The sequence below is a fragment of the Labrus bergylta genome, chromosome 15 (assembly GCF_963930695.1).
Source record: "Labrus bergylta chromosome 15, fLabBer1.1, whole genome shotgun sequence".
Lineage (NCBI taxonomy): Eukaryota > Metazoa > Chordata > Actinopteri > Labriformes > Labridae > Labrus > Labrus bergylta.
In genome coordinates, this window is record NC_089209.1 from 26,507,384 (window position 1) to 26,795,741 (window position 288,358).

Consider the following 288,358-nt stretch of genomic DNA (forward strand, 5'->3'; position numbering starts at 1 on the left):
ATATAAGAAAAGACTTGAGAAAATAAAAGTAAGACAACATTTAACAATGTTTGTTAAGATATGACATCACCAAGTCCTTTGGGCCGTTGGGCACCTCAATTAAATCTTTCTGTAGAGTTTTTTTTACATCGTAAGCCCACTTGGTCCAAAGCTTAATTTTTTTTTATTTGTATAGGCGCAAACAGAAAATTATCCTCTCCACAACATAAATATAATTTACAACATCAATCCACACTGTATCGTGGGGGCTTCAGGAAATAACTAGGGCCTAGTGATGACTTCTTTGTAAGCAGACATCAATATGCCAAACAGGTATTTATCAGCCCCCAATGCCTGAAAATCTACATTTCCACAGAATGTGGTACATTGGAGGGGCAGGTCAAGAATGCTTTAAAGCGTTTTATGAAACTCTAAACAGAAGGATTCTATCACCGGGCACTCCCAGAAAATGTACCTAAGTTCGGCTTCCTGAAATCCAAACTCAATCGATCAATCAATCTTTATTCGTATAGCACTTTACAAAACCGAGGTCAAAGACCTTACTCTTTGTTATATTATCTACAAAGATCCAGCGTTAATCCATCATGAGAACTAAGCAACATTTAGAAAAGTTACAGTGGCAAGTAAAAACTTGCTTTAAGAGGCGGAAACCCCGAGCAGAACCAGAATCCTGATGAGCAGCCATCTGCTGAAACTGGATCATGATGACCCTGATGAAGGCCACGAGCCGAAACACGTCGGTCTAATCAAGTTAATAAAGTTTATCTTTATACTACAAGTGTTGCTTTCTGCCCTCTTCAAGCCTTTCACTCTTCATAGTTGGTAAAGTTGTGCCTTAAAACCCCACTCTGCTTCTTCAGAGGTCACAAGGTCAAATGTGAAATGTATGAATTGTAATACAAAAATGTAATTAAAGAGAGCACTGGTTATTTCATCGGTTTGGTTCTGACACTAGTTCCTTGTCAACAGTCTTAAATCTAGTTTAAACAGGAGACCTCCTCTGGAAAGAGCTTCTACAGGGTTGTTTTTTCCAGCATGTCTCAGCTCTCTCTTTATTTCATGCCTCCAACATTTCGTCTGCAAAATGTGCTCTCTGCATCAGTGTGACAAAAAACCAGTTCCCACCACACCTGAGAGTTTTCCATTTAAGACTTCACATATCTAACCACTCTGCACTTGGTGCAGCAAGGTGCTGAGGCCAGATTTGAACCAATGGCTGCTGCAATGAGGACTATAGCCTCTGTACATGGGGCGGAACCGTTAGGCTATCCAGTGATTAGTGCAGACAGAAGGGGGAAATAAATGCTCACACAAACTTCAGGCCACCCCTGCACAAGTCAGTTCCCCAGTGGGGAAAACCCAGTCTAAAAAAGTCTGGACACACCCCTGCTCAACTGACCATGGGTTTCATGTCAAATCAGAAAAATAGAAGGTAGCACAAAAAAAACATTCCGAGGGATGGACCTGACCCCTGGACTATTCTGTCCACTCTTCAAATGTTTGAAACACTACTTTTCTTTTGTCTAAAGCCCCTTGTGCAGACTTTTTCAACTGGGGCACTTTTGCAGGGGTGGCATTTGAATGAATTTAGTTTAATTACCCTTTCCATCTCTTATCATATCTACTTTAACATAACACAAGAGATGGCAACATAGACATCATGTTAGTTTAATTCTTAAGCACTCAATAAGATGTTTGTCTGCGGTCACAATTTAAAGAACAAACATTCAAACTCCTGAATTCTGTGTGTCCGTATTGAAACACTGCTACTTGGATCCTTTTTTATAGCCTCACACCTTTCCTTCCCACCTGTCTTAAGAAACAGATGTACTAATATTTACAATTTAATCCACTAACAAAGAAATTAACACGGCCCGAACATAAGTCCCACCTCCAGCAAGGCAGATAGCCATTTTTTAAAAGATTTTAAGGGGCACCCCTGGCCACCCACCTGGACACGCCTCTGCTTGTACTAACTCTCTGATGTAGGCCCCTACTTCGCTGTAGACAAAAGCATCTGGTAAATGAATTGTAGAGCTGTAGACGACGTGCTCCAGCTGTTCAGAGGATGTAAGTGCTACGATGAAGGTCGGACACTAGATGGCGGAGAAGGTTCAGATATCTTCATGGCTGTGTGATCCTTTGAACTCAAAAGACTGAACTTTATCATGTAGCTGGGACTCCCCCCCCCCCCCCGAGTTTTTACAATGAGTGTAGCATGAGAGAAAGCTTTTGAACCCTTTGATATACTAACATGTGGGGCGCGCTGGTGGCGCAGTGGTTAGGGTGCTCGTCCCATGTGTTGAGACTCTCATCTCAAGCGGTAGGCCCAGGTTCACCTCCACCTCCCAGCAGTACTGCCATCCTTGTCAACACCCTGGTTACATCCCGCATTGACTACTGCAACTCCCTTCTCTTTGGTCTCCCTCTCAAGTCCATCCACAAACTTCAACTGGTCCAGAATTCTGCCACTCGCATCATCACCAGAACGCCCTCTGTTAATCACATCACCCCTGTCCTACAGCAGCTTCATTGGCTCCCGGTTAAACATCGCATCACCTTCAAAATTCTGCTTCTCACCTTCAAGGCCATCCACAACCTCGCTCCGCTTTACATCTCTGAACTCCTGCACATCAACATACCTACCCGCACTCTCAGGTCTTCTTCTTCCATTCAACTCACTGCACCACCCGCCCGCCTGTCCACCATGGGGTCCAGGGCCTTCAGCCGCTCTGCCCCCCACCTCTGGAACTCCCTCCCACCACAAATCCGTAATATCGACACTCTCTCCATTTTCAAATCTCATCTCAAAACACATCTTTTTAAACTGGCATATTCAGTCTGATCATTCTCCACCCGTTCTCATAACTCCTTTACATCCTGTACATTTGTGTTTTTTAATGTTAATTTTATCATTGTGTTGTTACTTTGTTGTTTTTTATCTCTGCTCTGTAAGGTGACCTTGAGAGTTTTGAAAGGCGCCTTTAAATAAAATGTATTATTATTATTTATTATTATCTCACTACGTGTTTCTGTGTGTGTGATGAAATCAGTTTGCCCTTTACACAGAGAGGTGAACCTTTCCATCAAAGTGTAGCAGCATTACATAAGAGCACAACAGCTCCCAATATGACCTTCTCCTCTTTTTTTTCATTTTCCAAACCCTGTCATAATCCTCTTTTTGGAACATCAGACGAGCAGAGCCAGGTTAGCTGAGCAGCAGATTAGAGGTCCAGTTATGTTGTTATTTACTCTCCTCATCGTGTCGCCGTCTTCATCCATCCACGAGTCGGATAAAGTCTGTCTTTAGTTCAAATAGTGAATTCTAATAGGGCCGGCCGAAGCTTTCCCCTTAAGCTGTTCTTCAATCAAAAAAAGACATAGAAAGGCAGATCTGTCATTAAGCAGAGGTGCTTATCATTGCATTAATATCAGGATGGTGTAATCAAGCGGTGGGGGTCTAGCCTTCTCTCCCCCCCCCCCCATCTGAGCCAAATAAAGAAATCATTTAATTTGTGTCTGTAAACAGTACGAGCTGGCCCTTGCTCTGTTAAGCCTCTTTTGGTCCCTCTGTGGATAAGTGGCTTAAAGCGCTGGCTTCACTTGGGGCTGTGCACTTATAGTAATGCTGATGTATAATGTTGCATGGTGGTTACACACACACACACACACACACACACACTTCAACAGAAACACATGCTAACAGTACCGTACACCTCACCGCTTGCGAGAGGTTACCGACACATAGATTAAATTCTGACGGACAGCACAGCCAGTCAAAGTTTCATACATGATCCCAAATATAGTGCCAGCTGAGTCACAGAAGCTCCAGTGTCTGACCCCAGCTTTGTGTGTGTGTGTCTCTTATTTAGAGATAGGACAGTGGAAATCAGGGAGAGAGAGAGAGTGGGGAACGTCTTGCGGTAAAGGAGCCACAGGTCGGATCCGCACACGGGGCCACCTGCATGGAGGATTTTAGCCGCCGTACAGTACATGGGGAGCACGCACTAACCACCACTCTACCGGCGCCCCTGACCCCAGCTCCTGTGTGCACAAGAGGTTTTGATTTGAAGGGTTAGGTTTTGCCTTCATTCTTTAGTTTTCATGACTTAAAGCACTTGCACATTGAATCCCCCCCAAAAAAATAAAATATACCAAAGAGGATCACTGAAGTCCTAAACTGGTGGAAGGACTTTTTTCTAACCTCTGTGACCCTCTGCTGTAAATGCAATGCAGAGCTTTGTGTTACTTTGTTCAGAAGAGGTCCTGTCCTCACCCTGATACTGCTCTGGAATAAGTTACCTTACACACTTCATCATACACACATCATATGAAGGACAACATCCGACCACTAAAGGGCTTTGATTATTTTTTAAGAACCACAATCAGGTCGAAGAGCCCCAGCAACACTTGTAGTATGGCGATCATGAAGAATAAAAATACAGCAGAAATCCAGTCTATCCTGTGTAAATGTCTCTCTAAGTCATGACTGTCTACAAAGAGTGAGAAGCTCGAGTCCCGCTGGCTGTGTTGTTGTCAGAACTGTGTTTACATGGACGGGACGGTCGGCTCCTCCCCTTGTGTATAAAAGCTGTTTTAGTCAAGAACTAGAGAGAAGAAGAAGAACATACTCACTGATTATTTAGTGTTTTTAGATGTTGGTTAGATGTTAGAAGTTGTTCTGTGTTAATTTACATACAATGTGAAGCTACGAGCTAACTAAAGAGCGCTAACTAAAGAGCATGCTAACACAACAAGGCAGGAGGTGATTACAGCTCGAGCTGAGGACACTTTTGTCCGCTGCTTGCACTCCTTTGTGTGAATGCGAGTGAAAGTGGGTTGGAGGTGTGTTGCTGGAGGAGAGACAGCTACTGGATCAAAAAGTCGCACATTCTTCCTTTAACTTTATTAAACCGATGTATTTTGACTTGTGGACTTCATCAGGGTTGTGAAACTTGGATGACCCTGATGAAGGTCATAAGACGAAACACATTGCTCTAATAAAGTTGATGAAGTCTTTGCCAGTAAACAGGAGATTAGGACACGCTGTGGACACGGGAGAGAAGCCTTCTCCCTGTTGGTGGGTGGCTGTGGATCAGTGGTAGAGTCAGTCAACTGCAAGGTCGGGGGTTTGATCCCAAAGCTCCTGCAGCCACATGTCTTATGTGTCTCTGGGCAAGACCCTAAACCCTAAATTTGTCCTGCCACTTTGTTGACAGCGTTAAGATGTGTATAAAAGGATGAGTTAATACTGATGGTCTCTTCACACAGCAGCCTCTACCATCAGTGTGTGAATGTGTAGGTGTGACCTGCTGTAGTCAGAAGACTAGAAAATAAATAAAAAGGCTCAAATCCACTTACCGTTTGTTGAAAGTTATTTTGCTGATGAATGGACCTGTGAAACGACTGTTTTAAGATGTAAAAGAAGAAGAAGATATACTTGATTGATCGTGCAATGGGTAAATTAAATTGTACACTCTGTTAACATGCTCACACACAGGCTGAAACACACACACTTGCACAAACAACATCCAGAATGCCAGCCAGTTACATATTCTTGTTTTAATGATAATCATCAAATTTAATCATTGTCTTCCTCACATTTCTCTTTGTCAAGCACTTTGTAACCATGTTTGGAAAAGTGCTATAACATATTATCATTATACTAAACCAGTCCCACATGCACTCTTTCACACACACTGATCTGAAATGTCGAGTCTCACAATTCAACAGTTTTTTATCCACATGACCTGTTAAGGGCTATTCCAGGTTTCACACAGCACATGTTATCGATTATATCTTTAAACTGACAAATTAATTTTTGCTGTTATTTTTTGGGGCTGTTATTTATAATGTTTTGTCAGAAAGGACTTTTTTTTTTTACAGAATATCAGAGAAAGCATTTCTATATCTGCACACTTTAAATATATATATATATCCTGTCCTCTTTGGACTCAGCTCAACATCACAGTAAAGAAACACAGGAGAGGAAAAGAGCCAACACTGTTGTCAGGGGCAACTGGTACGTGCTACGTCCCCCAAGTTGCATAAATTGCTGCCTTTACGTTCCGTGGGAAATGCAAGATTCGCAGCCTAAACACAGCACATACGATAGGCTAGACAGGATAAAACAGTTACAATATTTAGGTGTGAATTTTTTACTTCTCCAATATGTAGCCTAGTCTTTCAGCCTTAAATAATGTGTGAAAACGTTACTTTAATATAAACCAGAAAACGGTACATGTATTTTTAAAAGATAGGCTATATTTTTAGGCTTTTTTTGCCAGCAGCAGAAAGAGAGAGAGAGAGTTGGGAATGTCTGTGGGAAAGGAGACACAGGTCGGATTTGAACCCTGTTAGTCCACTTTGAGGACTGCAGTGTCTGTACATGGGGTCAGCAAACTAACCACTACCTCACTGGAGCCCTAATAGTGAAGTTTATTACACATGTTGCAGGTTTGGTAAACTATATCCACTAAAAACAAAACAATAAAGTTCTCTGTAAGTCATTTCGTTTACTGTGTTTGTGAACTGGCTCAGAGAGACTTGCTTTTTCCTACCCAACCCAACCAAAATGAGTCAATATTCAACATTTGAATAAAAGATTTGGCATAATTGAATAAAAAATAGTAGGCTATGTTGCCAGTGTGGCTGGGCAGCATCAAATTCCGTTTTTTTACAGTGTGGCCATGAACGCAGCACGTGTTGCAGCCAGCAGGCAGCGGCAGCAGACCCGGTAACCGAGCGGCACAGCGCCGCATCACGCCGACCAAAGTGCGTCAAAAAAAGACCCAAGAAACGCGACCATTGCCCACTTTTCTCCCAAGTGACTCGTCGTCACCAGCGAAGCCGCGATGCGTTAGATCATGTAGGGTTTGGTCGTTTCTTTTTTTAAATCCACATTTTCTTTTTCTTTTCTTTTTTTTGTAATTTTTTTTGTATTTTTTTTTACCGGATAGCCTGAAGAACTGTGAAGCCTCTTTATCACGCCGCCGGATTCCCTTTCATCTAGCCGCCTGTAGCTTTGAACCGAGCGGTGAACTTTTCTTTTTGAGTGAGTGAGTGAGTGAGTGTGTGTGTGATAGAGAGAGAGAGAGAGAGAGAGAGAGAGAGAGAGAGAGAGAGAGATAGTGTGTGTGTGAAAAGTACAAGTCACCCCCCATCCGTCGTCGACACCCAAAGGAGTTTGTGATATATTTGGCCTGACAACCCTTTCGTCATGAGGTAAGAAGCTCCCGGTTGTCTTTTAAGATGAAGTCATTATGGAGAAGAGTGCGCTAACATGATGAAAGTGTGGAGAGGAGGAAAACTACAGCTGAGATATTATCCCTAAAAACATGTTGCTTTGAGATGTCATTGACAGCAGCACTGGTTTCAAGTATGCTATTGGAGTGTGTGTGTGTGTGTGTGTGTGTGTGTGTGTGTGTGTGTGTGTGTGTGTGTGTGTGTGTGTGTGTGTGTGTGTGTGTGTGTGTGTGTGTGTGTGTGTGTGTGTGTGTGTGTGTGTGTGTGTGTGTGTGTGTGTGTGTGTGTGTGTGAGAGATATTAGCTTTATTAGAGGGTGTACACTGTCAGCTTTCTGCACCGACAGGCTCGTCCAACGTTTCACTGAATCCGTGTTGCGTTTGAGGACGTGCATGGGTTGGGAATGGCGCTCTGCTACACCACCCACACTGCAAGAGGGATTATCTTCCAGCAGCACTGGTGATGGGTTTATTTAATGCCACATTGTGATTGTTTAACAGTTTGCGCACTTTTGTCAGCTGTGTGTGTGTGTGTGTGTGTGTGTGTGTGTGTGTGTGTGTGTGTGTGTGATATTATTCCCGTGAATGTCTCACAATGCAATGACCATGCAAATGAGAAGACAACAAAAACACTTAATTAGAAGTTCAGATTGAGTTTTTCACAGGTCAAAAGTGACCCCAAGCTCAGTGTCCGTAAGTAAGGGCTGGGCAATTAGTGGAGTTTTAGTCCTCCCGCGATCATGAAAACAACAAAATTCTTTATTAACTTTTATTTACCTTCACTCATTTGTTTCCATATTTTGCTTGTTTTTTTTTTCAAATTGTTCAGAATGTAAAAGTGTTCAGAGCGCTGAAGTTTGTTGTGAAATCAACGAGCTAGATTTCATGTTTAGTGAATCGTGATCTCTAAATAATCGTGATTATGATCTCTGATAATCGAGCAGCTTGCCGCCTGTGCGGGTTGCACTAAAGTTCAATCTAGTTCAGAGACGACACCTCAGGTGCGTCCAATGGGAGGGAAGATCAGATCACAAAAAAAAAAATGGAGTCCTCCTTTTCCTGAGTTCTAGTTTAAAGACCTATGAGCCTAAACTCTCCCACATCCTGTCGCTCCCTGAAAATCATATGAACACACACCCTCTTCTTCTGTGCTCCTCGTCTCCTCCTCCTCCTCCTCAGAAGAAAGGTCCGAGCTGTTTACTGAAGAGTGAACACATACAAACATACTGTGTGTCCAAAAAGTAGCTAATTTCCCGTCTATCGTTTTGGTCACCTAGCAACTTGCAAAACAACAACAGACACATTTCAGCTCAAGGCCTTCATCAGCGTCCACGCTTGTTTTGCTGTTCTTAATGCAAACTTAAAGGACATTTGTGTGCTGAGTTTTCCGTCTCTTTTTAGTCTTGTGCACCTGAAACTGTGTTTTCTGTCGAGTGTGCTCCTTTTTTTTTTGCTGTTTTTGCACCGAGCAACTTGCAGCAATTTGCGGATGTGTGTCCTCTTCGACCCACCCACTGCGTCACACACTTCATCCTACCTGACAGGACCTTTATGCTTTATTTCTTTGGTTTTCTAAATGAGCAGTGTTGTTGCACAAAGCTTAGAACACCTTAAATCTTTGTCATATCCTCTAAATGTTGTTAGGGCCGCATTAAATAAAAACAGGTTTTATGTGACAAATACATTTGGTTGAGTAAACCTGGTACAAAGACCCCCTTGGATCTGAATTTGTTTGTTAGTTCCCCTCATGAATATGTCCTTAAAATGGCCCGAGGCTGCTGATAAAGCAGAGAGCGGTGCTGTGGCTTGATTCGGTCCGACACGTCGAACACAGCGCAGCAGTTTTTGTCAGATCTCTCCCCTTCCTTCTTTTTTTGTTGTTGTGCTGCTCTGTTCCATGCAGAGAGAGAGCTCAAATGTCACATCAGCTTCTATGGAAGAGTGTGACCCTGTTTTTTTGCTTCTTCTTCCATGATCTAACTTTGTGTGTTCAGAAGTGAGAGGTGCAGCAGGGATGCATGGGGCCGGCCCCCTTTAAGAAAGCCCCTAATTGAATCCAGCTGTTGGAATCTCTCAGTAGGCCGGGCTGTGGTTAACAATAGCTTTGGTTGTTTTATAGAGCCTCTTGTTGTGTCCCTGTATCCCACAATGGAAACACTTACTTTTCATCTCAATGATTTCCCGCTCCTCCTCACGTCTTTAACTTTTTTATTACTTCTTTTGAACCTTTTCAGTGTTTGTCGGACATATCGACCACTCAGCTGAAGCGCAGACGATGATGTGTTAAAGCATTTGAACTCCATTTGTTTCCTCTGTTACCATTCAAAGGGAGAAATGTGTGTGTGTGGAGGGGACATATTGGTGTGTCTGTGGGGTCTAACAGGTGTGTGTGTGTGTGTGTGTGTGTGTGATTGACTGGAAGGCCTAGGTGCTCAGAGCTGAATCTTTGCAGCTGTGGATTAGCGTGCAGTAAGGTTGTGCCCACACTGAGGGCGGCTGTGGCTCAGTGGTAGAGCCTGTCGTCTATTAACCGAATGTTTGGGGGTTCGATCCCCATCTCCTGCAGCCCATGTCAGAGTGTCCTCGGGCAAGACACTTATCCACAAGTTGCTCCCACTGCTTCGTCGGCCAGTGTATGTATGGATTAGTAACTTCTGATGGTCTCTTTACTCAGCAGTCTCTACCATCAGTGTGTGAATGTGTAGGTGTGACCTGTAGAGTAAAAGAGCTTTGAGGAGTCAGAAGACTAGAAAAGAAATATAAAAGCTCAAGTCCATTTATTATTTACCATTAAATAAATAATATAAAACAGAAAATAAAATAAAATATAATTTTAATGTTTCAGTAATTTGCTATTCTATTTATGGTTTTATTATCTCTGAAATGTGAAAAAAAGAATACATAAAAGAGTCAAGAACAACGTGGGTGATATGTTAGACGTCTTGTTTTGTCTCACAAGCAGAGAACACACACAAGGGGATTTCATTTTCTCTGATTCATGACAGAGAAAAGCAGAAAATCCTGCATGACAAGTTAGAATGTGTCGCATTTTGTTCACTGTGTTTACTTCAGGAAATAGTTTCTAGTACTTTCTCTGTCAGAATTGTTCATGGTGAACTTGTTTTCTGCACATTTCTCCACTTACCCTCTGTACACACACACATATATATATATATATATATATATATATATATTATAAATTATGTTAGAGAAGCCTAACCAAAGATACAATATGGTGCTTGGTTAGAATCCAGCCGCTGCACAAAGTGAGCCCAACATCTGCAGGTGTTGTAAATGACCTCTCACAAGATTTGGATGAGATTTTGTCCTGGCCGTGAAGGTCAAAGATGCCGGCCTGGAGCACATTCCTAAACCACGAGGGCGAGGGTGCATTTGTAACGCTGGTCAGCTTGTTTTCTGTGTTATGTCATGCAGCACCCAGTGCTGATGTCAGCTTATCTCGGGCGGGTTGATAAGCGGCAATCGTCATGGTGATGAGGCTGTGAAGTGTCATGGTAACAAGCCTTGACAGCTGCTGAAAGGGCTCTTGCCTCCCAGGCGCTGCAGGTTCATGCCACAGATGAATGACGGGAGGCTGTTTGTGTGGATAAAGTCCAGCCCCAGCCACTCCAGGGTTTAAGTTGGACCGCAGCCACTGATGTTATCCCATCCTGATGAGGCATTAACGAGGTCAGCCTCAGGCTAATTAGAAATGAAAATAAATTGGTCCTGTTCATTGATTCAACAGACTCAAAATGAAGACACTAACTCAAGTCCCTAGTTGGGTTTTAAGTCTCGACTGAGAGGTCGACGAAAAGAACAAGTCACAGTGAAGGCAGGAGGTTCTGCTCATGAGACAGATTCATAGATCATATTGCTCTTTCACAATAACGGGGAAATCAGCATTCTTCACCATGGAGACTGCCATGATGTCATATGTGTGTGTGGCCTCAGTAACACACCGGTTGCTGTTTGAACGGCTATTTCTAAACCTCAGTTAAAGGGATACTTCACCCGTTCAAACATGAATCTGTGTTGACATTGGGTCATATATGTAGAAATGTGAAATACATTTTGAAGTTGGTGCCTTCTTGGCTGAGAAAGGGCAGAAAGTGTCTTTTTGGCTCATGTGGATGAAAGACACCAAATCCCAGAATGCACAGCACCGCAGGCCACTCCCACTAAGGTCCTCTATTTACAGACATGTTTACTTCAACACATCAGGCCGTTTCCTCAACTGATTAAGAGATTTCTTCCAGAATTGATCTTGGAAATTCCTGTCAGAAAACAGACTCTATGTCTGTGTCCATAGACAAACACCGACACTACCAGTCCGCCCCAGCTCGAGCCGGCCCGGGCTCCTCGTCCTTATGTCTTATGGCCGGCGGTGGTCAGCAATATAGCTGCGAGATGGCTGCTACCAACAGGCCGGTCTTGTGTCTTGGCTGCTGCGGCCAGCGCCGGCCCCAGCGGCCAGGATTTGACTGGATAATCCCAAAAGGCACCAACACCTCATACTCTGCCTAGAGGTCAGGTCCATTGACTCCAAAAAAGGAAAGCAGAGGTGACAACATGCAGCACAAGTGTCCAAGTGCTCATGTAGACATTACTACTTAGATATAATTTGAATGATCGTCATTGAGCCCGGCTGTAAAGACGTTTATTTTTGTTGTGAAGTTTGACATTTTAAGCATTGGAGCATTACTCTAAAGATGAATTTTTGAAGCCTGAGTGGCGTCAACGTTTGTTCCTGCAGGGGGCGCTGGAGTCCCATCGATGGTGGTCTCCATGCTGGAAATGATGTCTCACCCTAACTTTTCTTGAACCTAATGACAGGCTGAGAGCTGGAGCTGAGGCAGGTTTTAAGCCTTTTTACAAAAAGTTACATCGCGCCCGCCTGTCAATCAGGTCAGCTACACGCCTAATTGTGAATAACTCTTATCCTTCATCAAATCAAAACTGATGACTCATCAAAACATTCACCCCCCCCCCTACAGTGTGTGTCGATCAAGACATGAGCTAATCAGACCTATTTGGTTTTTTGAAACAGGCTGTAAACATGTTAATCTCTGCTGTAATAACAGCCTTTTTGAATGGGTGTGTATGTGCCTTACTGTACTTCTGCAGCAAACCTCAAGTGGACATTCGAGGAACTGCAGGATTTTGCACTTTATAACACCAGAGGTTACTGCTTGATGTGGACCCCCACCCCAGGGGGATTCAGCTGATTCATCAGCTGAATCAAGAGAAAGAAGACAAAACCCCAGGCTCCAGACCTTCAAAGTGATCAGTTATTAGACACATACTTTAAGTTTGTAAATCTCTGAAATTGCGTTTTCTGCTTTATTGTCGCCATCATAATGCAGAGACTAATCCTGATTTCCCTTCACGTCATGCTGCTAATCCATGCACAGTCATTGATGTGACGTTGTATTACTCTAATGCCAGAGATGTGACCATAAGCTTGAATTATTCATATAAAAATGTCAACAAAAACTCATTAAAATGGACTAATCAGCTGGAAGTTTCAGTTGACCTAATCATTTGAGTAATCCCATCCCTCTCTGTCCCCGATTCTCGGCTGCTCTGAAGGTTAACAGAGTTTTAAAATGTTCAAGCAAAAAATAAAACAAAAGCTCTGCTCATTTTCTTTTGAAGTTTTTTGATTGAGACTGGCTTCCTGCCACCATCTGCTCGGTTCACTCCTCATCTCTCCCTCGCTCTTTCTCTCCTCGCTCTCCGCCAATCCATCCTTAATCTCACTCTCTCATTTAGCCCCTCAATCTGCTCCAAAAAGAGCCGCTTTACAGGCTTTTCTCTGCCAGGTCTTTCTTTTAATTATTATTACATCCATCCATTCCCAGCCAAGTTTTGATCCTTCACATCTCCTGTCTTATGTTTCAGCAGTCTACTGACTGACTGTTTGCCGAGGGAAAGTCAACCCAAGGAGGAAATGAATCCTAGCTTGTGTCTGAGGCAGACAGAGACGTAACTCTATCAGGATTAATGCTGAATCACGACAGTAGAAGTGTAACCACACGCAGCGGCCATGGCAGCAGATCACTGTGGTCAACATGTAATTGTAAGGTTTGTGGCCTCACTTCTCTTCGGCAGTTAATGGAGCACTTTACTCTGTTTTATGTCGGACTGTAAATATCAAAAATATCTCCAAACTCCTCTCATGTCAACGATGTTTTCTCCTGCTGTGAGCCGGTACACTCAGTGTTTTCTTCAGTGTAGCTATCACTCATTTCAGCTGTGTTTCCATTCCTATTCAAACGTCTCTAAGCCTGCCCACCCATATCCCTGCAACATGATTGGCTGTTCATCGTCTTTTTCTTCTTCTCTTTTTATGTCGGTTGGTAACTAAAACAAGGCGCATTAGCGGCCCCCCACCCCCCCACCCCATCCAAGTGTTTGGGTGGTTTAATTACAAGTTTAATTTATCAGACTTCTATTGAACATTTTTTATTTTTATATTGAGAACAATTATATCAAACTAATTATTGTTGTAGTTTTATCTCCCAGGCCTAAATCAAAGTTTATTGATTTAGCAAATTTAAAGCAACCACATTGGACCAAAGCGCTGTACAGGCTTAATGCACGCACTTCACCAGAGTCATCCCAATACCTGATATTTAAAATCTTAACTGACTAAAATCTGATTGGACAGGAGAAATAACAACAACACAGCCTGTATCCATGAGATATGATTGCTTACATTGTTCAACGACTTGGCTCAGATCATATTGTGTCTGACAGAACAAATTTATTGAACGATTATTCTTTTTATTCTGTCAGGCTACAAAATGCTTTGACTTCAGGAGAAACAACCCCATACAGAGCACCAGAAAGACCTTTATCTCCACCGACAGACAGAACAGATAACACAGATATCTGAATGAATCACTCTTTTTTGAGCCTGTAAGTCAGCTGTTGTTTATTTTCCACACTCCAAGACCAGACACCAGCTCAAACTGCAAAATAACCACCGACAGGCAGTCATAACACATACTAGTGTTGAACATAGAGTAGTATGTTTTAGCCTCAGTTTGTCACACTCGGTGTCCCGTTGGACCTGGTGATTCAAACCAGCAGCCCTCCTGTCATAAACTCACTTCAGTAGTAATCTTAAGGCTCCCACCTCCCATCATGCCCCGTGATCACATGCCCACTTATTTGGTCACGTTGAATGACACTGGTGTCTGTCAGGAGTCACTGCATGAATACAGAGATTATTACAGACCAGGTCAAAAGGGAATGATCCCCTTTCTTCTTCTTTTCTCTAGTCCCTCAATTAAACAACTTTAATACGCGAGGGGAGGAGTCAGCCATCCCATCCATGTAAACACGCTGTAGATATGACTCAGACGACATCACAGACAGTGGGACTCAGGTGTCACACTCATTGTAGACAGTCATGACTCACAGAGTTATTTTCTGAGGATATACTTGATTTTTGCTACATTTAAGCTTAAAATGTTGCACATTCAGTCTTTAAAGGGCGCAAAACAGGCCTAAAATCATCAAGTGTGTAACAAGCTTAAATCATTGCACCTCGGTTTCAGTGTTGTAACTGTTGTCATTTCTGTTCTCTCTTACCTTTTTAAATCTAATAAAAAAGCTGGGGTAAACTGGTAACATAAGGTGTAACTTTCGATTTGTAGTAAATCCTGATGTACGTGTGTCTGATATGCTGGAAAGCATTTCCAGTTTCTCTCGTCCTCGTGTCACTTCCATCCCCGATCAGAGCGGGAAGGTGTGATCAGCGGATTAGCAGCCGTGTCTCACCGACACATCTGCCCAACCTTCTCTCACACAAGCTCACACCCACCTGTTGAGGCCTCACACATCTTTCACACTGCGTAGCTTCACAACCACTAAATATGTCATCAGAGCATGCTGCCAGGATTCATTGTAGCTTGAATGTTTATTTTTTTCAACTTCTGACCAGGTCTACATGATCTCTTCTGGAGTGATAAAAAAGGTACTTCTTATTGCGTCATGGTTAAACACTTGTTTTTGTGATTGCATAGCTCTAAATATTTCCATCAGTGTGTGTGTGTGTGATTGACAGGGGGGTTGTGTGTGTTTAACCTGTGAGGCGTTGTTGTCACTGTCCGGTGGGTTTGGTGAGCTCCTGCCACTGACATCACTGACTGTGAGACCAGAACCCTGCCCAGGAGTCTGCAGCTGGGTAGGGCTCCATGTAAAACAGACTCATGGAGGCTGGTATAGGAGTCTGACTAAATAGGAAACCAGTATCTAAAACTTTGTATTTTCAAGCCAATCAATGTTGGCTCATATGTTGATCTCTCCTGAGAGCTTTGTGTTTTGTGTTGGGAGGGTTTCATTCAGGCCCCCCTGCTGCCTGCAGGACAATAATAACTATCAACAGCTCCAACTTTAGCTTTCATAGGTAGGCAAATACTTTGAAGTGAACAATTAGTTTCCGTTCTCGCTCAATGACAACAGACCATTCAGAAATACCTTTGTTATGAAGTTCAAGAGCATGCACACGCACGCACACACATGCACACATACAGGGAGGGGCCTGTCATTTAGTTCCATAACAACTATCATGTCTTTGCCATGCTTAAGACCACTGAACACCCCTCCCCCCCTTCCAAATAGTTCTGTCACCAGAGGTTGTCGTCCTGGCAACCTAACAACGTTTCCAAATTGAAAGTCTTTGTTCAGCCAATGGCAGCCTGGCTAGATCTTGAATGAATGGAGAGGAGAAATAAGAGTCGCAGCTCCAGGAAACAGAGAGACGGCGAGGGAGGGAGGGAGGAGTGTAAAGTTGTGAAACGGGTCATCCACATCGCAGTCAGGCCTCATTTGGCCTCCATAATGAAGCGACCCCGGACAAACCCCTCCATCTTTGTTCCCCTGAACAATGGCTGTACACTGAGAGAGAGAATCATCTAACACATGAAGTCCGTGCGGTCAGCTGGGCTCAACAGGCTGGACCGGGGGGGGTTAAACTGCTTTAACTTTTCACATCATCAGACTGTTGATCTGCACGTTCAGTAGTTATACTGGTCCAACGGTGAGGCTCCTTGCTGCCCGTTGTCAGTGGAAACGGTTGGTTTAGTTTCGATTCGATCGCTCGAATCAGTCGGACACCAAGTCCGTCTTCTATTCAGGTGTGTGGCTTATTCTAGGAAACTGTTTTCTAACAGCGTGAGAACAGCTGTGTGTGTGTGTGTGTGTGTGTGTGTGTGTGTGTGTGTGTGTGTGTGTGTGTGTGTGTGTGTGTGTGTGTGTGTGTGTGTGTGTGTGTGTGTGTGTGTGTGTGTGTGTGTGTGTGTGTGTGTGTGTGTGTGTGTGTGTGTGTGTGTGTGTGTGTGTGTGTGTGTGTGTGTGTGTGTGTGTGTGTGTGTGTGTGCCTTAGTTTGTACTCGGCTCACATCAGCTCTGTGTTAACTTTGATCTTCAATGATTCCCTAACAAATTAGACTGTGTGCTGCAGCTTCTGAAATGATACAATGTTCAACTGTGCGGACTTGTCTGAGTTAAATTATATAAGGCCACAGACACACACACAGACACAGTAGTGCTGTGGTCATGGTAAAGGAAGTTGGAGTCATCTCTTACCTGGGCGTCCTCAATCATCAGTTTCTCTAATCACCAGACCTCTGACACAGTGAACCTATCAGTGTTGTTTGTGCACTCACCTCTTTCTCTCCCAGTACTTAACCCTGTGTGCGCATGTTTGACCTGATGAGGCTGACCTGTCCGCTTGTTCAGTCACCGAGGCTCCTCCATCTGTGGGTGGGACTGCCAGCTGTTGGCGCTGCAGCAGGGCGGTGTGTTGAGCATCATGTGACTGATACGTCCAAAGCTGCATCACTTTAAAGAACTGAAATCTGACCGTAGCCCTTTTCAGACTGCTTTTCTATTCTGCTAACTAAGCTCAGCCGTCATCACGTCTTTGGTACATTCTTATTGATTCTGCAATGATGTAATATTGGTTTCCCAGTCTGTGAATTCACATCGTGTTTCAGCGTTGTGGAAGCTCCACACACACACAGCGCTGTGCTCCCCCACTGATCCTCGCTCCCCTCTGTAACACCCATTATGCCTCCGTGACATTCATATTGAAAGCAAAACATCACAGAGATGTAAATATGGCAGCTTGAAACGGCAGTCTGAACAGGCATTACGTATATTTTCTTTAAAAATTCAGCCTCTGCTGAGGAGCGGGTGTGAGGTACATTGTTGACCTTGTGAACAGCATTTTGAAAAAGATTATTAACTACCTGTAATGTCTCAGGCCTTTTAACTTCATCCAGCAGTTTACAAAGTTACATCTGATTTCTGAAAAGTTTATGAAGAGGAGTACAAAGAGCGATATATTGAAACAGAAAGAAACCTGAAAAGGATTTTAAAGTTTACTCTCTCTCAGGTTTTATTTCAGCTCTTATTTCCAGCTCCCTCTTCGCTGCTCAGCAAATTTTTTTTATAACTGTGTCTTACTGTGAAACTCTGCCAGAGCCAAAACCACGTTCTTACATGTTTAACTTTATTTCAGCCGCCTTGAACAAGTTTTGTCGTCTGCCAGCTTTGTGCTATTTTGTCCCTTCAGGCTCTCCGTAGATAGTGGTCCTCAGTGTCTCCCTGTAGTCTCAGTGATGTAAAAGAAGAACACTGCTGCATCTTTGAATGTCTCATTTCACTTTAACAAACTCTCAGACAGCTCAGCTGATGAGTCCAAAGTAATATCCACCTGATGACATCACACATTGACCTTATGACATCACACATTGACCTTTGTTACCGTTCCTTTGAGCTGTTGGACGTCAGTTTGGACCTTAACCACTTCCTGTTTCTGAGTTTAATTTCATGTCCTAGCCTTCCATCTACTAGAAGGGCCTTACTCTATTTCAAAATAAAAGCACAAAACAAGTAAAGAACTCTCAGCTGAAGACTAATATATAGCCTTATATATATATATATATATATATATATATATATATTTTTTTTTTAATGGGAATGGAATTTAAAACATGAGATTAAAAATGGGATTAATTGCTGAAATTTAGAAATTTAGCGATCAATCGAATTAAATTTTTTTATTTTTTTGACAACTAATTCAGACATTCTTAAAGAGCTGCTCTAAACTCTTGTCTTCAGGCTTCGACCAGAGAAGAAATCGAACAGGATGTGCAGCAGAGCTGTCGTCTTTAAATTCTCATGGCAGCGCGTCCCCTCGTCTCTAAAATGAGACACTTATTAAACTTTCAGAGGTCCCTGGCGGTAACACTTTCTCCACGGCCCCTGACAAACCCCCCCCCCCCCCCGTCTCACAGCTGCTGCTGCTCACAGCGGCCTGCTTCTCACCTGTCGACACTTGAGAACACACACTAATAGTGGTGGGTGTTGGTTAGCTGTGAGCTTGACCAGGGGAGTTGCTCTATCTACTGTGGATAGTTTGTAACGCTCACTGTAGGTGCTACTCTAAATGTGTCTCTTTCCTGTCTTTCTGTTTTCTGCTTCAGCTTTCAGCAACAAAAAAACGGTTATTGATTGTACTTCTGCATGCTGTTCTAGGGTCGTCAGAAAACACAGATACTCTTTGAGTAGTTGAGTCTGAGGACGAGGTGACACAGTCTCTTGTAACCTGCTTTATGAGTGGGGATGATCATGCCTGCTGAGGGTTTCCAGAGGGGGTTTGTCATGGGGGGGTTACTTGAGGCAGGCGATAAAAGGTAGTCAACAACATCATCAGGTGGGCACCCTCCTTCCTAGTTGTTTTGATGACAGGCCCACGACAACTCCAGAGGGCTCATCGGCAAAATCTGGCGTCCCAGGTGTGCCCCCCTCTGCTTTACCTCCCCCTACTCACCCCCATTGTATCATGTTTTTTGAGATGTCAGATCAGTAAAACTACAGATCTGCCTTTTCAATGTCATACAGGAAGTAAACTTTATTTACCAAGATTTGTCCTATCATCATATCTGCCAATAGAAAGTTCTGATGTGTGCGTGCGTGTGTGCGTGTGCGTGTGTGTGTGTGTATCCTGGGCATGAGCAAGAGCAGCTCAGACAATAATCTCCACGGTGGATATTAGCCAGATTACACCAGATTACTGCTTTCTCTGCTGGACATCACAGAGTCCAGCGCTGCGTGAGGTCACAGGGTTTGATTGGTTTTTTTAACCTTTTTTTGGGACTCAAAATAAATTTGTTGTGCTCACGTGACAAAGACAGCAAAGGGCAAAAGGACTCATACTGAACCGAGTTTCATCCCCTATTTAATCTAGAAGCTATAACATTTCATCCATGCATTGTATTAGTGTTTGCACAGGGCATCACTAAGTGTTTGTTTGTGAACACCTATCCCCCAAACAAGTGGGCAGGAGGCCGGGTTAAGTCGACAGTCAGAAGCGGGATTAAAGAGGTGAGACCTGGACTATACACCTCAGCCCAGGGAAGACGCTCTTAGGCTGCAGTGCACAGCCTGAGCTTTCTGTGCTGTAAAATACACCAACAGTCCATTCACACACTGGCAGACCTTTTCTTTTTGTCACTTTCATCATCACAACTATTTGGTATGAGAACGTTGGTCTGCTCCACAGCTGCAGTGTTCTCTGTGGGAGGGTCAGTGTCCAAACACTGGAGTCAAGATGTCCATATATATATTTTAATTTCTCACAAATAGTTTGCTTTACAAATTGTAAGAGTTAAGGCAGCTCATAACTTCAGTAAAATGATATCTGTGGGTTACAGGTTAACCTTTTCAATGTGTTTGCTTCCACTGGCTCCGCGGCGCTGGCTTCTATTTTTGCCTGATGCCGGAGCACGGCAAATCAATTTACCACAAAAAAGATCGGTCGGGACGGGAAGTCAGACAGCGAAACAACATAGACCTGCCTAGGTAATCCAGAACAGTCAGTTTTCACGGATCAGAACAATGACCGTATAGTGTTTTAAAGGGTTTTATTAGGTTTTATACCACATACATGGTATTATCTTGCGCTGTCCCAAGTGAATTTGTAAAATTACCGCAGGAATACCTTCGTCTCGGCACTCCAGCTGTCCGGTTGGGCTCGCAGTCTGCGGGTGTTGACGGACGAGGGTGCACAGAGCCATAACAGAACGGAGCGGATACACGATGCACACGTATCTGATGGAAGTTCTGAGTTACGTAAAACATCATGTTGAGTTGAATTGTTGGACTCGGACTCAGGAGACTGCACTTCTATTCTCTGATGGATCGATTTCAACCATTAAACTTTCATCTGTCTCTGTTGCTTTGATGGCACCACTTATCATCTAACAATAGAACATCGTTTCATGAAAGTTAATAATAGAAACGTTTTTTGAAGAATTTAACTCTTCCTGACCAGAGCTCGCGATTTATGTGCTCACTCTAGACGACCCGATAGTCAGACATGACCTAAGAGCTGGCAGTGTACGGGTGAAAGCAGCACGGAGCATTCACAGTTGTCAATAGAAAACTCCCACAGACGGAGGTTGAAGTCAGATCTATGTGTTCAGTTCAACATCAATATCGCCCGATATATTGACCCTGTTGACAGACATCGGCAGTGTAGACGATGTTTATTTGTTGTATCAAATCATTTTAATGCTGACATCTAATAGACCAATCGACAGATTCAGAGGAGAGACTTTCTTATCGGGCAGAGGAAGTCACCCGTAGGGCAAACTCTGACTTGTTTTCATTTCAAACACGAGAGAAAATGTCGGCACTGTGGGAGTCTGACTGAAAAGAAGTCCTGAAACAAAGAGCGATTTTGGTATCAGCCCTGATTTTCCCAATCGGTGCTTCTCTTCTGTGTATTTCTGTTGTCTCACATGCACGACACATGAACATGCACTTCACACACCGGTAAAAACTCTAGCACACCCAAATGCAATCTGCATCAATAATAACAAACACAAGCTAACTAGCAGCTATCTTATCAAATATTCCCTGTCAGCTGAAGGTCTGCAGATATTCCCTGCTCGTTTCTTTCATGATAGGTGGGAAGAGACAGATTAAACAGGAATGCCTGCTCTTTTGTCATTTTAAATAATATTTTACCTGCTTTTTGTAAATCGTCTCCAGATAACATTTGCTTTGAATTGGTGCTATACAAATAAAGATTGATTGATTGTCCGGTTGTGCAGGTCAAATCAGGGAAAAATCCCAAGAATTAGGCTCGTGGCTCTGCTCTCACTGTGCAATCATGTTCAGTCGATTCAAAGATGAAATGAAAAATGAATCGAAGTAATATAGTGAGTGTCAGCAGCTGTAGAACAGAGGTGGTTGGTTGTAACAAGCAGGCGTTATCATGGCAGCTGCAGAGGCCAACCATACTAACAAGTGCAGCCCTGCTTGCCCAAACGAGTGCAAGAGCCAAAAAGGTTATGAGGTGCATTGGTGTTTTCATGAAAAAATGAAAAGGAATCTTTTTCAGTCATCTCATAATTTTTTAATACAGTCTCATTTTGTAAAATAAATCGTGAGAGAATCGTATCGTCCAAATCATCCAACTGGTTTGGAGCAGCTGATCAGGATGTGATCGATCGTCATGTCTCAAGGTTCACTGGAAGACTCACAACCTGCGATCAGTGGTACAATGATTTAAATCATCCTGAAATCGCACAGTGTGGTACAGGCTTTACAGGTGTTACTCCAGGCTACTTAAACAATTGACAGTAGACATTTTAAATGAATCAAGCCGATTACACCCAAAAGAAGCCTTCGGTCAATTATTCATTTTTGATAGTAATCTGCACAGAAGAAACCAAATGACCTGAATAATTCAAATCCATTGTGTTTGTGTGCTCCACACTCTGCTGTACATCGTGTTTGTGCTGTTAGTGGGTCTGTACTGTCAGTGTAAGCGCTGCACACACACATGTAGCTCTAGGCAGCAGATGCCACTGGTAGTAAAAACTGGAAGAGGCTTATGTGGCAGGCTGTTATTCGTCCGCCAACCAAAGGCCCACCACCCATACCGTGCCTGCCAGCGTGCGTGCGTGCGTGCGTGCGTGCGTGCGTGAGCTGCTTGATGATGTGGTCCTCTTTAATTCCTCTCACACTCACAGGCAGCCCGCTCTGTGTAATAACTGTTAACATTCAGGGAGGGTATATGTGAGGCTGAAAGCTAGGAGGCCAGTGTTACAGCTTTTGGTTTTAGACTCTAAGTGTTAATGTATCCAAAGAGAGAAACAGGTGGCCGCTCTGTTTGTCCATCTGTCCGTCTCTCTCACAGCAGCTGTCTGTCCGTCCCCCCCCCTCCTCTGTCTGTGATGTCTCTGCTTAGGGTCGAGGGTCATCGTCAGTCGTCCTGTCCTGTTAAACACATGTAGTGCTACTTAGTAAAAGTAACACCCTTGTTTGCTTGAGGCAGCAGGGTAGCTGTTTGTTTGTTTTTGTGGATTTTTGAGAGTTAGAGGTGAATCATGGTTGTGCTGAACTTTATTAGAATTTATAAGAGCCCAAATGCACGTTTGAATTGCTTTGTTAACAGATGTGTTTGGTTTGACCAGTGAGATGCAGCCCAAACATATATCCAGTGTTCTGCAGAGAAGTGAAGCTGTTTTCACATCTGCACTCCTGAAAATATCTAGATCATATCAGGAGGACTTCTCCTGAAATCCTCAGGATCTTGTTTTTCACATATGCGCCTCACAGCAGGAGGTCCTGTCAGACGGGAGGGGGGGAAAGTCACAGTGAGAAAAATGGAAAAAAAGGAGAAGAAGCTGATATTCCACCTTTCTTATTCCTCGTTAAAATGTGTGTGCAATGAGCAGGACACAAAATCAGCACCTTAGGACACAAATGACTGCTGGCTGTTTTCAGCTTGTAAGATTCATCAGCTGTTCTCTCTCTCTCCTTCTCTCTCTCCCTCCCTCCTCCTTCACTGTCATTCTCCTTCTTTGTCTTCATTCATTTCAGTGTTGTTCCTCTTGCTCTTCTCACACTCCACCTCTCAATCGCCTCTCTCTTTTCTCCGTCTTTCTCACGCCCACACTAACAGATGGGTCGTTGCTATTGTTTCACGCTGCACACACAGCCAAATTATTAGGATCCTGACAGCAGTTATGATGGGTGTGTGTAAATATGCGAGTCTGTCTGAGAGGAGAATATTCCAACAGTGCTCAGGTCTGTGCTGGCTCTTATTATTAGTATTCAGGTCCAGCCCCGAGCAGGGCTTAAAGCCACAACGTTCATCAAATACACAACCTCCACTGGACGTCCAATCATTACTGGTATTGACTGAAAGTACTACAGCACCCACTGACTCACACAAACACAAACGTGCACACACCCAGGCTCATCCAAACACTTAGCAACACTGTCTGAATATCAACACCCCTCCCCTCCTTCTTCCCTCAGCTAGATCATTAAATCAATGACCTCCTTAAAGCAACATTATGCGACCATTTTACCATAAAATTACAGCGTCACAAATAATTTAAGGGTGTGCTGATGACTGTAATACGGCAACATAATCACCTTCATTAAAAGATCACTTATCAAAATAATCATTACTAGTGTTCCATAACGGCAGCAAAATTAAAGGTCTCATTTTCTCCTCCTCTTCAACCAGTTTAAATAATTCTCAGAGCTCCTCAAAACATGTCTGTGAAGTTTCTTGTTCTAAATCCACTCTGATCCTGTATTTGATCATGTCTATAAACCCCTCTATTTCGGCCCTGCTCAGAACAGGCTGTTTCTGTGTCTGTACCTTTAAATATGTAAATGAGCTGTGTCTGACCACGCCCCTCTCTTGTCAGACTGTAATCATCTTCTTCTGTAACTTTGCAAGTCAGGAAGATTTCAGGGGCAGTCTACCTGACATTTTCAGAGTGCAAATATGAAAACTGCTCGAGACAGAGTAAATCTTCAACAGTGTCAACGGTCAAGTTGCGAAACGCAACACTTCTTCTTAATGTTTCTTTAAAAAGTCAAGTCCCTGTGCCAAAGTGTCCCGCGTAGATCTGAGGATGGTCAGTATTGTTTTAAGCTTAGCTAATTGATCTATTTCCCTGTGAGCCAAACTGCTGTAAACTTACCAAGTGTTGTTCATATGTTTAACCCTCGATCAACAGAGTGATGACCATGCTGTCGGCCAACAATAGTGGAAAAGTGGAAACTTGTGGAGAACTTGTTGATTTTGAAATCATCAGCTCCATCGTTTGAGGACACACATGGCAGATTAGTGGACTCAGCAGTGACCCCCGCAAAATACTAGAATGATTTACCTTCTTCTTCTTCTTCTCACATCTTCACAGCAGCTCGGCCTTTCCATGTCACAGCCGGTCTCTAACCCTGTCTTCATTAACAGCCTAACACGGTGAGGAGCAGCGTTAGTGTCTCATCATGAGGGGGGGAGTGTGGGCAGGAAGGGTAATAATGAGGAGGGATGGGAGGCCACTCGCTTGACTTGTATAAATATTTTCAGTAATTGAGAAAATGCAAAGCAAAGAGAAAGCCAGGTGAGTGGAAGGGAGCTGGCAGCTTCATCGCTGTGTCGAGCTGTTTTTCTGGCTGAGCTCCTGTTTTCTGAGTGAGTCCTCGCTGGGTACAGAGCTCTCTGTAAACACCAACAAAACACATAAAGACTGCACCACACTTTCACTGTTATCTACCGACTTCCTGTTTACCCACACATAGAAAAGTAGAGTAAGGAACAGAGGATCAATAACCGTAAGAATTTGTTTTCTATTTTATTCCCAGTGTACTCTCCATCGCCACTGTCACTTCTCCCTCACCGACAAATCAAAATCAAGAGGAGGCGGGACTTCTGATATCAGCTTTGTCAACAACAGGGAGACACTAGTCTGACTCATCTTTTCGAGGTTGCCGTTTCCTGGGGCCTCATTCATCAACATGGTGTAGAAAGTCTTCTTAATTGTGGAATGAAATTTAGAATGTGTACAAAAAATATCGATATTTATCAAACATGTGGACATCGGTCGTACGCACATCTGTAATCAGTGTTGATACTGTAAGTCTCACATGTTCTTCTCCAGCAGGTTAGTGCATGTTGGGGGATATTTGCATTCAGTAACACCTCCAATAATCCAAATATGGTAACAACACACCTCAACTACTTTTTCAACTACTTCATATTTCTGTCAGCTGGTAGTGAGTCCATTGCAGTTTTTTTTTGAGGATCTGTCAGAAGGAAACCTCAAACACTTCTGATATGATTCAGTCTCTGTGGTCTTTCTCCTGGACCTCAGATTTCTGCAGAACCAGGTAGTGGACTTATCGTATTTTATTAAGCCCTTTGAAGTAGTAGAACGTCTTATTACTGCTGACTTTCAAAATAATGACATGGCAGTGATTAATGGCTTTGGCCTCTGACTTCATTGATGTTAGTTAGTAAATGATGCTGCTGCTAGTTTGTGGCTTTTGAACCCCGGGCCTCAGTGACTCACTGGAGCCTGAGATGAGGAGAAGGAGAGAGTTTCATTAATCTTAAATATGAGCTGACTGATAATGTTGATTATAGGATTCTTACTTTGTGGTGGACTTAAGTGTTTAATAGACTTGGAGTGTGAAGGTTTCTCTGATTCAAATCGATTCGCCAGTTTTAACGTTAAAGGTTACATCCCAGGTTTGTCTCCGTACCCGGGGGCCTTTGCTGCATGTCATCCCTCCCTGATCTTCCTGTCTATCTCTATCTGTCCCTTCAAATTCACTCAAAAATTACCCACCCAAAAATGCAACGATCTAGGTTTGCGTTACCCTGGATCGGTCAGAATGTATCACAAAGCGGTTGACGGTTTAAAAGTAATTAGCATAAGTGGCTTTCAACGAGGCGGACCACTTTCAAAAAGCTTTCCTTTGTGTCTACTTTGTCTCGTACAGCATCAGGAAGACAACGTCACCTTGCCGGACATCACTGTGAAACCTGTGATAGGAATGCTAGCATTAAGATTCAACAGATGACTTTTGCTGTTCTTTGTTGCTGACTGAGGCTCCGACCAAAAGAGGAAATGTTACCTTCAGTATCTGATGCAAATTGTCCGTCAGATCATTTCTGTTTCTTTGCTGAATATCCAGCCTTTCAGAGTCTTTGCAAAGAAACATTTGTTGTTTCTCGCTTTGAACATCATCTGAAGGTGCACACAGCATCGTTTCAATCTTGTCTTTTAAAAACATTAACTATAGTACATTTGCACCCTAACCCCATTACCAGGCAAGGAACAAGATATGTGCAAACACACATTCACAGTCCTCCTGATCCTCCACGTGATATACATCTGTGTCACTTTGCTCTCCTATCATCTGGACCAGATCATAGCCCTGCAAAGAGGTCCAGCACGCTGAGTCTCACCTGTTTGCCTCAGAGGTGATTGCACGGCAGATCGTCTGCGACACAGTATTTGTCATTTAGAATTATAAAACATGAAGAGGGAGATCAGACAGCAGTGAGACGATGAGCTTAAAAGACATGAAAAACTGTTTACTTCATACGACTTTGTTAAATCCAAGTGAAACTTCTTCCTCGTGATGAAATCACAGCGTCTATACTGAATTAAAGTGTTTGTAGCTTTAATAAAAGGACTAACAAGATAATTAACGAGGGCTTGCACAGCTGACTGTTTGCAGTCTTTAAAAATGCTGTCAGCTAAATCTGCTAACATTTTGTGAAACAGCTTCGCTCTCTTCCCGCAGGCTAGATTCCTCCTTTCCTCTCCACTATCAATCAGCCTATTATCAGGCTCTGTTCTCTTATTCTCTCTGTCTCTGTCTCTGTCTCTCTCTCTCTCTCTCTCTATCTCACCACACCACAGCAGCAGGCCGATCCACAGTTCTGTGATCTGACCACTGGAGACTCTGAGTCTTCTCAGTATCGTGGTCGGAATGAGCTGCCGAGGCCCGATAAAGGGGGCGTCCATTATAGAGAGTCAGACCTCATGTGTCCCAGCAGACTGCTCCTCATTTTGAGATTCCTGATTCATTCTTGTCCGTCCATCAAATTAACAATCGGGGAGTAATTATGAGTTTTATTTAGTGTGTGCTTGTGAGCGACGGGAGAGTTCTCTGGGCAGCGCCACAGCTATTAATAGCCACACTGTTGGTTGGTTTATTAGCATGTTACAGAGTTACCTGTTTGATGATTGTGTCACTAGAAGCAAACTGAACACAGACAGTGTAGCTAAGGCGGTAGAGCAGACGCCCCTACAGAGGCAAAGTCCCCATCACACCTACAAATGTCTATATATATATATATATATATATACATCCATCCATCCATCCATCCAGTCTTAATTGATTGTTTGTTCTAATTGAAAGAGAGGCTGTTTCTGTGTCTGTACCTTTAAATATGTAAATGAGCTGTGTCTGACCACACCCCCTCTCTGGAAGGGCTTGGGTGTACTCAGGCTTTCTCGCTCCATGTCCTATTGTTTACTACTGCCCTTTGTGATGTCATGAAGGGAAAATCTCCAAACGGCCTGTTTGAGCACACATTTTCTGAAAAGTGGAGCAGGCAGAAGACAGAGAGGATGAACTTTTCTCATTGGGGGGTTTGTAGATGGACTAGAGACACATTTTAGTGTTAGAGAAACATGGTGAAGCGTGTTTTGTATAGTATGTGACCTTTAAATCAACACAATTCAATGTGAGGTGGGTGGTGAGTCTTTAAATAGTTTTTGGTTAAGATCTCATCTGATCAACTTAAAGATGTCTTTGCTTTTCTTTGGTTCACAAATGTTTTGTCGTGGAGTGAAGATATACAGACTTGATGTTTACATCATTATGTAACATGTCTGCATGCACAGCCTTGTCATGGCAGGGAGACTGTGGCAGCAGTAACAAAACACAGACTGCACTCGCCCTCGCAAACCCAGGAAAACGGATCCATGAAAGTCCTAAATAAACCACCAACACGGTCACAAACAGACCCCTGTGTGAGCCGAATTCCACAGACTCAGCACAAACCGGCTGCAGAGGAGGCCGAGGCCGAGGCCGAGTGGGAGCCATCCCAGCAAAACCTTTTTTAAACAGCTCTGTTTCACCACAAAGGCAGGCAGTGGAAAAGTGGACACTTTATTTAGTTTAAGGATGCTTGAGGGAAGATTTTAAAAGCTGTGCGTGTGAGTAAACATGCCTTGCCCTCCTCCGATGTAACCTAAAACACGTAACACTGTTTCTGTGAGAAATGCAACGCTGTCTGACAGTGATTTGATGCTGTGAGGCTAAAAGTGTTGTTGCTGCAGTCAAGAGAGAGAAAATCACAACAATAAGCTGTCAGCTTTATCACCATGCACGCTCTGCACATTGCCCAAAGCTCGCTGATACCAGTATGCCACTGAAATCGCCCTCACCCACCAGAAGCTCAGCGTCTGAGCGCGACTGAAAAGAAACATACAGCGGTGCGTTTGGTTGTATAAAACTGAAAGTCATGATGCAGAAGTGTCGTCATTCCTTTGTGGTTACTTCTCAGATAGTAGAGCTAGTGCTGTGAAATGTTGCAGGTAGAAAATAAGAAAAGGCTTCTGTTATCTTTACACTCACTTGCAGGAGCTGCAGGAGAGATATTAGAGTTTGAGAGAACGACAGAAAGATAGGAAGAGCTTCAAACAAGACATCGACACTGCTTTCACTACTTTGGAATTAAAGGGTTCTGGTTTTAATTGTGAAAAGAAATAAGGATGAGTGGTGAGAATGGTAGGGTGTTGTAAATCTCATCAGTTTATTCTGCAGCCTGTTTCAGTGCTTTCTACCTGTCAGATGAATGGACAGGTGAGTCTAGTGCCCACTGTTATTCTGAAAAGCTCATGTCATTATCTGCACACACTGTTAAACTTCATGAAGGCTAACTGATAATTACCACACAGTCCGTTCATGCTGCGTTCCGTCAGCGCCACAGTTTTGCTCCGTCGGACGACTCACACCATACCCCACTGCGTCTATTTCTGGAACATAGATAAAAGGCTGAAGGAACGGAGTAAGTCCGCCCATAAGGGGGACAGGGGGAAGCTCTCTGAGTCCCAGCTGCACACGTCGACCCAAAGAGGTTAGCTAAAACATTGTCCATCCTAAATTCAAGCTATTATAATAACCATTACAAAAATTAGCCAGTACTTAGTTACTTCTGATTCACTAATTACAAAATGTAAACCCCATCTTCTTAAAATGCTGAGCCTTTTGTCTAGTGACGTCAAAGCTGCAGGTGGTTCCATTCAACTTAACTGCATCGAAAGGATGCAACCACAAGCCCTGTGATTGGATGATTTTTATTTCCTGCTTTTACGACATTTCCAGTATCTCTGCCGTTTCCTAATGTCTGCTGAAGGAAGAACGCTACAAGCCAGTATAATCAACGGCTGCTCAATTTTTATCAGCTCCAAACACAATAGCTTTGTTTCAGTCGCCATGGTTTCCTGCACACAAACATGCAGAGAATGGCGTCGATTTGACGCAGAAGTACAGACCGTGCTTTAGGCTGGCAATGTCAGACTGATGTAGCCAAACCAGCAGCAGCTCTAACAGCTGATTGGAGCCAGGCAAGAGGAGGCCAGGGGGCGGCTGGTTCTAACTCTTAAGCACTGATAAATCAAATCAAAATGTGGAAGGGTCCTCTCACTGGGCCTTTCAGGGGCCAAACTATTGCTTTGGGCGGGCCTGAGCAAAGAGAGGGAAGTTATGTGCTTCGTACACTGGACTTTTTAGATGAATGTCAGGATGTTCGCTCGTGGTTTCACTGCAGCTTAATAAACTGTTCTCATGTTGCACTATTACCCTGTAAGCGGTGTAAACAGCCATATAAGGGCAAAGTCTGTGAATCATACTGAACATAGATTGCAGGGAAAGGGACAGTGTAAGAAAGTTTATATGCACTTTCTTCCCTTATTTCTCCCCACAGATTGTGTTTCCATTGAAACCCTCTGTAACAGCCAGTTCTCCTGAGAAGTACACTTTGTACCATCTCCACTTCGACAGCTTCTTTTCATGCCCACAATGGATACAACGTTAGGTGCAGACTGTCACTGAGAGAAGCAAGTTTAACAGGCCATCAGGAATTTCAAGATGACAAACTCAGCCTGATGTGTCTGGGTTTTAACGTAATGTATCAGGAGAGAAACTCAAAGTGACACGGCGGACATGTTTCAGTCTTTTAAATATGTGTTTTTAGGGCTGTACCCGACTCAGTTGAATCTGATTTGGTCATCGTTATTTTCAGTGAAATCGTGTAGCTTTTCAAAAGGCTTGAATCAGCTGGAAATCTAAAGTCAGCAATATTTCATCTTAAAGCCCCAAAGGCGGACGAAACACAACGCAGAGAAGCTAATTTTAAACATGAGACGGCTTCATTCGGCTTTAATTAGCTGGTGTGTTTCCTCTGTAGAGGAGGAAGAGACCTCTGGATCATGTGTTGATGCTCCCCGTAAAAAACAACAACAACGATCTTCTGAACAACAAACAGAGAAGGACTTCCAACCTCAAAATAAAATGTAAGCCGACAATGAGCCCCTCCTGATGGTAGTAACCTCGGACAATAGCTGCTGCTATCTCTATTTTCACATCTAGTCCGTAGCCTTTATCGCAAAAGTGAGATAACTAAGTTCAGGCGTCATTACGTCTTTGTACGTTCATAATGATTCCGGGAGCTCCACATACACACAGTCAGATATGCACACACACACAGCGCTGCACACCATCACTGGCTCCGCTGAAACCGTCTTGCCTCTGTAACGCCGCTGTTACTACCTCCTAATCTGTCAGTCTGAATATGGCCGCTTTTACACATCGTTCTTCTTTTATTGTTTCTTTTTGACCATCTCAGGAGCAGCCACCACCAGCACCAGGCTCATCTTTCATAGGTTGAGTCAAACCTCTACAGCCTCCTACAGAGCGTCTAGGAGTGGACTATGCACGTTGTGGCTTTGGTGCAAAAACCCTTGAAAAAGAAACGAAAGCATCTCAGAACAAATCCTCCACTTTTACACCCTGAAATATTTGATCAGTATTTATATTGCAAACAGGAAATTATTTCATGGTATTTGGACTCTCTCTGTCTCTCTTTCACCCGCTCGTATCTTCATGTGTGTCTGCTGCACGTAACCACACTGGAGCTTGATAGATGGACGTCTCAGAGCTTATTGTAGCAACAGAGTGTTGCTACCAAACACAGCTAACATACACGCACACACACACACTTTACTAGAAGTGTTATCCCCACTTGCAGCAGGTTTAACCAGTCAGCCTGTGACAGTGATGTGTGCCGTCACGCTCTGGCTGCGACCAAAAAAAAAGTGTGTGTGTGTGTGTGTGTGTGTGTGTGTAATGATTTGGGGGGCGGAGCAGCTGTGGCTCAGTGGTAGAGGTGGTCGTCTCTCAACCAGAACCCGGGGGTTCGATCCCCAGCTCCTGCAGCAACATTTCTGATGTGTCTTGAGACAATTAACCCCGAATTGCTCCTACTGCTTCATCAGTGGCGTATGAATGGGATTAGTTTATACCGATGGAGTCCTTACACATTCCCTCTTTGTAACAAAGGGGGGCGTATTTCAAGATTTACTCCAGCCTGCTGTGCTGCAAAACACTAATGAATGATCTTATTGGGCTGCAGCCAGCTCAGTGTGTATGTATCAGATTGTAGCTGTTGCAGGATTTGTCTCAACTAATCAGACGGAGATCTTATTATTATTATTATTGTCCGTTCAGTAAAAGGGTGTGTTGGTGACACACATGGCATGATGTGAGCTCAGGCATTTGACTCATTTCCAAAGTATTTCACTTTCGTTTTGCAGACCTTGCATTTTGAATACGCTTCTCCAGAGTGAGCTCCTCTTTCCCGGGGAAAAAAAAGCTCACCTGGCGGAATGTAGAGTGCAGATGTGAAAACAGCTTCAATGTAAAGTATATGTATAGCAACAAAAGACGACCTCCTCCATTGTTGATGAATCTTTGTATTGAATGGGAATGAGAATAAACAGAAAGTAGCTCAAAGAGATAAAAACACTTTGAGTCTGTCGTTTTGCGTCTGTGATTTTAGTTAAGCAAATAAGGAAGAAGCTTACGCTAACTGTGAAGTTACATGTCTATTCAAACTGAGGAAATAATGAATACTGTGTTTCTCAATATGTGCAGCTCATACACAACCATGTGTACACACACACACACACACACACACACACACACACACACACACACACACACACACACACACACACACACACACACTCTCTCTGACAGGTTGCTCCGTGTCTCCCTAATCCTGTCAGCCCATTGGCCCGTTTCCTTTGCGATGGAATGAAAAGTACATCTCCACAGTGACCACATGAATGGCCTGTTAGCATGAGAGGTGAGCTGAGGAGACGAGAGGGAGGGGGAGAGAGAGGGAGAGAGAGAAGGGGAGAAGGAGTATGGAGAGAGGGGGGAGAGAGAGAAGAGTGGGAAAGATACTGAGGGTAAAAGGAAGCAGAAGAATGGGCTGGAGGGAAAGGGATGAATGAATGGAGAGTGTGTTTGAGAGTGGAGGAGAGTTGGAGTGGGGGGAGTTGGGGGGCTTTAAAAGAAGTGATACATTTGCTCTTTTCTGTTTAGTTAAGGAGTTGGTTTATTGCCATGGATGGTTCTGGTGCCACTGGTTGTCTGTCTGTCTTGTTCAGTAGTTCTTTTGTCTTTCTTTCTTACCCTCTTCTTTTCATTGTTACTGCCTTCAGTGCACCCCAACTCCCTCCCTCCCTCCCTTGAATTCTTTCCTATTCCTTTCGTCCTTCCTTCCTCCTTTCCATCCCTTCCCTCTCCCCTTGTTGGATGTGGTTCTAAAAAGCTGTGTGGACACATTCTCGACCTCTTTGTAAATATAAATGTGGGACTCTGATTAATGCTGAAGTCTACTGTGTTAGTGAAATGTCCAATACACACATTCATTTTTCTGTGTGGTAAGGGAAGAATGACTCTTATCTTAGTGTATATTTTAATATAAGGTTTTGTATTTATATCAAATGTCTTTTTTCCTCTGAATGAATTTAGCTTTTGCAAAAAACAACTTTAACCTTTTCAATTTACACACAAACATTTTTTTTATTTTTTAAATGGGAGTTTTGTTATGTTACACGGAGCCACGAGTTCCTTTTGTGCGTCTGCACTCTGTCGTGCACTCTCTCTCCCCTGCTCTCTCTCCTGCAAGCAGCAACTTTATGTGTAAAACAGGTTGGAAATATACTTGGGCAGCCCGCCCAGGTATCGTCTATGTGTGGGAAACACTGAAATGTAAACACAACATTTAAAGTGGACCAATCCTCCAGAAGCTCACCCTCACTGCAGGATGTAGTGTAGACGTTAGATGCTTTTACCTAGAGTGCAAGCTACATCACGCTGGTTAGCACAAGCTAACCAGCGGTGTTTGTCACCTTCTTGTCCAACAGGAAGCAGACTAACACCACGCCCGCAGGTGAAAGCTGAATGAAGGTTCACCCTCGTTTTAGAACGAGCTTTATCTGCTCTGCGTTCTGCCTCACTATGATTTTATTTTATCTCCATTGCCGCTACGTCTGCGTCTGTCGTGTTTGTAGGTGTGAATTGTATCCGCTCAAAAACTCTAACGCTGTCATAAAGTCAAAACAAACCATAACAGTAAAATCCAGTCAGAGGACAGAGACTCTGCAGACACAGTCACCACCACACATGTATGGAGGCCATGAAGGGAAGATTGAGCAGCTTTACTTTAGTATATATTTTATTTTTAAGGAGAAGGTTACTGACTCTATCTCTAAAGTCATCATTCTGCATTTTTTGAGCTCTATTCATCAGATTTTGGCCACCAGGATCTTAACAACGTTTTGCTCTATATAGAACTTAAATATCAAGGTCAGAGGTCAATGTGTAAATCTTTCCTCTTGCACAGAAAGGGTTCATTGCTTCATAAAGAATATCTTCTTCTCCCCTCTCTTGTTAGGGATGCATCAGATGAAGAGGGGGGGGGGTTATTATGACTTTGTCAAAGAGCTGCTTTGTTTCTACAGTAAATGACTTCAGGGTTGGGTTACCATCTGACAGGTGTGGTAACCATCTGACAAGGACTTCTGATGGAGCACAGTGCCGCCTTGAGGCGTAGTACGAGCCTCCACTGTGTCAGTGTGCATGCATACAGCTTATGCTATAGATAACGGTGGCGGCTCTACCTCCTGAAGCTTAGAGAGAAGTCATGCCTTTTCTTTTTCCTTTTTTTTTTTTACTGGAACAGTGTGTAAAGTAATTATTTCTGACAGTAGAAGGACAAGACAAGGGCTTCGTTCCCACATCCTCTGATGGAAAGAAGTAGATGAAGGGAAAGACAGACTTCAGAGGAAAAGAAGCAAACAGTGCTGACAATGCTGACGTATCACATTTACTGGAGTATGAGTTTAAATGAGGGCCTTCATGTTAGTAAAACATGTACAGCGTGCCCCTTTGTGGACTTGAACTTTACAGCAGCAATCAGAAGATTTGTCATCCTGAGCTTGGTTGCGTTGGAATGGCTGTATTTTGTCATAGCCCGCCATGATGGCGAACATGTCGCATCTATTCGGGTCTTTGGTGACAGGGGGGGGTGAGGAATCTGCAGACAGCTCAGGCTATTTAAGAGCCGGCATACTTCAGCCGTGGGTCACACCGGTGATTGACGGCTGGTTTGTCCGGAAAGACGGACACTTGATACATGTGACCTTTAACCTCTATGGTCTGTTTTACATGAACCCCTTGACCTACATACCCTATCAGGGCCAAGGCCATAATGTGACTGAGAGAGATGGGCTTGTGTCAATGATGTCATCATCATTGGCACGCTGTGTTTACCTCTCACAGGTGAATACAGCAGTTGCAGATGAAACTCAAATGGCAAATATGTCAGTTATGAACACTCATCAAGAGCAAAGCCACACATGTAGGATCCAAGCGGCAACCTCTGCTGTTGAAGCTGATGCTGAAAATTCAAAATCTTGCAGTTCCTCGAGTGTCCACTAGAGGCTGGCTGCAGAAGCACTGGAAGTCACATACACACCCATTGAAAACAGCCTGTTTTTATAGCAGGATTTAACATGTCTACAGCCTGGTTCAAAAAAACAAATAGGTCTGATTAGCTCACCTCAGCTCAGCCTGGCATTAGGATGAAAGAAAGTTAGAGTGAGACAGGATTTCCATCATGGGACTCCAAAGCCCCCTCCAGGAACAGATTTGTGACATTTGTCACATAATCAAATAATATTTACAGTCTATGGTAGATTCCTTCCACACGGTTGGTCGTCTCTTCACCCATACTCCTGTGGCACCCTCTTAAAGACTGAGTAGATTTTCTATTGACCTTCATCACTTCAAGGTGTGGTCGATAGAATTCCTCTCCATGGTCGTCAGCTTGTGTTTTTCAGCTCCATGAGGTCTGAGAGCACAACATTTCTATTCCTGCTGTTCCATTGATCAACTGGGCTTCAAATCAATCCCGTAACTCACTGCAGCTATTTACACTTCAGCCCACTGTGCAGTTTGTCAAGAACGAATACCAGAGAGCACGCACTTCGTTTCCAAGGTCTTTGTGTTATAAAGTATCAACTGTGATGTGTTCATATTGACCACCAAACATTAGTTAAACAGAACTGATTGACTACACGTGAATTATTTTTGTCAGGTTCCGTTTCTGTCCTCTAAAATGACATTGAGTGAAGACCTCAGTGTCCTTGAAACAAACAAGGTTACAAAACATGTTCATCTGTTCTCTGTCTGATATCCTGAAGGACAAGGAAATGATCCTCATAGCCTCCGTCTGTGTGAATCACACTGACTACACATCCCTCTTTCTTATGTAACTCTCTGTCACGATTCAGCATATTGGAGTTTTTATGAGACACACCTGATCACGTTCCTGATCTCATAAATTGATGTGTTTGAGTAAAGAGGACGTACAGCATGAAGTTGTGTCGTGACTTCTGTAGTACACATCCACTTATAGCGCTTTCACACTGAAAACTCTTGAAAAAGTCCTGAAATTTTCAGGGTGAGCTGCAGAAATTTACACTCAGACTTAACACCACCAGGGCCTTATTTTCTGAAACATAACGACGCTTCAGCAGAGTCTCAGAAGAGATGATCGTTTTTACATGATGACCCCTGAATGTGGAGATTGTTATTGTAGGTTAAAGGCCCTGACACACCAAGAAGATCTTCACACTGAGTGATCATCGCCATAGTTTTTGCAGTGTGTCCAGCTCCGTCGGCACCCGTCTGCCTTTTTTCGGCTGATGGCACGGTTGGTGAGATGAATCACTCTGATTGGCTGTTCGGAGGTTTCATTCAGGTTCAGGAAAGCCCCTTGAGCATGCCGCTGTAGTATCCATGCTTTCACCCATTAGTGTGGTTTCTCCTTATTTGTCTCCTCCGCCTCTTCTTTTCTTTTTCCACTAAAAGACCAAGAGCTGACAACGCCAGCGCCATTTTTAACTTTTTATCAGATATTATTCTCCATTAGTAGCTACCTATAATACGAGTGGTGAGCGACAGCGGTGTGAAAATGGTCTACTCGTATCATAACAACGGACTACCGCCCCCTGCTGGCATGGAGAGTTATTTCCTCTTGTGCAGAACGTACGTGGTGGTTGTCCGTCGGCTGCAGTCTTTGCGGTGTGTTCAAGTGCAACTTTTTGGTCAATACAAAAGGCAACACCACAGTCAGCCTACGTCGCCACCAGTTCTTTACCGTCTGCTCTGTCAGGGCCTTGACACTTAAGACCCAGACCATAACTGCTACACGTCAGCGTAGTTGATTATTTTTGGTATCATTTGTTTCTGTCTTTGGAAGCTTGAAAATATTTGTAACAAAAAGAGGGAGCGTTGTACTGGAGCTCTAACAATCCTTAATCTAATCCATGCAGATGATGAGGGCAGGTCAGAATGTTTATTTTTGGAAAGGCCAGGGAGAAGATTTTCTCCAACTGCAGACCCCTCACTACCCCCACCCAGCTGCTCCACTTTTAGCCCTGGCTCCTGTGAGGTGAGAGAGTGTGGGCGGGTGTATGGGACAAATGGAGGAAGGGGGGGTTGGTGCCTGGCCACTGTCACTGTCCATCGAGAAAACCCCCAGTTCACTTTCTCCCCCCCTGAAGTCGGCCAGTGAGTTGTGGAGCCGACAGAGCAGCTGCTGAGTCAGTCAGACCGTCTGTGGAGAAAGTGGAGACCCTCAAGAACTAAATCGAACGCTTCCAGAACACTTTTTCTTTTCGGGTGGAGGTGCCGGATTTCACCGTTACCGACGCCAAGATGACTCGTGACTCGTAAGTTTCAGTGGGAGAGGCTGTGGGATTTTTGGGGCCAAAGATTGCTGTAGATTTTCAAATTATTAAGAAGAAGGGAGAGCTCCATCATCCATATGAAACACATTCCTGCTACTTTCCCTCAGTGTTATCTCCTCTAAAGCAGGGTTAGCATTCACAGCACAGGCTCTGAGGGAGTGTATGATTGAGGATTAGCCTGTCTACCTTTCTACCTGTCTGTTTGTCTCATCCCACTCAGCTGAGGAACCAGCTTTAGCTTTTAGCATCATCCACCTATTCATTCATTATTTGGAGCCTCTCTCACCACATGAGAAGCCTATATATTTATAGAAGTGCAGTGGCTGTTGAAAGTGGTCCGAGCGCCATCAGAGGCAAGCTCTGTCACAGGGTAAGATTCCTCTCTCTGTGAGGTGACGGGACACTTTTCTCCTTCACTGCCTCTGGAGCTGCTGCTGTGTCTCATGAGGACTTTGTGCAAAAAGCTCTTCATGGTCCTTTCCCCTTGTGTTTCTGTGGAAGTGGATGGTGGTGGTGATGAATTTCCCCGCTGTTTTTATATTCAGCATCTGCTGTGGTACCATTGTGATCACCACTTCAAAGCTGTTCCTCCTCTACATTGTTGTTGCATATTAAACTGCTCCAGTTTACAGTTTATATAAGCTTCTAGCTTCTAGCAAGCTTCTAGCTTCCTTTATCATCATGTGCAAGTAATGCAAACAGACACTTGGAGAAATGTGCCGCTCGTTACCCAGAACGCTGCAGCGCTTGTAGATCTGATCGCCCTCTTGACACTTGTAAAGCTGTGTGAAGTGTGATTGTATATCTTAATAGGGCAGCTGTGGCTCAGTGGGTAGAGTCTGTCGTCTCTCAACCAAAGGTCAGACGTTCAATCCCGAGCTCCTGCAGCCACATGTCCGACATGTCCTTGGGGAAGAAGAACAAAAAAGGAGAACACTTGACAGTAAACAAAGTAAGAGGTGCACGGCCGCGACAAGACTAGAAAGAGACAGAAAAGTCAAAACTTGAGGTTTTCTTTACAACAGCAACAGAAGCGTTTCGGCACTAGGCCTTCATCGACGTTGCGGACAGTAGCAGAAAAACCCCTTACATACCGGAAAGGTGACAAAGAAATGTTTTTAAACACAAAAACTGTGAAAATCTGTCGCCTCTTTGGGCAAGTAGGGTGATATAGATCTTAACATATTAACTCTGATAAAAAGATTATTTTCTCACATGTGGCTTATTTGACGGTTTGAGATGTGTGTGAACGCCTGCCGGGGTCTCTCCTGAATTATTGTCTGAACAAAAGAATAACTGATAATCAAAAGTACAGAGCTCCATCAACACAATTAGAGTTAACTTCGGTGTTTTTGAATGATGTGCATTAATGATTATTAAGGGTTTTGTTCCCAGTTAGTATCCACTTCCTTTATGAAGCTGCAATATTGCCTTAGCATCTGTCTGTCACCTGTTGTTGATCGTGTCACCGGGGGGGCTGAGTTAACCCAGCAACAATGACATCATTGTCCAGACAGACAACAGAAGTGGTGCAGGTCAAATGACGGCAACACAGAGTTATGTTCCTGTCAGAGAGAGAGAGAGAGAGAGAGAGAGAGAGAGAGAGAGAGAGAGAGAGAGAGGAGAGAGAGAGAGAGAGAAGAGGAGAGAGAGAGAGAGAGAGAGAGAGAGAGAGAGAGAGAGAGAGAGAGAGAGAGAGAAGAGAGAGAGGAGAGATGAGAGAGAGAGAGAGAGAGAGAGAGAGAGAGAGAGAGAGAGACTTTAAAAAGCATTGTTTTGCATATTACATATTTCAGTTGTTCTAGGATCAGGGGGGGATTGGACCCCCTGTCTGTGTTGTTAAAAATAGCCGCTAATTTTGTTGTTGAAGAATGTGATGAACTGTTTCAAATAGTTCTGACCTTCATCACATTGTGCTGGATTTGAACTTTTTTCACTCATCAACTTATCTGAATTTAAACTACAATTTTCACCATGTTTTACTAACACTAAATTGTGTCCCTAGTCTGTCTATAAATCTCCCAATCATGTGAAATGTGTGCTCAAAAACAGGCCGTTTGGAGATTTTCCCCCTCATGAAATCACAAAGGGCAGTAGCCCCTCCCCCAGGTGGGTGACACTCCCACAGCTAGGTGTTTGTTCTGCCCTCTGAGTCTGCCTTCTCACCGTAAACAATAGGACATGGAGCAAGAAAGCCTGAGTACACCCAAGCCCCTTCCAGAGAGGGGGGCGTGGTCAGACACAGCTCATTTACATATTTAAAGGTACAGACACAGAAACAGCCTGTTCTGAGCAGGGCTGAAATAGAGGTGTTTATAGACATGATCAAATACAGGATCAGAGTGGATTTAGAACAAGAAACTTCACACACATGTTTTGTGGAGCTCTGAGACTTATTTACAACTGGTTGAAGAGGAGGAGAATATATTTCCTTTAATTGATGTGGGAAATAAATGATTAGGACGTCCCTAATTTCAAGTGTTTTGTTGGTCTTACAACTGACTGAGTCTTAGAACTATAGTGTCTTCTTGTTGCATATTTTGTCAGCGTTTATAATTGATTCTGATAATATGCTCTCCTCTGTCACTTCTCGCTCTGTGGGTGTGACTCCCCCTGTAACACCTCTCTGACACATGCTGGCCGTCATGATGTCACTGTTGGCAGGTGAACTCGTGTTTCTCTCTCGTGCTTTTATGGCCAAGGAGAACTCTGCATGCCAAATGAATCGCTCACACAAGAGATAAAATAAAAACACACTGCTTAAGTGTTTGACTACAGAGCCGGCAGACGACAGCAAGACTCAAGGCTGCATTTAACTCCTTTATCAACAAGTATGTGAAGCCAATCAGGTCTACTCCAAATGTCAAGGTCTGCTTCACAACGTGGTTTCAGATTCAAGAAGCAGATGAAGAAAAGTATTGCAGAGGAGACACGGATGTTGACTTGTGCTGCACACACACGGTCCTGTTCAGGTGTGTAAAGAGATCTGTGAGCAGTCAGTGTACCTGAAAGGTTCCCGTGGGACTTGTGAAGGACAAAAGCTGCTTTTTTGCTCTGTTCTGCTTCCTCATCAGTAATAGGAAGCTCTGTGTATGGGGAAGGGAGTGTTCTCACACTGTGTGTTCTGTGAGAGCAGTAACTGTATCATGCATTGTCAGGATCTCATTGTCGAGAATGAAACACGCCGTTGTTATCACGGCACTGGCGCTGGTTCATAGACACACCCACACCTGTCTGCCACTGCTGTATAAGGAACGTTATGACCCTGAGACATGGTTTTCTCTGAGCTCACACACATGTTTGTTTGTTGTTACAATAGAGTGAACACTGCTTCACTGTCTGCTCAAGGACACTTAGACACAACTACTGATCTCAGCCTGTGACCTTGCTGTCAGTGTTTGAGCTCCAGTATTTGTGACTGCAGTTTAAGTAAAGTCTGTTTAATGCGTGTCAGGATTATTTTGCCTTTATTAGATAAAGATAGACAGGAAATGTGGGGGGAGAGAGAGAGAGAGAGAGAGAGTGGGTGATGACATGCACCAAATAGTTTGTCGAAACCTGCGGGTAGTGCTGGGAGGACACTAGCCTCTGGACATTTGGCGCCACCAAATGAGCTAAACCAACGCCCCAGGACATCGACATTTTAATTTTATATATGATGCAAGATTAACTCAATCAATATCGATACCTGTTTCCAAACAAAAGAAGCAAAAATAAAAAATCCTATAAGCATCCAATAATGGATAATATCTTGTTTTTAATTGTAAACCAACAGCGCACCGTACAGTACCATACCGTTAAGTACTGTGCCATATCCTATCGTATCCATGGGTTAAATATGACTTGAGATTTGTAGTTTCTTTAAGAGTTGGCCAAGCGTTGTTTATTCTGAGCAAACAGATTGAAGGTTTTTATTATTGTAAATATCGGTACTCTCACAGTTATACTGATGCTAAGCTAGCAGGTTTTGACCCCTCAGTCTGCTTGGAGCTCGGCCCCTAGAGTGGTCCAGTATCCCAGTTAGCTTTACAACAAGTTCTCTGCTGGTTTCACGTCAGAGGAGGCTGATCCTCTGTATGTCAAGTGGGCTAAAAAAAACAACAACAAAAGAAGAAGCCGACATAGAAAGTCCTGTTGGAAGACGGTGATCAGACACTTCTTAAACAGCAGGAGGGCCTCTGCTCTGTTGCCTCCTTTATCTCCATTTAGTCAGCTGGAGTCGTCTGTTTCTTGCCTGCTGAGGCAAAAAGGAATGCTGACTAGCCTGATGATGTCATCTCTTTTCCTCAGCACCACACACACACACACACACACACACACACACACACACACACACACACACACACACACACACACACACACACACACACACACACACACACACACACCCACACACACCCCCAGACGTTAAGAAGAGGAGGCTGTTTGTTGAGTTTAATTAAAGAGGAGGGCTGACAGTGAATGATTGTCCTCTCTGTAGGACTTGGTCGGAGGGCTGCTCAAAGACATGCTGCTATAACTGGAAATGACAGAGAGGGAAAAAGTCTGTAATTAAATGTTGGTGACGTTGTAATATTTACGAGCGTCCTTCCTCTGTTTCTCTGCATTTGATCCGTGTGACTGTGTGTGAGATATTATGATGCCTACTGTGTGTGTAAGCTGCATGTTCAACACTTCACAGAGCTGTGTGGAAGTCCTTCAAATCAAGACAGTAACATACAAACTAGTGAGTTTCTTGGCTTGCAAATTAGCTACCTTAATAATCCTTTACAAGATGGTGACCTCTGACCACCAGCAGTTAAAGTTGACCTTTCTATGCAGCCATGGGAATGAGTTGAATCGATTAAGTTATAGTCCAACACTTCACACAGTAGCCTCTACCATCAAGCCCAATTCACACGTACTCCGTGCATGCCGCGGTCTGTCAGCGGCGCACACTACGTTGTACTTAGCCTCCACTCTATTCAATCATTGTGTTCACACAGCGCGCGCTGCGGTACGTCTCCGGAGCGAGCCACCAACGCCACTACGCTCTGCTCCTTTTCAAATACGCAGCGAGTCTATTTTCACTGGAGTACGCTGCAGGCACGCTTCAAGCTGGACAGAATATGACAGCCTGAACAGGAAGTCAGACAAGAAAACGCACAGAGCATCCGGTCAATTTCAAAATGAAACACAATATACGGACTCGCGATCGTATTTTTCATCACTTTATCAACATTACGTCAAAACAGGAACCGAATTAACAACAATTCATCCTCAGAAAGACAAAGCAACATGTTGTTTGCATGTTTCTCTCTTTATTCCCGCGGGATCTTGTAGTTCTCATGTGATGTGTCATGGGTGCGCTGACGTCCCAGAAACAGATCCAGTGTGAATGGGGGCGAGTCGTTCGATGGAGCAAAACCGTGCCGCAGCGTACATGGAGTATGTGTGAATTGCGGGTTAGTGTGTGAATGTGTAGGTGTGACCTGTGATGTAAAAGAGCTTTGAGTAGTCAGAAGACTAGAAAAGAAATACACAAGTACACGTCTTACCATTCCTTTTCATGTTTACTGTTTTCTCTTACTCGCCTTTTAACTCGACGCTGAAACTAAAACATCGCCACACCTTTGTTTTGAAAGACGACAGTGTTTCCTCATACTGCTGCCCTTCCTCACCATGTTAATTTTTTTTTTACTGTTATGTTTTTCAGCTTCCCTTTTTTATTGTGTTTTTCAGCTTCTGCTCACCATGTTCAAGTAATGTATGTAATCGACCAGCTTCCCCAATTTTATCTCATAGCGATTGGATATTAACTTGCAGAGAGAAGTTACCTTATCCCAGTGCATGGACTCACAGGCACACACAACCAGAGCCAACACCTAGAACACTGCAATTCACAAGTGCGTATTGAAACATGGATGTGGTAGCAAACGGTTTGATGTTATATTCCCTAGCAGCAATCCAACTCTCCAGTTTATGTATTTGCTAAATACTCGACTTCTCTCATATCTGGGGTATTTAGAAGTGTCAGAAATAGCTCCTTGTTTATCAGCTCGGTGTGTGTGTGTGTGTGTGTGTGTGTGTGTGTGTGTGTGTGTGTGTGTGTGTGTGTGTGTGTGTGTGTGTGTGTGTGTGTGTGTGTGTGTGTGTGTGTGTGTGTGTGTGTGTGTGTGTGTGTGTGTGTGTGTGTGTGTGTGTGTGTGTGTGTGTGTGTGTGTGTGTGTGTGTGTGTGTGTGTGTGTGTGTGTGTGTGTGTGGCATTTGAGCCACCTGTGCCTCCTGCAGAGGCGGACCCTGAAATGCATCAGTCGTCGGGGGGGGGGGAGGCTGCTCACCTCCACCTCCACCTCTTTCTTCTCCTGCAGGACCTTTTCTGCCTCATTAATAAAACACCATTCTCTCATTCCTTCATCTTTTCTGTCTGTCTCAATGAATATTTGGGGAGGGGGGCATCTTTATCTGATTTTGAATATGACAGGGGATTGATGATCTTTAGGTTTGATAGACAAACAGGTAAAGTAGATGCTGTTGTTGCACCTCTTTAAGGTACAATCTGTACGATCTGTGTCACGTTTCAAACCTGCACTGTGACTGTGAAGTTTAAATCTTTGGCAAAAATATCCACCACTTGTTTATTTACAACAGCCATCATGAAGAGTGAGTGTTCTCTCTCCCTTCCTCCTTCTGCTGCTCCTCATCCATCCTCTACCCCCTCTCGTCCCCTCCTTCCTCCCTCGCATCGTCTGTGCTGCTAAAAGAGGCAGTAGCAGATTACAGGTGCCTCGCGCTGCTCTCTCCTTTTCTTCCTCCGTCCTCGTCCCTCGTCCCTCTGTCTCTCTCTCTCTCTCTGTTGCTCCCTCTAATTGATTGTAATAGCTCTCGATGCGTGCACCGTGTTTAGACAGCTTTTGACTGTGTGCTTAACAGAAGTGTGACAAAGCGCTCTCCTCGTAGACCTTTCATCCGTCACAGCTCGTTTCCAGGGGCTCACACCGCCTCTCCCTGCTTTAATAAAAGTCCGACTGATCGTTCAGTCCATTAGCGGAGGCGCTCCAGTTCACGACCACACCACTAATTGAATATAATCATGGAGCGAAACATTTATTTCTGAATCCTATACTCTGTGTGCCTGGAAGTTGTTGGTGATGTTTTAAGCAGAGAGAGAGAGAGAGAGAGAGAGAGAATTATGTTGGCTTAAAGCGTCAGTGTGCATGTTGTTCTGAACAAATGCACATCTCTCCTCGAGCCCTTGTTGTTATGACCTCAAGAGTCCTGTACATCGGTTCCTCACAGCTCCATCTACATCTCTCTTTTCTTATCTCTCTCTCTCTCCATCTCTCCATCTCTCTCTTTCTCTCTCTCTCTCCATCTCTCTCTCTCTCTCTCTGTGTGGGTGTGGGTGTTTGTGTGTCTGTTCTGTGCCCTACTCTGAAAACACAACGCATGGCAGCCCTCACACATGCTAATATCAATTTGCTGCCTTCCAAGGGCTGATTTCATGCCTGTTGAGCCAGCTGCTGTCCAATGGGAAGAGAAAAAAAACATTTTGAACATTTTGTAGTAATTACATCAACATTCGATTGAGTTTGATGCCTTGAGTGTTAAATCAAAAGTTGAATTCAAACCGTGGCATAAACATGTGTTCAGTAAGTTGGTCCTCTGTCAGCTGACTTACAATTTAAAGTAAGTGGACATTTCATTAATTTAGTTACACATCAATATATATCAGTAATCAAGTCTATCCTGTGTAAATGTGTCTCTGAGTCATGACTGTCTACAATAAGTGAGAAGCTCGAGTCCCACTGGCTGTGTTGTTGTCAGAACTGTGTTTACATGGACGGGACGGTCGGCTCCTCCCCTTGTGTATAAAAGCTGTTTTAGTCAAGAACTAGAGAGAAGAAGAACATACTCACTGATTCTTTTCTTTGTCTTTGGATCACGATCATTCAGTAGTTTACATGCAATGTGAAGCTACAAGCTAAATAAAGACATGGATATGCAGGAGTGGAAGTATGGCCGGCTTTAAACTTTCCTAACAGGGTGTCAAAAAGACAGAGGAGCTAGAAGTGTTCTTACATTTACCCAGAGTTCTCCTCTTCTCCAAAACAAACACATCTTGTGTTGGAAACAGTTCAAGACACTGAATGAAGGAGTTTCACCTCAGCTTTGAAAAGATGAAGAAAACTATCAGAGATCAAATGTGGACCGTCTGCGATCTTTAAAAATACATCAGCAAACTCCCACATCGAGAGAAAAGATTGCTCACAGGTCACCTTCTAAGATGCAGTAAACATGAGCTCAGTGGGAAAGCCCAAAACAGCCTCTAAATATAGACGTCTCCTCCTCACAGGAGTCAGTATATCACTTCTTCTAACCGTGCTTATGATCATTATTTCACATGATGACTGATCTGTATGTTGTTTCACACTATCATTGTTCTGTGTTTTCAGAGCTCTGATGCACGACTGTATGTATGGATCTGTTACAACAGCAATGGTCTAAAGGGAACAGGCCTTACATACAGTATGCAGCTTCACATTCAGACCCTGGATGTGAAGCCGTGCAGTGAGGAGGAGAATCCCTCCTGTCAGGACTGTGTGTTCATACACGCTGCCAAAAGCTCAAAGACATCCTTCTTCTATTGCCACCAAACATCACTAATTCTGACTACTCATTCCTCCAAACTCGCTTTAGCATATTTATTTTGGAGAGAGCGCGAGAGATAAGTCGGGTGGGAGTATGGCAGCTTGAAATGAGAAGAGAGAGTGTGAGCACGTGGAGAGACGCAGAGATAAAAAGCAGAGCAAGAAGCTGGGAGGGAGGAAGAGGAGGGAGCCACAGGCTGATGAAAGAAGGGGGGAGACCAAGTGAGAGACAAAAGGTATACAGACGTAGCAGAGGGAGCCGGCTGAGAGGAAGAGGAGTGTCAAAGAGCAAAGGAAGAGAAGGAACCCCCCCCCTCCCCCTACCTTTACTTGAACCCTTCTGGGCTGAGCTTAGATACCATCGCAGTGATTTTTCCCCCAACAGCTCCCCGACACCGAACGCAGGAGCAGGCTGTGTAGGAGCAGGAGCAGGAGCCTGTTGCCTGGATACCCCTGCTGTCGCCACGGCGGCGATAGAGCCAGGATTGAACTGTGTGTGTGTGTGTGTGTGTGTGTGTGTGTGTTTGCTGGCTGCTGCTGCTGCCATGGGAGAAACACAGCTGGCTGACTGTCTGGATGGTTCCGCGCTTGTTTGCTCGTTTTTTCTTCGCTGGCTGACTCGCTGACATTGCACGTATGAATAAGGAAGGAATCGCTCTGACGCGGGGGCTCTGAGGGGAGGAGGTGGGAGGTATAGGGGGGTGGTGAGGGGTGACTGGCACTCTGCTTTTGGATGATGAAGAAAGCTGTTTGATCGCGAGGAACCAGAGAGATTCCCTTGGCTACAGAGCTTAGAGAGGGATCGAAGGAGAGCTGAGGGAGGGGGAGGCTGGTGGGGGGGAGAGGAGTAGAGCTGGAAGGGGGGGAGAGGCAACTCGCAAGCTGTGTGGAGCCATGCAGATCCAGTCTTCTGGTCCACAGTCCAAAGTCTCCAGCTTCATCCTCAGTCAGAGATGTGTCCTGGACTCAAAAATGGAAATCCACCGGTACGTACCTGCTGTCATGCAAGTAGGTTCTGCTCCTGCGTTTCTTCATCCACCTCCATCTTCATCGCTGCTCAGTGTTCATCAGGGACTCAACAAGGCGTCATGAATCTATTTCTGTTGATGTTTAACTGGAAGTTTGTATAAAGATAGCAAGGACAGTTTAAGATGATTTCAGTGAAACTGTGCAGTAGGGCCTTGTGGTCACCTTAAAGCACAGAGTGTCCTACTGCAACAGACGACCGAGTGCTCCTAGATTTGATGCATAGTGGAGAGTAGCTTCAGTTGATCCTTCACTGATGCAGTTTCCAAAAGTGTTATAAAGGGAATGTTTTCAAACTTAAAGGAGCAGTATGTAACTGTGACACCTAGTGTTTAAAATTAGTACTGCAGTCCATATTCAAACATTGAAGAGAGCTGTCTCCCCCCGCCCCCTCCTCTCTAGAGTCGATGCTCATGCAGGTCACCATGTGGTGGACACTGTATCTTCAGTGTTTATCCAGCTCTGCATGGGTCTGTAAACCTTTCTGTGTTCTAACCTCTCTCCACTTTTCAAAATCATCTCCAACATTGATCCTAGTTTGAGCACGTTTCTGCTCGTGGAGCTTCTTAGAAACATGCAGAGGCTTTTTAGGTCGGGTACAATCACTTCTATCTGAACCACTTCTCTTGACCGCTTCCATCACTGCAACACCTGTTGACCTGATAACTTCTCTCATATCTGGTAAACTGAGGGGCGTCCAAAACGGCCTTAAAACTGCCTACCTTCTCTGGTCCCAAGAAATCCAGAGCATTCAGGACCAGAATCCAAAGTTAGGAGGACTTACTGGCTGCTGCATTGTTGTCAGAGAAGCCAGCACTTCAACATAGCATGTTTCATTAATGATCATATAGTAAGGTCATTTTATTATTTAATTCAGTAAATAATCTACATACTGCTCCTTTAAGGCTGCTTTAGATACTTAACGCTACAATTATACGCCTGATAATAAACTAGCTCTGTAAGGAAAGCTCTGTATTTTCAGATTTCCAGTATGACCAGTTGATCGAGAGATGAGACAATTGGAAAGTTCTGCCTTCCTGATGCCTTTTATTATGCATCTGCAGCGGCTTGATATCGGTTTCCCACGGTGTGGTTTCACATTGCATTACACCATGGCAGAAGCTTTAGAGGCACGGCGTTTAAAAACACAGCTGGAGCATCACACTCACACACTCAGGCGTGCACACACAGAATCACGGGGCTGTTCATGCTGCCAGCTCTGATGCTACACATCACCACTGTCTCCCCCCCTGTTCTGCCTCTACCTCAGGTGGTGGATCAGGGGTAGGAACATTGATATCATTCTTATTGCAAAGCACAGGATCATCCTGGACTTCTTTATCCATTATAAGAAGTTCTATCAGGGTGCTTTATTTCAAAACGACTTTAAACATACATGTGCTGTGTGACCATGCAGAAGCTCCACTCATGTTTAATGTTTCTGTATTGTGGCTGAAAGTGAGTAAACTCCTGGAAGGGTTTCCCCCTTTCATGTCTGTGTGCCTGTCACCCTGAGGGCTTACTCAGGCTACGGCTAGCTGCATGGCTAACTTCTGCATCCTGCAGCTGCAACATACTGTGAGGCACGGAGACGCTGCTGAATAATTGATGCGGTTTGTGTCCCAAAACATTTGACTGTGGCTCCGTGGGTCTGGTGTTGGATTTGAGGGTATTTTGAGTATTCCCTTCAGCATTTTGGATAGAAAAATGGTGTGGGAGCTTTTTTTTAAGTTGTTGTTCCCAGAGATCAAATGATGTGTTGGATTGTATCTAAATGTCAGAGTGGGACAAGAGATTATCCTTGAGCTTGTTAGTGTGTCTTAACTGAAGGGATGATAGTCTGTACATGACCTCTGACCTCCTGTTACTCTGAAGCATCACAATCTCTTTCCTAGCCACTGATAAGATGAGAATATAAACCAGCGACTGAACCCAAGGTGGGGGCTCGACTGTGTGAAATGCAGAACTATGGGACCCACTAACCAACCCATCAGGTGGTTGGCCGGTGGTCACCGAGCTTTATGCTTCTGCGCCTGCAGAATACACGTTTTGAGGCACCATGTTTTAAAAGGCTGTCTGTGCAACCTTTGGTGTGTCCACACACAGGAGCAAACGCTTCTACCCATTCAAATGTTCCTGTATAAATAAAAGCATCGCAGGTTAAAAGGATCGCTCGAGATTTACTTTATTTTCAAAAGGATGAAATACAAACATCAAATCTTGAATGAAAAGAATCAGAACGAAGAACGATCGTATATAATCTGCCCCTCTTTCACAAGAAGACATTAACGAAACACATCATTAAAATACAAATAATAATAAAACAGCTGCAGGCCATCTCAGCCACTCACAGCCCACTAGGTCCTTGGTAACAATTCATTTTATACCATTCAACACAAAACAGAAGAAAAACCATACTGAACATTTCATCATATTTCATCAACAATCAGGATTATTGTTTTTATTCTCTGTTATTTATATTTGATCACTGGCTGGAGCTGCACACTTTCATTGTGCCATAGCAGTGATTTAACAGTGTCCCTAAATGAAACATGTTTTATTGTGCCAATGAGCTCTCTATCTAATTCCTAATAAAAACACAATAAGTGGTTAGTGCGCGCGCCCCATGTATGAAGGCATGTGATGTTCATGTGTTTCAAAATACATGGGCCAGACGTGGCCATCGAACAGGCCGGGGGGGTCTGGCACAGTGTAGTTCCTAGACAAATGTTTTCCTGACATATCCGCCGCCAGCACCGAGGGCGAGTCCTCCAAGCGGGCGGCCCAGGTTCAAGTCCCACCTGTGGCTCCTTTCCCACATGTCATTCCCCACTCACTCTCTCCCTGATTTCTGACAATATCCACTGTCCTATCTCTCCATTGAAGGCACAAAAAGCCCAAAAATAAATCTTAAAAACACAATAAAACACCAAAACAAATTGAAAACAGATAAAAAGTGACGAGTGTGAAGACAACAGGAAGAGATAAAAGGCAACTCTCACATTGCCACAAGGAACCTGAAACTGAAGCAGCTCAAACACACTCAGCCATCAATTCTATAACTCTATGATAATAATATTAATAATAGTTACACCTTTGCCTTTCCCATTCTGGCATACCAACATGTCTGCCTGGTCTATTCATTATGACTTCATGTGACAAACAGCAGATTATTTTGTTGGTCATGTAAACATTAAACGTTTCCCACGTCACCTACGGTTCCCCATAAGGGACAATCATCCCGTTCATGAGTGAGGAGTTGGACACTGAACAGATCTTCACTCAGGTGTTGAAGAACATTTGGCCTCCAGTCCACTGTTTGTGCTCAAACAGCCCAGTACAGTTGTCCATCTTAAGGCTTCAGTTGTTGGTTTCTATGGTAATCAACGGGGAGTGAAAGCAGAGCGCTGCTCAGTGGGGTCCAGACCTGCTCAGCTGTCAATGCGTCCCCTGTCCCCCGTGTGAGAGCGGACGTGATTAGACTCTCGTAAAACGTGCCAGGCTCTCCGTTAACGAGACGGGCTGCACTCTGAACCCTGAAACACCCTCCACATGTTCCACTGTAGCCTCATTCAGAAGTGCTCAAACTTAGCTCAGCCATCATCACGTCTTTGTACATTCATATTGTTCCCGTGACGACGTGATTTTGGTGTGCCAGTCTGTGAGTTCACATCGTGTTTCAACGTTGCAGAAGCACGGCATAGGAGGAGTTTTACACAGAAACATGGTCAGACATGCACACACACAGAAACCACTGAATCCATTTTGCCTCTGTTACTGCTTTTAAAGACCGTACAAAGAGGGGAACACTTTGTCCCCCTGTTGAGCATCCACAACATTCAGATTGAAGGTGAAATCCTTATAGGGGCGTAAATATCACGGCTTGACGGAACAGGGCTTGAGTGTGTATGTGTGTGAAGCAACATGCTAACATGCTACATTTCCACATTGATGCTACACTTCAGAGAAACAGCCTCTACTGTCACTGTCCTGTCAGGTGCATCTCTCAGTGTTTGTTTTTGAATTCTTAGAGCCTGTGTCCTCTTCAAGTATTTTTTTCGGGTAGAGGTGGAAGAAGGAGAGGGCCAACTTTCTCTCCAATCAGTGCAGCTCTGTGTTTTTAGCATCACAGGGCCTGAGCGTTTAAACACCCTGTGCATCGGCTGTTTTTTTTGGTCGCTGCTCTCAATTGAAAAAGTTGAACTTTCTAACACCACAGTGCTCATCAATGTCACTCCTCCCTCACCGACCAATCAAAATCAAGAAGGGATTGGATTCCCTGTTTCTCCTTCATCCACAACAATGAGGAAGCAGAAATTAATCTTTTTCTTCCCCTGCACAGAGACTTGTCCTGGAATTAGTAGTACCTCTAGACATTGAAACCGTCCCCTTTAAAGGACATGTGTCCCTCCTTTCAATTGTTCTTTCATTCATTTTGTCACATTTCTTTGAGGAAAAGCAAAAATACTGAACACACACAAAGCAATTTAGATTTAAATCTCTCTTGAAGGCCACTACAGAGTGAAGCCGTGCTGGAGTCAAGTTTTGTGAGCTAGTAAAAGTTGGGTGGCTCAGTGGTTGAGTTGACTTTCTCTCAATTCTGAAGGTTGGGGGTTCGATCCCTGCAGCTCCTGCAGCCACATGACCATTGTGTCCCGCTGCAGTAAAAGTGCTTTGAGTGGTCAGAAGACTAGAAAAGCGCTTTACAAAGTTTGCCATTTAAGCGGTGTTGAGAAGAGCTCTTTGGCAGTCCCTAACTCCCCTCTAATTCCCCTGTAATTAACTCGATTACTCCCAAATATCTGGGATCTATCTTAAAAAAAAGCCTCCCAATTCTCCATTCTGCATTCTTATTAGCAGGTCTGCAGCCAAATGTGTCTCAACCCTTTACTTTGGATTGTTTTTGACCCCTTTTGAAACCAGTTTAACAAAGTGTGGAATTTAATTTAACGATAGGTCAGATGGTTTGTTTGTAGGGGTTTCCTACCCTTCTCTCCAGGGGATGGTTCCACAATGCTGGGTTACCATGGTGCTGAAAAAGGGCAGAGTCATTAAAAGGCAATGAGAGGGGGAGCCACCTGTGGATGGTTTTCTGTGAGGATCGCCTTCCTCAGTCAGTTAATGGTTTGTGTGAGCGAGCCGCTCAAGGCTTAATTGAATCCGAGAGGATTCTGTGTATCGGGCTCCACTGCCACTTAAACAAACCGAGTGCTTGAGTAGGCCACTCGATGGGCCGGGTAATTACTCAGCAATAATGTTTCACACCGTAATGACCTGTGTTAGGTGAAGAGGAAATAATCGCAGAAGAACAAAGCGCCATTACTGTAGTTTAGAAGTCGTGTTGAATGCTATTAGTGACATCGTCTGAGAGTTGTTCCTTCTTTTCTCTCTAAATACCTGAAACAAACTTTTCCAATCACCGCAGGTAAAAAAAAAAAAAAAAAATCATTTAGCAAACAATGCACATTAGGTTTTCTGCTAAATGTAGTAAGAGTGCCTTAAAGCTGCACAGGCCGATGTTGAATTTCCTGTTCTTTGATAAGGGGCAGCTGTGGCTCAGTGGTAGAGTTGGTCGTCTCTCAACAGGAAGGTTGGGGGTTCAATACCCAGCTCCGGCAGCCACATGTCAGATGTGTTGTTGGGCAAGGAACCTAACCCCAAGTTGCTCCTGCTGCTTTGTCTGTTAGTTACTGATGGACTCTTTACTCAGCATTCTCTACCATCAGTGTGTGAATGTGTAGGTGTGACCTACAATAGAAAAGCTCATGTCCATTTACCATTTAAATCTCAGCCAGAGACTTTTGGTTTGTGTTGATTTTGGCACCCACTGTGGACAAAAGTGGCACTTCTTATCTCTTTGCTGATCTTGTCCCAACAATACATCTCGATGCTGATGCTTTTTTAGATCTTGAAGTAACATTTATATTAATTTCAGTCAGTTTTATAACCTGCCATAAATACCTCACTTGAGATTTAACCTTTGATTACATAGAATGAAATTTGTAAGGACTCTGTGACTAAACAGTATTGTCCGAAAATACTTAAAACATGCGTAAAAATGCCCAAATACACCGTAATTAGGGGCTTTTATACGTGTTCAATCAATTTTTCGATAAATTTTAGGTAGAGTCGGTAGCTTCTCTCCATTAGTGCATGTCCATAGGATCCTGTTTCTGCATGTGTGTGTATATTTCAGCCTGTGTGTGTTCATGACTTACAGAGTGTAAAAACTGAAATTTCCCCTTGCGGGGATCAATAAAAGTAAATCTCTTAATCTCTGTTTGAGGGATCAACGCAAAATCTGTATCTATCTATCATCTACAGAGATCTAAGAAAGATATCGGCCGATATATCGGATTTCTTTCCGCTCCCCAATATCGATATCCGCTCCAAAAAACCCACATCGGTCCGGCCCTAATTTTAAGTGAAAACTTCCTCTGTTATTCATATCACCTGGTCAGCCAAAAGCAAAGATTGTCGTCTTCAATCAGGACTTTCAGCGTTTTATTACTTTTATTGGAATTGAAAACCATAACATTTTCTTTTTCTATCACTTCTCATGTGTTGCAGTTTAAAATGATGTGTACCTCCTCAGATGATTTTAAATGATGGACATTGAAATGGTTTATAAACTTAAGGAGTTTAAGATGTAACTCTTATATAATTGTCAGCACAGTAACGTTAGAGCTGAGAGCCCTGTAATCATTTTACCACATTTGTCTCTAATGAGGAGCTCTGTCTCTGGCTTCTCATTGAGAATTTTCCGTAGTAGGTTGTCACAGTTTGAGTGTGTGGGCGTTGTGAAATCCCTGTGAGACTGTGACTGATAAAAACACTGAAATTAAAATCAATGACAGGAGTGAAGATCCACACTCTGACCTTTATTCACACCAACAGAGCTGAGAATCATCATCAGTCTGAGAGCTGTTCATCTGACTGTTACACACACACACACACACACATGAACATGCACACGAACACACACACACGCGCACGCACACACAGACACACATACACACACACACATACACACACATACACACACACACGCTCTATCATCATCATCATGGTGGGCTCTTCTGGGTTATATATATCCAGTCATGGCGATGGCTCCTTTGTCACACCTCAGGTGTTTTTACTGCTTTCATGTCTCACAGCGATCCCTCTCTCTCTCTTTCTCTCTCTCTCTCTCTCTCTCTCACCATCTGCTGGAGTGGATGACTCATACGTGTGAGTGGAGGGGATTTTCTAGTGGCTCCCGCAAAAGAGAGGCAAAAGAGAAATAAAGTCCCCTCCGTGCAAACACACAGCTGTTCATGGATACGTGCTGAACAGGTACACCTGTGCACATCTGTAATAATGCTCCTGTCTTCCACAGTCTTTCTCTTGATAACAGCAGCGTTGCCATGGTGACGATTCAGTTTATACTTCTGTAAAAAGGGAGGTGTAGCGGTGAGGGACCAGCATCATATTCTTTGTAAAGATCAGCTGAGCTTGTGGACGGCCTTCAGCTCGGAGTGGTTGTATCTCTTCTAGACTTATCCTAAAGATTAGATTGATTATAATTATTGGACCAAAAAAAATCATGACAGACAGACAGTCACCATGGTTACTCACTCTCACCTGCCTGCTGATTTGTAACACTGTTTAGTGTAATCCCTATAAATTCAGTTATCACAACAAGTGAGCTTCGAGTGGAGAAGCTTTATAAGTAACTTTTAAAAACTGAGCGAGATCAGAAAACACAGACAGCAACATTTGAAACACCGGGGTTATATCTCTCATCACTGTCTGTCTGAGCTCCTCTCTGCCTGACTCTCTGCAGACTGTGAACGTCTCTCCGGCTTGTTAAACGGTTTCTTGTGTCGCTATCTGAGATGTAAACTTAACTGTGCGAACTATGCAGATAAGTTAACTGTTGCTCACGCCGTGTCGGTTTGGATAAATATGAGAACAGTTGCATATAACCGAGATGGAGTTGTTTTTGCAGAGTTTACTTCTAAGTTTTGTTTTCGTTTTCACCGCTGCGGAGCAAAAGAGGGAGAGCATAAACTGCAGCATGATAGAATAAACACATTAGCCTGGTTCTACGATCTCTCTGCTTTGGCAGATCGTCAGCAGGTTAAAATCCTTCACAATCTAAGATCGTTATATCGCCCACCACTACTCTGAGGTCATGTCTTAGTCCCTCTCCTGACTTCCCCTGTCCTTTTATTTGTAAGCCGGATTCCCCTATTGAAGCTTCAAAAGGCCTTGTTGAACCTTTAAATATTGTTTCATCCTGCATGTCGCTTCAGCTCGCAGGATTTATCACCCTCGTCCAGCCTCACACGGAGCTGACCGAGTGTCCGTCTATTGTCAGATGATGACCTGCAGGTCACACTGGAGAGAGTGAGTTCATTTAGAGAGAGATGGAGACAGCCAGAGACTCAGGTACTATGAGATCTATTCTTATCATAGAGTCAAAGCTCTATGCAGCCAGGGCAGAGACCTTTTGTTAGTTTGTCTCTTTTATGAGAAATGTAGAGAGAAAGAGGTGAAGCAGTGCAGAATTAGAAGCAGGCTCATCGATGTTGTTGGGAGCTATGAGAGAAAATGTGCATCTGTTTAAATGGATAAATGATTTAAAGAATTCTTTATTGTCAGCAGAGTGCCAGAATCAAAAGCTAAAGTTTGGACTCTTTTTAGTAGAGATTCTAGTACAATCAGTTTGATCAAATTATGTTTAGAGAGAGAAAGCGTGCAGGCTGGTGCAGAGTTCACACCCCAATCCAAAGACTCGTCTTCTGATACAGAACCTCACCACCAAGTGCAGTTCCAGGAGTGTCCACTTGGGGTCGGCTCCAAAAGTCCCTGAAGTCCAACACACGCCCATGTTGAAATGCCGATTTTGAAAGTAGAAATAACTTTGTTTGCAGCCTGCTATAAAAAACCTTTTGTACTACATAGTTCATGTCTTTATCAGCCCATGCTGTACCGGAGTTGTTTTTTTTATAATTCGTTTGTTAGGATTATATGAAGGCTAAGATTTCAGCATAAGGGGCAAGTTGACTGACAGGTAGACGAGTTGTAGCTGTTAGCAAAGCAGCAACCTCCACTTTTGAAAAATGAAGCCAATGCTAGGTGTACTGAAAGTTGAGACAGCATTTCCAGCATGGAGACCGCCATCTTTGGGTTTATAGAGTTTGCTTCAGAAACCAATTGGTGATGTCATTGAAACTACGTCTATATATTTTTTTTGTACAATATATGACCTGTACACATCAATACAAATGTTGCAAGAATGTCTCATAGGAGCATTATAAAAAGCTGTTAAACCTAATCTCCTGCAAAACCAGCAGGATATAAATAATTGAATTGCAATGCCCACAAATAGGGGTGTGGAAATATCCAAAATATCTTATCCTGCGATAAGACGTGACATAAAAAAACAAAAAAATGGAAGTGCTGGACGAAGCAACAGAAGCCGCTACATAACGCTATAATGAGAATATTTGTCGCTATATCAATGCTATACAGGATCACAATCTGAACTAAAGAGTGGAGAAGAACAGACAACATAATGCAGCCGATTAATTACGTACTCAGAGATCGTAGCTGTCATGTGCAGACACATCGTTATGAAAACGATTAATATGTTATTTAACGATATCGCACACTCCTACCCTTGAATTCAGGCCTCAGGTTACACGGATTGGCCAGTGTTTGGAGAGCTGCAGTGATTCTCCTCTTATGTTCATTAGAATAAGAAGGAGCAGTGAGGCTGGCATGACAAATATGAAATCACCATTTGTCCGCCGGGTAAGTCAACTGTTTTTTGGCACGCACGATGAATGAGGTTTCAGTTTCCCCGTTTGGTCCTTTCTGTTTTTAAAGCAGTCGGTCAGCTGCTTATGTAACTTTGGTGTATCAGCAGAGAAATTAGTCACAGTTTGCAGCCATTGTAGTGACGAGGCGAGTCAATCAAATCAAAATCTTAATGACTTCACAGCCCCAAAAATTAACACATGATCAGAACATTTAGAGGCGCCATAGGATGGTACTGAACCAATCGCCTGACAGATTGTAACGACCACCACGAACGACGAGAGGCCAAATATCCCCAATCTCTGCGACTGTAGTTTCCTCCTCACATCGTCTCCTCTTCTTCCCCTTCACTCTTTTGCTCTGTTGATATCTGCACACCCACACCCTGCCCCCCCCCCAACCCCCCCCCCCCCCCCCCCCCCCTCCATCCCGGCAGGATGTGACATCATGGCAGCCCCTGGAGCTGTTCTGATCCTCTTTGAAGTCAGGACCGTTCTTCACTCAGAGCCTCATTAACATTAATGAAGAGGATGAAAATATTCTCATCTCATATCCCATTTTCTATTTCCAGTCTCGTCAGATCTACACATCGTGTGTGTGTGTGTGTGTGTGTGTGTGTGTGTGTGTGTGTGTGTGTGTGTGTGTGTGTGTGTGTGTGTGTGTGTGTGTGTGTGTGTGTGTGTGTGTGTGTGTGTGTGTGTGTGTGTGTGTGTGTGTGTGTGTGTGTGTGTGTGTGTGTGTGTGTGTGTGTGTGTGTGTGTGTGTGTGTGTGTGTGTGTGTGTGTGTGTGTGTGTGTGTGTGTCAAGAAAACAGGTAGACGCCCCTGATAAACAAATGGACATGAGGCAGCTGTAGAGTCAGTCGTTTCTCAACCTCTCTCCATTTTTCAAAAGCATCTCCAACATTGATCCTAGTTTGAGCACGTTTCTGCTCGTGGAGCTTATTAGAAACATGCAGAGGCTTTTTAGGTCGGGTACAATCACTTCTATCTGAACCACTTCTCTTGCCCGCTTCCATCACTGCAACACCTGTTGACCTGATAACTGCTCTCATATCTGGTAAACCGAGGGGCGTCCAAAACGGTCGCAACATAGCATGTTTCATTAATGATCATATAGTAAGATCAATTTATAATAACGGTTACTTTTTATCACAGTTCTACTTGTCAGAGTCCTTCATCCACATTTTGATGTCTGCGTTTATGTATCGCTAAATTCATATAATCCTGATCCCTTTGACCTTTCATAAATAATTCAGACGTGTGAAACATGAAACATCACTGCGGCTCTGTTGATTCAATGGGATCAGTCATATAGAGTGTACATTGGTGCTGGCTTACTAGAGAGAGAGCGAGAGAAGGAAGATAGCAGCTGACACATTCAATGGAGGGGTTAACAAGGAGATGAGGAGGGTCAACAGGACTAGATTACACCCGGCAAGCACTTAACAAGCGGAAATCCACTTTTTTTTTTTTATTACTGCGGATGCCTCTGACATCACGTCTCTGAAGGAGCTGCAAAGACAAAGGGGACACGCACCACCAGCTAATGTGCAGTCATCTCACTGAGGACCGTAATGATGCCGCCATTAATGTAAATGAAACATAATTGTACACTCTTTCTGCTGTAATGTTTCCAGAAAAAGCACCAATGTCGAAGTCACTCAGTGAGAGTTGGCAGCTGAGTCACGTCTGCTTTACTGTGGGCTCCACAGATATGCTTTAAGGGCTTTTTTTTCCTCTTCCTGTCTCATGTTGTTTGATTTTTGTTCTTTTAGTCGCCACATTTTCTTCCTCTCAAACACTCTGGAGCAGATTCCTCTGGCTTTCTGCTCCCAGCGCTTATAAACAAGTGGAGCACACACACACGCGCGTTTATAATCAGTGTCCACACACACATGCAGACAGCAGTACAGTCACCACATAAATATGTACGGTCAGGAAATGCACACGTGTGTTGTACAGTTATTTGATCCAGGAGCAGACGCACTGTGCTAAACTTTGGGACTTAAATTACCCATATTAGACCGCAATCCACAAAACACGCAGCCACACAATTATTAGTTTCCACCACTTGAATGTGACTGTTTAAAAGCCTCCTCTGTCTCATTTGCTGCAGACCATCAAGACATACATCTAGACCCACTCAGCCTGACGCAGAGGAGTCCAAGTCAAGTCCAGGCAACCAGGCTGTAAACATGTTAATTATGCTGTAAAAATAGACTTTTTGAATGGGTGTGTATGTGACTTCCTGTGCTTCTGCAGCCAGCCTCTAGTGGACACTCGAGGAACTGCAGGATTATACACCTCAGCATCGGCTTCATTTTTCAACACCGGAAGTTTCTGCTTAATGTTAACGCAGCATGTAGGAGAGAAAAAACAATTGAGATTCCATCATGATGTAAATCCATCAGCTGCTGCAAAGTGTTAACACAGTTCAGCTTCTGTTGTCAGGAGGGAGCACATTATCAGAGGTGTAAAAGGCTCAGTGGGTGAGGTGTGTTTGTGTCTTTGTTGTCAGTAGCAGCACACAGTTCATGCAGCAGATACATATTTCCAGGCCGTTCAGAAAGTCTTCTCAATCACCGAGTAGCTTGGGTACATGCAGCGGTGCGCACGCACACACACACACACACACACACACACACACACACACACACACACACACACACACACACACACACACACACACACACACACACACACACACACACACACACCTGATACACACACACAGAAATCTGTGAGTGCAGACCCTTTTGTATGACGCATTCCTGACATTCAAACATGTCCTTTTCAAAACTCTAGGTGTGGGTCTCTGTGGACGTGGATCTGATCCCCCCGACGGCTCTTTTTCAACCCATTTTCACTCCCTCATCTCTTCCCCTCAAGCTATTTTTGACTTTCACTTTCTACACACACTCTCTGCTTGTCAGTGTCCCCCCACTGCTCCTCTGGCCCCCCTCTCACTCTCTGCTTGTCAGTATCGCAGTTACAAACAAATACTCATTTGTTGTCCCTTCTTGTCATTTTCTGCTGTTATGAGTTGCAGTCATGCGACAAAGAGTTGACGGTTTCCCTCACTTCCAGCGCTGTGAAACATATCATGATATGATGAACACATTAAAATGTAGCTCTACCAGTTTTACACGGTGAGGTCAGTTTACCTGTCAGCAGGAAGCCCACTGTGTGTTGTGTCTTATGTAAGCTACAACATCAGACTTGACATGAGTTTGACTGATGTTGGAATTAACCAGACGGACAGCAATGGTGTTACATAAAATGATATTGTGTCATGTGAAATGGAGTTTACATCATATCTAGGACCAGAAACCATGAGCTCCATGTCTTTACTTCCTTGTTTTTCTTAAGGGTATGATACAAGTAAAGATCCCCTCAAGGCAGTGTCTTTAAATTTGGCACAAATATCTGCTGGGACTCGATGAAATGATTTGATTCTGAATGACGGGGTCAGCATGATCACCTGTGATGACTCTGTGATGTCCGTCTTTTTGATTTTGTTCAATAAACAGGTACACTCCCCGACATCGTGTGGGACACAGGCTCTCAGGCAGTAATTCTACCTGTAACGGGTCTTGTGTGAGTCCACTAACATCATGGGATTGCACTTTCTAAATTGCTGTTGTCCATTTAAACACAAGGCTCACCGCTGATGTCTCCAGGTTCAAATTACAAGGAGAAGTCTCTGTGTAGTTATTAAGGTAGAAAATACAGCCAGAGACCCACAAAGCACGTTTCATTTGTTTGGTGCTCCGGGGTGGTGAACGTCTCTGAAATCTAGTATGTGAACTCCCTGTTTGTGAGCTCTTAATAGCACTCTGTAGACCAGCACTTCTCAAAGACTGCATCCTGATTGGACGGTCAGTCAGTCCAGACCCAGCACAAACCTTGTTTAATAAATACAAGATATTTCAGTTTTGTGTTGAATGATTGATCAGAGAGAGAGAGAGAGAGAGAGAGAGAGAGAGATAGATAGATAGATAATTTAAACCTCTTTGTGGCGTTTTGTGTTACATCCTAACATCTCTGTGTCTTCAGAAAAGGTTCTGGTTTGAATCCCTGTCTGACAGGAGCCTCTCTGTGTGGAGTTTGAATGTTCTCCCTGTGCATGTGTGGGTTCTCTCCTGGTACTCCGGCTTCCTCCCACAGTCCAAACACATGCTCGTTAGGTTACCTGGAGACTCTAAATTGTCCGTAGGTGTGACCGAGTATGACTGCTTGTCTGTCTCTAAAAGTCAGCCCTGAGATATACTGGCGACCAGTCCAGGTTGTAACCCCGCCTCTCGCCCAATGAAAGCTGTACATATAAAGTACAAGAGGATAGATGTGTTGTTGTTGACAGCAGAAGTTCTGGCCGAACAGAACATATGACGTTGCATCACCTCTAATCACAGACAAGAACATCTCTCAGGGTTTTCAGACCCTCTAAAGAGATAAAAACACATAAAAGAAGAACAAAGAGGAGAATTCAGAGATGCTTAAGATGCTCTCTGATATGGATGGAGAACAGAGCGTTTCCTGTGTGTCGGTCACTGAAAGGCGTGTTTGACCATTATGAGTTTTCCTTCACCTACGATGGCTAATGAGTTTCCTTCTTTTTGTCTCCTTTGTTTTTCCTTCAGTGAACAGAGTATCTGCCAGGCGCGAGCTGCTGTCATGGTGTATGACGATGCCAATAAGAAGTGGGTCCCAGCTGGTGGTTCCACGGGCTTCAGCAGAGTCCACATCTACCACCACACGGGCAACAACGCCTTCCGCGTGGTGGGCCGCAAGATCCAGGATCATCAGGTGAGTGGATGGAACCAGTAAAGGCCGTCTCCCCTGAGAGCTGCAGACCCCATCCGAGTGACAGAACGTCTTACTGACTGTTGAGCTCTTTTTCACACACAAACAAAACCAACGTTCATGAAAGAATGGACAGACACATCCAGCCACACACACCATGTTTGTGTAAGAGTACATTAAAGGGGACATATTATGAAAAATCCACTTAAACAGTGTTTCTGAACATATATTTGGGTACCGACCCACAAAATGTGAAATAAACCCATCCAGTTCTTTGTTTGTGGTCTTTATAAGTCTTACAACACAGAGAAAAATGATCCGTTTCAAATGTGCTCTCCTTGTGATGTCACAGTGGGATTTTGGTAAAAAAAAATCCCCTCCCCTCCCCTCCCCTGATATCTCCACCCATGGACTCCACCCCAAGCTTAGAACAAAACTTTTGCGCAGGTCAGCCATTTTTATTCTCACTACAGAGGAGAGATGTCTACGGGGAAAACTCAGGGGGGTCATTACATTTAAAGAGACATACACACCAAAACGGAGCGTTCTGAGAGAGCTGGTTTATACAGGGTCACAAACCTCCTCTGCTGCTTGATTCATGTTATATTTTGAACAAAGCACAGCACAGATGTTTCATTTAGACCACAGGAGGACTGTTTGAAAAAGTGGAGAAGGAGGATCATATGTCTTCTTTAATATTACAAACAAGCTAACAGAGAAAACTATCTGCTACCTGTGAGTGAATCTCTCCTGTTAGGTAGCACACACACTATCCTAACAATCCCACAATCCTCTCTGCCTCCATGTTTGAGAGTTCTTCTATGGCTGGAGGGATGGAGTGAGTAGGAGGATGAGAAGTCTCAGTCCCTCAAGCCCTCAGTGAGCCTGACGAAGGCCACAAGCTAGAACACGTTAGTGTCACAACAACTAGATCGCATGTTTGCCTCCTCTTATTTTCCTCAACATTTAATTTAATCCACTAATTAAATCAATAACTCTGCTGTGATTATGGCTCCACTGGACCACATCTGTGGCCACAGGCTGTTGGAGGCGTTCCAATCATCCATCCGTCCGACTCATTCCTGTAAATCTCAGGAATGCTTTGAGGGAATCTTTAGAAATGTGACAAACAGGCTCACTGGGATGCACTGCCAACTCTTTTTATGTGTATAATGTAAAACTACCAGAAAAAACGACCTGAAGAAGAGAATATGTTTTCCAACGATGTATCCAAGTATCATTTACATGAAGTTTCTATCACAGCAGCACATATAGCAACAGCACGGCAGCTTTCAGTAGCAGCTCACACTTCCTCATGCAGCGGTCTTTGACGTAACATCCGGTGTTTCCACGGCAACGATAAACATGTCGTCTCTGTCATGACGGCCGCCACAACAAGACACGTACGGTTACCACTATAAAATGAAGGATTTCTCTGGCTTTGATAACTGTTGGAAATATTTGATGTAATGTAAGAACTCAACAAAACAATAAATAAAAACAGGTTTAGGCCCCGTGTCCACCTAGCGTTTCTTTCTCAGCGCCAGCGTCTTTTTTTCAGTTCTTTTCAATGGGTAGAGAGCGTTCTCAGCAGAAAGCGGCCTCCAGGATGAAAAGCGCAGCGCCCAGCCTCTTTTTTTAAACAAGCGCTCTGCCGTTTTAGTGCAGCCGCTCCGGGTAGTGATGGGAAAAGCAGTTCTTTTCAGTGTACTGAATCAGTAGAATCAGTTCAGTAAAGTGATTCGTTCAAAAGATTTGTTCACCGAATCGTTCAGTAATTCTCACCAGCTCTGTCTGTGAATCAGAATTTAATAAACTGAAACACGGCCGAACGTTTAGTTCTGCTCGCGATCGTACTGAGAACAGCCGGTGGTGAATAATAAACCAATGAGCTGAGAATTTAGTTGGATAAAGCTACAGTTTGCAAACTGAAAGCTGCTAAAACAATCACATTTATTTTCCCTGACCGTTCTGTTCAGTACGTTCAGTACACAAATCACTCACTGACTGACTGACTGACTGACTGAGAGGGAGAGAGAGAGTCTCGGAGGCGGAGCTCTCGTTCAGTTCGTTCACTGAACGAAACACTGACTGAACGTGAACGAGCAAGACTGCGAGTCACCAGCCTCAGTCACACACACACACACTGTACTGACTGAAACACGATCGTTAGTAGATGTTAAAACAGTCAGCTGAGTGAAATTAAGTTGGATATAAAAGCCGTTTGCAAACTGACAGCAGCTATAAAAAGCACATACATTTTCGCGACACCTAAATGTTAAATAATATATTTGCTACTTCCTCAATTTTGGAGACATGAGAGGGAGAAGTAGGGGCGGGCTTTAGTGATGTTTTAGTGTAAAGTTCAACATATTACACCTTTAAAATAAAAGTCCCAACCCACCGCTTCAGAACAAACAGATGACAAACTGGTCGATGTTCGACCTCGTAAACTGGAGTTATCGCGTGGTTGTAGCGGCTGTGTGTGTGTGTGTGTGTGAGTCGTTCACACTCAGGGCTGCAGGCTGATTATCAGCGTGTGTGTGGCGCTGTGATAATAACATTCATATTTCCTCTGTTTGGTTTTCTTCGCTGCCACCTTCAATAAACATCCAGCGTTAAGACGGCTCAACTTCTCCTGACGTTCGCTGGCTGCTTGTTTTATCACCCGCTCCTTCAACAATAAAGAATCGTGATGTGTATCACTTTCTGCCTGACACAGACTCGCATCACAACAAGCACAGACACTGACACTAGATTATCTCTTGCTGGGTTCAAATAAATTTGTCCAGCTGCCGGACGTCGACTTTGTTTTGGATAAACAATCAGAGCGGTAACAGTCTTCAGCGCTAGACGAGATGTTTATTGGCCGAAGCAAAGATAATTCTCATTTGGGCTTTTTCTCATTTTACTTTAATCTTCTGAAATCTAACCAGAGGGGCCGTGCAGGAGAAGCTTCAGACATGAGGCTGCCTGTCTCATTAGTGGGGACACGAGATGACACTGTGATTATCAGATTAAGACCTACAGCATGACTCATCTTTTCTGGGTGTTTCAGTTACATCAGATAACGATGATGTACATGCTTACATCAACTTTCACTGACTACCATACAGATTTAGTGTTTTGTGTACGGAGGACGCAGACATGGAAGAAGGAGGATTTGTTAGAGCTCTCCGTTCTCCGTCTCAATAACTCAGAGTAGAGCTGCCTGGGGGCGTTTCTCCTCAACGTTAGCATCCTAAGCACCTTAAATGCAGAGTAATGGATCTTTAAGTCTCTTTACAAGCAGGTAAAAATGACCTTTAACCACATATCACCTCCAGAGTCTCACTTTAATGAGATTGGGGGGTGTTTGTTGGGACAGGACCAGGATCTGGTGCGTTGGCTTTAAATCTTCTCCCTGATTTGTGACAGCTCCTGAACTTGGCAGCAGAGAGAGAGAGATGGACACCACACTGCTTGTACATCTTTCTTTATCCTCCTGTTTGTGTTTATAATCTACAGAAATCAGGTTCAGACTGTAAACATGAAGTCTCACTCAAAGTCATTTGAAGTTTATCCTCTCAGTCATGGGTGTTTCTTGTTTCCCTCTCTCATCGTGGACATCTTCAGGTGGTGATAAACTGTGCCATTCCCAAGGGGCTGAAGTACAACCAGGCCACGCAGACCTTCCACCAGTGGCGGGATGCCCGACAGGTCTACGGGCTGAACTTCGGCAGCAAGGAGGACGCCAACGTGTTTGCCAGTGCCATGATGCATGCTCTGGAGGTGCTCAACTCGCAGGATGCAGGTAGAGCTGCTTTTTTAAAATGTAATTAGACCTAAGAGGTAGGCTTCAATACGCACGATAAGAATCGTGGCTGAGTTGACTGACAGGTGGATGTGTTGCAGCTGTTTACCAGGATGCTTAAGGCCCGCTCTACCTCTATGCCTGTTTTTAGATTGATTGAAAGTTAGGTTGAGCTGCAGTGGTTAGCGCCTCCTAAGACATCCTTTAAATTAACTAGTGACTCTAAACTTCCTGTAGGTGTGAATGTGAGGGTGGCTGGTTGTCTGTCTCTACATGTCAGCTCTGTGATTGGCTGGTGAACAGTCCAGGGTGTACTCCACCTCTCACCCAATGACAGCTGGAATCAGCTCTAGCGATCCCGAACGGGACAAGCGGTTTAAGATTATGAATGGATGGACTGTCATTGTTGGGCTTCAAAACTACACTTCAGAAACCAGTGGGTGACGTCCATGTGTGTACAGTGTATGGTCAGTAGACGGGTACAGAAAATGTTCACCCACACACAGGGTGAACTTCTTCCTCTCTTCCTGTTGTACTGAAGCTTTGGGGGGGGCGTTCTGCTACATCTTGGCGATATTGTCAGTGCTGTTGCTTTTTTGGAGAATTTTAATTCAAACAGTTCTAATCATATGACCTGCAGTATAACCGTACTAATGTTGTAGTCCCCCCTCTTCGTGGCTGGCGACCTCCACTTTGGACACCACTGAGATAAGCAATCACTGTAATAAAATTTTAATTTTTTAAATTTTATATACTTTATTAATCCCAGAGGGGAAATTCTGGTCTGACCCTCTGTTATTGAGAGACATGCTTCTCACACACATAGGCCTGAATGGCATCTCTCCAGCTACCAGACCACCTTCCATATCAGGGTCCGGGACTTGAACCCTCCAGTTCCCTAACCAAAATCCCTGCAGTCTGAGCTACTGCCGCCTCCAGCAAACACAAAGTCAGACTTTTACTCCAGAGGTGTGAGGGACCAACATGTGTCTGATAAAGAAGCTGTTGCTGCTGTTTGGACATTTAGTGTTTCAGATGGTTTCACAGCGACTTTGTGTGCAGGAGGCATGAAACACGCAGAGACAGGAAGTTCTACCACGAGGGAGGAGGAACACTGTTGAAAAATTCAGCAAAACTAAAAACATGTGTCAACAATCAAATTGTTTTCCAGTGAACGCGAGTTACTAATGGCTTTACCAGGAACAATGATGGGAGTGAAATGTCACGTTTAATTCATCCCAGGCAGCTCACCACAAAGAGAGGGAGCTGTGTTTCACCTCCTCACTTCTTCTTCCAAACTTTGATTCCTACAGGCGCTGAACAATGGACGACTCCTGCTGATGACATTCTCCCTGAACGGGTTGAATTATTTTTAGCGTCATTGATCGTGATCCGTGCTCACATCTACCGATCATTTATCAAAGCTTTAATAGAACTGAAACGTCAAAGGGTAAAGTCGTCACAGGAGGTTTAGATGCATGAGGAGAGAGAGAGGAAGGATCCAGTATTCACATCACACTCATTCAAACAGCCACTTCTTTGGGCCTCAAATATTTGCACGCTGTGACTCCAGTGGTTCACCACGACCTTGGTTTTCTGAAACATGCTCTCATTATGTAGCTCCAACCTCTGGCTGTGTTTCTGTTACTGCCTAGAGAGACGAGAGAGGGAGGAGGGGCGGGGGAGAGAGAGCATTGTTTCTCAGATGAGAGGAGGTCTTCAGTGTGGTTGTGCAAAGATTAAGACCCCAAATTTAAGGACTTCAAATTTATTTTGGTGCTGATTTCTCTGAATGTATACCTCTCCTCTCCTCCTTTTTTTATTCCAGCAAAAAGACTATGCATAGACTTGTACTGTAGCCTCCATGTTTACTTTATATAAACTAAGAACCAGCATCTCCTCTCCTCTCCTCTCCTCTCCTCTCCTCTCCTCTCCTCTCTCCTCCTCTCCTCTCCTCTCCTCTCCTTTTCTCTTTTCCTCTCCTCTCCTCTCCTCTCCTCTTTACTTTATATAAACTAAGAACCAGCATGACCTCTCCTCTCCTCTCCTCTCCTCTCCTCTCCTCTCCTCCTCTCCTCTCCTCTCCTCTCCTTTTCTCTTTTCCTCTCCTCTCCTCTCCTCTCCTCTCCTCTCCTCTCCTCTTTACTTTATATAAACTAAGAACCAGCATGACCTCGCCTCTCCTCCTCTCCTCTCCTCTTCTCTTCTCTTCTCTTCTCTTCTCTTTTCCTCTCCTCTCCTCTCCTCTCCTGTTTCCGTTTCCGTTTCCGGTTTCCGGTTTCCGGTGAGTGTGAGTGTGAGTGTGAGTGACGGTGGTGGTGTTGCGAGTGGCGCGGAGATTGAATTGTTTGCTATCCTTTCTACTGTTTTCAAAGTGCACGATCAGGTCAGATTGTTTTCATATTTGTATTGAGTGTTGTTGGCTGTGTAAGACAGATCGTTGGAGGGGTTGGAGGGAGGAATGGCGTCTGCTGAGACGCCACCTCCGACTCTCCGACAGGGAGTTCGGATAGTCCCTCCGAACGGTACTGTCACCGTGGAGGAGGTTTTGTTAGCTGCAGGTGAACAGGTAGGCCATGATAAACTCTTGTATGCATCCCGAATGAACAAGGCTGTGGTTGTTTTTCTGAAGAGTGAGCCTCTTGTGTATCAGCTGATTGAGAGTGGTGTGTTCATTAGGGATTTGTTTGTGCAGGTTTCCCCGTTGTCGGTTCCCTCTACGCGGATCACCGTATCCGGTGTTCCGCCGTTTATTTCTAACAACTTGTTAGAGAACGAACTCCGCAGGTTTGGGAAGTTTGCGAGTGGTTTCAAAACTGTGAGTCTAGGGTGTAAAGATCCCAAACTGAAACATGTTCAATCTTTGCGGCGTCAGGTGTTCATGTTTTTGGATTCGCCCACACAGACTCTGGAGGTTTCCTTTAGAGTGAAACACGGTGACGCTTCTTATATGGTGTATGCGAGCTCGGGACAGCTGAAGTGTTTTGAGTGTGGTGATGTGGGACACAAACGTTTTGCGTGTCCGCACAGACAGCAGGAGGCGGCTAGTGCTGCCGCTGACGCGGGCAGCTCTGTTAGTGTGGCGCATGTGGCGGGGGCCGCGTCCGCGTCCGCGCTTGGGGCGGAGGCCGCGTCCGCGTCCGCGCCTGGGGCGGAGGCCGCGTCCGCGTCCGTGCCTGCGGCAGAGGCCGCGTCCGCGCCTGCGCCTTGTGCTGAGGCCGTGGCTGAGGTAGAAGTGGCTTCGACCAGCTCTCAGGCTACAGAAAAATCACAGACTGTAGATAATGATAAAACTGAAGATTCCACAAGTTCTGCAGTTGTAGATGTTTCATTGAAGGAAGGTAAGACAGTGTGTTGTAGCCAGGCATCATGTGAAGGAGAGGACATGGATGAAGATTATGAGTCAGACAATGCATCCATTGCTGATTTGCCAAATAGTGGCTCTGGTCTTTATTCTTTAGAGTCAATCAATCAATTTATGGATGAAACATACAACAAATCAGTAAAAATCAGTGACTACTTTAGTGATACTGAAAAGTTCATAAAGTCAGTCAGCATACTGAAAAGACAGGTTGGGTTTGACCTCCTGGACGCGAAAAAACGGTTCCGTCTTAAAAAGCACATCACCGCACTGAGGAAAGTTGGACGTAAGAGTGTGAAGAAGACAAAGAAATGATCATGCATCACAAGGTGTTTTTCTTCTTCTACTGCTCCCTGTTTGTGTCTACTTGTCTGTTCTTTCTCTCTGATCTTTCTATGAGGAGTCTTAAGATAGGATCTCTTAACATTAATGGTGGGAGAGACAGACAGAAAAGGGGCCTTATCTCTGAGATCTCAACTCAGAAAAACATTGATATCTTGTTTTTACAAGAGACTCATACCACACCATCAGATGAGACAGATTGGGGTTTATGGTGGGAGGGCTCTAACTACCTTAGCCATGGCACCAACCTTAGTGCAGGAGTAGCCATTTTGTTTAGAGCATCTGCAAATGTAAAGATCGTCTCTTGTGCTGAAATTGTAAAGGGAAGGCTTTTAATTGTAAGAGCAGAAATAGAGGACACTGTTTTCTGCTTCACTAATATTTATGCTCCAAATAATGGAGCTGAAAGGGTAGCTTTCTATACCCGCCTCCAAAAGGAGTTAGTGATCTATAATCAGGATCAGATCATTCTTGGTGGTGATTTTAACTGCACACTTGATTTCACCGTGGATAGAATAGGAGAGGAGCCACATCCACATTCATCCCAGACTTTAAACACTGTCATCTCTCACCTGGATTTGTTGGACACATTTAGAGTGAAACATCCACAATCCAGACAGTATACATGGGTCAGGGTTAACAGTAACAGGGTGTGTGCAGCTAGACTGGACAGGGTTTACATCTCCAGAACTCTCAACCCCAGATTAATTCATTGTAATATTCTGCCTGTCGGCTTCACTGATCACCATTTTGTTAGTGTGGAGCTGATTATTTCACCAGGTGAAAGGGCTAAGTCCTTCTGGCATTTTAATAACAAGCTTCTACTGGACAATGTTTTCTGTAAAAACTTTGGGTGTTTTTGGGATCAGTGGCAATTAAGAAAAGTTGAGTTTGATTCTTTGAAGCTTTGGTGGGAGGTTGGTAAAGCTCAGATTCGTGTTTTTTGTCAGCAGTACACGTCACACTCTTCTGCTAGATTAAAAACAGTCATTAAAAATCTTGAGGACAACATTAAGAACCTTGAGGAGGGGTTAAATGGGAGTGTGGATCCCACCACTGGTACCCTGCTGAAGGAGAAACGTATGGAGTTGAGCTCTTTCCTGCAGGAGAGGGTGAAGGGAGCTCTTGTGCGGAGTCGTTTCCTTCAACTCAAAGACATGGATGCCCCAACGTCTTTCTTTTTCAATCTTGAGAGATCTGTGGCTCAAAAAAAGCTGCTGACTTGTCTGAAACTGCCAGGAGGTCGAATAACAGCTGATCCAAAGGAAATGAGCAGTCACGCCATGCAGTTCTATGAGGATCTGTTTGGAGCAGAGAGTTGCAGCCAGGAGTGTCGCAGGGAGCTCCTGGAGGGTCTCCCTCAGCTCAGTGTGGAGGAGAGGTCTCTTCTGGAAGGGGAGCTGTCTCTGGAGGAGCTCACTGCTGCTGTCACTCAGATGGCAACAGGAAGAGCACCTGGAATAGATGGGTTGTCCACAGACTTTTTTAAGAGGTTCTGGAATATTCTTGGGTCTGACCTGCATAGTGTTTTAATGGAGTGTTGCAGGACCGGGTCTCTTCCTGGTTCTTGTAAGAGAGCAGTTCTTTCCTTGCTCCCCAAGAAAGGTGACCTGGCATTGTTAAAAAACTGGAGGCCGGTTGCTTTGCTTTGTGCGGACTACAAGATCCTCTCCAGAGCTTTATCGAACAGACTAAAGGACGTTCTGGGAAGTGTGGTCCATAAAGACCAGAGTTACTGTGTTCCAGACCGGACAATCATGGATAATGTTTTTCTTATCAGAGATGTCATTGATGTGTGTAAAATCTATAATCTAAATGTTGGCATTGTGTCTCTGGATCAAGAGAAGGCGTTTGACAGGGTGGATCACTCGTATTTGTTTTCTGCACTGAGGTCTTTTGGTTTTGGGGATGGTTTTGTGTCATTAGTTGGTTTGTTGTATCAGGATGCACAGTGTTTGGTGAAGATGGGGGCGGGGTTGAGTCGGCCAATCCCTGTACGGCGAGGGATCAGACAAGGTTGTCCCATCTCCGGCCAGCTGTACAGCTTGGCTATTGAGCCCTTGCTGTGCAGGTTGAGGGACCGGCTCAGCGGGCTTTCTTTGCCCGCGGCCTGTAGCATTGAATGTCCCCCTACAATTTCTGCCTATGCTGATGATGTAAACATCTTCATCTCCAATCAGGGGGACGTTCGGTGTCTGCGGGACACCCTGTCCCTGTATGAAAGGGCAACAGCTGCACGGGTGAACTGGGAAAAAAGTGGTGCCTTACTGGTGGGAGAGTGGAGGGACCAGGCAGTGCCCAGTCTGCCGGGTGGACTTGAGTGGGGGAGGGAGGGGTTGAAGGTGTTGGGGGTTTATTTGGGTACCGAGGGCTTTAAAAGTAAAAACTGGGAGGGAGTTAGGGAGAAAGTGTGCGCTCGGTTGTCTAAATGGAAATGGTTGCTACCCCAGTTGTCGTATAGGGGAAGAGTTCTGGTGGTCAATAACTTGGTTGCCTCGACTCTCTGGCACAGACTTGTGGCTTTGACACCTCCAAGAGGGCTGGTGGAGGACATTCAAAGGGCCATCCTGGACTTCTTCTGGTCAGGCAAACACTGGGTTCAGGCGGCAGTCCTCTACCTGCCGGTGGCTGAAGGGGGACATGGACTTATAGACATTCAGTCAAAAATTGCCTCATTCAGACTCCAGACTGCACAGAGACTCCTTTTCACTTGTGGTCCCAGCTGGATGGACATCGCTCGACTGCTGCTGAGGAGAGCTGGACGGCTGGGGTACACTAAGCAGCTCTTTCTGTTAAAGCTTGAGGAGGTGGATCTCACTGGATTAACATCCTTTTATATGTCTGTAATGCAGGCATGGAAAATGTACACATTCAAAAGGGAAAAAACTGAGAGTCTGGGAATGTGGATCTTTGAGGAACCGTTATTTTTTAATGATTTCATAAGGACTCCAACTTTGCAGTCAGCCAGTCTCCGGGCCAGTTTCAGAGAGGCAGGCTGCACAAAACTGGGTCACCTGGTAAGACTGACCCTGGACGCCCTCAAAGAAAGGACCAATATCACCTCCAGCCGGGTGGTGGAAAGAGTGGTGGAGGAAGTCTTTGCTGCACTTCCAGTAAAACTTGTGACATTTCTAAACATTGAGAATCTGTGTGAGCAGTGGAGTGAAGAGGGCGAATACAGCTTCCCATCTTTGTCTGTTACCCCAGATGTCGGGGAGTGGCAGGAAAGAGGAGGTGGGCTGCTGTCCTTTAGTACTCCTGTTCTGGGAAAGTTCCAGGATGCAGGGAAAAAGGCACTCTATCAGTCCTGTGTTAAGGTCCTACATCTTCGTGGTCTGTCGGGAGTGAAAGAGTCGAGGTGGATCGAGTTTTTTGGCCCGGAGGTTTCCCCGAAAGGCAGCTGGCGGTCCCTGTACAAGCTGCCTGTTGAGAAGAGAACAGCAGATCTCCAGTGGAGGGTTGTGCATGGGGTTATAGCCACGAACAGATACAGAGCGCACATTGATCCAGGGGTGGGAGAGGAGTGTTTGTTTTGTTCACTAACTGAAACTTTGTCTCATCTGTTTGTTGAGTGTCCCAGGCTCTCACTCTTGTTTGTCCTTATGAAAAGCTTGTTTGAAGCTCTCGGGGAGGATTTCTCTTATGCAGTGTTTGTTTTTGGGCCAAAGTATTCTGCAAAGAAAAAGACTGTACATACACTGATGAACTTTTTATCTGGCTCGGCTAAGTTGGCCATTTGGCTTACACGCAAGAACCGAGCTCAGGGTACTGGCTGTGTGGAACCGGTGCTGGTTCTGGAGGGACTTTTGAAGGCCAGACTGAAGGTAGAATTTGCCTATTATCAAATGATGGACAATGTGCAAGACTTTAATAGTGTATGGGCTGTGGAAGAAGCTTTGTGCTCTGTGGGTGGGGATGGAGAGCTGATTATTCATTTTTGATGCAGTAAATGTTGTTTTTGTTGATGTTGTGATTTTTGTTGCACTTGTTTTGTTTTATGTTTTATTTTTTTTTATTTATTTATTTATTTCCTTCTCTTGATCTGAGTGATGATGTGACAGTGTTATAATTTTCTCCAGGTAGTGGTAAAATAAAAGGTATTTTGAAAACCAAACCTCTCCTCTCCTCCTCTCCTCTCCTCTCCTTTTCTCTTTTCCTCTCCTCTCCTCTCCTCTCCTCTCCTCTCCTCTCCTCCTCTCCTCTCCTCTCCTTTTCTCTTTTCCTCTCCTCTCCTCTCCTCTCCTCTCCTCTCCTCTTTACTTTATATAAACTAAGAACCAGCATGACCTCGCCTCTCCTCCTCTCCTCTCCTCTTCTCTTCTCTTCTCTTCTCTTTTCCTCTCCTCTCCTCTCCTCTCCTCTCCTCTCCTCTCCTCTCCTCTCCTCTTTACTTTATATAAACTAAGAACCAGCATGACCTCTCCTCTCCTCTCCTCTCCTCTTCTCTCCTCCTCTCCTCTCCTCTCCTCTCCTCTCCTCTCCTCTCCTCTCCTCTCCTCTTTACTTTATATAAACTAAGAACCAGCATGACCTCTCCTCTCCTCTCCTCTCCTCTCCTCTCCTCTCCTCTCCTCTCTCTCTAAGCCATGCCTCTCATCACCCTAATCCCATGCACTAATTAACCTGATAGTGATGCGCCTCATTATAGTAATTGTGCTACAAGGTTTGTGTGTGATGTGTTTGTGTGTGTGTGAGAAGACAAGGCACAGGACCAGAGAGTCGTTCAGAGAGTCTAAGAGAGCTCATACCAGGAGAATGGCATCGCAAATTTGACGGGGAATTGTTTATGTGACATTTTGGAGTCATGCTTTATTTTTATGTTATGATATCCTGTGTTGTCAGAAATTGGTGGCTTACCTTTCTGTGGTGTTTCCTGCAGAAGCACAAGGCAGCGTCTGTACAGCATCTGTTGTTTAATATCTGTGTAAAGGTACCATTGAGCTTCTGTTTTAAAGAACCCTTCAGAGTTTCCATTTACCACAGTGACACACTCACACACCACTGGCTTCACTTTTAGGAGCCAATAAGGGTTCAGTGTCATCTGGACTGCAGGAGCTGGGGATTGAACCACCGATCGTATGACTGGGCCACGGCCCACTTGACCTTTGAACCACATCCTGATTGTGCATTCATTTATGTAGCTATAATAACTAGCTGTGATTAGCAGCTCATACAGGTGTTAGCTCTGAGTCTGGTTGTTTATCCGACGCTGTCGTTTATATTTCAGTGTAAAGATCTGAAAGCACATCAGGAGAGCTGTACAGGATCCATTTTTTTTTTAACGGGTTGTGGGGTAATGATGGTTTCTTTGGCATTTGAATGTTTCTAAAGGAGGAAGTGACGTCCTGTGACTCACAGCTGAACTGAGAAGAGTGCTCTGAGTCACCGGTGAGCAGCTCTGCTTACATGAAGCTGCTGATTTGATAAGTGACAGCGCTGATTGAATGTCATCAATAATGAAAGCACAGAGAACTCAACGCCCCTGGCACCTTTTTATTGTCTTTCTTTCTATTTCCTCTCCTCTCACACATTTCCATTTTCCCTCTCTTGAGTTCTCCCACTCCCCCCCCCCCCCCCGTCTCAGAGAGCTGCATACAGAAGCCAGAGGAAGACGACTGCATGGGTTTCCCCTTTCACCCCACTGTTTTTGCTTCTGTATTTCTGTCCTGACAGCTGCTCTCTGTGGCGCCTCTTCCATCTGAGGACCTGACAATCCTCCCCACAGCCCGGCTTCACCCTCCATCACTCACTCAGTGGGAGTCTCACTCCTGCCACACGGAATCAGATCACTCATTTCAGACCTCCGTTTGTTGGACGTGGTGATTTGTTTTGTGTGAACGATGTAGAGGAAGCGTCCATTTGTAATGTGGTTGCTGTGCCCCCCCCCCCCCCCGTTATAAATTGACATGTTGAATGAAGGGATCATGAGGAAGTAGAGAATCAATTAATAAATCAATCCATTTGTATTTATGTAGCATCATATACAACCAGAGCTAACTCATAACACATGAAAATAGACACAGTCTGGCTCAACCTTTTGTAATATTAAATATAGATCCACCCAGACAGGAAACACACAGAGCATCATGTAGATTTCAAAATAAAACACAATATACAAACTCACGATCGTATCTTCCATCACCATCTGCAGAAAGACAAAGCAACATGTTGTTTGCACGTTTTCCTCTTTCATCCTGTGTGATCTCCTGTGATGTGTGTGCCGCTTGTCATGGCTGCGCTCAACCCCTCCCCCCCCCCCAGAACCCCTTGGTGACCCCCCCAGAGGCTCGGGGCCCACACTTTGAGAAACTCTTGATACACCAATGTGCAGCCATTTTTAAAACCTCCATTGGAAGTGTGTTTGTGTTAAACTTCTGCTGTGGTTCTCCTACAATAGAAAGTTCATTTATAGTGTCTGGGAGCTATAAACAGGCTACGCTTTTATCCAAAGTGCTCCACATGAGCGTGACCTTCTCCGGGCCATGTTCTCACTCTTCAATAATCAATGGAGACATAAACGATAAGGCTCTAAAGCACAGTGAGCCTCAGCAGGAGGAGAACGGGACAAAGTGCACGATGGAGAGTCAGCAAGGACACTCTCTTAAGTGTGTGAGCCTGATCGATGGTTTGAGGGGGGGTCCTGCTCAGGGTCAAGGTCTTTTATTTGTCGTTCTTTAACACGAGGTTGTTGCTCTGTAACAAATAGATCCAGTGATTCAAAGTGAATAAAAACCAGTGTCACCACGTGCTCTGTGTACAGAGGCTGTCCTCGTTGTCTTTGAATGTGACCTCGGCCCTTTGCTGCACGTCACACCACCACCCCCCACCCCCTCCTCCCATCACTTCCTGTCTCTCTTCAGCTGTCTTATCTAGTTAAATGATGAAGTTAAAATCAACACTGGCATGACTTGTAAAACTTTAAATAGTCATCGGCTGAGAGTCTGACGCATTAGGTTGTTTGACATGTGTGCATCTTTCTAGTGATGCTGAAAATATGAATGATGACCAAAGCAGCACACGCCAACAACAACCGGTAGAACAAAACTATCACATTGTGATAAAATAAACATGTTAGCTATAGGCCAGGGGTGGGCAACTGGCAGCCCGGGGGCCACATCAACCCTCAACGCGGCCCTCAGGTCAATTTTTACATATCAATGAATTGGAAACATGAAGAAAAACATGACAAAATCAGAAATATGTCCATAATAATATTTGATCACTGGATGTATGTTGAGTGAAATTTGAGACATAATTGACTATAGTCGTTTTTGTGTCCTACAATTTGGCCCTCTGGCAATTAAATGAATGTGACCCTTCCCTACTATAGGCTGTTTGTTTTTTTCGATGTCTGGGGTCCCCAGGGATTTGTCAAATTGGGGTCACGCTGTTCAACTGAGTGAAGGATTCTTCTACAAACACAAAAATCCTACAAGGTCACGATGCAGATAAAAAAGATCTCTTCTAATCTTCAGTCACAGCTGCTGTGATATCGTTCTTTGAAGTGAAAATGTCACCCTGACAGTCGAGGACGAGGCTGATTACTTACTTATATTATAGCTGATTGTTAATGTTTGGTCGACACTTTGAGCATCACCAGACCCCCAATATGAGACATACTGTGTGTGTGTGTGTGTGTGTGTGTGTGTGTGTGTGTGTGTGTGTGTGTGTGTGTGTGTGTGTGTGTGTGTGTGTGTGTGTGTGTGTGTGTGTGTGTGTGTGTGTGTGTGTGTGTGTGTGTGTGTGTGTGTGTGTGTGTGTGTGTGTGTGTGTGTGTGTGTGTGTGTGTGTGTGTGTGTGTGTGTGTGTGTGTGTGTGTGTGTGTGTGTGTGTGTGTGTGTGCGTGCTCCTCATTTTCTGTGCGTGCGTGTTCCTTATTGTGTGAGTGCGTGTGTGTGTTCCTCATTTTCTGTGTGCGTGTGTGTGTTCATCTGAAGCATGAAGGAATGTGTGAGTAAGCTTTTGAACAGAGACTGAATAGTTTCCATCTTACAGAGCCAAAGTGTCGACCTCAGAGATGTGGAAAGTGTTGTGTCAGGCTGTATGTTTACACTGTTTGTTTCATCATCGAGTCAGAAGGAGAGCAGAGTGTCTGATTCTCCGTAAAGTGACTGAGCTCACGCTCGGGCCGCTGCAGGTCCAGTGGCACACGCTGTGTTTGTCCGTGTTTCTCTTTTCTCCAAAAAAGGCTCGAGTGGAGCTGGACGGGAGGCAGGGATCAGGACAAGGAGGGATGGGTCAAAGGACCGCTGGGCGTCTGTCTGTGTTGTGGTCTGGATGGTAATCCTCGACCTGATGGAGAGGTGAATATCAGATACAGTCACAGATATTAGGCTGTATGGGGTGGAAAATGTAGACGTGGATTTAAAAGAGCCTGGATACATGGGACAGATTTCTCCACGATTGTCTGGAAAGATTTATCAAAGTTGAATTTTCCAGGACGATGGCGCGGCTCATCCTCCCACCGTGGCAGAGTTATTGTTTTCAAGCTCAGTGTGGTTGAACAAAGGGTCAGACAAACAACGCTGTCCTGGCCTGACCTCTGTCGTTCTGTCAGATGTTTGTTGAGTGACAGCAGCTAGAAAAGTACTTGGTGTGGAAAAGGCGGCAACAACATTGCAGGATCTATCGTTAGGAATGAAGACAATGTGCGCCCCCCCCCCCCCCCCCCCCCAACATCTTTTAGGAGTGGAGTGTTGAATGTCACCATCAATGGCTTTGGGTAACATTAGTTTTCATTTAAAATAGTTAAGGCTCCTGTGAGGGACTCTTGGTTTGTGTTGAAGTTGGCGTCCCCCTGTGGACAAAGCTGTTTCTGTACAGTTACAGTGTACCATTCATCACTTCATCTTGCAGCAGTTTCTGACATTAAAATAAATAAATAGAAACACCCAATCTTTATTCTGATGGCCTCGGTTGCTTTTTTAGGTTATATAGAGACATCAATATTAATTTCAGTGTGTTTCATGACCAGATAAAAACTCCTCTCAGGAGCTTTAAATGTCACATATTATGTAGAGTCCACTTCACCATGTTTCTCTAACACTAATATGTGTCTCTAGTCTGTCTACAAACCCCCCCAATGATGAGAAAAGTTCATCCTGTCCGTCTTCTGCCTGCTCCACTTTTCAGAAAATGTGTGCTCAAACAGGCTGTTTGGAAATTTTCCCTTCATGACATCACAAAGGGCAGTAACCCCTCCCCAGGTGGGTGACACTCCCACAGCTAGGTGTTTGTTCTGCCCTCTGAGTCTGCCTTCTCACCGTAAACAATAGTAAATGGAGTAAGAAAGACCAAGACACCCAAGCCCTTCAAGAGAGGGGGTGTGGTCAGACACAGCTCATTTACATATTTAAAGGTACAGACACAGAAACAGCCTGTTCTGAGCAGGGCTGAAATAGAGGGGTTTATAGACATGATCAAATACAGGATCAGATTAGATTTAGAACAAGAAACTTCACACACATGTTTTGTGGAGCTCTTATTATTTACAGACTTACTTAAACTGGTTAAAAAAGGAGGATAAGATGTGACATTTAAAAAATCAAAAATGGAAAATGTTTAGAATTTCTAAATTATTATATGCAAAACAGAAAACTTGCATCAAATCCTTACAGAATATGTAAGGATAATATATTTTCTTTGTGTTCATCACTTTAGATACAAACTGTTTGGAAATCACTCCAATCAGTTGGATGTTTTGTGTTTAAGTCGTATGAAAACAACAACAAACAAACAAACACACTGAGGCAGGTTTAGAGCGTTGTCTCCTGTTTCAGGAAGGTCAATGTGCTGTTTTATCAGACCAGTCAGCTGGCTTTCAAGAGACAGAAGTAACAGCTTGAAATGGCTGCCACTGTAAAATAAAAAGCTCTGTCTCTGTCGGGATTCTTTCTGTTGTGTTGTCGACTATTAAAATAACAACCTGAGACTGTCGGCTACAAAAACAAGAGCCAGTGATTGAAGAGTTCTCAGGCTGTTTGTTTACTGCAGCTAAAAATGGAAAAATACCATATGTACTGTAGTGATTATCATCACTTTTGCAACCGGTTAAACATGTTGGGTGCAAAATGGCAGGAACACATTTCCACACCACCATCACCCAATACAATTACATATGAAGTGGAATTATCACCTTTCTGACCATGTCAATAAAAACTGATGATGCAGAGGCTTCAAAATTGATGGTAGAATTGTGGTCTCAGATTTCATTTGCATAACAGGTCAAACGGTTATGTCTGATCTGTGAATGTAATATATATGTGTTCATTTATAATCAATGATTAAAGGTGCAATATGTAACTCTGACACCTAGTGTTTAAAATGGGTACAGCAATTCAAATTCTAAAACATTGTAGAGAGCTGCAAACTGAGGGGTGTCCAAAAAGGCTGTGTGGGGGTGACTTAAAAGTGCCTACCTTCTCTGGTCCAAACAAATCCAGAGCATTCAGGAGCAGAATCTAAAGTTAGAAGGAGGACATACTGGCTGCTGCATTGTTGTCAGAGAAGACAGTACTTCAACATAGCATGTTTCTTTAATGTCTGATCAGATAGTAAGGTATCTTTATCATTTCACTCACTACATATCTTACAGATTGATCCTTTAATAATCTGTTAGCAGTGTTTTAACTGTTGTAGTTCCTGACATAGATGACTTTAAGAACTGTTGAGCAGCTTGGTCTTAAGTAATGGGTCATATTTCACAAACAGATCTCATGTCTGAACATACTATCCCAATCTAAAGAATCTAAAAATACCTACCTATAGTGAAACAAAAGATGAGCAGACTAGCATCAGATTCTTTCCATCTGACACTGTCCTGGAGTAGGATTTGGATCTGTCTCATTTAATGGCTTTTTTTGGGGTGGCGGAGCCCGCAACCTCAGTTTCAGAGTGTTCGATAACAAATGTTAGCTTCTGCTTCACTCGATTGTGACCGTACACCTGGAAACCACGTCAAGGTATTCTGTCCTGGACTTAGCAACAGGTCAGTATCTGTGTAGTGTAGCCTTGAGAAGTGGAGTAAGATGAGTCTGGACTGCGCCATTGTTCATGACACAGCTGATTTCACAAGTCCCGCCCTTTCTTTATTTTGATTGGTCAGTGAGAGTTGACTGATGAGCACTGTGACTGAAGCAACCTGAAACAGCTTAGGTAAGGGTGTTTATTTGCACTGAAGTCCCTGTCCAGAAAAACATTGGATTGCATTGATTTTGTGTCGAGAAATACTTTGTGCAGGATTTTTCACTAAACTTCACAAACTGATATTACTAAGCACTTCTAAATGCGTTCTGAGAGCGTCTGCCAGATGATGAGCAGAGACTATTTGTCTGGACAGCCAGACTCAGACTTGGCATTGGCTTGTCTCCACGGAAACATGCGAAAAGTTGCTAACGGGGGATCATCATTTTGTTTTCAGTTCAAAACGGTCCCTGCCAACAAGACCCCATGTGGGCTCTCGATCTTATGAAACGTGTTAGTGAGAGGAGGGGGCTGAAACCAGAGAGTTAGAGACACACAGAGGTATACTTCATCACTCCCCGTTCAGAACCAGTTTGTTTTTGCAGGTCAGGGAGGTGAAAGCCTGTTGTAAACATTGAGGGGTGCACCACATCAGTCTGGCATGTGTTTATACTCGTCGGAGCGTGACAGCGCGTGACCAAACTAACCCTCCATCTGTCCGCCTGCCCCACTTCTCTCTGTCTTGATGAGCTCATGGTCTCTGGCATCAAATCCCCCCCACCCCCAGGTTGGCAAAGAGGCAGACTACAAACTGCAACACAGCTGGACAGAAGTGGTGAGAGACGTAGCTTGTCCGATTGTACCAGAGGGACTAAGACACAAGGAGAGAAAGGAATATTTGAAGAAGAAGAAAAAACAGAGAGAGAGAGAGAGAGGAGAAAGAGGTTTGTTAACATTGTGAAAGAGAAGCAGTTAGAAAGTTGTGTTCAGCAGGATCGAGTAGGTCAAAAAGTAGAGCTGAAGGAGAGACCTGAAAAAAGACGAAAGGATCAATAGCTTGAAGAGTGAAGTCAGGGCTCAGCCAGCCTTTTCTACACTTTCTGTCTGCTGCTGCCTGTGGCTTTGATAAACCAAGGACCCCCCCTCCCTCCCCTGCCAAAGGCCCCCCATCACTGAGGCATCCTCAGACATGCCTGCTTCAGCGAGAGTGCACCGATTCCTCCTGGATCAACAAAAGATCAGCCGTGCTCAAATCATCCTGAGGAGTGAGTAGTCAGCCTGACACATGTTTTTTGAGGTGATCCGCTATGTGTTTGGATGTTGTCAGTGTTGTTATCCTAACATTGCAATCTAAAGGCAGTGTGTCGGATTTTTGTTAAACTATGATCAACAGAACATAACGAAGGTTCAGACCGTTAGATACATTTGTTTGGGTAAAACAGATGGTGATAAGAGCACAATTACCTAAAGAGATCTTCATGTTCTCTGGTTCCTGGTCCTGACTATTAATGTGATGATTTGCTGCTTTGCTATCTTCTATTATTGTAACGAGCATATCTATTAGTTTTGACTAAGTGAGACAGAAAAGATGAAAGTATTGAAGGATGTCTGGGCTCGAGGAAACTTTAATCCTAACCTTCATGCTCAGTTTCTAAATGGGAATCAGGAGAGGAGGGTCATCCATACTCAGTGTCATGCAGTTAAATTGAATATCACATGTGAATGTTTTCCAATACTGCTTCCTCAGTCGTAAATCTGTAGGGTTGGTGTCTCTGGGCATGTTCAAAACGTTTTAACCATTAGGTCCCACGAGCCTCCAACACATTTCAGCCGGAAGCGAGGCCTCCATGGAGACTTCCCCTGATTGGCTAGAGAACCACTCTGTGTTTTCATTGGTTACGCTGAGCTCCAGTTGTCATGTAGCAACAGTGTAGGAAGGCTGGAAGGAGTGCTGACCACAGTTGCCATGGTCTCCTGATCTTTGACAGAGGAGGTTTAAGTTTAGTTGGACATATGAGCCCCAGCACAGACCTGTCTTTGTGTTTGTTGAAATGTTGTTCTGTACCAGCCTGGGTCCAGATCTCAGCTGCTGCCAGCGTCTCCAAATCCTTCACTGATTTATAGTGACCTGTGTTTTGGTCATTGACAGCTGTGACCCTGTGGAATACATGACAACACCATTCACAGCTTTGTTGACATTGACTTTAGAATGTGAAATGGTGCGGTTTATTTTTTGGGGCAGCTGTGGTTCAGTGGTGGTGTGTGCGCACACATCACACTTCAGGCCACCCCTGCATAAGTCAATGGGCCACCCTGGACAAAAAAAGTCTTGACACACCCCTGCGTGCAGATAATCCAATACAAGGATCGGATTGGCCCATCCCTAGTAACACTGTTTCCTGTGAGGATCCAGCTGTCATCGGTGAGCCGATTCTTGCCTCCTCCACAATCACTTCTTTGTGACACACATTCTAGTTTTTGTTTGTGTCTACAAAATTAAGTTTTAAACATTTTACTGATTGATTAATGCAGCCTTTACAGTATCCATCAGTTATATTTCTATGACTACATTTGCCTCCGATCAGTCGTTCATGTTTCGTCAGAAACTTTTTTTGTAACTTATCTAAATTAAAGGAGCAATATTTAATTCTGACACCTAGTGTTTAAAATGGGTACTGCATTCCAAATTTAAAACATTGTAGAGAGCTGTCTCCCCCCCTCCTCTCTAGAGTGAATGCTCACACAGGTTACCATGTGGTGGACAGGTGGTTTACCATGTGGTTTCTCTGCATGGGTCTGTAAACCTTTCTGTGTTCTAACCTCTCTCCATTTTTCAAAAGCATCTCCAATATTGATCCTAGTTTGAGCACGTTTCTGCTCGTGGAGCTTATTAGAAACATGAAGAGGCTTTTTATCTGCAGACCAATCATATGTCCGACTCTGATATGATTTTAGTTATGATGTTTCATTATGGAGACATCTTCTTCGTCCTCATGATCACATCTGAGATCATTTCCTGCAGTCTGTTGTTATTGAGATTCTGGACAATGAGACATGAGACTATTTGTTCAGTCCTGGCTGAATATGAGTTTGCATGATTAGAGAAAATGTATCACTGAGCTGTAGTCTGCTTGATCCTCTTCAAAAACAGCAATCTGTCTGCGACAACACTAAATACATGGTCGAATGCCATCCATCTCTTGTTCCCATAAACCTCCCATTAAACTTCATATTTAACCCATACAACCAGAGGAAACCAACATTCCTTCACGCATGTCAAGCTAATGGCTGTAACTGTGAATGTGTGGTGATCTTAATAAGTTTCAGAGAGCCATGAAAACATACTCTCGCTGTCGCACTGAACCATAAAACACACAAGCCACATGCACAGCTCAGGAACACAAAAGGTGAATTCAAAGTCTGTCTAAGCAGAAGAGGGTTTGTTCAAAAAGTCCCAGGCAAAGGTTTCCAAATGGAAAGGCAAAGGGCTCGTCAACAGTCCAAAATGGTCGGATCAGAAGGCTACAAGAAAACACGAGGGACAAGAAGGCTGGACCGCTGTCACAAGGAGTAAGAAGAACAAAAAGAGGGGGACATAGAGAGTGTTTTCAAAAACACCTACTACATACTACTATCAAACATTATATGCTGTATGTACTCCTTACTGCGTTGGACAGTGGTATGTATTATGACCTCCAGTCGCTGATTATTCTGCAGTATATCAGGCATCTTGGAATGAGGAAGTAAACAACAGCCCAGCTGACGACAAACAGTGCTACAGTGTAGCGTCCGCTGACAGTCTGAAACAAATCTGACAAGAGATTCATTCACATGTTCATGATTTAGAAAATCAACACAGATAACCTGTGCTATCTTTGTGTGATTTGATCTGAGTGTGATTATTTCCTCTGTTACGATGGACGTTGCTGTCCGTCATTTCAACCTCTGACCTGCAGGCGCTTTGCATTGTGGGAAACAGTACGCGAAGGAGACTGCTTGATGCAAACTGTATATTGTTCCTGACTACCACATCCTGGTGGCTTTTGGCATACTGCTGATCTCACATTTGTTCACATGCTGCATTTTTGCCAAATCAGTAGGCACTAGTATAGTAGGCGGTTTAGAAAACATCAAAAGACTAAATACTGAAGAGAATTGGGGATGTCTAGACACAGGTGAAGTATGTCAGGTATTCCCAGAAAAAGGAGACACAGGAGGAAGGCATGAAGCAGGGGGTTGGTTTTTCAAAATAAGAGGGAACACAAGACAGACCAAAAGGGTCTTGAAGACGTGACGACGGTGACTCTCATTGATGAATCTGTTTTTAAAACTTGTTTCAAACTGAGATGATAGATGATATATCCTGGACACACTTCCTCCTCTTGCATCTTATATGATCTGCATCTGTGTCTGGTGAATTAGCACTGACACAACGAGCCCTTCAGAGCGTTCAGCTGGGAACGATCGGAGAATCATTTCAGCAGAAAAAGCTGAAGGAGCAGATTTGTGCACTGCTGTTGTGCTTCTGGACTTCTTCAGTCTCGACTTCATGGTGCCTTTTCCCTCCTTCTTTCTAGATTCTTAAATTCTAAACTAGATGGATGAAGTTTCCATCAGTATGTAGAAGGTGATCATCCAAACTGAGTGTCTGCAGTGGCCTTCTCTCTGCGGCTGTCTCCGACACTCTCAAAGGATTTTGGTCTCCTTTCTTTGCCATTAGCCCGCTGAGCTTCTGATGACTCATGCACTCATATATAATTCATGGCAGTATTGGTTTTTGCGTGTCTAAAAGATGCTTTTGGATGAGGTGGAGGTAGGAGATAAACAACATCCCAGCCAGCCTTTTATATCAGAGCAGCGACTCTAATTCAGCGATGAGTGGAAAAAGAAGAATATCATCAGCACATTATCATCAGATCTCAGGAACATCCAGATGTGTCCTGACACCAACAAACATCGATAACTAATGACTCTAAAAATGTATCGCACTGCTTTAAACTTATCTCTTATGAGCTCGTCACTCCGCATTGTCTGCATTTCACATATTCTGTGCAGTGTACATGTAGGGGTAAGAGCTTCAGGGTAAGGCCTCGTGTGCATCTTGTCTCTTTGACGACAGTTTCTTAAAAATGGCCGCTGGATAACCGACACTTTATGCTTTATATTTGAGATGCATTTTTTCCTTCACTATAAGAATCAAACAGAGGATGTTTGTGTGGACACGGAGCAAGGAGGATGTGGGTACAGGGCACGATCCACCGGAAACAAAAATCTGGGGAACAACTTTTATTTGTAAGAGTGCCTGGTGATGTCAACAGCGCCTTTTTGAAAAGTGGAAAGAATTTTAACCAGAAGCTCTCAGAGCAGCCGCACAGAAAAGAAAAGAGTTTCTCTCCAGCGGCCTGCTTCCTCTTCTCTCTGCACATTGAAAACAATTGAAAAACACACAGGGCCTGACTCACGATACATGACTTGCAATAACAACGATATCATGACTCAGCGACTCTGGGGTGATTAATCTCTTGAAAGACATTTAAATAGATAAGTTGTTAAAAAGATCAAGTGGAGGTTTGATGTATTTATTCACTTCAGTCGGTTTCACCTCGATGATGTTTCATACTCTCTCAAGTCGCTGTCCCATTTTATAAAAACAAGATCACTAAGAAGAGCAGGCAGGTGGGACGCGTCTCTACTCACAGACTTAAGGACTAACTGTAATCATATCAATCTGCAGAAAGAAGTCCGGTTAGTTTGATGTTGTTCCTTTAGCAGAGGGAAACAGAGAGAGAAGATGAAAACGGCAGAAAATTAAGTGAAAAGACACAAACTGTTAACGTCTACAAGAACTGAGGATGGCTCTATAAAGCCATGATTGATATTTCTCTGGTGAGCTGACGGCCAATCAGAGGATTTCTTATCTTTCTTTTGAAGACTCTTTGTGTTTTGTGAGGACCGGTTTGTTTCTTCAAATGTTTTCTGATGTAGCCAGAAGAGTCATTGTTTAAAGGGACGGCTGAAGCTGTGGGTCAGTGGTTGAGTCTGTCATCTCTCAGCTGCAAGGTCGGGGGTTCGATCCCCAGCTCCTGCAGCCACATGTCCTTGGGCAAGATACTTAATCTGAAGTTACTCTGCTGCTTTGTCGGCTGAGTCTGAATGTGTATGATTGGATATTGATGGTCCCTCTACAGATTCTGCTTTACAGACCTCTCTTCATAGAGGAAATAGAAATAGACATAGATGTGACCCAGCTGTTGTTTATCTCCACACTGAACAACACATCCAGTCCATGCTGTCTCTAACTCCTCCCCCTTTAACCCTGTGAGGCTGTTGGAGGAAGTCGTCACTCTTGTTGCCAGGCAGCTCTGAAACTAAAATAAGTACATGTTTTCAGGTTGTGTCACTCTGACATGTGATCCTCCTGGATTCAGGATCCTCCATGTGATGTCGCTGAGAAATTCTATATTCTTGGTGAGTTGGAATCAAATGTCCAGCCGTGGCTCTCTATGGGGGGTTAAGATGACGGAGGGTGTAGATATCACTGTCCTTCTGCCCCCCTCTAGACTTCCTGACTCCCCAGAGCCCCAAAATAATTTTGAACATGTAGGACCCTGACGGGGACTCAGAGACTGATAAAACCCAGACCATCGACTGCTTCATCAAGTCTTCCTCGGCATCTGTCTGTAAAATATTTATTAGAGGGATAGGAAAGTGCATAGAGTCGAGAATCAGGTAGATAGAGAGAGAGTGGGGATTGATATGCGAGAAAGGAGCCACAGGTCGGATTTGAACCTGGACTGCCCGCTTCAGGGACTACAGACTCCGTATATCACCTTTTTCTTTCTTCTCTTGTATCCCCCCTCGTTCAAAAATGTCTCTCTCTCTCTTTTTGTGGCACTTCATCACCATGCCATTGAACGATGAACTCTAGATATTTGTAGTTTGTTCCTCTTTTCTGAAACAGGAAGTCGAAACTTTTTGAAGCTCTTAAATTATTTCACAAAGCTTAAGAAAAGAACCAATCAAATCCAATCAGTCCGTTCATTTGTCAGCTTGATAAGATATCCTCTATATCAGGTTACTATAATGGACGTAATTAGCCCCTCCCCTGGCTATGCTTATATCATGTTTCTGTTAACAGTAAAGAAACGTACTTCTGTGTGTAGGACACTAGGAGGCCTCATCCGTACATTAACAGATCTACTGACATGTGTCACTTACTGTTAGTGGAAATGAGGCGTAAAGATCAAGATGAATCTCAAGAGAATATGTTGGCGCTCTAAAGTGGCCGTTCAATGTCGACAGTGCCATCAAATGAAGTTCATGGAGAGGTCGTCTTAAAGTAATGAAGTCGTGGTAAAGGTGTGGACAGAGAGGTCTCAGGTGGAGAGATAACGATTAATGAATGGAAGTTACAATCAGGTCCATGTGTGCCAGGTAGCCCATTTTCTGATGGAGCGTCCTCATCAGACTTTAAAGAACAAGTTTACCTTCTTCTGCTGGAGACGCTGATGTCAGCAGGAAGAAGGAGGGCCATTAGGCAGCAGCTCTGTTCAGAAACTTCTGTATTTGTTCTATGTTTTTCTTGCACTTACATTGCAGTTTAAACTTTATCCCAGTTCCATTGTCTTGACTGAGTCCTGGTATCGGAGTGTCAGGCACTCTGCAGAATGGAATAATAAATGCCACGTCAGCGCCATGGACTACACCGCCGTTTGCTGCCACTCTAGTCAATCATTGTGTTTCCAGTGAGTGCTGCGGTCTGTCTCCAAAGAGTGCCAGTAGCGCCACCACGCTCTGCTCCTTGTCAAATATCCTGTGAGTCTATTTTCGATGCAGTAGGCTGCAAACACGAGTCAAGCTGGACAGAATATAACAACCCAGACAGGAAGTCAGAAATATGGACTCACATTTTTCATCACTTTGTCAACATTACGTCAAACAGGCACCAAATGACAACAATTCATCCTCAGAAAGACAAAGCAACATGTTGTTTACACGTTTTTCTCTTTATTCCCGTGTGATCTTGTAGTTCTCATGTGATGTGTGTACAGCAGATCATGGCTGCGCTCACGTTTGCGAAACGGATCCAGTGGGGCAGGGCGCACGCCGTCCCACGGAGCAAAACCGTGGTGCTGACGGACAGCATGGAGTATGTGGAGATTTAGAGTTAGTGTATTGGCAACAACACCTACAGCTCATTTTAAAACGATGGGTGGCTGGTGGGACAAACCTCAGATATCTGATTGATTCAGGCCTCCTCGTGTAAGTGAACCTCCTCATTGTCGGCAGAAGTCTGAACTCTTCATGCAGACGGTGCTGAGGGTTTGCCTTCTGATTGGCTCTTATTTGAAAAACACGGCCGAGATCCTCCAAGTCAACGGCAACGATCTTTAACTATATTTCAGTTTCTTGTTACTGATGCCGAGATGATCAAAACAAACAGATCATCAGAAAAGTAAAAATGGACTAAATGAAAGATGATTACAATGATTTGTTGACATTCAAACTCCTCCGTTTTCTCACGCAGAACAGTCTCTGATTGGCTCTTTTTGTGTTAGCATGGAAGGTCAGTTTTTCATCAAGGCTAGTACCCAAGTATTTCCACTGACTCACTCTCTCTACGCAGCTGTGCTGTTAATAAAAGTTGTCGCTGTGACAGGTGGATTTTTACAAAAATCAATCAGCCAATCAAAAGTTGTCCGTCTGTACAGATGCTGTCATTTCAACCCTTGAACCGCAACACTGCGAGCTAAAAGAGAAACCATGTGTGGATTTTTGCTTTTCAAAAAATCTGTCCCCGCTGTGATCCTGCTGTCTGTCCGTCTAAATAAACCCAGACGTGGACACATGACTGACAGGCAGGTCACCTCTGACAGAGTGAAGACAGTTGGAATTTTCTCAAGCATTTTTCCACACCGGTCCGTCTGTGAGTGCCGAGTGGGTACGTCATCTAGCTGTGAGAGTCACTGTCGCCATACATGCTAAAAATGTTCCCGCTCATCATACTGTAAGGCTCTCTGGATCAAAGTGTCTCCGGGGGGGAACCATGTGTTATTTATCACCGCTGTGTGCTATTTAGCATGTTTGTCTGTGACGCTGTGATGGATGGACGTGTGTCTGCAGGAACGCGCTGAACAAACCCCTCGGCTCAGAAACACCTTGACCTCCCGACAGGTGACGGTGTCCACTCCTCACTTATACAAACATAGACGATGGCAGCTTTGACGACAGCTCGTTTCTCTGTTAACAGAAGATGACCCTGTCCTTTACCCCCCGTCCACTCGTTCTTCATCCTGCCTGACCTTTGGCCATCACTATTTGAATTGAAACATATCACTGACTGGAGTAAGGCTGTAAAAATGTTCAATACTTCAACACTTAGTCTTTTATTTCCACGTCTTTAAAATGACATCATCTCTGTTATTTTAATGAGCTATAGTATCAGGAAGTATTAAAAGTCAAATATGGCCGTACGCCTTTCTCAAAGATTCACTCGTGATAATTTCTAGAACATTACAGGACAGGCTGCTGCTGCAATCTTTGCCTGGGTTTCCTTTATACACAATACACACAATACACAATGCACACCTCACAGCAGGAGGGGGGAGGCGGGACGTGGGCAATGGGGGACGAAGCTATGAGGGCAGTGTTTGCCTTCATATCAGTGCCACATGTAATTGAATATATAAATGAATAAGTAATCAATAACTTCTTTTGTAAGAAGAAAAGAGTGCAGCAGCTTCAAGAAGTGCACATCGATCACAGCGGTGGCTCGCTGGTTGCATGATGTAAACATTATTACCTCCACCTGATGCCTACATGGCTACTGTTGAATTTTCCAGAGTATTTCCTGCTTTGTTTACGCACCGGCTCACTTTGACTTCATACACAAAAGTGTCTTGGGGGCTGGCAGGAAAGATTCTGGGTTAAGTTTCTTTAAAATGTTGTCCGTTTACGTTCACACATGCAGCTCATCTCAGCTCATCAGAGAGAGAGAGAGAGAGAGAGAGAGAGAGAGAGAGAGAGAGAGAGAGAGATGGCCGCTTCAATGACTTCAGCCTCTGTATATTGAGCAGATCATATTAACCATGTATTAATACCAAGTATTTCTATCCCCCACCCTCACAAATGTCTCCCTCTCCATGATGGCACTTCATCACCGTGCTCATCATGGTGCTCCTCACCTGAAGGGTCAGCCTCCTCCTGAAACTGAGATGAGTGACATCAGAGTGCAGGCAGTTATCTCAGAGACAGAGGGGGAGATGAACACAAAATATCTTCTCTTCTTATTTCAGTGACCACACCCTTTAGATTCAGTGCCAGTCTCAGGGATACAAATGAATAATTCAGGAAAAAGAAATGAATATGGACAAACTACACACACACACACACACACACACACACACACACACACACACACAGCAATGATATTTAGGGCAGCAGCAGCGATGTGTCTCTCTCTGTATCCGGGGTATAAATAATAAATTGCATCCAGGAAGTACAAACCAGTCGGCCATCCCATCAGGTGGAGTCCCACCACATCCTGTACGCAGCTGTCTCTCTCTCTCTCTCTCTCTCTCCTTCTCTCCTGCTGCTCCTGCTGCTCCTCTATCTTTATCTGCCTTCTATCTCGTCACTTTGTTTTTCTCCTCCTTCTTTTGTCTGCATCCAGCTCTCATCCTCCAGATCTGTCGTTCTTTCTCTTGTCTCTTATGGTCAACCCTCCCTCTCTCTCCCTCTCTCTCTCCCTCACTCCCTCCCGCTCCTCTTCCTTTGTTTCCATTAATTATAATCTATTGGAGAACCGGCACACAGAACAACCACACCCAGCGTTTCAGCATTACCTCAAGGGAGAGAGGCGTCCGGATATGATGGCGTCAGATTACAGAGGCTGAACGACCACACGGGAGAACTGCAGGGAGAAGAAAGGCTCAATGTTGTGTTTATGAAAGCCAGACACGTTGTATCTTCTCCCGGTCAAACTTCAGGAGCATCGCTCTGAGCTCTACAGACCTCCAGCAGGGTGGACGATGCAGAGCTAAGGAACAGGAAATTGAAAGAAGAACTCTGAAGCCTGGGCTATGGTTTTGTATGTAAGCCCTCGGGATTGTGCAGGCGGAGCTTGCAGCGAGGCAGTGGTCGCACTCAGGCCTGGCAGCGGGTCCGACGGGGCCCCACACGGACTGTGGCGCTACGTTTGCTGCCAGAGGAGGCCAATGCTGACACTGTCCTCATGTAGGTATATACAAATAGAAGAGGACAAGGTGTGTGTGTGTGTGTGTGTGTGTGTGTGTGTGTGTGTGTGTGTGTGTGTGTGTGTGTGTGTGTGTGTGTGTGTGTGTGTGTGTGTGTGTGTGTGTGTGTGTGTGTGTGTGTGTGTGTGTGTGTGTGTGTGTGTGTGTGTGTGTGTGTGTGTGTGTGTGTGTGTGTGTGTGTGTGTGTGTGTGTGTGTGTGTGTGTGTGTGTGTGTGTGTGTGTGTGTGTGTGTGTGTGTGTGTGTGTGTGTGTGTGTGTGTGTGTGTGTGTGTGTCCGTCCGTGGGGAGAAGATTCTCTAAGCTGATGTCTAGTAGAAAAACTAACTTGAGATATTCTTGTTGAGATTCTTTAATGTCCCTCTGCCTCTCTTTTACTCTCTCCTCAGTCCCTTGAGCTCTTATCAGACACATCGTCCTGCTGACGAGATGAGATTTTTCAAATGCTCTTCTTCCCCGAGGTGTATTTTAATATCATATTGTGATCCCATGTCCAGCTAATAGAGTGAAGGACGGCCCAGTTTGTCTTTGTTCTCTGTGTGTATATCACCTAGCTACCTCTCTTTGTGCCCTATGTCTTTTCCCTTTTGTCTCCTTTTTCACCGAGTGTTTTTGTAAGCGGTCCAAGCTTAAGTGCTGTTGTCTTGGTTCATTGGATCAATTTGGATCGTTTAAAACAAGAAGGTCAAATGACTGAATGTTTGTGGGAGGAGTCTTTATAGTCAGAGAGTTTTAATGTTAAAGTTTAGAAACTGAAGATAAGATGCTGAAGTCTCTCCTGATGAAATTGCTTGCTGCTTTGAAGGAGCAATCAGTGAGATGTGTAGTGGCTGAAATGGTAAATTGACCTTACTATCTGATCAGACATTAAGGAAACATGCTATGTTGAAGTACTGTCTTCTCTGACAACAATGCAGCAGCCAGTATGTCCTCCTTCTAACTTTAGATTCTGCTCCTGAATGCTCTGGATTTGTTTGGACCAGAGAAGGTAGGCACTTATAAGGCACCCCCACACAGCTCTCTTATGTTTCAATCTGGACTGCAGTACCCATTTTAAACACTAAGTGTCACAGTGACATATTGCTCCTTAATGAGAAAATAATGCTTAAACGAATGTGAGGCCCGTCAGATCTGTCAGTCTTCCCTCCTGAGCAGCGTTCAGGGCTGTGGCCCCGCTAGGCTGCTGTCTGCGTTCTATCATTAGCACATGAGCTCTATTAGAGCAGACAGTAACACAATTACACTCACAGGCAGCGGAAGATGGAGACAAGAGACCATGTCAGCAATTAAAGTGGCAGATTTGGACTGCCCGTGGACTCTGCTTAATTCAATAGTATTTATTTTCTTCCATATGAGGGAGAAACCAACAAGATGTTAATGAGAGGAGATGATCTGGATGATTATGGCTGATACAGAGCTTTGTGTGTAATCGGTTATTCCTCATTTCCTGGAGACAAAGCTACACATCATTATCTCTCTGTTTCATTCTGTGGTATCAGTAATTGTCCTGAAGCAGAAGTCGGACTCTTGACATAATTGTGATTGTTCCTGTTTCTTCACACATCTAATTTTAAAGGTCTCATATTCTCCTCCTCTTCAACTAGTTTAAATAAGTCTCAGAGCTCCACAAAACATGTGTGTGAAGTTTCTTGTTCTAAATCTACTCTGATCCTGTATTTGATCATGTCTATAAACCTCTCTATTTCAGCCCTACTCAGAACAGGCTGTTTCTGTGTCTGTACCTTTAAATATGTAAATGAGCTGTGTCTGACCACACCCCCTCTCTGGAAGGGCTTGGGTGTCTCAGTCTTTCTTGCTTCATGTCCTATTGTTTACAGTGAGAAGGCAGACTCAGAAGTCAGAACAAACACCTAGCTGTGGGAGTGTCACCCACCTGGGGGAGGGGTTACTGCCCTTTGTGATGTCATGAAGGGAAAATCTCCAAACGGCCTGTTTGAGCACACATTTTCTGAAAAGTGGAGCAGGCAGAAGATGGACAGGATGAACTTTTCTCATCATTGGGGGGTTTGTAGACATGTTTTTGTTAGAGGAACATGGTGAAGTGTATTTTACATAATATGTGACCTTTAAATCAAACATCTTTACTGAAGATTCTGTTAGTATGACCCATACGATGGTAATAGGGCATTGACCAGAGACTATTTTCTCTGTAGGCTAGGTAACACTTTATTTCTGTAACTTTCTTTCTTTGAGTTAATCATGCACCTGGCTGAAAACATAATGTATAACCATCAAGGCTCTAGGCGTCCCCCACACTCTTTTCAGCCTTTTTCTTACAGGCATGTCTGTAAATGTTCACTTCAGCATAGTCTGCCCCTGAACTCTGATTCAGTTACCTGGTCACATATGCACCTCATTGGCGATGCTTTTCCCTGTTAGATGGAACAAGACATGACAACAGGGAAGAGGTGGATAGGGCAACAGAGTCTGACACTTTGATGACAGATTCTGCCTCAAATTAAGCGATCACCAATTGGTCAAACTAGGATCAAGCAATAGTAGCGTTCCTTTGCTCTTCAGCATCGTGATGTAAACGTCCTACCATGCCTGCTTGCTCACCTTGACTTCACGCAGAAGTTGTACTTAGTTGTACCTCTTACTGACTGGAAATCATAAGTAAGAAGTCGTCAGGAAAGGCTGAATACCTGCCTGATATGAAGTCTGAAAAAAAGAGATGAATAAGTGTTAACTGTCAATCGCCTGGCTGTGTGTGTGTGTGTCAGTCACACATCTTGACATCAACATTATAACAGACAGCTGTTAAGTAGTGTTAGTGAGTCATCCTGTTACAACACACACTCACACATGTACACACACACACACACACACACACACAAGACTTCAATGCTCTATAGATGTTCAGCTTCCCCTCAGGGAGTTTGCTGCTCAGGGAAAAGGAGAGCTTACATAAATGTCAGAGTCACAGACAGATGTGGTTCACCAACAGAAGTGTCACGCACACACACACACACACACACACACACACACACTTGTCTTTCTCATTTAGCTCTTCCTATAGTTTCTCTCAGTGTTTCTCTGAGGGATCTGTTGATCAGTTCTTAATAGAAACAGAAGAAACAGAAATGTACTCCAGAGGTCTCCCGTGTAACAAAGTCTCTGCAGTAGATGATCAATGTCCATTAAAATTAAAAAAAAAAAACACATAAAGAGGTGTCGTTACAGTGCTCTTGAATTATCTGACTCAGGGCTGTCATCTTCTTTTTTACAGCAAAAGTAAAATCACTCCTAATAACTGCGGGGCAACTTGTGTGAGGGCTTTTTATTCAAAAGCAGTCAACAGCGTGTGTGTGTGCGTGTGTGTTTGGTACACAGAGGGGGAATAGAGCACCATGTCGGTCCATCTGGCTCTTGTTTGGTTGTGCAGAAACGTTAGCTCATTAGCAGATGTAAATGAGACAGTGATGTCTGGTGTCCCTTGTTGTTGTGCCAGAGGCCGCTCGGCCTGTTTCACAGTTCACCTTAAGAATCTTCTACAACACGCTGTACCTACTTTAACCTCTGAGTGAGTCAATGTCCACCCTAAACCCTCCCAGACCTGAACAGGATCCTGCAGTGTGTGAGTCTGTGAGGGCAGAGATGTGCATTTTAATAGTCTCTTCTTCTTAATTAAATCAGAATAATGGGAGTTTGTCTCAGTCAAGAGGTAATACACGATGTCTAAAAGATGTCTAACATGAGCTGTGTGTGTGTTGCCCTCTGCAGGCCCCACATTGCCCAGACAGGCCCCCCAGGTACAGAATGGACCCACACCAGAGGAGATGGAGCTGCAGAGAAGGTAAGAGCAACACAACCACTAACAATGCAAACATACTGATTCATACTTCTACGTCGAGTCTACACCTTAGTGTCCATCAGTATTAAATAATCTATTCATTCACGTTCATACCCCGCTGATGCAGCAGAGGGAGCAACTTGGGGTTAGGTGTCTTGCCAAAGGATACTTCAACATGTTCACAGGAGGAGGCAGATTATCTGATTGAGAGACGATTGTTTTGAAGATCGACGTCTTTCAGGATTCTTGTTGTAATCTCGTTCTTTTCTGTGAGAGTAACAAGCGGAGCCTAAAAGATAAAGTTCACACTTTACCCCAAAATATGAAGATGAAGCTTTTACTGCAAGTTTCACGGCCGCCTGCTAGAGTGATCCAATTGTGTACTCAAAAAGTATTTGTCCCCGTTAGTAAGAGGTAAAAAAAAATATAGAGGGTGCATGTTTAAAGACTGGTTGAACTGGTCTGGATTTATAGGGAAGTTTGTTCACCTTGTGAGGCACTGGTGTTTCTTCTATCTCTATCTCATGCTCTCACACACACACACACACACACACACACACACACACACACACACACACACACACACACACACACACACACACACACACACACACACACACACACACACACACACACACACACACACACACACACACACACACACACACAACCTTCCATGCCAGCGGTTGTTTTTCTTCTCCATACAAGGCCACTCGTTCCCTCAGGTAATAATGAAGCTCTAGAACAGCAAGGTATCACACACACACACAAACACACACACACACACACACACATACACACACACACACACACACACACAGAGCTGTGTTAATGGAGGCCAGCTGTTAGCCAAGGTTTGGAACCTGTTCACTCTGCATCAGTGGTTTTATTAGAACTTGTTTCTTACACACTCTCACATGCAAACAGAGGAACCTGGACATGCTTACAAACAGCTTTGACTTCATCAACGTGCCTGCACACAGTTGTAGACAGACGACTCCAGACGGAGGCACAACATGGATGTTTTGAGTTGAAGAGTCAAGGTGAAGCACCCCGGATGCCACACAAACGTTGGTGTAGGTGGAGGAGAGGTTTCTTATGGCTGTTTGAGGGGTGAGCAGGTTCTTGAGATAGGTTGGGGCATTTCTATGGATGCAGTTAGATTTTATATTTGATGCAGTGGTGAACGGGAAGCCAGTGGAGGTTGTGGAGGACGAGTGTTATACGGTCATACTTACACACCCTCATCAGGATCCTGGCGGCGCAGTTTAGAACAAAATGGAGCTTTTTGGAGGATCTTGCTTGGGATCCCAATGAGGAGTGTGTTGCAGTGATCCAGCCTGGAGGAGATAAAGGCATGGACTAGCGAAGGAGGTGGAAGGTTGAGGTGTTTGATGGGAGCCTCAAGAGACAAATGAGGGTCCAATATCTTTTAAGACATTGCAGTGAAATAGTGAAAGGTTCCCTGAATATCTAAAAACACCATTAGGGATGAGAAGAGTGCAAGTCAACTCAAGTTTTCATCTAATGCAGAGTGAAGAGGCTGATACTTCATGTGGGACATGCATGCCCATCATCCAGGTGTCTGTTAAACCCCTCTGTGCTGATATGAAGTGTCTCTGTCTCTATGTGTGAGCTAAAGAAAAGTAGGAGAATGTGCCACTGGCCGGGTGAAGTGCTCGCTCTTCATGGGTTGTTCAGGTACATTAGGCAGCAGAACGTTTTCAGAGGAGCTCTGGTTGAAGTGTTCCAACATCTCACATCCACATGCAGAACGTCAGCAGCTAAGAGCCGGGATAAAACCAACAGAATCAGACTTTGTTTTTTAAGATTATCTGTAATGCATCAGTGTGAACAAGATTATTATTATTTTCTTCTTCAGTTTTTGGAACTGGAACTGGAACTGGAAAACATAATTAAAGCTATGTTAAACATTCAAAGACTATCCAGCTTCTCATGGTCCACCAGGAAAATCTTTGTAGCCCTTCTCTGCTATGGGGCAGATGTGTCGTAGGTCATTTTCATCGGGGTGGGGTGGCAGAGAGAATCCCTCCCATAATTCCCCACCAGCATCTCTTGTTGTTGTTGTTGTTGTTTTGATTGAGAGCCCCCTGGTGGTCGTACATACTGTGCACTTTGGGTCTGAAGTGGCTGGAAACAGTCTGAGCTGATCAGAGGAACATTTGGATTCTTTTAAATAACACATCCCTCAGGCATCCCCCACACACACACACACACACACACAGTGCAGCATTCTTCAGGTGTGACTCAGTGGTACCTCTTTGAATTTGTTTGGGGTGAACTTGAATCTGCCAGGAGAGCCTGATGGATCTGCTGCCAGCTCCTGCCTCCCTTTCTTTTTCTTTTTTCTCTTAATTTCACTCTTTTGTCACGCTCTTCATCTGTCTTTTTCTTATTCTCTTGCCCTTTAGCCCTATCTCTCTCTCTCTCTCTCTCTCTCTCTCTCTCTCTCTCTATCTATCTATCTATCTATCTATCTATCTATCTATCTATCTATCTATCTATCTCTCTCTATCTCTCTCTGCACCCTCATTCTCAGTCATGATCCATATTTAGCAGCGGATGACAGACGGGAAGCGACTGAGGTCATCTGACGATACAGAAGCCAATATGAGCCTGGCAGGAGAATGAAAAAGGAGATTTGTGGAGTAGGGTGAGAGTAGGAGAATAAAAGTGTAGAAAAGAATTGTAAGCACAGTCTCACGACCAGCTTGTAATTCAACGGGAACATACGGCCCAGGCTCTTTGTGGCCAAATGGAATCGCCAGGTTAATTTTTGGGCAGCTGTATTACATCCAATCAGCACCGTCTGTCACTAATCCTCCAAATCTTCTCAATTGTTTATTGAAGTACTGAGAAAAACATCTGGAGAACAACATCTGTTGAGTTTTTTTTTTTTTAATCCAAGCTTTTAATCAAAATATCTTCCTCAAAGCATTTCACTTTTATTTGAAACAGTAATTACTTTGTATCTCTTTAATTTAATTTGCCACCTGAGCAAACGATATCAAATCAAAACGTTTATCATATTGTAGACAATTTAATTAAAAAAAGTGGATGTTAGCCAGCAGCACATGTCAGGTATCATCGAAATTGGGCTGACAGAGATGGAATCAAATCCGCTCTGCTTCTCGGCCACATCTAATATTAGACATAATTATGACACAAGATAAGCTTTAATTGGTGCTTCACATTACCCCTGCTTAAATCCTATTCTTTAATCGTCACATATTATGTAAAATACACTTCTCCATGTTCCTCTAACAAAAATATGTGTCTCTAGTCTGTCTACAAACCCCCCAATGATGAGAAAAGTCCATCCTGTCCGTCTTCTTTCAGAAAATGTGTGCTCAAACAGGCCGTTTGGAGATTTTCCCTTCATGACATCACAAAGGGCAGTAGCCCCTCCCCCAGGTGGGTGACACTCCCACAGCTAGGTGTTTATTCTGCCCTCTGAGTCTGCCTTCTCACCTTAAACAATAGGACATGGAGCGAGAAAGCCTGAGCCCTCCAGAGAGGGGGCGTGGTCAGACACAGCTCATTTACATATTTAAAGGTACAGACACAGAAACAGCCTGTTCTGAGCAGGGCTGAAATAGAGGGGTTTATAGACATGATCAAATACAGGATCAGAGTGGATTTAGAACAAGAAACTTCACACATGTTTTGAGGAGCTCTGAGATTTATTTAAACTGAAGAAGAATATGTGACCTTTAACAATAAAAATACTTGGTCAAGGTTTTTCATGACCGATGTGACCTTCACAGTTTGGTCAAATGATTTCAAAATAGTTAATGGACTTGACCTTGTATATATTTTTTCTAGTCTTCTGACTACTCAAAGCGCTTTTACACTGCAGGTCACACCTACACATTCACACACTGCTATGTAAAGAGACCATCAGAGGTAACTAATCCCATTCACACGCCGCTGACATAGAAGCGGGCACAACTTGGGGTTAAGAGTCTTGCTGAAGGACACATGGGGATCGAACACAGCCGCCCCTAAACAAATGATCACATTTCAAAGCAGTCATTCACCTCATCAGGCGGCTCACTAAACATGACAGCCGACTTATGGGCTTTGCCTTCCTTCATTGAATCACAAAGCTTTTCAGTGGGGACATAAGATAGACGGAGATAAAGAAAAAGAAAGCATGTGGACAAATGGAAGTGAGGTATAGTGTTCCTTCTGTCCTCATTCCTCTCAGCCTCATTCAATAAGATCAGCTAACCACTGAATGAACCCCCCCTCATTCCTCTGTGACAACACCAGTTCAGTCCAACACATTCCCCACACATGAGTGCTCACTTGTGGGTGTCCACTCCGTGTGAGGACTGAACATTGAGACCCTTGCAATGGGATTTTCCACAGTATCAAATGACGGCATGGAGCATGATTCACATCATCTTTTCTTTTCCTCACTGTCTCTCCTCCGCCATCTATTCCATCTGTGCCCCCCCTCCATCTCATCCTTCTCTTCATGGAGACATAGATTGATGAAGAAGACGCATGGCCATGATGCTCCTGTGATGATGGATGGAAATCTTCAGTGCGTGTAAAGTATTAGATGATTCATAGACAGCTAAAGGAGAGAGCGCAGATAAACCACCTGTTCAGAAATGCAGGGTGCTACCCTCAGATTAAAAAGACATGAGCTGCAAATAATAGGCTGTGGTATAAATAGCTGTGTGGTGTGTGGGCGCAGGGGAGTGTGTGTTGGGAGAGAGAAATGTGTTGCATCGCCCCTGAATGAGAGTAAGGACGTGGATATGGGTAGAAAATAGAGGGGAAAGGATGTGAGGTGTTAGATTTGTGTTGGTGGTTTTTAGCTGCTAGTATCTTACACTGACGACATCAAACCAGCAGCTGCTGCTGATGGTGAAAAGTGTTTTGTAATGCACACTGTCACAGTTTGTCATCAACTATGTCTCACTGAAAACGCACACTCCTAAAGAGACGTGTTAGCTCAGCTCTGATCAAAGGTTGGCAACAGGACAGCATGTGTAGCGTGTATATATTCCACCGACTGGATCCTCACTAGAGTAGGTCCATATGGTCCATCTGGACTCCCATCCATTCAGAAAACCAATTTCCTGGTTCTGTGAGCCAATCAGACGAGCAGGCCAACAGATATTTTGCCAGACTTCAGCGTCCCTGGAGATTCAGTAATTATGCCAGTCGTGGCAAACTGGCAAATTCAAAATGAGACATATTTTCTTTGAACACAGACAAATAAACCTGTATGCAACAAAATACTTTAATATGGGAATAATGCTGTTAGTAAACTACAGCAGTGATGTGAAGCCCACTGACTGTGGACCCCCATTCATGATAAATTACAACAACACATGTTGACTCATCAGGGCAAATGATGTTGTTATTATGAACGGATATCAACAACAATCAAGATTTAACTTGTTAAAAAAACTGATTTAAAATAATACTTCAACTGTTATGTGTCATGAGACCATCAATGACAAGATGGCTTTTTTCTGTACTGTCTTTATGCATATATCCACTGTCATGGTGTAGGAGATAAGTATGATTATTGTGCTGACAGAAGAAAGCAGGATGAAACTTATATCAATCAATCATTATTTGTAAAGCGTCTCGAGATATCACTTGTTGTGAATTGGCACAAAAGAGCATATGGGATAATATGCGGGACAAGATAAGTGAAGAGATAAGAAGCACAGTCTCCAGGGGGCGCCAAAAATGACATAATCTGAGAGTCCGTCACAGGAGCTTTAAGTAGAAGATGTTTTTTTTTATTCCAGTGCTACACTCGTCTGTTTCACACGATGTAGACTTGGCATATTAGCCTGCCATTGGCCAAACCTTTTAGATGAAAAGTTTCCTCCATTTTTACATTCCCTGTTGCAAATGAGTCAAAACTATTTCTGAGTCAGCAACCTACTTTCTGAAAATGGCAAGTTTTTTTTTTAAAGGAAGAATATGCAACTTTTTCCAGTAGATGTCGCCGTTGAGCTAGCATGAAACCAAAGCACAGCTGTTAGGCCACACCTCCTCCACACTGAAGGGTCTGGATCTTGTTCTTAAATGTGCAAAGGGACTCCGCATATCAAATGGAGTTTGGTAATTCATTCCACCACCAGAGGACAAGAGTCTAGATTTTCTGTCCATGCAGCAGTCTTCCTTGGTATTTTGATTTTGATTGTTCCAGTGTCACCTTAGGTACCCCCCCCCCTCCACCCCCTCCACCCCAGTTTCGGCCCCTGATGTTTTTCAACTTAAGTTATTCTAGAGGAAAGGAACATGTGTATACGCACATATCTGCTTTTTGTAACATAACAATGAGTAAGGTCTTTTTACCTGCTCTTTTGTAATGTTAACAGACAAAGAGTAAGGTATTTTACCTGCTTTTTGTAAAGTGTCTTGAGATAACACTTGTTATGAGTTGACGCTATACAAAATAAATTGAATTGAATTGAATATCTATATGTGTGTGTGTGTGTGTGTGTGTGTGTGTGTGTGTGTGTCAGGATTCAGGCTGCGCTGCTGCCCACACTCCCTTAGCAACGGTTTCCCTGGCAACCCTTGTCAGGAAGCGGGTACGACGCCAGATAAACCCCACAGAAGGCTTTTCACAGCTCTGCATCCTGAGACATTTTCCTGCGAGGCAGAAAGAGAAAACCTGTTTTAGGTTCAGGCATCAGAGGCAGGAAAAGTGCAGACGGAGAGATTTCATGTGTGAGTCATTGATCTGCTCCCCTGGAGGTGATTCGATACATGAATCTTCACTATAGATAGTTAATATTAATTTTTTTTTGGCTTTTTGTGCCTTTTATACAGAGGGAGGACAGTGGACAGAGTCAGAAACCAGGGAGAGAGAGAGGGGAATGACATGCGGAAAGGGGCCACGGGTGGAAGTGAACCCAGGCCTACCGCTTGAGACGAGAGTCTCAATACATGGGACGCGCGCCCTAACCATTGCGCCAACAGCGCGCCCCAATAGATAGTTAATATTTAAAATGTTTGCTATATAAAGAGAGAACCTAAACGTGGTTGAAAAGTTTTGAGTTTGTTGGGCGGCTGTGGGGGATTCCAACGCTGACACATTTTCATAGTAAAAACTGGTTTTAAATAAGTTACTTATAAACCAACTACCTCCTCCATGTGGTCCATATGCTCAATGTTAGTGCTTGCACACTTGCAGAAAACTCCTTATCTGATTGTGATTTTTCTTTCATTGTTCCTAGGCAACTTATTTCTTTGTCTGTTAAATGGAAAGTTGAAGTCACACTAACCGGCTTGTCTTAAAGGTTAGAAAATGGATTGAGACATTATCTCTTCAAAACAGGTTTTACTCTGCTCATACATCTCATTAATATAGTCTTAAACTGTGCTCTCGCCCCCTGCTGGCCAAGAGAGAAATGCAGCTTTCGGACGAGAGAGTACTACTACACTGTCCACATGTTCACCAACATTACAATGAATTCCCAAACACGCTGCAATCACTGCTTTTATTCAAACAGTGCCTTAGAACTGAGACATCTCTCCTAGACCCTCAGACTGCGGTCATTCCCTCTAGCGGAGAGGATGGAGGTTTGTTCTGAGTGTCGGTTGAATAAGCATGGATAGTTTTGGCAGCGAGAGGAGCAGCCCTCACTTCACAGGAATGTGCATCCTGAGAAGTTATTGTTGCTATGACAGAGGCTGAAAAGTGTAGTAGCTCTCCCTCTGAGTAACGGCAGGCTCACTGTCCTCTCTTTGTCACCTGCATATACAAACCAGCTCGCCAACAAACACACGCCAAAATCCCCAGACGGGTTATTTTAAGAGATTGCTTGCACATCGTTCAGGAATTTCATGATCTACTGCGAAGAGGAATGCTGTGTTCATGTACTGTATTCATAAATCAAATGCTGAGTTGTGTGTGTGAGTGTGTGTTGCACCTTGGAAAAATGTCCAACAAATGCCGACCATATTTTACACTTGCAGTAATCCTAAAGCAAGTAGTTCACAACTCTATCGTCCTAAAGGTCAAGAGTAAGGCAGATGATGTTGATACACGCTGGTCATGAGTTGACCTCTGTTGCAGAGACTCTTTACAGCACTGTGGTTTTAATGAGGACGGTCAGGATGGCTGAATTCTGAAATAAAAACATCATGTAGGTCTGGGTGAACTTTACTGTTTCCTCTGACGATAAGGGGAAGTTGTCTGTCGGTTGCGTCACCACCACCTATTCCAGTCCTATTTATTGATGTGTATGTGGATCAGTCAGGTGTGTAGTGACTGAAATGATAAAGGTATCTTACTATAAGGTCAGACATTAATGAAACATGCTATGTTGAAGTGCTGGCTTCTCTGACAACAATGCAGCAGCCAGTATGTCCTCCTTCTAACTTTAGATTCTGGTCCTGAATGCTCTGGATTTGTTTGGACCAGAGAAGGTAGGCGCTTTTAAGGCACCCCCACACGGCCGTTTTGGACGCCCCTCAGTTTACCAGATATGAGAGCAGTTATCAGGTCAACAGGTGTCGCAGCGATATGTTAACAAACCACATATGGATGTGTAACTAAGAAGATTGGCAGTTTTCCTCCAAAGTAGCTGCTAGCCATATTGTACCTTCTGTAGCTGTTAGCGTTTGGCTGTTGGCAGCACAGCTTTCTTTGCATAGAGAAGAAGAGCAATATGGTACAAGAAAACACTGTGACATCCCCTCTGATCTGCCTGATTAGAGTGATTATTCCTATCAAAACAGCATTAAATCGAGCTGGATTTAATCATGGAGACGTTCAGCGAGGATCCCACAGGGGCTCATTTGCCTTCAGAGAGAATCTATTATTGGAATTGGAGGGAACCCCCAGGAGAGAGTGTAAACCTGCAGAGACATGGCCCTGCTGCTTCCATCAGCCTTATATCCAGGTTACCCCGTGTCTCTGTAATCACACCGACGGACCACTGGGACACCGTGGGAACTGGGGCAACTGTGTGTGTGTGGTTATGTGTCTTCAGCCAGTCAGCACTTGGTTGAATACTAATCGCCCTCCTGAATCTAAAATCCTTTTTTTCCAATATCGCCCAGATGTCCACTGACTCGACGATGTAGCTCTTCAAAGGCCGAAGTTTACCCATACCTGACATGACACCCACGACAGGCTCAACCAATCTGACTCTTGTTTGTCCTTATTCACAGAGGACCACATTCTGACAACTTTGCACTTTGTGGTGCGAGAAAATCCCAAATCAGGCTGAGAAAACAGGTCTAACCTTTTCAAGATTTCTGTTGAATGGTCTGTCTGCGTCAGATGATTTGTAATCCCTCCACCGTTTCTAAATCTTACCTGCAGTCTCTTTCAAGTCGGAAGTGCCAGAGAAACTTTTAAAGGAGCGCCTCCCCATAAGGTACTCCAGTCAGATCCACCTCACCAGAAACCTGAATCCTCTCGATTGCTCTTAGCTCCCTGAGGTGTCTGAGCTCATTCCTTTGTCCGTCAGGCTGAGCCCGGCAACACTGCAAAAGAACCTTAGATCCATTTCTACCGTATTCTGGCTACACGATGGACTATTCTGGGACTGATATGCCCCGTTAACCATCATGGTCCGCTCCATCCTCCTTGACAGGTTAACATCCACATGCCTGTATTAAATGTTTTCCCACATTCTCCACACTCTTTGTTTACATCCGAGTAGTAGAGCTGGAAGAGCAGTCCCATTAACCGCAGCCTCTGTGGCTACAGCCACATCTAGTGGCAGGTGGCTGCCCGGCATCTCGGGCCAACATATGAAAATATGAATCATTATTTTAACTGACTAGTAATTCTGGTGCTGAATAGCGAGGGTGATGGCCACGTAGTCGACTGACCCGCACATCCCAAATTGGGACTAATGCAGTTTTGCTTAGACTTTGTGGTTCTGACTCCAACCAAGTTCTGCTGCAGCTCCGTTTGATTTCAACTATCATTTTCTAAATGATGAATAATCAACTTTAGATAACTCAATAGAATTATTTCCCTCTAATGTCTTTATGAGATCATATTCAACATATAATTTCAGTTTGCTCAGCAAACTGGAGCTCTGTGCCATCTACCTCGATTTCCTTATTTTAACAGACTAATCGTGTGCTCTTCTATCTGACAAATTATCATTTTGCACATTAAATATGAACTGTGCATTTTAACTAGCATGCCTTTTTGTGCTAGTGTAGTCACTTACTTGAAAGGAGCAATTCAACTTTATGCACGTCGTGTATGTTGTACAGAGACATACTGTTTGCATATCTGCTGTCGAGTGACTCAGCGGAGGCAGAAAGGTCTCACAGCAGCCTCACGCATGCATGGGAAAAACTGTGTGTGTGAGTGTGTGTGTTGTGAGCTTGCTGATCCAAACATGTCTTGAGACTTGTGTCTGTGTCACTGCTGGAGTGAGGTTTATGTGTGTCATCGGTGCAGATGGCTGCAAAGAGAGGGAGTGTTTTGCATTAAGCAATATTAATGCTGATGATTGACTTTATCTGTGAGTCAACTGCCAGCTGAACAGACAACCTGACATCATGATGTGTGTGTGTGTGTGTGTGTGTGTGTGTGTGTGTGCGTGTGTGTGTGTGTTGGCATTGAGCTCAGGTTCCCACCATCTCTCTCTTCTCACCCCATAATTTACGAACGTAGTCCTCACTCATTCACAGCCAATACAGTTTATGACTAAGTTAATCATACAATGTGTAGTGTGTGTGTGTGTGTGTGTGTGTGTGTGTGTGTGTGTGTGTGTGTGTGTGTGTGTGTGTGTGTGTGTGTGTGTGTGTGTGTGTGTGTGTGTGTGTGTGTGTGTGTGTGTGTGTGTGTGTGTGTGTGTGTGTGTGTGTGTGTGTGTGTGTGTGTGTGTGTGTGTGTGTGTGTGTGACAGTTAGCAACCTGCCACAGTTGCATCAGCTCTCCCCCTCACTTGAAGCTCCCCCTCTTTACTATCTATCTTCTTCATTAAAATCATTCACACTATCTGACAGTTGTTGGTGTGAGCTACAGATTGCGTTGTCATCCTTTTAAACATCTGCAGGAGCCTTGTTGTGTGAGTACTGACAGGTGTATGGTGTTTCAGCGTGTTTCTATATTTACATTTCCACTTTTGTATTGTAGTTTTAATGTTGTTGTTTTTTTTAAGTGATGCTATTTTTTGTGTGGCCTTTTTGCCTTTGTTGGACAGCTGGAGAGAAAAGGGCAATGTTGGGTGGAGTGAGTAGGGATCAACATGAAGCAAAGGGCCGAGGTCGGATTCGAACCCACAGTCAATGCGACTAGGACTATAGCCTCCGAACATGGGGCACGCAATATAACCGCTAAGCTATCGGCGCTCCCCCTTTTTACAAATACATCCAAGAAGAACCACATCGTTAACAGATATCTGCTAAAGTTAATGGCTTTCAATCGTTTCTCTTATGCATGCACTGTATACCCATATGTGGAACACACACACACACACACACACACACACACACACACACACACACACACACACACACACACACACACACACACACACACACACACACACACACACACACACACACACACACACACACACACACACACACACACACACACACACACACACACACACTCTCCTTCCACTGCTGCCATAGTCAAACATGCACCAGTCCTTCTTCTTCTGCTGCCTTCTGCTGCCATCTAGTGACCAAAGCTGGAACTGCAGGCCTCATTCACTCAGCAGGAAAATCATTTCCTTCATAATTTAGGATCATTAAATGAATTTTAAATGATAAAGCATCACGCAAAAACTAAAACACAAATAAATGAAATAAATATTTCCTTTTATTTTTGTTTATCTGTTGGTTGTTTGCAGCAGAGTCTGTTGAAGGCTGGTGGTGAAGCTCTTCACCTCAGCGTGTTTGTTTTAAATGTGACCAACATTTAAGTGAAGCTGGCTGTGGTTGTATAACAGCGCATGCCTGGCAGTAATTGTTATATAATGACATGTCTTATGTAATGGCAGCCCACAGAGGGGTCAAGACAGGCCAGATTTAACTCTGATTTAACTCCGTCTCACTCAGTCTTCATGTCACATCCACCATCCTCCTTTCTTTCACCTAATCAAAGTTTGTTCTTCATGTTGTGTTTTGAAGATCTTTAGAAAGATAATGTTGAGAAAAGAAAGACAACCTGAAACACTCGAGATTTTGGTCTGGAGCCTCATTGTCAAAAATTGTTTACATCATGACATTTCAGAAGAGACAGAAAATGCAACAGACAACTTCTCATTGTTTACTCTTCTGTCCTCCCTTTCCTCCCCTACTGCACCCTCTCTTCCTCCTCTCTCTCCTCTTCTTTTCTTCCTCTGTCCTCCTGTCCTTCACTCCTCCCCTCTAATCCTTTCCTTTGACCCCTGACCTCCTTCTAACCTTCTTCTCCTCCTTAACTCTTCTTTTCCTCTGTGATCTATCATCCTTTCCTCTCCTGTTTCCTAACGTCCTCTGTTCTACTTGTCTTCTCCTATCATTGTCTCCTCTCCACTTCATTCCTCTCCACTTGTCCCCCTCTCCTTTCCTCCTGTCAACCTCTCATACTCCTCTTTTTCTCCCCTAATCCCTTATCTTCTCTAATGCCCTCCTCCTGTCATCTTTACCTGCTTCCACCTTTCCTCTCTCCTCTCCTCTCCTCTCCTCTCCTCTCTCCTCCTCCAGGCAGCTTCAGGAGCTGCAGAGGCAGAAGGAGATGGAGCGTGAGCGTCAGGAGCGTGAGCGCCTCGAGCGAGAGATGCAGGAGCGGGAGCAGCAGGAACGCGAACGTCAAGAACATGAACGTCAGGAGAGGGAGGCGCAGGCGGAGCGGGAGCGCCAGGAGCAGCAGGAGCGTGCAGAGCGTGCCGAGCGTGAGCTGATGGAGCAGGAGAAGGCAGAGAGAGAGCGAATTGAGAGGGAGCAGCAGGAGCAGTTGGACAGAGAGCAGCAGGACTGGGAGAGAGGGAGACGCATCTCTAACGCCGGTGAGTGATGCACTTTGGTTTGTGGACACACACACACACACACACACACACACACACACACACACACACACACACACACACACACACACACACTTCTACCAGGGTTTGGACTGCAGACGTAGGTAGTTGATCTTAGTTTGCATGAGCACAGCAGTGAGAAGTGATTCTTATACATCCTAATGAGGAGTTTGCTGTAATGATTGATGCACATATCGTGTTGATGAAGTGTGGATTTCAGATTTCAGGTTTAAAGTTTTTTTAAAGATCCTCAAAATGACGTTTTGGATGCTTTTTGATGACATGCTTCACTTTAAACTTAGAGAAACACTTCCTGTAAAATATCTGAAAAGAAACACCAAACTATTCTTCACTGCAATAGTTGTTAAAATTTTGCATCTAAGAGCTGCTCTGCCAATTCCTTGGAGTGTTGCATTGTGGGAAATATTTAGTATTTTTTTTATTTTACCTTTATTTAACCAGGCAGGTCATTAAGAACAAATGACCTGCCTGGCGAATAAAGATGATGTTTAGCGAGCAAGAAGAGAGCGTGAGCTATATTTAATTTTCTTCAGATTGAATTGATTAGGTGTTTAAAACAGAGTTATGGTGCGACGTGTCATCAGGGCAGCAAGTTGAACTTTAATTTGGTCAATCGTTTTCTGAAAGGGAACGTCAACATCGACTGAAAAGTCAGCTGAAAGTGTCCCGTGTCTACATTGGACTCAGGCTTTCCCAACCTCAGGGTCTCGACCTCATCGCCTCAGATGTTTATTTATTCAGCACTAAGATGTTGTATATAAAGATGAACAGAGGCTACTGTGGGCCATAGCCAACGCTAAAACAAGAAACCTGCAGAGTCCCTGTCGTCAATAAAAACTATTAGATGGTGTGTGGTGATGTGTGAGTTGTTTCATGTGGTTTTAGGGGTGAGTGCATTATTTTTGAAAGAGCAATGTCAGCCCAAACACCAGTCAAACAAACACACACACACACACACACACACACACACACACACACATCTTTAATGAAGATGTGAAGTGATGCTCATGCGTGGGAGTAAACTGTGGTCTTCCTCCTTAAAATATCCAGTTTATTATCTTTAATAAACGTCCTCCTTGTCAGTGCTCCGAGCGTAAGAAGCTCATTTAACATGAACTTCATGAGCTGAGTTCAAGTCAGGTTTTTTAAAAGCAGAGATAAAAAATGATTTCAGTTAAATATAATCCAGGAGGAGCGCGCTCTGACTTTAAACTGGAGCTGTAATGGATCGGAGAATCTGCTTCATGTAAAGTCTGGGTCAGTAGGGAAGGCCGCGTTGTGTGGCACGCTTCACTGCCATGATCAGCTCATTAGCATATGCATGCATACACACACACGCACACACACGCACACACACGCACACGCACACACGCGCACGCAGATCGGTGGTGTTACTCAGAGGCTAAAAATACATCATCAGGGTGAACGCTGGTGAGAGCCCCAGGCGTGTGTGCGTGTGTGCGTGTGTGTCGGGATAAGAGAGAGGAATTATTTCACATTTCATACATATATGATATATGTTTCTGATGAATATTTAACATGCTAAAGAGTCCTGTCTCTCTGTGACAGGATCATCTCTGTGTGTATCTGTAAACGTTTTCAGGTTGCACTGATTGTTATTTACAAACGTAACACTGACGTCAGTGAAGTGTTTGCTTCTAACATGTAGGTGTCTCAGTACATCTTAAAAAGCTGTCACTCTTCTCTTCATTTATTAAAGGAGCAGTATGCAACTCTGACACCTAGTGTTTAAAATGGGTATTGCAGTCCACATTCAAAACATTGTAGAGAGCTGTCCCCCCCCCCCTCCACCCCCCCCCCCCCCCTCCTCTCTAGAGTTGATGCTCATGCAGGTTGCCATGTGGTGGACTCTGAAGCTTCAATGTTTATCCAGCTCTGCATGTTGGTTTGACCTGATAACTGCTCTCATATCTGGTAAACTGAGGGGCGTCCAAAACGGCCGTGTGGGGGTGTCTTAAAAGTGCCTACCTTCTCTGGTCCAAACAAATCCAGAGCATTCAGGAGCAGAATCTAAAGTTAGAAGGAGGACATACTGGCTGCTGCATTGTTGTCAGAGAAGCTTCAACATAGCATGTTTCTTTAATGTCTGATCAGATAGTAAGATATCTTTATCATTTCACTCACTACATATCTTACAGATTGATCCTTCAAGAAGTGTGATGTACCCCTTGTCCTTAAAATATTCCCCATGTACTCACGACTTTAGAGCAGCTGAATTTCAATTTCACTGTCAAACCCGTTCCTCAACATTTTATTCTTCAAATTGTTTTACTTTTCTCTTTTAAGGACCCATATCTGCAATGTTTTCCTAATTCATTTAATTCTGCCCAGCTCAATGGAACGTAAATAAACGTCTCATGTTTAACCTGCTAGATGCTAGTTTATTGTTTATTATATTGTAAAATAAGTCGTTGTTGTATTTAGCTAAAGAATTTAACAGGGATGATCAATTCAGTTGGATAGTGGGCAAAAGTTAGCACCAGCTTGACTTGCAGACTTTTACCAGGTCTCTTCGTTTAGATAAGGAGGATGATCCAGTTCCCAGTAAAAACCCTTTAACACATAAATATTGATACTCGGTATCTTTGAACACTCAGTTTGCTGTAAGTCCTGCAAGATGACTTCACTAAAGATGAGTTCAATGGTCTTGATTTGTCTAATCTCGTGTCTAAGTAGGTCTGTATCTAGGCAGCTGATTTGCAGTGTTTGCACTGACAGTCAAAAACATTCAACTTTAAAATATGGAGAAGTACAGAAGCCCGAAGGGGACATATATCCATAGTTTATTTGACTCTTCACTGAAACGAGTAAATCTGTGACGGTTTATTCAAGATCTCAACTCAATTATCTGCTCATCTAGAAACGACAACAACACTGGTGTTCCTGTGACAACGAGTTCATTTATAAAGATCTCTAAAGGGTGAGGGGATAAACTGAAATCAACAAGCGTTGTTATCCCAAGAACGAGAGACATAGGTCGACATCTCGACAAATCAACCAAAATGTACCACCAGGCTACAAGTAACAAAAGTGAAACCATCAGTTTCCTGCCTGGGAGAATAAAATAAAACACTTTGTATGGACGCAATGATTCAACGAGTTTAAAGAGAGAAGACCCCGTTACACATCAGCTCTCTTCTTCTTCTCCTCCTCCGATGTTTCAGACATCTGCCTTACTCAGAGAGTACATGTGCATCATCTGAAGAGATTATGTTCTGCATCTCTGCATCAAACACACACACACATATATACACACACACACACACACACACACATATACACACACACACACACACACACATATATATACACACACACATATATACACACACACACACACACACACACACACACACACACACACACACACACACACACACACACACACATATATATACACACACACACACACACACATGCACATGCATATGCACGTAGCACTCACGCACACACGCACAAACACACGCACAAACACACGCACAAACACACACACACACAGTAACACACTTCGTACTGCGACTTAAATTTTTTCTTTAAACATCTTGAGCGTGCGTTCTTTAAAGTATTTTCAGATTGTATGTTGTTGATGTCAGTTAGGGAAATGTACATTTGTATTATGGGATTACATTTTTGTATTTAAAGTGGTAGCCATGACTACAAAGCCGTCCTCTTCCTTGATGTTACCTCTTTGTGTTGTTGTTTTGCAGAGGAGCTCGGCTACAGTGTGTCGTTGCTGTCATGAGTGTGCACGTGAGCAGCTCTCCATGTAGTGTGTGTCATTCACAGCCAATACAGTTTATGACTAAGTTAATCATACAATGTGTCCCTTGAAACCGTGTGTGTGTGTGTGTGTGTGTGTGTGTGTGTGTGTGTGTGTGTGTGTGTGTGTGTGTGTGTGTGTGTGTGTGTGTGTGTGTGTGTGTGTGTGTGTGTGTGTGTGTGTGTGTGTGTGTGTGTGTGTGTGTGTGTGTGTGTGTGTGTGTGTGTGTGTGTGTGTGTGTGTGTGTGTGTGTGTGTGTGTGTGTGTGTGTGTGTGTGTGTGTGTGTGTGTGTGTGTGTGTGTGTGTGTGTGTGTGTGTGTGTGTGTGTGTGTGTGTGTGGTGACTGTGTGTGGAACAGCAGAGCCAAGCTGGGGCCTCTCAGTCACATGAACCGCCCAGAGCTACAGAGGGCTGGGGGAGAGAGAGAGGAGGATGTGATGATGAAAAAGGATGGAAAAGGTCAAAGTGCAGCAAAAGAAGAAAAGGAAGGGGGGGGATTAAGAAGAGTGGTGTCGTGGTGGAGTTCTTGGAAATAAAAGTTGAAAAAGTCGGAGGCCAGTGGAAAGAGGAAAAATATGAAGGGAAACACTGGGGCAAATGGAAAAGAGATGTGAGAGAGAGATGTGTGTGAAGTGGAGTGGAAGTGGGAATCAGAGGATAAATGCAGCATGCAGCCGTCAGAATGTTCAGCTGGAAGGAGCAGAGACAGGAGGAGTCGTACAGATCCATCAGTTTGTCTTGACTGCAGTTTAGGCGTTCATGTGAAACCCAGCTCCCCTGCTGCTGTGTTTGAGTCCCGCAGACTCAGGTTAACGTTGTGATTTGTATCTGAGAGAGAAATTCTCATTATGCATACCTCTGTGGTCATGTGTTTATATTTGTTTATGTCTGTTTTGGGATTTAGGTTTTCCTTGCAGAGACACTTAGAGGTGATATGCAGATATCTGGGTGCCGGTGGTGTTGTGGTTGGTGCGGTCCCTGTGTAAGGAGCCATTAGTCCTCCAAGCACACAGTACGGGTTCAGGTCCGACCTGTGGCTCCTTTCCCGCCTGGCATTATCCTCACTCATTCTTTCTCTGCCCGGTTTCTGACTCTATCCACTGTCCTATCTCTACGATAAAAACACAAAAAGCCAAAAAAAATCTTTAAAAAATAAACATCCAGCAGATATCATCTCTATCCTAACTAAATATATGTTTGAGTCATGACGGCACCGCCCACTCCGGGAGGCTGTATGTAGAGGCGTAATGTAGTGTTGTCATAGAAGAACCACAGACTGTAAATATTAATGGATGAAGCCTGAGTGACATCACCTGTATGTTCTTGTAGGGGGCGCTGGAGTCCCATAAATGGCAGTCTCCATGCTGGAAATGTTGTCTCAGTCTTAGGGTGCATCCGGATTGTCCCTCCTTAAGAAAAGGATGTTAGGCGAACACATAAAGGACTTCGTCGAAAGGCGATCTTGTTGCTCTGACAATCCGACCACATTTCCACTAGGCCACATCATTAAATGCGACGGGCCAGCGGAGGTTAATGACGTGGGTCTGCCGTGTTGAAACTACAATGTTCAGAAAATGGACTACTAAAAGCGCATCTAAAAAACTTTCCCCCGTGCCTTCTTAACAGTGAAATAATCTAATTACTACAAGGTTGGGATTGAAATAAAAGACATATAGACCACCAGGCTACAAGTAACAAAAGTGAAACCATCAGCTTCCTGTCCAATCAGAAATCAACATCAAAATAAATATGATTGTATGAAATGAATTGTTACATTAATATAAGATATAACCTACACATAATGTTTGAAGCATACAAATGTACAACTGCACAGCATTCTTTTTAAAAAAAAAGATATTTATTTCGTGCCTTTAACTCAGAAGGAGGACAGTGGACAGAGTCAGAAACCAGGGAGAGAGAGCGGGGAATGACATGCGGAAAGGGGCCACGAGTGGAAGTGAACCGCTTGAGACGAGAGTCTCAACACATGGGACAAGCGCCCTACCACTGCGCCCCCAGCGCACCCTACACAGCATTCTTAAGAGAATGAAATATGTTGAATCAAACATCATCTGATAAAAATGTCTCTTATCTTTTTATCTCTTTCATGATCTGTGTCACTTTACGATCATCATTAATGTTCCTGAACGGTCAGATGCGCGACTCGCTTTAAATGTTGCGGCCGCAAGGAATTGTGGGGCGGCATATCTCATCTCCTTTGGTAAAGGATGGTCCAGTATATCCTAGGCTAAAGGAGGTTATAAAGGAAGCATTGACCCACCTTTCCTTAACTTTTAGAGAATTTGAACGGCTCTTATCATGGCTACCACTTAAATGCTTCCGGGTCATTTCACTCAGTCAGGAACCTAACTAAGCAAAAATGACAATTCAAATGCACCCTAACTTTCAGTCAACCTAACGATAGGCTGAGAGCTGGAGCTGAGGCGAGTTTTAAGTCTTTTGATAAACATTACATTGCGCCCTCCTGTCAATCAGATCAGGATAAATGCCTTAGTGTGAATAACTCTTATCCTTCATCAAATCAAAACTGATGATCTTTTTTTTTTCATTATGTCAGTGAAATAGCTCAGTCTACAGTCCATTAAGTGTTTTAAATCAATTCATATCCATTAAAGGAAATCAAATCTTCAGAGAGATGTAGTGTCACTCTTAAGGGTCAGTGCAGAGGATTAACACCATCCCCACTCACACACACACAGCAAACATATGGCAGCCTCATCCTGCACTGTCAAGGCTCTGCTAAGCACCCAAACAAACACAATCAAGGTAATTAGTGTGAGAGGGTTCAACTCAGCAGGGAGCGACACTGTGAGGGAAAGACGAGGGATTAAAGACGGAATCATCACATTGAAAGGAGACAGTAAGACCTCCTGCCCACGGCTCCTGGAGAGAAGTAAGAAAAGCTGTTAAATACCATTAAGATCTCAAGAGTGGAGACGTGGGAGTAGAATAGAAAAAGAAAAAAAGTGTGCAAAATAAGATGAGTAAAAGAGGATTTAATAGTAAACAAAACATGGATGTAGTTTTATTCATCCCTTCAGGAGGTGACTCAGACAACAAGAGGACATGACACGGCTAACCACACATCACTACCCACTCTGCTCTATACAGCAAAGACAGGTACAAGCTCAGACACAGATACACTCTGGGGTCAGGGCCTGTCGACTTCTGATTGGTCCTGTACTCAGAGAATCCAGTGAGAATCAAACCACACTGACAGGGCTTCTCTTTCTATTGCGTCATCATTGTTGCAAACAGGATTTGTACAAACAGCAGTCGCCGCATTGTCTTCCATCACCTCAACAAAATGTGTCGAATCTGCACAAGTCTTATCACTGCAATAGAAGAAGAGACCATATGGACTGAGGAATCCACTCAGTTCTTTCAAGTACTTTCTGAGATAGACATTTCTTGTTCCTCAAGTGGTGTGTCCCACGTTATTGTTGTATGTCGTGGTTGTTTTGGAGGGTTTTACCATTTTACTCAAAACTCCAAATCTTTACCTGATGAAGTAAAGCCAGCAGACCTCTGAAGCCTCTGGAGTTTATTAATACCCGTGCTAAGTGAAGTAAGCAAGTGAATTTCAGTCACATGTGCATAAAAGAGCTTGACCTTAGATAATGAAAGGAAAGATTAGATGCACTCTATTGATCCTCCATTGGGGATCAATAGAGTGGCTCAGTGTTTGAGTCGGTCGTCTCTCAGTCGGTCGTCTCTCAACTGGAAGGTCGGGGGTTTGATACCCAACCAAAACATGAAGATCCAGTCAGAGGACAGAGTCTCTGCAGACACAGCCACCACCACACATGTATGGAGGCCCTGGAGACGATGGAGGATAAGTCTATTTAATAAAAAGCGGCTGTCTCTATCTTTAATGTTATCCTTTCATTGGACCCTGAACACAGCACTCTAGTTTCTCAACTCAGAAACTTTGTCATCAAACTTGTTGGTAGTTAAATCAGAGAAAATATGGAATATTAACTCACTGCAGGCATAGATATGTTCACTGTTCATTCTGTTTTTTATTGACTGTTATATTGATGTTTCTGTACATGTATGTGATGGGGGTCCATGTGATGAGCGGGGTATCCAGCTGCTCATCGAAGCGGCTTGTTGACTCTGGTTTTATAAAACTCTCTGGCTCTGTGCTTTGTGGTAAACTCTTGCTTCTCTGACTTGTTTCCCTTCTTCTTTCCTGAGATGAGACTGTGAAAGCTTTGTGCCTCTGGCTCTGTCCACAGCGCTAACACCTCTCCACTAACATCGTAGCAGCCTTAGAAACGTTTTGATACCTGGAGGAAAAAGTTTGGTAAAGCTCTGTGCTGGTTGTTCCTGCTTCATCTGCCCCCCCTTCTCTTTTTCCTCCCTTTCTCCCTCCGCCCTTCTCTCTCTCCTGACCTGCTGTCTTTCCCTCCTGTTTGCACGCTGGCTTCTACCTTCCTTCCTTCCTGCCTTCTTTCCTTACTTCCGTCTCCTTCCCTTCTGTCCTGTCTTGTCCTTGGGTTTGTCCATGTAGCCTTTGAGAGCACCCTGTACAACCCCACTCCTCAGGAGTACGGCAGGACATCCTCAACGCCCATATCTCCATCCACGCCCACCTACCCAGCTCCAGGGGTGCCATCACCCTGCTCCACAACTCCACCCACCCCCCCTTTAAGGCATTCGGCCTCCAGATTTGCCACCTCACTAGGGTCCGCCTTCCACCCGGTCCTGCCTCACTACGCCACAGTCCCAAGGCGACAGCAAGCCTTTCCCCAAGCACCGCCCCCTGCTGCAGCCCCTGCCCCTGTCCCAGCTCCTCCAGCTAAGTCTGTGGTGTGGTCAGCCTGTAATTTCACTCCCTTACCCCCCTCGCCCCCCGTCATGATAAGCAGCCCCCCAGGGAAGGCTGCAGGCCCACGGCCGCTCATCCCCATCGCAGCACCTTCCCCTCTCACCCAGAAGCCTCCATCGCCGGCTCCCAACGGCCCACCCATGTTCCCAGCACCTTCCCCCGTGACCATCCCACACAGCCACACCCCTCTCGGCATCACCTGCCCCACACCGCCTCCCCCGCCCACCCCACCCCCTCTTCCCTCACCTCTAGTCGCCCCTCTGTCTTCCTCCTTCGTCTCGTCTCCCCCCTCCTCATCCCAAGCTCCTGGTGTGCCCTTTCCCTCCACAGCACCCCCTGCTGCTGCAGCCGCTGCCACCTCTGCCTCTGCTGAGCACCTCTCCCTCCCCGTGGGCCTGGGCCTGTCAGGGCCGGGGGAGCCGGACACAGCTGCAGGCCCAGAGCCCCACCCGCCTCAGTGGGGCTCCACCTGTCAACCCCAGCCCCAGGGTAAGGCCTCTAGTCTGGACTTTGTCTCTCTCTTCTCTACCTCTCGTTCCCCATGCTTCTCACTACTTACATACTAACAGAGGGCTTTTAGATCTGTTAACCCTGATACTGAGCTAGACACAGCACAAAGCAAGTCCCATGAAACAAAAGGAAAGTGTCAGTCCTGGCTGATGACTTCAGATTTTTCATCCTAAGAGACGTTTCTTCACTTTTCTGCAGCTGCCTCTGTAGCGGTCACTCTGTTGTTTAGGTCTAACTGTTACATGTCAGTCTCTGCATGTTTGTCCATGTACTTGCCGCTTAGAAGTGCAACTGGCTCGCTTTTCATTGAGTTTGAAATCTGTGTTGTGTTTCAGTGTGGCATGTCCTTGTGTATGATAGTCATGTGTTCTGTGGACACAATCAGCCGTTACCTTTTCATCTCATGGTCGTCGTTTTCTTCTTTCATCCATGCACTAAAGTTCAGCTTTATTTTTCACCACTGTGCTGATTTGATCAGTTTGCCATTTGATTTTGTTCTTCAATGACTTTGCACTGTGTTCAGAAGTCTGGTGCTCTACATTCAACATGTTCCACAACAGGAGGCTCAGTCTGAAGGAAAGATTAGCACAGGGGTTCAGGAGTTTTCTCTTTCTCACTGACATGTTTCAGGTTAGCAAACGTTGAAAGCAGGGACACTCTCGATCATTTGATTAAACCTAAAATAAAACAGTGCTGAACATCCAGAGAGACATGTCTCAAGGTGAAAAAAAAAAAGTATTTTCCCTAGACGACGGCTAACATAGCATCCAGACATTTAAAAGCTAATACTACTGTTTGTAGTGTTTTCAACCATGCACACAACTCCTGATGTCCACACATTGTCAGAGTTAGTAGCATGAATCGCTGATTTTCTTTTACCTGCCAGCCCCCCCCCCCCCCCCCCGAGTCAAATCTTTGAAAGAAATGTAGATGATATGAAGTGTGAATGCAATATTCAGGATAATTGTCCTACAGCTGGTGGGTGGGGGAGACACTGTTATTTCCTGAGTGGTGGGCAATCAGTGTGATCTTTGTTCATTTAATGAAGCTACTTTAGCTCTGTATTTATCACTCGTTGTTAGTGAAACCACTTACATAAAGCATTGTTATTAAGGCAAAACCTGTAATCACAGAGTCTTTTTGCATCATGTCCCCCCCCCCCCCCATAATTTAAATTAGACATTTAGGGCTAAAAATATTTAGTTAAATCAGTTTTTAATAGGAGAAAAAAAAGAGCTTGCCCTTGTGGTCATATGACGCTTACAGTGCAGGTCTTAAAGATGTGTACAATAAAAATACATTATTGTGTTTTTTGCAAGGTTTATTTTCCTCACAATAATAATCAATATTATTAAATATCAAATATGATCATGTCTGAAGTCATATTTGTCGGCTCTGGGCTTTCAAGTTCATGCTGATGATGTTATTGTGTGTGTGTGTGTGTGTGTGTGTGTGTGTGTGTGTGTGTGTGTGTGTGTGTGTGTGTGTGTGTGTGTGTGTGTGTGTGTGTGTGTGTGTGTGTGTGTGTGTGTGTGTGTGTGTGTGTGTGTGTGTGTGTGTGTGTGTGTGTGTGTGTGTGTGTGTGTGTGTGTGTGTGTGTGTGTGTGTGTGTGTGTGTGTGTGTGTGTGTGTGTGTGTGTGTGTGTGTGTGTGGAACAGCAGTGTGTGTGTCTCCTCGGTGGTGTAGTGCAAGTATACCGGATTATTGTTCAGTCATCATAGGGTATACCATCTTCTAATTCTCCTCTGATTCACACTAATGATTGATTGACGATATTCAGTAGGATACCGCCTTTTTTCCTCGGCTGGTGAAGGGCTGACCCTCCCTCCTCCCTCCTCTGTCTCTAATTGGCTTGTACACACTGACTGAATATGCAGGAGGAGTCGGACATGTAACTGTTTATAACAGAGGCTGTTTACCCTCTGCTGGACGGGACACATGTAAGAGAATTCCCTCTTCTTCAGGCAGCACTGCACCACTGAGTGTCACTTAAAGTGTGTTTGTTTATTTGATGCTCAGTGCTTCGTCCTTGCTTCATTCAATCAAACAGCGACCTTCAGGTCAGACGGTTAGAACAAACTTTCAAAGCACCAAACACTCAGTAGGTAAAGGGATTAACTATACAAATCAAAGCTGTCTTCATGTCTCCCAGCCTCACGTAGTCGTATTAACCTTGTCACTACTTCTAACTATTGCTGCATGTCTAACACAATGTGGCATGCTCTCATACTTTATGTGTCTTCATGTTTGATGTCATTTTAAACCATCACTGCCCTGTAGGTTCATGACACTGGTGTCACCTGACGACGATGTCGGGTTGTCGGCGATTTCAGTGACTGCAACATTACTTTTATTTGAGAGAGAATGAAAGATTAATACTAAAAATCAGAAGTACTGATGGTCTGTACCCAGGCTGAGAGTTTTATCAGTTCTATCATTTTATCTGGCTCTTTAATTCAAAGCTTCGGGTGCTTTCAGTGTTCTGAGTTTAACGTAACAGCCAGAGAAACTATACTTAAAAAATGTGAGTCGACTCTGAAGGATCTATTGACTCAATCCTGCTAAATTTAGGGAGCAGTCTCTGCTGAAGTGAATTTTGCATCCTCATGTTAACTTTTTTGGATGTCTCAGAGGGTGCACTCACACTAGGCAAATTGTCTCTGTACTGTACTGAAGAATGACCCCCCCCCCCTCCCCCCTGAATTCCCCCACTGGCCTGCACTCACACTGCTCCAGGACTAACCGGACCTGAGAGTAATACAACACATGCAGGGCTTTACGTAATTATGAAGCATGCTAAGTTTACAAGGCAGACAGGCTAAAAAAAAATTAAAAGGGATGCACATCGGAGAACAAGACAGAGAACAAGACAGCTACTTTACTGACTTTGTGGCTTATTTTGAGTCATTTTATTCAGATACAGCCAGAACACTCCCCCTACGTTGTGTACCCGTACTTGTGCTCGAAAGTGTGAGTGCACCCAGAGTCAACCATGACTCCTCACTGACAGCCAGATGGACAGATGAGAGACGGGATGATCGTGTTGCAGTCAGAGCAGAGTTTCAGATTATTCATGTCCTGTAATGTGATGGTGTTCTAAAAAAAACGACAGTTTGAACTTATTTTTTTCCCCCCTCCCCATCATGTTGTCCCCTTCCCCACCCTCTATCCTCTCCCCTCCAACAGACGTGGTGCAGACCCCAGGGTTAGCAACCCCTCCCCCACCTCCACCCCTGCCACCCGGCTCCACTGTGACCTCGACTGCCGCCACCCTGGCAGTCACCCCCACCACCCCGGCAGGCCATCCTCCCCCGCCCCCACCTCCTCCGCTCCCTCCTACATTGACTCCAGGCGGGACCCCTCCTCCTCCCCCGGGTCCACCTCCTCCTCCTGGAGCCCCACTCCCTCCCCCAGCGCCACCCCTCCCTGCCGGACTGTTCTCTCCTGCAGAGGACGGCCCCATCTCAGGTTTGGCCGCTGCCCTTGCTGGAGCCAAGCTGCGCAAAGTGCCAAGGGTGAGCGCTTGATTGGGTATTTGATCAGTGGAAGGCTTGACAGCTCATGTCTACACCGACCACAGCGTTACAGAACACAAACACATTATTAAAGGGTTGAGCTGCAGATGCAAACACACAAATTTATGTTTCAAACTTTGTGTCCTTTGTTCTTCATTTAAACACTGACTGCACAGAATCACTGTAGATAAACATTTAATCCTCACACATTATCTTCATACAGTCACACCCACACACACACACACTTCAAGTTCATGGATGACCGCACACACGCAGCGTCCATCTGTCACATCTCATCTCAGACTCGAGGGAGGCTTACTCGTAACACTGACAGCCTCTCACTACACTACATATCTACACGTGTTTAATAGAACAACCATCATGGATACAAAATAAATAAATGTTTTTTCTAAATAACAACAAACACAGAATACATGTTTCAATCCTTGTTAAACTCTTAGAAAAGCTCATTCATCATTTTGATTGTACAGAACATAGATCACTCCTTTATGCATCACATCAATTTTCCTGTAATCCCCTCAGAGTGACGATGCAGGGGCGGCTCTGGCAGCAGCCATGTTGGGGGCTGCGGGGGCCTCGGGGGCAAAATCAGAAGCGAGAGGAAACGGCCCTCTTCCCGGAGGAGGCGGGCTTATGGAGGAGATGAGTGCCCTATTGGCCAGGAGGTAGAGTTGCATCAAATGTTATTGTTGGCTTAACAATATCTCAAACTAGGTCCCCCTTCACTAACCATGCCATGTATCGGTCCTCATTTTTATTATTTTATATCTTTACTTCACTTTGTGGTGACATTTTTATGTCCATATATTTCGGATCCAACTTTTTTTTTGTGGGAATTCAAATACATTTTTACTGCCATTATTTGTATTTGCAAAGTTTCCTAAAAAGAAAAGTTCAGTGTTAAGAACAGCTGTCACTTGTTCTTTTTATCAATGAGTTACAACATCTGCCTGATATATTGGAAACCTTGATATGAAGCTACCAGGGGAAACAATTCATGAAAAAACAGAAAGCATAAGACATTTGACATCAGTGTACCTAAGAGGTCTGCTGACTTGATAACTTTGAATGAATGACTCCATGCATGTAGTAAAGTCAAAACCTTTGGGTCAGAAACAAACCGTTGAAACTGTGTCAGATGATATGAGTGTGACATAATTCATCATGTAAGCATGCCTGGTCTTCATGTGTTACAGAAGAAGAATTGCAGAGAAGGGCTCCTCACCTGAACCCGACCAGAGATCAGTAAGTTTTCATCAGAGCCTCTCAGTCTTCTGGCATGTCAGTGAAATCTGCATGATGTTCAATACATAGTCGTCACAATGGCTTCTCTGTTTGTCCAAACTTTGTGTACCACAGTCACTACATTCCTGTCTGAATCAACTCCTTTATCTGTCTGTGTATTATCTGTGTGATAGGCTGCAGCTTAGTGCGTATATCATGTTACACATCTCAATCTGTAATCATTACTTTTACAAAGGCTCACAAACATATCTGCACTGCACTGAAATCAAGCCTCAGTAAGGATCTCGTAATTGCTTTATTTCATATTTCATCGTTGTTTATTTTGTTTTAGTAAAATCACTTTCCTGTTGCTCCTGTCATTTGCTAAAAACATTACAACTTTCTTGAACCATTCAGTTTTATTCTCTAGTTTTTAAATCAATAAAACTACATTTCTTCAATTCATTAAGCAAACATATTTATTCAAAGCAACAAACATCGGAGAGCATGTACAACACAACAACGTAATATAAGGTCTTTGCACACTTTTCGGATGTGTTTATTGGATCCGTAATCCAAAGAAAAGAAACGTCACACACCAACACCTTGCACACTGAGTCTGATGAGTTTAATTTCTTTATATTGGGGAAATTTGCAGTATGAGACAAAATGTCTAGCTTACTCACAACGCAGAGTGAAAAGCAGTGAAGATGATTTAGTGGTTCTTTCACTCAAACTAACAGGGTCTGTCAGTCCTCATTAAAACATGACCAGAGAGTTATACCTGTTGATAAAGGAGAGTTTCACCTGTGGATAGAGGAGAGTTTCACCTTTAGATAGAGAAGAGTTTCACCTGTCAGTAGAGAAGAGTTTCACCAGTCAATAGAGGAGAGTTTCACCTGTAGCTAGAGAAGAGTTTCACCTGTAGCTAGAGAAGAGTTTCACCTGTAGCTAGAGAAGAGTTTCACCTGTAGATAGAGGAGAGTTTCACCTGTAGATAGAGGAGAGTTTCACCTGTAGCTAGAGAAGAGTTTCACCTGTAGCTAGAGAAGAGTTTCACCTTTAGATAGAGGAGAGTTTCACCTGTAGCTAGAGAAGAGTTTCACCTGTCAATAGAGGAAAGTTTCACCTTTAGATAGAGGAGAGTTTCACCTGTAGCTAGAGAAGAGTTTCACCTGTAGCTAGAGGAGAGTTTCACCTGTAGCTAGAGAAGAGTTTCACCTGTCAATAGAAGAGAGTTTCACCTGTAGCTAGAGAAGAGTTTCACCTGTAGCTAGAGAAGAGTTTCACCTGTCAATAGAAGAGAGTTTCACCTGTAGCTAGAGAAGAGTTTCACCTGTCAATAGAGGAGAGTTTCACCTGTAGCTAGAGAAGAGTTTCACCTGTAGCTAGAGAAGAGTTTCACCTGTAGATAGAGGAGAGTTTCACCTGTAGCTAGAGGAGAGTTTCACCTGTAGATAGAGGAGAGTTTCACCTGTAGCTAGATTAGAGTTTCACCTGTAGCTAGAGAAGAGTTTCACCTGTAGCTAGAGAGTTTCACCTGTAGCTAGATTAGAGTTTCACCTGTAGCTAGAGAAGAGTTTCACCTGTAGCTAGAGAAGAGTTTCACCTGTCAGTAGAGGAGAGTTTCACCTGTAGCTAGATTAGAGTTTCACCTGTAGCTAGAGAAGAGTTTCACCTGTCAATAGAGGAGAGTTTCACCTGTAGCTAGAGAAGAGTTTCACCTGTAGATAGAGGAGAGTTTCACCTGTCAATAGAGGAGAGTTTCACCTGTAGCTAAAGAAGAGTTTCACCTGTAGCTAGAGAAGAGTTTCACCTGTAGATAGAGGAGAGTTTCACCTGTCAATAGAGGAGAGTTTCACCTGTAGCTAGAGAGTTTCACCTGTAGCTAGATTAGAGTTTCACCTGTAGCTAGAGAAGAGTTTCACCTGTAGCTAGAGAAGAGTTTCACCTGTCAGTAGAGGAGAGTTTCACCTGTAGCTAGATTAGAGTTTCACCTGTAGCTAGAGAAGAGTTTCACCTGTCAGTAGAGGAGAGTTTCACCTGTAGCTAGATTAGAGTTTCACCTGTAGCTAGAGAAGAGTTTCACCTGTCAATAGAGGAGAGTTTCACCTGTAGCTAGAGAAGAGTTTCACCTGTAGATAGAGGAGAGTTTCACCTGTCAATAGAGGAGAGTTTCACCTGTAGCTAAAGAAGAGTTTCACCTGTAGCTAGAGAAGAGTTTCACCTGTAGATAGAGGAGAGTTTCACCTGTCAATAGAGGAGAGTTTCACCTGTAGCTAGAGAGTTTCACCTGTAGCTAGATTAGAGTTTCACCTGTAGCTAGAGAAGAGTTTCACCTGTAGCTAGAGAAGAGTTTCACCTGTCAGTAGAGGAGAGTTTCACCTGTAGCTAGATTAGAGTTTCACCTGTAGCTAGAGAAGAGTTTCACCTGTCAGTAGAGGAGAGTTTCACCTGTAGCTAGAGGAGAGTTTCACCTGTATTTCAGGATGTCAGTCGTCCAGTTTGATATGCAACTTTCTATACTAGAACCACATATTAAAAAGAACACCACCAATTTACTCAAAGTACCACACACAAAGGGATGCATCAGAAATATTTGCAAAAAATTAAACCTGTTCCAAATAAATAATGACGGCCGAAAGCTTCAGGGCCAGTGTGCAAACATTATCTTTTTGTATGTGCGTTAATTTTGGATGAGATAAAACAGGCTCAATGTGCAAAGATCTTAAGTGCAAATGATGTGCTAGAAGTCGGATCGGACACACAAGTTCTGAAAGGAAGTTCACAGAGTCAGAGCACTTAATAATTTAAGTTAATTCATCTTCATCAACAACGACGTCTGCAGCTGTTGATGAGAGTCGAATGATCACCAAACTCAACACCTTCTTCACAGTGGGTTCATATGAAAGGTCACAAAGCAGGACAAACAGGCTCATAATCCCCACTTTCCTTACAGACTTGATGTCAATAAAAATCATTAATAAACAAGGTGCAATGTTATATTCATGGTGGATTTTTGTAGGTTGTTAGATTTAGAAGTTTCTCTCATAAAGAAGTGATTTAACTTTATGTGGCATTGATAGAAGTTTCCATCATAACAAACACAAAAAGTATGGTTGAACGGACGGTGTACGAGTGACAGCTTTGACCTCTTATATTTCACAGCACTCAGTGAATATGAAGGATTTCCTTTGAGCGTAGGCTTGTGATGTTGAACTAAAAACTATTTACAAAGCTGTGTGGGTTAGAAGCTGTTTGGGAGAAATGTGACTCCCGTGTAGTAACTGCTGCTGCCTTAAGACATCCAGTGGTCTAATCCATCCAGAAAACCTCCCTAAATACCAACACAAGTCAAATCTCTGACCCTCTGATTGTGACCCTTCTTTGACCTTTGGACCTTTTCTGTCCACTCAACAGGAGGAGGGCGAGATAAACACGACTCCGAAAATGTCAGCCTGTAGCACACCAGGTAAGTGTCAGAAGGACCCTAACAGTCCAAGCCTGCAGACCCTCGCAGAAACATCATCATCCTCATCCTCAAAAACAACAAGCCGGAATTAATATGCATCTTCCTAAGACAGGCGGAGAAGACCCAAGTCAGCATTGAGTTTAACTTTTGATTGATGATTTTAGGAGTATTTAGAATGAGTAAGTAGCTGAAATGAATGTCAAACTGTAAGGAGAGGGGAATTCATGTGTCTGCTGTGTTTTTGTTTGTTTCTCCAGACATGCCCAGGAAGCCTTGGGAAAGAACAAACACCATGAACGGTAGCAAATCTCCAGTTATCGGAAGGTATTTAACATGTTCTTACTTTTTCACCTCATCATTATTTAAAGGAGCAATATGTAACTAAAATGGGTACTGCAGTCCAAATTCAAAACATTGTAGAGAGCATCTCCAATGTTGATCCTAGTTTGAGCACGTTTCTGCTCGTGGAGCTTATTAGAAACATGCAGAGGCTTTTTAGGTCGGGTACAATCACTTCTATCTGAACCACTTCTCTTGCCCACTTCTAAAGTTAGAAGGAGGACATACTGGCTGCTGCATTGTTGTCAGAGAAGCCAGCACTTCAACATAGCATGTTTCCTTAATGTCTGATCTTATAGTAAGGTTATTTAAAGATTTAATTCAGTAGTTATCGTATATATTGCTCCTTGAAGTATCATTGCACTTAAATTCATTTCATATCCCACATTTTCTTTCTTTCTTTACTTTGATTGTTCATATTTTATCTAACCATAACGTTTTTGTCTCTTATCTGAATGGCTATCAGCTACTAAGTTTCACTTTCTTAGTAAAAGACGCCAGAGGAATTTATTAAAGCATTTGCATCAGCTAGCTTTAGCTTTAGCATGGTGCACTGCTGGGGCCGTTCTGCGCTGGCTAACATCACTAAAGCTTACGTTGCCTTTACGACCAGTTCAAGCTGAGGTGTCTGTGTGCGAATGGAGAAGAATGGTATAGCATCAAATTAGATGTCAATTGAAGGCTTCAGATTTTGGATCCTGCCAGCCTTTTAGGTTGTGTGAATGAATAACTTTCACTGCAAACGTTGGGTGACATTTTGCGGGTTACATCGAGGTAGTGTAATAACTCCTTTGGAGAGCTATTGTGACAGAAATACAGAGCTAAGTCCTAAAGGTCTCATATCCTCCTCCTCTTCTTCAGTGTAAATAAGTCTCAGAGCTCCTCAAAACATGTGTGTGAAGTTTCTTGTTCTAAATCTACTCTGATCCTGTATTTGATCATGTCTATAAACCCCTCTATTTCAGCCCTGCTCAGAACAGGCTGTTTCTGTGTCTGTACCTTTAAATATGTAAATGAGCTGTGTCTGACCACGCCCCCTCTCTGGAAGGGCTTGGGTGTACTCAGGCTTTCTTGCTCCATGTCCTATTGTTTACAGTGAGAAGGCAGACTCAGAGGGCAGAACAAACACCTAGCTGTGGGAGTGTCACCCACCTGGGGGAGGGGTTACTGCCCTTTGTGATGTCATGAGGGGAAAATCTCCAAACGGCCTGTTTGAGCACACATTTTCTGAAAAGTGGAGCAGGCAGAAGACAGAGAGGATGGACTTTCCTCATCATTGGGGGGTTTGTAGAGAGACTAGAGACACATGGTGAAGTGCATTTTCTATAAAATGTGACCTTTAAATCATGCAATCATTTAGCTGAGTTGATGTTCTGAATAGCCCTGACCTTGAGTGATCTAACCAGTCTGGGTTCACACACACACACACAGATAGTAAGTTGTCATATGTAAAGTTAGTGTCTCTGCTGCTCACACAGACGAGAGTCTCCGTGGAGAACTCCAATTGGAGCAGATTCCTCCAACAGGTAGAGAGAAAAAAAAAGGCCCTGGAGAGTTTGCCAAATGTTTTTACTTCTAAACGATCTCCTTTGAGGTTTGCTGTGATGGACGTGGTTTGGTTGGAGGGTTTTATTTTGAATGCTTGTATGTCTTTCTTTTCTAAATACACCAACCTGCAGGGCTCTGTCCGCCTCTCACTGTGTCTGTTGATGTGTGCCATTTGGTACAATATGCTGTGGCTTTTTCTAAACCAATCATTGTCTGTATGAAGGACTTCTAATGTAATCTAGTAATTGTCAATGCATGCTGCTCTGCCTGCTGCTCTCTTAACTCACTGCACCCTCCCCACCCTATCACACACACAGACACACGCGCTTCAAACCGAGTGTCCGCCCAGCGCACAGCAGACTTGGCACAGTTTTATCATTAGAGAGCCAAAGCAGATCCAGCAGGCACTGGCAGATAAGGCCCTGCTGTGGATGTGAGGGAGTCTGTGTGCTTACAGAAAGAAGGAGCACTGAACCATCCAAGAAATGTTGGAGCACATAATCTCATAACAGTGTTCTACAGTTCTGTAAACTCCTCTATGGTATGAAAGAAATCGTCAAATCAAATGGGGCGCTGGTAGCGTAGTGGTTAGTGTGTGCGTCCCATGTACAAAAGCTAAAGTCCTCGAAGCGGGAACCGGTTTCAAATCCGACCTGTGGCTGCTTTTCTTCTCTCTCTCTCTCTCTCTCTCTCTCTCTCTCTCAGTTTCTGCCTCTATCGACTGTCCTGTCTCTAAAACAAAAAGCCCAACAATAAACCATTAAAAGTGAAAGATTAGAATCAGGAGTAGAGAAGAGCCTGAATGGACCTTCTGTTTGTCATATCTCTTCACTCTGCGGTGAAAGAGCAGTGACAACACTCTGTTAATTACAAATGTCCCGTCCACAGTGAAAGCCACAGCTGATACTGAGCTCATTTCCCTTTCTCTCACTTCCTTTTCCTGTCCTGCTTCCTCCCTTGAATGTTATTGGCGGCGCTATAAATTTCCACACCAATGATTCTCACGCAGAGCTCTGAGCTCTGGAGAAACCTAAATATACAACTTCTTTTTAATGCTGACACCCTCTTGGTCTATCACTTTACACTTTTATCACTCTATCAGAATTCTCATTGAGGAAGATAAAAAAAAAAACAGATGATAATCACACAGTACGATATGCACAACCATCAGATCTCCTGAGGAGGTCTGACCTCCCTCATGGGAATATTTTCCTAAATAGGTTTGATAGATTGTGAGTGTGTGTGTTTGCTTTTGTGTGTGTTGACATGCATGTCTAGCTGTGTCCAGGATTTGCATGCAATGACACAGATTTGTTTTCAAGCTGCAGTTTTTAATTAGCTCCAAATTCTATCAAAGTCTTCTCCTGAACATGAACATATTCGACCCTGTAAGGTCGGGGTGTTTCTGCTGTAAATGTTCAATGAGGAAATCATGGGGGATTACTTTAGGAGGTAATCGGCCATGATCAGACAACAGCAACAGAACATAAACAGCTGAGTTTTCATGTTAACAGTGTTGGTTAAATGTCTGTTAGCAGGTACAGCCTACAGAAAGAAACGTCTAGAAAGAAGACCTGACCTTCACTTGTCTGACATGAACATCTCAGTCTTAGAAATCATACATGTCTCGCCTCCTTAACCCTGGACCCGTTCTCTTCCTTTGTACTCAGTGAAACTCTCTCTTTCAGACCCAAATCCACTCCGACACCCACTGCATCCTTAAGTGCCAACGGTGTGCCAACAGAATCTGTTGACTATGATCGATTGAAACAGGTAAGGGGACACGTAAATTGTAGTTTTATTTATTGCTCATGGAAGTGAAGTGCCTTACTTTCTCATCGAAGCTGGTCACAGGTTTCAATCCCAGTACTGGTGTCGTTCCCACTCTCTCGCCCCCATTTGCTCTCTCTCTCTCTCTCTCTCTCTCTCTCTCTCTCTCTCTCTCTCTCTCTCTCAAGCTGCCCTGTCTAATACAGACCAAAGTAATAAAGTACTGTTATTTACTTGTTTATGATACCAGCCTTTGCTCCAGAGATAAGCTGCATATTAAAACAGTTTATAACTGTTAGAGTTCATGTCAGAGTGTGCAGGGAGCCGTCCTGCTATAAGGCCGCTCCTCCCTCTGACCTCCCTGAATGAGCCTGTTAGATAAGTACAGTGCACTATCTGTCGCCATGACTACAGCACACAGCGCTGTCACAGTGAGACAGAAACAACACTCTTCTTCATACTCGTCAATGATCTGTCACTCGTGGACTTTGGTCTGCAGGAGTTCAATATAAGTGTTCTCACTCTTGCTGTGTGTTTGTCTACAAGTCAGACTTCAGGCTCTAATCTCAGAGGGATTCCCCGCACAGGGATTAGCTACTTAGTAAAGAAGACAAGGGACCTCCCTTTGCCAGTTGGCAGGTCCAGCACACGGCTAAGTCCAAAAGCCAAAGGTAACTCAGTCAGAGGAGAGCAGCAGGTGGAAACACGAGCTGCCAGGTGGCACGGTTTCTCTCTCCTCTAAAGGTCTGATGTTTGGAAAGATGACTTTGACTTGTTGTGTTTTTCAGGATATTCTGGATGAGATGAGAAAGGAGCTGTCGAAGCTAAAAGAAGAGCTCATCGATGGTAAATATTTACTTATATGTTCATGTGACGCTGAAACGTAGCACAAGTTATGTTCAGTAAGACAACCTGAAGGGTCCAATGTTAGGAACATTAGCCGTGACATTAGGGTTTATTTAAAGTGTTTCTGATCCTCTGGCTGTTGAGGTTTTCTGCCCCATGTTGACCCTACTGGTTGACCCCTTTTATTAGTGTTAAATTGCCTCCAGAGGGGGCGCTGGTGGCTCAGTGGTTAGTGCGCGGTTAGTGCTCGTATGTATCCCACCTGTGGCTCCTTTCTCACATGTCATTCCCCACACTCTCTCTCCCTGATTTCTGACTCTACACACTTTCCTATCTCTCCATTAAAGGCACAAAAAGCCAAAAAATAAATCTTGGCTCCAGAGCTGGTCAGACATAGGATCAGAGACCAAAGTCCTCAAGAGCGGGCAGCCTGGGGTCCATCTGACCTCTGGATCCTACCCCACAGTCATTATCTGCACTCTCTCTCTCTCCGGTGTCTGACTCTATCCACTGTCCTTTCTCTGAAAATAAGAGAAATAATTTTTCACCTGTCCCTGTTAAAGAAGTATTTATGATGAACTACTCTACCCGTCACCATGTTTGATTAAAAGCAGCAACTCACGAGCTGTGTTCAGGATTAGTTTCGCAAACGTTGTATATTCTTTGAAATGACCTTCAGTAAATACAAAGTCTCAAAGGTGTGTTTCTATACAAAAGACTGCACATCCCTTTAAATATGTCATGACCCTCTTCAGCTGAGAAGTCCTAAATAACTTCCTATTTGTGTCCTCAGCAATCAGGGAGGAGCTGGGCAAGTCCAGCACAGCGTAGAGGATCCAGAACCTCCTCCTCAGAACATCTACATCCACGTGAGCCGCAAGAAAAAAACCCCACGGTCCAATCTAGACAATACAGCAGAGAGAAACAATCCAATCAAGGAAGGAGTTGAGACGGCCATGATGACAATGATCAGATTCATACTGGGAGAGGACTTCATTTTGGGGCAGAGCAGAATCGGACGCAACAACATTGGGTGGGTGAGGGGGGGAGGGGCGGGGTGGGAGGCGTGTTGCTCTGTGACTCAGAATCCACTCTACAAAAATCCTGTTCCTGCTGCCTCCCCCCCGCAGACCCCTCCTCTCGCCGAGGGCATCGCATCCTGGACGACAGCGCACGGTCTGAGAGAGAAGCGAGTGTCTTTTATGCAAAGATGATTTTTCTCTTTTTGTCCTAAAAAAATAACGAGAAGAAAAAAACAAAACACAGTCGACAATATTGAACTCTTCAGTGATACTAACCACCTGAACAGTAGCATCGATGCTAAGACCCGTGTGACTTACTATCCAACACCTTTTGTTAAGAGAGAACGCAGACAGGAAGACAGTAGGGGATGGAAATACAAACTTTTTTTCCCATAATGCCATAGGGGTAGCGCGCGTGTGTGTGTGTGTGCGCGTGTGTTAGAGAGTGTGAATGTGGGACTGTCAGTCTCTGGTGAGGTCCACCACTGCAGGACACTGTAAAGCTCGTCTTCCTCAAATACTATTTTAACCTGAAAATGTACAAAAGAGAGAAAAAGTTATTTAGAAAAAAATCTATCAACAACGTCTGGCCGGATCGTTTTTACACCGGCTGCTCTCTCGTCCGTCCGTAGAATCATCACCAGAGGAGTGGTTTGACCGTCTTCTCTGTTGAGTGACAGGTGGACGAGACGAGCGGGGGCGGCTGCGTGTCAGAAAGCAGCCAGTGTAGCTCTCTACCAAACGTTTATCTACTCACTAAAAGTGCTGATCAGCTAACATCCGTCATGCTCGTCTACCGCCGCCAGAAATGTAGATAGAAGTGACTTTTCCTTCCAGTACACTTTGATTTGACTCTCTCTCTCTCTCTCTCTCTCTCTCTCCCTTTCGATGTCATGTGCGTCATATTTAGGTACTACATTTGAAGCATGTACGCTCGTTTTTCTTTACATGTCGAGGGTCACAAGTCTGCCAAGAAGTCGCATTATAACCGTCACACGTTTTTTTCTTGTAAGCAATAAGTGTAGCATCTAAGTCCTCACTCACACCCAGCATCTCTCTCTCTCTCTCTCTACCCACCCTGCTCAGCCCCCGTCTCTTTGTCCAACTCTGTGCGGGTGTGATGTCAAACTGGAGATGAAGGTGAAAGAGTACCAGAGAGAATCTGTTAACACATGAGAAGTTAACTTTTGATATTTTCTTTTCAAACTCACAACCGTATTTTTATCCTTTATTTTTTTTTTCTGCATTTATGTGAAACGTTCACAGGACATCTGCAACATAGCAGACTGGTGTCCATATAAGGACACGATTGTGCCATTTACTCTCTCTGCAGTGCTTAGTGAGGATGGTTCCAACTTTAACTCTTTGGCCTTTTTTTCTTTCGTCTGCCGCTGTCCAACTTTGAGAGTGAAAAGGTGTATTTAAGCCGACAGACGTCTTAGATAAAGGAACACGTAGTTTAATTGAGGTGCTGTTTCTGTGTCACTTCAAGCTCAAAGTACAATCAACCTGACTGGGGGGGGATGTTGTTTAAATAATGACACTGTTGCTCCAGGCAACGGGTAAAAAGTCTGTTTTACAATTCTGTACTCATGTCGTCTCCATAATGTCCTGAGGAGACACAAATACAATCAAACGTCACAACTGTCCAACAGCCATACACCATACCATCTGTTTGAAAACCACCTGCTGATCAAACCATGCAGAGGAGTGTGAGGCGTGAATCTTAAGTGGTGCATTACAGTTTGAATTCAGTGAACAAAAGGAGTTCAGCTTAATGTCTCCATTAAAGGAGCAGTCCAGTTTTTAAATAGGCCTTCTAACACATCCATAAAGATTCACTTCAGGCACATTTTGTAAGTCAAAATAATCCCAAGGCGAACATTTCCTGACTTCAGATCTGATTTCTCAATCATCCAACTCAATGGAATCTTTATTTGATTGATAAATGTTCACCTCATCAAATCTCGGTGTTGGTTTTTTTAAAGCCGAGATTACCCGTGATGTCATTACATGTCAGACTAAACAAAACTTCTCCAGAACCAAAGACGATTTACAACCCAGCCTGAACGATGAGCCCTGAGTGGAAGTTAAAGGTGGAGTCAGTTTGTAAAACACAACATTCAAACTCGGCCCCTCCTCCTGGGCTCATCGCTCCCATAAGCTCACCCTCACTGCAGGACGTTTACTGCTTGTGGCTACGCTGCAAGCTAACGCATGCTAGCACAAGTTAACCGTCGGTGTTTGTCACCAAAAGCAGACCAACACAAGTTTCCCCCTCATGTTTGACCCACTATGATTATATTTTCTCTTCTTTGCTGCTAAGTCCACGTCCGTCGTATGAGCCAGGTTTGATTTGCGTCCAATCCCTGACTCATATCCACTCTACTCACCTGCTGCACTGTCATTGGCTGAGAGGAAACTCACCAACCAAAACAAACCAGAAGAGTAAAATCAGTCTCCACTACACATCTATGGAGGAACATAAGAGATGATTAACTTTACTATAAGTCTTTATCTTATTCTGTAGGAACAATCGTCTGACTCTTTAAACTCTAATGAGGACAACCAGACGGGGAGTGACTGAGGGTTTTTAAGTGGATGGTGGTCGATGGCTGTTGGACGTTGTACGACTCCACTGTGTTTAAGGGCTTGGACATCATAGCTTTGCTACAAATGATGACTATTAACTGATGTGAGAAAATACTCACCAATAGTTTCTCCTCTTCTTTGGAATCGATCCAATGAAATGGACGTGTTGGTCGTAGACATCCAGACGCTGTTAACCTTCGGCTTGAGTCTGAAGCTTTTTGATATCTTTTCTGGTTTTGTGTTAACATCACGGTTTCATCTCCTAATCCATCCTTTTTCTAAAGCCAAACGCCCAGACAGGAAGCTTGTGCACTGCGCATCATCGATTGCACTTTAAGACAAAAAAACCCCTCCCCTCACAGAGTAATCCAACACGCTCTGACTGCAGCCGTTAAAGAGCCTCTTTTAAAAAAAACAAACGTGCGGCTATCTCACCAAAGGATTCATCCTCGCTCCCTCCTGCTCGACACGCCCCCTCTCAACAAAGTCGCCTTTTCTTCTGTTTGTTTCATTTAGTGGAGAGATCTGGGACGTGAGGGCGAGACAATGGTTGTGGTGGAGAGACGTTGATCTTTCTGTGAAGCTATGTGGTTTGTGCCTTGTTCCAAAGTTGCATTTAAAGTGTTGAAGATCTAAAGAGAACTCTAGTAATAATAATATCTGAGGACTGTGGTTCTGATCTCAAGCAGTAGTTTGGTTTCTGTTCCACTCTTTCCTCTTTTTGGAGATCATGATGATTTAAAGGGAGCGTGGAATGACCTTGGTACTGTTCCTCACCAAGAAAACATCTTAGCGCCTGTTTCTTTTCTTCTTTTTTTTTTTTTTACATATATGTTATTTTTGTTTCCATTCTGATGTGAGGTTTCTTATCTAACAGTTCTGAAATACAATCTAGTCTTTAAAGAGAGAACAGGTCTGTACGGCTTCAGAGACGGTCCTGAAGTGTGCAAGTCCAGACTCGTCTGGCTGCAGTGTTCAGTGTTTCCTCATGTTTAACGTCTCAGAGAGCATCTTGAGTTTTCTTTACATGCTTGAGGATCTGTCTTCTTCTCCATGTGATCAGAAGACAGCTGGTTGAAACATTTATATTCGTCTGTAAACCCGTTTTTCTTTTTCTGCTGAGGGAACTGATGGGATTGTGAAGGAGAGGTGACGATGGCTGATGAAGGTTGGATGGGTCGGGGTTCCAGACATATTCTTTAATCATCTGCATTGTACCATACTGTTCTCATGTTCATTAGTCTTTTCTTACATGCTAACATATTGTTTTGTTTGAGCAGATTAAATAAAAATTGCAATACAAGAGCAGAGCGGGTCTTCTTCTTTCTGCAGTGACTGATCTTAAACCCTGAAGGCCAACACGTTCACACACCTGCCTGACCTGGAGTCATTATACCCAGCGTAAGCCAATAGCTGAAGGAATAAAAGATTTTCGATAGAGATAGTTGGAACTTAGAGAGTAAAGGACTGAAAGACTTATTGTTGTCTTATTGTAGCCCAGTGCAGAGCTTCAGTGTGACTAGAAGTCGTACGCTCCCTTTAATCTTTTATTATTTAGATAAACTGAGTCGACTGTTCAGTGTTTAATAAATCTTACTAAACATTCAGACTGCACGACAATAAGATTTATCTTCTTCACTTATTTCCTTTTCTTTCCCTTTCATTAAAGAGCCCATATGCCCTTTTTGGGGTTCGTATATTTAATCTATGTACCTACTTTTGTACGTTCACAATAGCTAAAGTCCTAAAAAAGTGTCTGTTTTCATGTACTGCTCCTCCTTGCTCCCTCTACGCTCTGAGTCCGTCAGCTACACTCTGCTGAGCCCACACTGTTAGACCCCACATGGGCCAAGTCTGCTCTGATTGGTCTGCCGATCCGCTCTGTCGTTATTGGTCAGTTGCTCAGCACGCGTCTCGGAAATTTCAACATGAGCTGCTGGGCTTGCCACAATGAGCCAATGGGCTTAGATCAGTGATCTCACACTGACAATGAAGTCGGACTGACACATTTTTATCGAGGGGGGCTAGAACCGAGCGTTACATGCAGCTGATGCTACAGCTAACAGGAGGACGTAGGAGAAGCTGCGTTTCCGCGGACTTTGAATTTTTGCACATAGATGTGCCTAAAAATGCACAGGACACATGGAAAACACACTAAAGGGCAGATAAAACCAGAAAAAGAAGAATATGGGACCTTTAAACTGTAAACATGACACCGTTATTGTAAACAAACGTGATTTATTTTGTCCGAATTCAGACTTAAAGGCTTTATGTGATTTTTTCATCCAGCAGATGTCGCCCTTGAGCACCAGCATGAAACCAAAACAACTCGCGCTGCATTGTTGTGTTAGCATGCTAATGCTAGTGATCTTTATTATGTTCATATCTTCACACTGCATGTAAATTTACCTGAAATGAGCGTGATCTAGAAACACAGTTAAGCAGTGAGTACAGTATGTTATTCTTCTTTTCTCTAGTCCCTCAATTAAACAACTTTTATACGTGAGGGGTTTTCACTGGCCGTTTGTGTATTGCCTCAGCAGTCAGAGGTAGAGTTGGCTGTCTTTCAGTCTGAAGGTTAGCCATTTAAAAAAAATAAAGTTTGTGTTTTCAGTTCAGAAAATATAGCAAAGAATTGTTTCACTTCTCCAACTTATAAATTTCACCACCAGATCTACATAGTGCACCTTCAAAGCTCCTGTGAGAAACGTTCAGTTGGGTTGATTTTGGCGCCCCCTGTGGACGTCTTCTCTCTTTGCTCTACAGTAGAAAATGTAATCAAATAGTTTCTGCAGTGTGATGTTAACCTCCTCGTCTGACACAGACCTGGTGACACACGTAGAACACACAGAAAACATCTGAATGGTCTGGTTAGCTTTTTTTTTTAGCTCACATAGAGGCATCAGTACTAAATTCAGTCGCTATAATAACCAGACAAAATCTCCTCATTGGAACATTCAGTAAGACTTCTGCCCGCTTTGTTTCCTCACGTGGTTACACCAGGTGATCCTCTGTTTCAAGTCCATGGACTGTGTCTGACTGTTTCAATGAACATCACGCCTGCAGAGGAGAACAGGAAGTGGAGAGACCCCCATGAAACTGAGAGCCTGCATGAGGTACATGCCTTACTGCAGCACTTCCTTCTTGTGCTGCTGTCTGTTATTGCGCTCAGCACAAACTGACGTTGCTATGGAGAGACGAGGCAAACAAACAACGAGGCAACGAGCTTGAGATCAAGAACAAAGTTTCAGCCATGTGTCAATAAAGGGTTTGTAAAACAGAATATCTCTCCCCTCCCAAGTCAGATTCATCTGTTCATAGAGGAGTGAAGTACTTATCAATCACTCAAAACAGTTTTTAGGCAAATACTTTTTTTCGGAATAGCTTCTGTCACAAGCTCAGCTGACTATGAAATGCAACTACTCTTGTGATTTGCTAAATATCATGGGTTACTCATAGAAGACAGTGATATAGGATCATAGACTGTAAATACTAATGGATGAAGCCTGAATAATGTCACCCATCTTATACTGCAGGGGGCGCTGCAGTCCCATCGATGGTGGTCTCCATGCTGGAAATCCTGTCTCAGTCTAAATTTCAGTCAACCTAACGACAGACTGAGAGCTGGAGCTGAGGCAAACCATTACACCCTGACGCCTGACAATCAGGTCAGCTACACGCCTAACTATTGATAAGAAGTATTGTTCATAAAATCACAACAGATGAGTTATCAAAAAATGCACAGTGTGTGCTGATCTATTTGGTTTTTAAACCAGGCTGTAAACATGTTAATTTCTGTTGTAAAAACAGACTTTTTTGAATGGGTGTGTATGTGACTTCCTGTGCTTCCTGCAGCCAGCCTCTAGTGGACACTCGAGGAACTGCAGGATTTTGCACTTCAGCATCGACTTCATTTTTCAACACCGGAGGTTGAGTGTGCAGGACATGAGAGAAATGGGGAAAAGCTGTTTAATAAAGATGAGGGAAGTATTGAATTCACCAAAAAGGTGAAAAACAAACTTTATGATAAATAATCAGGATGAAAGCACTATCCTTAATTAAACAAACACATATTGGGGCGCCAGTGGCTCAGGGGTTAGAGCCTCCACGTATGGAGGCCATAGTCCTCCAAGTGGGCGGCCCGGGTTCCAATCCGACCTGTGGCTCCTTTCCCGCATGTCATTCCCTACTCTCTCTCTCCCTGATTTCTGACCCTATCCACTGTCCTATCTCTCCATTGAAGGCACAAAATGCCCAAAAATAAATCTTTTGAAAAAACAAACTAACACATATTGAGTCGTGTATTTCCCTCTAAGGTGATGAATATGATCATAATCTCAAAGTCTCCGGGTATAACTTGCACAAACTGCCATGCTACATGAATAACTTTAATGCTTTCAGGATGGCAGGAGACTTCACACAAGCGTTCCCCTGCAGCTTCTCGTCACAATGCAAACAGTGAAACTTCCTGTGGGCGGGGCAGCGAGCGCATTGGAGCGGCCGTGCATCTGCAGTTCATTTGAGGTTGTGTTTGACTTGCAGCCAGTAAAAGGCTGTGCTGTGGTGAAAGCTGCACTAAGAAAGGAAAACACTCTGAGCTGCAGAGAGAGAGAGATGAGGAAGCGTTGATGCTGTATTTGGATTGGAGGGTTTGAATTTTCAAAAAGAGTTTTCTTCTTCTTGTCGAGCTCAGAGTCTTTAGGTATGAGCAGCAGGTGCGCGTAATGTGGCACAAACATGTCGACCACCAGCTTCTGTTTATGTTAATAAGACACAACAATGATCTGCCTCTCCTCTGCTCACTCTGAGCTGATGGCTCATTTACAAAAAGACATGGTGGGAACATCAAGGTTATAGTGATTAAAAGAGAAGGGATCGTTCACCTTTGTTCACACACTTCCTGTGAGAGGGAATCAAAGGTCAACACAGTGATGTTAGTAAAGAGCCACGAGGTATGAATGCAACAAGTGGAATCATTATCAATGTCTGTTTTCATGTTTAGTGCTCTTATAAGATGTTTTCTTCTATTTCTGACTTTAATAACTCGACTATATCTATATATTTATTCTATATTTTTCACTTTTGGGTGCATTTTTCTCATACTAGAAATATAAAGATATGATACACAACAAAATATTTCTGTATTAAAATACACCAGGTGTCTTAACTAAATCTCCAGTTGGACGTGTCATGATGGACTCTGCTTCACATCTAAATCTTCAGGTACACGTCCACAACAAATTGACAATACAGGGGGCGCAGGGGGCCTGGTGGTTAGTGTGTTCAGTGTCTGATGTCCTCGAGGCGATCCAGCCTGTGGATCCTTTACATGTTATTCTCTCTCTCTCTTTCTCTTTCTCTCTCTCTCTCTCTCTCTCTCTCTCCATGATTTCTGACTCTACCCATGGTCCTATCTCTGAGTAAAGGCTTAAAAAGCCCAAACAATAAACCTCAGGAAATACTGACTCCACTAGGTGACTGAACTGTAATAAATGTGCCTATGTAGCTTGTTCTATAACAGAGTCAAGTCTTTGGGGAGTACTTCAGTACCAAAACCATTTTTACAACACATTTAAAAGCTCTAATGTAAGAATGGATGGAAGAGATTGAACAGACTTGCTCCTCAGCTTCTCTGCAGACACATACAGAGACGACAGTTCTGTAGCAGAGCAGCTTCAAGTGGTAACTATAAAGTTTACATTTACATTTTTTTTACAGCTTTTTCTGTGAAAGGAGTCAAATCCTGGAACTCGCTACCTGACCACTCGAAGCTCACTGCAAACGTTACCACTTTAAGAGAGATACCAAATCCTGGTTAGTTCAGCAACAGACTTGTACTCATGTTTAAATGTTTGTAGCTCTATCACAGCTTTAATTTAAAAGTTTTAACATTTTAATTACACAGAAGCCCTCCTATAGGACGAGTATTGCAAATCAGCAGCCGCTAAAAACGATATTGCATCGGATTGCTTTTTTTCAGTTTGTCTATGAATATATATTTTAAATGTCCTTTTACAAAAGAATTTAAAATATCAGTTGATTTTTATTCTGGATATTTTGATTATTGTTGCATGAAACATACAGTATTAGGCTTTATGGTGGTTTTATGTGTATCAGTATCGGAAATACTTTAATAATCCTGGGGGGACAATGTGGTCGTTACAGTTGCTCTCAAACACAAGAAATAAAGATTATTGAATAAAAAATAAATATAAATGGAATGCGAAGAAATTAGTAGGAAAGCACAGATTATCCCTAGAAAAAAAGACAATCAGAGGGAATTTAATTTATGATTTAATTTATGTGCAGTGTTGAACTGTGTAGATATTGCAGGGAGTATTGAATAAAAGGCAATGGTTTATTACCTTTTTATTTATATCATTTGGGGAACTCTTGTTGTATAAGTGTCCACTATTTCGTCTTTAATCTTTAATAATAGTCTTCCTCACATTTTCTTTTCTTTTATTTTCATGTGTTTTGTAACATTTTCTCAAAAAGTGCTATATAAATAAAGTTTGTTATTTTTATTAATTAATTAATTAGGCTATATAGGCTTATTCATATTATAATAACGAGAATATAGGTATGTTTGATTGTTTATAAATTAAAAACATTGAGCTGGTTTTAGTCTATTTGATTATTATATGTATTATTATATGTAAGTGTATTCTATAAGTATTTTTGTTTGCGATATTTCTGTAATTATGAGGCAGAAGTTGTTTTTAGAGATTTATTTGATCTGTTTTGACCATAGACTATTTCCAACATTTGTCAGACGGTAATTTGACACCAGTAAATAAAGTAGACGTCACTCGCTCAAAGCCAATCACAACTGATTTAAAACCCAGTGGTAGCCAATGAGATCGCGGATCTGTTTGAAATGAACGTCGAGCGAGCCAATCAGCAGCCTTCGCGCCTTTCTTGTCACTGGTGGTTTCGCCCAGAGAGGGAGGGAACGAGCAGTAGCTGTGTCCGTTTTTAAAATATACCGCTTAATAAATTAATTCCTCGTCTTTTTAAGGAATATTGTGTTCATCTCTTTTAATTACTGGGATTATTCGCGTAGAATCAAGGTAAGTCGGCACATCACACTCATATTTATGACGCAGAATAGCAAGTCGCCTTACGTTTCTCTTTGTTGAGAAACTAACTCTGCAGGCTGCAGTCAGGGCGCCGACTAGTTCCTGGACTCTCAACTTATTTCAGTGCGAGTTAAATTGTGTATTTGTTGTGATTGTACTTCCCCTTCGTAAGAATAATTTAATTAAAAAAAAACGGGTTTGTAATTTTAACTAAAAGATTTGGTGCTGGTTATAACGCTGCTTTGAGCGACCTGCATTTTTACGGTCAACCAGATTAACGGAGCGCTAGAATAAGATGGACAGAAAGTAGACGCCGCCCGTTCAGTGAATGGCAACCGTTGTCAGGGTGTTGCGCTAAGAGTTGCTCTCACTGCTTTTCGCACCCTTTATTTAAGATGTTATGTTGGGATAAAATGACTGAATCAAGTTGTATAAACATAATTTCTACGTGTTGGCGTGTTGATTCGGTTACGGATGCGCCTGATTTCTTCTGGTATTTGAATGCATGACGTTTTCCCTCCTCGGTTGTTTGTAAACGCGGGTGTCTTGAAGCTAACAAAGCTAACGCTAGGTGTTGTGAAAGAAACTGCTCCCCTTACATGACAAATAGGTCGTGGCCTGAATAGTTTAATTTGCTTTAAAACTGTGAGACAAAATAATATACGCAGGTAATAGTTGCATATCTTCACGTTTTGGACCTGGGAGATAAAAATTATGATAATAGCGGATGTTGCGATTTACAGGACATACAATTGACATTTGACGAAGCATCACTGCAGGGATTAAAGATTGTGTTGAAACCATGCTGACCTGTCCTCACACACAGTAACAGTAAAATCAGCATTGAAGAGAAACACAACAAGTTACTGCTTGTTTTGAGTCTAAAACACATGATTCCTCTCAAAGGGGCTGCATACCAGGTGGAGCTAAACAAAGTTTTTCCAACCCAAATGTGGGGTGGGGGTGTCTGCCCAATTTGTATTTAAAACTCCACCCACCCACGTTACAGTCCATAGCCTTTCATCAGCAGACCTGAGGACTGATGGGAAACTCTCAGCAGGTTCACATCCCACATGAACCTCAGCAGGCGAACCCGGAGAGCAACGCAGTCGCTTACTTTGGGTCTGTGACATTCATATGGGTTTCTCTCATTTCACTCTTTTACAGGATTACACACTTTACTAGTGGATTAGGAATATACTGCATATGTTTTGACTCTCACTTTTGCAGTAATCTTTGTGAGTCAACTTGTAAAGGGGTCGTTGGAGCCTTTCTGTATCAGTGGAGCTATTATGTGTTTATTAAAGCTCATGAGACTTTGATGAAGCACAGATCTACTTGAAGTGTCTTGTAAGTAGAGAGGTATCATTTAAAGTGCCGTAATATCTTTCTGGATCGGCGACGTGGATCTGCGCTGTCAGTCCGATATCCGATACTTAAATTACCTCAATATCGAACCTGATACAGATATTATTATACTTAAAAGCTCATGATAACTTCTTATCATTGATTGGCATCCTGTGGTCCTGTTCATGCTCCTCATGCTATAATTGTCATCATAGCAGATTTTCAACGCTCCTTGCCGTTTATTAAAGGGTGACAACCGCTGGAATTTAAATTGGCACTTGTGCTGACAGGAGGCTGTAATTAGACTCCATGGCTGAAGCTATCACCTACACACAGTGTGAATTAAAGACCAGTAACAGTATAGTAAGTTATTTAGCTGAATACTGTATTGATTTTCACAAAGCCTCGTCTGTATCACTTTTCTGTTCATTAGTTTACAGTAAAAGGATTGAATCATATTGATGTAGGCACGTGTTGATTTGCTTTACAGATATCCGGAGAGATAGATCCATGATGTTGATGTTTACTGCTCTGATTGCATAAAAAGATGAAAGTTTCCCAGTTGGTTTCATACAGGTGGTTGTTGTCATGTACTCTGACAGACATCCTAAACTCTGTATATATAAAAATGTATCTTATTTTTCTTTGCTAACAGTTTTTCAGCATATTTCTTTGTATTAAACTGTCAGAAAGGACTTGATTCATTGCTGCAGTTACTCAGGTGTTGTGTTGTGTTTTTGTAACATGTAAGAAAATGATGAGTCCACTGAACTTGATAAAAGTGACTCGCAGTTCTTACAGTTTCATGAGCTCAGTTTGATGCTTTGTTGTCCTCAAACCTCCTGGTAGAGTTGGAGCCTATCAGCCACCCTCGTGTTTTCTATGAGTTTAAAGGCTGCCGGTGTAAAAGTCCTTGCCTGGTGGGCTGTGACTTCAGCGGATCCCCTCGTTTAGATAGACGGCTTTGGGAAAACCTAGCAGCGACAGACCTGTCAGCAGTTCTGCAGCAGTGTGCTGGTTTCTAGACACTGAGCCTCCCTGGTCTCTAATGTGACATAATGCTGACCTTGCCTGGCTTACCTCTTTGTGTGGGCTTGTGCACTCTACAGTAGGGTTTTTTTTTTCTGCCATTAGAAAGTGTGCGCTGAAGTCTAGCCTCTCCGAATGTTTGGCGATTGAACCCAAAATGAATTAAATCTCATCAGAGTCCAAAGTTCACTTCCTGGTCTGTCTGACAGGCCAAAAATAAAACAGACAGAAATATCTTTTAACAGTGTGTTAATATGTAAAGTTGTGATTTAGAGGTTATTGTACTCATGTGTTTCTAAGTTTGATATTTCTACTCTACTAATATAAGTAGAGTAACAGAATAACAGCTTTGATTCATTCAGATAAATATTACAGAGCGTTATAAAGTCTAACAATGATTTATTACTTTTATGAAAGGAAGCCGTCAGCAGTTAATGAAGTACTTAAAATCTGCTTCAACAACCGATGTACACTTTAATGTATATTTATAACCTGCAGAATGTCAGGCACACCGCTGCGACCAGTGAAAATAAAAACATGTTCTTAACAGATTATTGATGAACTAGACCTGTCAACCAAAAAAAACAATCAGCGAGGGTCAATCAAAGAATTGGGATGAAACTATCGAATGTCAAAAAAAACAAAAAACGTGCAGATTGTAGAGTAAGCTTTTTCTGTTTGCCAGATTACATTATTGTCCGCAATTATTGTTAAAGGTGAGCCTTTAAAATGATGGTGGTCAATGCTTTCAGTGATTTAAATTTTAATTTGCTATACAAATAAAGTATTAGTAGTAAGTAATGAAGTATTATTGTTATTATTAATTCAGCATTAAGTTAAAAATGGCCGACTCAATATTGTCATGTCTACAAAAACAATTCACTTTAATTATTGCAACTTTTAAATGACCTCACTTTATCCTCCATTAAATAACACTGAATGTATCACAACATTACTGAACTGAACTGAACTCTCATTACTGAAGTCCAGCAGGGTGACAGACATTTGAAGTCTCATTTCTTTAATGAAAGGTCGGCCTTGCTTCTCCACTCATGTACAAAGTGACATTCACACGTGAACATAGTTCAGATTAGATGTCATACCGGTCAGACCTTCTCCGTCTCATCTAGTGTAGTGTAGAGGCTTGAGGTTTTTAATGGCTTCACTTCCTGTTTTAACTTGGGCGGCTGTGGCTCAGTGGTAAATGCGGTCGTCTCTCAACCAGAAGTTAATTGGTTTGATTGACCCCCAGCTCCTGCAATCACAAATCCGATGTGTCCTTGGGGAAGACACTTTTGTTGGTGGTGTATGAATGGATGAGTTACTTCTGATGGACTCTTTACTCAGCAGCCTCTACCATCAGTGTGTGAATGTGTAGGTGTGACCTGCAGAGTAAAAGAGCTTTGAGTAGTCACAAGACTAGAAAAGAAATAAACAAGCTCAAGTTCAAGTATTATTTAACATGTTGTTATAAATAGGGCCAGCTGATCAGGGATTTTTGAGACCATTATTGATATTAGGGAGAGAAAAAAATCAGATATCGATAAATCTGCAGATATCTTAATTTGATCTAAGTTTGCTCTTTAGAGATAGATAGATTTTGATATACACGTGTACTGCTTTGATTCCTCAAATGCAGTTATCAAACACTTGAGGAAAAGATAAATAATGAAGACAAGATGGTCACTCAACTGTTCGTACATCAAGCCATGATACTTGTTGTAATTCATATAGCGCCCTCTGCTGGTGTAATACAATAAAACTCTCAATTTACTAATGTCAGCGCATATCTGATTAAATTAGCCAATATTATCGGCTGGATGGTTAAACGGTTGGGCTCTAATTATTACCAAGTTGAAGTTCTCCATCATCTTTCCATACTTGCTCTTATCCTCAGCCTTTTTGGACGACATGTGCACTCACATCTTAAGTGTTATATTGCTGTCATGTTTTGTGTGATGAATCTTTGTCTTTCTAAACTTTAGAGACTGAGAGCTGGTTGAGATGCCTCTGTAGTGAACTGTCTTTAAGGCGGACTGTGTTTAAGTTTGAGATCATGCTGTGCTTTAGTTTGAACATTGAAAGAGCAGGGTGCCTTTAAAAAGCCTTTCATTGTATCCAATTATCCTTCTTTGCAACACTTAACTATGTCCAATTAGGCTCATCTGCACTGACAGATTTATTTTGTGAAAACAATCACATAAATGATGCCAAATGAATACAACTACTTCTCTTATGTCCCTTTCTTCAGAACCTTCATTGATAAAATAAAATAGGGTAAAATAAAAAGTTCCATCTTTGCCCAGTAGTTTCAGAACTCTGAAGATGAAAATACACTATATATGAAATTTAAATTGATGATTGTACTCACTTATTCCATCAATAAGTCCTTAATATCCATGGACGGGGATATTCAGCACAGTTTTTAACTAAAAATAAGAAAGAATGCACGGTGCATTGCAAAAATGTCATCATTTCCATCTTAATATCTGTCACTCTCCAATAGATGTTTGTGGCTGAATGAAAGCTGCCACATACTAACTGTGAGTCAGTTTGTTAGTGTTTCATGATTATTGGCTCAGTATGTGTTGATGTTTCCCCCTCCAGTAGGCGTGGTTAGCAGAGTAACCTCTGTTTGCCTTTCTCTGTCTCTCTTCCCCCCTCATCATATTTCACTCTCCATCTCTTGTTCCCCGTGTCTCCTCAGGTTAGGAAGGATGCCATCTGTGAAGTACCAGAGAGGGGACATGGTGATGGGCCGCTGGCCGGGCAGCAGCCTGTATTACGAAGTGAAGGTGCTGAGCTTCGATGCCAAAAGTCAGCTTTACACTGTCATCTACAAGGATGGAACTGAACTGGAGCTCAGGGAGCAAGACATCAAGGTACTTCAGCATTTAGTTGTTGGAACGGTTGCAGATAACCTCTTTAGGCATAGGAAGAGGGTAAATTATATAAAAAGATGACGTTGACTTAAAAAAAACTTTAAAAGCAACATTTGATTGTTTATAATAGTTATGTAATCGTTTCTCAATCCATATTTTTCCCCTCAGAATGCAGCTGGTTTCCAGACCCGTTCTCGCTCCCGCTCTCGATCACCAGGCCGTCGCCGCAGTAGGTCACGCTCCCCGGCAAGGACCACACGGCGTACGTCCTCCCGAACGGCGGCAGCTGTCGCTGCTGCAGCGATAACAGAGAACGCTCCGTCCTCGCGCAGAGACGCAAGGCTGAAGGAGGCACTCGAAGTCCGGCTCAGTCCCCTGGTACGTGCCACAGCAGCCTTCTGAGTCTCCTGTCATGAGAGACGGCAATGTTTGAGTGCTGATGAATAGAAAGAGAGAGGTGGAAAGAGGTTATCAAAGAGTGGGAAAGGGTTAAAAAAAAATACAAAAAGTATTTAAACTGAGAGTAATTCAGCTGGCTTTAACACCTTTATAACATGTTGCTGTACGTTGGTTTGTTTCTACACTTCACACCTGCACATAACCCATCCATGAGGGGTTTATGTTTTTGAGTGGTACTCTTGTCCCTCCCGTTCTTATGAATTGGAACTCCTCATGTATCTCATAAACACCTTCATGGTCGTCTTGGACCCGATGATAAACTGATAAGAGATTTCTCGTCAAAGCCCAAAGCCCCCATGACCTCACAAAGCTCTGATTTATAAGTCAAGTACTGTTGCTTTGATGGATTTCTCAGAAGTTTATTGAGTGTACACTTGAGCAGGGTAATATCTGTGAAGGTGTCACAATGTTTACATACTGAACTGTCATCATTGTTTAATGTAGGCTGTCACGAGGTTAGGTACTGGTTTAGTTTACATCCTTCACATTCAGTCTTACAAACATGTTCACGTCTGTAGTAGGTGTAGGTGAAAGCTTTGAGATGCCGGGACATGAAAGGATGATGTTGAAGGGGGGGGGGGAAGAAACACAAACTGTTTTGCTGTTTGACGATGTGTGAAGGTCGTAGAATTAAACGTATAAAAGACGATCTAGTCCATGGTGTGCTGTCCTCCACCATCAGTACCTTGTCATTGTGGGGAAATGTGTTTCTGTCTGTCCTTCTGGATTGTGACCACAACACTCACGCTCCCCTCTGCCTGTTCCTCACCTTGTTGTTTTTTTTTCTCTCCTTTTTTGTCTCTCTCTCCATTTCCATCAATCTCCCTCCATTGTGTGACGGACAGGATCAGACAATACCCGCCGAGAACAATAGCAACAATAAGCATGAACAGAAAGAGGAGAATAACACTGCTAACAAAGTGAATGAGGTGAGTTTTCTCCTCTGATACCTAAAAGAGCTTCATCTGTTTCCACTGAGAGAAGCTCGATACATCTGTAGAGAAACACACTCGTTCACAGACGACAAAATCATCGACAGCGAAGGCTAAAACTGCAAAGTTTGAAGGGCTGAAAAACGTTCTGTCTTTGAGCCACGACAATAGAAACCCTCAGATGCTCTTTTATTCAAAGGCTTTCTACTTTGAAATGACTCTAATCAGATAGGTTACACACACACACACACACACACACTAACCCCCCACATGTTCCAGGCACTACTCTCTTTCTGGTGGTGAATGGGCTTTGAGGTAAGTCAGAGCTGCTGGAATGTCATGATGCATGCACGTTGGGGGGGCCGTGTGTTTTCCAGCTGAGAGAGGCTCCCCTCAGAAGATTGTACTTCATTGAGCCAGTCACACGGCACGCTGACATGTGCCTCCTCTTTAGTTTCAATGACAGCTTTGCTGCTCTACACCAAAGAATAAAAAAAGACTCGTATAGACAGCAGTGCAGGTGTTTCACTTCTTTGTTTTGCCTTACTCTCTACGTCTGTTTGGTTTCTGGTAGCTTGTTTTTGTTTTTAAATCAGATGTCTAAGTAGAACAGCAGACCAACGATCTGGCTTCTCGTGTCACTCTTAGTCAGTATGACAATGTGACCTTGTGGTAACCTTGTGGACTATGTGACCTTGTGGTAATCCTGAATAGGTAGACCCTCAGAAAGAAGCTTTCTGAGGGGGGACAATAAAGGAGCTCAGTCTGAGCCTTTTTTCAGTAAGTAAAGCCATATAATGACTTCATCAACAGAATACGTCCCCTTAACGAGACAATCTGTTGGAAACGTACTGTTAGATATGATTCTTTAATGTTTAGATTGTGATTTGATCTTTTTCAGTTGAACAACCTTTGTCTTGTTTGATCTTAGTGTACTGATTTTCACATGAGGAATTCATCCTTACTGCCAGTTGTGTTAAAGTAACACGTTTATGAACAACAGTACAGAAGGCCTGATTCAACTTTCCTGCCAGATCAGTTCATTTCTTTTCCATTGTTGTCGTTTGGACTCGTTGCAGACTGTTTGCAGCTCCACTCATATAACCAGTCATTCATGTGCTCAAGATATTCAAACACAAGAGTTCTGTAAATGTTCTGTTAATGTTTATCACACGAGGTTCAAGATACACAGAACTGGTCCAAAAGTAAAATTCTCTGTACTTCAGATTACTGTGATCATCATACAGGGAAAAACGCTGCTGTCTCTCTCTTCAGTTTGGAAAGTTCTCTTGGTATCAGATAGTGTTATTTAGACAGATAGCAGTTTGTAGATTTTTACTTAATTATGCAACACAAACAGAGTGAGAGAGCCAGCTCCTGCAGCCACATGTCAGAGTGTCCTTCAGCAAGACACTTAACCCCAAGTTACTCCTGCTGCTGTATGAATGGATGAGTTAATTATGATATTCTCTCACAGCAGCCTCTACCATCAGTGTGTGAATGTGTAGGTGTAAAAGAGCTTTGAGTGGTCAGAAGACTAGAAAAGAAATATACAAGCTAAAGTCCATTTAGCATGTTCTATTTGTTTGTTTACAACAAAATGCTAAATCCGAAGTATTCAATGTGTTCTGAGAGTGCGTCATGGCTGATACATCCCGCCTCATGGACTCTCAGCACTGACCGGACTTATGACCCCACTACGTTAAAATTGTTTTCATTATGTTTAACTTTGAACTATGACATGTGAGTTTTTATGAATTCCAAATAAGTATTGTTCTTTTCTGTCTTTCTCAGGTGGAGGCGGAGCCTGAGAAGAACCAAAGCCGATACAATCTGCGCCGCAGGAAGGACGACGGAGATGCCAAACAAGCCGAGGTCAAACCAGAGCAGCTGGAGGAGAAGGAAGCCAAGCTGGCTGCAGCGCCTGCTGCCATCCCAACCCCGCTCGACTTTGGAGGGAAGATAGGTAGATTAATGATGGATAGGAAAGCCATTTCTATATACGGCTGCTAGCCTCGGTGCCCTTCTGTGCTAGCATAAACCATGCATACGTTTCATTCTAGGTGATGTGACACATTCATGAACCAAGAACAAAAGCAGGATTATTCTCTTAACTTAATTGTACTTGTCATAAACTACTTTCTGATGATTGTCGATTGTTGTAAACAAAGCCTATCAAGTTTACGTGTCCTGGTTTGTCTTTTCTTTCTAACAGGAGCGTACTTCTGGTTGCTCTTCCTGCCGGCCTGGGTTCTCTTCGTGGTACTCCAAGTAAACTTGGAAGACCCCAGCCTCGCCAACTTCCCCCCTCCTCTGCCCCCCCTCGAAACCTTCTGGGATGCCCAGGCATTTGGATTTGTTGTCCTCTGGATGTTATTCCAGGCCTTGATCTACATCCTGCCAATTGGAAGGGTGAGTGACTAGCTAATAGAGATTAACTGAGGCGGTTTTAGTTCCAGACATTTCTCCTCTGTTAACTAGTGTGAAACATCATCAGTACGGGTTTCCACTGAACCAACAGACAGAGGTGGAGATGTTTCAGCTTCCTAGCTCCCTGTGTTCTCGTTTGCTGGAAAGACACACGTGAAGCAGCACAAGATTTTCTGTTAACTCTGGCAGGAAGTGGAGATTGGATTAATGGTCAGGAGTCACGGTTAATGAGATGATCCACAGGAAAGAGGAAGTTGTTTGCACTCTTCTCTACACTCACTCAGATTACTTCCTCAAGACCTTCATCATAAACCGTGTAAACACTTTAGTGTTCAGTTAGTCAGCCCAAGCAGAAGTTTCTTCTTAACAAAGATCAAGCCCGGCTGTCAGACGTCTTTGATCTTCTCTGTCCTGTCTCCTCGTCTGTCCTCGGGTGTCTGAAATCATCTGATTTAGTGCCTAAAGTAAATGTCAACCTGTCAGATAAAAGTATGTGTGAGCTTACCGCGGCTGTCCTCACACCCTGTGAGCCATGAATGCTATTAACCAGCGAGTTCATTATTGATAGCACAACTCTGTTACGCTCTGCCAAGACATGGATCTGTGTGGCACAAGTTTGAATACACGCATGTGGCTGTAGTGCTTTCACTAGGAAACAATGACGCCACCAGCCTGTGTAAAAAGAGGTAGAAACACAGAGATTTGTGACAGCTCAGGTCGAGTCCCGGTCTTCTACATGTTTCACTCTGACTTTAAAGAGCAGAAGCAGGCGGACTGTGTCGAGCCGCTCTCAGTGTTTACTGACTCTCTAGTACAACAGTCGACCTGCTTCAAGTTGTGACTGACGACTCGCTTGTCTCAAGTTGAAACGCTTTTATTTTGAAAGAGCCATATAAGGAAGTGTGGTGTTTTCAGCAGCAGTTGCTTAACGCGCCTTCACAGGAGACACAGAAAACTAAAACCACACAGATTCAGTCACAAAACTACAGATTGTAGACACAGTGACTCAGTGAAACATTCCTCTTTAGTCTTGTGCATTCTCATGAGCTGAGTGAGGGCATCACTGGCTTGTTTGAGAGGGAGAAGGAGGGTCGTAGTGTGTTCACATGTGCCACTCCTTTTATTGTTGTAGTACCACGATATAATACTGTTACTGCAAACAAAAATACTGTGATGTGAATTAATTTACCCTCCTCTGGTTCCTTGTGAATGAGTTATTTTAATTGGTCCGCTATTCTAATCCCAGTATCTTCTTTTTACCTCTCCAGCTGAGTGAGGGGATGCCACTTAGGACTGGGGAACGGCTGAAGTACAGAACCAATGGTGAGCTCTCTGTCTGCTACTCGTACCGCAGTGAAGTCAACAAATGTTAGTAAGTGCCACTCATGTTTCTTTTGTGTCCTCTGTCCTAAGGGTTCTTTGCCATCCTGTTGAGTTCTGTCCTGGCTGCTGCAGCAGTGCATCAGGGCTTTGACCTCACCTACATCCACAGCCACTTCCTGCAGCTGGCCACGGCCTCCTTCCTCATCTCCGCGCTGCTCAGCATCTACCTGTTTGTCCGCTCTCGGTACGCTGCCCCAGAGCATCTGGCATTTGGGGGGAACTCTGGTAAGAGGAAGGCTTTATATTTTCCTGATTACTGCTCAGATTTATTGCGTGTTTCTGGTCGTATTTTTGACTCAGCTGTTTCATACTTTTTATTTCATTTTTTTCAACAGGACATGTGCTGTATGACTTTTTCAAAGGACGTGAGCTCAATCCTCGCGTCAAAAGCTTTGACCTGAAATTCTTTTGTGAGATGCGCCCTGGTCTGATTGGCTGGGTGAGCAGACACATGTCTTTGTCTTGTAAAATCTGAGCATGTGACAGACTTCAAAGTTAATTTTATGTTTTCATTCTTTCATTTCTCTATTTGTTCATTTGATCTTTTTATTTTCAATACTGCTAATAATGGATTTAAAGAAACTGGCACTATTATTTCTTTCCCCACACTGCCCTCTAGTGGCCATGTGTAGAATTAACTTCCATCCTCAGTCAGGCAGGAAGTAAGTGACAGTGTTGTGTTTTCCTCTGATTCAGTCGGTGCAGACGTTCAGCTTCGATTATTTGGCAATTTGGATATTTATCTTATGATCACTGAACGTCAGCACAAGTGTTCTGGATTATAAAGCTAAACATTTGCAATCGTTGTGAATAATTGTGTTTGTGTGTATTCTTCAGTGTTTGATCAACTTTGCGATGGCGCTGGCTGAGATGAAGCTGCAGGGTCTGGATGCTCCATCATACTCAATGATCCTTGTCAACCTCTTCCAGCTTCTCTATGTGGTGGACGGCCTCTGGAACGAGGTGAGCTCAGCTAATCATGACACGCTGAATTATAACACATTTTAAAATAGTATTATAAAGAAAGTGTTCTTTTAAAGACATTATCAACTCTGTAGTTTAAAAACAGCTGATTAACCGTGTCTTCCTGTTTCCCCAGGAGGCCATCCTGACCACCATGGACTTGATGCACGATGGTTTTGGCTTTATGTTGGCGTTTGGGGATCTGGTGTGGGTTCCCTTTACTTACACCCTTCAGGCCTACTACCTGGTCAGCCACCCGAACCCGCTGAGTCTCCCTGCCCTCGCAACTATCGTCACACTCAAACGTAGGAAGGAACAAATTGTGTTATTTAATACGATGTTTACATGTACTGTAGATCTTTCAGTCTGCTTCATCTTATAAACCATACTATATTAAAAAGCTGAGTGTGCAGCTGCCCCCCAGACTACTTAACCACGTGGTCTGGGCTGGGCTGCTGGCTCCACTTTTCAGCAGTTTTCTCATTAGGTCATAGTCGTGCTTTTTAAGGAAGATGGGGTACTAAGTTCAGGAAATGAAATCCAGTGAGGTCTCTCAGCAAGTTGTTAGTGTGCTGCTGATCCATACTTCATAATGATAAACTTAAACATAGTTCAAGAGGTCAACTACTGCACTGCCAGCTAGCAGGATTACAAACTCCATGTGGGGAAAACAGATGAAATTAGAAAGAGCTACAGAGAATCCAGAATATGAATCACAGTCTGTGTTTGGAGTTCTCTCAGAGGGAACAAAAGGGTTAAAACTGTCTTCCTGCGGGATGATTTCCACTTCCTTCAGGGAATTCTACAAAGTTCAGTTTACCATGTGTCTTCACTTTGTGGAGCTTGTACTCTTTCTAACTGGAAATGGAAATAAACTGTAGGCATGACACGTGCGTCTTTATGTTTAAATTTGTGTCTTCTGGTTTCTCTCTGTTTCAGTTGTTGGCTTCTACATCTTCAGGACATCCAACTCTCAGAAAAACGCCTTCAGGAGAAACCCGTCAGACCCCAAACTGTCACGTAAGTTCTCTGCTTAAATGTCATGGTTTCAAAATGAGTCAACTGGAGTGCAAGATGAGTCAGAGAGAATACAGTTTACATACAGGAACTTATAGGAAATTCAATGCGAGTAACATACGTAAATTTCAAGATATGTTGGAAAAGGTATCTTTTGAAAATGTTTTTAAGGAGAGTGATGCTAATTTGGCTTACAATATATTCATGAACTCATTTAATTCAGTATTCTATAAAAGTTTTCCTTTAGTAACTTGCTCAAAAAGGTTGGATAAAGATAATAATTATAATGCTTGGTTTACTGCAGGCTTGAAAAAATCATCAAAAAAAAACAAAACTCTATAAACGATATATTTTATGTCCTACACCCCTAAATCAAGCAAATTCTAAATTGTATAAGAATAAATATAATCATCTTCTTAGAGTAGCCAAAAAAAGCTTTTTCAGTCAGCAGTTCAAGAATTCTGCAAGGAACATCAAAGCTACATGGAAAATTATAAATCAGCTACTCCAAAAGAAAAAACCATCAACAATTTTTCTGATGGGAAAACATCCATCACAAGTCGTTTCGATGTTGCTTGGAAATTCAATGAGTTTTTTGTGAATGTGGGAACTTCCATCTCTAAGCAGTTTGGCAACACAAATGAAAGTCCAACCGATTATATCAGAGGTAGCTTTCCATCATTTTGCTCGTTTGATCCTCTTAACTGTAATGAGATAAATTACATTTATTATAGAGCTAAAACAATCTGCCCCGGGTCATGACGGCATTAGTGCAACCCTTGTTAAAGAGGTAAAAAGATCAATATTGAAACCGCTCTTGCATGTTTTTACGGTGTCCATGGAAACTGGTACTGTTCCTTCTGATCTTAAACTGGCAAAGGTTATTCCACTTTTTAAATCGGGTGATCCAGGACATTTTACAAACTACTGTCCCATCTCAGTTCTTCCATGTTTTTCCAAAATCTTAGAAAAACTAGTATATAAACGCATCCTCAAACATTTGAACATGCATTGTAGCCAGTTCATACATGAACTGTATGAACACCAGTATGGATTCCGAAAAAATCACTCTGCCTATATGGCCCTCTTACAACTAGTGGACAAGATTCATTCTGCATTAGAAAAAAAAGCGTTTTCATGTGGTATTTTTCTGGATCTCTCTAAAGCATTCGATGCTGTAAATCATGAAATTTTATTAGCTAAACTATATAGATATGGATTTAATGGAAATGTCCTGAAGTGGCTCAGTAATTATGTATATAACAGACAGCAGTATGTCAACATAAATGGTGTAGAGTCTGAGAGAACTATGATGCAGTGTGGGGTCCCACAAGGGTCCATTTTAGGACCGTTACTGTTGCTCATATGCTCATATACATTCACGATCTTGCAACAGTATCAAACACAATATGCCCATTATTATTTGCAGATGATACTAATTTACTTGTCTCCAATAAAAACTTGTCAGAACTCATGAATGAACTAAATGATGGCCTTCTTGAATATTCAAAATGGTTTAAAACAAATAAGTTGGCATTAAATGTGAAAAAAATCTAACTTCATGATATTTGCTGGAAAAATGAAATATAACTCTGAAATGGTGAAATTGTATATAAATGATGAAGAAATGACTAAAGTAACATCAACAAGATTCTTAGGGATCTTAATTGATGAGAAACTTACATGGAAAGATCACATCATCTCTGTCTGTAGTAAGGTTACAAAATCTCTAGGAATTATTAGAAAAAGTTGTGTTTTTTTACACTCTTCTTGTATCTCAACATTATATTACAGCCTAATATATCCATATCTTACTTATTGCAATATTGTATGGGCCAGCACTTTCCAAACATATCTTCATAAAATTCTATTACTCCAGAAACGTTTTGTCAGAATGGCAACTTTTTCCAAGTCCTGTGATGCAACCTCCCCTCTTTTTCTGAAGTGTAACATATTGACAATCTTTGATATCAATATTCTTCAAATAAGTATTTTTATTTTTAAAGTTAAATACATGAGTGAAAACTTGCCAGACAGCTTTAAAGCATTTTTCATCTTTAATTCTCAAGTGAACTATTACTCAACTAGACAAACCAATAACCTATACCTAAACCTGTACATCTCGAGGACAGTACTCAATAAGATACCGTGGAGTCAAATTATGGCACACGCATATTTATTTACTTAATGATTCTTTGTCTTTTTCTAGATACAAATTGAGACTCAGAAATGCGTTGATGTCAGAAAGATTTGTCCTGCTTTGCTCTATTTTTATGTTTTCAGTGTTTGTATGTAATTTTAAATTGGGTAAATTGTATTTGCAATAGTAAATATTCTTACTTTATTTTTTACTGTATTTTTATTTAACTTTTGTTAAATCTCTTAAGGTGAGGTTTTGAGATAAGCCCTCATGGGTTTCTACCTCACCTGCACATGTGTTTTATTTTTTATTTATTATTTATTTTCTGTTTGATTCTTCTTTCAAAAAATGTGCAAATAAACTAAAACTAAACTAAACTACAGTTATGTTTATGTAGAAATACTCAGATGATGATTCTTTTGAATTTATTTGGCACATTTAACAGGAACGCTGGATTAAACCCAGGAACATGAATATCTCATGACATGGGGATTTAAAAAAAATAGTAATATATCACATATTCATTATTATTATTATTATTATTATTATTATTATTATTATTATTATTATAAGATCAAACAGCTGTTTTCATTAACTTTTCCACCAGAGCCTCTTTTCCATAGCTTAGTTTTTGTAACCTTCAGTCTACCAGAAGTTCTCGATTGTTTTTCAAAATAAAAGTATGTTTGGACCCACACAGGAAGTAAAGTAGCCATAGCTCAAGACAGGCTCAGTTGGTAGAGTAAATTTTCTCTCAACCTGATGGTCGGGGGTTCGATCCCGAGCTCCTGCAGTCTCATGTCAGAGTGTCCTTGGCCAAGACGCTTAACCCCACGTTGCTCCTGTTGTGAATGTGTATGAATGGATTAGTTACCTCTGATCGAATCTTTACATAGCAGTAAGTGAATGTGTAGGTGTGACCTGCTGTGTAAAAGAGCTTTGAATAGTCAGAAGACTAGAAAATAAATATATGCTAAACTCTAGAATAGACAACCTGCTATTTCAATTAAAGATTCAGTGATCGATCGTGACCTTAGTTTGACCCTAGTTTAACTGTGTTTGTCTGCTCTGTCCAGATCTGAACACCATCCCCACGGCGACAGGGAAGAGTCTGCTGGTGTCTGGCTGGTGGGGTGTGGTCCGCCACCCCAACTACCTGGGAGACCTCCTCATGGCTCTGGCATGGTCGCTGCCTTGTGGTGAGTTCACATTAAAGATGAACGTTAAAGTTATCAAACAGTAAGAGAGTTATTCAGAGTGACATATCCACTCTCACTCTGGGAAAGATGGAGACACCGACCAGGCTGGCTGAGCGACTTTTTCACATCTTTTCTCTGTCACGAGGTCATAATCATGCACTTAAAGAAGACGATGGTATATAATTCAGTAAATAAACCTTCTAAATCAGGGGTGCCCAACCTTTTTTTAAATAAAAGATCTACTTTTAAAGTTGCCAGTCTGCCGAGATCTACCAGTCCACATAGTGAGCCGTAGCCTTTACTGACAGCCTACAAACGCATTTAATACTCACACAACAAACAGAAAATAATTTCAGAATTTTTTTTTTTAAACTCTTATTTTAGGGTATTTTGTATTTATATCACATGTGTTTTTCCCTTAATTTAGTTTACAACAAACAACTTTAGTCTGTGTGGAGATGCTCACAGACTACAGCAGGCTGCTGTGAGATGATTTTGCTTTTGTTAAATTAGCTGCAGACACGGTGAGAGTGAACGGAGTAAAGTCCAACCGACCGTTTGACCGGGTCACGTGTGTTCACGCCTCGGCCCGTAAAGATCAACTGTGTGTTGTAGCACTAAAAGTGCGTGCGTGCGTGCGTGCGCTGTATGTTGGTGTGTCTCGTGCCCCGTGATGCTCACAGTCATGACAGCAGAGAGGAGCAGAGAAAGGAGCAGAGAAAAGTAGCTGCAGCTACATCTATATATGACTTTTTGGGAAAACATTTACCCCCCCCCGGTTTTACCTGCACGTCATTGCGCATGCCTGCACTCTCTCTTGCGCGTGCGCTCTCTCTCGCTCTCTCTCTCGCCCCCCCGCTCGCTCTCTCGCGCTCTCTCATGCACGCAGCAATTTCATGAATAAATGAAAAATTAAATACAAACAGGTCGGAAGTATACTTGGGCTCCCAACACAGGTATCGTCTATGTGTGGGAAACACTGCAATGAGATGAAATTGAAATCACTTTTCTATTTTACAATTGTATTTTATATTGACTAAACATCTCGCGATCGACTGAGAATCAGTCAGCGATCTACCTGTCGATCGCGGTCGACTGTTTGGGCACCCCTGTTCTAAATGAAAGAGTCCTATATTAAAGTTAAAGAGACACTAGGAGTCTCTGCTTCACAACAGTCACTGCAGGCTGAGAGCTCGACTAGTGGACTGTAGCTGGTGGGAGAGAAAACTCCACATGGTGAAAACAAACAACTGAAAGAGCGACACAGAAACTGCACGTTGTAGACTTGGTTGAACACAATAGAAATCTTTTAAACCTTAAACTGCATCATTTACCGGTGCGTCTTTTATTTTCATCAATCTTTATTTGTATAGGGTCAACTCATAACAAGTGTTATCTTGAGACACTTTACAAAAAGCAGGTAAAAGACCTTACTTAATGCTATGTTACAAAGACTGGCTTAATCCATCATGGGCACTTTAGCAAAGCAGCAAAAGTTACAGTGGTAAGAAAAAACTGCCTTATTAAAAGGCAGAAATCTTCGGCCAGATCCCCGGCTCATGACGAAACAGCCTTCACAGGCCTAGACTGCGCCGGGCTTGTTGTTCAGGCAGCCCGTCCACCAATGATCCCTGAATTTTACGAAGCCGTTTAGTCACCTCAAAAACAAGTATCTCAGAGAAGTCACTGCATGCAATACACACTGAGTGGGAGTGACTTTCAGTTGTGTCATGTCGACTGACCTCACAGTAATGACGGTGCCTCAGTATGTTATACTGGGATTTCAGTCAGACAGGTATATAGGACACAGCTAACTTTGTAGATGAAAAAAAAAAAGTATTAAAAACGGTAACAAGTTGTCTTTAAAGATGACAGCAGACAGCGTACATGATGACTTGTCATTAGTATTTAAACGTGTCTCTCTCTTGTCCAGGTTTCAGTCACCTCCTTCCATGGTACTACATGATCTACTTCATCATCCTACTCGTGCACAGAGACTCCCGCGACATGACCGAGTGCAGGAGGAAGTACGGCTCGGCGTGGGACGAGTACTGCCGGACTGTCCGCTACCGGATCATTCCCGGCGTCTACTAAGAAAAGTGACGGACTCTCGCCCTCTTTGTCCCAGCGTGACGCCTGAGACGCCTCACTAGACAAACCCAAAACAGCCAACGGATTGACCGACTGATTTGTATTTTAGATTTTATTTTTTACCAAGAGTTTTTAAAAAAATCTCCTCTGTGGACTTGAAGGCGCTGCAGAATATTTTCAGGAAAACAAAGATGCTCATTGGTTTAACGGACTGTTTGAAGAAATGCCTTCTCTCTTTTTATTTTTATCTAAAAAAACCTCCAAATGTTGGTTCTAAAAGTTTACAAAATGGGCAAGGAAAAAGAAAATGCCTCTGCTTGGGACGTCTTGTTAGGATGTATATTTTTGTATATACTCATTTGTTTTTATACCGCAGGAAAACTCCCAGCGTGCATCACTTCTGCTCAGTTTCCCTCTCCGCTTCACGACGTTCAGCTCGGCTGTGATGAAGCGCTGCGTCAGAATGTCTTCCTGCTACGTGTGTGTGTGTGTGTGTGGTGACGCTGGGGATTGATGATGACTACAGCGGAGCGAGGACTTCGACCTCTCTCAGGACGCGGATCAGAAACAAAGTGTCTCCATGAATTTCTGGTGTAAAATGTTTTTATAGAAATCTAGTTTTGGACTTGAGAGTGTACAAATGATTTTGGTGGTTTCAGGAGAGATGCACTAATGTGTGTCGGGTATTTTATTTTCTTATATTATGGATTCCAAAGTGTGTTTGATTTGGCTTTGCTACCTCAGGTTCACTCACTGTCCAGTCCCTCTCCCCCACCCCTGTCTCGTTTCCCCTGTGGGCGACAGTGTGTGACATTATGAGTGTGACATCCCAACTTTAGAAAAAAAACACGATTTCAACAATGATGTTTCTGTCTGTTCTGAACAAGCCTCAGCCCCATCCTCACTTCACATTACCACTTTTGTTATTGCGCTCATGAAACTTGTATCTCCCCGCTACTTCCTGGATCACGTCTTTTATCGTGACTTGTTTTTTTTTTTGTTGATTTTTGTTTTCCATCACTGCCACATGAATGAAGCTTTAATGTTCTCGGTCATCTGACATTTCAAATGAAGTTTATAAACTGTGACGGCGCGCGGGGCTCGTGAATGTGCGTGCATTTATAACCACTGCTTTTTACAAATAAGTCTTTTTTTACGCTCGTGCAGCTCAAGGCGAGGTCAGAAGTAGCGACACAGCAACTAGACGTGGTAGCGTTTCTTTTTCTGCTGTGCTGACTGAAAACCATGTAAATATAGTTTGTTTTTAATCATGTTGTTTTTCCAACACGTAGCCATCATAGTCATGTTCCTCATTAGATATTTAATTTTGCTTTTCTTATTTTGTCATTTTAATTTGGACCGGAGAAGTCTGACACCTGTCACCTGATCACACAGGAAACACGTTCCTGTTTGAACACATCACTCTTTGTTAAAGAGAGCAATAATCTGCTTCTGGGAGAAAACAATGAAGAGTCTCTTGGTTGATCGGATTGTTCCATGAGGACGAAACACATCTGTTATAAAAAAAAAAAGAAGCTTATCTGTACGAATGTTGCAGCATGGAATAAAGATTTACAGTATTTCTTTATGGCTCTAGTGAGTGTGTCTGAATCTTCTGATTCACAGAGGCTCTACAGGCTGGATGTTCAGCTGCAGTGAGAGCTACTCGGTGGTGCTGTGGACATGTTGAGCGTCACATGCATGTGCAGGCGACCTCCAGGCCAACTACCCTCAGGACCTGCCGACTCTTCCATGAATCGGACGTAGGACCCTCAGTAATATGTACGACCTCACAGAATACAGAACTTGTGACAGAAGCAAAAAACTGGACAAAACAAGCGTGTTTAAAAACATCCACAGAAAAGAGAAGCATATTGTGACCCTCTGAAAACTCCTCTGCGACACACTTTTGGGTCCCAACCTGCCACCCAGCTGTTTCCTCCAAAGGGTGCGGCCTGGGATCGACTCCGACCTGTGGCATGTCGTCCCCACTCCCACTCTCTGTTTCCCCACTCATAATAACCAAGGCATAAGGGAGTTATCAATGGCCTGACTTTTATTTGTTATTTCTGTCATCATATTGTTTTTATATATTATCCATTATCTGTACCGCTTTTACCGTTTAGGGTTGTGGAGGGCTGGAGCTGATCCCAGCTGTCATTGGGCGAGAGGCGGGGGTACACCCTGGACTGTTAGCCAGTCAATCACAGAGCTGACATGTAGAGACAGACAAGCAGCCACACTCACACTCCCATTCACACCTACAGATAGTTTAGAGTCACCAGGTAACCTAAGCAGCATGTCTTTGGACTGTGGGAGGAAGAGGGAGTACCCAGAAAGAACCCACACATGCAAACTCCACACAGAGAGACTCCTGTCAGACGGGGATTCAAACCAGGAGTTCATGGTATAAGTTTGAATAAATCTTCTTCACCTCATGAAATTGTGTTGCTCTACAAACTCTCCTTTTTGAACAGGTTCTTAGGTTTCTCTAAAGGTAGGAGGGAGTTTATTCTTCCAGATTGTCTGACCTGAAAATTTGACCCAGAAGACTTCAATAATCCATGACAGTGTTTCCTTCACGTTGAATTTACCTTTGTATTTACAAAAGCCTTGCCTCTTTGTTATGTCTGTAAGATCACTTCATGACAAACTAAAATCACTCTCCACCTCCAGTACGTCTGAAACATGCACACATGTAGAATATTATTTCCCTTTATGAAACGATGGAGAACAGCTCCATCTTGTGGCAGCTTGTGGTCTCAATGCATGAGGTGGATTAAATAATGACTGAGCCTTTCATAAGGATTCACTATCCTAAGAACTTTTTATACGTTTATCACAACAACACACATAGTTTAAAAGTGGTTAGGGTTAGGATAGTGGTAGGAAGGATATGGCATTTATTTAAAAGGAGATGTATCGCTTTGATGGGAAACCCCTGAACAAGATGAACATCTGGATCCAGCAGCGGCCTGCATTAGTAAAGGTCGCAACCATGTGACGTCAGAAGATAAAAGAAGATCAAAAAGAGAGGAGAACTTTTCAACGCGCTCTCATTCAAAGAGATCAAATGTGATATTTGTCTCTTAAGTGATGAAGCAAAGAAACCATTTTATGATATACAGTACTTCATCCATATTTGTCTTTGGACCAGGTGTTTTTTAGGGACAGGTGAAATTAGTGTTTTTTCCCAGAGGGTGAGGATGGTGTGCTCTCAGTAGTGATGTGCAGTTCTTTTCAGTGTACTGAATCAGTAGAATCAGTTCAGTAAAGTGATTCGTTCAAAAGATTCGTTCACCGAATCGTTCAGTAATTCTCACCAGCTCTGTCTGTGAATCAGAATTTAATAAACTGAAACACGGCCGAACGTTTAGTTCTGCTCGCGATCGTACTGAGAACAGCCGGTGGTGAATAATAAACCAATGAGCTGAGAATTTAGTTGGATAAAGCTACAGTTTGCAAACTGAAAGCTGCTAAAACAATCACATTTATTTTCCCCGACCGTTCTGTTCAGTATGTTCAGTACACAAATCACTCACTGACTGACTGACTGAGAGGGAGAGAGAGACTCGGAGGAGGAGCTCTCAGTTCGTTCAGTTCGTTCAGTTTTACACTCTGTTGTTAGACATGCTACAAACATACAGAGGCTGAAATACATACATACACAAACAGGATCCTGTGAACATGCACTAATGGAGAGATGTCAGAGTGAGGGCTCCTAACTGGTTTTGGGGGGGTTCGGTGCCTTGCTCAAGGTCACCTCGGCAGAGCTCAGGAAGTGAACTGGCACGTGTCCAGCTACCAGACCAGTTTCCAGACTTGGTCAGTGTAGCCACAAGCAGTAAACGTACGCTTTATGTCCTGCAGTGAGTGTGTGCTCCTGGAGGGGGCGATGAGCCCATGAGGAGGGGTCCAGTTTGAATGTTGTGTTTACAAACAGACTCCACCTTTAAGTTTCCTAACATGAGCTCTTTGCCTTCTTTCAAGAAATTTAAGTACATTTTTGAGTAAATGGGAGAGCTTGAGGCCGATGGAAACACATCATATTAACCTCTGAGGACGAGGCGGCTGCCCTTCATGGACCATCAATTTGTTCCCATGGTAACACACAGAACCCTCACAGCCCTCACCCAGGATCTGTACTCAAAGAAGGAAAGACAGTAAACTACTTTGTGCTGCAAACAAGAGCGAGTAAATTGTGTTTGAATGAATTAATGAAGCTGAGTTATTCCTCTAAGGTCAGCTCGGGTCTCATTATGCAACACAATAGTTTGTTTAATCAAACATCAAAGAAAAGCAGCACAGCCTCTGCTCAGTGTGCATTCCACTGTACTTTATCAAAACATTCAGGTTAAGGTCTGTAAATGCTGAAAGAAAGGGCAAGAGGGAGGGAGAGAGAGAGAGAGAGAGAAAGAGACAGAGAGAGATAGAGGGAGAGAGAGAGGGGAGGGAGAGAGAGAGAGAGAGAGAGGAGGGAGAGAGAGAGAGAGAGAGGGAGGAGGGAGAGGGAGAGAGAGAGAGAGAGGAGGGAGAGAGAGAGAGAGGGAGAAAGAGAGGAGGGAGAGGAAAAGGAAACAGTGGTTTCGACGAGGCTAATTGATTTGAAAGTCTCTTTGAAGTCAGGAGTGTGTGAAGCGTATAAAATAGCTCAGTGATTTCTTGGAGTCATATACACTCTGCAGCCTCTTCTCTTCTCTTCACTTCACTTCATGTACTTCACTTTTCGTCCTGACTCTCAGAGGGGTCTGGTTGTTTTTTAAATACGCTCTGTACACAACAAAAGATTGACAGACTTATACTGTGTGGAATTCATCCCAAGAGGCAACCTCCCATCTTCAAAAATGAAGCACATGTGGAAGTGCAAAATCCTGCAGTTTGTGTCCGCTAGAGGCTGTCTCCAGTAACACCTGGAGTCACATACACACAACAGGCAAAAAGGCCTGTTTACAGCCTGTTTAAAAAAAACAAAAAAAAAAACAGGTCTGATTAGTTATTGTCATCTGTAGGGAGATAATTTTTTTTAAATGGCTCCCTTTTGATTTTATGAATGATACATGTTATTCACAGTAAGGCATGTAGCTGACATGATTGACAGGTGGGCGTGATGTAACGGTTCATCAAGAGGATTAAAATGCGCCTCAGCTCCAGCTCTCAGCCTGTTGTTAGGTTGACTGAAAGTTAGACTGAAAGAGGATTTCCAACATGGCGGCTGCTGCTGATGAGCCTCCAGCACCCCCTGCAGGAACAGACAGGTGACATCACTCAGGCTTCAAACATTAATATTTACAGTCTATGGTTGATCCCCATTGGTTAACTCATCTCACTTCAGGGAAATAATTCACTAAACAATGGTATTGAAAGGATTTGTGTTATTATTGATCACGTTGCTTACATTATTGGCGTTTTCACACATGCACAAAACTCAAGAACATGTCTCAAAATCTACAGGGTGAGCCTCAAACAGCTGAATTCTCTCTCCCAACTTTTTCCTTCCAGCTCCTTAATGAAATGTCTGTGTGAAGTCGGGCTGAGCCAATGTGTGGACGCAGCAGATATATTCAGGACAGTTCACCCGGTCAAGGACGGACGTGATGATGTATATTTTATTCACCCAGTGAGCGACCGACGATTTCTCCAGAAATTAAATAAAGGCAAAAAACTGTTGTTATAGGGTTAAATTGTTTGCCTGCCAACATGGATATTTATACATCACGTCCTGCCAAGAGACTGTATAAAACATGGACGTAGTAACAGTGACGTCGCCCTTTGGGTTCTGGAGTGGACTTTTGACGCCCATCGATGGCGGTCCCCATATTGGAAAGCTGTCTCAAGTCGACTTTCGGTCAACAGGCAAAGAGGTGGAGCTGAGGCGGGACTTAAGCCTCCTGGCAAACAGTTACAACATAGATCAGCCATGCCCCTTATTCAGAACAACTGTTAGACTTATCGTCATCAAACAGGTTGAGATGTAAAATAATTCACTCCGCTGTTCAGTCTGTACTGCTAAAGAACGGTTCAGAACAAATTGTTTTGTTTTCATTTCTGCTGTATTTGGACTTCCAGGGATTTAGCAGACAGCCTCCAGTGGACACTCGAGGAACTGCAGCTTTGGCTTCATTTTTCAAGTCCAGAGGTTGCAGTTTGGTCCCGCCTCCTGAGACACCCTGCCACCCTATCACTACAGGGAACAGTGAGGGACAAGTTTGACAACAGGCTGTTCTCAGCTTGTATTCCCACATCATTTCCTGGTAGCTCCTGAGCTCTGTTGTCTCTTCCTCTGGATCGTTATTTGTCCTGTTTGTCTCTGTCCCTCTTACCTGCTTTTTATCAAAGAGGCTGCAGGGAGCTGGGGATCGAGAAACGACCGACCCTACCACATCCGCTCCTCATACATTTCATGAAGTAAACTCCTATGTGATTGAATACACTTTGATCTGATATGGTACCTAAAAATCAAGAATCTCAACATCTGTTCTTGTTTGTACTTCGAAGTTCTCCTCATTATGTGTTTATGTATGTCCTTTTCATTTCCCTGTTTTTCTTTGGGAGTGGGGTTCTGCTGTTATTGACAAACAGGACAGTGGATAGAGTCGAGAATCAGGGAGCGAGAGAGAGAGCGTGAGAGCGAGAAGTCGGACCTGAATGTATTTTATACATTCTCAGTTTCCTGATGAACTCTTGTATTTAATGTGGTTCACAGTGTTTGTTGTTTTTATTGTCTGAGTCGATGTTTTCACCTGGCTGTGATACAAACTTCCCCTGGAGGACAATAATGTTGAAAGTTGAAGTTCAAAAAGTTGCTTCGGAGACTTCAGCCTCTGCACATGAGGTGTGCAAACTAACCGTTAGGCCACCGACATCCCTCCTCACCAAGTTTTTTTCTCAGCGAATGCAAACTGTCAGCGTCGTTGATAGTAGAGGATCCTGTGCTACAAAGTGCAGTATAAAAAGTTTCCTCTGGCAGAAGCAAACACAGATTAAACCGTTTTATCTCTTTAATTTCAGAGTTAAAACAGAAATCCTCTCTCCCAGGAATGCTGTGCCGTTTGGATATGGACTTTGCAGTAACCCGCCACCCTGCTGCTGGCAGGTCAGGAAGGCAAAGCGCCTCAGAATCTGGGCTTTAAATGAAAGAAGATGATCTTTTTACCTTCGTTTGACAGTCAGATGAGTCAGGAGGCTGCCTCAGCGCTCGGCTCAGAGATGTGTGTGGCTGTGCAGAAATGACACGGTGACAGGTGCTGCAGGCAAACAGCTTAAACAGGATATGAGGGACAGTCCTGTTTTTAACCACACACACACACAAGCATTGAAACGAGCTCACCTCTCTTACAAACACATGCACACGCAGCAGATGGCTCAGCCAGCCGGCTCGTCACTTGTGCTTTTTGAAGGCTTGATGTGTGAGGTGTCAGCACTGTGGGATCGCTCTGAATAATTTCACAGGAACGATTCAAACTCCGCGGAGGCGTCTGATGGACACATTTGTGCCATGAGATGGAGAGGAAGCTGCAGTCTGACCTGTTTGTAATGATTCAGAGGAGATTACAAAGCTTGTTTTAAGAGTGAGTTGTGATCTCTTACTCTTGTTGTGTCGACATTTAAACGTTAGCAAGCTGAGAAACACATTGGACCTATAATCTGAAATATTTAAAGTAAGACACAAACACATGTCAGATATCCTGATGAACAAATTCTTCAAGTTGAAGCTACTTAATTGATCACTGAGTAATTTGTTGAGGACAAAGTGAAGTCACATTACCAACAGGATACAATGATGTTACAGGCAGCATGACGTCCACCACGGCGTCTTTAGACTCTCTCAGGTCACATGTGCTCAGAGTCAACCTGCCAACCTCTGTGGAGAGGCGGGGCTCAGTGGACCTGCCATGTCTTTCTGGGAAATGCCAATCAAGCTGCACAGAGCTGGCTGAGTCCAGACATGATGATGATGATGATGTCGTCTGGGTGATGAAGAATCTTATTGAACTGTGAAGAATGGGGTTGATGGGAAATGGTTGATGATGTCGTCTGAAGCTGATGGGAGGAAAAGCTAATCTACAGAAGAATAGGGTTGACCGGATCAGCTGATGGGATGAAGAAGGTGATGAAGCTGTGAAGGCTTGGTGTTGATGGGGAGGTGGAGGGTCGCTCTCAACGATGTCATGAATGAACTGGTGGAGGAGAAAGCCATACTTAAAAAGCAGCAGTATGATAGCGATAATGGAGTGGAGCGGTGCTATTTGATAAATGTGACCAGGTGAATATGAGTGAGCACATGTGGAGGAGAAGATGTGACACATAATGAAAATAAACATGAAAACCAGTGTGCAGAGTAAAGTCTTCCTGACTGAACTTTCACTAGAGCTACATTTAGGAAACTCAATCAAAGGTTAGTTCGACCTCCTTTGTTTAATGACTCATTGCAGCAGTTACTCATTTTAATATCCAAACAGTGTTGAGCACGTGTTTCAGTTTTTCCCTTTTATGAAATAGTGGAGCATTTTCCCCATAATGTTGATTTTGTGGTAAAAAGTGCTCTAACCCTTGTGAAATAAAATACCTGAAATCAAATCTAATAAATGTTTGATTGTTTTTTTTTTATTTTAGGACTCCAGGAAGGTGTCAGAATCTCATCCTGGATCGTTTCACTCCTGCACAAAAAGCCATAAAAAACACCGGCACTACACTTGATCTGTCAGTAGGTGATGCTAGAGAGCCATTCTGAGCACAGGACTTCCCGTCACCATGGAGACAGTGTTTGTTCAATAAGGTGTAGCGGCTCCCCTTGTCGGCTGAGTGTCCCCATAGTGAATCTGAAAGCAGACAGAGCATTGGGGTCTAAAGTGGGAAGAGCCAATAGCCTGCAGGGAACGATCGAAGTCTTCCTTTAAATAGACAATGGTTGATCTGCCTGGCAGCTTGAACTGGTGCATGCTGGGTAAAGGTGCAGGGGCGGTTGGACACACTCACCTGAGCATTGTTACAGTTAACATCTGTGTGACAGAAAAAGTCCCTGAGAAGAAGAATCTCATCACAGAAGCTCTACAAGAAACCAGCTCCAGCACCATCTCATCATCTCTCTGATTTATAAATTAGATCATTTCATCTGCCAGACGTTATTGTTGATATTTTGTTTTGTCCAACCCCGTCAGTTCTGATCCATCGAATGGAACCTTTTTCGTCCCATAGCAGGGAACTGTTGCTATGGGAGGAAGAACCATGACTATTTCATCATCCAATTCACACTCAGAGCCTTTTCATCATGAAAGGGAAAGAGGACATTCTACCAGTGGTTACATTTCCACAATATTTTTTTTTAATTCTTGCATCTGAACATTGAGTCATATGGAGGACATGCTGAACTCTGAGAAACACATATTATGACATCTCAGCATGTTTTTACATGCTGTTAATCCCTACATAGTCAGGCCCTGTTACAGACCAATTTGTATATGTCAGAATGGTTTCCATTAAATAAAATGGACTTGAGCTTTTATAGTGCTTTTTTTAGTCTTCTGAAGCTCTTTTACACCACAGGTCACACCTACACATTCACACACTGATGGTAGAGACTGCTGAGTAAAGAGACCATCAGAATTAACTAATCCATTCATACACAATAGTGCACAACGAAGCAGTGGGAGCAACTTGGGGTTAAGTGTCTTTCCCAAGGGCACATCAGACATATGGCTGCAGGAGCTGGGGATCAAACCCCCGACCTTCTGGTTAAGAGATGGCCAATTCTACCACTGAGCACAGCCGCCCCTCATGAATGTATCTGATACTAAAAGCATTTTCTTATTGAGCACGTCTCTAATTGCATCCAACATGGTTTTGTAATTCTAATACTAAATATCAGCAACTTTTAGGTCAACTGTCAACTGATGGTTAGCACAGAATGACCGCCAGGTATAATAAGATTGTAATAAAGAATGACCTCTACATGTAACATTTTGAACAAGGTGGCTCCAGTTTAGCTGAAGACAGGCCATTTTTCAGTATTTGTAATTTTCCATAAAGTGTTTTTAATAAAAGAAAAAACATCTGAGAACCTCATGAATGACTTAATCCTTTAGGCGCTGGCTGTGGGCTCAGGAGTGTTAGCATGAAGTGTTGTTGTGAGATTTTCAACTTGAACGCTCGGGAGGCCGCGGTAGAAAGACTCTGGGCGCTTTTACTCCAGGCGGCCGCTCTCTGCTGCAAACGCTCTCTACTCATTAAAAACAAATGAAAAAGATGCTGGCGCTCAGAAAAAAACGCTAGCTGGACACGTGGCCTTACAGAGCATCTCACAGAAACCAAACCAAGTTTTACTCACTGTCACAATTTCAGGACAGATTATGTACACTTCTGGCAGGATGTCCCATATCTCTGTAGTTCATTATAGTCAACAGTAAGTTTATCAGCCTCAGGATATGCTGGTCAGCACGGGCCCCTTAAAGACAAGAAGAGAGGCTACACATGGCTGCAGATGGACTCCTCTTCAAGAAAGAAGTATTGACAGTAAACAAAAACTAAAAAATCAGGACTCACACTGTGAGCGATGTGTTGTTGTGTTACCTCTGAGTTCTGTCCCTGCCACTCTCTCAGGAGTATCTTCATCTTCTTAGCTGTCATATATGGACGAGCTGTTTCCTGTTTGTTGCTAAGAAAGAAGAATATAATTAGATTCTGCTTAAGCGTGTGTTGACTGGTTACAACACATACATTGGTCTGTATTTAGTATCACTCACTCCTCTCCTTACTTAATCCAGAGAGCCTCACGTGACTCGTTTCTGACTCAGCACCAGTCCTGACCTTGCTGCAGTGTCCTGACGGCTGAAGGTGATCGTTCAGAAAAGGTAAAAGGAGTCAGTATCAGTCCTGTAGCACACAAGATGAAACTCTAACTCATTACCATAGTCAGGTGTTATACATGACATGACATCGACGCTCATTATGTTGGAACCTTCAAGTCATTTTCTCTACATGTTTTGTCAACAGTCTGATGGAGGATTCATTTATTTATCACTCTTGTTTTAAAGCCTGCTGGCTGTGACTCTTTGACCTTCAGACGCTTTCAGCTTGGAAATCCTCAGGATACTGATATCCTTCTTCCTGCATCTTAGGGTAAATAAGAAATGGACTTGAGCTTGTTTATTTCTTTTCTAGTCTTGTGACTACTCAAAGCTCTTTTAGACCACAGGTCACACCTACACATTCACACACTGATGGTAGAGACTGCTGAGTAAAGAGTCCATCAGAAGTAATTAATCCATGCATACATTCATTCAGCAGTGGGAGCAACTTTGAGTTAAGTGTCTTACCCAAGGACAAATCGGACATGTGGCTGCAGGAGCTGGGGATCGAGAGACGACCGACTCTACCACTGATCCACAGCCGCCCCTTATCCTATCTCCCTCTTTGTCATTTTTCAAGCTCTGCGCAGTTTCTGCAGATGTCTGTTCACCATGAGTTTGGTTTTGTCCAAGATAACTGCCTCTGAAAAGTACGTTTTTTAACTCTGTTGACTATTGCTCAGTGCTCATGATGGATTAACGCTGAGTCTTTGTAGATAATATAACAGAGACCTGCTCTTACCTGCTCTCTTCTAAAGTGTTGCTCTGCAAATAAAGATTGATTGATTGATTGATGAACACTCAATTCAAGGGGAAATAAACTCCTTGAAAATGAATAGAATCATTTGTATTGATTTAACCTCCTGAGGCCTTTCTGTATGCTTCCCCGCCCTAACTTTCTAATGCCTGTGCATGTTTAATTTCACCAGTCGTGCACAACCATGTTATATACATCTATGTTTTCAGGACAATCTGATGAATCACAATATCAACCCCGTCAAGGATGTCAGATGAAGTCTCAAAGGATTATTACACAAAAAGTGTTGAGTAAAACAACAAGGATGATGACATTTGTCCTCCTTAACGGGTTATCCCGAGTCCTGGTGATCGGGGGGGAAGAAACATAAACACTGTAGATTTATCACAGATCAAAACCCTCAGAGACATTTATTTGAGAAAATCCCCCGACGCTTTGTGTCTAAAATGATACTTTTTGTCATTACTGTAAGAAACGAGTGTCTGTAGTGACCCATTTTACACTCCCTGACCGTCCAGAATGGAGTGTGATTGAATTGTCCCTCTGGAAGGTCAGCGAGCGTGTAAAAACACATTATTTAGAACTGGTTTGAACAAAGAGGGACAGATATACTGACACAAGAAGAGGATTTTTCATCCTCTTCTTGTGTCAGTATATCTGTCCCTTTGATTTGAATCCATTCAAATCAGGTATATCTTTCATGTTTCTGTGCTGAGAGCAGGCTGTAGATTAGGCGTTTATTGGCATTTGCACAGGTACAGGACAGTACAGGTACACTGTTGTAATTTGTAAATAGTAAATAGAATTGAGCTTCTTTATTTATTTTCTAGTCTTCTGACTACTTAAAGCTCTTTTACACTGCAGATCACACCTACACATTCACACACTGATGGTAGAGACTGCTGAGTAAAGAGACCATCAGTATTAACTCATCCATTCATACACATTCATTTTTTTTGTAAATTAAGTTTTTATTAACTTTTAACAGTTTTGAAAAGAATGCAGCACATCTTATTCCAAAAAAAATTAAAAATACAGAGCACTTAGGCAGAGCATGCAAGTCAACTCCTAGCATGAGATAACAAAATTAACAGAATAATGCCACAGACATAAGAGAGGTACAGCCACCAACATGAGTCCATTCTATGATCTTAGTTTAACATGTTGTCAAAACAGATCCCATATCTTTGTCATCTTTCTGCCAACATTCATTTTTCCCAACATGTTTTCATATGAAGAGATCTTAGCCATTTTGTCAGTCCATTCCTTCACAGTGGCACGCCTGGGGTCCTTCCAATTTCGCAGTATAATTCATTCATACACATTCATATGCTACTGATGGAGGGGTTAAGTGTCTTGCCCAAAGACACATCAGACATGTTGCTGCAGGAGCTGGGGATTGAACCACAGTTTGACTTCAGAGCACTCAGCTCTGAAGTCAAACTGTCTTCAACACCTTTTGCCATCAATAGACTTTGTGTAAACTGGAGCCCTTCAGTCGATAAGGACCCAAAGCATCCATCTCTCCTGCAGAAATGTTTTACTGACAGTCAGGCTTTTGGGAGATATTGCAAATGATCGGCTCCTCTATAAAAACGCTGTCTTGTATCTGATGGCATCAGGCCAGTGTTAACAAGCGCTTTAACTTGGAACTAGCATACAGATGAATAGCCATCTGCTAGGAGCAGAGTGGATGTAAACAGCTTCAGATGTCTGTGCAGAGAGAGACAGAGGTCTTTATCAGCCAGTCGTCATCAGCTCTGATAGCTCTTCTGTTTGTTTCCCTCTCTGTCTCTCTCTGTTGGCTGTTCCTTCTTTTCCTTTCTCTCTGTAATTTCATTACTTTACTTAGGTGATGGACTAAAACCAAAATGCATTTGAGCAACATTTGGATAATACACATCATGTCATGTGTCATTTCTCACATTTCTCTTCAATTTAAGAGGGGACTCCCTTTGAGGATAGAAACTGCCTAAATACAAGGACAAATAGTTAAAGGCAACAATCCATATAAAATTAACCTTATATAGAACAGCCCAATATAATCAGGTATTAAAGGTGATCCTCCTCTTCAACCAGTTTAAATAATTGTCAGAGCTCCTCAAAACATGTGTGTGAAGTTTCTTGTTCTAAATCCACTCTGATCCTGTATTTGATCATGTCTATAAACACAGATAATAATAACAGACTGTTTCTGTGTCTTTACCTTAAAATATATAAATGAGCTGTGTCTGACCACGCCCCCTCTCTGGAAGGGCTTGAGTGTCTCAGGGGAGGGGCTGTGATGTCATGAAGGGAAAATCTCCAAACAGCCTGTTTGAGCACACATTTTACACGCACTGCTCACATGATGGTGGAGTACAACTTGAGAGCTCACACAGCAGGAGTTCAATCAGAAAGGCGTATTCACAGTAGTCAATAGATATACAGTATGTGTGTGTATTTCAGTTCTTTTATGAATAGCTCACACTGACAAAACCGTTCTCTCTTTGTCTCTCATACACACTCAACACCGATAAACACAAACTAACTAGCAGCTAAATCAAATATTCCCTATAGTCAGGTAGAGGTCTGCAGATATTTCCTGCCAACGTATCTTTCACGATCAGAAGGGGGAGACAGATTAACCAAGCATGCCTCCTGTTGCCATGGTGGTTTCGGACGTTGTCTGTTAGTTTATGCAGGCAGCATCAGTAGAAAGAAAAAAGTCCTGAAGTTGTGGGATCGGATCGTGGCTTCGTCTGTCGTATGAAAATATAAAACGTGCCAGAAGCAGCTCATAGTGCCTCAGTGTTCACTGCACGACTAGCGACGCACGATTGGGCTGAGAGAGAGAGAGAGAGAGAGAGAGAGAGAGAGGAGCTCAAGGTGCCAGTTCCCCCGGTAGTCTAAGCCTATAGCAGCATAACTCAGAGCTGGTCTACACCAGCACTAACTATAAGATTTATCAAAAAGGAAAGTTTTAAGTCTATTCTTAAAAATACAGACTGTGTCTGCTTCCTGGACCACGGCTGGAAGGCGGTTCCAGAGGAGAGGAGCCCGATAACTGAAGGCTTTACCCCCCATAGTACACTTGGAGACTGTAGGTACCACCAGCAGGCCTGCACTCCGGGACCGCAACGCTCTCGAGGGACAGTACGGCACTAGTAGCTCCTTCAGGTAAGATGGTGCCTGGCCATTTAGAGCTTTGTAGGTGAGAAGAAGGATCTTGAATTCTATTCTAGACTGTCTAGGGAGCCAGTGCAGAGAAGCCAGGACAGGAGTGATGTGGTCCCATTTCCTGGTTCTGGTCAGTACACGAGCTGCAGCGTTCTGGACCAGTTGAAGAGTCTTTAGAGATTTGCCAGAGCACCCTGACAAAAGAGAGTTACAATAATCCAGTCTGGAGGTAACAAATGCATGAACGAGTTTTTTTTTTGTAATAAAAAAAATGGTCTGATAGAAGAGGATTTTCTAGGAAAACTATAAGGTTATGGATTTCAATTCCATAAGCTAAAACAAGATCCAGGGTGTGGTTGAAACGATGAGTAGGTTCGTTTACACACTGGGTGAAACCAATTGAGTCTAACAGTGACATTAAAGCTGTGCTCAGGCTATCATTATCAACATCCACATGGATATTGAAGTCACCAACAACAATTATTCTATCATTGCTAAGGACTGAATCTGATAAAAATGCTGCAAATTCAGATAGAATTTCAGAATATGGGCCAGGAGGACGGTAAACTACAACAACTAGAACTGGCTGAAAGGTTCTTGAGTCTGGATGTGAAAAACTAAGAACAAGGCTTTCCAAAGAAGAAAAATTCAGTTTTGGTCGAGGGTTAACTGGAAGTCCAGAATTAAAAATAGCTGCTACTCCACCACCTCGTCTGGTGTCTCGAGGTATACGAGTACAAAAATGACTGGGAGGAGTGGATTCATTCAAACTAACATATTCATCTTGACACAGCCAGGTTTCAGTCAAAAAAAGTAAATCAATATGCTGATCTGATATCAGATCATTCACTGAGTTGTTGTCAAGGTTTTGGACTAATAACCTCTGCTATGTTTCTAGATAATAGAGCTGCACCGTCCAAAGTGGGATGGATGCTGTCTCTAGCTAGCAGACCAGGTTTTCCCCAAAAAGACTGCCAGTTATCTATGAAGCCCACATCGTGTGCTGGACACCACCTCGACAGCCAGCGGTTGAGTGATGACATGCGGCTATACATGTCATCAATGGTCCGATTTGGGAGGGGTCCAGAGAACACTACGGAGTAAAGATGATAAGTGATAACTTTCCAGAGCCTTGTAGCAGCAACACAAAAAGCTCAATCATCAGGATGTTGGGGGAAGGGGTGTGCTGTGAGGATGACCTTTCATGACCTTGGGGGCAAAATATGGAATAAGCAGATCATTAAAGCATTGTGCAACTAATCCATTCAAGGCTTACAAACAAACAATGAGACACTTCAAATCAATTCCAGATTTCAATGGTAACCAGTCAGAGCAGAGCTGTGGTTGGTGCAGCAAAGCGGGCTAGAGTTTACAAACCAACCACTCTCACACACACACACACACACACACACACACACGCACGCACACACCTCCTCAGTGTCAATCCTCCTTCTCATCTCTCTTTCTTTTAATATCTTATCCCTCTTTCCCTCTCTATCTTTGAGAAGGCCGGCCAGTGACACTCTTCCAGATGGCTTTCCCACTGTGCACTGTGTGTGTGTGTGTGTGTGTGTGTGTGTGTGTGTGTGTGTGTGTGTGTGTGTGTGTGTGTGCGTGTGTGTGTTCGGTGTGTGTGTGTGTGTGTGTGTGTGTGTGTCTGTGTGTGTGTGTGTGTGTGTGTGTGTGCGTGTGTGTGTTCGGTGTGTGTGTGTGTGTGTGTGTGTGTGTGTGTCTGTGTGTGTGTGTCTGTGTGTGTGTGTGTGTGTGTGTGTGTGTGTGTGTGTGTGTGTGTGTGTCTGTGTGTGTCTGTGTCTGTGTGTCTGTGTGTGTGTGTGTGTGTGTGTGTGTGTGTGTGTGTGTGTGTGTGTGTGTGTGTGCGTGCCCTGGCCAGGTTTTGAAAAAGGCTCTTTCATCTTTCACTTGCTCCGACAAAAGAATCGGTCCAGTCAGCACAGCTGTCTATCTGCGCCCTCTTTTCCCCGGCACATGTCCCGAGTAATCCCACCATCATGCACGGCTCATTCTCGGCCTATAGTGCTCTCCTTCGTCGCTGCTGCGTTTATTCTCGCTTACCCAACCTTTCAGTCTCCTGCACTCTTTCTTCCACTCCACTCTCTGTTCTTTCCTTTTTTCTCTTTCTACTCCCACTTCTTCTCTGGCCGTCTCTCCTGCCTCCAAATCCCCACACCCTTCTGCTCCATCATTGTTTCCTCCCAGTTCCTTCTCCCTCTCTCTCTGCTGTTTTCTGTCTGTCTGTGTTTTTGCCCCCCCCCCCCATCCTGGGAGTCCTCCGTCTTCTCATTGCTGTGTAAGAGAGAGTGACATGTTTGGCAGCTCCTCCACTCTCTCCTCTCATAAGGAATTACTGTCCTGACCCACTTCCACATGCAGGCATTGTCACTTCCACACAGCTGAGGAACAATCTGTGTCACAAAGTGCCAAAGAGAAAGACTTGCAAATGACTGCACCAAGCTCACTTTGTGGACAAAGTGTGTCAGTCTGTTTCCTCAGATGGGGGGCTTTCTTTATGTTGACTGCAACAAGGGGCTTTATTCAGGGGACTGTGATGATTGAACATCTGATGTTTGTCTACTTAGCTCAACTCGGAGAGACGGACCGCGTTGTTACAAATAAAAAACAATATCCTTTAAAAGAATGAAACATCATTCACTCTCTGAACCCTCTGGTGTTGATGGTGCTAAGTCTTCTGGGAAAGGAGGAAGACTTCCTGTTTCATCAGCAGTCAGAGGGATAAGTTAACAGTCTGACAAGCTCGTCGCTGTGTTGGATTTCACGATGCATTACTCAGAATCTCTGTCCACTCTGCATCAATCAAATATTCTCTTCTCAAGGGAGGCCACCCATCTGGATGCCCCTGCACAAAGGGCCCAGATTGTGTGTTGTACCAGGTTGTGTTTTTCTGCTGGACTATGGAGGGTGTGTGTCTGTCTCTGCTCTCACTCTGGATCGCTTTTCTTTTCATTCTGGTGTATAAATCAAAAGCAACAGTCATCACAGTCACACAACTGAAGGATTCACATCTGTACAAAAACAGAAGAGCATTAACGTGAGCATTACGGCCTTCGAGGGAGAAGCTAACCGGTAAGCTAACTAGCATTAGCTAACTCGGCATGTAAACAAAGTGCAACTCGTAAAATAAAATAAACATTTCTACACGTCAGTGTAGAGATTTCTTATGCTGAGGTATGTACGGTGGCCAGCTAGGAACTTTACAGTTGTGCTAATAAACCACCATCCGGCAACTAAATAACATAAATATGACAGACACATCAATTTTTGCAGAAATTCAAAAGAGGTTCATTCCAACTCTGTTACACCAGGACAGTGAGAATTAAATGTTGGCCTCTAAAATAAAATGTGGCATTAAAAACAAACCATGAATTGAAAATAGAAACATTTGCATGGAAACAATTGAACAAAACAAAGTACAAAACATGTTCATTAAATTATTTTTCTTAATTTATATACATTTTATTCTTCTTCATGTCACTCTGTTCAATGACAGGTTTGTCTGCCTTACACACAGTATCTGGTCTGTGAGTGCGTGCTCTTTCCTCGTGCACATTGGCCTGCAGTGGAATGAAAACACAGAGCAGAATGAATAAAGCGAACTCACGGGGGGAATAAAAGGGGTTGTAATTAATGAAAAGAGACTCCACCTCAGGATGAAGCTCTGTGCATGGGGCGCACACACTCACCACCAGTCCACCGGCGCCCCTCGCTTTTCTTTCAGATTTGGCAAACCCTCTGAAAAACATTCAACAGCATGAATACCCAGAGTTAGCTCTCAAGAGGACAGTATCAAAGCAACACTCACCCACCAGCGCACAGAGCAAACATACCACTCATGCTAAATCAGTAGACCTGGCAGCAGAACACGGATTGGCGCCATAATCTGAAGACGCCACATTTCTCTGGACTCTGTGACATTGACAGAGTTTCACACCCTGTTTGCTCTGTCTGCTGATGCTGAGGCTGTGTTCCCACACGGTTACACTTAATAGCTGATTTCAGAACGAGAACGAGCGCTTCATGAGCGCTACAGTTTCATCTACCTGCTTCAGAGCTCAGAGGAAGCTGAGCAGTTCTTGTTCAGGGTTTGAAGCATCATTTGTGTTTCTTTAAATCAGCTGAGCAGAAACAGAGTGACTGTCAGAAGAGCTGATTCTCTCTGAGTCAACAAAGTGCTACCTGTTCAGGAAACATTGATCTTTTGAAGAGGAGAACACAAAGTGAACAGACAGAGAGTGTGATTACAGCCCATTCAGGTAAGTGAGTTAAATCCATTTTAGCTTTTATTTTCACTTTTAATTCAGCTTTCAGGTTGAAATCAAACTCACCTTCACTCTATGAAACGAGGATCAGGTTTAGGTCTGTGTGGATGAAAAGCTTCTTTATGTTTCTAAGTGTCTCTACAGTGTTTTAAAGATCGACTCTGCACAAGGTGGGCTTTCCAATGGGATGAGCTGACAATATATTTTAGATTTTCTGCATCCCTTTGAGGAGTATTTTTGTAAAAAGAAATTCTGGATTAATAATCAGTTTTTTTTTGTAATTTGTAATAATGTAATTTGAACCTGTTCGTCTTTGTTACTCGGCTTCCCCAACAGTTGAACTATTTCAGTGTCATTTGAACTGATTCACTTGTGACATTGTAGCTGTTTGAGGTGTAACCCCTTATAGTAATAATACTAAATAATTAAACAGCAGGTTACAAAGTGCTTTACAGAGTAAGGAAAAACAAAACGATACGGATACATACTGTATATAACAAACATGCTTTCATCCATACACAATCAGGCATACTCAACACATGGTGTGGTCATGTAAGACAAAAGTAACAAGCAGCAACCTCCAGTGTTTAAAAATGAAGCTGATGCGTTAGTGCAAAATCCTGCAGTTCCTCAAGTGTCCAATAGAGGCTGGCTGCAGAAGCACAGGAAGTCACATACACACCCATTCAAAACTTAACATGTTGACAGCCTGGTTCAAAGTAGGTCTGATTAGCTCATGTCTTGATTTTTGGGCGTGAAGACAGTGGGAAATATGTTAAACTGAGTTTATGTTGACCAAATGATGTTTTGTTGAACCCACCTGAGACAGTTAATGAGAAAGTTAAATCTACCTGTCAAAATAAACAATATATGACGGCTCATTTAGTCACTTCCACCCGTAAGTGAATTTGTATCAGCGCTCGTAAAATGTTATGCTTTTGTCATTTTGATTTATTCAATGTAAATTTGTTTTCCAAAGTGAAATTTCAAGCTTTGAAAATGTGTTGCACACTTTGTAATTTCGGTTCGCACTTCCCAGTCACCATGGTTTACTGCCCAGGTGAGATTATATTTTTGTCTGTTACCATGGTCACAGTGTCAGATTAGATGACAGGCAGAGCCATAAATTCATACTGTGACTTGACTGACAGACATGGCAGGCTCCATGGTGGTACCTGACCAATCACAACAACAGACATGATGACGTTGGAAGGAAGAGGGGCGGGGTTGGACGATACCCGGAAAAGAGACTGTTTATGCTCTGTTGTGGTAGTTTCCGACCAACTTTCCCTCTGTCTCATAGTTCCATCTCGCAGCACAAACATCATCCGTCTTCTTTTGTTTCCACTTTTTGTTAGTTTAAACTCACGACCATTGCATGTGCAGATTGCTCTGTGACTCTCATTGGTCAACAGCACTGACATGACAGAATACAATTGTAGACGGCAGAAAAAAATCATATATAGACTTTCTGTCGGGAGTGCTTTCCAGATTTGGCCTTGATTGTCGTTTACTACGACACCACACCGGATGAAATGATGGATTTATGGACGTGTCCCGAAACCCGAATCAAGCTATAGTCGTGCTTATACTGTGTAGCCTGACCTTGGCATGAGACACATGAAGAGAAAACTTCCAAACTTACGGACTTCAAGTAACAAACTTCTTTTCTTTGTTTCCTGTTTCTGAGCCAAGATATGGTGGAGGGTCAGTGTGTTATACATAGTCTGATTTCACACATGATCTCCTGAAAATGTACTGAACATTATTGTGTAAGCTTCCCTTTGAGTTCTCCCTGAGTTGCTTCTTCAGATATTTTCCTAACAGTGTAAGTTTTCCCTGTCATACGGGGGTGGATAGGACGGAAAAAAAAAGACCCTGCAAAAATCAAAGACGGTAAACGAAGTGATATAGTCGGACACTATAATGAGTGTATCAATGTGTGTTATTGGACTTATTCACAGCATCGACTAATGAGTGGAAAAGAATATACTGGTTGTTGAGGAAATTACTAAGAACTTGACTTCACACAATAAGACTCAGTTGACTCAGATGGCTTACGTTGAGTCCATGTTCTAAAACACTGGGTTCCTTCAGGGATTGTTCTTAAGTAAAGGATGATAACTTTTCTCTCTCTGCCTACATGACCTCTCTGCAGTGGAGATGCAGCACTGGACATGGTTGATGCTGGTGATCATATGGATTGTTCAGGCTGCGGAGAGCTGTCCTGACGTCTGTATATGCTCCAGGAGGTCTGGTCCAGAGAAGTCCGAGGTGAACTGTCATAAAAGAGGCTTTCGTGCCTTTCCCTCCAGACTGCCCCCGGACGCCTGGATCCTAAAACTCGGTGAGTTCATTGTAGTTAATGAGAGATTTGTGACATTCTGGAAAAATTATGAGTTATCTTTCATTTACCGTAATTAAAACATTGGCACCGGGGGCCTTCACGGCATATTTCTTACTGTTTTTAGGTGAGAATGGTATCACAGACTTAAAGGCCAATGCTCTAAGGTCCACCCCAAGGATTGAGAGTATCAACCTGGAAAGAAATGCCATCAAGTCCATCCACCCCCAGGCCTTCTCTGGTGCAAAGAGGCTAATGCTCCTCAATCTTTACGGCAACCATATCACCAACATCCCACTGAGGGGATTCAAGGTAAACGGTCTGGAGAGTGAAAGTTTCCATTTACAACAATCATGCTAGAATAATCTCTGTGTGGTTCCCTCCATGTCTGTAGGATCTCCTGAACCTTCGCTTTCTCATGCTGGGACAGAACCAGATAGGCACCCTCAAAGCGGAGATGTTTGCTGGATTGAGGAACCTATCAGACTTAGATCTTCCTCTCAATGCGCTGACTACGCTCCCGTCCAACGCCTTTAAGCCTCTGATCGCCCTCAAAGTTCTGGACGTCTCCCTGAATCGCATCCAGAAGATGTCTCAGAAGGCCTTCACTGGACTCAGACAGCTCATGTTCCTCAACTTAGACAATAACAGGTCACTTCCTATGAGGACGGGGGGGGGGTTACATAAACCAGACAATCTGTCAGCTCCCACTGGGTAGTCTAATAATGACCCTGTTCAAGAATAGTTACAGGTCTCTTGGTTAGCCTTTCAGAAGCACCATGGTTTGGGTTAAAGGCAGAATGTGCGACATTTTACACACAACAGAAATCAAGTCTATCAATGTGTCTACAATGTGTGAGAAGCTCGAGTCCCACTGGCTGTGTTGTTGTCAGAGCTGTGTTTACATGGACGGGACGGCTCCCCTTGTGTATAAAAGATGTTTTAGTCAAGGACTAGAGAGAAGAAGAAGAACATACTCACTGATTATCTGAATGTCGCGTAAGAGTTTTTGGATCACGGTCAATCTGTGTCAATTGCTAAGCTATCTGAAGCTACAAGCTAACTAACAGTGCAACATTAGCATGCTAACACAACTATGCAGACCACAGGGGACTCCCTTGAGGGGAGGGGGGCTGGAGGTGTGTCGCTGGAGGAGAGATGAGTTTGCTTTGGTTTCATGCCGGTGCTCAAGTAATGGTGACAGTAAAATGATAGAAAACACATAGAAGTTGACCTCTACCACACTGAGCCCTCGATATGCACACTGTTTTGTAATACACAATCCCCTGACTTGTTTTCACTGCTCCTATCAGAACAAGATCTGTCTTCTACTGTTAGTTATTATTTGGTCTTAACTTAAATCTTTTATGAAAGACAAACAATGTTGTATGTGTGGCAGTGTTAAAAGGATTAGCTCCCAAAGTGCAACAGGAAGCTTCACAGAGTGCTTGTGCTTTCAGGAGGCAATTTCATAGAAACTGCATTAAACCCTGTTTTGATTTTAATTTAGGATTCTAACACTCTCTCCAATCCAGTCTGAAGATGGTCCCTGCTGGAGCATTTAGTCCCCTGAGGTCTCTGGAGATGCTGGTTCTGGACAACAACCTTCTGTCCTCTCTGAGTCCATCAGCTTTGGATGGCCTGGAGAACCTGCAGGTACACAGGTGTTGTTTTAAATGTTAATATGTATCACTTAGTGAGCGATTTGTCTGTTATGAAAAACTACAAATGAAACCCTTAGATCCCTTCAGTACGGTTTCAGCAGTGCCAGCATTGGCACTTATAGTCATGCTGATGTTTTGGATCTGTATATCTGCAGGACAGACCAAAGAGTCTGTTAATACAAAGTCATATATTTAAAAATCAATGACAAAATTGACATTTCGATAAACTTTTCGATTCTTACGCTAAAACACTATTTTTTTAAACATTCCAAACGTTATTTTTGGGGCTTGTACAACCTGTGTCCACAGACAGTGCTTTTCACACTGGAAGGGAAAATAAAAAAAATAAATAAAATGATGTTGAGGACATGGTAGTGAGGAGGACAGTGAGCACTGAACACTGAACTAGTTTTTTTTTTGTGAAAACCAACGCTGTCGGCACAAAATGCTGACTGTGGACACATACCCTAATGGCTTCATTATGATGGGACAGCTTAGGAAATGGGATTTTATAATGGATAAGGGCTGGGCGATATGACCGCAAATCAATATCACCATAATGGAACATTTCAACTTGATTACGATAAATGAATGAGTATTTTGTTTTTGTTTTTTGCACTCATTGTTCACTGACATGCTCTCTACTTTAAATATTCTCAACTATTAAAGCTGGGAATATGAAAGAGTGAATATCTGATGAACTATTTTGTGGTTATTTATTGAATATTTGGACCTGAAATAAAAGAATTGCTTGAAATGAAAACGACACATTTTGGTTTTAAAGTACAAATTAACTTCTCTAAAACAGTAGAAAATAAATAACTTGAACTTCTTGCAAACAGTTTTTTTGCAGTGTTTACATTTGACTTCTTTTTGTACGATGTTGTCTTCCTTAAAGACAAAATGTGTCCAAAAGACGGACATTGTTTCGCTGTTGCAGATTGGACATGTCATCACATGACTCTGCCCTGAAAATAATCAAAATAATCGACAAGGGCGCTATTACGTCGTTTAGAGGTTCTGAAAGCCGGTTTTGATTAATTATCGATTAATTGCTTTATAATGGATATTAATGCTTACAAGTTCTGTTAGTAACCAAAGTGTAAGACAGTCCCAGCGTCTTGTCTTCTTTCTGTCTATGAAAACAGCAGAAAAGACGATAGAAACGAGGCATCGGGGTAAAAGTGATGCTTTGTTCTGCTTCACAAAGCATCGCTCGAGTGCTGATAGGACTCTCCAATAAGAAACAATAAATCAAGCTGAAGCTGGCTCTGACGCTTCCTCACAGTAGAAGACACCGTAACATGAGGACACCATACACCAAAGCCTGACCTTTCTACTGTAGAACGAGCACTCTGGCTAATGAAGCTTCTTGTAGGATTTATTTATAGCTAATGAGCTTTAAAAGGACAACAAGGTCACCGAGTAATCATATAACATCCACCTTCATCTGAGTTCATTCACCACTCTGCATTTAGTTGTTTACGTGTTCACTCTGCATTACAGTTCTATATTTCTTATGATGAACTGGTAAACACGCGTAGAGTTCATGTGTTTATTATCGATCCAGGAGCTCTACCTCAGGAACAACGAGCTGGAGCAGCTGCCCCCTGATGTGTTCAGGAGCATGGCCAAGCTCTCTCAGCTGGCTCTCAGTGGAAACCGCCTGAAGACAGTGGATGGAAACATGTTCGCCCATATGCCCGGTAAAACCTCCACCTCCCTGCCTGCCAACTCCACTGTCCCATTTCTCACAGGAACAAAGATGTCACTCATGGTTGATGTACACTGACCACACGGCTAACTGATGCCAGCATGATACTTTTTTTTCTTTCTTTCCCAACCCCTCTCAGGTCTGAAGAAACTGCATCTCCATGACAACCCTTGGCAGTGTGACTGTCACCTCGTTTCCTTGGTACAGTGGATGGGCCACACCAACACCACCCTGTCTCCTGGGGATGCCCTGCGCTGTGTGAGTCCTCAGCAGCTCCGCAACAAGAGTTTTTCCAGTCTCCGAGCTGACAAGCTGCTCTGCAGCGCCTAACCCTAAAAGCAATGGAAAGGAATGGCTCCTGGAGATTCAGATGATGTGTTCTTTCTCTGTTTATGTATTTTTAGAGTGAACTTGTGTCTTATACGATCTCTTGAAGCTGCAACACAATCAATAAAGTTTTCTGTAGGATGATGCATCTCCTCTGCTTAAAGAGCAACATAGTGATGAATCATCTGAAACCTGCATGAAGCATCACCTTTAAGGAACTTTGTCCAACATGTATTTTTAAAATGAAAACCAAGAGTGGTACACGCTGTTTTAATCCATACAGGAGGACAACACTCAGCTTCAGCATAATCACCACAAACACCATGGAGGACGTAAGGATACAGACAACGTGTATCACTGCAGTATTCTGCAGCAGCAAAGAACAAGCACTGTCACTTATCTCCAAATTCAGCATTGAGATTATTCTTATAATCTCATATTGCTTGTCGTAGAGAGGTTACGCAGGTTTGGAAAAAGACAGATTACATGAAATGGGATTAAATTAATCCCCTTTCAGCAAATAGTCACAGTAATCTTTAGTTAATGTAAAAAAAAATAATTTAAGGAATAGGGTGAGAGACACAGAAAGCATAAGAGCAGCTTAAACTAAAAGTAGGACCCGACCAATGTGAGATTGTTTTGGCTGATACCGATATTAGAGAGAGAGAGAAACCGGAAGCCGATATCTTTCTTAGATCGATGTTCCATCTGTAGAGATTGATATAGATATACACGTTTATTGCATTGATCAGTTATGAAACACTTACGGAAAAAATATTAAATGAAGACAAGACAGTCACTGAACTGGAAAGTAACTGTGCATCACCTCTTGACACTCTGGAGAGTGATGATGCTATTTGACTGGTTAATAATTCCAGTAATATTGACGTTTATCTGCGATAAAATTAGCCAATAGTCACTGGCTTAAATGGTCCATATTATTGGTCGGGCTTTAACTGAAAGGGTGATAGATGGAGATAATGGAAGTTCTTTGTTATAGTAATTAATAAATCACATTACAGAACATCAGGCTGACCAAGACAGGACTCACACCTGGTGATATACCAAACTTTAAAGAATGGCAGGTGGGTAAATGTGTAAATATGAATGGTTTAAATGATGTACTCAAAGCCGGACTGTTATCTACATTTAAGAAACAGCATTGAAAGTGGCATGCTGACTGCGTATCATGACTTAAGTTGAACCATCTTCATACCTTCTACCACCAGAGACTGTCTCGCCAGGCAGAGATAGAGAGAACAGCAGGAGGAGTGTGGTGTGGTGAGGTCATGGGAGGGCGAGTGGGGATGAGATGACACATAGGATAGCAGAGTGTGATATCCTGCCCTGAGATTGACAAGGTGACTCCCATCGACCTCCTCACACAATGACTTTGGCATCTAAATGCTGTCGTCTCCCACTCCCGCGGGGGAGATAATCGCCATCATTTCCACCTGCATTAAACCTGCTATTATAGGAGAGCGCCTAAGAACAATATAATAGCTGGGTTTTGTTCAGAGCTGCCGCTTTTTTAACCTCCACCACATTGTGTGAGATTTCTGACGATTTGATTTTAGATTGAGGTGTGAAATATCAGCAGAATTAAACTGCTGCTGCAGGGCGCTGGTCCGTATACAGAGGCTACAGTCCTCAAACAAGCGGCAACCTCCAGTCTTTAAAAATCAAGCCAATCCAGAGGTGCAAAATCCTGCAGTTTGTCGAGTGTCTGCTTGAGGCTGGCTGCAGGAACACAGGAAGTCACATACACACAACAGGCAAAAAAGCAGTTTTTACAGCATAAATAAACATGTTTACAGCCTGGTACAAAAAACTAAATAGGTCTGATTAGTTATTGTCATCATTGGCACACATTGTACTATGAATTTTTTTAAACGGCTCCGTTTTGATTTTAGAGTTGTGTTATCCATAGTTAGGTGCGTAGCTGACATGATTGACAGGTGGGCGTGATGTAACGGTTCATCAAGAGGATTAAAATGCGCCTCAGCTCCAGCTCTCAGCCTGTCGTTAGGTTGACTGAAAGTTAGACTGAAACAGGATTTCCAACATGGCGGCTGCTGCTGATGAGCCTCCAGCGCCCCCTGCAGGAACAGACAGGTGACGTCACTCAGGCTTCAAACATTAATATTTACAGTCTATCCTCAACACATCATCGGTTTCGACTTTTGGCCTCAGACCTCTGCAATACAACAAACAACAGGTTTTTTTCTTATTTTTAACTGCTTACTTCATTCAATTCAACCTTGATTTAAATCTTGAAAATCATTGATGTCGAGTATCAAAACAGAATACGTGTGCACAAGCATAATAAATACAAAGAATGGCAACAACACAATTAAAAACAGTAACATACAAAAGTCAGAGCGGTTTAAATAATAGTTTTAAACTGACCCTTAAGAACACGACTGTGAAGTTTGAATGTCTGTTCCATGTTCCTGTTGAACTACGAGCCGATCACTGGAGTGTGTTGAGTGTCGACCATGAGGACAGTTAAACAAATATGGCGACATTTTGCATATCAAGGCTTTATAAATAAATAAACAGTGCCTGTCACGTCCTGCCATTAGAGGTGCCCAGCCCTCTTTTTTATACAATGCTGTCCAAATATAAGAAGTGAGATTTCTCACACGTTTTTCTACTGCCCATGTGCAGCGTTCCCTTGTCCACACACAGTCGCTTTAATCTCTGCTGCATGTACAGTCCCTCTAACTACAGACTGAACACACACTCAGTGTATGTGCTACATGAGCCAACAACAAAGTGACGGATGATGGCTCAACACCAAACGCTGTTGTGCTATCTCAATACCACCACTCCTCGTAACTGTTGCTATGGCAACCCCTGCCTTATGAGTGTAATTTCCAGCAGTTTGTGTATGTTGGTGTTTCCTCGCGAGCCAAAGATGCATGGGGAACTCCTCTCTCTGAAACACACTGAGAATATCAGCGTTTCAAGGACAAAGGACACCGCAGGGATACACAAGGCAAAAAAAAAAAAATGTGACAGGATAGATTTATAAAAAAAAAAGAAGGTATTATTAGATGTTATAAGATTGGAAAGAAACCACCGCTTCCTTTTTGTTTTATCATCCAGAGGTATACCTGAAAGTAGGAGAAGAGGAACACAGCTACAGAACATAAAATAAGAACAAAAAGTAAAGCAGAACGGTAAGAACTAAATCTGATCATTATTGTGATAAACCAGCCAATCAAAATGCTTAGAGCAGAGTCATTTCAAATATAATAAGCACATATTTATACATTTTACAGTTGAATTCATCTTAAATGTACAGTATGTACATTCCACCACCAGGGGGCTCTCAGTGAAATCAATAACAAAAGATGACATTGAGGCTGACGGGGAATCATGGGAGTGAGTTCTCTCTACTACTCCTCCCGATGAAAACCAATTCCGTGTTGATTGTAGTCATGAAGAAGATAGATACTGACGAGCTTATGTATCCGAGTATAATTTACGTGACGTTTTTATCACAGCAGCACATACAGCAACAGTACGGGCTTTGACGTTACAAACAGTGTTTCCACGGCAATGATAAACATGTCGTGTCTGCCTCAAAAGACACAGGCCTTAAACTATAAAATGCTGGTTTCTCTCATAGCTTAAGTCCATTTTAAACTAGTTTAGATATCTAAGCGTAAACTTCTACATCTCGTATCCTTAATGTGTTCACAGCGTTTCATCCATTTACAGGGAGGGTAAGGTGTCGTACACAACCTCACATCACACACTGCAGTGACTTTGGCTCAGGCACACACAGCGTTTCACACCTCCTGCTGGGTGCTGACATGTGCTGTGTCGTCTGAAGGTGAAAACTCATAACAGGAAATAAACAAAGTAACTCAATCAGGGAGAAGCTGCAGATGTCTAGGATTCAATTTGTGTACATCAGTTGAAGGTGTGTGGGCGGTAACGAGGGCTCAGATTACACAAACAGGGGATGAGTCTATCATCGTCCTCCGAGCTGGTGTATGAACAACACTGAGGTCACCGAGCTGTAACATAATGCTGGACCTTTAAAGGGCTCGATGGATAACATTATGAGAGGAGGAAACGCCTTACAACATGCAAAAGGAAAATCATAAACAGACACGCTCGCAAAAAAGCTGCACTGAAAATTGATATTAAAACGATGAATCAGGTGTGATAGCATTATCAACAACAACTTTATAAAGGATTGGAGTGTGGGGACTGCCATGTGTGATTGCCTTTTTTCTCCACCGTATGTCTAAGAGGAGAAAAGAGGTGGTAGTACCAACACCCCAATCGAGGTGACGGTGATACTTGTAACTGTTTGCTTACCACACATTAGACAAGAAACAAAGAAGAAGAAACAGGTGCAAGAAGGAAAGGCATGAAGAAAAAGAATATTAATACTATAGCAAGTTGCAACCTGTGAACAAGCCTCACTGTGGATCACTGTGGGTGGCAGCAGCTCAGCCTGTAGGGATTTGGGTTTCGAACTGGAGGGTTGCTGGTTTTGGTCTCCATCGGGGAGCTATTTGTCTGATAGGAGAGGTCCCATGTCACTCCCTAAGCCCTGTTGAGGTGCCCTTGAGCAAGGTACCGACGAACCCCCCCTCAGGAGTGCTTGCTGTGGGCAACCCCCTGAATCTGACATCTCTCAATCTGTTTGCGCGCGTGTGTGTGGCATGTTCAATATCAAACTGTAATATTGAACTTCCCCTTGCAAGATTAATAAAGTATATCTTAGATCCAGTAAACTGCATTTGGATTGCCAGGTCAATGGGACATAAACACCCACCCAACACTGACCCACCCAACTGTAAATGAGAGACAAACTGACTGAGGAGTGAATAAAGGCTGGAGGGCTCTCGACCGTTTTGTCCAGGAGTGACATACCCAAACTGTCAGGGCCAGAAAGTGTGGGAGTTAGCTGAATTCAGCGGTTAAGAAAACAAAGATTTCTAGTCAGAAAATGAGGAGCATACTATTCCAGTAATGCAGCTAGAATCTAATTGAAAAACAGATTGATAGAGGTAGCAAGAGAGAGAGAGAGAGGTGAAGACACCTAGAGAAAGTAAACTGGATGCAAACAACCACATACAGCGATGTGAAATTACCCAGCTGTTTCTTTAATAATAATAATGTGTACTTTATTGATCCCATGAGTGGAAATTTGTTTTTTACACTCTGTCTAGTTAACATTCTACACAAACATAGGCTGAAATACACACACAGGATCCTATGGACATGCACTAATGGAGAGGTTTCAGAGTGAGGGGGCTGCCTGCAGTGGGTGCTCCTGAGCTGGTGGGGGGGTTAGGTGCCTTGCTCAAGGGCACTTCAGCAGTGCTCAGGAAGTGGACTAGCACCTCTCCAGCTACCAGGCCAATTTCTGGACTTGGTCTGTGCTGGGACTTGAACCAGTGACCCTCTGATTCCCAACCCAAGTCCCTACAGACTGAGCCACTGCTGCCCATGCCTATGTCAAGTGCCTCCGTGTCTCGAATACGTTTGTTCACACAAGGGAATGAAATCTAAGGGTTCAAACCAAGAGAGATATCGGGACCAACAGCATGAGAGCAAACAACTAAATGAGCTTTAGAGCCATGCATGAAAGAGGCAGGCAGAGGGAAAAACAGAAAACAGCCAACAGGCATAACAGGAGAGGACAGTGGAGCAGCATCCTGAGCATATGGAATAGAATACACACCGGGTTCTGTAGGTCTATTCTTACTGTAAATTCAGACATTCTTTAAAACCTGGGGGAGAAAGTTCACATTCGAACTGTAATGAGCTTTTCAATTTCAAACTAGACTGTCTATCAGCGCAACAGACTGAAGTAGTTTGATCCAGCAGAGGGCGCGATTCAGGAGATGCATACTCACACGAGGGAGACTGCAGCCCACTGCTTTGGTGTAGAGAGAGTGCGTAACTCTCCAAGCTGGCTCCCAATATTTGTGTGTACCAGGAATCTCTGTGCGCTCTGAAAGGCTGTTTTCATCAGCAGGTAATCTATCTATAAATCCAGGAATTTCTGTGTGTGTGTGTCTGTCTGTTTGTTAGTCGAGTTTCTAGACAACTATTAGTCCGATGGACATCAGACTTGTCGGGTTTATTGCTGTGGACTCAAGGAAGTGCAGTGCTGATCGTGAAGTTTAGATGAGCTCATAATGTTGTTGAAACATTTTAGATAGTTTTGCTGTGGCTCAATACGATGAAATCAAAACCTATCGAAAACAGGAGACGAGCGGAAACAACACACAGCGCACGCGCAGAAGGAGATGAGCACCAAGGCCATGTTATTTAGGTTGCTGAGTGGACACACTCTACATTGCGACATAAGTTTACCATTTTGTTTTGCTAAGTGGAGGCTAACTTTAGTACTAAATATGGTCCCCCTTGTACTGTTACACGTTAACTAACCGTCGCTAACAAAAGTTGCATGAAATCACTCGGCCAGGATGATATTACATGACCAATGTTGTGCAATTTAGTTAGCTAGCTAATGTTACTCTGTACTAGGCATGTAATGTCATTTTGTGTAATTAACGTTTGCAGCCAGGTGTAAGTCATCATACCAACCAGTTGACTGCATTCAGCCACGTTCTCACCAAACACATTACAAACAAGCACTTTCTGAACAGGCACTGCGCTAGTATTGTGAATAAAAGAGAGCTATAATCGATCCTGATCAAGTTAATGGACTTGTTTTTCCAGCAAAAGTATTAAAATAAGTCTGTCCTTTCGGCTGTTGGTTTAACACTCATTACTGATACTGGGGCGAACATTACCGTGTACTGCGTCATATTCTAAACTTATTGGAAGTGGTTTTATGGAAAAGATGACAGCACTACTGTACACACTCGAGTGTTGGCATTCTGGCCCTGTGTTGTGGAAAGAGGGATGAATTCCCTTCTCGGGGGATTAGCTTCAAACAAAAAGAAAACAAGAGAATGTGAATAACAAGCACTACATGAGGGCAGGCAAGTATGAAGATACATGGGCTGTACAGCAGAAACACATGAGCATAGTCAGAGAAAACAGGCTACTGCTAGAAATCCTCTTGATGTGTTTGATAAGCTTTTCTCAAAGTCATGGCCACAGGAGCGAGCCAGAGACCCAGCAAGAACAAAAGAGGAGAGACTTGGGTACAGATGGAGGGAAGGAGACGGACAGATGGAGGGAAGGATGAGAAGAGGAGGACTGAAAGTACACAGAATAACCTTTCCAGATCTGGGCCATGAAAGCAACCCGCAGAAAAACCTGCACTGTGTAGTCTTTGCTTCATGTCTGTGAACACTTGAGGCTTCTCCCTCCCTCCTCCCTTCTCCCTTCCTCGTCTAAAGGTGGCAGTGGTCTGATCGGGGTGCACAGCTGGGCAGCTTTTAATTGGCAGTGCCTTAGTATAATAAGACACACACTTCCTGTTTGTATCATGATATGCTGCACAACACAAATTAATGTACCAAATCAACAGACAAATCTAAAAATAAACAAAATTGTAAACTTCCTTATATTGAGTTGTAAGCCATCCTTGCCCAAAGGAACATTGGTAGTAGTCAGGAATTGAACAGGCACCTCTCCAGCTTCCAGACTTCAAGGTCCCCCCCAGAACTTGAACGGGCAATCCTCTGGAACCCAACCCAAATACCAACAGACTGAGCTACTGCCGCCCCCAGAATTGTCTGTATAATATTATATAATGATATTCAGGTGCCAACACACCTGAAAAGTTGTCGTGCTGCTTTTAGTTTGGTCTCTTCTTTGTGTCTAAATTTGGAGAGAAGCTATCTGCACCTTGACTACATAGTCAAGGTGCAGATAGCAGAGCTGCGCTATCTTGCTCACGATGTAAAAATAAAAAAACTAGGAGGTGAGGGAAGTCTTTTTCAAGTGTTTGTCGTCAAAGTAATATTTACAGACTTTATTTACAGTTCATTTATGTTTTGAGGTTGAGAGACGACCCAATCTACCAACTGAGTCCCAGCCACCCCGCCTTTTATTAAAATGACAGCTGAAAAAAGACTCAACATATTGTGAGTGAGGGATGAAATGCAGCAAAGGGCCCGTGATCAGAGACAAACACTTGGTGGCTTTATTAATGATTGTAGCCTCTTAATATAAGACCCAAACTCTAAACACTGAACTGAACAGGCACCTGAGGCAGCTATTTCCATCTGTGCTTAGGGAAACTGAAAATTGATGTATTCGATATTTTCTGCTTGATGAGGAATGATTAGGAAATGAGGAACATCATTCACCTTTTAAATCCCAAATATCAAAGAAGCTGGATGTCACCAGGACGGCCCCAGACTATTAGTCATTCTGGACTTTTAAAAACTCAGTCTCTAAAGCCCCCACATTATGACTTAATCTAGACATAAATCAGCACCGAGCAGGAGCCCAGACAAGATTCCTCCCCTTATTATAAAAGCTCTCGTTAAAAAAAACTCTGGTTCTCTTAGCCCAGCCGTAGTTGTTAGGACAGAGACATGTTAATGCTACTCTCCATCTCTAAACCTGTCTCTTTCCTGTGTTCTGTCTTCACTAATCACAGGATTTAAACACAATGGTGTTTAAAAATGTGGTTATGGAAGTAAAAATCCTGTTAATTTTCTCCACAACGGATTTGATTATTAGCCATAATGTCATAACCATCACATAGTAGACTGACCACGTGCTACCTGAGTGTGAAACGATGGTTAATGCTCCTGTAGCAGACACAAATTCTTATGATAATGATCTCATTTTAAGAAAAACAGGGTTTATATGCGATATCAGGGGAAAGAACTACATAACCCAAGTGCATATGTCAATTTTACATCAAGTCCACTGCCGAATCAAATGTTTTATAGTCATGAGTATAGGGGTAACTTGTTGTTAAACGTCAATTAAGGATTCAAAAGGGGAAATTTACTTCTGGAACCACAGATGCCAAAAAGTGGGTGGTCACTGTCGAGCTCTATGGTATATTATTTTACCCTGAGAAGAAAAGCTGTCATGGACGCTGTCCCTCCTCATGGATCTGAATACAACTTTTTATTTTCTCTCCTTGGCAGTGCAAACTTAATAACACCACTAGAAACGAACACTTGTCAACATCTTGAACTCATGAAGGGGAAATCCCTCATAGAACAATTAGCCTTCTTTCTCTCTCTCTGTAATACTTTGACATTTCTCCCGTGGGTGGGCAGAAGAATAGAAAAACAAATAAATACCCTCCCACGCGTTCAATCAACCACTGCTGTTTTTTTCTCTGCCATTTCAAGTATTATTTTCCTTAAAGCTCTCTTTCTGTCAAAGGCCTCTCTGATATGATAATCTGCATTGTGAGTCACCTCCATTCATCTCGTGTTGCTCTAAGAAAACTCATGTTCAGTATTTATTACAAGACAAACATCATACTGGATGTCTTTCACATTCTTCAGTGTTTTGCCAAAGGACAATTCGATTTGTGATAGCAGGATCTGGAGATCAAACCTGGCAGACTCCACCACTGATCCATAGCTGTCCTCATTTACCTTCTCTTTTTATTTATAACGGTAAAGGTACTCATGCTGGTGGTCAGATGGCCTCCTGGCACATGAATCACTTAAGGCAAATTCAATGAAGGTGCAAAAGACTCAAGTTTCGACACACTGCTTCTTCCTCAGGGTCAAACAGTATTTGAACACTCGAGCTCACAGTGAGTCATCACCCATTGGTTAATGAAAGTGGGAGGTAAGCAGGAAGTATATTTGTAGCCCTCTCATATATCATCCCATCCCTAATGTGTGTATTTACAATACATACATATACACACTATTTATAAGACCACAACTTAGAGTATAATACTGTAGAGACAAAGCCTAAGACATGGCTTAGGACCGAGGCAATAACTCCCTTTAGCTGCTTTATCATTAGCTGGCACGTTGAGCACTCTGATGGTGAACCACAACAGTGTTCACCTTTAAACTGTAGCTCCAAAGTCGCCATGGCTTCATCACATAGGAATAGGTGTAGAACTAACACCCTTCCCACATAAGTGGACTAAACACAGCGGCTGATTTCCTGTCTCTCAACTGTCCGATCCAATTACAGCAAAAATGGCCAAACACAATCTCGTGCAAAAACATTGTTTCGTCATTTGGGTGCAAAAGAAGAGTCAAATAGTAGATTTTGGTATTGTAGTCACACAAACCCATGGACTACATAATGGAAATCCTGAGGGCCATCAAAATAATGAAGTGAAGACTTTATAAAAATGTTAAGCAGCCTGTCTCATGCAGCACGCTGGCAGTAAAGGGTTTCTTCATTCCTGTATTTTTTTGGAGCTCCTCCCGTGGACGAGGCTCTCTGCTGATAAGCAGGAGAGACCTGGGCTTTATTTTCTACCCAGTAATCACCTCCCACTGGTGTCATTACAGCAGGCTGAAGAGAAACCGCGCCTCGCTATTTTCAATCTGTGTTTATTTGCTCTCATTCCCCCTCTGCTTCTCCTTCTCTGATTGGTCTGCCTGTCTATCTACCTTTACCTGTCTATCCATCCGTCTAGCTTAGCTCACTCACTTCACCGTGCTCTTGTTCCCCTCCTCCATCTTGCTTTCTCCACATCAATATGCTCAGTTCCTGCTTCGGGCTGTCATTTTCCCCACATTCTGTCTGCCGTTCTCTTCCCTCCATCCTTTCCTTTCTTCCTATCCCACCACTGTAACACTCTTATCTGTGCCTACCAAAAATGCTGACCGACATGTTTATGAAATGGCTTTTCCCTGTGAAAAATCCCACTGGCCAGTCAATCGCTTAGAGTAACTAAAAGGGCAGAAATTCCCCTGCTGGTATCTAGATGACACATTTTTGATAACACGTCCAGCAAAGTAGCAGCTCCCTGGTAAAATTCAAGGGAATACATGACACCGGAGTATGTGGTGAGTTTCCTTGTAGCCTAAGTGGAGATAAAGATTGTTCATCCATGTAGCAAAATGTCTAACTGCATCCTACTCAGGGGTATCTGAGGCTCCACAGAGGACAACCTGAGCTCCCCTTTTCACTAGAAGGACAAAACACTGCTGTGGAATTACATTCTTGACTAAGTGTAATGCAGAAGGTCAAGTGGTTTATAGCTGTGGCGGAAAATGAGAGTCTAAACCATAGACTGTAAATATGAATATTTGATCTGTTCCTGCAGGGGGCGCTGGAGTCCCATCGATGGTGTCCCCCATGTTGGAAATCCTGTCTCAGTCTAACTTTCTGTCAAGCTAACAACAGGCTGAGAGCTGGAGCTGAGGCGGGTTTTAAACCTCCTGACAAACCGTTACATCGCGCCCGCCTGTCAATCAAGTCAGCTACACGCTGTGAATAACTCTTATCCTTCATCAAATCAAAACGGATGAGTCATCAAAACCCGTACAGTATCTGCCGATCGAGACATGAGCTAATCAGATCTATTTGTTTTTTTGAACCAGGCTGTAAACATGTTAATTTCTGCTGTAAAAACAGGCTTTATGAATGAGTGTGTATGTGACTTCCTGTGCTTCTGCAGCCAGCCTCTAGTGGACATTATATTGCACTTTCATTTTCAACCACCTCAGGTTGCCAGTTGGTCTGAACTCTCTATGATAAATTATTTTGGGAGTTATTGCGATTAATTAAGAAGTTTGACATGATGTACAGCAGACTAATGTTTAACTTTACCTGCAATATCTTTAAATGTGATTCAACAAAAGGAAACGACCAACGACTGGTCACACCTTCAAGAAATCCCTAAACTCACCACATTGTCCACAACCACTAAGAAACTCTGTTCTCATCCTCCTACTTTATATTATTTCTTTGTTGTATTGTTTTCACTGTTTTGTTGATAGTCTTTGTTAAGCATCTTTCTACGGTGGCCGGTAGGGGTCAAATGAGTAGCAACTGATGAAACGACATACATATAGAAAAACGTGCAGCATATATAGAAACGCTGCACATTCAAAAGCAAATGCAAACTACCACAACAAACGCAAAGGCTGAAATGCACTGCAAAGACACAAACGCGCTGCAAATAGGCAAAACAACTGCATAAGCATCAAACGCGCTGCAAGTACAGAAACGAAACTTAAGTCAAAACACACACAACCAGAAAACAACTGCAAACACAGAAACGCTGCAAGTCCTTAAACGGAAGTGCTCCAGGCCTGTAGGGGTGCTGTGGAACTGTTTATTTAGCCTAAGGGGTAGAGTAAGAGAGACAGCTAGGAACAGAAAGTTATGTTTAGATAGGGGAAGTTGTATCGTTGAAAAACACAGGATAACTTCAATGTTACTGAAACGCAGAGATTAAAGCGAGTCCGACCGGGATTTTGACATCAGGGACGAGAGCCGAGTGTGGGTCCGTGGCTGCAGCCTCGGGATGCCTGGAGCTAGTGCTAGCTCTGGGGCTATGAGCTCCAGCTCCTACTCATCCCTCTGCACCCGCTTTCCCAGCCTGACACTTCGTGCTTTCGCCATCCCCGGTGTCCGGGTTGAACTCGCTACTCATCTCTTTGCAACAGTTTAACATTCTCCCTGTCATCAAACACTGACACATCACCCACAGAGAGCCCTCTGTCCCGGGCCTGACAAGTTATAAATCCTGGCAGACGGAGGTCCCGTAGCCTACTCAAGCCGGGCAACGATGCCGGTAGCCGGGCAGCCAACTTAGCAAAGCTACCGCTCAACAAGACCTAATTTCTCAAAGTTGTGTTTTTCCCCCCTACATATTATAAAGTTGTGTTTCCACACAATAGAAAGTGGGACAGAACCCCGGTGAAATGTATGTCGTTTCATCAGTTGCTGAACGTTTGACCCCTACCGGCCAACGTATCTTTTAGTACCTAGAAAAGCTATATAAAAATCTAATGCAATATTACTGAGGTGCGTTAAGTAACCATGGTGACACTCTGTGGATCAAACTGCCTGCTGACCTGAGGTCTGATGAAACTTTAAGTTCTTTTAAGAGTGGTCTTAAAACACTGCTTCCCTCTCGTGCCCTTGGCTGCTGGTTTATATGTGTGTGTGTGTGTGTGTGTGTGTGCGTGTGTGTGTTCATATGTACGGTTGGTGTATGTTCCTGTGTGTGCGCTCTAGTACAAACAGGTGTACAGTATGTGTGCATGTGTTGTATTGGAAGGTGCAGGGTGCAGGAATATGTTTTAGCGTTCATATCTGTGCTTGAATATTTGTTAATTTTTGTAATGAGTTTGTTTTGAGGTTGTATACTTTTGTCTTCTGTAAAGCACATTGAGTTCACTTGTGAAATGTGTAGTACATGTTTTAATGTACAGGACATTTAATGGAATTGAATTAAAGGAACAATGCAAATAAAAACAAATAAAAACATTTTGTTCAGGTTTCATCTGCCGTCCTATAGTGTGAAGTTTAAGGCATCCTGAAATGTTACAAGTCCATGGGGCTCAGATGGCCTAGCGTTTCAGTCGTACCCCACAAGGTGGAGGCTTTAGTCCTCAAAGCCGGCAGCTGGGTTCAAGTCCTTTCCTGCATATCCCTACTCTCTCTCGGGTTTCCCACTCTGTCCACTGTCCAATCGCATGAAGAAAAAAACCACAAAATAAATCTTAAAAATTAGAAATATCACAAGTCATAATGTACAATAACTTAAAGGGGACATATTATGAAAAATCCACTTGTACAGTGTTTTTGAACATATATTTGGGAAACCTGAGTCTCTACAGACCCACAAAATGTGAAATAAACCCATCCAGTCCTTTGTATGTGGTCTGTGTTAAGTCATGCTTAACACAGAGAAAATGCTCTGTTTCAAATGTGCTCGATTCTGGTAAAAAATCCCCTCCACTCCCCTGATAGCCCCTCCACTCCCCTGATAGCCCACCCATGGACTGTGGCCTAGAACAACACTTTTGGGCAGGTCCACCATTTTTATTCTCACTACAGAGGAGTGATGTCTACGAGGAAGAGACACACACACCAAAACGGAGCGTTCTGAGAGAGCTGGTTTATACAGGGTCACAAACCTCCTCTGCTGCTTGATTCATGTTATATTTTGACCAAAGCACAGCACAGATGTTTCATTTAGACCACATGGGGACTGTTTGAAAGGTGGAGGGGGGGAGAATATGTCCTCTTTAAATAAACTAACTTAAAACATGTTTAAATCAGGCAACAAACACCATGAACTTAGCATTGAGAGCTGCGTTATCATGTGTTAAACATCTTAATGAGCTCGTGTCACAATGAGACATTATTGTTGAGGTTTTGCTTTCAGTTAAAGTTAAAGCTTAATAAAAAAAAGAACTCCAATGTTGTTTTGCTCCCATTTCGTCATGACTCCTCCCCTGTGGATTACCTTCGGACAGAGTTAATTACACGCGGGCTGCTCCAGAAAAACTGGTCAAAGATAAGGGCTGAAAAGTGCTGACACAGGCTGATACGGTTAATAGTTAGCTTTGAGACCACAATCCTCCCTGCCTCATTATCATTCATCTCCGCTTTCCCCCCCAAAGCCCTGGTTTTATCAAAGCGTTTCCCAACGTAATATTAGTTTAAAGAATGTGGACTTGAGCTTGTAGAGTTAATATAACATGAAGAGACTGAATATATAAGATGTGTAAGGAAACCATGGAGCACAAGTGACTCAGTTGACAGCTGTGATGTTACAAACACATCTCTGTCCTCTTCTGCTCACACTTATCACTTGTATTTGTCATCACGTGTTGGTATTTCTCATTTCAAAGATTTATATGACGTCCCAAATAACAAAATCAAACTCTAGCCCAATCAATCAAATCTCGTTCTGTCCATCAAATCGCCTTCAGGATGTCTCAAAGAGCGGTGGAAATAATCAGGATTCAACAGACGAACACATGAATCATCCTCCGGCGTCGTTGGGTCCCATCACAGAAAGGGTTTGACGCTTTATGAAGCTGAACATACAGAGTCTGAGCCTGCCTAGAAGATCTGTGATTCACCTTCTGAAGAACTCCATCTTGAGCCAGGCGTGCACTGTACCATTGTCGAACTTTTGTGGAGGATTGTGAGCTCACACTTTGGGAGGAAGCCGGAGTACCCGGAGAGGACCCATGCAAACCTCCTCGTTTGTGAGGCAACAGGGTTAATCGCCTAGTTTTATCATATATTTAAAAAATGTTGATAAAAATGTGACATGTTGTTTTGCCAGTTAATAAAAATGCAAATGTCCCTGTGGAGAGAAAAAGTGGTTTGTTCCAATTAGTGGAAATAATTAATAGGCTGTTTGATGCTATGGGGTTTTTGCAGCTTGTGAGAGTCGTACTCCGCAGCAAATCACGTGTTTCTGCCATGTTGATTTGCACCATACTTTGCCTCTGCGTTCATCACTAACATCCAGCTGCTGAGTGGTCATTCCTCTAACCAGGTGCTTGGTTAGACGCCTCAAACTTTAGGTTTTGGCACCAACACTACTTAGTTAAGTTTACAAAAATAACTTTTGTTCTAAAACTAAACAACGAAGTAGACTTCCACATCAGATAGGAACAGTACTGGTGTAGGTACCATATGTGCTTGGGTGTTCAGATCGACTCGGGTTCCTGCGCCTGCTAGTGAAGTCACACAATATGATCGGAGAGTTTATAGTTTTCACGGTTTCGTCGGGTCTTTGAGCACAACAGTGACCGCCCTCTGTTGATAGGACATTTAATTCGGCACCAAAACGACATTAAAAAACGGAAAAAAGACAAGACTGTGTACATGATTTTCGTCCAAAGTCAAGTAACTACACATCCCACAATCCATTGCGAATTATATTGTGTCTTCTTAAGAGTAACTTTTGTCGTTGTTATAGTTTTTATACCGTTAATACAAGTGTTATACTATCTTGTAGTTTGTGTTGTGGGAAAAAAAACACATTCACTGACAAGGTCATTAGGCTAGTACATTTCGCGTTAGCTAACTAACTAGCTAGCCTGCTAGCGGGACTTATCTGTGGTTTGCATACGGCGCAGAGGGGCAGGAAACATTGCCATGGTAACAGCATGCTTAATCAATCAGAAACACTCTATGATTGTGGGAAGTGTAGTACTATGCCCCGATATCGCGAATAAAACTTCATATTGTATGATGTCATTAGCAGGCGCAGGACCCCTGCATGGTGTGGATGTGGGGTAAACATCTTGGCTCCTCCAGTCTATCTGAATAAGGGTCTGTGGTTACAGGACTCAACATGACCCACATGTGTTAGTTTGAAGTCCCAAAGTTTGCTGCTGTCAGCCTTTTCAAAGAAGCACACTCATTCTTCAGCGCACTATCAGCGTCTCTCTCTCTCATTAGCAGCTTTCCCTTGCGCCTGCAGAAGCTCATTATTGAGGCTCAGAGTATTGATTATGGAATTGGATCAACACGCATCCCCAGTCCAGGTCCCATGGCTTAAACCACTTGGCTCTATACCAGCCAGATGGCAGGAGGCCAGGAGCTCTCTGGCCAATTTAAAGACAAAAATCACAAGAACAAAAAGTCAGGTAGAGTGAGAGGAGTGTTTGTTTTGGCTTCTGACTCATTTTTCTACTTCTAAAAAGTGGGTAAATAAAATGTTATTAGGCGTTATGAACTGAGTGTATATCAGCTAGAGATTATGAAAAACAAAAACTGTCCGTCCATTTTATGATAAAGTTTGACAATACTGGGGGCCCTATTTTGACGGCTTAAAGCGAGCTGTTAAAAGTGCATGGCTCAAATTGATTTGCCTAGATTTGCTAGTGGCATGAGGAACAATCTGGACATTAAACCAGGCGCGGTGGGCAAAGAGGTTAGACTAAGTACTGTAGGTGTTTTGGGATAAACATGAATCAAACCAATTAGAGTGTCAGCTCTCATTCACTTTAAGAGTCAAGTGTCACTGCATACTGGTGCGTTTTTATTTACACAGTGGAGTTCAGTCTTTATTCTTAAAGGAGCAGTATGTAACTCTGACACCTAGTGTGTTTAAATTGGGTACTGCAGTCCAAATTAAAACATCAGAGAGAGCTGTCCCCCCCCCCCCCAGTCACTTCTATCTGAACCACTTCTCTTGCCCGCTTCCATCGCTGCAACACTTCTTGACCTGATAACTGCTCTCATATCTGGCAAACCGAGGGGCGTCCAAAAACAGCAGTGTGGGGGTCCCCTTAAAACCTCCTACTGTCTCTGGTCCAAACAAATACAGAGCATTCAGGACCAGAATCTAAAGTTAGAAGGAGGACATACTGACTGCTGCATTGTTGTCACTTTATCATTTCAGTCACTACACATCTCACTGATTGGACCTTTATATAGACTGAACTCCTGGCGGCTCACTTAAATTCTCTCCTTTCATTCTCCCCCTGAATCCCCAGATAACACACAGGACACTGTATGAAACATGTTGATGGCAGACTGAAGTTATGTCACTGAAGCATTCCTACATCAGAAACAATCAGAAAGCACGTGGACACAAAAGTGTCTCCTCATTAATTCTTATAATCGCTAGACATGCTGGTATGGACAGGATCTGTGATAGCTAATTAAATTTCTATGTGCTCAACATGGAATAAAGGTTTGCTATATTAATACTCTCTAATGCATGCGTAGTGGACACTGGACAGTCTCTATCGATATCTGTGGGCTGTCTTGTCGGAGGTTATCTAAATCCAGCTTTGTTGCATGAGATCGTCTGAGTGTGTGTGCTTCTGCATGATTCTGTGTGAGTATTAGGCAGGATGCATATAGGGACATTTTTACGAGTGTTTTTGAAAGACATTTTTTGTCCACCAATGACTCAAAAGTGTCATAAAAACGAATAATGGGTTAAAGATTATCTCAAATGATGGAGGATAATGAAGATTGAATGCATGTAATTATTCTAAGAATACTAATGCTGCACAGCAGGTTCAGATGTTAGCTCTCACTTCTAGCTTCGTCTCTCTGTGTGTTCTCTGCTTCTGCTTGGGGAAGCAATATAACATGACAAAAACCTGGACATAAGACACATCCATCACTTTTTTCACCTTTAAACTCATTTTACCTCATGTCTCATTCAGCATCATGAAAACACAGAGCGTTCAAATCAAACATGGAAACAGAGAGACAGCGATACATGACATCACCTTTCACACCCTCTAACTCCCTCAGTGGTCGCCATCGATGAAAAGTTTCCTCTGGTTTTGTCTCCTGCTTCTGTCTTTCTTTTCCTGCCCTCATCATTTACACTTCATGCCAGATACGTTCAGTCAGTGCCACTGGTTTGGCTCCATCAGACGGCGTGCACCCTGCCTCACTGGCTCCGTTTCCGGAATGTGAGCGCAGCCATGAGCGGCTGTACACCCTTCACAGGTGAACTACAAGATCACGTGGGAATAATGAAAACATGTTGCTTTGTCTTTCGGTTTGGTTTTTGTTCGGTGTCTGTTTTGATGTAATGTTGATAAAGTGATGGAAATATGATAGTGAGTCCATATATTGTGATTTATTTTTAAATTGACCAGACGCTTTGTGTATTTCTGTCCAGGTCGTTCTATTTAGTCCAGCTTAATGCATGCTTGCAGTGAGCTCTGTTGAAAACAGACTAGCAGCGCATTTGAAACGGAGCAGAGCATAATGGCGCTGCTGGCACGCTCCGGAGACGGACCGCGATACAATTGTACAAATCTTCTTTAGTCCAGAGAACTTTTAAACACGTTTCCATTTTTAAACTACTGCTTTTATGATTCTCAAAAGGTTATGAACATTTCTTTATCAAACAGATTCATCACTTCGCTCCCCTCCTCTATTTTCAAAATGATTTGACTTCTTCCTTTTGCTTCATGTCTTTACATATTTTGAAGCAAATTGTTATTATTAAAATAATAGATTTATTCATTCTTTCATCTCATCCATCCATAGTTAGGTGCTTAGCTGACATGATTGACAGGATGTAACGGTTCATAAAGAGGTTTAAAACCCGCCTCAGCTCCAGCTCTCAGTCTGTCATTAGGTTGACTGAAAGCAAGGCTGAAACAGGATTTCCATCATGGCGGCTGCTGCTGATGAGTCTCCAGCGCCCCCTGCAGGAAGATGGATGACATCACTCAGGCTTCATCCATTCATATTCACAGTCTATGATTTTATCTCCTGCCCTTGTGTGTGATCTTGCTCCAGCTTGATTTCCCCCAACAGTTTCACCATGCTTGTTTTTCACACCTGGTTTTTGATTACCCATTAGGCTCTGTGTTCATTCCCTTCTGTGTCAGTTCATCTTATTACTACCTTCCTTGTGTCTCTGAGCCTCTGGTGGATTCCTGTGAACTTCTGTGTTTTGTTTCCTGTGTTTGGATTTTGATGGACTTTGTTTGAATCTTTGAAGAGTTACATCGGCAGACACCTGGTTTCCCCTAAGTGGTCCGGCCGACTCCTGGTTCCTCCTACGGGGTCAGACTGACTCCTGGTTCTCTTGGTTTCCCCTCGGCGACCTGGCAGACTCCTGGTTCTTCTGGCTTCGCCTCTTTGGTCCAGTCGATGTCTGGACCCCTTGGTGACCCCGCTGACTCCTCCTGGGAGGCCCTGCTCACTCCAGTGTCGTCGTTGGAGGCCTTAACTACACCTGCTTCTCTTTCATCATTGGTGCCCAGGCTTAAACCTTGTGACCCCCAACCTGAATGGATTCTCCTGTCTGGTCGGCCACCTGGCTGCTCCCCTGAACTGTTCCAGACTCATACCCAACCTTTAGGCCGCCCGCCTCAACTCTTCTGGGCTCAGGCCCTACCTTCAGGCAGACGGCCTGAAAGTTCCTACGCTTCCTCTGCCTTGCCACCTAGCTGCCCACCTGATCATTTCTCCTCCCTGAACTCTAGCCCTGAGCACTAATGTTGGATAATATGGTCTGGTCTAATAGTCACCTTCTATTGCCTCATTGTGCTTTCCTGGGGTCCACCAAACCCAGATTCAGTCATTAGACTGATTCATACCTGGTGATTACAACAATCAATCCAGTGCTTAGTATTGCACATGTTTGGTGCAGCTGTGGATCAGTGGTAGAGTCAGTCATTTGGGCGGTTGGGGGTTTGATCCCCAGCTCCTGCAGGAAACATGTCAAACCAATCAGCAACATGTAGAAAAAGTAGAAACATTCCCAAAGCGCCTTCGGGACTCAGTGAAGAATTTTCCCCGTGTTAAACTGCGTACCATATGGTTTGAGATACCTCAGGGAGGAATGTAACAGCATGGGGGGCAGGGCTCTGCAGTCAGAGGAGGGGTGCCTCACGACAGGAAGCACCCTTACTCATTAGAGATCATTTATTTATGTTTTTGCTGTTCTGGTCATTAAAACTGAGCCCCAAGGGAAGATGGTATCAGAGCACTGATGTAGATGTCAAGTGAACATGAGATGAGAAATAGAAATACAATATTCCTATGCAGCATGTTGTCTCTTTAAAACATCTCTGTTAAAGAAATGTATTATATCTCAGAGGAGCTGTTTGTCTGTAGAGGATATGTTGCTGAACAACGGGCTGCAATGATTTGTTGTTTGGTTGCTGATTGGTCAATGGTACTCCTCCACTCATTAATACAGTCACTGCACATGGAGTATGTGGAAATAGCCAATGAGAATGAATTATTTATTTTTTATATCAGTGAAGAAGAAAGGGAGGGTTAGGGTGTTCTTCTTTGGGGGCTTACAAGTTGTCAAAGAGCATCACACAGCATCAGTGCTCAGGCTTATTGTTCATGTGAGATGCTAACACTCTCATTATCAGTACATTTACATAAACAGTTAAATTGAGCTACATTTATAGCTCGATGAGGTCATTTAATCTGACTACTATTTAATGACTGAAGTATGTACAACTCCACTACAGTAGGTGCCCCCTTTCAGCTTGTTACTATAAGACCTTCTTCCAGTTCCCCAATTAAGCCGTTATAATTTAAAAGGAACAGAGATCTTTAATAAAGCGAGATTCAGAACCAAATTGAGGGAATGTTGTTTTACTGTGAAAGGAATCGGTTTATGGAACAATCTCAACAGAGAAACTAAAGAATCAAAATGATAAACATTTAAAGCCAGTTTGTTGAATAAATATGAGGAAATATGTCAGTGGGATGTACTGTTCTGTTTCATGATGCTGTGACAAAAATGTATTGCGATATTCTTCGTACGGTGTAAAATTAATTGTTAAGGAGGACCTACGATGGGTCTGCCAGTGGCTGTGTTTTGCCTGCAGCCAATTTAATTTAATTAGAATTGTTTTTGAATTAAGTGTTTTGTTTTGTTTTAATTAATGCTTTGTGAAAGAGGGGCAGATATTATAAGATTAGTCTTCTTTCTGCTCCTTTTCATTCAAAATTTGAGATTTTATGTTTGTTTGTTTTTCTTAACTTTATTGTTTGTTTGAATTAAATTAAATTTACAAAAACATTACATAAGATACTTTTTATTAACTCATGAAGTAGACATCAACTTTTAGCTCAAGTAGAACTTGTAACAGAGACATTCATACTTCTTCTTCTCCGTACGTCCACATTGTTTGTTGTTGTTGTTGTTAAAATATTCAGACGTTACCAACTGAAGAACGACCTTCCAACTCGTAAACTGGGACCATTCGAGTATATCAGTGGTATTACTGTTGAGATATTTTAGGTCATTTTGACTTTATTAGATGGGACAGCTGAAGAGAGACAGGAAGTGTTGAGTGAGAGAGAGGAGGGATGAAAAGCAGCAAAGAGCAGAGGTGAGACTAAAGCCTCTGTTCCACCACAGTATTATTTTATTATTTTCAAAGGCGCCTTTTGACAAGAGAGCAAATCAAAGTGCTTTACATAAGACATAAAACAGCATTCAGAAAAAATGGAAACATAAAGCACTTAAATAACAGACACATAACAAATGCTAAGCCACAGCAGCTCATCTCAGAACTCCAGCTTCCTCGTGCACAGGCGTTCAGGCGTTGTATCCATTAGTTTATTTACTATCTTTAAAAGAAGCTTTCAGCATATTTAACACCTCTTTAGAGAAAGAGCGACAGCTGAACAGGGTTTAGTTCAGATATTTATGGACTTGAGCTTGTATAGTTCTTTTGTAGTCTTCAGGCTTCTCAAAGTGCTTTATTTTAAATGTTCATTTAGAGACAGGACAGACACAAGTTGTGTAAATCAGTGTACTTCTAGTGATGAAAGATACAACAGAAAACTCAAAGTACCTGGTCTTTCGATTTTTCTGATTTTTTTAAATTTTCAAAATCCAAACAAAAAACGCCAACCAGGATCGACCCCTGACCTTACGGTTGAGAGATGATCGACCACCACTGATCCACAGAGCTTCATTTAAGAGACTTTCTCACCTCCTTTAAAGGTCAATAAAAATAAATAAGAACTGGTTTATCTTTGAAAGCGTTTTCTTTTTTTCATTGCCTGCTACAGCTCCGTGTCCGTGCTTCAGATTATCTCTGCTCATGCTCATCCCATTAACTCCATCTCTATCCTTCTGTCTGTCATCATGTCTTCATCTGTCTCATATTCTCTTCCTCTTTCACCTACCGTCTAATCATCCCGTCCTCTGCCTTGTGATTTCTGTCTTGTTTCGGGTGGATCAGTGAGGAGGAGCTGGATACACGTCTGCTTGCCTTTTGTCGGCGACGGAGATAAGTGGGAGAATGGTGGAGTCTCTCTATACAATACCAGAGTGGATTAAGCAAGTTCAGCCAGCTGATCTCTCACTCTCCTCCTCACACAAAGCATGTCGTTAATCCCTGTCCGCTGCTGATACAAGTCATTAACATCCTGCGCGGAGTCAGCCTCTCAGTCTACTTTAATTAATCCCTGGCTGCTTCTCCTTTGGCCTCCCCTTCACTCATTCTCATATTCTCACTCACATCACCTCTTCTTCTCTGTCTATTCCTGGAGTCCTGATATTACCTCTTAATGAACCTCTTATCAACCTTAATGCATGTAGTTATATTTTTAGACGCAAAGCAGTGTATAAAAAAGGCTTATAACTCACTCATAAACTGACCAGGGGTTCACATGCCAGACACCTATCAGAGAGGGAAGTAATAACCAGAGTGACACCTTGAAAATCATTCTCAGATTTATGTCCATTAAGGGATTAAAACTGTATGTGCTCTTAAAGGTCACTTATTATGCAAACTTCACCATGTTTCTCTAACACTACATGTGTCCCTAGTCTGTCTACAAACCCCCCAATGATGAGAAAAGTCCATCATCTCCTCTACTTCTCAGAAAATGTGTTCTCAAACAGGCCGTTTGGAGGTTTTCCCTTCATGACATCACAAAGGGCAGTGACCCCTCCCCCAGCTGGGTGACACTCCCACAGCTAGGTGTTTGTTCTGCCCTCTGAGTCTGCCTTCTCACCGTAAACAATAGGACATGGAGAGAGAAAGACAGAGACACCCAAGCCCAAGCATTTACATATTTAAAGTTACAGAAACAGCCTGTTCTGAGCAGGACTGAAATAGAGGGGTTTACAGACATGATCAAATACAGGATCAGGATTCTGTTGAACTACACCCAGCATTGTTATTAAGGCAAATATTCTCATTATAGCATCGTATAGCGGTCTCTGTTGCTCCGTCTGCTTCTTCTGCATTGTTTTTTATATATAACATGCTACCTAAGGAGACTCCTGTCCTGTCGGACAGGGATCATATACGGCTGTGAGGTGCATGTGTGAACATCCAGGTCAGGAGAATATCCGGAGCAGCTCTCCTGAAATGATCTAGATATTTTTAGGAGTGAATATTTTAAAATAGCTTGTGTGTAGAGAAAGTCACACTGGAGCTGTGATTAGTGAAGAACACAACAATATTAAACATACTGCAGTTCTCCAAACAGGGACTCGTCTGGATCTTTGTGCACCTCTTCTATTCACACAGAGCCAAGACTTGAGTTTGCCTACCAAAGACTTTAGACTTGCCCTGGACATGGTTTATGTTGTGTTTTGAGTCAGAGCCTGAGTGATGGAGGGGAAGGTGCACACAAGGAGAAAGATGCATGACAGCTTGATGGCAGCTTGAGTCAGGCACGCAGGCAGATGTGGCAAACAAGGTTACATAACATCAGCAGAGCTCAAGTTACACTCTACCCTCGTTTAAAGTCACACAGCAGACGAACGTCAGCATCTTTAAAGACTTTATGACTTCCTGTTTCAAAAAAGACTCCTGGAGAGACAAGGGCCGGCGAGCAGCACAAAAATACTATTATAAGGTATACTGAGGTCTAATGCTGTTCAACTCTCTCAATTAGTCAATCTTTCTTTGTATAGCACCATTTCATAACAAATGTTCTCTCAACACACTTTACAAAAGTGAGCTATTTAGTAATGCAGGAGTTAACACTTTTCAGGCTCTTAGGAGAAACTTGATGTACAAATGTATCTGCCGATTGAAGGATTCTCAGAATTCGATTGCTGTTGAAAAATCCCAGTCATAGTTTTGTTCGATACCAGTCATCCATAGTCAGCTGTCTTTTATAATATTGGTGTCTGTTTGTTTGTCTTTTTGCCTTGTGGTCTTAGTTTGTTTGCTTTTTACATGTTTTCTTATAGACTCCTGAGTCTGGCAATAAAGATGATGATGATTGCTATATTACAAAAACCCAACATTAATCCATCATGAGCACTAAGCAACACTGAGCAAAGTTACAGTGTAGAGGAAAAAGTTAATTTTTAGGAGGCAGAAATCTTTTGCAAAATGTGTGTTACTTCCACATCTCCCGTGCAGCTCAGAGGGTGATATGGGAATGTGACGTTTAGAATTAGAAAGTCATGTAGCGGTCCACATTCTTGTTTGTGCACGGTTGGGTTCACATCTCCCTCGGACCGTACTGGAGCACAGATGAATTGTGTCTCTTTAAGCAGACCCTGGCACCGTACCCGAGTCACATTGATAAAATGAACCGGACTTTTGGGTCAATAACTATGAGCTGGTCCATACCTGATCCAGCCCTCAATATAAGCTTCATCAAAAAGGAACATTTGAAGTCTATTCTTTAAAGTACAGAGTGTGTCTGCCTCCCGGACCCTGACAAAATATGTAGTGATAATAAAGATTATACCACTCTCTGCTTTTTTCAGGGTAAAATGTGGGGGTCTTCTAGGAAACATTTTTGCAGAGACAGCCGGTCATCTGTGAGTTGAGAGTGTTTTCATGGCCTCCTTACGTACTGCAGGCTTTTCTGTGGTGGTGACCCTCCCTCTGTATTGATCTCATGCTCTATGAAGCCACACTGACCTTTCCTTGATCTGCTCCAAGTCACAAACACACAGACATAAAAGTGGAGCTGGTCTATTGATCATTCCGGTCAAAAATATATCAGGTCTAAAAATGTCTAAACACGTGTTGGGTACTTTTGTTTCTCGTAGTAGGTTTGCAGAACTCTCTCCCTCTCAACATCTGTCTCTTGCCCACTGTTGGTGTTTTTAAGACTCAAACATATTTATACTTAAAGGGATCTATAGCTTTGTAAGTTTCATGTTTCACTGTTTTTCCTCTACTGTGCTGTTCAGATCTTTGTATCAGCTGTGTCGTGTGTAAAGTTATAAATAAAGCTGTGATGAGTACAGGTCTTCATTTCTGTGGTAGGTCTTTGTTTGTGTGCGTATCCCGCCCTTCAGTACAAACCTCCTCACAGTTCATGTTCATCTTGTTGCCCCCTCTCACCCCTGATCTCAGGTTTCTCAGGTTCCTTATATGGAATAATCTGAGCTGATCTGATCGTCTTTGAAGATAATACAGTATCTTTACATTTCTATGAACCATGTGAAAAAAATCCCCCAAAAACTGATCCCCAGCTCCTGCAGCCACATGCCCGATGTGTCCTTGGGGAAAACACTTCAGTTGCTCCTGCTTCTTCATCAGCGGAGCCTGAATGTGTATGAATAGGATTAGTTACTTCTGATTGTCACTTAGCAGTTACACATTCACACACCATCAGTGTGTGAATGTGTAGGTGTGACCTGCGCTGTAAAGGAGCTTTGAGTAGTCAGAAGACTAGAATTAATTATAAACCAACATGAGTACTGTCATGGCTCTGTCTCTGTGTGTGTGTTTGTGTGTTCTCTGAGGCTCCCTTCTTTGATTTGATCCACCTGCTCAGACCTGCATGCCTACTCTCCATCAACTCAGCAGTACCTCGGCTCTCCATCCACTCATTGTCCAGATCGTTGTGTCAGCTACGTTGTGTCAGCTACGTTGTGTCAGCTACGTTGTGTCAGACGTAGACCACGTCTCAGACTTATCAAAAGATTTTTGATAGATTTTGAAAGTTTATTGTACTAGTTTTGTTTTGATATTCATCCTGTTTTTCTTTTGCTTCAGGATCACAACTCAACCACCAGCTGAGGTGAGTTTTAATCCTCTTGACCAACTGTTACGTCACACCCAACTGTCAATCATGTCATTTTCAAAATCTAAACGGAGCCCATTCATCCTCTGTACAGTGTGTTCCCATGATGACAATAACTAATCAGACCCATTTATTTTTGGTACCAGGCTGTAAACATGTTAGTTTATGCTGTAAAATGTTTTTGCCAGTTATGTGTATGTGACTTCTGTTGCTCCTTGAGTCAGACCAGAGGTTGCTGCTTGATAAACAAACAGACAAACAAACAGACAAACAATGTTTCATGTTTCTGAGTGGTTGTCTCCATGACTGAAGGTTAAACCGTTTTATTAGAGAAGTATAGCTGATAAATGTGTTTTGAAATATGTATTGTATTATTAATACTCTCACACACACACACACACACACACACACACACACACACACACACACACACATTTCCGACTATGTTTCAATTACTTTGGATGCAGCTGAGCTCCGCTCTAATTATTTGTTGGTGACAAGAGCACAGTGAGAGGCTAATGAACAAATCTAATGATGCTGTTTTTTTATCCTGGTCTCAGTCGAGTTAATCTGCCTGAAAAGAAGCATCCAGTGCCGTCTGAATCATCGCTGTATGACACTTGTATGAAACATAACATTGGGCGGGTAAGTAAGAGCATGGGACAACGTCAGGATTTTATTAAGGTTACCGTGCCCGGTGGAGGAATGCACCACCTCACATGACCTCACGTAAACAATGAGGCAGAGGTTATATTGAAATGTTTTGTTTAGAGAGCAGAAAACATTCTTTTTAAAACCCTAGTTTTTTTGGGAAGAAATGTCTGGAGAGACGTGAAAAAAAAGGCTGTTTGGAGATTTACTCTTCATGACATCACAAAGGGCAGTAGCACCTCCCCCAGGTGGGTGACACTCCCACAGCTAGGTGTTTGTTCTGCCCTTTGAGTCTGACTTCTCACGTTACACTATAGTAAATGGAGCGAGAAAGCCCAAGACACCCAAGCCCTTCCAGAGAGGGGGCGTGGTCAGACACAGCTCATTTACATATTTAAAGGTACAGACACAGAAACAGTCTGTTCTGAGCAGGGCTGAAATAGAGGGGTTTATAGACATGATCAAATACAGGATCAGAGTGGATTTAGAACAAGAAACTTCACACACATGTTTTGAGGAGCTCTGAGACTTATTTAAACTGATTGAAGAGGAGGAGAATATGTCACCTTTAATGTTTTTTTTTGCAAGTAAATGTTGTACATTTTTGATACATTGCATGGAAGGAAAAAAGTGACACATCAGCATATAAAGGAAGTCTCACACAACCATAAACACATATAGGGGAGTAAACGCAAACATGAAAAACAAGTTTATACATACATTTTTGGGCCAACACATTGTAAGCACTAACACCCAGCACTCTGCAGTCTCTGACCCCGCTCTTATTGTATGTCCAGGTGGCTGATGACTTTTTCCCATCTTACTTCAGTCTGCTCACCACAAAACACTTTTTCACAAAGTTGCAAGCTGCCTTCCTCTGTATAAACGCCGTTATCTCCTGAATGCAGAACAGGGTTGAAATGTGTTTTTTTTTTCAATCAGTGTTGGAGCTGCTTTTGGATCTCAGTTGGACGACAAACTTATGAAGTTTAAGATGCTCGTCTGGCAGCTGATTGAACTTCTCCCTTGGACCCCATCTTGGCTCAGCTAAGCCTGTTCTGAGGAAATTAGTGAAAAAAAAGTGAAACACGTTAAGCCACAGTCAGCTGCCAGGAGAAATGATGGGATAATTTCATATGGAAATGAAAATACTGTCAAGCAAAGGGGGGGAAATCTGAGAAGAGCACCAAAGGGCCTGCAGTAATTGAATGTCACTCACGGGGGGCTGATGTGGCGCGCTACAGTTTTGCACGTGGTCTTACTGCATCGCTTGATATTCATGTTCTTATAAGAGAAAGAAAGCCTGTAACTTTATGCTGAGTCATGTCTGAATGGGATATGACTCCAGATGTCATATTGCTCTGTTACCAGTTTCAGACTCTCACTGTGTTAGAAACAGAGCAGAGCGTAGCTGGTTGTGCTCTGGAGAAGGACCGTGGCTCCCGCTGTAGAAACACAATCATAGAGTGGCAACAAACGGCGGCGTCTTGTGTGTGGCGCTGACGGACCTTGGCACGCAATACGCTGCAGGCACATCAAAATAGATAAAACTGGACAGGAAATAAGTTCTCAGTCAGCCAAGTCCAGGCAAGGCAAGATCTTCAAGTCCAGTGATTTCTTCAAATTCCCTCTTCCTTACTGTAAATCTACTGTAAATATGAATGAATGAAGCCTGAATGAGGTCACTCGTCTGTTCCTGCAGGATGGTTTGGAGTCCCATGGATGGCAGCCTCCTGTTTGAAATGCTGTCTCAGCAAAACTTTCAATCCACCTAACGACAGACCGAGAGCTGGAGCTGAGGTGGGTTTTAGCCTCTATACAAACCGTTACATCACGCCCTGACTGTCAATCGGGTTATCTGTGGCTCAGTCGTAGATTCGGTTCGATCTCCAGCTCCTGCAGCAACGTGTCCGATGTGTCCTTTGGCAACACTTAACCCCAAGTTGCTCCTACTGCTTCATCAATGATGTATGAATGGATTAATACTGATGGACTCTTTACATATCAGCAGTCTCTACCATCAGTGTGTGAATGTGTAGGTGTAACCTCAAGGTGTAAAAGAGCTTTGAGTAACCAGAAGACTAGAAAATAAATATACAAGCTCAAGTCCATTTACCATTTACCAGTCATTTCAGCTCCGCCCCCTTATTGTGAAGAACTCTTATCCTTCAAAAAATTCACCAGAATAGATATTTCTGAGAACTGACCATGTGTGAACAGGATTATTTTTTAAGATGGAGGAGGAACACTTCAGTTTAAAAAAAGAAACACCTGCCTATGTGTGGACTAGGCCTCAGTAAGATGACCTACAGCTGGCTGTGTGTGGACGCAGAGAGACAAACAGGCCGTCGGGGGGCTGGGTATCATCTTTGGGATATGGAACATGTTAGAGCTCTTCACAGAGATACTTAATACAATAATATCATATATGTGATGTTGTCATCTGAGAGGTGAGGTCTTTGGTATGAGGCTGTTCACTGTAAGACATGTTTCTGTACATTTCAGAGAAAGACGGGCACACTTTCTGATGACCGATATTCTATAGGTCGACTCATGGCACGCAGCGGCATAGAGAGAGAGAGCAGACGGAGGTTATTTTAATGCAATCACAGCAGAGTAATGTCACGATGCAGAGGTAAACCGCTGTGCTGAATGTGCTCCAGGCAGAGCCCTAAATGTGGTGCCGAGCGAGCTCATTAAAGAGTCCCGGGGCTACAGATTGCTTCTTTTTTGTCCCAATAAAGTCTGTTCATTGACATAGGGATGTATGCATCTTTGTTGTGTGTCGTGAGATAAGATCAGCAGCATTTTGTTTCTCCTGAGGTGATTAGTGTGATTCTATATTGAAGGTAATCATCAGAGGAGATCAATCAGATTGTCTTTCAATCAATCAATCAATCATTTTTTATTTGTATAGCGTCAACTCTTTGGCTTTGTATCCTTTAGTCCTCTCAGTTTCCTCCTGTGTCCTGTGTTCTTTCACTCCCAGGCTTCATTCAGCACTGTGTTTTTTTTCTAGTCATGTCCCCGTAGACCAATACAACTTTATTGATATTTTTCAGCAGCATGTTCCCCCTGGGCTCAGAACAGGAGTTATTAGGACCGGCCACCCGGGAGACGGGCCACATACATCAGAGGAACAAAGATCTGTTAAAATGACTGAGCAGAGAAGATAAAGAGACAGAGAAGCTGGACGTGATCCTGAATGTTTTATTGTCCAACAGACGTGGTACATTTTGAAACATGTCGTCTTACAGTGTGTCTCAGTGACCTCTGAGCAGAGAGCAGGTATGTTAGGGTTCATCAGTGAAACCTTTAATGACTTAATGAGTTACAGTCATTTTTTAAAACAATATTAAAACATCATATTTACATATAGAACATATTGTGTTATGAAGGATCTCTTCAATAATATAATGGGAGATTGATACATTCTTCTAGATATTGCTTTAAAATCAAAGCTCGGGGTTTAAACCTTTAAGAGAGCTGTGTGGTGTCCCATATGCTTCTAGTCTCCTTCGTCTTGAGCCATACAGGTTGATTGTGACAGCGAGGATGCCGTAACAGGAACATACTCACACTGAGAACTTATCCTTTATTTAGGAAAAACTGTGATGTGGGATATTACCTCCATATATTGAAAGACAGAGATATAAATGTGTCTAAGGATGAAATGATCTGTGAGTACTGAGGATGATGAATGGACTTGAGCTTGTATTATTTTTTTTCTAGTTTTTTGACTACTCAAAGCTCTTTTACACAGCAGGTCACACCTACACATTCACACAGTGATGGTAGAGACTGCTGAGTAAAGTGAACATCAATATTTACTCATCCATTTCAACATTCAACCGCCACCGCTGAAGCAGCAGGAGCAACTTGGGGTTAAGTGTCTTGCCCAAGGACACATTGTTCATGTTACTGCAGGAGCTGGGGATCAAACCCCCGACCTTCTTGTTGAGAGACAACTGACTCTACCAACTGAGCCACAGCTGTCCAGACAACTTCCATGTTTTAGACGGTCTATGGTCATGCATGACGGGAACAGTAGGAGAGGATTATCAGTTGGATGCTGAGGTGATAACTGAGGAGTAATGATTCTTAACAGAGTATACTGAACACTCTGAAGGTGTGAAAGAAAACACTGCAGGCTTTCTGCTCTTATTATGGACTGTTTGAGAACACCAACATGTGGTGTTAGACCTTACACTTTGAGTCATGATGGTGTTTGATCTGTTAGATATTTCCTTTAGCATCCTGTTCTGGATGTTTTCTTCATACAGACGCAGGCTGCTGAGGACACGTGTTTGTCTTTTCATTAAACAATGCTCCACTGCACAAATTACAAACGTGACCTCTTCTGGTACAATTAATCCCTCCCCATGCCGGCTTTTATATAACCCTTGGTATTTGACGGAGTTGTCCCTCGCTCCAGGCTGTGGTGTAAATGTCAAAGTAACCCTAAGTGAAGCAGTTTGGTTCGCTTTCTTTCCCCGAGACATGAAACATAGACGATGACATAGACGCTGAGTTCTGACACAAGATGTTTCTGTGAGAGGTCAGAGTGAGCTGGAGGCATCACACCCGTGAACATTAATCCAGTGGATCTAATAGAGCAATGGGCTGAGATGATAAGATGTTAAAGACAATGATGGAGTCAGCTTCTCCTTTATGCTAAGATTTCATTTTCTGTTTTATTTTGTCTCTTTCTTCCTTCATGTTGTCTTTTGTCATGTCTTTTTAAATCATTTATATTTTTTGGTCCTTATTGCCTTCCTCTGATAGGACAGCTGGAGAGAGAGACAGGAAATGTTGGGATGAGAGAGCGGGGATAACATTCAGCAAAGGGCCATGGTCAGATTCAAACCCATGGCTGCTGTGATGTGGACTATAGCCCGTGAACATGGCGTGCACGACATAACCGCTGTGCCCCCCTTGTGTGTATTTGTTATTGGTTTATTTGGAAGTTTAGCCTTTAGTCTTTCAGTTTTATTTTGAAGTTCTTGTCCCCAGTGTTTGCAATCGGCCACATCCATCCTTGTTTTTTTTTTTTTTCATTTCAGTTAGTATCCATGCTGAAGTCTACTGAGGTGGACCCAAAAAATGTCTACTGAATGACCATGAGGGTTCAGTCTACTGACAAGTACACACTGCATACTGAATTGTGGGTATTCAGAAAGGGCCCTTCTCTTACTCTTTGTCTGGATTTCCTGCACTCTGATCGCCCTGTTTGTCTTCACCTGTGTCTGATGATCTCAGTCCCTCTCGTTGTCAGTTCATCTGTGATCCTGTGTTCTGTGATGTTTCCTCACCACTGCTTTTTGTTTCTCATGTTGGATTGTTGACTTTATTTTGGACATTTAAACGTAGTAAGCTTTGTTTGTCAATAAATTTCAATAAATAAATATTTAAGGGTTCGATATCTGCACTAGGGTCCTCCTCTCATTCTCTTTACAACCTGAGACTTAAGTTCTCAAAGTAATGAGTTAGTTCATGTTCTCATCCTTCACTTGGCTGAAACTGAAGCGCCTCTTGATGTCACAGATTTTCACTTCCTGTTGTGTCGGTTCAGAGGACTCCCTGAATCTCCTGGCAGCTTTAGCAGCAAACATAATACTGTATGATAAATCAGAGCATGTTGTTCCCTGTAATGCTGCTCTCCTTTTTAAAAAGGCTAGCTAAATGTGGGACAGTGACTATAATCATAAAACATTGGTTCTGCTCTAATTCTCTGGTTTGGTATTCTGTATGAGCGCTCTCCCATGAGTACATGTGACACGCAAGAAAAGGAAAAGAGTAATGCTGGTTTTCAGCTCCTTAAAAAAAAAAAACTGCCCCTGAGCAAGAGTTTGAAACACAGTTAAATGAAGAATGAAAACAGGAAAACAGAAGTACAAGCGAGGCCTGGTGAAGAAACAACCTTCCAGCTGCTTTGTTAGAACAGCAGCTGCTGAAGATGTTCTTGTTGAACACAGAGGTCTAAACGGGTCTAATCCCTATGTTCCCTCAATTTTATGAAGATTCCCCCCATTAAAATGATCCCATGTTCTCTCAGGCCTACGTTCCCCTAGACCTTCTATAATGAACATAACATGTAGTCACAACAAAGGACAGGTCTCAGAATGAACCTGAGTGTAAACCCGCTGTGGACAAATAACTCTCATTAAGTTTATAGATATCTGGAGGCTTTTATCAAGAGCTTCAACCAAACTAGTTATATCTTGCTCACCGTCACACGTCTGCTTGCTGCAGAATAAAACAATTAAAAAACAAATTGAGTCCATATAGTTTGATGAAATCCTCAGAGAGGCAGTGACAAGATGCTGTAGCAGAAACAGAGCAGAACCTTCACATCTAAAATCCTGAGTCAAGCTTCTTGTGGTCGCACCAACTGCATTGTAATGATTGGCTAGTTGCAGGTCCTGGAAGTACACTACGATGTTCAAAACTCAGTCCTCAAGTTTCCTGAAGCAGACTAGTCTACAACAACAGCGCAGGACTTCCTGAAGAGGTCTGTTTTTTCGGGCGGTGTTGAGCGATCTGAGCGCAATCAGTATGAAACGACCTGATGATTGAAGGGACCGTGCACGTCGTCCATATCCCGCTGATCGCGCCGACCGCAAGGAGCATGAATCAGGTCTAAGACCCTTTTCCTACTAGAACAACAACACTGGTCTTTGTCCAGATTCCTCTTCCACCTTTTCAGGGGGTCGTTCCATGAAGCAGGATTAAGAAGAATCCTCGCTTATTTGGATTAATCTGGCTCATTTAAGTGGGAGTTTCGTTCCGTCATCGTAGCTTATATGAATCCTTGCTGAGTTACCATGGTAACCTATCCTGGAGAACAAGTATTCTCCGGATCAGGCCAACAAATCTCTCTTTAAACCCCTACAGGTTCCAGTGCCCGAAGGACCTCAGAGTTACAACATTGTGATGGCTTGTGCTGTCCTGCACAATATCGCCACCATATGAAAAGAGAGACTGCCCACAATATTGGTGGAGGAGGAGGGGGAGGACATCCACCCTCTTCAGGAGAGAATGGTTATAAGGACTGTGAGTGATCTTTACAGGGACACATGTTGTAATCAATAGATACTGTGGCAACCATTAGTAATATCCCCCTAACCCTTAATGTATTCTTGAAGAAAACACTTAAAGTCTTTTGTTTAAATGTCTTTAGTTGTCAACCAGAAACAGAAAATCAAAATACAATTCAAACCTTGACCCTTTGCTCTGCGAGTGTATAATTACATCCTTCTCCAGTTTCTCAATCTCCAACTTCGCTTTCTTTATTTGAAACCTTCTGTATTCGATTGTGTGCTTCTTTCTTTAAATTGCAAGGAGCATTTTCCTTTTATAGATGTTCCAGACGTCCTGTGAGAGAGATAATTTGTCACCAAGTAGTGAACTATTGAATTGTTAATAGTGAGTATTTACTGACCTTGCCCCTTGCTAAAGTGAATCTTGCTCTGGTCCCATCCTGCAGTAAGATGTTTGGTTAATAATATGTCATTCTTAAGACTGAAGACTCCTCCACTGTTTTTTATATTTGAGCTTACCTCTGGTGTTTCGGTGTCTGCTGACAATGTTATCTCGTCAATGGCCCCTTGATGTACCAGGGCCATCGAACTGCAAAAAGAGGAACACTGAATTTGTTGAGGTATGAGAATTGTATGATATAAACAATGCTTTTTATTTAAAGAGGACATATCATCCCCCTTTCCCACCTTTTCAAACAGTCTCCCTGTGGTCTAAATGAAACATTTGTGCTGTGCTTTGTTCAAATATAACATGAATCAAGCACCAGAGGAGGTTTGTGACCCTGTATAAACCACCTCTCTCAGAACGCTCCGTTTTGGTGTGTGTGTCTCTTTAAATGTAATGAGCCCCCCCCTGAGTTTCCCCCGTAGACATCACTCCTCTGTAGTGAGAATAAAAATGGTGGACCTGCCCCAAAGTTTTGTTCTATGCTGGGGGTGGAGTCCATGGGTGGAGATACCAGGGGAGGGGATTTTCTTTACCAGAATCCCTGTGGAGCAAATTTGAAACGGATCATTTTTCTCTGTGTTGTAAGACTTATGCAGACCACAAACAAGAAACTGGATGGGTTTAGTTCACATTTTTGTGGGTCGGTACCCAAATATATGTTCAAACACACTGTACAAGTGGATTTTTCATAATATGTCCCCTTTAAACAAAAAAAAATAGAACCTACTTGCAGCATACCATTATGTTTATTAATGATGCAGGTCTATATACATTTGAACCAGAAGAGAATAATGAGTTCACCAGAAGTAAATGTATAATCGTCTGAACACTGATAAGATGATATGTCTGACAGATGGTCTCTGGAGTTTGGACTCTGAGGAGAGAGTTTTGGTGATCGACAGATGTCTGCTCTGAGCAGCAGCGTGAAGTCCAGACACTGAGGTGGTGGCGGCTGATGACTTGCTGAGACCAGATGGATGATGAATTGATGGCTGATGACTCTGTGACCACTAAGTGCTGACTTTGGCAGTCAGAATCAGCTGATCAGCCATTCGTCACATTCTTCAAACATGTTTTGACAGTCTCTGAGGATTTGCTTACTTCTGGTTTCAGGTTCAAATTGTTGTTTGTTAAAGTTTTTTTTGTTTTTGGGTGGCTGTGGCTCAGTTTGTAGAGTCGGTCATCTCTCAACCCAAAGGTCAAGAATTATATTCTCAGCTCCTGCAGCCACATGTCCAATTTGTCCTTTGGCAAGACACTAACCCCCGAATTGCTCCTGCTGCTTCATCAGCAGCGAATGAATGGGATTAGTTACTTCTGATGGACTCTTTACTCAGCAGCCTCTACCATCAGTGTGTTTATGTGTAGGAAGTTTTTTCTTGCCACTGTAACTTAGCTAAATGTTGGGGCTTTGTAATATAACAATGAGTATAGTGTTTTACTCTTTTATAGTGTATTGAGATAATATTTGTTATGAATTGGCGCTATACTAAGAAAGACTGATGATTGATTTTACAGGGGGCATATCACCACCTACCATACGGAGTCAGACATCTTTCTGTCAGTAAATCTAATGGACTAACCGAGATATAACTGTAGCTCATCTTAGCTGTGCATGTTAACGTGACGGACTCTAAATCTAGTCTGTGGAAATCGTACTTCAAGGTGAAACCCCTCCACTAACAACAACCCGGCAGAAGCTCATACAGAACTTTAATTCAGTCAATCCTCTTCCTGATGGGGGGAGGGGGGTTACCTTTTAGAGGTCACTTTCGTATTGAGTCTGTTTTCTAAGCAGAAAAAAAAAAAACTCCCCACAGCAGCTTTAAATGTTTAACCAAGCCTGACATGCCGTTGATGTTTCTGAAATGTCAGACTTGGTTAATGTTCACTGCAGCTGTTTATACACCCAGTCTTTCTCAGTTGGTAAATCACACCCTCTGTTTCACTTCCTCGGTTATTAATCCAGTCTAGGATTCCAGGTGGCCTTCCACAGTCATGAATCAGGCGGACAAATGGCAGAGACAGAAATAGACTACAGACATTTCAAAGATCATCAATTATTCTGTGGTGCAGAGCTCTGGCTGCTGTCTGCAGCACAGATACAAACTTGAGATCGAAGGCTTTTCATGAATATGAAGAATGTTTAACTCAAACTATAACTGACAGATACCCACGCCTGACGAGTTCATACAATCACTCTGCTCCCTGACACATTCATTTACAGCAAACTAAATATGAGACTGAACACGAAACACTTTAGAGAGCAGGGGACACCAGGGCTGTGTCCAAAATCACTCAATACGCCATTCTGTAGTGGTGTCAGGACTCTGAGTGAGCATGATCACTTTATGGGGTGGCTGTGGCTCACCCTCCTGCAGCCACATGTCTTATGTGTCCTTGGGTAAGACACTTAACCCCAAGTTGCTCCTGCTGCGGTGTATGAATGTGTGTGAATGGGATTAATTACTTCTGATGGTCTCTCTACACAGCAGTCTCTACCATCAGTGTGTGAATGTGTAGGTGTGACCTGTGGTGTAAAAGTGCTTTGAGGAGTCAGAAGACTAGAAAATAACGATACAAGCTCAAGTCCATTTACTTTTTACACCCTATATAGTGCACTCATTGTATCCCACAATGCATTATGAAAAGTATTGTACAACCGGGTCACTATCCAAGCGATATACTGCATACCGTCATGCATTGTGCTTCAGAGATTTAACGAGCAGAAAGTGGCGTTTAGGGGACTGCTCTCAGAGGGACGAGAGGACCAGCATGAACACAGAAACATGTTAAAGTTCATATTTGGGACATTTTTTACAGAAATCTATGATCTCTTTAATACAGAGTAAAAGATCCCTAGAGGAGTAATGTTGGGCCACATGTTCACAAACACCGAACTTCCATCAGATATGTGTGCATTGTGTGTCCGCTCCGCTCCATGCACCTCAGTGCAAAGCCAGACAGCTGGAGTGCAGAGACAAAGGATTTCCCGTGGTAATTTTACAGATTCACTTGCAAAAGTGCGAGATAATACGATGTGTGTGGTATAAAACTCAATATAAACCTTACAAACACAAACAAACGGTCATTTTTTTGAACCGTTAAAACGGAGTGTTTTATTTTGAAAATTAACCGGATGTTTTAATGTTGTATCGTTGACGTCTGACTTCCTGTCCTGATTGTTCTTTTCTGTGCTAAATTGATATGTCGGGCACCGGCATCCGGCAAAAGTAGAATCCCTTGCACATCTGCGGAGCTGAGACGCAGCGCAGTGGAGCCGGTGGAAGCACAAATATTGAATAAAGAGAGCCGGAATGGAGCGGAGATGGACCGAACACGCATATGGTGGAAGTTGGCCGTAAGAGTCTTTTTCCGGGAAGAAAAGCGCCGGCTGTGCGTTGGGGAGTGCTTGCATGAAGGGCACTGAGAAGAAAGCGCTGCACGTCCGTCCTGTCTCTCTGATAACAGTCTGTTGTCAACGGCTGCTTTATGACCGGAAATGCTCTGTTACTGTTCACTGAATGTTGTTTTTATTTGAGATTGTTTATTTCCCGATCAGACGCGGAGCGAGGAGGATGTGTGTACAAGACATGATCCGCAAAAATACAGGTAATATCTTATATTTGGAAAAGAGCGCTTGTGAAATCGACAGCGCCTTTCTGAAAAGTTGAAAGATTTTCAACTTGAGCACTCTCTCCTAATTGAAAACAACTGAATAAAGATGTTACGCGCTAAGAAAAAAACATGCTAGGTGGACACGCGGCATCATGATGACAGACACGAGACCAGAGTCTGTAAGCATCAAATAAAGGAGATTTGATGAGTGATCATTTTTTCTGTTTTGTGAAAATGAACTAAGTGTAATAAAACTTACCCTTAAAATATATATTTGTGCTGAATCAATGTACTATACTGTATATATGGAGGAGGGAATGAGTTTGTGATTTTGGACTTATCCCTGGGCTCTGTGTTTGTTGTGTTAACAAAGCACTGATGTCCAGAAAGATGAGATGTTAAAGCTGCTGCTTCATGTCAAACTAAGAAACATTCAAACACGTGACAGAGGCTTAGGGCCGGACGTGTAGAAGAACGATTACAGGAGTAAGCTGAGACAAAAAAAATACAGCTGCAAAGAAATAATGTTTACGCAGCTGTGCATCATGATTGCAAAGTGTGGATGGGTTTAGTCAAACATAACTTACAATCATCATTATCAGAGCCCTGCAGCAGCTGGGAGAATCTTTTTACTTGAAAACATCTTGGTACAAACTCCATTCAACATCTGTACAGCGAAGAGGAAAGTCATTAAAAACATGTTTCAACAAAGACAGAAAAAAATACCTTCTGATTTGAAAAAGTCATTTTGGAATACATTTGTATTCTTCATCACAACTTCAAAACTCTTGGACAGCTGCACGGTAGCTTTGTTTAGTCTGTTTTGACGGGCTTGCCTTATACATCAGTTGTCCTGTTGTTTGATCACGTTCAGCATTTTTGCTGTAATGCATCACAGAAAGCAACAAGCATACAACATGGTAAAATCAGCAATTATATAATGAAATTCTAGTTTCCACATATTCTTGGTGAAATATTTTAGCAATTTGTTTATTTGTTAGATGGTGGTACAAAAGGTCTAAAAGTGTCATTGTAGCTCTACAGCCTACCTGTAGAACATTCCCATGAACGGAAAGACCACTTTGTTTGGTGCGAGACTAAGCAGCAGGATGTGGCACGACTCTAGAGCGAAGGTTTGATAGTGTTGGCTCAGCTTCTCCACCACCTTCAAGACCCTGTTGTTGTTCATGCGTTTCCCCACTTGATGTAGAGCCACTGACCCTAGAGTAAAAACACAAAAAAGACATGATATTCATAAAACTATACATTAGCCATTCATAATGTATAAATATGTAACATGAGGCCTGTTTGCATACCTGGTTAGAACCACTTCTTTGGATTCCTTGTCACTTTCTTGGGATGAGTTGTCATGCTCATGCACATCCTGAATGTGGTTGAACATGGATGTGAACTTGGCCACCTTCTCTGGTCCTGATGTAGAAGTTGCACTCCAGTAAATGTGGTTCTTGATGGGATGGAGCCACTTATACAGCACCTGACAGTCTTTGTTTTGTGTGTCCAATTTCTTTGACAGTCCTGATAGCAGAGATACAAACAATACATTAATATTCAAGATGTAGTTTGAGGAAAGCATATTTAAGTGACAGTAAAGTGTTACAGTTGTAGAAAAACAAAGGAGGTGGAAAATGTAACAACTAATATACAACATAGACCGACAAACTACAACCAACAACTTACAATGAACTCACAACACGAGAGAAGGAGCACAGAGACTAAATAGACACAGGGGTAATCAGACACAGGTGAGACTAATAACACAGGTGAAGACAATGAGGGTAATCAACATGGAGGGAAACACACAGACAGGATTTAAGACAAGAAACACTGAGGACAACTACAAAATAACTTAATAACATTAAATAGATAATGTAATGTTGGTACACAATCCTGTCCTGCCAGACTCACGGTTTAGTTGTCTGTTTGTGACCTACGATGTTCTCTAAATATATAAATATAATCTCTGGTTTACTTTGATCTCAGCACATGGATGGAATATAAATCTCACATTGTCCGTCTGCTCATTTAGATATTCTACTTGATTTAAGTGTGACACAAGGTGTGGAGATAGAGGAGGACATCCCAAGGACACAGGCCAGCTCATGAATCACGAGCACACAGACACTGAGGAGCTGTGGACACCAAAGATAGAAGAGATAAGAGAAGCTGGGGGATACCCCCTCTATAAAACAGTGATGAAATTATTTAAATCTGCATGTAATCCGTCCATGGTGCTTCTTCACTCTCCAGCAACAGAAGATGAAATCCTGCAGTCCCTGATGGATGTTGCATGTCTGAAGGACAACACTTAATGAGGCGGGAGCCTCTTTGAAGACCTTAGTCTGCATTCCTGCTTTCATTTTCAGCTCATTTATTTTGAAAAAGGAAGTCAGGGTCCAGCTCTTCTATCAACTAACCATTGGCCATCAGTTCTCCTGCAGCACCAAGGAGACAGCGGTGTTGGAAAACAATGACATCAGCTCATTGACATATTGGACTGCAGTTTTAAGTTATGACAGTAACCTCAAGCAGTCTCTTTTTAATCTTTTATCTTGTGAGGATAATATTAGATCCCAGATAGAAATATTTTGTTCTAAAAATGTGTTAACGGGAATGTTCTCTTAATGATTTCAGCAGGAAGTTTCCTTTAACTTCCCAGAATGTTCTAATAACGATCGCAGCTGTCTTTAGCGAGTTGCAAGTAGATCATGCAGGCACAGGAAGTCCATGTAAACTCCTGACTCCCCTGATTTGAACCAGAAACCAATTTATCAGGGAACACTGCACCACCGTGCAAAACCTGTTCTGAAAATGTTAGCATCCTCAGAATGGTGCAGGCAATCAATTCTTGCTTCTGTTTACATATCACATTACAGGAACGATCTCAGAAAACGTTTTGTGATCTGAGGCCTTAAAGGTCACATTCTATGTAAAATACACTTCACCATGTTTCTCTAACTCTTATATGTGTCTCTAGTCTCTCTACAAACCCCCCAATGATGAGAAAAGTCCATCCTCTCAGTCTTCTGCCTGCTCCACTTTTCAGAAAATGTGTGCTCAAACAGGCCGGTTAGAGATTTTCCCTTCATGACATCACAAAGGGCAGTAACCCCTCCCCCAGGTGGGTGACACTCCCACAGCTAGGTGTTTGTTCTGCCCTCTGAGTCTGCCTTCTCACTGTAAACAATAGGACATGGAGCAAGAAAGCCTGAGTACACCCAAGCCCTTCCAGAGAGGGGGCGTGGTCAGACACAGCTCATTTACATATTTAAAGGTACAGACACAGAAACAGCCTGTTCTGAGCAGGGCTGAAATAGAGGTGTTTATAGACATGATCAAATACAGGATCAGAGTGGATTTAGAACAAGAAACTTCACAGACATGTTTTGAGGGGCTCTGAGACTTATCTAAACTGGTTGGAAAGGAGGATAAGATGTGAATTTTTAATAACATCCTGAACATATTTTCAAAATGTTGCTTTGACAACTTTATTCCTTTGTTAACCTGTAACATTGTGCCCTTTTTTAAAGAGAAACAAAATTTCTGTGGGATTTTTGTGCACAGGTAAAGTGGTGGTTTGGGGTAATTCGCACTGACACTACCAAAGGCCCAAAAGGAGTATGGGTCCCTTATAGGGCCTGACATAAATCTGTAGACTTTGTTTGGATTTGTCCAAACTTCAGAGTAAAGGTCAAATATGCCATGCCATATGACCAAAAGTTGCAACAAATTCTTGCAAACGGTCTTAACAAATATATTGGGAACATGAGATTTGTGAGGCACACATTTTTGACAGCTTCTCTTAACGCCATAATCATCAGGTTCATGAATCTGCCTTCGATATTTTCTTTTCTTTTAGAAAACATGACATATGGAGATATTGGTGAATGAGTCCATGTGATTTGTACAATTTACAAGAGGAATTTCTTCAACTCTTTGGTACTTTTGGGGAAGCCAAGTCCGACATATTGTAGTCTTCTGCTCAATGAAGTTAGGAGACGTTATTCAGCGTGCATTGGGGGTTTATTTCCAAACTTAAAACAGACTACTGTAGGCAGTAGCCAACACCAAAAATAACAAGTCTCCTAGTCACAACACACACAACCCGCGCAGTCCCACCTTTCCTCAAGCTCTCGACCAATCACCCACTTGACAACCTGCATAGACACTGCCATAGGCACTAGAAATAACTGACAGGCTTACGACCTGTAAGAACACTGCTGTCAATCTAACACATTCACTGACATTAAGGAGAACTCAGTAACAGCCATAACAGTCGTTATCTTAACTGACAAAACATGAAATCTGATCCGTTACAATATAAAGAACACCATGTCCAGCCATGACTTTCTTTCCTTGTTTACAGTCAAACATTTTGAGAGTGTATTGTAAGCTGCACTTGCAGGCAGATCTCTTTTAATTCTGTTTTTTTATCTAAAGCGTTGTCTGGCCGTTGCTGATAATAGGAATCGGCATTTGCTGTTTATAGCCGAAGCTGCTGAATGGCCTTCAGATGATTCCACTACAAATGGAAACCACAACACTCACAGTTCGCAAAAACGTTATAATTTTCCTCGATTTCATGTGACGAGAGCAAACTCACATTTCCTTATATGCCTATAATGTTTCAAGCTGCCGTTGTTTTATTTCCAACTGTAAGAGAGAAGGTCCATGTCCACACATATAACTGACCTTTTTCTAATTCTATTTTTTCTAATTCTATTTTCAGCATATGTTCCCTTTCATATATTCAAATCCTTGTGATTCCCAAGGCTCCTACCTCAGGGGGTCTCCTTTTGAAAACAGCAATGACGCACTGGTAATATTAAAACCCAGTGACTCATACTTCATTGTTATTCTCACTTCTATAAAAAACACCACACAGCCACAACGGACCCTGCAGTTGATCATTTCTTGGATTAACTAGGAAGGATACCTGTGGGCTGAAATAGGCCTCTGAACAGAGTGATGGCCTTTATTTGAACTTTGACATGTCGGAGTCACTGGGTCAAGATAATAACAAGACATTTATTTTCAGGTGTTCCATGTGAAAAACTGATTTTGACTATAGTCATGAACACTGTTTGTATTGTGATTCGGTTTGAGCATCATTCTAGCCTATAGACCAAAATCCTCCAGTTTCATTTCTGGCTGCTGGTGTTGAGCATGCCGTCCTCCAACTGTCAGTCACCCGGCTAGCCACCAACCTGCACTCAGTCACCATGTTCCAGCATGGTAACCTCAAGTCTTCACCTTTGGTGGGTCCAAATGACACCAATTTCAGCTTAGGGCACAGTTTTAAAACCTGAAAAACAGTTGACCGCCATTGTCCATAATCTTGATGAGTCCCCAGAAGAGCTTCATTGATAATCAGTCCTGACTGCTATTCTGACACACAGCCTGACCCTCAATGCTGTGCACCAGTTGCCAGCCTCATGTCCTCCTTAATGCTCTTTATGCTGGACCTCTGCTCAATTCTACAGTGGTCAATAACCTCTGTGTCCTGCACTGACCTGGGTCCAGCCTAAGTCACCAGCCTCCTAAGGGGCACGGCCCATCCTTCCCATCATTTAGAGCAGTTGAACCAATCATTTTAAGAGGTGCTGTTCCCATGTGCTGTCACACTATGGTACTGTCATTGCCACAGCCATGCCTCAAACATACCCTTGATTCCCCCTTCTCCATGTTTCATGCTCCCCTGTTAATTCTGTGTTTGTGTCGTGGCCTTGTCGCTCCCTTTTTCAGACCGACCCTATTGGTGCTGCTGGCTTACATCTGTTCCTTGCGCACTCCCTTGTCATCCATCAGCTCATTACCCTTACAGCATTTCAACCGCTGCTCTCCCCAAACTCATTACCAAATCATATCTTTACAACTTTTGTAACTAAACTAAGGCCTCTAGCTGTAGACTTGTTTTAAAAAGTGTTGCAAACCTTGTTATTCATTTTATTCCTGTTTGCTTGTCTGTCGGCCTGTTTCTCCACCAACTATCTGTGCACTCTCTCACTTGTACCTCCATTCCTACCTGGCCTAGATGGCCGTCTCCCATTCCCAACCTCTGCCAACCATCATATCCGTTCCACTCATCCATGAGTGTTATAGTTTTAAAATACAGCCTAATAAACTTTGCAAAGTGATTATTCCTGTGAGAATGACACAAGAAATTCAGACCTTTTTTAATAAAGGAATCAGGTTATGGTTACTTTTTTAATTTAAACTTCTATTTCTTGCTCCTATCTGGCCCCCCCACACACCTCCCCCCCTGGCCCCCACCCCTCCCTCCATGTTTTCCATTCATCTCAGTAATGAGGACAGATACTGTAGGATGTGGAAATGCACCAGCGAGCTCCATAGAAAATGTATTAGCAGCTGTGATGTTGGCGTTGGCCAACCAAAACTGTGATTTCTTAAACACTGTTCTTCATGGTGAGATGTCAAATGGATGTGTCATGCTTGATGGAAAAAAAAAACTTTCACTCAGTTTCCTGTCCCTCTGGTTTCCAGCTATCAGCTGTGTGTATATGTGCTTGAGTCACCGAGCCATCTGCATTGGTATTTACACACACAAAACCCACAAGTATTTAGTCACATCTGGAATTGGTAAAAGGTAAATGGACTTGAGCTTGGATAGCTGGGGATCAAACCCTAAACCCTTGAGAGACGACTACCAACTGAACCACAGCTGACAAGGGTTTCAGTCTGCATTAGGTTTTGTTTTGTGTTTTGCAAATTTAATGTTATTTTCCTGGATTTTGTTGTAGTTTGGTTTTCATCCTTGTCTCTGTCTTTCAGATCCTGCCCCTCTTGTCTCCGCCTTGTGTGTCAGCTCCGCCCTGATTACCCTCACCTGTGTCTCGTTGGTCCCTGATTGTCTGTGTATATAATCCCTGTGTGTTCTCCCTCCTGTTGCCAGTTCGTTGAGTTCTCTGTGTTCCCTCGTTCCAGCATTATTATTGATATTGATCTTTGTGTATGACCCTCGCTGCCGTTTTGACCCTGCCTTGCCTAGCCCTCTGGATTTGTTTATTATTGCCTTCTTGTGTACCGAACTCTGCCTGGATTAAAGGACTGATTTATAACTCTACCTCTGAGTCTGCGTTTGCGCCATACCGTGAGTCTTTGTGTCAGTACGAACTGGCCAGCAAGATGGATGCAGCAGACTCCAGTTTTCATGCCGTCCTCCACGAACAGGAGGAGGGTATATCTCGTCAAGAGAGCCAGCTGAATGCCGGGAGTTCGGGAGCTTACTGAATGTCACAAGGGATTCCAAGCTTCCATTGGATCGCAGGTGAATATGTTGAGTACACAGTTTCAACATTTACTCACTCGTTTGGATGCTTTTGTGCCATCTGCTGCCACGTCAGCTTCAGCTTCTGTGTCGGCAGTGTCTCCGGTGTCTGTGTTTTCTTCTGCTCCGTCTCCACACCTGGCCAAGCCCGAGCGCTTTTCCGGTGACTCCGACAAGTGCCGAGCCTTCCTCGTTCAGTGTGGGCTTTACTTTGAGCTACAAGTGGCTACTTTCCAAACGGAGAGGGCTAAGATAGCCTTCATTATCACCCACCTGTCAGGCAGAGCGGAGGCTTGGGCTACTGCAGAGTGGGCGCAAAATTTGCCAGTGTGTCAGTCAGCTGCGCTGTTCACTGAGACACTAACGCGGATATTCGACCATACCACTCCTGGGAGAGAGGCCGCCCGGTCTCCAGTGACTATCAAACAAGGTACCCGAAAGATAGTGGATTATGCTATTGAGTTTCGCACTTCAGCTGCTGACAGTGGCTGGAATGATGTTTCTTTACTGGATGCTTTTCGTAACGGGCTGCCTGATCCCATAAAGGATCAGTTAGCGCCACTAACTCTCCCCTCAGATTTAGACTCTTTGATTGCCATGGCCATTCGGCTAGACAGCCGATTAAGGGAGAGGGAGAGAGAACGGCGAGGGGCAGCCATGAACAAGTCCGGCCAGCGGGGGCAGTCAAGAGAATTTATGTCATCACAGTGTACACGCGTGTTACCTGAGCTAAGGAGGCAGCCATCGTCTTTCCCTGCCGGTCTGAATTAACCTATGGTCGGCAGAGCTAGTCTTTTCTCCTGAGGAGCGACAGCATCGCATGAGAGAGGGACGATGCATCTACTGCGGTAATCTGGGTCAATAAGAAATTATTGAATGGAAGACGGAATGTGGACTGACCAGCTGCGTTTCTGGTTCTTCTTCCGAGCACCCTCCCATGGTTCTTTGTGCCTACCCGGCGGTGATGGTAACCTCCTCAACACCTCTCGCCTCAACCTCCGTGGATTCGGACTTCCCTGATCTCGCCAGTGTTCCGGACTGTTACAGGGACCTTAAGGAGGTCTTCAACAAGGTCAAGGCCACATCCCTACCTCCTCATCGTGCTTCTGACTGCGCTATCGACCTCCTTCCGGGCTGTTCACCTCCCAAGGGTCGCCTCTACTCCCTGTCCCGGCCCGAACAAGAAGCAATGAGGGAATACATTGATGACGCCCTTGTTGCTGGGATCATCCGACCCTCTTCGTCGCGGGCTGGCGCTGGATTTTTCTTTGTGGATAAGAAGGACAAGACTCTTCGACCATGTATAGACTACAGAGGACTCAATGACATTAAAGTCAAAAACAGGTACCCCCTCCCTTATATCCTCTGCTTCTGAACAGTTAAAGGATGCCAAGATATTCACCAAGTTAGCTCTTCACAATGTTTATCATTTAGTCAGAATAAGGGAAGGGGATGAGTGGAAGACCGCATTCAACACTCCTAGCGGACACTATGAGTACCTTGTAATGCCATTTGGTCTCACCAATGCTACTGCAGTTTTTCAGGGATTGGTTAATGATGTTCTCTGTGATCTATTGTGTTTGTGTATACTGATGACATCCTGATTTTCTCCCATGAACAGTCTCATGTCAAGCATGTTAGGCAGGTGTTGGAATGTCTGTTTCAGAGTCATCTTTACGTGAAGGCTGAGAAATGTGAATTTCATGTGGACACTGTCTCTTTCCTGGGTTTTGTGGTAACCCCACAAGCTATTCAGATGGACCCCAGTAAGGTCAGTGCAGTGGCCGATTGGCCCGTTCCCACCAGCTGTAAGCTGGTTCAAAGATTTTTCGGGTTTGCCAATTTCTATAGACGTTTTATACGCAACTTCAGCCATTTAGCGGCACCACTGCATGCTTTAACATCCTCTCATGTCAAGTTTCAGTGGACCCTGGAGGCTGACGCAGCTTTCCAGAGACTCAAGGTCAGCTTCTCTACAGCCCCTGTCTTCACACTGCCTGATCCCAACCTTCAGTTTGTTGTGGAGGTGGATGCCTCTGACTCTGGGGTTGGGGCTGTTCTGTCTCAACGCTCCTCCAAGGACAACAAGCTTCATCCCTGCGCCTTCCTCTCCAAGAAACTAAGCCCTGCTGAGAGAAACTACGATGTTGGCAATCGAGAACTTCTGGCTGTGAAAGTGTCTATGAAGGAGTGGCGGCATTGGTTGGAGGGGGCTGAAGATCCTTTTCTCGTGTGGACGGATCACAAGAATCTTGAGTACCTCAGGTCGGCCAAACGTTTGAACTCTAGACAAGCCAGATGGTCCTTATTCTTCAAGGTTTGTTTTGTCGTATTGCCCGGGATCCAAAAATATTAAGCCTGATGCTCTATCTTGCCTGTTTGACTCTGACTCTGCTATCAAGGTTCCCTCTCCTATCCTCCCATCCTCCTGCTTTGTTGGGGCTGTCACCTGGGGGGTGGAAAGAAGAGTGAGGGATGCTAACCGGGACCTCCAGGTTCCTCCGGGTTGTCCCCCTAACCGTCTTTTTGTGCCTATCAGTCTCCGCTCTCAGGTCATTCACTGAGCCCACACTGCTCGCATTGCCTGTCATCCCGGAGGACAATGCACGCTGTTCATCGCTCGGCAACGGTTTTGGTGGCCAGCTATGGAGAAAGACATCAAGCAATATGTGGCGGCCTGCAGTGTGTGCCCGGTGTAAGTCCTCCCGTCAGCCAGCCTCCGGGCTACAGCGTCCGCTACCTGTTCCCCACCGCCATTGGTCAGACATCTCCGTGGACTTCGTCACAGGGTTGCCCCCCTCTAAAGGTAACACCATGGTCCTGACCGTGGTGGATAGATTTTCGAAGATGGTTCACTTCATACCTCTGCCCAAGCTACCCTCCGCTAAGAGAACAGTGGAGGTCATGTTATCTCGTGTTCTGTCTTCATGGATTCCCTAGAGATGTGGTGTCTGACAGGGGGCCGCACTTTGTCTCTAAGTTTTGGAAGGAGTTCTGCATGCTGTTGGGTGCCACCGTCAGTCTGTCCTCCATCCCCAGTCCAACGGTCAAACTGAACGCCTTAATTAGGAGCTGGAGACCGGCCTTCACTGGTTGGCGTCACAGAACTCCTCCTCGTGGAGCGAACTTCTCATCTGGGTGGAGTATGCACACAACACATTACCCTGCTCATCCTCTGGTTTATCTCCCTTCCAGTGTGCTTACGGCTATCAACCACCCTTGTTTCCAGCCTTAGAGAGGGAAGTCTCTGTGCCTTCAGCAACCGCTCTGGTTCGCCGTTGTCAACGGGTGTGGAGAGGGGCTCGTCAGATGCTCCTTAGAAGTTCTGCATGGTACAAGAGAGTTGCAGACAGGAGAAGGAGTAAGGCCCCCACGTACTTACCTGGTCAAAACGTCTGGCTCTCCACCAAGGATCTTTCTCTCAGGGGTGAGAACCGCAAGCTGGCCCCACGCTTCGTGGGACCGTTCCCTGTGTCAAAGATCATCAATCCGGTTGCCAACAGACTCCAGTTACCTAAGACCATGAAGATTCAGCCTGCCTTTCACGTCTCTTGAGTCAAGCCTGAGAAACACAGCTCTCTTGTCCCAGCCACCAAACCCCCTCCTCCCCCCCGGATCATCGATGGCGGTCCAGTCTACACAGTAAAGAGACTCATGGGGATGCGTCGTCGTGGGCATGGTCGACAGTACCTGGTTGACTGGGAGGGATACGGCCCAGAAGACAGGTTATGGGTGGCGGCCAGTAACATTTGTGACTCTAAGCTTATTCAAAATTTCCGTAGACATCATCCTGACCAGCCTGTGCCATAAGAGGGGGGGTACTGACAAGGGTTTCAGTCTGCATTAGGTTTTGTTTTGTAAATTTATTATTTTCCTGGGTTTTGTTGTAGTTTGGTTTTCACCCTTGTCTCTGTCTTTCAGATCCTGCCCATCTTGTCCCCACCGTGTGTGTCAGCTCTGCCCTGATTACCCTCACCTGTGTCTCGTTGGTCCCTGATTGTCTGTGTATATAATCCCTGTGTGTTCTCCCTCCTGTTGCCAGTTCGTTGCGTTCCCTCGTTCCAGCATTATTATTGATATTGCGCTTTGTGTATGACCCTCGCTGCCGTTTTGACCCTGCCTTGCCTAGCCCTCTGGATTTGTTTATTATTGCCTTCTCGTGTACCGAACTCTGCCTGGATTAAAGGACTGATTTATAACTCTACCTCTGAGTCTGCGTTTGCTCCATACCGTGAGTCTTTGTGTCAACAGCCATCTGTGTGAGCATGAAGTTAACTTTATGCTGCCTGACATAATGCATAACAGTACATGTGTGTGATTTTAATGTAGCATCAGTTGTAACATGAACATTTCTGTACTAATTATAACCTCTATCACGTTCACATGTGCAGAGGGTCGTCCTCCTCCACTCTAACGATCCATGGACACTCCAAATATAATTTGATGATCTTCACCAGACACCCACCCACACACACTGAGATACATTTCACTTAGCTGAGTGTCTCCTCTGTACGTGTGGAGAGAGGCTTTCAGTGATCCACAATTTACATGAACTCTCCCAATCTCCTGAAGAAGCAGACTGAAGTTGGGTTAATTTCTGTGCTTATGGTCCTGAAGCTATTCTTTTGTTGCTCCAATCAAAAAAGCATCACAGACTTGATTTGCCTTCCAACCCTTCAAGCAGGTTTGGGGAAAAAAAAAAGTTGTAAAATATTGAGCCAATATAAGCTTGCAAAGCATGGGTACCAAGAGTTTTCTATCTGTGGTGACAATTTATATTAGAGCTATATAAGAGCTTAGGTTAAGGTTACATATATCGAATACACTTCACCATGTTCCTCTAACACTAATGTGTTCCTAGTTTGTCTACAAACCCCCCAATGATGAGAAAGGTTCATCCCCTCCATCTTTTTCCTGCTCCACTTTTCAGAAAATGTGTGCTCAAAACAGGACGTTTGGAGATTTTCCCTTCATGACATCACAAAGGACAGTAACCCCTCCCCCAGGTGGGTGACACTCCCATAGCTAGGTGTTTGTTCTGACCTCTGAGTCTGCCTTCTCACCGTAAACATTAGGGCATGGAGTGAGAAAGCCCGAGCCCTTCCAGAGAGGGGGTGTGGTAAGACACAGCTCATTTACATATTTAAAGGTACAGACACAGAAACAGCCTGTTCTGAGAAGGGCTGAAATAGAGAGGTTTATAGGCATGATCAAATACAGGATCATAGAGAATTTAGAACAAGAAACTTCACACACATGTTTTGAGGAGCTCTGAGACTTATTTACACTGATTGAAAAGGAGGAGAATGTGTGACCTTTAAAGGCTATCACTCTATACTGAAGTAGTTGTGGTGTATTGGTGGTTCATTACAAAGGGCACAAACTGATACCTTAATAGACATTTTATGGATGCTACATCTTAATGATGAGCAATAGGTGATTAATAATCTTTTTTATAGACCTTAACGTGACTAAGTCCTGCTGATACAAAAAGAAACCACTCTTAATAAAGCTGAGCTCATTAAAATCAACATAAGACAGGATCAAACCTCCATTAATCTCTGTCTTCGAAGGAGCTCTGGAGAGAAAGACGTCGCCTGAGATGTATAATACAGAGTTGGCTCTGTAGTGAGGCACCGATCCTTGATTGGTAAAATAGATTGATGACAGAAATAGAGAGCAGAAGACGGTCTTTGATGTGCAGAAAATGCATTCATGTTCTCCCTTTTCTACCAGGAGGTAATTGGACTGTTGGTTGGTGGAGGTTTAACTTTCAGTTGAGAGTTTTACGGTAATTGATTTTTTTTTTTTATAATGAGGAATTAACCATGGGTTTGTGTGTCATACTAATAAAAGGCTTAATCCTTAATCCCAATGTATACAAAAGGCGTTCATCTTGAAAATGTGGCTAAACAGAGGAGTAGGAGAAATGTATTTTAAGATATGGTGAGAGAGAGCTTATGAACAAATGACACAGGAGAGGATCCAATCAGTGTACGTAATGCTGCAGCTAACTAAACATTTATAACGTTTGTATCTGATACAGTGACACACACATACACTCTAACAATGACTAGTCCTTTTCAGGTAAATTTGCAAATTCTCCAAGGAGATAGGCACCCCCACGTGGCCGTTTTGGACGCCCCTCGGTTTGCCAGATATGAGAGCAGTTATCAGGTCAACAGGTGTTGCAGTGATGGAAGCGGGCAAGAGAAGTGGTTCAGATAGAAGTGATTGTACCCGACCTAAAAAGCCTCTGCATGTTTCTAATAAGCTCCACGAGCAGAAACGTGCTCAAACTAGGATCAATATTGGAGATGCTTTTGAAAAGTGGAGAGAGGTTAGAACACAGAAAGGTTTACAGACCCATGCAGAGCTGGATAAACACTGAAGCTACAGTGTCGACCACATGGTGACCTGTGTGAGCATCGACTCTAGAGAGGGAGAGGGGGGGGCAGCTCTCTACAATGTTTTGAATGTGGACTGCAATACCCATTTTAAACCCTATGGTGTCAGTTACATATTGCTGCTTTAAGCCTTTGGAAAAAGACTTTAAAGGGGTTCAAATAAAGTGTCCCCAAAAACTTTGAACACGGCTCCCTGTGGTGGAAACAAACTGAGATCCTCCAAAGGTTTTTTTGTTACTGGGTAAAGTTCTTGATGTGGAAAAGTAGCTCATGATTAGCTTAGTGACTGCATCTCCCCGTGCTACGGTAACACTGCTGAGATATTCACAGTCCTCTGCTTTGGCCTTATTCTATAACGCCTAAGGCCTTGTGACACACAGACTCTGAACAAGAACACAGCCGATACAGAAAGCCTGGAGAGCATCATCTCAAAATGCAGCAGATGGTGCTCAGTGATGCAACATCAGCTGAGCTGGAGGTATAGAGCGGTTTAAACCAGAAAGGGTTCAGACTGTTGCTCTTTTCCATCCATGTAACAAATTCCCAATCAGCCTCCCAATGATGAGTCTCAATAAGACACTTTACCAAACTGAAGGCTCACACTAGTCCAGACAAGTCAGTACAAGTCAACAGAGCTGCAGACAAACAGTTCATCATGGCTTTCCCTATTGTTTACACATCAATCTAAAATCTACAAGATAAAAGATCTAGGGATGTTCCACTTGTTAAATTGGACATTATAGCTTATAAATCAGAATAGATGATAATGCATCTTCTTACCGAAGATGGGGAGGATGTGGCTCAGGTTTCAAGTTGATTAAGCAAACTCAAATCAGCTGTTCAGTAAAACGGGAACTCAAAGTTTCCCAACTCAGACTCAATGAATTCAGAGGTCGGGACTCGGCTCAAAGTTAGTAGAGCCTGCTTTCTGAATTAGGTAAACACCGGAGGGGAGGCAAATAACAAACAAACAAATTCAAATTAATGGTGATCAAATTAATTTAAAGAATTAAGAGTTAATTTGGGCATACAGTAACTAATCCTTCTAAAGCTGATAATGATCGTTTACCCATCAAAAGAGAAAAAAAATAGCGAAGTCGACTCAGAGGTGCAAACAAACACCGGCAAACTTTAATTGACTTGTTATGTTATTCGATGCCCAACAACCAAAGAGTCAAGTCAGATTCAAGAATTCTGAAATTGTACAATTCTAGTTGATCTGAAACCTGATTGAAGTGTAAAGGCTACAAAGAGTTAAATCTTTACCAGCGTTACAACACTGGTGAACTCATTGTTGTGCCTCCTGTGTCTTGAGGACAGATTGGACGGGTTATCATGACCACAGGCCCTGGACCCAAACTCTCCTTGGACCACTACCTGCACACACAAATATGACACACACACACACTGCTCCCCAAGCACACACAGAGTTTGGTTGCACGATAGCACAGGTCTACCCACAATCACACAGCACATATCCTTTTGAAATCCTTCCTTCATTTAATGAACATAAAATAGTTTGTAGTTCCAGTTTGGAAATTAGAAACAGTCGTTCTCTCACTCAAGCGCTCACTCTAGTCCACTATCGGATCCCTATTAAGGCCAAGACTTCCATTCACCAGGGCGATGGACACTTACCCACTTCGCTTCATGTGATGATCCACACACTGTGTGTGTGTGTGAGTGAGAGAGAGAGAGAGAGAGATTATTAATATTTACCAGATGGAACCATGAGGAGCTGTTTAAAGCTAATCTAAAGGTCTTCCTCCAACACCGGAGAAACATACTGGGAGCAAAATGAAGATCTTGCTGAGACACACACACACACACACACACACACACACACACACACACACACACACACACACACACACACACACACACACACACACACACACACACACACACACCATAATCCCAGTGGTAGAGAGGTGAGAGCAGTTAAATGGGTGTCATATGGAGTTATTGGAACAGTAACCTTTCCTCCTGTTTTCTATCCGGCTCTAAGCTGCCATTAGAGCCTCTGCTGTCAGGAGACATGTAAACATCTGCTTCAGGTGACTTGATTCGTACCTGTAGGAACATTTGGTTGCAGGGATAGTCACATATATTTAATAAAACACAGACAATACAAGTGCATTGACATCTGTCAATCAAAATGTGAGTTGACAGAATAAGATGTTTTTATAACAAGGTTTTCTAATAGTTATGAATGTTTATTTTCACTCAGATTTGGGAGCTGCTTAATGATGCATTCAATGTTGATATCACACATACATATTTTTAATATCAGGTTTCCAGGGGCTTTAAAGTTTCATACTGTCATTAGAGTACTTCACTGCCTTTCCTGATGCCCTGCTTCCCATACAGTTAGGAACTAGCTCCAGATACTTTTCTGGTTTTTATTGTGGACGTCTCGCTGGGCTCACTTTTACTGCTGTTGATCAAACATTGTTAATAGTTTCCTTCCTGTTCTGTACCACACATTATGTGCTCCAAATGGGGCTGACATGTTCCACCTCAACCTTATCGTCTCTTTAGCAGCTGGTGTTCAGGTGACGAGTGTGCTGCTGTCAGAAGGGCCGTGCATTAATCATGCACACTGCCGCCCAGATTATTAATAAGGCTCTTAGGATATCTTACCTCCTTAGAGCTTAAGAAACCATCTCCTTATTACAGAGTAATTCCACCAAAGCAACAACGCCTCGTTTAATTAAACGTGTCAGAGGACATAGGAGGAAGTGAACAACTCCAGAGAGCTGGGAAATGTGATAACTTCCAGTAAAGCAAAGGGTCACGCTGCAGAGGAGAGGTCACTGACTGTGATGCATTACTCCAGCACAAAGATGACCATTCAATACCAGGGAGGAGGGAAATCGATCTGCAGCTCTCCCCACAGAGCCATTGTTAGCAGCCTCCTTGTATTAAATGACAGAGAAAGATGAGATAAGATGAGATGAGGAGCGAGAGAGAGAGGAAAGGCTGGAAGAAGGAAACTTTAGAGGGAATGAAAAGGCAGTGCTGCTGTCAAAACCTGTTTCTAAAGTCAATTTAAACATTATCAGATCCCTACTGAGCTTTATGGTGCCTGCAATACAAACGACTTAAAGAAATGTAAAGAGGGGTCAAATGGTAAATGGACTTGAGCTTGTATATTTATTTTCTAGTGCGCGGTCACACATATCTGTAACGTGCCCAAGCACGCTTCAACCCTAAAGTCCAGTTCGTTTGGCCAGTGTGACCGCTCACGGCACAGTACACTTCATGAACAAGCACAAGTATGCGGGTACACAATGCTGACAGCCTTCATTATGGAGAAATGCAGAGTTTCATGGCCGTATCTGACTAACATGACTCATGCTTTCTGTGTTGTTCTGAGATGTGCGTCCGCGGACTCGACTGTGTGTCCCTTTCTTTTCTCTCTCTCTCTCTCTCTCTCTCGTCTGTTCATAATAACATATGATAACAAGCATGCATGTGTTAAATTACAAGGTAATCGGGCTTAGGAACAATTAGTCCTGGTGCAGTGTGACCGCGGGCCGTGCCGGCCAGCGTGGGAGTGGGGCAGCGTGGGGCCAATTGTGCTTGAGTACGGCACGGTACAGATGAGCAGTGTGACCGCGCCCTTAGTCTTCTGATGGCTACTATTGAGTCTGCTCCTTGTGGAAGCACTGACCCAAGTCTATTGTGTCAAAAAGTCTATGAAGCGCTTTTTCAACATGTTTGTTTTGTTTCTTTGTTCTGTCTTTTTTTGTACTGTCTGAGGTCCAAATATGCTCAATCTTTCATTGAACAAATCTGATTGGTTGAAAAATACCTGAAATTCGAGTTAGTGGTGGGTCCTGAAGCTAGAAGAGGTCTCTAGTACACAACCGCTCCTCCTACATGTAATGTTGTCTCCTTACCTAGACAGGAGGCGTCGTGTTGCATACACTAAATATACATCACAATATTCATGAGGTGTTGGCACTTTGGGATGTTGGATCAGACATTGTTCTTGTATTTATCCACCTTCACTTTTTATTTTGTTATGCATCCAAAGCATTGTGTTGGGTCTCTTGAGGATGCTTCAATATCCTCCTGAAGTCAGTGGAGGAACAGGACTGAAGGTACTGCTGACTCATCTGTTGTCAACCTGAGCTTGCACACTGCCATTACCATTAGGGTGGCCCATTGAAGCTGTCACACTCATTAGTTCCCTCTGTGCTGTTAATGTCCAAACATCTCTCAGCTCATCACCTCCACTCCAACATGCACCTGTTCTCTGTGGCTCCATCGATCTCATTGATTCTCCTCAGCGTTAAGTTTTCTTGAGAGGGATTGAAAGCTCTGCAGACGATATGTGAGCGAATCCCAAATCCAGCACTTCTTACAAGTACGGCACGCTAAAGCAGCTTTAATGATATTCCTCATACCAAAATGTACAATCTACAAACTGCAAGCATTCATTTCTGAAGAACCAAAGGGGGTAACTTCAAAAAGCACGTTTCTAAAGACAAACAGCAAAGAAAAAACGTTTTGTAGGTTTGAACCCATTTCATAAGACAGGTGAGTAGGAGAGCAATGTTTCCATCAGAAACTTAAAGTTGAACTCCCACACGGTCTAACTTGCAAACAAAAATGTATTGGCAATGTTTTGGTATGAGACCTTAATCAGGGAAAAAGGTTTGTCAGAATGGGCTGGACATCCTAAACAGGAAGTGGCTACAAGCCTGCAACCAATCATCATTATGACGTCAGCGCGGAATCATCAAAATAAAAACCAATTATTAATAAACATCAGCTTCTCGGTTGAGAGCACAAACACACACACACACACCATAAAATCTTAAAAACAGCCAAAGCCTCGGGCGCTGGTGATGCAGTGGTTATTGCATGAGCCCCATGTATGTAGTCCTTCAAGCGGGCGGCCCAGGCTCAAATCCCACCTGTGGCTCCTTTCGGAGCCACATGTCGTGCTTTGTTCCAGTTAATCTCAGAAGTTGGAAATTCTGATACGTCATCAGGAACGCCCCCTGAAGTCGTAATTACGACTTGGAAACTCGGAGAATCTTCAGTAGCCCAAGGTCAGATCCAATATGGCTGCTACGTGTATCGACAGGGATGTTTAATCTATAACTGTTGTGTTTATTAGCAGCCTAGTCGTCTTTCTGTGTAATTAAATCATCATGGTATAGTGCAAGTTCTCTCTGTGGAGGTGTTTCATGTTATTTTCAGTCAGAAACTATCACGTAGTTTGTTGTTATCGTCTGGTCTTAGCTAACAAAACAAAGGTACTCCTGGACTCCATGTTGCTTTTCCAACTTGAAACTGGAATGCAGTTAACTCGGGTGTGACGTCATTCCCAGCTCCGACTTCCGAGGTAAATGGAACAGGGCATCATTCCCCCACTCTCTTTCCCTAATTTCTGACCCTATCCACTGTCCTATCTCTGCATAAAGGCACAAAAAGTCAAAAAATACATCTAAAAAAATACATCTTAAAAACTGCCAAAGCCTAGGAGGCGGTTCTAAATATTTTCCTAATACACGATTTTCAGTTAAGGGGAAATTAAAGAAAGGCCAACTGATATCCAAGACGGACCTGACTCAACATAAAAAATGTTTTAATATATACCAGGATTAAAAATGGAGAAAATAAGAATATCAAATACATACACCGAGTGATTGAATGTTTTTAAACTCCCAATTTGAGATACTAAAACACTCAATTTGAATGTTCTCGTTTTCTCGTCTCCATCTCTACAACCCCAAAACAAACATCACACTAGGTGGTGTAAGCTTCCTCTCAAACACTTCTTCAGGCTTTGTTTTTTTATTGGGTTATTTCTGTGTGTGTGTGTGTGTGTGTGTGTGTGTGTGTGTGTGTGTGTGTGTGTGTGTGTGTGTGTGTGTGTGTGTGTGTGTGTGTGTGTGTGTGTGTGTGTGTGTGTGTGTGTGTGTGTGTGTGTGTGTGTGTGTGTGCAGACAGCACATCTCTAAATGTCCTTGTTATTTTGTCTTCCCAGTGGCGATACTTCACTTCACACTCAGCCCGCCCAACACTGTAACACCAGTGAGCCTGGAGATTAACATATATCAGTCAAGATATAGACACACACACACACACACACACACACACACACACACACACACACACACACACACACACACACACACACACACAGATAGAAGTAATGTAGCAGTACAGTTCTGCTCCGTCTTAAATGTGCAGAAAATTGCTCTCTGACTGTGTTAAATAACAGCAACTCAGATGTCCAATCACAGAGCTTCGATTTTAAATCCAACACACAGACAAGCACACTTCTATTAATAAATCCAATTATGCTCATTCATGGCACAGCATCATGTGTGTGTATGGGAGTGTGTATCATTTAAGCTGAACTCTTTGATTCAAACAGCAAAAGCAACCCTTAAAGATCATTAATACCAACGTCTTACTGAAGACATGGGGAGTGAAATAAGTGTGAATATGTAACAGCGGGGAAATATTTCCTGATTGATGAGTAATGTAAGAAATATAGAGATAACATGGGGCGGCTGTGGCTCAGTCATTAGAGTCAGACGTCTCTTAAATGGAAGGTTGAGGGTTCGATCCCCAGCTCCTGCAGCCACATGTCCCATGTGTCCTTAGGCAAGACACTTAACCCAAAGTCGCTCCTGCTGCTTCATCGGCGGAGTATGAATGTGTATGAATGAATGAGTTAAAACCTCTACCATCAGTGTGTGAATGTGTAGGTGTGACCTGCAGTGTAAAAGAGCTTTGAGTAGTCAGAAGACTAGAAAAGAAATCAATAAATCAAGTCCAATAACCATTTAATATTTTACAAATAAACAGATTAACAGTAAATTGGGTAAATAGGACATATCCTATTTCCATTACACGGTTATTACATCATCAAACCAACACAGAGATTCACAGCAGCAAATGTGTCCAATCAGTTTGATGTCAGATTGTCTACGCTGAAGCTACATCTTTTGTTCAGTGTGTGTGAGGGTCATTGAAGCCTTTAGATATTTTTAATCTTGCTGTGATTAGATGTGTGTAATCCCACATCACACACTAACATGTGAAGCACTTTCTGCCAACCTGGTGTCTTTACAAACACACACATTCAAATCACAGTCAGAAATAGATGACTAAGAACAGATGCAAAGCTCAGAGGAAATAACATGAGGTATCCTGTGGGGACTGTGTACGTGTGTGTGTGTGTGTGTGTGTGTGTGTGTGTGTGTGTGTGTGTGTGTGTGTGTGTGTATGTACATGTGACAGTGTGTGTCTGTGTGTGTGTGTGTGTGTGTGTGTGTGTGTGTGTGTGTGTGTGTGTGTGTGTGTGTATACATGTGACTTTGTGTGTGTGTGTGTGTGTGCATGTGATATTGTGTGTGTGTGCATGTGACAGTGTGTGTCTGTGTGTGACATGTGTGTGTGTGCATGTGACATTGTGTGTGTGTGTGTGTGTGTGTGTGCATGTGACAATGTGTATTTGTGTGTGTCCATTTGACAGTGTGTGTGTGCATGTGACGTGTGTGTGTGTATGTGCATGTGACATTGTGTGTGTGTGTGCATGTGATATTGTGTGTGTGTGCATGTGACAGTGTGTGTCTGTGTGTGACATGTGTGTGTGAGCATGTGACATTGTGTGTGTGTGTGTGTGTATGTGTGTGTATACATGTGACTTTGTGTGTCTGCGACTGTGTGTGTGTGTGTGTGTGTGTGTGTATACATGTGACTTTGTGTGTCTGCGACTGTGTGTGTGTGTGTGTGTGTGTGTGTGTGTACATGTGACAGTGTGTGTCTGTGTGTGTGTGAGTGTGTGTGTGTATACATGTGACTTTGTGTGTCTGCGACTGTGTGTGTGTGTGTGTGTGTGTGTGTGTGTGTGTGCATGTGACAATGTGTATTTGTGTGTGTCCATTTGACAGTGTGTGTGTGTGTGTGTGCATGTGACAGTGTGTGTCTGTGTGTGACATGTGTGTGTGTGTGTGCATGTGACATTGTGTGTGTGTGTGTGTGTGTGCATGTCATCACACATGTCAGCATTTAAACATCCCGTGTGTGAGGGTGTTCGTTTCACAGATTTCTTCTTTATTAGTTATGGTATACTTATCCTGCGAAAACAGACGAGAGGTTGGCATGCTGAACATAAAGCCAGTGGGGGATAAGGATGGTGTGTGTGTGTGTGTGGATTTAAGAGAGAGAGACAGAAATAAACTGACAGTCAGATATTATGAAATTATAAAATGAAGAGGGAATATTTTGCACAAACGTGTGTAGTGTGATGTTTTCTGGGGGTGTGGCTTAAAAAGGAAAAATAAGACATTTTAGTCATGGTTTAAAATATACAAACATATGTGTTCAAATCTTTGCTGAAACATGTTTTAATGGATCCATACATAAATGTCCATCCAGTAAACCTTCAAAGCACCAATCACAATCAATGTAAACATGACCAGAGAACTTTACACTATACGCACCACCTCCCCTCCTCCCCCGCCCCTCCCTTAGTGGTCTGACTGAGTGCAGATGTTTCTACCACTGATCTCCATTCAGTTATACAGCCCAAAGTCAAATCTGTTAAAAAAAACACCAAAATCGTATTTTCTTTGGGTTTGGAAAGTCTGTTGAAATGTCTTGCAATGAAACGCCACCATTATACCTCTGCTAACAGCGTGCCTAAGTGGGCAGGGCCGTGTCTCTTCCTCGATGTGGATGCAGAGCTAACGTTTGGAAGGGGAGGGTTTCAGGTGAATGAAACATGTTGGGAGCGCTGGTAGACGATGGCTCTATGTACAGAGGGATGTTCTTGTAGCGAAAGACTCGGGTTGGAGTTCAGTCTGAGGCTACTCTTCCGCATGCCCATCCCAACTCACTCTCTCTCCTTGGTACGTCCAGTGTCCACTTGAGGAACACCAATTGTCACATACTCACCACATTTAAAAAAGACAGTTTTTACAGCACAAATAAACATGCATACAGCCTGGTACACAAACATATCTGATTTACTTTATTTAAGGGCACACACTGTTCAGGTGGTGATTTTTTTTATAACACACCTGTTTTGATTTTAAAAACAATACGTGTTATTCATAGTTATGCATGTAGCTGACCTGATTGATAGGCGGGACGATGTAACCGTTCATCAAGAGGCTTAAAACCCACCTCAGCTCCAGCTCTCAGCCTGTCGTTAGGTTGACTGAAAGTTAGGCTGAGACAGCATTTCCAACATTGTGGCTGCTGCCAATGAGTCTCTGGAGCGCCCTGCTGAAAGATTCTTGACATCACTCAGGCTTGTCTATGTATGGGTTGACCTCATATTGTCGAATGTTTGCTGATTTGTTCATAAGAGCCTCAGTCGACTGTCAATCTCAGGAACGAACACCAGGATCATTTCATTCCAGCTATATGCACGATGTCCAATTTTACAATGATTTGTCTTATTCTCCAAATTGGGAGGTCCTAATTGGCCAAATGAGGTGTCCATAAAAAGGTCAGAGTGATGAGTTGTACTGATAGTTCTATGTTTGATTGTGCAGTGCTTTGTACATTTAGCCTTTGTTGTTTTCAAATGTGCATTTAAAAATAAAATGTGTTTTCTTTTTAGTAAGGCTCCACTATGAGGAACAACGTTTTTTATTTTTGCACCACTTAAAATCATGACTTGATAAGTCAGGTTGTTCAGCAGCATCCTCACCCTCCAAAGTACATGATTTTGAAGAAGTCTTAAATCACCAAAGGGTGCTGACACTTAACCCGGTGAATAAGACAGACACTCAGAGAGCGTTAAAGTTGCAGATATCTGCTGGTGACATCACGCAGCAGCTTCATGAGAGTCACAGGTTACATATCTAGTGGGAGGTTGAGAAAGAGGGTCAGTGGTTGTCCATCATTTTCATAACAGGGATGAGGCGTTCAACTTGTCACTGTGTTAACTACTACAGTTCACCTTTACACCCACAGGCTCTGAAGGAGGACTGAACACTCAGGTACAAGCAGAAGGTCTGCGTTGTTGGTTCTATTTGGCATCTGCACAGACTGATGGAGCTCCAGGTATGTTTTGCATAACCTCCACAACATCCTTCATAGTGTGCACGGACGAGAGACACACACTGATGTAGAATTTTATAATTTTCTTCTGATGTTAAAAAGTAAGCAGTGTAGAGTTGTAGCCAGATGTGCTGCTGAATCCCTACAGCAGTTTTACAGTAAAACATTTTTTCATAACATCTGGGGCATCAGTGTCAGACCATTTGGGTTTCCTTTTTTCCTCCCCAAATGAACATCTGGTAGGCGCACATGCTCCCACACGCAAATATAACTCACTGCCTCGCCACAGTAACATCTGACTGAATATTTCTATCTTTAGTGACAACCATTCTGTATGTCATGGCTCTTTTTTATGACATGAGAAGATATCTAAACAGGGATCATTTATTGATCTTTTAGTTTAACTCCATTGCAATTACTGTCAAGTTTGACTGATTAGGTCAGGAGATTTACCTCATAACTATGTGTGGAATACAGGAAGCTGGACCCAATTGCAGGAAAAGAAAACTATTTATTTTAAACAAAAAGGCAAGCGAAAACTTACTTAGAATCAAATAAAAAATGTCCAACTGAAAAAAACACAAAAGGTAAAAAACACTAGTAGCCACGAGGAAGCCTATGGACCATGGACTGACATGCGAAAAAACAATGATCCGACACAGTAGACTAAATAGACACAGGTGAGACTAAAGACACAGGTGAAGACAAACAGGACAATCAAACCGGAGGGAAACAGAGGCAGGAATTAAGACAAGGCAAGAAATACTGAGGACAACTACAAAATAAATCCAGAGACATTGAAGACAGAGAAACTCAAGAATGTAACATCAAGACACACTAGAACATAGAGAAACACCAGGACAACAAATTATAAAATAAAACCGGAAACACTAAAGATTAAACTTGGAAACATTAAGATAACACACAAAGGGAAACAAGCAACACCAGGCTTGAAACACTAAACGCGGCTCCCACCCAGCCACAGGAGGACATCAGAAAAGAGGGCGATTCAATAACTGTGATATGTGTATGTTCTGTGTGACAAAGTGTCAATTAAACACATTTCAAATATTAAATGTATTATTGTGTGGTCCAAATCACTATTAAAATAATTAATTTATTAACATTATTATTATAAACTCAGGAATATAAACCATGAATTTAAACTAAAAATATTAGATTTGTGGTAATCAAAAACAAGATATTTAATATATACCTGGATTTTTTTTAATGATAAACTACACTCGTTTAAAAATTATAGCAAAAAGAAACTAGGTAGTTCTATAGCAGTCTAAAGAAACAATTATTTTTCACAAAAAGAATCTTTGTCATGTGAAAGAAGGTTAAAAGGTTATTTCAGGAATTTATATGATTTAATTTGTGCTCATTCAAAGAAAGTGGATCCCAGTTACACATGTTATTGGAATTGACCTTGAAAATGTGTGTACCTTTGCTTTCTGAAGACAGACCACCAACGCTGGTTTGCAGTTGAGGTGCCATACATGTGACTGAGGGCTCCTGCAGATTCATCTGTGTGTTGAGATCTTAATGCACAGTGTATGGCTGCCATGGTGCCATTTTCAGTTCCACAGTCTGTTGAAAGGCGGGCAGGAAGTAATCCAAACACTGCATATAATACTGTGCAATAATCCCTGGATCATTATTAGTGCTGCCACTCCTGAGCCACATAACTTTCCTGGAAAAGCCATCGATGCAGCCACTGATGGTAATACCAAAGAGTTCCAGTTTCTCATACCCATCTGCAGGCCACACTTGGTTTGGTCCCTCTGTGAAGCATCCCCTTCTGAAAAACCTGACAACACATGGACACACAATCTAAACTGCATCACAAACCTGATGGTCCAGTGCTTGTGGATGCACTTGTATCCTCTTGTGTCTGTGTCTCACACTCTAGTTGTATTTCATCCAAAGCCTCACTCTCCTGCATTCTCTGTGTCCTCACTTTGAAAACCAGTCTCATCTAACAAGTCCCCGGGCTTTCCCTCTTTGACACTCTCCACTCCCTGTTTCTCTTCAGCTCTCTCAACACCTGGATCGTCTGTCTCTATGTCTGCCTCATCATTGTCTTTATTTTGGGGGGCCAAATAGGACATAATGTCCTTGTTTCTCTTCATCTTGATAACCACTTTAGACAAAAACAACAGAGAGGAATACACAACACTTAAGTAACCCAGAATAGTAAACTAAGGTTAGTGTTACAGACTTGATTTAATTGATTTATGTTGTGGTAACGTTAGCCTTTGAGCCGTCAGGCTACCCATTTATGAAGACAGACCATTTCAAGTATTAAAGCAAGCAAACTTTTAACTGTTCACGCTGGTGTGGCTGCTAATGCTATTAAGTTAGCTAACTAGTCAACAACAGTATTTCCTGACCAGTCTTACTTTGTAATAATTAGGCTACACAAATAAAACGTTTTGCTCACCTTCAATTTTATTAGTCTTGTAGCGTTTGCATCTTGGTTGCTTCCAATCAGAGCGGATGTTTAAAGGCAGCGTCAGTGTAACACTCTAAAGGACGAGAAGCTCGAGCCCACAGAATTAAAATGACTAGAACTGGCATTCCATCCATGGTTGTTAATCTGAAGGGGATGACCATTATTTTAATTTAAACTCTGTGGTTGAGCCACAATTATTCGACCTTTCGCTTCAACGTAATATCATCAAAATTAATGTATTACTTTATGAATATGATCTACGTTTGGAGGGGGGCCACAGGGGGGTCTGAGCTCAGAGTAACAGGACCACTGGCCCCTGTTGGCCACTGCCCAAAATCGCCAATTCAGATGGATCCAGCCTCTCAATCATTTGCCTTTATTATCTCTTTTAATTGTCAGGAGATAGTTCTGTTGAAATGTCCTCCACATATCTCTGTAACCAAACAGCTGACCTGAACCTCTCACTTCATGACTAACAGTCTCATGCACAATGGCAATGGGAGTATAGCCTGTCCACTTAACGTAAAGTCTGCTTTCTTTAAGGTACTCAGACTCAGGAGAATGTTATACTTTTCCTAATTTGTACTCTGCCATAATTTAGACTGGTTTAATACCTGAAAAACTTTGATGGAAAACACACGCTTATCACTTATTTATATGCTGAGTCATAATAAATAAATTAATAAATGGATGACTTTACTTTGAACCAAATTCATTTTTTTTTTAAAAGGAAAAAATTCAATTTATTTTGTATAGCGTCAGCTCATAACAAGTGTTATCTCAAGACACTTTACAAAAAGCAGGTAAAATACCTTACTCTGTGTCTGTTAACATTACAAAAGAGCAGGTAAAGAGCCCTTACTCATTGTTATGTTACAAACAGCAGGTAAAAGACCTTACTTATTGCTATATTACAAAGACCCGGCCTATCCATCATGAGCACTTTAGCAAAGCAGCAAAAGTTACAGTGGTAAGAAAAAACTGCCTTATTAAAAGGCAGAAATCTTCGGCCGGATCCCCGGCTCATGACGAAACAGCCTTCACAGGCCTAGACTGCGCCGGGGTTGGAAAGGGATAGGGGGATAGATGGGATAAGATGCAGGAAGAGGGATAGGGAGCAAGGGGGTGGGGGGAGGCAGACCGTCCATCAACAATCCGGTGGGGAGGGGGGGGGGGTTGTTCTGGCAGGCCGTCAACCAACGATCCGGTGGGGAGGGGGGGGTGGGGGTTGTTCTGGCAGGCCGTCAACCAACAATCTTGAGGAGCCTAAGAGAGCTCAAGAGCTCTCAGGAAAGTAGGTGGTTAGTGACTGAGATTTACAGATAGATACATGCAGTAATATGATGTACTGTATATGCACAGAGAGAGAGAGAGAGAGAGAGAGAGAGAGAGAGAGAGAGAGAGAGAGAGAGAGGAGCTCAAGGTGCCAGTTCCCCCGGTAGTCTAAGCCTATAGCAGCATAACTCAGAGCTGGTCTACACCAGCACTAACTATAAGATTTATCAAAAAGGAAAGTTTTAAGTCTATTCTTAAAAATACAGACTGTGTCTGCTTCCTGGACCCCGGCTGGAAGGCGGTTCCAGAGGAGAGGAGCCCGACAACTGAAGGCTTTACCCCCCATAGTACACTTGGAGACTGTAGGTACCACCAGTAGGCCTGCACTCCGGGACCGCAATGCTCTCGAGGGACAGTACGGCACTAGTAGCTCCTTCAGGTAAGATGGTGCCTGGCCATTTAGCGCTTTGTAGGTGAGAAGAAGGATCTTGAATTCTATTCTAGACTGTATAGAGAGCCAGTGCAGAGAAGCCAGGACAGGAGTGATGTGGTCCCATTTCCTGGTTCTGGTCAGTACACGAGCTGCAGCGTTCTGGACCAGTTGAAGAGTCTTTAGAGATTTGCCAGAGCACCCTGACAAAAGAGAGTTACAATAATCCAACCTGGAGGTAACAAATGCATGAACTAGTTTTTCTGCATCATTTTGCGACAGGATATTCCTGATCTTGGATATATTACGAAGGTGAAAATAGGCTGTTCTTGAAACTTGACTGATGTGAGAGCTAAAAGACATATCTTGATCAAAAAGAACTCCTAGATTCCTAACAGTGATGCTAGATGCCAGGCTGATGTCACTAAGGACAGTCAAATCACTAGAAAAAGTCTCTCTGAGGTTCTTAGGGCCTAGCACAATAACTTCAGTCTTGTCTGAGTTAAGTAGCAAAACAATTTCTGGTCATCCAGAAATCCTAACGTCCTTAAGGCACGTTTCTAGCTGACATAACTGACTGGTGCCATCAGTTAGCCCCATAAAATAAATAATCCCAGTGCATTTACAATCTTAATATTCACCCAGTCACTAGATGTGATGCACAAAGACTTGCAACACTATGGCCACTATAAGTCACATACTGACTTATAATGTTACAATTCACTTAGCAGACGCTTTTATCCAAAGCGTAAGTACAACACTAATCCCATTCATACACCACCGAAGCAGCGGGAGCAATGCAGGGTTAAGTGTCTTGCCCAAGGACACATCGGACATGTTGCTCAGCTGGGGATAAACCTTTCGAGAGGCAATAACTCTACCAACTGAGCCACAGCTGGCCATTATAATGCTATACGCATTGAAAAACACAACGTTTCAAGCCTGACCGGGATTCTTCATCAGGTGCAGAAAAACAGGTTCAGGCGATCTTTATTAAAACCATGGAGTCCGACCCGTGGGAGTGAACATCAAAGTAGAGCAAAAAAAATAACTTGTCTTGCTCTAGGAACCTGAGATTTATCAGAATGAAGATATTAGACAGGTTTCACATCTATATAAAGTAAAATATACAGTATATACAGAGAAAAAGCAAATCATGTAACAGAGGCCGCTGGTGATGACCTATGAACACCTTAATGATCTGAAAGAGAAAGTGTGTGGGAGCGTTCTTATGTTCCCACATTTCTAAGATTATTTTCAAAATTAGGCCCTAATTTTAGAAATGTGGGTAATAGGGCTGACCCCTGTCCATGTATGCCGGCCAGCAGGGGGCATCGCAATAAATCGTTGAGCATGTAAATTTACTTTAGATTACCTCAGAATAACTCCTGTACAGCTCCGTGCTCCCTTGTTTGTCAAAACCCAGGGGCGGTAATTACAGAACAATATAATGTATGTTTTATTAAACCGGTATAAACACAACAATAAACACACCGCTCCCTAGTGAAGGAGTTAACCCTCCTGTTACCTACATATTTTACCCTTGGGGTCAATTTGACCCCGGCAATTTTAACTTCCAGAAAATGATTAAAATGAAAATTGTTACCCAAGTTTATGTGTCAGGTACTTAATGTTTGTTTGTTGACTACCTAAATAGCCCTTTAAAATAAACAACCCCCCCAAAACGAAATTAATACTTTAACCTAAAATGGGGAGTTGTTGAGCCAAGAGAAATAACGCTTGGAGTGAGATATGATAACAGGTGGAATCAGAAATCTGGGACTTATGATCAGGTACCTGTGAGGGATACTTTAATCTATGTGCCAATTTTAAAAACATTGAAATTCATGTGCTGAAATCCAGAAATTTGTGCTTTACTACAGCAAGAGGGGAAATCTGAGCCCGACACTTACAATGACTTTTTTGATGGAAGCTATTGTAAGACCCACCCTTTGTTCACAGCTGAAAGACATGCATTACAAATCCAAATCTACTTCGATGATTTCGAGACAGCCAATCCGTTTGGTTCAAAGCGAGGAATTCACAAAAAGTGTAAAAGAGTATAAAGTTGAACTTGTTTGCTGTGCAATGGAAGAAGATATTCCAGTGTTTTGTCAAATAAGTGAAATATTGTTGGTTGAAGATGACATTGTTTTGTTGACAAAAAGCTATTCACAGAGACTTTTGATGAACATCTTCATGCATTCAGAGTCTTAATAACTGAGGAAAGGTGCATGATAAAAATGTCAGAACTTAAGTTTCAGAAACTGTTTTCAGAGCTCATACAGTGTTGATGATTTGGGATTGTATATTGTACCTTCATTCTCAATGTTTTAATTTACAGAGAAGACAAAAATAAATGTCACTGTTTGAAAAATACTTTGTTTATTAGAATTAATTCATACAATTAATTTTAACACTTTGTAGTGTAGATAGCCTCACTCTTAAGGGAGTGAAACTAACACTAGCTAGGTAGTAAAAAGTGTTGTAGCAGAGTTACTTTTCTAATCCCTAAGTGTTATTTTAACTCTGTTTAGCAAGTTTAAAAGGGAACTCTCTCACAGTGTTAAAAGTTTAACTATTATACTAAGTGTTAATTTGACTCTAAAAAGTGTGGAGCTATATAAACCCTGAAAAAGGATTGAAATCAACTCTGTGGGAGTTAATTCAACACTGGTCTTTTTGCTGTGTACAGTCAATTACAACCAGGCAACACAGGTGAAGACGATGAGGGCAATCAAAACTGGAGGGAAACACATAGAGGCAGGAAGAAACAATAAACAGTTTGTTTTGCAGCCAGGTGAAAACTCCCAATCATCCAGCTCGACTTTGTATGTTTGTATGAAAATGTAAAAACTAAGCAACAACAACAAGGAACAAACAAACTGAACATGACGATGAACAGGTGTGGCTTTAAAAATTAACGAAATCATTTCTAAAGGGGGATGTCCTTGACAACACTCCTAAATGTACTTATTGACCTACGTTTAAGTCAAACCTGTTTCTCTCTCCCATGAGCCTCTCTGTTCAGCTTTGAGCTCTTAGCGGATATAGAGAAAGCATTTCTTGCTCTGTTGGGTGAGCAGCGAGTGTTTGGCCTTTAACTAAAAAGGAGAATATGAGTTGTAGTGGATGTGGGTCAGAGTGTGTGGGAACGTGTGCCAGCCTTGTGGTTAATGTTACAGTGTTGAAGGTCAGTTCAGTGTCAGGAAATGATCTTTGGTAATGAGAACTCCCACCCACAGAGAGCCCAGCTACTCGGGCTAACTAAGCTAAGTGCTCCTCCAGTTTGGGCTCAGCTCACACGTTATTCTTGAGTAATCGACTTGAGTCCCTGAAGAGATTAGGACAAGAAGAGTTCCTCCAAACACAAGTATTCTATATTCACCTAGAAAATGACATTTCATCTGATAATGAATAAAGCCTTGATGTCAATAATCTTTAACACAATTGTAGAGAAAGGGAGAAACGGTGTTGGATCACAGTTTGACAGTATACTGATTAGTCATTTAAAATCACAATGAAAAAGGTTGGACCAAACGGCCCTGGGGACCTGGGGAAGAGGAACTATCCACTAGGGAGTTTCCTGAGAACTACACACCATGGGCACTTTTTTCTCTCTGTATGTCACCGCCATGGCACCGACTCTGGAGCAGGAGCTCCAAAGGTTCCTCTAAGCGGAATCCTAGAGACTAAAATAGTCCAGGTCCGGCAGGTCAGAATCAATTTAAAAAGGGGGGAGGGCTCCAACAGTTCCAAGAACTTGAAAAATGTCCTAAAACTCCTAATGTGGGCGAACAGAGGCTGCTTTAGCACTTTCTCACCTGGTCATTGCTCCACCTATGCTCTTTCTCTTTCTCTCTTGCAGGGTCAATATTTATAAGACTTCAAATAAAAACGAAAACATGTGCAGGGGTTTTTGTTAGCTGTTGTTTTTATGACATTCACTTTGTTAGCATTATGTTAGATGGTTAATGGACTTGAGCTTGTATATTTCTTTTCTAGTCTTCTGACTACTGATTGTCTAAATTGATTCAATTCCGATTCATAAGGTCCCAATTAGATTAAATTCCTGATTTGATACAATATCGATTAGTTTAGGGATGTTTAAGTTAAAATACTTATTCTGTTTTAATATGATTAGGATTCTAAGAGAAAAATATTAACTCTCTTTCTCTCACTTTCTCCCTCTCTCTTTCTCTCTCTGGGATGGCCACTTCACCATAAATGTTTTCGTGCCAGTCACACATAGTGTGGCTCAAGTACATTAATCCTTTGAGGTTGTCATACACAACAATGGGAATGTTGTCTTTACACAATCATTTATAAAAATAGATTCATATGAGCTAGCTTACTGTTAAAGCCACTCCCCTGATTATTTTTGGACTCCTTTACAGAATCAATTTGTAGAATTTTATTGAAATTTTACACTAAAGTAAGAAAAGTAATTCAAATTTGACTTTTATAAGCTAGTTTTAAAGGGACGTGTCCTGTTTATTGTTGCCATGGAAACATCGGATGTTATGTTAAAGACCGCTCCATAAGGAAGTGAGAGCTTCTACTGAAAGCTGCCGTCTGAGATAAAAACGTCAAATTATACCTGGAGTAAATTATATTTGGATACATAAGCCTAGGTGGGACGTAGCACGGTGGTGTGGTCACCTGTCACATGAATCCAGGCTGAAGTTCATCTGTACAGAAAGCAGGGCCCCTGGTGCACAGCTGTTGAAGACTTTGAATCAAATAGAGGTGGATCTTATCCCCTCTGAGGGAACTGTGTCAACACTGTGTTGTTGTTTCAAGTAAACAGAGACTGTGTAAGGCCTTGTTTTCACCTTTTAGTGCCGACAGGAGAATCTTTAAATATTCACATGGAAACAGTGATGAATGTTTGCACTTAATGTGATATTAAAAACCTGTATTTAATGAACAGCACAGTGGAAATACCCAGTATGATGCCCCACTTCTCTATTAAGTCATTATGAGCTTCTCTATAAACTGTGACGAGGAGTTACCCACTATCTACTCATGAAATAATGTTTAAATAGAGTTTTTTGTTTGGCTTGATTCTGCCTCAAACACAACACATGTCCGTTTTGTACATATTTAAGAACACCTTACCATCTACTTTTCCTCTGACGTCCCTCTGTTTCATCACTTATCTCTTTAGCCCTATTTTCAGGGGACTAGTATTACCACGTCTGTGTTTCGTGCTGTGCATTTGCACGGGATAAGCAAAGTCTGTGTTTTAACCCGAATTTACTGACATTATCCCCCGGAGCCCTCGTTGGAATGGCACAACAGAGAAATATTGATTGACAGTGTCTGATTGCTAGCTGACGTTATAGGCCTAACGTTACCACATAATAACTGTTCAGCCTGTTGAAAGATAGAAAAATGTTCCTTACCACATGCTGCCATGCATGTAATCCATCTAATCATCTTTGGAGATTTCTCTCTTCTGATGGATTTGAGCGTGCTCTTTCTGTGAATGGGTCTCCATGCTGTAGCTAGATGAGCCTCCTGAATTTTCACCCAAAATGCTGTCAAAACTTTCATTTAGAATTGTCAAAGCAACCTGCATAATTCTCAACACGGGAAAAGACAGGAAAAAAAAGCGGAGAACACAAAAAACCTTAAAAAAAACAAAAAAAAACGAACCCAAATCACAGAGATGCCGATTCGCACGGGACTAATGTTTTCTAATGTTTTAACCTCTGTGTTTGGTGAAATATGGTAGGTAATTTGCGGTGGAATCTTTTTACTTTACAAATTACGGACATGGCAGATTCGCACGGGATTATGATCACAGACGACCTCCGCAACAAAGAGACACCACCCTCACCCATAATCTAGACCCCTCTTTTTCTTCACGTCACACCTACATCGACTGACACCAGAACGGCATCCTTACATTCACCTCCCGACCCTTACCTTCATCCCTTCATCCCTCTTACCCTAATGTCTTCATCCCTCAACTCCTACCCCACCTTCCTTCATCCCTAGACCCTTATCTTCATCCCTTCATCTATCCACCCTCAATCTTCCAATCAGCCAACTCCGCTCATCATTTCAATCTGCACAAAATGATGTGAGTGACTTTATTGTAATATGCATATTATAAGATAAACTATCTGTCTGGTGTGGTCTCTGTTAGTGAACTAGTAGTTAGTTCCTCATTCGTTCCCACAGACTGTAAATATTAATGGATGAAGTGATGCTGATGTGCCACACTGAAATCTGAGCTTCACAAGACAAGAAAGCACCAACAATACGAGAATCCAATGTTGTGAGATCAACACTAACACCCTGTGAAGCACAAATTCACAGTTAAATATCACCACATAACAGTAAAAAACAGAGAGGTGTTTTTCACACCTTATCTGCAGAGGGAGAGACACTGTCAAGACCTTCACTTTAGCACTATGTTGTTGAATAAACACGAGAATCAGACGGAGAGGAGACTCATCTTGGACATGAGTTAGCACACATCCTACTCTTCTGTTAATGGACCAACAGTGGAGGGAAGTTCAGTCCAACATCTCAAACCTGGTGTGTCCTAAAAGAGACACAAACACGCTCCTTCCAGCTGCTTGAAAGAGACGATTAATACGACATAAAGACTGAGTCTTCTGTGTCTCTGAGGTCTGAGCAACAGCTAACTGCTAAATCCCACCAGATGCATGTTCGGTCCGGAGCATCAATGAACCACAGAGCAGGTTGAGCAGGACAGGAAGTCAGACACAGAAACAACATTAAAACATCTGGTTTATTTTCAGAATAAAGCACTAAGTTTAGACGATTGGGAACAATAACCTTTTTTGTGTTTGTTGGTACATTTTTAAGGGTTTTATACGTCTTTATTCCACATACATTGTATTATCAAGCGCTGTCATGTGTGAGTCTGTAATTACAGAGGGAACACCTTTGTCTTGGCTGTGCTGCTCAGGGAGCTTAAAAAACTGCGGGAGGAGCATGGAGTTGTCTGGAGCGATGCACATGTATCTGGTGGAAGTTTTGGGCAATTTTAGACACCTCTCTAACATTTGGACTGCAGTACCCATTTTAAACACTAGGTGTCAGAGTTACATACTGCTCCTTTAATTTTTTTTGTTTTAAATATGATGTTTTCAAGTCATGAAAACAGTCAGTGATATATTGCTATGAGTAAATGATCCTCCTAATGCAGAAGAATTTTTCTTTACTTGAATTTTAAAACAGGCAACTTGTCTGACACAAAACTGATTGTTTCAGTGCAGAGAAAACATTACATTTAAGGTCTTTTGTTTCCATTTTTCCTGCTGCTTTATTAGTTGCTCATGTTTGAGAGAGCTGTATAGTCCTGATTAATAATGTGCGTAAAGGACCTGCTCCATGTTTAAAGTTTGATGTATTAACCATTTACTGGAATTCACAAGGTTTGATTCATTAAGACTTAAACGGCCAGATGGTGCCTCACTCCTTTTAACGGAGGTTATGCATGGATGTTTTGTTTCTTTGTGAGCGTTCAGGCTGAACGCTGACGCTGCTTCTCAGTTAGCCTACGTGCTTTCTGACACTCAGTGGATGTAACCGCAGTGACATCACGTGCACACCCTCCACAGTGATGTAATGGTAATCCAGTTTGACAGGACAGTCAAGAGCAGCACACAGGACTCTGACAGACTGACCATCCAGCTCTGCAAGACAGCATGACAGAGCATGCCCAAACCCATAATGCTTAGCTGCCTCCACACACACACACACACACACACACACACACACACACACACACACACACACACACACACACACACACACACACACTCACACACACACACACACTTCCTCTGTGTGTCTGAGGATGAAAGGATCAGAGTTAAAGAAGGTGAAGAACTTGCAGTGAAAGCGTAATAATCAGAAGACAGAAGTTGGTGTGATAAGGTGAAAGGCAGGAGGACCAGCTCCCTGGGTTGTGTTCAGACGGCATTAGAGCTGAGAGGTGTTCTGGGGACAAACCGGCTGAGTCAGTGAACAGAAGTCAAAGAACACAAAAAGCTGACTCACAGACCCCGACACTGACCCCGATGTTGTTTTAGTGCAACACCCAGAGCAACGACTGGGATGACTTGTTAGCGAGGGGAACAGAACCTGATGGTGTTAGCATTCTCTGCTTTAATGAACTGTAGTATTATAAAACTGCACATTAGACATGAAATTTATTTTCATGCCATTAAATTACTCTAATAATACAGCAGCCACTGTATTCACTAAAGACTTCTCTAAAGTGTAAACACAAGTTTATTTGTTTATTTGTTAGGATCCCCATTAGCTGTACCTGAGAGCTCAGCTGTTCTTCCTGGGCCACATTAAAAAACCTTAACATGAATATGTATGACTCCTTTAACCACATACAAAGTGGCTGTGGCTCAGTTGGTAGAGTCAGTCTTCTTCTAACCGGAAGGTTCAGGGTTTGATCCCCAGCTCCTGCAGCCACATGTCAGAGGTTTCCCGCTAGAAAGAACTATACAAGCTCAAGTCCATTTACCATTTCTCATAATCTTTCTGTCATGCTTCTAAAATGACACTTTGTCATTGTGTATACAATAAAAACAAGTTCATAAAAATCAATTCAAATATATAACTTAAAATCTGAACATATCTGATATTACTGAATTTTACATCAAAGTTCAAACATGGAAACTTCAATAACTTGTTAAGTTCAAAGGAACACACCAACATTATAGGAAATGTGCCTAACGTCTTCTCCAGATTCATCCAAGAAGAGATACCAATTTCAATAGAAAGCTATCCGCTAGATAGCCTAGTTTAGATTATCTCAAATGAATGGAAGAAAAATACGGACCACTAGCCTTTAGCTTAAACTGAAGTGTTTTTCTATTACGTCTATTCATTTGTGCTAATGTAAGCTAGGCTAGCTCGCTTGATAGCTTTCTACTAACCGCAAAGAGAGAAAAGTCAGACATCTTGTTGTCTGACTCAAGACGGTTATCAAATTTACTGTAATGTTAGTGTGTCAGCGCCTCTGCTGCTGGTCTACTGCCTGTGCACTCTGCATTGCACTTCATTAACCATCATGTTTCTCAATCTTACAAACATGCAAATATTTTTTTTTAAAGTAATTATGAGTCATCTATCTCAAGTCTAAGGCCCCGTGTCCACCTAACGTTTATTTCTGAGCGCCAGCGTCTTTATTCTAATTTGTTTTCAATGAGCAGAGAGCGCTTGCAGCAGGCGCAGCGTCCAGTGTATTTTTTACAAGCGCTCCACCTTTTTGTGCTGCTGCGCTGACCACTTTGAGTTTAAAATCGTTCAACTTTTCAGAAAGAAAAGTTGAACTCCCCTTTGCTCCGTGTCTGGTGGGGAAAAAACGATCCGTGTCTGGTGGGGAAAAAACGATCTCAAATATAAAACATGCAGTAAAAAGCCACGGAACAATGACGGTCATACAGCGGCCGATGTAAACAGACGTGCTTTTTTCTCCAGGCGCAAGCACTTCATGAAAAGTCAGTGCTTGTCTGCCCTTAAACAAAATGCTAGGTGGACACAGGGGCCTTATTCAGGTCTCAAGTCATAAAGGCTAAATGAAGTCTTTTGTCAATGACAGTCAAGTCCTCAAACTGGCTTGAGTTAAGTCATGTGACTCCAGTCCCCATGACTGGTTCACAGGTCTTAGTATTTCATGGTAGATAGCCTAGAATAACCCTAGCTTCCCCGTGACCCGGATCAGTCCATCCTCCAAAAGTTGACTCACTGTCTTATCACAGCTTTGAAAACTGTGTTCCAACACAACATGAGTCACAGAGCCTGTTTTTCCTCCGCATAGAAAAGCACCAATATGAGTTAGCCTCAGACTCATGCCGTGTGTGCACTGTGAAAAGTTGAAGGAACAGAGTTTTACAGACAAACCTCGGGTTCCAGACAGCTGAGCACAGTGTGCGAGAGCCGCAGGACAAGAGCTCAATGTCATTTCACAGCTCCAAGAGGAGAGCGGGATGCTGGAGAGGATTTGGGAAGGAGAACAAAAACAGAGGGGAGTGAAGGGAGGGGAACTAATCCAAAGACATCACTGCCAGTCAGCTCACACAGACACACACACACACGCACACACACAACCACACACAACCACACAACCTCTCACACACACACAACCACACACAGACACAGACACACACACACACACACACACACACACACACACACACACACACAACCACACACAACCACACACAACCACACACACACACACACACACACACACACACACACACACACAACCACACACACACACACACACACACACACACACACACACACAACCACACAACCTCTCACACACACACAACCACACAATGAGGGGCCAAAGGGTCAGCGGAGTGTGCCTGGTTTAATTATGATGAAATATATGGCAGTGACATGGACAGCACCCAGGTGCATACTGGGAAGACAGGCTGTCACCAATCTGCGCGTCTGCTCTGACACACACACACACACACACACACACACACACACACGGTCACCTACACATTCACACACACACTCCCTCTCTCTCTTTTACAGCCACATTGAAACGATTCTGTCACTCTCTCCCAGATAGTCAGTCTCACTGTCGAGAGCAAAACAATGACATCACACAATACATGGAAAATGGACTTGAGCTTGTGAAAGCGGTCTGAAAACATTGCTTTCCTCTCGTGCCTTGGGCTGCTAGTTTATCTGTGTGTGTGTGTGTGTGTGTGTGTGTGTGTGTGTGTGTGTGTGTGTGTGTGTGTGTGTGTGTGTGTGTGTTCATATGGATGTGTATGAATGGATTACTTCTGATGGTCTTATTACTCAGCAGTCTCTACCATCAGTGTGCTCATACGTACGGTTGGTATATGGAGCCGTTCTTTGAAAAAACATTTAGGCTCATTTGTTAAAATGCTGCGAACTTTGTGATTTAATAGTTTAAATAAAGCTCTCGTGTTAACCTCATAACAAAGGAATGAATCAAACATTTCTGTACAGACAGTGGATCACAGAACTGTGTTTAATGTGTATCTGATAAACCGTCAGGAAAGTTATTATTTATTGTCAGGTAGGCAGGTATGTTGGCAGGTATGTTGTGCATACATTTGTGTTCTTAAATTCAGACACTTCTATGACCTTCATAGTGAGGCATGCATTTTAAAAAAAAGGGTAACGGATAGCGTCATGGTCAAGTCGCGCAGCCCCCATGTACAGAGGATAGAGTCCTCATTGCAGCGGTTGTAGGTTTGAATCCGACATAATAAAGACAAAAAGGCCCAAAAATCATAAATAGGTTTAATAATGTTCATACTAGAACTAATACTAATCTGTAATTATCTGTATTAATAATCTGCTAGAAGTTTATGTCTGTCTGTCTACACTCTTTTCTCTGGGCTTTTATTGTGACATTTTTTATTTTTACTTCCTTGTCACATGACCTGGGTCAAATAAGAAAAGACAAAAACAAAATGTGACTGCTTTTATGAAGTTAGTCTTGTTTTAAACAAAAACAAAACAAAAAAAAAGTTAATATTCTGTGTTGTCACCTGATTCTATATAAAGGTGTAGATTTTGATACTTCTCATGTACTCTAAAACCCAACTTTTTAGTTTTTTTTATTATTGCAGTATAAAGGTCTCATATTCTCCTCCTCTTCAACCAGTTTAAATAATTCTCAGAGCTCCTCAAAACATGTGTGTGAAGTTTCTTGTTCTAAATCCACTCTGATCCTGTATTTGATCATGCCTATAAACCTCTCTATTTCAGCCCTGCTCAGAACAGGCTGTTTCTGTGTCTGTACCTTTAAATATGTAAATGAGCTGTGTCTGACCACGCCCCCTCTCTGGAAGGGCTTGAGGTGTACTCGGTGCTTTCTCGCTCCATGTCCTATTGTTTACGATGAGAAGGCAGACGGATGAGAGGATGGACTTTTCTCATCATTGGGGGGTTTGTAGATACGCTAGGGAAACATATTAGTGTAACCCAGAACTTCCACCAGATACATGTACATTGCATGTTAGCTCCGTTCTGGCATGGCTCCTTGCTTCCTTGTCGTCCCCCGCAGCAGGTAGCAGCACCGCCGGACAGCTAGAGTCCCGAGACCAAGGAGTTCCCGGGGTAATCACAGTGCAAGATAATACGATGTATGTGGAATAAACCATATAAAACCCTTAGAAACATATCAACAAACACATATAAGGACAAGTGTTTTATTCTGAAAATAGTTTAATGTTGTTACAGTCTATCACTTCCTGTCCCACTGGGTCTTCTCTGTGGTAAATTTGAGGCACTGTTCCCCGGCATGTGGCAGAAATAAAAGCCTTGTGTATCTGGAGAGGGCTCGGGACTGAACTTGTATCTGATGGAATTTTAGCAGTTTTAAAAACTTGGTAAAGTGTATCTTGAGTAATTTGTGACCTTTAAGAGAGGTAATATTATCATGCTGCTACATTAAGTGTATGATGAAGCTTTTAATCACTCGAACCAAGAATGAAGGAGTACACTGCAGAAATGTTCAAAGATTTCTATTTTTCATGAAAACATAGAAACAAATGTGAGTGCTTTATATAAATGATCCCATCAAACACCTGAACACATGAGAACACAATATTTGAATAATGATAATCCAATCGTCTGATTTTAAAATATTTTATTTCATAAACAATATGTTAATTCAACTTGTTTGGTCACATACACAGTAAGGATAGAAAATGCTTGAATAAGAGAAAACAACAATAACCGGGCAGTCCTCCCGTCTGCTCCTCGAGCGGCGACATAGAAAGTGAGCTCATCGTGTGGAGACGATGGCGTGGATTTAAAGAGTGATGGGGATGGTTAGCAAACTGTGCTACACATGGAAGCTGCAGGTTCAGAACATCTGCCCTGCACACGTTTTCTGTGAGCAACAACGTGGAGCCAGAGCAGCCGTCTTTATCGCTCTGCAGCCTGACCTCTGACCTGTGTGTGGAGGGAAATCACTCTCTCTCTCTCTCTCTCTCTCTCTGGGCGTCATGATATTCTTTTTTTATATATATTACAGTTTTCATCTGCTACACTCGCTTGTATTCAAATCAAAGATAAAGACAGGTTGATTGGAGGCACCTCTATCATCTGATTTTACTCTCGCGTGGTTACAAAATATAGTCATGTTTAATACTAAAAAAAAACATGGAGGCAAGCGGTCAGAATCTCACAAATGGACATAGAAAGAATCAGTCTGAAGAGTGAAGAGACGACATTTTTGGAGCATGGTGTGAATTCAAGCTACAAAAGGTTCACATTGCCTCCATGTATTGGAACAGGACTAGAGTTTTTCAAACGTGTTGGAAGACCTTCACCTGTGTGGCTAAACTATCGTAAATGACCTCTAATATACATCGCCCAAATATTGCAAATATTGTGCAAGATCAGAAAACGCTAATTGTGCAAATAATGTGTGCTCCTCTAACGGTGAAAAGCTCAGACTGGTGCTTCAGATTCCCACAACAGAACAACACTATTGGACGACACTGAGGAGGCAGAGTACCTTTTGATGAGGATCATAAATCAGTTATAGGTGAGTTTCAGTCTGCTGGAAAACATGAGGGTGACGGGCCGCTCTGGTGTTCCCCCTCAGAGCGCTCACTTGTCTGTACAGTGTGATCCGTCCTTCCTTTTATTTTTTTTTGTCCATCCTGTCCCTCGTTTGTGGCTCACCAGGTGACGCTACGTCTGGTGAGGCGTTAAGAGGAGGAATGACTGAGGGTTGGTGCTTCACCATGCTGTGCCTGAGACAAACTGTGCAATCGCTACTGTGCTCTCCGTCCTCCGAGCTACAGGTGCTAGAACCGTAACGGTCGGTACAGTATACCACCACAAGAGGAGGCTCTGTGTGTGTGTGTGTGTGTGTGTTTTTGTGTGTGTGTGTGTGTGTGTGTGTGTGTGTGTGTGTGTGTGTGTGTGTGTGTGTGTGTGTGTGTGGGGTACAAACATTGGCCAGGCAGTGATTAACTCAGGTCGCTCTTTGACCAGTCGAACTGTAAACAGGAGTTTTAAGTGTTCACGTTTATGTACAGTTGAGCTTTAAATACGTCCGTCAGTGTTGAGAGGGAGAAAGCAAAAAAGGCAGATTTGAATCCTCCCCCCTCTCTCCTCTCTCCTCCTCCCCCATCCTCCAGTTCATCGTTTGGCGTCACAGCAAAACAAAACAAAAAAAGAAAAAGTTTGTATTTCTCTTCTTTCCTTATCAGCTTCCTGTCTCTGGATCAGAGAGCACGATGATGGCAGTCTGTTAAATCCTGTGTGTATATTTGTCTCCAGTTGCTGAGATGTATCATTGTTCTGAGGTAACCAAGGAGTAGACCATACTGAAACACAAGAAGAAGAAGAAGAAGAAGAAGAAGAAGAAGAAGAGGAAGCAAGAGGAAAAAGAAAGTGAGACAAATTCTCTGATTGGACAGGCAGGCAGAAGGTGACACAGTTAAAATGACATAACTATTCAAATTATATTATGGCCTGTTTGAAGCATTCACATAAAACATTCAGGCAGAGTGTGTGTGTGTGTGTGTGTGTGTGTGTGTGTGTGTGTGTGTGTGTGTGTGTGTTCAAACAGCTCATTGATCCATAGTTTGTGTTCTGCTGCTCGTCTAAATCCTGCCATGTCAGCAGCCTGCAGATTTAATGCCGAGTTTTGTTTGCCTAGGAAGAAGGAATTCAAAAGTGGACTTATTTATTTATTCTCGATGCTGACAGAAAACTTTTTTTATGTTCGATGTCTCTTTGAAGCTTTTCTGTCATTTTCTGCATTTTCTTTTTCAGAGCAATGTTCACACTTCACACGCTGTGTTTTCTAAAGAAACATTTGTGTTACCCAATCAAACGCTGATGTGTCTAATACCTCTAGTGCTGGACCAGACTCCATGAGAGTCCATGAGAGCAGCACTTCTTTCTCCTGTCTATTAAAAGTTCATTATCAATGAAACACACTCCAGCTCAGATTCAGTACTCTTGGGTTTTGCTGCCTACTTGATGTAGGAGGACACTTATCATTGTTGCTTCAGTATATAGTGTAGATATGTATAATTATAGATATTTCTGTTTGCTAACTTAAAGGAAGAATGTGCAACATGTGACACATAAATATATCAGAAATCAAGTCTATCCTGTGTAAATGTGTCTCTGAGTCATGACTGTCTACAATGAGTGAGAAGCTCGAGTCTCACTGGCTGTGTTGTTGTCAGAGCTGTGTTTACATGGACGGGACGGTCGGCTCCTCCCCTTGTGTATAAAAGATGTTTTAGTCAAGAACTAGAGAGAAGAAGAACATACTCACTGATTATTTGGATGTCGCTTAAGCATTTTTAGATCAGCTCGTGAAGCTACGAGCTAGCTAAAGAGCGCTAACATTAGCATGCTAACACAACAACCTGCAGGCCACAGAGGATTTAACCATGAGCCAAGGACAATCTTGTCCACTGTACACACTGGGGAGGAGCTGTCCATCCCGTCCATGTAAACACGGCTCTAACAACAACACAGCCAGTGGGACTCGAGCTTCTCACCCATTGTAGACAGTCATGACTCACAGAGACATTTACAGAGGATAGACTGGATTTATGATATATTTATATGTAAAATGTTGCACATTCTTCCTTTAATTTTAGGCAAATTTTTATTGCAAAACTCCTTCATTCATTAATTCATTCATCAGAAGAACCGGTTTATCCCAAACATTTTCCAGACTCTCTTTCTGCTTAATTTCTTTACATTTTGAGGTTTTTACCAGAATCTCAAAATGTAAAAAAAACAACCCTCCTTCCTGGCATGTTTCTGCTTTTTTTAAATTGCTGTCTACAAAGCTTGCAGAAGAGTTGCCACTGAATGCAAAAGAAAAAGCAAAGCTGATGAGCATCATGTAATGCAATGAGCATGTGCAAAACAAGCAGTAAAGCACACACATATCTCTGCAGTGTGGGGAAGAGAGTTCACAACAGACACGCTCGGTGCATGGGATATTTTCCTTGAGGTTGGGAAAGAAGAAGATTAGTAAAGGATTGCATTAGACAACAACAACAAAAACGACAGCCGAGGTCACAGATAGAAGATCCTACTCTCGTCTCACTGAGCTGAGACTTGACGAGAACAGATCAGCAGCTCGCTGACAGTCACTCATGCTGCAAACGTTTGTGTTCATGGAGAAGCGTCTCCGGGCTTCTAACACCTCAGTTCATCTCTGCTGGTGAGATGGTGAGAAGACTGCGAGTTCACTTGGTTGACTCATGAATGCCTCGGACAGAGGGAAAAGGGGGGTGGGGGGTGTAACAGATCAGAACAGAAAGTGAAAGGCTGCTTCCTCCTCACAGATCCGTTTAAATCCTTTGGGAGCGAGCTTTATCATTAGCAGATCGACATGTTACAGCATCTTCAGCCTAATTAGACTTTAGCTCAACATCATGAATACTAAAATATGACTCATAAAATTAAAAGAGGAATGAAGAGTTCAGGAATGTGTCAGATTATCTCGCTTCGGCAGAAAAAGCCCTTTTAAAGTGTAATATGTAGAACAATTTACACTCAAAGTGGATTAAAATACATTAAATCTGTTTTATAAATATTTTGTTGAGTAATCACATTATCTCAAATATTTCCAACAGTTATCAAAGCCAGAGAAATCCTTCATTTTACAGTAGTAATGAAACCTGTTTTACCAGGTGGCTGCCATGACAGAGGCGACATGTTTATTGTTGCCATGGAAACACAGGATGTAACGTAAAAGACCGCTGCATGAGGAGCTCAACTGTAAACATATTCTCTTCCTCAGGTCGGTTTCACTCTGTTGTCTCGACTACGGTCAACTCGGAGTTTGTTTTCATCGGGGATTGGGGGGGAGTTGTAAAGAGAATCACTCCCATGATTCCCCGCCAGCCTCAACGTCATTGTTCGTTATTGTTCTAATTGAGAGCCCCCTGGTGGTGGAATATACACACTGTGCCTTTAAAATCGAATTACTTGTTCTATCACGGTCTGCAGGACTGACAAAAGAACCTCCTGATTGTTAAATACATGAACGAATTGCATCATTGATCCGTCCTGGTCCAATGAAAACCTCCTGACCAGTGGAGCAGATGAAGTGTAAATGAGTGCGTCACACACACTCTCCTAACTGGACACCTTCAAACACAAGAACACGGCGTGTCAGTGAGCTAGACTCCAATTATAGAACTCTAATTAGAGAGCTGTGCATCAAAAGCATGTTAGAGGAGAGACGCACACCTGAAGACTAATCCAGCTTCCTCCTAGCAATCATGCCTAATTTGAAAACTCTATAATAGTCTCCCTACATATGAAATGAGTTTTGAAAGAGTGAATGCGTGACAAATCCGCCCACTTGGAGGACTACAGCCTCTGTGTGCCACTAGGCTGCCGCCCCCCCCAACAAAGTAATTTTTTAACTTCTGAACAGAAATATTGCTCACCGGGAGGTGGACGGTATTGTGACTTTAAATTAATGAGTGAAGGACCAAAACCAAAACAATTAAAGAAGTAAATTGAAATGTGTGCCATGAACCGAAGCTGAACAGAAAATTGATCATTCAGATCATTTTGATTAATTTTGGAGGACTCATCAATCTACATGTCATGACTGACCTAGAAAAAAAAAAACACCACAGCTTCAAACTCCTCACTGCTGTTTGAGTTTCACTTTGATCTTTTAGGGAGTTTTTACCCAATTAATGCTAATTGTCTCCTGCTGATTATAATCCTCTGCTGCTGGCTGAGTTTGTTCTTTTAATTAGCTGCAGAGACGGATTAACAACGTGGACATCATGAAGGGGTAACTTGAGTTTGTCCGCTTGTTCTCTTAATGTTCAAATGTTGTTTGTTTGAGCTGCTTCCTTCCAACAGCAGCACACACACGCACACACACACGCACACACATACACACACACAAACACACACGCACACACACACACACGCACACGCACACGCACACACACGCACACACATATACACACACACACACACACAAACACACACACACACACACACGCACACACACACACACACACACACACACTCACACACTTCATTGAACATTGTGATACAAGCGAAAACAATGAATGAACTCATTGGCTTCCGCTTCAGTGACACATGCATTGTGTTTCCTGACTATACATCAGAACACAGTACGGTAGCTGTACCAGTTCAAACCCTGACCATCAATACATACATGTTGCTCATCTCAAATAAAAAAGTATCATTATTTAATATATGACAATCCTGTAAAGATCTTTGCCCTGATGAAGGCTACTCCCTGTAAAATACTTCATCTCCAGCACTCTGTACAGATGTTACTTATTTCATATTTAGCCTTAATCATCCGTGCAGGAAGTGAGCAGTGTGAGCGATGAGGGTCCCCTGTGGTTATGGGTGACCAAACAAGAGGACACAGAGTTGCATGGTATCGAATAAGGGAAGAATAAGTCTGATAACAAAACATTAAAATCTGTAAATGTACAGCAGAAGAGCACTTGGCATTACGACAGCATGCATGAAGACGACAGGGGTTGAAACAAGCTGAGATTTAAAAATAAAAAACCTGTTTAAGCTTTCAAGGGGAAATTCTTTGTTATGTGTATTCCCTGTGACAGAAAACAGCAAGTTTAGGAGGAGAGAGGGAAGAAAGAAAGAAAGAAAGGTGAGAAGGTTGGACGGTTGAGGTGAAAATCCACATTCAGAGGGAGACTCCATGTGTCAGGTAGGGTGTCATTATCATCCAGTACCAGAGGAGCAGCAGCGGAGGAGGGACAGACTCAGAGCTCACCTGGGGTAAGACAACTATACAGGAGCTCCTTTACTGTTTTCTTCATCTATATCTGTTTTCGATGTATATTTGATTTGTAGATCAATTAAATTTTTGGTCCATTACAAAATTGACAAATCAGTGTTTGATAATTTGGAGCCTGTGCTGTGCTTCTGTACTCCTGCGCGACCCCGGGGCCTGTACTACAGAGCAGGGTTTTGGGTTTTGAGTTGGTGAGGTCACTTCAGGGTTAACTCAGAGGTTTTTCCGTACTATGAAGGTTCACTTCATACTGGGGCTGGACTCATTATGGTGGACACCTAATCCGCTCTGGAGCAGGTTTTGTTCAGGGGAAAGAGATCAGTTTGTAGAAAGGAATCGCCGACTGTCCAATCACATCTCTTGATTGAGGAGCTTTGTGAGCTGATGGTGAGAGGGGAGGAGGACTCAGCTCAAACAAGGAAGTGGACGGCTATATGATGTCATTGTAAACGGCTCCTGTCGCTTCAAAAGCTGTCGTCCTCTGAGTAGATGTGGAAGAAGAAAGAGGGTTGCTGTTGGCCTCTCAAAAATAACAAAAATTATTCAAAGCTAGCCGGATGGACTCAGCCTGCAGGTGGTTGCCATGGTTGCAAACCAACTATGTGCATACTGCCACCTGCTGTATCGGACAAGTGTACTCGGGTACGGAACGATGTTACTTATGTGAACGCAGACTAGCTGGGGGGAGGTGGGGGAGCAATCGTGCCTGATGTGAAAACGCTCTTAGTTTACGTCTAGCTTTGTTTGAGCTAGATCTCATTTGTCAGGGTTATCGAAGTAACTCAAACACACCCCAGGTCTGATGAACTTGCTTTGTAGTACAGGCCTCTGGTTTCACATAATAACACATTATAGAGTCATTCCAGATCGTCACCTGGTCCGGATGAGCTCCACAGTGCCACCGTCAAGGATTTTAAATCAGCCTTCACCCCAGTGTGGAGGGCAGAGCTCATTTTGGGCTCTGAATGTCTGTGGGGGCATGCTCACTTTTAATTAAAGGCACACATGGGGTTGTGTGTGTGTGTGTGTGTGTGTGTGTGTGTGTGTGTGTGTGTGTGAGAAAGTGAGATTCATTGTGTATGAAGGGTCTTTGGGTCACAGGTGCAGTCATGTGGTGCTGGAGTGTGTTTGGTTTCAGGAGCAGTGAAAAGAAGATTCAATGTCACAAGGCAAGGAAACAACAAGAAGAAGCTTCAGGCAGGTTTCAGACCGACTCACCTTTAACTCAACCAGTTCTACTCATACACCTCATGGACGTGTTCAGAGTTAATGGTAAATGGTAAATGGACTTGAGCTTGTATCGTTCTTTTCTAGCCTTCTGACTACTCAAAGCTCTTTCACACCACAGGTCACACCTACACATTCACACACTGATGGTAGAGACTGCTGAGTAAAGAGACCATCAGTATTAACTCATCCATTCATGCACATTCACACACCGCCGACGAAGCAGCAGGAGCAATTCGGGGTTAAGTGTCTTGCCCAAGGACACATCGGACATGTTGCTACAGGAGCTGGGGATCTAACCTACGACCTTCTGCTGGGGACGACGACGACTCTACCACTGAGCCACAGCCGCCCCTGCGTATGAGTCACTGATTACAAGCTCCCTGTTTAAACTAATTTATTAGACCCCTGTTAATGTAGTTTTTAATTTGAGCTATTGTCCACGATTGGTGAAAGGAAAAGAGTCCGGCGATAAAACAGATCTTCTGTCCGTCCTGGTGCAGAGGCGTCTGATGGCGGCGAGGGTCCCTTACGGCGAGGGTGGCTTCGTTGGTTCTCCGTCGAGTGGAAAGATGTCCTTTGATGTCCTTTCGTTGCAGGACGGAATAAGACCGTTATCGTTCTGATAATCTGTTATAGTCTGACGCTCTCCGAGAAACTGAGATGCGTTCACTGGACAATTCGAGCTCGGAATTTAGAACACTGCCGGCCGCGGATTACCTGTGTGCCAAAACTTAAAACAAAGGAAGATGGTTGCAGGAAACAGGAGGTGAGCTTGGGTCTCCGAACACTTGAAGTCAGCGCGTGGAAAGAGAGCGAGCAATGGAAGTCTTGGAGTTTTGTCACCTGGCCGCCTTCCTGTGGGGTCTCCCTCAGGTTCCGGTCCCCCCTTTACGTCACACGTAGGTGTGAAGTACCGCAGGGGATTCTGGGATAAAGAGTCCTTTTAGGCTTCTTTGTGATTTCAGTGAATCACTCAGATGAGACTTCCCACAGGGGTGCAAGCCCAAGTCCATTGTTTGACTGTCCTAAGTCTGCGTGGCCCAACAGTAGTTACCACAGTGTTCTTCAAAACAGTTAAATTTAGTCATTTAAAAGATAAATTAGATAAGAATATAAAGTTATAGCAGAATATGTATGAAGGTGTTTCTATACCGGTGATTAATAAGTAGCCAAAGTGTTTCCATTGATCCTTTTTTTCAGCAGTTTCTCACCAACGCTTACTGTTGCTAGGTTACAACAGCAACTTGGGGTTAAGTGTCTGGCCAAAGGACACATCGGACATGTGGCTGCAGTAGGGGATCGAACCCCCGACCTTCCTGTTGAACTGAGCCACAGTTGCCCCTCATACATCGTACCAATATAGGAAAGTCCAAATGACATCCTTGGTTTTATTTTTAGAGACTTACTATACCTATCCTCTTTGTCTTCATGCTAGCAAGTACAAGCAACATCAACAACTAATCCTAAACAGTGATGTAGGAACCAAAATGTGACAATGATGAAGAGATCAATATTACAAAATATTCCTTTTAATATACTGAACCACCCACCATGAGCATGACGGGAGCACAGAGCTGTGGAGCCCTCAGTCCTGTGGTTTGATAATCACACTCGTCATTTAATACAGAGTAAAAATGACTTGAAAGAAGTGACATCATCATCAACATTGGTGTTTGAGACTACTTTTTATAATCCTTGAGTTTGGTATTTACGCTGCTGCCATCTTGTTTTCTTGGACATATATCTAAGCATATTCAGAGGACTATGGATGTGTAATACTGCCCACAGTAAAGGACTCTGTCCACTAATGCACTTTGTTTGTGCTGGCGGCCTCCAGTTTCTAAACAAATGCAATGCATGTCAGTTATCCGTTACTCTCAATTAGAAATTGTTCTATATTTGGAACAAAGCTGCTCTAGTCAAATTCACCTCTCCCTCACAGAGTAATCAGAATCAAAAAGGGGCGGGACTTCGGACATTAGCTTTGTTAACAATAATAGCGTAGGCAGGCGGTGGTCTAGAGATGCTGCAAATGCCAGGATGTGAGTCTTTGACTTTGATTGATGATTTCCTGGTGAGTAAGGTAAAATATTAGGGCAGCTGTGGCTCATTTGTTTGAGTCTCTCAACCTAAAGGTCGGGGTTCGATTCCCAGCTCCTGCAGCTACATGTCTGACGCTTAAACCCGAGATTCTCCCGCTGCTTCATCGGCGGTGTGTGAATCGCTTTGAGTAATCAGAAGACTAGAAAAGAACGATACAAGCTCAAGTCCATTTACCAATATTAAATATACAGAGCTCTTAAAAACAGACCTTACTGTAACCGCCGAGGAAAGTGGAAATGCCGCAACCTAGCAGCAGTAAGCGTTGGTGAGAAACCGCTGCCAGAACCAAAACAAAGCATCAGTAGACAAAGTTTGGCTACTTGTTAATCACAGTTATAGAAACACCTTCATACATATTCTGCTATAACTTTATATTCTGACTAAAGATAACAGTTTTGAAGAAGACTGCGGTAACTACCTAATAAGACCATGATAGCGTTTTGAAAATGATAGCATCGTTTACTTTTTAGATGGGGAACAATTGATTTTTAGAGGAAACACTTTTAATCGGTGGTTATAAAAAACTAATTTACAAGAACACTTTTAAAATAGGGTAAGTTTGTCCACAAACCAATTGATAGCCAGGAGGCCTAAAACACAATTAAACCAAAAGATGCTGCTTTTCTTTGTCTTTGAGAAACTGGTTGAATCAGACGTGAGCCGACCATCGCACTGCTTTGTAAGAATAGTACCTTGATGATGATGATGCTGCTGCTGCTTCCAGTGGTCTCTAAAACATCAGATCAATCCAACATGAGCCAGAGCAGGACAGGATGGAGTGAGATGAAGAAGCAAGATGAGATAAGATCAAGATGAATCCTTAAGTTTATAACCCCTTGTGTGTCCCAGTGTGTCCATGACAGGAGCCAGACACACACACACACACACACACTCAAATAAACAATGAAACAGCATCAAGCCCACATCGTCTTACTGAGGGGACAAACACTACTGGGCCCGGATATCTGTGTTTAAACATCTGAAATATGAAGTAAATGTTCAGTCAAGTTTAAATATTATATTTAAAATATGCATAGCTACTCGTATGGAGCTGTAAATTCATCCCCAATGTGTTTTTGGTTGTTGAACTAACCACTTCTCTGGGATTGTTGGTGGTGACGGCCCCCCTCTGTTAGTCCCTATCCTTCTTCCTGCATCCTATCCCATCTCCCCCTGTCCCATTTTTCTTTTGTATCATAAGAAAGAGTAAAGTCTTCTTGCTGTGTCTCGAGATAACAGATTGACTGATTGATTTCCTCTGCTGACTGATGTGAGCTCAGGGATGAAATGTAGTTTAAGTTCAGCATGTGCATAAAAAATATGAGCTCTTTTCAATCATTTCAATTTTTACCTCTCTTCCATGCCAGGAGGGAAAACCTGGAGGTATTTCTAAGAACATGATAGCTGCCTTTTAAAAATGTGATGTAAAACTGCCGGACATGGACTGAACCACAGTTTTCTATTTTCCTGATCTTAAGGGAAAGTCATGTGCTAAAACACGTTAAGACATCTCAACATTTCAGATTCTCTTAAATATCTTGGAAATGTAAGAAATAAAAGTAAGCAGCACCTTGTGTTTCATGCACAGGTTGATTTGAGGATTGAGTCAAACATCATGATGTCATCGTATAAAAACACAAATACTTCTCCCATTGCTCATGATGTTGCTTTTCTACCTGTGCGGTAATGCTGTGGTTAACATATTAACAGAGGACCTGCTGCCTGAATAAGACATGAGAACAACAACAACTCTTCAGCGCGTGTTAAATGTTCCATCACAGCATTATCACACACATACAAGAACAACTCCATGTTAAAGTTGCAATCCTTTTTTTTTTTTGGTGAGAATAAAAGCTGCTTTTAAAAACGATACACTAAGCTGAGTCTACGATACTGACTGGGACCCACATTGTGTGTGTGTTTTACAGCGAGGCCCCGTGTCCACCTAGCGTTTTTTTTTCTGAGCGCCTGCGTCTTTGTTCAATTGTTTTCAATGAGGAGAGAGCGTGCTCAGCAGAAAGCGGCCGCCTGGAGAAAAAGCCCAGCGTCCAGCGTCTTTCTTCTGAGCGATTTTGTGCAGCTGCTCTGAGCGCTCAAGTCAAACAATTTTTCAAAAAGCAGACTTGTTTAAATCAGTGTACTTCTTGTGATGAAAGATACAACAGAAAATTCAAAGTACTTGGTCTTTTTCGATTCTCTGATTTTTTGAAATTTTAAAAATCCAAAACAAAAAACGCCAACCAGAATTTACGTTTTTAGACGTCACCGGTGCTCTTTTCAATTGTATGATACTCCCCCGTAGTTTTGCCGCCTACGGATCGTGTCTTGTACCCACATCCTCTTTGCTCCATGTCTGATCGGGAAATAAACAATCTCAAATATAAATGTAACAGAGCAGTGTCTGTCATACAGCGGACGTTGTCAACAGAATGTTGTCATGGAGACAGGACAGACTTGCAGCGCTTTTCATCTCAGCGGACAAATGCTTCATGCAAACACTCCCGAGCGCACAGTCAGTACTTTTTCTGGCACTAGGTGGACACGGGGCCTTAGAATCCATATTGCCAACTAGCCTTAACGGGATGTTATTATAAACAAATTCAGATCAAGAGACAAAATCAAAATCTGTGTCCGCCATATTGAAAACCATTGGGGTCAAATTGAATCGATCATAATGATAATTACAATTCCTTTACATATAAAGCAAAACAGGTCAAAGAATATAAGGATTGTACCTTTAAGTGTTCCCATTGATAAGACCTATTAGAGGGATATATCCAGGTTCCAAACACTGCAGCACCCACATGACACATGGAACAGGAATCCAGAGTGATTAATAACAGCGTTATAAGACAAGGAGAGGAACATTGTGCACATTGTTATCACATTGTTAAAGCATCAGTAAGACATTCAATACATAATTTATAACAGAGGCAACAATCTAATGTGTCTGTTTATCCAGATGTGGTGGTGCTCGTCACAGTGAAGTAAAGAATCAAGTTCTCTTAACATCACATGCATCAGTGCTAATAGTGAAGCTACAGGTAAAGCTAACAGATCTATTCTATGTGGACGTGCTTGCATGTGATAGCCAGAGAAATGGTTACTTTATTCAGTGATTTGCACGCACATTACTTCCCCAGATCTGAGGAATCAAAGTGTGTTAAACATGTGACGGCATAATGGGGGCAATCAAACATGTGATGTGGCTGACGGCTGAAACTCAGATGCTTATTATTTAAACTCTGGCTGCTCAGATAGAGTCATGCTCTGGCTGCCACGGCGTGCTCACCAGTAGAGATAGTAGAAGAAGGAGAGGACGAAGAAGGACAGCTTGCACCAGGCCTCCTTCAGGCAGAACTTGAGCGTCTCGCCGTTCATCACGGACGCCGGGTCGTAGAGCAGCTCCTTAGTGTCCGTTGGGGAGTGAAAGTACCTACCACAGGGGGCAAAACCACATCGCGGGTAGTTGACCCGTTCCAGACCCGGAGGAGGGGGGGAGTTGGAGGGGGAGGTGGGAAGGAATGAGGGAAGGAGAAAGATGGGGGAGATGATGGAAGAATATGGGGAAGGAGGAGGTATGGAAAAAGATGGCATGATGAGTTCTGATTGGACGCCATCATGCAACAGTCATGGGTGAAATAATGGTTGAACATGTTTTATGGTCGTTGTCGTTCACTAAACCCTTCCCCTAAGTGAATACACATAGTTCTGGACTCAGACTACATTACATTGTAAAATGCTCAATGGGGCTAAAGAAGGGCTTTAAAGGCTTTATATGTGATTTTTCACACTTTTTTACACAAATGTAATATAAATGAAGTATATCCTCTGAAAATAACTCTGTGAGTCATGACTGTCTACAATGGGTGTAACACCCGAGTCCCACTGTCTGTGATGTTTTCAGAGTTTTCAGAGTCCTATCTTCACTTTGTTTACATCGTCGGGACGGCCGGCTGACTCCTCCCCTCGTGTATAAAAGTTGTTTAATTGAGGGACTAGAGAAAAGAAGAATAACATACTGTACTCACTGCTTAACTGTGTTTCTAGATCACGCTCATTTCAGGTAAATTTACATGCAGTGTGAAGATATGAACATAATAAAGATCGCTATCATTAGCATGCTAACACAACAATTCATCGCAAGTTGTTTTGGTTTCATGCTGGTGCTCAAGGGCGACATCTACTGGATCAAAAAATCGCATATAAAGCCTTTAAAGACCCCGTATGCTCCTCAGGTTCACCTTCAATGAAGCCAAGTAAAGGAGGCTGAGGAAACGTTGAATTAAAAGCTTGCTAAAGGTTGCAAACGTCCCTTTCAATAAGAGAGAAAAAAAACTGATGACATGTTTGCCCTCAGGTTTGCCTCGGGAGCTCAGTTACCAAATCATGAAGGAGCTACAAATATAAAGAGGCCTGAGCTCACAGGAGGGGTTTATAATGCGAGCTGAAGTATTTTGGAAAACAGCATCTATGAGAATCAAGAGCATACTCAAGGCCCTCTCTCGTCTAATTGTTTTCTTGTGTCAAGTCAGTCAGGTGACAGTAATAGCTAGGATTTTAAAACACCAATATCTAACAGGATGCCCTATTTGACAACGTCTGCGAGTTACACAGGGGTCATATTATTCTACGATGATTCTGATTGGTTAATTTCCTACTGTTATTACTATAACCAGGATGTGCCATGCATAAACTCTAAATGGGCGGCTGTGGCTCAGTTGGTAGAGTCGGCCCTCTTTCAACAGGAAGATCAGGGGTTCAATCCCCAGCTCCTGCAGCAACGTGTCCTTGAGCAAGACACTTCACCCCAAGTTGCTCCCACTGCTTCGTCAGCGGCATATGAATGTGTATGACTAGATGAGTTAATACACTTTACACAGCAGCCTCTACCATCAGTGTGAGAATGTGTAGGTGTGACCTAAAAGCGCTTTAGCAGTCAGAAGACGAGAAAATAAATATAAAAGCTCAAGTCCATTTACCATTTACATATTAATAGACAAAGCCTGAGTGTTGTCACCAATATGTTCCTGAAGGGGGCGCTGGAGTCCCATCAATGGTGGTCTCCATGATGGAAATGCTGTCTCTGCCTAACTAGCCGACATGCGCTAACCTTGTTTTTTTTTTAACCAGGCTGTAAACATGTTAATTTGTGCTGTAAAAAAAGCCTTTTTTGAATGGGTGTGTATGTGACTTCCTGTGCTTCTGCAGCCAGCCTCTAGTGGACACTCGAGGAACTGCAGGACTTTACACTTCCGCATTAGCTTCATTTTTCAACACGGGAGGTCGTGAGGCCGCTTGGCGTCTTGCTTTGTTACATGGTAGAAAGCTTGAGGTGTGATGGGGGTTAAAGGGGTAAGGGTTTAGCGAAGGATGTTTGAATACCTCTGTCTTATCTTGTGATACAAAATCTTACATTTCCCAACAAGATAAACAAAGTATGATGAAATATTTAGATGAATATTCAAATATTCAAATATTCTTTCAATCAGGTTGGTTATACTTTGATTAACGTATCAGGACTGGGGCTCAAAGATCTCATTACAAGCTGACTTATTAAAACCCTGAAGAGATCTTTTTATTCTAATCAACATCAGTTAACATCAACAGCTTATTCAGCAAGTGAGTAATATTAAGAAGTGCAATGTCAACAATACAAAGAAAAACCTGGCGATGATTAGTAGCTGAGTGGGTTTAGGGAATTGTAGGATGTTTCCTGGAGCTGAAACGTCCACATGAGGATTGTTTATGGGCTGTTAGAATTTTGAAACTGAAAATAGTCATAGAGAAAAAAAAGTAAAATGAGGAGAGAATCACCAGAGAAAATATGAACAGGGAATTCTAACTGTTTCCTGTTGCTGTAAGAGAGGGCTGTTTATGTGCTTATTCACAGACGCCTCATTAGTCTTTATGGGAGGAAATCTGCTTTAAATGGACCCCAGAGCTGATACCAATGAACAGGATTCAACAATGGAAGACAATATATCAACCAAACAGACCAGCTGCAACAAGGGTACTCTCTGCTGGAGACCATTCTTTAGACCAACAAGGAGTTTATTCATGGAGTTTATTTGATGCAGTCCAACCAGGAAAGCATCATAATGCATGTGGTCTGTTCAGTTCTGAACCAGTCTAAGGGCCCGATCACACAAAGACCTGTCATGGTGGGCATGGCACTTCTGCGTCTTTTATTTATGTCAAGGTTTACCTCAGGAGACCAACCAAAAGTGACCTTGACAAATGCTGCGACTCCGCATCTTGAGCTGAAAATGCGTGCACAAAAGCCGCTAAGTAAAATGTGTCAAGCAGCAGCAGAGAAGAGCGTCTGGCAAGCTTTTCTAGCGAAGTGTCTGTGTGTGATCAGGCCCTAACAGATGGTTTCTGCACGTCCATTGTGTCTTTGGATCAATGATCATTGATGGTTCATGACTTGGAAATGATTTTTGTTGTCATTTCTTAATCAGAATGTACATTTACTGAGTCACATTTCTGATGGCGGATAGATGATTCATGCATGTATGAGATCTTCAGTCATCAGATTGGGAATGCATCTCGATGTGGGGAAAAGGTGGGACAGGTTTTCTATGAATATATCTGAGGTGTATTTCTCATACATGTAAAGAAATGACTGAGGAGGTCAACAAGTTTATAACACAACAATCCACAGAATATACTTCCAATCAGCCGATACATTATTAACAATAATACAAATGAAAGATATAAAAAGACAAGAAGCAAAAAGTCATTCAACAAAGTTATTGCTTTATGATAAACATCTTCCCAAACACACACTTTCCTACTGCTAAGCAAAGCATTACAAATAAAAAGAGACATTGACATGGGCAGCCTCTCCTGGAATATCCCTCTCCACCCACACACTCACCAATGTGTGAGCTGTTATTCATATTATTATGTTTTATAAACACTGGGATGTCGCCCATGAATGGATCATTGAGCTAACTCACTCTAAACAGAAGTTTCTCTACTGAGAGACCAGACAAGTAGTAGGTCCTGTCACACTTTGAGCCACGTCTCTCTCGTGTATCTGAGGATCGGTAATGTCATCGTGTAGAAACAGCCTAGATACTCTCATTGGTTAATTTCCTACTGTTATTACTATAACCAGGATCTTCCTTTCTCCCTTCATGACAAACAGACTCTGCTATCATCTAACTGAAGGGAAAGAAACTATTAACTGGCAAACACAATTAGCACAGCATCAGAGTCATTTTAACACAATACCATCTATGTTGCCTAACATACTTAACAACAAAACCATATGCACTCGTACTTACTGGCATATATTTCCTCAAATCTGGGGAGACATTTTTTTTAAAACTCATGCTAGTCTGCTCTGCTGCTCTGATCCAGTGACGCTGCACGAGTCGCTCTTTATGTCTCCGTTCATTGGACGTTTCACTCTTCCTCATACTTTCAGGCGGTTGTGTGTAAAGCATGCATTGGTGCATTTCTCCTGTAACCATCGATGCTCTCATCTCTTGTGTTGAAAAAGAGCAAATTGTGCAACTTATAACGAGAGGCCCAGAGAGTGGAAACACAACTACTCAGAGTATTTCTGAGTTTTTCTTTCTTCTGTGATTTCTTATAACATAACGGTAATTTGTCTCCTGGTAACTTTGGTAACTGGGTGCTGGGTGGTTTCCAACCCCTAATGCTGCCAGAACTGGTTTGTGTTTTTTCTTTCTTTCTTATTTCTCACCTCGATCAAGGTAGATACATCAGGTGTTACAAGATGTTGTTGAACTTGGGAACTAAATACCAAACCCTCTGCACAGGTATAAAGGTACACAGCAGTAGAAGAAGCTGAGATAACTTTAAGAAACACTTAGAAGTTAACCCTTGCTCCTGTCCGTAATGAGGAATTACTGCCATCCAATGCATGTTGCCTGGTAAAGGTATCCACCTGGTCTTATCAACCCCCCTGAACACATCTATACACTCTGCAGAGCGTCACACAAACATGTGGAAACACAAGATAGCATACATGCACATATAAGCCCTACACCCCTCATCATTCATTGGTGTGAGCAATATGTAAAAAAGAAGTGTGTTTTAATAGCTCACCACCATCTCTCTCTCTCTCTCCTCTGAATCACCTTGTCAATATTAGATATCTCTCCTATCACTCACTGGCTTCTCTCTCGCCTCACCGTCCTGCCTCCTGCTACTTCCTCTTTCATTCTCCAGCCTCTTCCATCTCTTTTTTTTTCTCTCTCTCTCTCTCACTCTCTCTCTCTCTCTCTCTCTGTCTCTCTCTCTCTCTCTCTCTCTCTCTCTCTTCCTTTACTTGTTTTCTCATCTTTCAGCTGTGCAGGAGGCAGCATCTGTAGCCGTTGGGCATCTGGCACAATATCCAATTAATGAGACAACAAGATGTCTCCTCTCCTCTCCTCCTCTCCTCTCCCCTCCCCTCCCCTCCTCTCCTCTCCTCTCCTCTCCCCTCCTCTCCTCTCCCCTCCCCCCCTCCTCTCCTCTCCCCTCCCCTCCCCTCCTCTCCTCTCCTCTCCTCTCCCCTCCCCTCCTCTCCTCTCCTCTCCTCTCCTCCTCTCCTCTCCTCTCCTCTCCCCTCCCCCCCTCCTCTCCTCTCCTCTCCTCTCCTCTCCTCCCCTCCCCTCCCCTCCTCTCCTCTCCTCTCCTCTCGTACTGCCAGCAGTTTTCATCGAACCCACACCAGCAGGAAAAGCAGCAACAAAGAGAAAAAAAACAACAAGACAGAGAAATAAAAGAGAAATTGGGAGATCACTGGCTGCTGACCCATTTTTCAGACATTGACTCTCAGTAGCTCAAAATGTGAGAGAACACTGACGTTGCTTTTAACCGCATTTTTGCTCACATCATTGAATGTGTGCATTCTTCAAAATGAATGCTAGACACCCCCATCATCATGCATCGGCTCACTTTTATCTTTGAGTGTGGGTTAGTGAACACAAGGGGTAGAGAACGAGCAGGGAAACAGGGAGGCGTCTGATTGGTGGCTTACAACTGATACAGATGACAAATTTTCTGAGTTATGAGTTATTAATTTCTGTCAGGACCTAAAGACGATTTCAACCAGAATCTCAAAAAGTGAATCTGGAGAAAATTACCAACCCTGACTTTAATTCAAATGATTAAGGGTAAAACATAATTGTGTAGTTAAGCTTCCCATTTTTCAATACTCTGTGACTATTTGACAATCAGGTTTTCCCCAAGTTCGTTCATTTGAACTGAAAACAAAACAGCATCATCAGCATCAGATCACCACAAATGCTGTTTTTAAACTTCTCAACCTTTGTCTTATAGAGTAAACTCTGGATTTTAGGATAAAATATCCTGGTTAAAGCTCCTGTAGTGAATATTAAACTGGTTGAAACAGACTTAAATGACTATTATTGACTTTTTATGAGGCAAACAAGACCATCAGCAGAGAGAGGATTCTTTGTATTTAGTTATTAGTAACACCTGAAACGTCTGTGGCACTGAAGCTGTCAGACAAACTGATTAACAGCACTCTCATAACATCAGATATATTTACAATGAGTGATATGTCAGACTGTACAGATGAAGCAGGAGGAGTTTTTTCTGTCTGAAAACCTAAGCGCAACAATCTCAGAAAAGAGATGAGATACAGCTTTGTCCACAAGGGGGCGCAAAAATCAAGAAAAATCTAAAGATCATCAAAGGAGCTTGAATGTTTCTAAAATCAACACCAACGTCTAATAGGTTGATACTTACAATATATCAGGAAATACTGAACGGAGGAGCCACTTAAAGCAAAAGTACACAAGGATTGGTGACGTTTGAGACTAGACGTCACCAGAATTTCATTTCCCTTCTGCTTCAGTGACTTGAAAGACAGATAAAGGTCTAGTGCTTCTAGCTGTGGTTTCAGTTTGCCCTCCCTGTTTCCTCTTCATGGATCATCTTTGTCCCTTTGGCTACCATGTTTTTTAACTGGGCTACAGCTTTGAGGCTACCATTGACTACCTCCTAGATCTAGGATTACACATTCACACTGGCACACACACACAACGTTGGCTTGAATAGTTACCTCCATGTGTTGTAGAAGAGCAGGGGGATGTTGAGGCCCACGGTCAGCCACTCCTGGGCACACAGGAACATGATGCAGAAGAGTCCATGAATTGAGTACTCTGGTAGCACCAACTAAGACAAACCAGAAAACAAAGAGGAAGAGGAGGATGAGTCAAAGAGGAAGAGGAGGGAAGGGACGAGTAATGGATTATTCACACTGATTTACTGAGGAAGCAAAACAACTTTCATGTAGATAAAAAGTCAGACACCAACACTTGGCTTTATCTCTCCAGCACTGACGAGTGCAGATTGCTCTAAGAACTTCATGGATGTTCCAACACTCAGTTAAACTTTCCTTAGAGTTCACTTGGTTGATGAGATTCTTCATTATAATTTCAATGTCCGCAGGTGTTAAAAAAAAAACTCCTGAAGCATCTTCATTAGCATTCAAATCCTTAAACTGTCCTATATTAAGTCTCTGCAAATCTGTCTATCTGCAAGCAGTCCAACTGGCTAAACACCCCCATCTAGATTATTGTGAGCTTAGCTCCACAATGGGCAGCACACACCGATGGCAGGGCTCCATCATTATCATAATCACTGGAGGGCTCGGCCCCTCTGAATGCAGACAGCAACACAACACTCCCAGCAAACTGCGTCGCTGACAATCTGTGTGAGAGTCCCCTCGGCAACAGGAGCGCCTTTTGTCCTCCAAACACAAAGTTAATAACAAAGAAACGTCCCATCTTCATTCACCACAGTCACTTTAAGACTGAACACGTTTTAGAAACAGAGGCCAAGAGTTACCTCAGGTGGACTTGAATTTGGAATTAAGGTTGTTGTTTATTTTACCCTCTTCTTCATCCAGAATGAACTTGTGATAGAGAGTAAACTTTTGATGATGGATTATCCTGAGTGGATGATGCTCTGACTACAGATTGTAAATATGAGTAAAGACTCTGGATCTGAGATGTGCTCTCCAGTCTATGCTTTAGGACAGATATGGCACTGTCAGGGCGGGTCCAGGGGGAGCTATGGCCCCAGAAATATCATTGGCCACCATTTCAGCCACCCTAGATCTGATATGTTGATGTGTCACACCAAAGTGTTAGTGAATGCAACTGGATTGTCCAAGTCTCACTGATATTTGTACAGTGAAAGGCCAGTTTGCAAACCTCTGTTTAACAATGTAAGGAGAAGTAGAAACAGAAAAGACACAGCAACACAACATATATTGAGAATATGGCAGAGTGGAGACGGTCTCAAACCTTACAGGTTGTTAATCAAACTATTACTCTGTCATTAGTTTTCTTCCTCAAACAGCAAATCAAAGAGAAAAATACATTTTTCTTAATGGGCCATCTACGGCCCGGGTCCAACTGAAAACCTACGAGCGGTTTTGTGTGTGTGCAGAAGGTTTCATTTACTCGCCTCACGTCAGTGAACACATAGGTTAGCTGGCTATTCAGCTGCTGGACTACAGTGATAAACATTCAGTTTCACTTAAAGCCCTCAAAACATCAACCACCATCAACACAAAGTGATCACGTGTTTGTATCTTCTGGCTCGTCCTATGAAACATTTCTGGGGTCACCACCTGGAACCATTTTCATGCTGCAGGATCAGGGGACCGTCCTGTTGAAAGACTCTACCACTGGCTCAGTGGTACATGATGTCCTCTGGCTCAGATAAAGAAAGGCTTCTTGACAAGCAGCTGGATGTACTCGTGTCTGTTTGTATGTATGTTTTATGTTCAGTCAGGTGTGAGATGATTTAGTCCGGCACACGTCATAAGATACATTTAGAAAAGAAAATACTTTATAATAGAGCACAAATACTTTGAAAGTGCCGAAAGCAAGAGCAAAGAAAGATGCAGGAGTCCAGATAAGAAGCTTTAAAAAACACAAGGCTTACAGTCTCTAAGCACAGCTAAAAAAAGACAAATCAAAGGAGAGGTCTACTGCCTGTTATCACGCAGAGAGCTGAAGAAAAAACAGGTTAAAACATGGACTGTTTCATTCTCTCCTGGCTTTCATGACTGGCTTTACCCCAAAATGTTCCAGCAAGAACAATTCTCAAACTCCTTAAATTCAGTGATTAGCAATTAAAGAATTAAAGAATGAATCTTTGACAATATAAAGAGTATACACACTTTTCTGCTAGTATCACTTCTACTTTCTGTTTGTTTTTGATTTTTTGTCACGCTTGAAAATAGACTCGGGCGTCATATACAGAGGCTATAGTCCGCTCAGCAGCAGCCATGGGTTTGAATCTGACCACTCCCCTTTGCTGCAAGTCATTTCCCCCCCCCCACCCCCCACTCCCTCATCCCAACATGTCCTGTCTCTCTTCAGCTGTCCTATCCAAGGGAGGAGAAAATTAGTAAATGTGTCTCTGAGTCCTGACTGTCTACAACGAGTGAGAAGCTCGAGTCCTGCTGGCTGTGTTGTTGTCAGAACTGTGTTTACATGGACGGGACGGTCGGCTCCTCCCCTTGTGTATAAAAGATGTTTTAGTCAATGACTAGAGAGAAGAAGAAGAAGATAGCCTACTCATGTAAGGTTGATGTTACGTGAGATCACGGTCATTCTCTGTCAATTTACTTGTAATTGTAATGTGAAGCTATAAGCTAACTAAAGAGCGCTAACATTAGCATGCTAACACAACAATGCAGGACACAGGCAATCATCTTGAGAAAAGGTGCGTTCTAAATGATAACTCCTTTGTGAAAATGCCAGTGGGGGGGGGGGGGCTTCAGTATGGAGGAGGTGTGGCCAATCAGCAGTTTGTTTTGGTTTCTTGTGGTTTTCCCTCACTTGGTTAAAATATCTTTGTTTGTTCCAACAATGTTTTTATGTTGCTGTTTTTTTTACCCTGACCAGCTGGGCTGTGGCGGTCATATTTAGATCTTTTATTCTTCTTATATAAATTCAGGCTGTTGGTCTCAAACACTGATATTTCCTGACAAACTCACATGTGACCAACGAGAGCATGGCCACCTCTATTTTTTGCACTTTACGCACCACATGTTGCCCGTTCCCAGAGCTGGAAAGTGTTGCACATTATCCCTTAAGATTAGAGTGTGTGTATGTTCTTTGGCTACCTAAAGTCTTGGCACGCAACCTAAAGCCCAGCTCGCCAACTCGACGACCATCTGACCAATCAGATGGCGTGGTTAAAATTGCTTGCTATGCAAATCTGTCTGAATACCTGAATGACCCAGATGTCTCAATTCATGGACATGTGCAGGAGCTTTCCAGCGCTGTATTTAATGTTAATCACAAAGAAAGCCACTTCACTTCTCATGTATATTTAAAGCAGAGCGTTGAGGTGGCGTTCGGGACCAAGTGGCCCTGAACACTCGCCTATACGCCGCCTTAACAAGGTAGTGTTCTGGATGCATTATTCAGACGGCCACGTACCTCCTAATAACAGGAAAACACATTTTCATGGAGTAGCTCTTCAACAGCGGGGGAAGAGAAAACTGCTGCTTGGACAAAACCTAAATATATCCATTTGCTTTCTCACGTACAGCAGGGAAGCTTCATGCACAGCAACGCAGCACACATGCAGCACATGAGCGAGGACACACTCACAGACCCCCCCGCCTTCCCCCCCTCCCCACATAGACAAAAAGCTCATTAAAAAACAAATAGTCACACTGAGCTTTATCCGTCCTTTTCTGTCCTCCTCTTATTCAAATCCCTGAGGTGTGTTAGCTGCATGCAAACATGCAACACAGAACAAAACAACTTTACTGACTACAACATGAGAATCTGATGTACACACAGAAACTATAGGAGCCTTGTGTCCTGAAGAAGCTTTGCTGTCGTCACTTTAAAGTGGATTAAAGAGGTGGACAAAACCGTAGGCGGGTATTTAATAATAATAATAATACATTCATTTTATATAGCGCTTTTCTAAATACTCAAAGACTTTTCTGAAAACTAAGCTTTTTCTCTGTGTTTTCTACTTTTGTACACAAACTGCGTTTTAGGTCGCTGAAAAAGGACCTATTGAATAAACTTCTCCCAGGGTGAAGATTTTCAGAAACTCTGTTTGAGGTGTGTGTGTGTGTGTGTGTGTGTGTGTGTGTGTGTGTGTGTGTGTGTGTGTGTGTGTGTGTGTTTACGTGTAGACGGGGAACACAGAGTTTTGGACTCTTAACATCACGCTGTGCGTCACTTTCTCCTCCATTTGATAGATTACATTTGCACTATGTATAATACTGTGGATACTGTATGACACTTCAAGGTCCGCTCGCTCTCATTGGCTGCTTCAGTTTTTCTGTTAGAGGCTCTGACTCGGTGGGGAGAAGTAAAATAGTCTTAGTGACACCACACATTTGAGGATTCTTTGAACCAAATTGGGCTGCTTGGTCTTTGGTTCTCATAGTTATGTTTAATAAAGATTATAAATCTTTGTTTGGGTGTTTACAGTATATTTGATTTAAGTATATTTGTCATTCATCATTACTGTTTCAAGCTACAGTTCTGAAGCCAAGTATTTCATGAAATGGCTTCAAGCTGAGGTAAGCCTGTGAAACCTCTTACATAGACTCTCTTCTCCCAGCACTGGAGAGCCGCCCTCCCCTGGCAGCCCTGCAGTGTTCTGCTCTCCGGAAGGCTTCCAGAAAGCTGGCCAATCAGAAGAGAGTGGGCACGTTAGGAGGGGGGCCTTAAGAGGCAACAGGGTGACATAAGGGTTTTTTACTGAAGCCAGTACCAGAAGAAATCAGAGCTGAGCTGCAGATCAAAGCTACTCTTCATTTTTCATAGCCTAACAACATAAACGGTGATAATGAGTACAATATGGAGTCTTTAAAATGAGTCCTCTACTAATAAAATATATTTTAAAAAAGTTCTATTGGCAACGAGTGTCTGTACTCTCTGACCACAGACTATCCAGTCGAGGTCTGGTTAGCAGTAAGTCCAGTTTGTATGAACAGCAGTGTTGTTATATTTGATCACTGTTTAATGACATGAAGTGAGAAGAAAACAGTGGTGGTGTTTACGATCACAAACACACTGGGTGTAACACAGAAACCATGCCAGGTCCAGATCTGACCCTCAAACCCTCCCAAGGATTTTTTATTTTTTATTTATTTATTTTAATCTCATGGCCCAGTGAAGTAATGTGGCATGTCTGTGGTCAGGGTATAACACAACATGATGATACAATAGAAACATTAAAGCACACTGCACTGCTGCTGACCCCCCTGCGTCTCCTTTACAGTCACTCACATGTTTACTGTATGCTGGCCGTGTGTGTATGGGTGTGTGTGGGGAAGTATTGGAGCATATACATTCAATTTTCATGCTAATGTGTAAAAAAAAACCAACTACTTTCTTGCTTCAAGCTGAGTGTGTGTGTGTGTGTGTGTGTGTGTGTGTGTGTGTGTGTGTGTGTGTGTGTTTATTTCTTGACAGAGGGACCCATCTGGGACTGTGCCTGGCTGACACTGGAGATCTGTTTCCCTGGATGTGATGCCCAGGGGCTGCCCTTACACCCATCTGATCCTCCCAGCAGCAGCAGCTCTGATGAGGCCTGTTCATGTGAGATCTATATATTCTACTCTGATCCCTCTGAGCTTCCCTCATTTCACAGATCCACTCTGGTGTACCTTATATATCAATGAAACTATGATGTATGCCCAAATGACAGATCCACAGCATTAGATGTGATTGTTAAAATGCTGAATGTATGCGTTGTTGTATGAGAATGAAGTCAGATTGTTCATATGATAGGTTAGGATGCCATGTTAGCTGTGGTTCCCCGGGGTATGGCGCAGAGAAGAAGGGGAGCGCACACGGGCAAAAGGCAACAGCGCACCTTGCTAGGTGACCAAAACAATAGTCAGGTAATTAAAAACTTTTGGATTCAGAGTATGTTTTTATGTGTCCACTCTGAGGAGGAGAAGACGAGCAGCACAGAAGAAGAGGGTGTGTGGTCATAAACTCCTCAGGGAGCGACAGGATGTGGGAGAGTTTAGGCTCGTCCAGGAGGTGCAGCTCTATAAAGATCGCTTCACAAGCACAACACACAGTTCTGCTGCTGTTTTAAACACACCTGGTAAAACCAAACTGTTTGACTTTTCTTTACAAACAAGAGATGTCTCTCCGATGTCCTGGTTGGTGACTTTAAACTAGAGCTCAGGAAAGTGGGACACCAGTTGTTGTGATCTTCCGTCATATTAGACGTCATGGAGCGCTGTGCCACAAGTTGAAACGTTTTTTTTTACTTTCATGTAGCGTGCAAATACAGCAAGCGGGACTTTACACTGCGCTCAGCTCAGCGAAGTGTCTGTTCCTG

General features: G+C 43.0%; 4 protein-coding genes and 1 long non-coding RNA gene across 15 annotated transcripts in view; 3 read left to right on the forward strand and 2 right to left on the reverse strand.

Moving 5' to 3' along the window:
- Positions 1–6,710: 6,710 nt before the first annotated feature.
- On the forward strand, positions 6,711–135,115 carry enah (ENAH actin regulator). Of its 10 annotated transcripts, none has more exons than XM_065963868.1 (15): positions 6,711–7,224; positions 61,598–61,763; positions 65,376–65,553; positions 95,216–95,288; positions 107,970–108,271; positions 116,630–117,436; positions 120,645–120,973; positions 121,517–121,659; positions 122,191–122,239; positions 125,639–125,690; positions 125,948–126,014; positions 127,508–127,555; positions 129,266–129,350; positions 130,136–130,193; positions 130,987–135,115. In XM_065963868.1, the coding sequence occupies exons 1-15, from the start codon at positions 7,220–7,222 to the stop codon at positions 131,022–131,024; spliced, it is 2,400 nt and encodes a 799-aa protein (XP_065819940.1). In that variant the 5' UTR covers positions 6,711–7,219; the 3' UTR covers positions 131,025–135,115. The 10 variants fall into 10 exon arrangements, with proteins under 10 accessions (XP_065819940.1, XP_065819939.1, XP_065819937.1 ...); XM_065963867.1 differs by lacking the exon at positions 6,711–7,224 and adding an exon at positions 36,435–37,474; XM_065963865.1 differs by lacking the exon at positions 6,711–7,224 and adding an exon at positions 46,956–47,108.
- Positions 135,116–140,733: 5,618 nt separating this feature from the next.
- Positions 140,734–160,349, forward strand: lbr (lamin B receptor). 2 transcript variants are annotated; one of them, XM_020652431.3, is made up of 14 exons: positions 140,734–140,880; positions 145,973–146,147; positions 146,316–146,525; positions 147,452–147,535; positions 149,333–149,504; positions 149,754–149,950; positions 151,237–151,291; positions 151,382–151,576; positions 151,687–151,790; positions 152,189–152,314; positions 152,451–152,619; positions 153,254–153,334; positions 156,548–156,670; positions 158,604–160,349. In XM_020652431.3, the coding sequence occupies exons 2-14, from the start codon at positions 145,983–145,985 to the stop codon at positions 158,762–158,764; spliced, it is 1,842 nt and encodes a 613-aa protein (XP_020508087.1). In that variant the 5' UTR covers positions 140,734–140,880; positions 145,973–145,982; the 3' UTR covers positions 158,765–160,349. The 2 variants fall into 2 exon arrangements, with proteins under 2 accessions (XP_020508087.1, XP_020508088.2); XM_020652432.3 differs by lacking the exon at positions 140,734–140,880 and adding an exon at positions 141,878–142,011.
- A 17,165-nt stretch (positions 160,350–177,514) lies between these two features.
- Positions 177,515–184,079, forward strand: si:dkey-1j5.4 (leucine-rich repeat-containing protein 15). The gene is made up of 7 exons (XM_065963761.1): positions 177,515–177,810; positions 179,975–180,163; positions 180,288–180,472; positions 180,555–180,811; positions 181,696–181,816; positions 183,395–183,530; positions 183,678–184,079. The coding sequence occupies exons 2-7, from the start codon at positions 179,980–179,982 to the stop codon at positions 183,866–183,868; spliced, it is 1,074 nt and encodes a 357-aa protein (XP_065819833.1). The 5' UTR covers positions 177,515–177,810; positions 179,975–179,979; the 3' UTR covers positions 183,869–184,079.
- Positions 184,080–222,533: 38,454 nt separating this feature from the next.
- Positions 222,534–223,456, reverse strand: LOC109997813 (uncharacterized). Its single transcript, XR_002278560.3, has 3 exons — positions 223,243–223,456; positions 222,976–223,147; positions 222,534–222,808 (listed from the first exon to the last, which is right to left on the reverse strand). It is a non-coding gene; the product is annotated as an uncharacterized lncRNA (long non-coding RNA).
- Positions 223,457–262,490: 39,034 nt separating this feature from the next.
- Positions 262,491–288,358, reverse strand: part of cnih3 (cornichon family AMPA receptor auxiliary protein 3) — an 82,251-nt gene continuing 56,383 nt past the window's right edge. Inside the window, 4 exon segments of the mRNA XM_065963718.1 lie at positions 262,491–264,203; positions 274,750–274,805; positions 275,307–275,450; positions 282,066–282,178. Of these exon segments, the coding sequence (XP_065819790.1) occupies positions 274,778–274,805; positions 275,307–275,450; positions 282,066–282,178 (285 nt within the window). The 3' untranslated portion in view covers positions 262,491–264,203; positions 274,750–274,777.

Excerpts from the sequence above, each read along its gene's own strand:
- enah (XM_065963865.1), top strand. The coding sequence starts at position 47,017 with ATGCAGATCCAGTCTTCTGGTCCACAGTCCAAAGTCTCCAGCTTCATC. Across the intron at positions 108,272-116,629 it reads GAGACGCATCTCTAACGCCG|CCTTTGAGAGCACCCTGTAC; the intron begins GTGAGTGATGCA and ends TTGTCCATGTAG. Across the intron at positions 126,015-127,507 it reads AAATCTCCAGTTATCGGAAG|ACGAGAGTCTCCGTGGAGAA; the intron begins GTATTTAACATG and ends CTGCTCACACAG.
- si:dkey-1j5.4 (XM_065963761.1), top strand. The coding sequence starts at position 179,980 with ATGCAGCACTGGACATGGTTGATGCTGGTGATCATATGGATTGTTCAG. Across the intron at positions 180,473-180,554 it reads TCCCACTGAGGGGATTCAAG|GATCTCCTGAACCTTCGCTT; the intron begins GTAAACGGTCTG and ends CCATGTCTGTAG. Across the intron at positions 180,812-181,695 it reads CTCAACTTAGACAATAACAG|TCTGAAGATGGTCCCTGCTG; the intron begins GTCACTTCCTAT and ends TCTCCAATCCAG.
- lbr (XM_020652432.3), top strand. The coding sequence starts at position 141,932 with ATGGGAAACTCTCAGCAGGTTCACATCCCACATGAACCTCAGCAGGCG. Across the intron at positions 152,620-153,253 it reads AACTATCGTCACACTCAAAC|TTGTTGGCTTCTACATCTTC; the intron begins GTAGGAAGGAAC and ends TCTCTGTTTCAG. Across the intron at positions 153,335-156,547 it reads GTCAGACCCCAAACTGTCAC|ATCTGAACACCATCCCCACG; the intron begins GTAAGTTCTCTG and ends TGCTCTGTCCAG.